General features: G+C 40.9%; 12 protein-coding genes and 1 long non-coding RNA gene across 27 annotated transcripts; 6 read left to right on the forward strand and 7 right to left on the reverse strand.

Moving 5' to 3' along the window:
• Nucleotides 1-1,245: 1,245 nt before the first annotated feature.
• LOC122769187 (protein FAM163B) lies at nucleotides 1,246-8,534 on the reverse strand. Its single transcript, XM_044025523.1, has 3 exons — nucleotides 8,244-8,534; nucleotides 5,376-5,491; nucleotides 1,246-3,861 (listed from the first exon to the last, which is right to left on the reverse strand). Exons 2-3 carry the CDS (start codon nucleotides 5,466-5,468, stop codon nucleotides 3,418-3,420), a joined length of 537 nt encoding a protein of 178 aa, XP_043881458.1. The 5' UTR covers nucleotides 5,469-5,491; nucleotides 8,244-8,534; the 3' UTR covers nucleotides 1,246-3,417.
• A 28,561-nt stretch (nucleotides 8,535-37,095) lies between these two features.
• Nucleotides 37,096-66,958, forward strand: ogdha (oxoglutarate dehydrogenase a). Of its 4 annotated transcripts, XM_044025992.1 has the most exons (24): nucleotides 37,096-37,179; nucleotides 41,726-42,121; nucleotides 45,421-45,612; nucleotides 47,673-47,775; nucleotides 49,209-49,253; nucleotides 52,280-52,395; nucleotides 53,387-53,541; nucleotides 54,056-54,202; nucleotides 54,297-54,387; nucleotides 54,542-54,721; nucleotides 55,690-55,818; nucleotides 55,902-56,081; nucleotides 56,162-56,314; nucleotides 56,833-56,935; nucleotides 60,031-60,159; nucleotides 60,252-60,402; nucleotides 60,486-60,613; nucleotides 61,636-61,814; nucleotides 61,897-61,968; nucleotides 63,261-63,386; nucleotides 63,567-63,639; nucleotides 63,736-63,899; nucleotides 64,024-64,178; nucleotides 64,833-66,733. In XM_044025992.1, the coding sequence occupies exons 2-24, from the start codon at nucleotides 41,882-41,884 to the stop codon at nucleotides 64,951-64,953; spliced, it is 3,132 nt and encodes a 1,043-aa protein (XP_043881927.1). In that variant the 5' UTR covers nucleotides 37,096-37,179; nucleotides 41,726-41,881; the 3' UTR covers nucleotides 64,954-66,733. The 4 variants fall into 4 exon arrangements, 3 of the variants coding, with proteins under 3 accessions (XP_043881927.1, XP_043881926.1, XP_043881925.1); XM_044025991.1 differs by lacking the exons at nucleotides 47,673-47,775; nucleotides 49,209-49,253 and adding an exon at nucleotides 47,226-47,319 and having other exon boundaries at nucleotides 64,833-66,958; XM_044025990.1 differs by lacking the exon at nucleotides 49,209-49,253 and having other exon boundaries at nucleotides 64,833-66,958.
• A 3,062-nt stretch (nucleotides 66,959-70,020) lies between these two features.
• Nucleotides 70,021-88,838, forward strand: LOC122769462 (zinc finger MIZ domain-containing protein 2-like). Of its 2 annotated transcripts, none has more exons than XM_044025993.1 (21): nucleotides 70,021-70,455; nucleotides 75,848-75,947; nucleotides 77,146-77,260; nucleotides 78,552-78,760; nucleotides 79,516-79,672; nucleotides 80,134-80,379; nucleotides 80,542-80,701; nucleotides 80,793-80,911; nucleotides 81,005-81,094; nucleotides 81,189-81,378; nucleotides 81,601-81,742; nucleotides 81,853-81,931; nucleotides 82,018-82,149; nucleotides 82,773-82,878; nucleotides 82,997-83,154; nucleotides 83,281-83,348; nucleotides 83,426-83,494; nucleotides 84,940-85,241; nucleotides 85,361-85,533; nucleotides 85,852-86,046; nucleotides 86,932-88,838. In XM_044025993.1, the coding sequence occupies exons 2-21, from the start codon at nucleotides 75,898-75,900 to the stop codon at nucleotides 87,037-87,039; spliced, it is 2,868 nt and encodes a 955-aa protein (XP_043881928.1). In that variant the 5' UTR covers nucleotides 70,021-70,455; nucleotides 75,848-75,897; the 3' UTR covers nucleotides 87,040-88,838. The 2 variants fall into 2 exon arrangements, with proteins under 2 accessions (XP_043881928.1, XP_043881929.1); XM_044025994.1 differs by having other exon boundaries at nucleotides 84,940-85,226.
• LOC122769464 lies at nucleotides 88,808-90,501 on the reverse strand. Its single transcript, XR_006360430.1, has 2 exons — nucleotides 90,439-90,501; nucleotides 88,808-89,338 (listed from the first exon to the last, which is right to left on the reverse strand). It is a non-coding gene; the product is annotated as an uncharacterized LOC122769464 (long non-coding RNA).
• Nucleotides 90,502-91,159: 658 nt separating this feature from the next.
• ppiaa (peptidylprolyl isomerase Aa (cyclophilin A)) lies at nucleotides 91,160-94,570 on the forward strand. The gene is made up of 4 exons (XM_044025995.1): nucleotides 91,160-91,316; nucleotides 93,198-93,317; nucleotides 93,423-93,595; nucleotides 94,112-94,570. Exons 1-4 carry the CDS (start codon nucleotides 91,245-91,247, stop codon nucleotides 94,242-94,244), a joined length of 498 nt encoding a protein of 165 aa, XP_043881930.1. The 5' UTR covers nucleotides 91,160-91,244; the 3' UTR covers nucleotides 94,245-94,570.
• A 2,080-nt stretch (nucleotides 94,571-96,650) lies between these two features.
• On the reverse strand, nucleotides 96,651-99,745 carry LOC122769049 (dickkopf-related protein 4-like). 2 transcript variants are annotated; one of them, XM_044025318.1, is made up of 4 exons: nucleotides 99,372-99,745; nucleotides 98,096-98,125; nucleotides 97,572-97,698; nucleotides 96,651-97,484 (listed from the first exon to the last, which is right to left on the reverse strand). In XM_044025318.1, exons 1-4 carry the CDS (start codon nucleotides 99,462-99,464, stop codon nucleotides 97,186-97,188), a joined length of 549 nt encoding a protein of 182 aa, XP_043881253.1. In that variant the 5' UTR covers nucleotides 99,465-99,745; the 3' UTR covers nucleotides 96,651-97,185. The 2 variants fall into 2 exon arrangements, with proteins under 2 accessions (XP_043881253.1, XP_043881252.1); XM_044025317.1 differs by having other exon boundaries at nucleotides 98,030-98,125.
• Nucleotides 99,746-104,601: 4,856 nt separating this feature from the next.
• LOC122769048 (chromaffin granule amine transporter) lies at nucleotides 104,602-117,479 on the forward strand. Of its 2 annotated transcripts, none has more exons than XM_044025315.1 (17): nucleotides 104,602-104,709; nucleotides 107,071-107,169; nucleotides 108,712-109,085; nucleotides 109,190-109,314; nucleotides 109,673-109,731; nucleotides 109,839-109,922; nucleotides 110,016-110,108; nucleotides 110,513-110,602; nucleotides 112,413-112,456; nucleotides 112,815-112,875; nucleotides 112,984-113,079; nucleotides 113,171-113,249; nucleotides 114,695-114,746; nucleotides 114,851-114,914; nucleotides 115,220-115,339; nucleotides 115,524-115,555; nucleotides 116,032-117,479. In XM_044025315.1, the coding sequence occupies exons 2-17, from the start codon at nucleotides 107,073-107,075 to the stop codon at nucleotides 116,152-116,154; spliced, it is 1,593 nt and encodes a 530-aa protein (XP_043881250.1). In that variant the 5' UTR covers nucleotides 104,602-104,709; nucleotides 107,071-107,072; the 3' UTR covers nucleotides 116,155-117,479. The 2 variants fall into 2 exon arrangements, with proteins under 2 accessions (XP_043881250.1, XP_043881249.1); XM_044025314.1 differs by having other exon boundaries at nucleotides 104,603-104,709; nucleotides 115,524-115,657.
• A 2,963-nt stretch (nucleotides 117,480-120,442) lies between these two features.
• tti2 (TELO2 interacting protein 2) lies at nucleotides 120,443-125,787 on the forward strand. The gene is made up of 10 exons (XM_044027029.1): nucleotides 120,443-120,554; nucleotides 121,047-121,524; nucleotides 121,831-122,018; nucleotides 122,174-122,231; nucleotides 122,373-122,501; nucleotides 122,617-122,709; nucleotides 122,837-123,024; nucleotides 123,150-123,293; nucleotides 123,469-123,628; nucleotides 124,271-125,787. Exons 2-10 carry the CDS (start codon nucleotides 121,048-121,050, stop codon nucleotides 124,355-124,357), a joined length of 1,524 nt encoding a protein of 507 aa, XP_043882964.1. The 5' UTR covers nucleotides 120,443-120,554; nucleotide 121,047; the 3' UTR covers nucleotides 124,358-125,787.
• cntrl (centriolin) lies at nucleotides 124,647-157,846 on the reverse strand. Of its 4 annotated transcripts, none has more exons than XM_044027024.1 (39): nucleotides 157,486-157,846; nucleotides 156,637-156,712; nucleotides 155,214-155,323; nucleotides 154,775-154,905; nucleotides 153,711-153,852; nucleotides 147,922-148,108; nucleotides 147,660-147,853; nucleotides 145,686-145,805; nucleotides 144,695-144,893; nucleotides 142,949-143,040; nucleotides 142,686-142,847; nucleotides 140,307-140,460; nucleotides 139,316-139,404; nucleotides 139,041-139,163; nucleotides 138,801-138,956; nucleotides 138,588-138,683; nucleotides 138,157-138,368; nucleotides 136,284-136,596; nucleotides 136,112-136,183; nucleotides 135,161-135,373; nucleotides 134,761-134,911; nucleotides 134,448-134,692; nucleotides 133,695-133,807; nucleotides 133,434-133,563; nucleotides 133,277-133,365; nucleotides 133,031-133,171; nucleotides 132,396-132,459; nucleotides 132,174-132,284; nucleotides 131,947-132,064; nucleotides 130,793-131,199; nucleotides 130,508-130,602; nucleotides 129,293-129,408; nucleotides 128,929-129,002; nucleotides 128,639-128,698; nucleotides 128,023-128,110; nucleotides 127,509-127,684; nucleotides 127,342-127,431; nucleotides 125,799-125,873; nucleotides 124,647-125,340 (listed from the first exon to the last, which is right to left on the reverse strand). In XM_044027024.1, the coding sequence occupies exons 1-39, from the start codon at nucleotides 157,531-157,533 to the stop codon at nucleotides 125,209-125,211; spliced, it is 5,364 nt and encodes a 1,787-aa protein (XP_043882959.1). In that variant the 5' UTR covers nucleotides 157,534-157,846; the 3' UTR covers nucleotides 124,647-125,208. The 4 variants fall into 4 exon arrangements, with proteins under 4 accessions (XP_043882959.1, XP_043882958.1, XP_043882960.1 ...); XM_044027023.1 differs by having other exon boundaries at nucleotides 134,448-134,695; XM_044027025.1 differs by lacking the exons at nucleotides 153,711-153,852; nucleotides 154,775-154,905; nucleotides 155,214-155,323; nucleotides 156,637-156,712; nucleotides 157,486-157,846 and adding an exon at nucleotides 149,408-149,502 and having other exon boundaries at nucleotides 134,448-134,695.
• Nucleotides 149,476-153,584, forward strand: LOC122770061 (UDP-glucuronosyltransferase 2A2-like). Its single transcript, XM_044027028.1, has 2 exons — nucleotides 149,476-149,541; nucleotides 151,169-153,584. The coding sequence occupies exon 2, from the start codon at nucleotides 151,183-151,185 to the stop codon at nucleotides 152,761-152,763; it is 1,581 nt and encodes a 526-aa protein (XP_043882963.1). The 5' UTR covers nucleotides 149,476-149,541; nucleotides 151,169-151,182; the 3' UTR covers nucleotides 152,764-153,584.
• A 620-nt stretch (nucleotides 157,847-158,466) lies between the features above and the next one.
• Nucleotides 158,467-189,667, reverse strand: c5 (complement component 5). The gene is made up of 42 exons (XM_044027122.1): nucleotides 189,529-189,667; nucleotides 179,235-179,433; nucleotides 178,981-179,134; nucleotides 173,280-173,350; nucleotides 173,089-173,186; nucleotides 172,908-172,990; nucleotides 172,585-172,675; nucleotides 172,381-172,489; nucleotides 171,433-171,565; nucleotides 171,184-171,299; nucleotides 170,787-170,975; nucleotides 170,029-170,232; nucleotides 169,731-169,943; nucleotides 168,907-169,056; nucleotides 168,671-168,800; nucleotides 168,506-168,574; nucleotides 168,155-168,346; nucleotides 167,415-167,499; nucleotides 167,169-167,251; nucleotides 166,823-166,962; nucleotides 166,491-166,724; nucleotides 166,336-166,396; nucleotides 166,161-166,250; nucleotides 165,865-166,077; nucleotides 165,580-165,655; nucleotides 165,073-165,238; nucleotides 164,849-164,953; nucleotides 164,439-164,610; nucleotides 164,197-164,321; nucleotides 164,038-164,118; nucleotides 163,810-163,962; nucleotides 163,032-163,094; nucleotides 162,850-162,940; nucleotides 162,728-162,767; nucleotides 162,362-162,464; nucleotides 162,110-162,184; nucleotides 161,211-161,316; nucleotides 160,434-160,517; nucleotides 160,133-160,222; nucleotides 159,795-159,887; nucleotides 158,812-158,950; nucleotides 158,467-158,727 (listed from the first exon to the last, which is right to left on the reverse strand). The coding sequence occupies exons 1-42, from the start codon at nucleotides 189,618-189,620 to the stop codon at nucleotides 158,589-158,591; spliced, it is 5,100 nt and encodes a 1,699-aa protein (XP_043883057.1). The 5' UTR covers nucleotides 189,621-189,667; the 3' UTR covers nucleotides 158,467-158,588.
• Nucleotides 189,668-190,915: 1,248 nt separating this feature from the next.
• Nucleotides 190,916-199,879, reverse strand: prdm12b (PR domain containing 12b). Its single transcript, XM_044026582.1, has 6 exons — nucleotides 199,343-199,879; nucleotides 197,997-198,062; nucleotides 197,316-197,440; nucleotides 195,433-195,588; nucleotides 194,576-194,690; nucleotides 190,916-194,133 (listed from the first exon to the last, which is right to left on the reverse strand). The coding sequence occupies exons 1-6, from the start codon at nucleotides 199,602-199,604 to the stop codon at nucleotides 193,661-193,663; spliced, it is 1,197 nt and encodes a 398-aa protein (XP_043882517.1). The 5' UTR covers nucleotides 199,605-199,879; the 3' UTR covers nucleotides 190,916-193,660.
• Nucleotides 199,880-209,609: 9,730 nt separating this feature from the next.
• LOC122769604 (far upstream element-binding protein 3-like) lies at nucleotides 209,610-236,146 on the reverse strand. 6 transcript variants are annotated; one of them, XM_044026268.1, is made up of 19 exons: nucleotides 236,012-236,146; nucleotides 228,260-228,368; nucleotides 226,898-226,928; nucleotides 226,605-226,651; nucleotides 225,207-225,278; nucleotides 224,777-224,834; nucleotides 224,536-224,692; nucleotides 224,350-224,448; nucleotides 221,450-221,551; nucleotides 221,240-221,342; nucleotides 219,560-219,660; nucleotides 219,095-219,233; nucleotides 216,393-216,553; nucleotides 216,009-216,079; nucleotides 215,331-215,416; nucleotides 214,782-214,850; nucleotides 214,245-214,316; nucleotides 213,829-213,926; nucleotides 209,610-213,518 (listed from the first exon to the last, which is right to left on the reverse strand). In XM_044026268.1, exons 1-19 carry the CDS (start codon nucleotides 236,102-236,104, stop codon nucleotides 213,510-213,512), a joined length of 1,677 nt encoding a protein of 558 aa, XP_043882203.1. In that variant the 5' UTR covers nucleotides 236,105-236,146; the 3' UTR covers nucleotides 209,610-213,509. The 6 variants fall into 6 exon arrangements, with proteins under 6 accessions (XP_043882203.1, XP_043882202.1, XP_043882201.1 ...); XM_044026267.1 differs by having other exon boundaries at nucleotides 226,605-226,654; XM_044026266.1 differs by having other exon boundaries at nucleotides 226,898-226,931.
• Between the last annotated feature and the right edge of the window lie 479 nt (nucleotides 236,147-236,625).

Raw genomic sequence — 236,625 nt, forward strand, 5'->3', positions numbered from 1 at the left:
TTTTCATTTATCTTGACGCTCCTGATGCCAGTTGGTGGTTACTCATCAGCTCAGCTGAGGCCAGTTGTTGTGTGTGTGCATGTGTGTGTGAGAGGAGAGAGGCCGAACAAACACACACACAGAGAAAGAGTCCTGACACTTGAAGTATGAAATGTATTCAGACGTGTACATGTATGTCTCATGTTTAACTAATGTGTACTGTGTTTTTATATAACGGATACCTCTTTTTACAAAACAAAAGTATGCAAATTGTATATTGATGATAATAAACTGAAAAACAAATGGTACTGACTTGTATTTTAAATAAATAACAGTTCAAATGAGTGTCTTTGTTGTGTCCTTGTTGTTTTACACATACGTACATATTGTCAACAACTGCAAAACATTGTCCAGCTCTAAGGTTTGCAGTGGAAAAAGGTCTCAAATTCTGTGGGAAAACTCATCATTGGGAATTCAATATGTAAATCTCATATGACTTTGTGATGTTAAACTCTAAAATTATAATCTAGATCAGGGTTTCTCAATCCTGGTTGTGACAATCCTGGCGGCTCATCATAAACTTAAGGTTGTTTGAGGGTTCAGATGCTGTAAATGGGATAACAGTTGTCGTCACACTTGTGACACTTGTGACACTAGAATTTAACTTTAGTTAAATGTAATATATGTAATTAATGTAACTAATGTAAATATTATAAATCTAAATGCATCTAAATAAATATAGATGCATCTATATTTATCTGTGTTATAGACAATATCTAATACTTGCTCTTTATTGTGTAATGACAATAAAGTTGAATCTAATCTAATCTAATTACACTGATGTGTGTCTGAAGTGTCTGAATTAACAAAGATGCAAACTGCTAAAAAAAAAAACAATAATTATATTCAGCAGTGCAGGATTGGCAACTCCGCCTTTTCGCCTTTTCGCAGCTGGGATTGGCACCAGCATCCCTGCGACCCTCATGTGGAGGATAAAGCGGTAGACGATGAATGAATGAATGAAAGTGCAAGTTAAAGTAACACACACAGACACACACACATTCTTGGACAGCATCCTAGGTAAGGACACTCATAGATATAATGCATTTCTACATAATGCCCTTTACCCTAACTTTAATCATCACAGCTAACACACACACACACACACAGGATGGAAAAGAGCTGCTGATGACCCCTGCTGGTCAATATGAGCACTTTTGTGTAGATAACAGCTACAGATTCATTTAACACTGATTCAAAGTTGGATTTATTCTGCTTGTTCACAAATGAAGGTAAAGTCATGTGACCTGATGTTTTGCCCATGATGCAATGTTTTCAAACTAAAATGCTGGTGTTTTACAAACATGACAAAGTGAAAACAACACAATCTTGCGTTCATCAGTCTATCTATGATGCTTATGAAAAATGTTGCATCATCAGGACACCTGACTACTTAAAAAACATACACACATCAATAATACATGTCAGAGGAAACAGTGGGGCAGTAAACACAGCACTGATCACGCATATGTTTAGATTACTGTCATTTCTAATATCTAATTTACCATCATGAAGAAATGATTTCCTTACCTGTCAGTTTGGTCTTAAAAGTTCAATAGCTTAGCACAGCCTCAGTCATCAGGACACATGGGTGTTGTCTCATTAGATCATACAACACTTGAAACAGCCCTTTAAATGTTTCCTGTGAGTTCACACACTGACTGACTGTCTCATCCCGACAGTGTCATCACTCAGGTGGTTCTCGATCTGAGATAAAGTCTTAGTTGCATCTGCTATTGAAATGTATGTAAACCTTAATGGCACAGGGATTTGAAATAATAATAAACACAGTCATTTGATCAAAACACTTCTGAATTGGTCTTTTTCATTGCAAACATCTTCACAGATCACATTAGGAATAAGCACAGTGTAGATTTTTAAATGCACAAGTTAAATTTAACTTCCTCAGTTTCAGGGTGCATACTAGTTCACTATAACACATTATTATTTGTACTCAACAAGGCTTTTCCTGCTTACTCATGTCAAATATCGGCTGTATAAAAGGCCAATGACAGGAACAGACTTCTTATAAGGCTCTCCAACTGCTTCTTAAAACATTTGATTTGTTCACGGGTAATATAAATTTGAGCAGTACCCTGGCTGCCGAGTACCTTATTCTGCATCTCATTTTTAGCATGTACACTAGGCAAGGTATCCTCCCACTGGGCAAATTCACACTGAACCTGAGGCTGTCGTACAGTTGCCTCACTGAGCGCCTCTACCAGATCATCCTTCTTCATACTATTTGAGCAGGAGCCTCCACTCTAGGTTATTAATGTGTTACTGTGTAGACTACATCATATAGAAATGTATGTGTGCCTTCAAAAGGGTCTTGTGAACTTGTTTTTATGACATGGGAGGTTTTGAACACAATATGCTCGCACAGTTGCAACAATAGTATGGTGGTAAGCTGCTATGGTGCAGGTAAGGTAAATAATAATAATGTGTAAACTTTTCTTCAGACAAATTAAAAGTATTCCATACAACTAAAATTGTCCTGACCTTTTTCTTTACCCAATGTTTTTAGTTCTGTCTGGTTTTCAGTTCCTTGTTTCCTGTTTTATTTTTGAAGATGTTCCTTGTGTGTACCATGTATGTCCAGTCTTGATTCCTGTCCTGCCTTCCCTGACTGTCTGTCCCACCCTACTGTGTTTCACCTGTGTCTTGTTGGTCTCACCTGTGTTTGATTGTCCCTGCCTCCTCAGTGTACTTAGTCTCTGTGCTCTGCAGCGTCTCTGTTGGTTCATTTTGGTTTGTGTGGTTTGTCTGGTCATGTCTCAGTCCCGTCTGTTGCTCTGTTTTTTGATGCTCTGGTTTTCTTAACTTAACTTATAATCCATCAAAGAAAATAACTTCAGCAAATACATCAAAACATGTGAACTCTTTCCATTTATGATGCAAATATGAATATGTCTCATGAAACACAACCCCACCTGAAGGCACCTATACACCTCCCTCTGAATTCAGCTATTTTTTTACACTCATTTCTGTCTCATGTGGTGCATTCAGTCAACAAAACAACATTTCTGTTTACTTTAGTAGAAAAACTCAATTTGTTAATTAGCAGGTTCATATTTTATTGTATTCAACACACAAATATACTGGTCAGGTACTCTACACGCTAAAACACAAAAGTCAGGATTAAAAGGATCAGATTTGTGTGTTTCAAATTCTATTAGAGACGTTGACCTCCAACATGGCTGCCACATGAAAGCCCTCATATTATTTAACAGGACAATACAGTGTCTTCTGTAACCACAGCACAATATTCAGATCATGTGTCCACTGACAGCACTGGATTTTCTGTCAGGACAGCAGCATGTCCACCAGTGTGTCCTCCAGGACAGCAAGGTGGCACTGCCATTGTCCTGCCCACTCCTAGACGTCAGTGCTGACACTGTGGGTCACCACCTCCCTCATGGAGACAGAGCGGATGAGGTTGAGCTTCTGGTAAAGGCTGTCCAGATCTGTGGGCAGTTCCAGGTCCTGCTGCTGCACAGTCCTGTAGCTTATCCTGCGCCTGCCATCACACAGCCTCTCCGGGTGCTGCAAGTAAAAAGGCAGTGAGCAGCGGGCGCAGGATGGGCAGAAGGCATGTGAGCGCTGGCACCTGCGTGATGGAGGGGTTGGGGAGTAGCTGATGGGCCCGTTGGCCTCAGTGAGAAAGGTTGGAGGGTAGGTCTCAGCTTCGTCGCTGTAATGCTCTGGTGTGGGAGGTGTAGGAGGAGCACAAAGAGCCAGGGGGTGGGACGGCGACATGGTGACAAACTCTGGTTCCTCCTCTTCCCCCTTCTCAGACTCCTCCCTCTTACAGCAGTAATACTGATGCAGTTAAACACAGGGAAGAGAAACTGTAGGTCTGAGTCACTGTTAATATGGTTTTACTTGGTAGCACTTATGGCAAGCTGTTTTAATATTTAATCAGTATTCATTCTTACTAGTCAAAACTACAGTTACATATACCTGTAATTCAGTTTTTGCTAGTCATAATGATGTCACTTTTGCCATTCATGTGTATGGGGTTTGTCATTATAGATATCTGCAACGTCATTATGACTGCTCATAATTGAAATTCAACATATCTTTAATTATCCTCATCTACATTGTCCATATTAGATATCTTGGATTAAGTTTCAGATAGTCACAATGAAGATGCAGATATCTGCAACTGGAATTGTAGATAATGACAAACCCCATGCACATGAATGGGACAAGTTGACTAGTAAAAACTGTAGTTTTGACTAGAAAGATATCTGTAATAGTAATTCAAACTTGGCGATTAAATGTTAAAAAAGGCTTGCCATAAGCGCTAATGTGTTGCATGCTACACTGTGAACATGACGCCAAGTTGCAGTCAACCACTCAATCTGAATAGAATCAGCACATTCAAGAGTAATGCGGAAATGTAGATCTGTTTAAAATAAAATAAAGCCCCTTTCATGCAGAAATGAGCAGGTACTGTATACCCTTATTTGAACCTTGTAGAATCTGGTAAAACAGGCAGTTAACACCATTAGCGTTGCCACTGGTTGTTGTGCTGTTTTTCACCCTTGCATCACCCATGTGTGAGTTGTGAAGTCATGGTCTTGCCACCTATGCTATGCTAACAGCAATGCTGACGAATAAAAGATCAATTGTAGCTTTGTGTGAGAAATGAAAAATCTCTGACAAAAATAGTTCATCTGGGTCTTATGCCCCCACTGATGCTTACTGGAGGAAAAAAACAACTCACATGCATTGTAGTCGTTTGACCCGTGCTGTTTAAACACATTGCCACTGGGTTAAAAAAACAACAACTAAAAAAACTGTTAAACCCAGGAATTTTGACCAGCAGGAAAGAAGACTAACGTTACTGAGCAAAGTAATAGCTGTCGGAATACAGAACTAATTCAGACCAATTCAGTAAGCAAAATAATGATTTAGGGAGCTGCTATGATTTCTAAAGTGACAGCCTCTCTGGTTCTTGAATAAGAGGACCACAAGGAAAGTGTAGAGGATGTAAGGCTATTGCCATAATGGAACCACCATTTTTCTGCTGAGATCTCAGAATTAACCACAAGCTCCAATATGAGTTTGCAAGTTGGAACTCTAATTAAGAGCAATGTGTCATTGCAAGTTGTCTGTAAAGCATCACAAATATCAGTCCACCAAAGTGCAAGTTCAACTGGCTTTTGAAGGAGATGGAAGACATGACGCTGGGTTATTGTCTGTTACACACTTTTGATGAATTAAAACCAGTCTATTAGCGCAATGTGGAAATTCTCATTATCCTTGACACAAAAGTGAATATTAACAACTGTCTGTTAAACATGACGTAGAGAGTAAAAGAGTCATACCTGTAACCTACATATACACAGTACAGCTACAATGGTCAGTAAGATGACTGTAGCCAGAATTCCTCCTGCGATGACCACTGTCCCGGCTGACATTCGAAATCTTCTCCATCAACAGCCTGCAGTCAGGAGGAGGAGGAGGAGGAGGAGGAAGAGGAGGATGGAAGTGAAAAGAGAAACAAGGAAGAGATGGACAATAAAAAGGAAAGGAAGAGAGGCAGGATGCAGGAGGAGAGTAGAGAAAGAGGAAGAGACATTGAGGAGGAACGGTCAATAATGAGGGGGGTTAAAGGAGGGCGTAAGGGTGGATGAGAAAGGAGAAGAGAGACATGAGGCAAGATAGAAAGAAAATGAGACAAGAGGTGAGGAAGACGAGGTGAATAGCAATGATGGGAAGAAGGGAGAAAAAGAGACATAAGAGAGAGGAAGATAGTAGGAGATGAAGAAAAGCCAAAGAAGAGAACAATTTAAAGTATAGACGGAAAATGAAAGAGGAGCAGGGGGAATATGACAAAGACAAAGTGTACAGATGGAATGATGAAAAGGAGGAGTGAGGAAGAGGAGCAGTCACCAGGTTAAAGGGGTGATAATAATGATTTTTAAAATATAATGCAAATATATGTGTGACGAGTATGTTATGATAATGATGTTCTGACTGATGCATGCTGGGATGTTGGTATATAAATGTCACTGTCTTTATATTGAAAGAGACACTATTGAGTAAGCATTTATTCTGAAAGAGACAATATTTTCACTGAGCCTTTATTCTGAAAGAGAAAAACTTAAAAGGGGAATTTATACTGATTGTCTGATTAAATTATAATTTTTGAAAACAACAGATTCCTCTAGATTTTTAAATGTCTAACCCTTTTAAAATTATATTGAAACACTAGAGTGAGACATTATGTGTTTTATTATTCATTCAAACTTCATGTTCAATGCACCAAACTTGGTCTCAAGAGTTAAATGTGTATTAGCAAATCATTTAGGGTTGGGTCAAAATATCAATCCAGTGATATATCGCCGTCCTTTCTCGTGCAACGCAATAATCGATACTATCGGGCAAATATCGACATTTCAACAAATTAAGGCTCTCTAAAGTAAACAGTCCCTTCCAGTTACACTCGCCAGGTGTCGCTATACTTGATGTCTCCTTGTGGCAGCGGAGCTCAAATGAACGAGGGAAACTTATGCAAAAGTTACCTGGCTGAAGAAGAGGGAGTTCACTACGAGATAATGGCGGCGAAAGCGACGTAAAGGGATGATCCATCCACATTCAGTACATATACTTTTTGCACTTTGGTCTCCGTGAATAAACAGAAATCCAGCACTTTTAACGTTTCACAGACGTTTTGTTTTCTTCACTTAGATATAGTGATCTGACTGTCAATATATTGATTATAACAGAATTGTTATTATCTGACGAAAAGCAGGAAGTAGGAAGCTGTTTTTGAGGTAAAACAACACCTTGATCTTCTCACATCATTTGTGACTTTTATTTATGTTTATTGTTTTGAAAATAGACCTTTATTGTGTTCTTGAAACAATATTGTTCTATTCTCCGTAATTCTTCTCCTCCTGTGTTTGATAAACAGGTGCAGGAGGAGATTTAATTCATGGCCCTACATCGAGAGATCTTTAGAAGTCTCTAAAAAGAAAACTGTGTCAACTCCAAACCAGTTTTTTTGCTCACCATGTTTCTATCCATTTCTATCCATCAATATCAGAGGAGGAAATATGTCACATTTACGTAACATACATATTTACATATGATAATCCAAACCAGGAAGTCATGATTGGAACAACTCTGTACATGAATACTGATCATTTTGGCATTAGGGCTGAACAATGGATCGAAATTTTATCGAAATCACAATACAGCCTACTGAAATTTTTAAACCGCAATATTTTTTAAAGGCAAAATGTGTGTCAAAATATCATTTTAGATTAATTATTGTCTTGATCTATGCACATCTTATTCTGCAGACTGAAGGGAAGACATCTTTTTTCTTACAGATCTGCACAAATATCACACAGTAATCATTTTGAATATGTTTTTCGAATGAAAATGAGAATAATGATGTAAAATTTCCATTCCCTCTGATATCGCGAATCATATTGCAATTCCTGTCAAAATAATCGCATCATTTATTAAATATTTATTCAAAATCATTCAGCCCTAAGTGGCATAAAGCACCCATCTTCGATGGAATGAAATTTCTTTCAACACACACTCTCTCACACACACACAAACACTTTTAAATCCAAACATTTTTTTTTCTTTTTTTAACCAAAGTGACATGTTTTACTATACTGCTCTTAGTGTGTGCGTGTGCGGGTGGGTGTGTGCGTGTGTGGGTGTGCGCGCTCATGCAGGTATTACTAATGTTGTGGGGACCTAAATCTGTTTACGCAGTCGTGTGTGTTACTACTTCACATTTCATAAAACAAACACCTGACAGTGACTTGACCTGTGATAAATAATTAAACACAAGTTAATACTTCATATGACTGATTTGATACAGAAAACAAATTAAGACATAAAATTTCAACTTGTATGCCAGTTTTACGCGTGAATTACGCACTCGGGCGGCTGTTAAACGCTCCTCACTCTTTCACCCACATCCTTCAATAATACATTAATCATATGCAAGATTTCTCTGCAGGAAACATCATTTAATCCTTTAAACGTCACAGCCAAGAAAGCTATCCATCATATTAACATACGTTTGAAAGCCTTATGTTAGCTGACGGTCACTTTTGTGATATTTATAATCACAATAGTCCTTTAACGCGGTATACAGCGCTGAATTTGCCATGGCTGAAGTCTGACCTGCTTTCCTCGTCAGCCAATAAAACTCATATTCTTACCCATCACATCAGTGTTGGCTTGTCCCATGGCGTGTCCCGCGGCACATGAGGTGGTGGGCAGCGCTGTACATCCACAGAACCGGTGTTGCGGTTCAGAGGACGTCTCTCCAACGGTTTCCTCACAATTTCCCCTCTCAGAGTTTTCTGTAATCTAAGAGCGGAGCTCTCTGATCCACGGCGAGTTCTCTGTTTTAGTAAAATCCTCTTGATATTGTCTCCAAGTCCACAGTGACCCCGCAGGAGGGACACTTTCGAATTAACTCTGGTTTATGATGTGCGCACCGCGGAGAGTCTCATCCAGTCTGCGCTGCAGTGCGTTCATTGATGATGACGAAGTGATGCGCGTCACAGCAGCGCGCGCTCAGTTCGCTTCCATCATTTACACGTAGTAATTTATGATATTCGTGATTCGGGGATTAAATCTCATACTGTACACTCATTGAATCCTGTGATAACCGATAATCTCGATTTGTAATAGCAAACCGTGGGAACCGATGTAACAGAAATCATGGTTAAAGGTTAAAGTGCAAACTGCAGTGGAAGTTTGCTGTTCAACAGTGGAATATTTCAATCCCAAAATGTTGTCAAAGCTCACACTCACTGAATACATACCTGCTAAGTGTACAGTATGCAGAGATGTCCTTCAGTTGTGGTCAGCAGAACTTATGGCCATGACCATAGGCCATGTAAAATACTCCAGGACTAACTAATAAAACACAATTTCAATCACCTTAAAAAGTCAACACGTTTGCCCTTACCTACTGACTGAACTGAAAGTTAAAGAACTGGCATATATATTTGAGCAGAAGTTGTAAGTGACGCTCAGTGTATAGTTAGTACTTGGGTAAGTGGGATGACACATCTGAATGGTGATTATCTATAATAATCTCTTCAGGAACAGGAAATGCCGTCACTTATGGCAAACAATCCAAACTCCATGTAGAATCCTAGAATTGAAAAATTTCCTTGGAAAAATTTGGCACTGAACAAAGTTTTTTAATGGCTTTAAGGTCTTTTGAATTGATCTACAGTTCAACATAACTCTTCAACTTGTTGGACTTGATTGTGGAACTTTAAACTGTTGATATTAATTTTGTCTTTGAACCTGATCACCAAAGTTAAAGAGAGCAAGGGGAAGAGAGTGAGAATGAAAGAAGCCAGTAAAATCAGATTTAGCCAAGAAGAAGAAGAAGATAGGAATCACATCAAATCATTTTACAAAAAGATGTCAATTTAAATAAATGAGCTATACATTATACCCGTGGTTCCCAACCTGGGGGCCACCAGAGATCACATGGGGGCACAGAGCTTTGACTGCTGATTGACTTTGATCTCAAGTGGGCCGGACCAGTAACAATAGTGACCAACAAGAACTCCTTTGATTTTTTCTCCTTTGCTTTACATTTAATGAAGCATATTTTAACAAAACATGACATTTCTTGAGAAATATAAGTGCAATTGCAACAATATCATGCCTAAATTTACTATTTACGCGTCATCTATAAAGGCATAAACATCTAGTCACAGGTATCTGGAATTGAAAAATATTACATTTGACCTTACGTTTAGATCGTAATCATAGTGTGAAATTTTGACAAATTCATTCTTTGGGCCGGATTGGACCGGTTCTGGCCCCCGGGCCGTATGTTTGTCACCCCTGGTTTAAGCTATTTGTCCTGATCACGTTCCTGTTGAGTGAGAAACGTACCAAAGACTCACTGGGATCAAAAAAGAAAACAAGGCAATACCTTGGTTTTGATTTAACAGTTTTTATCCATTTACTGTGAGAATAGGAAGAAAAACCTAAACTTTTTACTTTATTCTTTTTTGTGTGCGCGCCCTGGACAGGGGTTCGGGTCAGGGGGCCCTGGTTTGTCCTGGACACAAGTAAGGGGGGCTTCAAGGAAAAAAGGTTGGGGACCACTGCATTATACAGACCGTGAGTGCGTAATCTGCATTTAAATGTAGTTTAAAGATGTTCCCACTCATTTACAGCGAGTGATCAATCAAGTGACATAGTTCCTGTTCCTTTGGGGTGCAAAAATCTGTCCACTAGACACTAGTTATAAATGCTGCATGTGCACTAAACCCCCCTCCGTTACAAAAGATAAGAAATTACGGGGCCCAAAAATTAGCGCCTAAAGCCCATCCACAGCCGAGCGGACTGACCAGTGTGTATGTCTTTCTCTCTCTCTCACACACACACACACACACACACAGCTCCGAACAGATCATCATGTCTGATCTTTAATCGATCACCACCACTTCAATTCACTTCAGCTGTCTCTTTTTCTTTTGATTCATGTAGTGCTCTTTTTTCTCTTATTATTAAAATTTTTATCAACGGCCACCACTGGATTTAGCTTCCCATATCTCAGTTCACAATCATCCTCTCTCTGTCTCCTCACTCACTTCCATTACTTCACTTAAGGCAGCACCAAAAAAAGATGAGTGTGAGGGAGAAAGGCAGAGAAAGGAAAGATTTTATTGTCTAAATTATTTAGAGGTAAAAGCAGGATGAAATTCCACAGACACGAGCTTGTGATAATTTATTAATGAGTGAAGACATTAGAGGTGATTTCTCCTCTTTTCTGCTCCTGCTGTGTTTCAACACTTCAGTATCCAGCTGCTCCCACAGGAAACTGGAAACTGTTAACTCAATCAGAGGAGCCTTAAATCAGACCTCGACTCAGTGAAAGCAAGTTCACTGGAACCATCAACACACAACCAAAAACAGCGGTTATGTATGTCATTCAGCGATGCAAAGTCAATAAATAAAGTTGTCTGGCCTACCTGACTCTACAGCCAACCTCCTTAAGCTGGGGACACACTACAAGATTTTTTACCCAATGTTACCCACAATTCACAGCACGTCTTTCACTTGCTGGATGTCTGCCCTTTGTCAGTTAACAGGTGTCTTCAGGCCTCTCTGATGTTTAGTCTGAGGATTTCAGTGTAATACTGAAGGGAGCCACCCACTGGCACCCAGCAGATTTATTATCATTTCCCCAACAGTTAGAATCTTGGACGGTGTAAAGGTTTAGCTGGATCATCTTAAAAGACCACAGGACAGGAAAATGTAATGTTAGCCTGATCCGCTGCATTAGCCATCCCTAGATTTACAACCAAACCTCAAAATATGTAGTTTTCCTCATCTTACAGTCTGTCAGTCTGTCATAACCGTCAGCTGTATTTTAATTCAGTGAGTGCATAGGATGCAGTCTGTGCTCTGGTCATGCAGGAAGTACTGAATTCATCTTTTTGATTAAATGCTTTGCTCTTCACTAGTTCACTAGTAACCGAGTAGAGTAGTGCTAGAACTGTATATTAGACAAGTGCCATTACATTTGCTCTCAGTGAAAACAAAACATCTACTACTATACAACTCACTCTCCCCGCACTAATGTCAGCATTCTTAGCTCACTGGGATACAGGAACTGCTGGTCTACTGCTGCCTTGTTTGCTAAATTTGTGTCACCAAAGTTTTAAACACAGAAATCACAAAAATAACACATTTGAACTTAGTGATGGTGACAGCAATTTCCAATATGACACTTACTTCAGTTTCCAGTCAGTGTTGACTGGGTCAGTACCATTCACACGCGCAATCACGAAAAATAATTTTATTTTACTCAAAAGTTGAGTTCTTCAGTCAACTGAGATTTTCTTCTGGTTCTTCTGGTAATTTCTGATAAAAAACTTTATTTCATAAACTAGTTCAACAAAGTTTCAGATAATAACACAGAAGCATAAGCAGTCATTTCTCAGTTTCTGTGTCTCAGTCAGGAGCTTTTAGTGACTTTCTCTCTGCGCTGCAGTGCACAAAACAGAACTATTAATAATGAAAGACAAAGATTTCTATTTGATAGTGTGTTCTTCACTGTGATGCAGTGACCCCACTTTTAGAAGAAGAAAAAGGCTTTTTTCATGGAATAGTCCAGCTTGTCTCCACTGATGCGTGCAGAGAGCATCTCCCATTGAGGAGGCTGTTATTGGATATGAAGACAGCCCTCGTCTCCCTACGCTATCTCAGCCTTTTTCTCTCCCACTAAAATCATAGAGGGTGGATCAAAACACAAGGATTTAATTTGTTCTACTTAAACTGCATCTCTTCAGGTGTACGTGCATCTGCTTCAGACAAAAAGTGAGAACTATGAAGATGAGATTTTCACTTCTACCCTTGTGTCAACAAACAAAAACCTCCCTCCTTAAATGAAGGTGAAAACTGATGTCAAAGCCAAGGTTAACATATGCAGATTAGGTCCATGTGAGATGAAAAAAAAAAAAAAGTGATCATTTAAATACATTTAGCATAAAAGTGGAGGTCAAAACACTTCTTCGGTCATGCTCTGTTTCACTCACAGATTGCATCAATGTGCACTTGATGATGATGCTAGGTAAAAGTTGATATATTATAGTGTATGTATGAAGCAAATTGTCACATCATATTTGACGCACTTTTGCCAGTGCGTCGTTTATGCTCATAGAGTTCAGGTCAGGCCCGGTCCCAGGTTTGTTTCACCTTAGTGCCAGTGTCAAGTCAAGTCTTGTTTGTTTTCCTTCTGTAAAGAAGTGATTTTAGTATAGTCTAGTTTAGGTTTTTCCTTCTGTTCAGTGAAAAAATCACAGAAGTGATTTTGTTTTTGCCTGCCATCTTTAGTCCCTTCGGCAGGTTGATGTTTACATAGGATTGTTTACATAGGATACATAGGAAGACAACATTGTAGTAGAACAATTATTCTTAAAAGGTAAAAGTAGTAAAAGGTACCCCAATAGTTAGCTAATATTAAACAAATATACACATTTAGGCATGATTATGGCAGCAGTGTTGTTCTTCCAATAGCCAAGCTTTGAGATATTTAGTGAAAGAGGTCAGGGTCGGGAATTCACGTATTGTTCCATTAAACATTAATCCTTAAAAAGTTTGATGTGACTTCTCTCTTGAAATCAAGCCAACAATCTCAGTAACTGCCCCAGGTCATGCACTGACTCATTCTGACAGGAAGTTTAGACATAGCAGTCACAGTTCCAGTCGTACCTTTCCTCCAGTGACATTAAAGCCAGTTCTCATCTGTTGTCCAGTCAGCTGATGAATATTCATCACCATATTGTTCAGGATATTAGCATAGCCAGTGATAGAAATGTCAGTGTGAAGGGAACAGATGAATCAGATGATGCTGGGGAGGGTTGGGCAGATTGAGCCTGGGGGCGACAGCAGGTAAGCATTCATTATGTCAGTGAGGTATACAGGTCAGAGGTCAGAGGAGGCAGCAGAGAGTGTGGATAGACTTAGACCTTGTCCACATATTGACACTGGTGGGTTTAAGAAGAAAAAAACATAGCTTCTTCTGTTCTTTTGGCCTTTAGCCTTGCATCTGCATGCAAACTGTGTTTTATGTCTATGAGTTTTTGCTTCCAGTACATTTCCATGCACAGTTTAGAGTGTATTTTATAGGCATCTAATTGGAAGTGTGCTGCTGCTTTATAAATAACACTGTTTATTTATCAAGTGACTAATAAATGTTAGGCCTAATGTTGATTATTTTGGACTATTGTGGCTTGAGTGGATTATTGTTAACTCAAAATGATTATTTTTATTAATTATAGGCAGTCTATGTTGATTTATGTTTATCATGTGCAATGACCTAACAAACATCAACAGATCCAAAATGGTCCTGAAGGGGTTGAAGTGTTACATTTTCTATATAACTCCACTAATAGTTTAAAAAAAATAATGTTTTTTGTTTTTATTGTTTGCACATTGATATAGATGCTGGCTCATTGCTTTTTACTTTAAGTAATAACCTAATGAACTTTCTGTTGATCGTGGGCTTGGCCCATTTCATTTATTTTATTATTGTTTTGGGTTGTGAGAATTAGTGTTGCTATGAGAAATTGAGTTGTGTTTTTACTTTCAAAATTGAAAGTAATTTTTTTAAAAACACTCAATATCTGTTTTATTTATTGATGTATAGACAGTAGCGGACCGTGGGGTTTCAGTCAGGGCCTTCAGTAAAAAAAAAAGAAAAAAACACGCACACACACACCACTGCACATCTATAGGCTACTGCATCATTACCACCACATCTTCCGTTAAGTCACTCAGCAAACGCAATTTCACAAGCCACTATCAGACACAAATTAATTTGATTATTAAAAATAATAATAATAATAAAAAAAAAAATACTTTTTTGATATTGTCAGGGCCAGCAGGGCCTTCTCAGCCCACCACTGCGTATATAGAGGATTGCTGTGTGTGACAAGCCTTTTTTGTCTGCGCACAGCTGCACTGTGCACTTCTCCATCTCCAAGGGGGCTTTCTGTATCCAACGCAGCCTGGATCATTAGTCTACGCGCTGCTTTATCCCCACATTACAAGTAATGATCTTTATGACAAGGATCGAGTACGATCGCGACGAAGTGCACATTGTGTTTTATCCCCGCGACATTGCGGGGAGTTCATAATCTGCACTGTATGCAGCTAACTTTCACTTTTGCGCAAAGAGACTTTCCACCAGGTATTGTTCCACTCACATCTTGTTGGAACCAATTTATGTGTTCCACACTGTTCTTGGACAGACTCTAAGCAGGAATAGACAGGCGCGTGCAGGCCGCAGTTTTTGCATGCGTCATCACAATGTCCTGTTTCAGTCGTTTTGTTTTGGTGTTTTAGGTCTTTTGGCCGAAAATTTGGCCACCAAAAAGCCGTATTTTCGGTGCATCTCTAATTATCATTTTCTTTATTAGTTTAACTTGTCTGGGTGGCTCAATGTAAGATGTTTAATTTTAATAGAGAGGTTATCATGACTGTTGCCTGTTTTGCTCAAGAATTGTAACAGATTGTGGCATCTTTGTGGATCAGGTTAAGAATCTCTCCATCGTAGCTCGGCAAACTAGGAGCACCCAAACAGAATCTTGCATAGGTCCCCCACAAAGCTAGAAAAGGCCCTGATGCCATGCAACTGGCCTACTTTCCTGTTGACATAATACATTACAGCTTTGGTAGTATGTCTTGCACCAACATGCAGTAAATCTTAATCGGCTCCTAGTGCACAGTTGTATTTCTGACCTACTTGCAAAGAAATCTCCTCACTGAAGTTTAATAATATGTGGTGATTTTGTGTGTCTGGGCCACAAATTGTAGTGTGTTAATGTGAGCGAGGAAAAATCAGTCAACATGTATTTTATTCAGTTTCTTATGATCATAATACGTCTGAAACGTGTGTGTGTGTGTGTGTGCACGCGTGCATGCATGCGTGTGTGTGAGTGTGATGGACAAAGGGAAAGATGTAAGTCTGTTTTATTCATTTGTGGTAAAGTGGCAGTGAGAGCAGCAGGAAAACAGTTAAATGACATGAGACCTCATCCAATGGACTGTTAGGCAACCATCAGTCCAGCACAGCTGACCTGCATTAACTGATCCCTCCACCGGCTCCAGATACACTATATTTGTGGGTAAGATTCCTCAATATACATCAAGTGATCTGAGAAAACTTGTTTTCTGAACCTTCTCTACACTCTGGGTCGAGTCTCAGGGAAATCTGGCCCATTTGGAATTTGACCAATCATGTACAGTTCAGAGAGATTTTTAAAGAGATTGGCTCTTTTACTAAGCAGCTGTATCTACACATCATTTCAGTGGACAAGCCACCATTTCACCATTGGTAACAACCAACTATGCTGTGAATAAATAAGTAAATGTAGTTAATAAATGTAATAAATCGTTAATATGTGTGGAGTCTTAAGGAGATGGAAAAATTGCCTCGGGTCATCTGGCACTTGCATTTGTCCATGTTCTTTTGGTGAAATGAGCTCAGTACTAAAAGCCTTCATTCCAAAATGTTAATATTTAATGACCTGGAGATGAGACTCAAGTATTTTTTATATAGATATCTCAACAAATGCAGGTTAAACTTTGTTTTAACACATAGAAATATAATGTTGGATTTTGTTTCTTATATGTTTTGACTTTTTTAATGTTTTTAATTGATTAATATTTATTTTGGTCTTAAAGGGACATTTCAGTTTTGTGGTTGGATGATGTCACAGAGTCAGCCCTGGCTGGCTGCCAGCAGGAAAAACAAAAAAAAGGCTCAGCTAATAAATGATAAGCCTCATTTGGGAAGTGAGTGGTGGATGAATGAATCAATTAATGTTTATTTATATAGTACTTTACAATATCTGCAAGGTACTCAAAGTGTTTCACATAAAAAAGAAAGAGTAAAAAACACTCAGTAAGTTAGCAGGAATAAAACAGTAAGGAAAGCCAATAAAATAAGAATCAATACAATTAGAAACAGAGGGAAAGTGTCACTGTGCGACTGAATTTTAAAAGTCATTTTAAAACTCCCAGGTCAGTGATAGAACATAAATCAGGGGGTAACCCTTTCCAGAGGTTAGGAGCAGCCATAGCAAAGGAATTTTTTTTACATATCGTTCAAATCACTGCTAAATAAGTTGGAGCATGTTTGAGGTTAAAGTCAGAGTACTAATCTCCTAGTGGTTTTCCCCAGGCAACGGCTGCTGCATTGACTCTGGGTTGCGTATTCATTCTCTCATATTGCTGTTGGCATGGCCTGTAATGTGATTTAGGAATAACAATGACAGGATGACAATTCTTAATCAGCCCAACATTATATTTGTGTTTTGCCCACAGTGATTGTGGAACTGTTTTCAGTGCAGGAATAGCACTTGCTTCCTCTTGTGAGAGGAATGAATGAGACATAAAATTAATTTCACTTGGAATCAGATTGAGTTTGCGCTCTGTGTCTGTTGTAATTGTGTATGCAGCTTTAAAAAGGTCACATGACACAGAATGTTGCACCCCATATGCATTAGTTGGTTTCCAATCATTTGCATGGTCAGCATTAGAAGCTTTCAAACCCAAATCTTTCCACTCACTATGCTCATGTCAAGAAATTTGTGGTGTTGAATCAAAACTGCAAAACAGCAACATCTGTGATGTAGGATCAACAAGCAGAAAGCTATCATGAGAGTCCAAGCATACGGTGTGTGACTTTATGACCTCAGCAGTGTGTTCATTCCAATTTGCTTCTGAAATGTTGTCTTGATTCTCTGCAATGTGTACAATGCAATGCAAATTTTCTGGATCCATGAATTGTGTGTGGGTGAAACGCTTACACGCGCATCAGCAATGATGGTTTCACATATGATGGTTTCATCAGTTAGGCCTGCCTGCAATGGCTCCTCCCTGCTCCTGCCAGATTCAACCATGGTGGGGCGGTTCCTAGGGGAGCTGCCACTGGCTAATAGCACCTGCACCACCTCAACCCCCAATGGGTGGCCTATAAATCCAGCCGAGGTTGTGTGCTGGGTTAGCCACCCCCCCACATAAAATAAACTTGCTACGAATCCTTGCATATGGGACCCAAACTGGACTGACCCCAATGGAATTCCAACCATTGACTGGCTGGACCTACGAGTTAAGCCTAATGGAACTGCAACAACAAGGCCGCTGCCAAGATGCTCGAGTACAAGATAAGGAAGAAGAGGAAGGACTTCTTGTCAGAGGAGACTCTCAGTGTTGTGGAGGCAAAACGAACAGCCAGACTGGAAGGAAACCACAGGGAGTGAAGACGTCTTAACACCAAGCGTAACCAGCTGCTCCACAAGGACAAAGCACAAACCTAGCAGAAGAAGCAGTGGCGGCTGCCAGAAGAAGTGACCAAGGCTCCCTCTACAGGACCTTCAGAACCCTCTCTGGGAACACAACACCATCTCTGATACTCCAGACCAACAGATGTGTGTGCATGCATGTGTGTGCTCGGTAATTAGCATTTCAAGGATGTCAAAGAAACGGAAAATGGGCCTAAGACACTTGGGGCTCTATCTTGCACTCAGCGCAATTGACTTTGTACACTGGCGCTTGTACAATTCCTATTTTGCACTTTGGAATTTTATTTATTTTGCCCCTCCACAAGCGCAGGTCCCTAAATTAGGGAATGAACTTGCACTCCGGGGGGGCGGTTCAGCGAAAAGAGGAGGCGTGTTCCGGTGCAAACGTTCCCTGGTGCTATTTTACTTTTTTAAAAAACAATTCCGCCACAGACCAGGAAAAATCTAGTCTAAAGTCAGTGTTGCTTATTCAGATGCTATTTTAAGGGTGCACACTTGGTTATAATGTAGCCAGTGCACAATGTGCATCCACTTTGCTTCTCTCATCTACAAGGAAGACGTTCCCATTTTTGCAAACATGAATTGTGGATGTGTTGATGACATAAATGAGGAAATATTACAGGACTTCAGGAGACATGATGTTGAACTGCATGTGCCGATGCCATTTAACCCAAATACCCCAGCAGCAACACGGGAGAGGAGAGCTTTGACAGAAGAGCTGCGTCATCTATAGAGAGGTAAGCAAAGTAATCTCGGTCTAATGTTAGACTACATTGCAAAAATATCACCATGCATTCATAACCTCGTGATTCAGTGAGTGACATTTCTTTATTTACATTTTGTCAAACACAAAAATCAATAAAAAATACAAACGAACTACTGTACTGTAAATGAACAGTTGAAAAGATTTAATAAGAAGAACTAATTGAGGGCTGTGCATGGTCACCACTACTACCGGTACCGGAGAGGACTCTGGTGTTGACGCTGGCGCTTCTTTGCACCCAAGCTGCACAGAACTGCTGTTGTTGTTCGCATTTCTGCTCTGAGGGACAGGATCGGTGCAGACAATCTCCACAATGGTGGAGCAGTTTCTTTGAAACTTGGGCGACTGTCTCCGCACGGGGGGTTTCAAGCCCAGCGCCCCCGCGAACGTGCTAACAGCAGCTCTGGCATTAGCCGGGGCCCAGATGAAGCAAAAGTCATTCAGCTCTTGGATGTGTGCTGCCATCAAACGAAAGGCCCACATGTGGACTACCATCTCCTCTCCTGTTGTGGATCATCTTGGCTGGTCTGACCGTCATCCACTGCTGTTGGTGGCAAGGATCCTGGCCAAACGTTAGCGTCAACTAACACCGGCAACTCGAGCACCAGCATGTTCGGCAGCTCAGTGGAACTCCAGAGTCACCATACCAGCAGGGATCCGTGCGGACACCTCGACATCCCTCGTCGGCCCCTTACATCCACCAGGGGTCTGGCCGAAAGTTCAATCAATCCACACCTGGCGACCACAGCTCCATAACATCCCTGTGGTTTCCGTCGCGCAACACCACGATGCACGTCATCAGAGCGTGACAATTACGAGCACAGATATGAGCCAGCACACTGCAAAACCTGGAGTGGATCACAGTGTCCTCAGGCCTCTGAACAAACAGGACTCTACAAATCATATCCTCTTTGAACAATTAAATGTACTGTCTTTATCCAATAAATCTGGATTTATTCACGAACACATTAAGGACAAGGGGCTGGGCATTCTCTGCCTCACAGAAACATGGCAGCAGCCTGAAGTTCTAAATGAGGCTTGGGTATACCCCCCTGGGTATAATTACCTGAGCAAACCCCGTACAACTGGCCAGGGTGGTGGCCTCTCTGTTTTACACCACAGTGACATTGAATTGAGCCTTCCGTCTGCCCCAAATTTCTGTTCCTTTGAAAATCTGGTACTCAAATGCAAACACCCTCTTAATGTAACAATAGCTCTTATTTATCATCCTCCAAAATCCCAACCAACATTTATTACAGATACACAATTTCTTCATTTCACTCTGCACATCCTACAAAAACATTTTGATTATTGGTGATTTTAATATTCATGTGGACCAAAACCAACCTTAGACCCAATCCCACTGTCAAATTACAGACCCATTTCAAATCTCCCATTCATTTCCAATATCCTAGAAAAGATTTTTTCCATCTGGCTTTACAACCATCTCAAATCAAATTACCTCTATGAAAAATTCCAATCTGGTTTCCACCCTTCCCACAGCACAGAAACAGAGTCACCAGTGATCTGCTGATGTCCTCTGACTCCGGTTCCACATCCCTCCTCATTCTTCTCGACCTCTCTGCTGCGTTCGACACCATTGACCACAACATCCTCCTCCACCGTCTCCAGCACTTCATCGGCCTCTTTGACACCGCCCTACTCTGGTTTAGCTCCTATCTCACTGACAGGGCCGAGGACGTGGTCCTGGGGGATGCTAAATCTTGCCCCCACACTGTCACCTGTGGGGTCCCCCAGGGCTCCGTGCTCGGTCCAACCCTCTTCACCATCTACATGCTTTCCCTCGGGTGTGTCGTCAGCAGGCATTGGACTGCTAATTTCCACTGCTATGCTGACGACACACAACTCTACCTTAAGGTCTCCCCCTCTGGGTCCCCCTCTGCCACTGTTGCTCGTCTCAGCTTCTGCCTGGAGGAGATAAACGCATGGATGAGTCAAAACTTTCTGCAGCTGAACGGCTCAAAAACAGAAGCCATCCAAACCGGTACTCCTCAACAACTCCGTTCTTCCCCCATAACCTCAGTTTCACTTTTTGACCACAACATTACCCTCTCTTCCTCCATTACCAGTCTAGGGGTCAAGTTTGACCCCCACTTATCTCACTGACCTCCTCACACCACACACATCAGCCAGGACCCAGTCAGGCCAACAGTACCGTCTGCTCGCACCCAGGACACGGCTCAAGACCATGGGGGACAGAGTTTTCGAAGCTGCCGCTCCCCGTCTCTGGAGCCCTGAGGTGGTCAGGAAGGGCATACCACCGACGGGGAGTGGCAGCTTCGAAAAGGAGGATGCTTTTAAAAAAGAACTCAAAACCTACCTTTTTAGAAAAGCATACAGCTAACTTTTTTATTTCTGTTATCTTGTTTTTACTCTGTAGCACTTTGAGATTTGTTGTTCGAATGTAGCGCAATACAAAATAAAATCTATTATTTTTATTATTATTCTTTTTCCCTCTGATAGACATGCGACGCACGCTACAGCGGGATTGGACACGCGAGGGTCTGGGAGTGGCAATGCGCGATGTGCTCCTGGTGGACGGGTGGAGGAGGAAGTGGCACAACAGGAGCAAGTGGTGAATTTGGAGGCCCACGCTCCATGGCTGCAGCAATCCTCTCCAAACTTGAGGAGATGCGCCTGAGAGGCTGCAGCAACATCGCCACCCGGTCAAGACGGGCATTAAGACCTTGCCGCATCCCGGACAGCTCCCGCTCCAGCATGTTAAACCCGGTTTGCTGGAGCAGCAGGAACGGATGGTCCTCTGGTCTGACGATGCTGCCACGTCTAGTGGGTCTGGATCCTCTCCTCTGTGTTTGTACTGCTCCCTCCTCAGCTGGCCCGTGCGCACTTATCCCCAGGCCAGGGTCTTCTTCCTGCAAAGCTGCATTACATTGTTTTGGTTTACTGTATGGCTGTGTTACATTTATTTCATGTGGATAATGATTAAAAAAAATGTCATGAGAAAACCGCCATTATAATAGCAATCCGCCAAGGAACAAGCGCCCCTGCATTTAAAGGGAATGTGAGATGACGCTCTGATTGGTTTATTGCATGTTACACCCAAACCACACCATTGACTAATGTAGCTACTTCAGACCAACCCATTTTAGATTTGTGCCGGGCGCAAGAGTCATTTATCCCAACGGCATAATAGCAACAGTGCCCGAGATACGCCCACAAAGCTACTTGCGTTTTGCATTTGATACTTGCGTTTCAGATCGGCAAGATAGGGCCATTGATGTTTTGATGTACAGTATGAGTTGCACTACAGTTGCACTACAGCCAGCAAAGATGTGAACTCTTCTAAGTTACCTCCTTGTCTTTCATGAGTTGCTTTAACCTATAACATTACAGAATGCATGTCCAGTGCCTCACTGACTAGAGACACTCCCAGCAAGACTGGTGATCAAATTGAAGCCGTCGACAGGTTCTGCTATATTACGATTACGATATCACGATAACGTCAGACTGCAAGAGCGACTCTGACATCCAGCTCTGCATTGATTGTGCCACCTCTGCGATGGCACTTGGTGTCAAAGGATCTTTGGGATCAGGTGGTATGACTACACACCGGATCCATCAGAACTCCAACGAAAACAGTCCCCAGCAATGGACAGGGCATGAAGCTAACCAACCTGCTTTGCAGATGTAATGGCAAGAAGAAAAGCAGTCTTACCATCTGAAAAAAAGCCATCTGCCATCTGAGATCAGCATGTTCCAGTGGCTCAAATGGAGGAGAACACAGGGCTTCCAGGACGACCAACAAATTCCATGAAGGCACCCGAGCAACATGTGGAGGCCGTAACCGGAGCGCACCCTTAAAGAACCTGTTCACAAGAACATGTGAGGCCACAGATCAACCATTCACATGGGCATGTCGAGCCGAGATAGCAGCCACATATACCTTTATAGTAGAGACAGAGAGCTCTCTATCTAACAACATTTGCAAGTAACTAAGAAGTAGTCACAGAACAATGCTCTGGGTTCACATTCTAAGTACCACACCAAACAGAAAAGAGTTTCCACCTGTTGGAGTACAGCAGTCCAACACATTTATGTGCTGAAGCTTCACTCCAGGTTCCCCTGAGCGTCCTGTGGTTCCACATGCCTCCCCAGCCCAAGAGGGAGGAGTCCGTTACCACTACCTCCCACCGAGAAAGAAGAGAGCCCAAGGGAACACCACTGGAGAGATAAGCCCTGCTTCTCCAGGGTTTGAGACATCGAAGGCACCTGCATGAGACCATCACAGTGGTTGTCCAAGTGTGGCGAGTGTAAGGTGGAAACCTAACTAAGTGATGGAATGTTATGGAAAGATGGAAAGTTAAGGAGCTGACAACGCCATTTTGGGACTTTCACCCAAAGATTTATTTTACCCCAATTGAAGGACACGCAAGTAAATTCTACTCAAGATGCAGGAGACGTGATTCAAAATGTTAAAATAATGCACACTTTAATGAATCTTTTAACAGCACAATGTGTTCATTCAAACCAAAAACACACACACAGTGAATAGCCGAATCCCAGGGGACACAGCACGCAGGAGAAACAAACACCTCCACCAAGGTCACCAGCACCACCGCCGGCCTTGGCACTAAAACAAGATACAGAAATTAATCACACAAATAAACTCAGGATTATAATAATAAGACTGGGCAAATTATGGTCAAACTAAACAAAATATAAATTGCCCAGAATAAGTAAAAAAACAAAGAAAATACCACAAATAACTCAAATAAAGAAATTAATAACCACTGAATAATCAAACACAAAATAAACCAAAGAATTACGACTGAGCAAATTATACTACCAAAACTAACTTACATATAATTCCCCGAAATAATCAAAGAAAATAGTAAACATATAATACTATATAAATCACTTAAATAATATGTCGTAAAAATGTATCTAACACAGCAGTTAATTAGACCAAAATAACCAAAATCGATCTCAGAAATCACAACAAACAAAAAGGGCGGGTGAAATAACAAAATCAAATTAAACAAAATCGAAATAAACCTAAACTAACACATCAAAACAAAACAGCAAGCACACATAAGGCCGCAAGACAACTGCAGCAGGAGAAGCCGTGAAGCGAAACAGAATGACGCCAAGACAGAGCAGTATCAGATCGAGACAAAGCAGCAGGGGACAGTTGATCGTGACGTCATGCAGGTCACGGTTTTAATCAGCCAGGTGGCCAATATTTATCTTGTTGCCGAGTATGATGCCCGCACAACCATAGGGGGAGAGAGCGAGACTCGCGCTGCTACCGGCATTCACCACTGCAAGCTGAAGAGACAGCGCACCTTGAGGGTGGCGTGCAAGCCCAGCCGCTCGCGAGCCAAACACTCCGACCGGAAGTGACGTGTTGTACAGGAGTGCAAAGAACGAGACACGGTAGAATCTGCCGCATTAATATTCCTGTCCACCTACAATGCGTAGCTACCATTGGTGTTCATATTAAGGCCGTTGTACTGCATGAGATGGAACACATCCATGCTGCTACACAAGTAAGGAAGGATCTGAACACCACTGCTCTGCAGAGGTGAAAGTCCTGCCGCAATGTACCTGGTAAATATCCAAGGAGCCAGTGAAAGCCCGAAGGGAAACACGCAAAACTAGTATGCCTGACCCCCGAAGGCAAAATGAAGGAACTGCCTGTGGTGGGGTGCTATTGGCGCATGAAAATAAGCATCTTTCAGATCGACACTTGTGAACCAGACTCTCTCTCTGAGACAGCCTGAAGAACATCTGTTGTGCGAAGCATGTGAAAACGAAGAAGTTTTAGTCAACTGCACACTTCGCTCCAAAGCCTGCTGGGCTGCAGGTCCAACCATCTGACCTGGAATGACAGGTAGCGTGCGGAGTGTCCTCCTACATGGCTCTGATAAGGGGGACTGGGCAAGCCACACTTGGCGCCGAGCCAAGGTCAGGGTGGAAATCAGTCTCCCAAGCTCCCTGCTCATGAAAGCAAATGCCTGGAGTGAAGCATCACTTAGACTCCATGTCTGGGCATCAGCTCCAGTCATCTGAAGGGTCTGAGATAAAGCCAGGACCAGGTGGGAAAAGGAGCTCCCAGTGTATCCCATCCGAGCTGCTATATCATAGCTCTTAGTGAGGCGGTCATCAGTGATCCTACACTGTGGGCGTGGACAACGGGCATCAGGCCTAAGGGCTTCATCTGGAGACACTATCAACGAAGCAATAGATGCATCAACTCTAGTCCGGGGGTGGAACCTTAAAGGTAGACGGCTGTGGGGTATTTTTGAAAAAAGCATTGGAGAGAGCAGCCTCTACAGGGGCAGCATCCAACCCAAGCCGTGAGATGGCTAATTGAAGAGCCTGCTTAATTGTGTCAGCATCCCTTGAGGATCCTGCACCCGACCCATGGGAGTCAGGCACCGAGGGAAGGGGGACCCCTCTGTAGCCAAATAGGTTCCTCCGCCCATACCTTACACGGAGCCGTGAGCGGGGTTACCCATAGATTAAGAGGCGGAATTGCGTACAAATACGGCCAGTATGAGATCGTGCACCCCTTATGCTTCCGCTGAGTGACATCCGGTTTGTGTTGGTGCGGCGAATTGTTTGGCGTAGAGTGTGTGGCGTGCCTCTGTGTCCTGTCTCCGCTAATAGCAGGTAGGTGCCTGTGCACTTCCCTTGCCTGTAAATCACCGCACAGCACGGCACACTTAGCAATTACTGTTTCACCCTTTTGTAGCGTAACGGGCTGGAAGAGCGGAGCACTCTGTGTCGGGGGCTTCCTGGGTGACAGTGCACTCTCTGTGAGGTAAGCTGCTCATTGTCAAACAGCTGTTAGTTTCTGAGATGCCTTGTTCTGCTGTACAGAAAAGCAGTGGGCTGGGCAGACTGTCTCCCTGCTGTCTTGGAGGCTGCACCTCTGTTCACCAGCTGTGCCCGGGGTTTTGCCGGTCATCGGCCACCACGTCCGGAACAGAACTGCTGTTTTGGTTAGACTGTTTTTAGCCTAGGATAGTGTCGCTTCTAGTGGATGTAACGCCACCTACTCATTACGTGGCTTGGTATGGCTGTTACTGTTATTCCTTTCACTGTTGTTGGCTGGGCCTACTGTTTTTAATAGCTCCAGCAGACACCGCCATTTAATACAGTGTATTGTTTTCCAGTGTTTATTTTCCTTGATTATAGTATTTGTTTTGTCTTTTTCTTTTCAGATTTCTTGTTGAGTTTACTTGATCTTTATTAGTTGGTTTTGTTTACTTTTGTTTAGTAGTTATAATTTTCTGTTACTAGATTATTTTGGATGTAAATCAAGATGTGTTATATTTGTCGTGTTGTGATTTAAGTGTTTACGTATTTGGGGTTTGGTTGTTATTTGTTTGTTGGTTTGTTTGTTTGTTTGTGTATGCACTTTCTCAGTATTATTTTTTGAGTAATTTAGTTCCTTTTTCTCTTTTGTTTAACAGGTGCTATCATGAACTATGGCTGAGCAGAACAAGGGACTCAAATGCAGGACTCAGAACACAAATCAGTCAGAGTTTAATTCCAGGCAGAGGTTCGGTACACGGGAAGTCAAAGAGATCAGGCAGAGGTACAAAAACGTCATGCAAAAAGGCAGGCAAGGTTCAAAAACACGAGAAGACAAGACTATGGCTGTGAAAAAGAGTGCTCGGGCGTGAGCTATGAACTACAACGAACTGGCGACGATACAGGACACAGAGGGGAATATAAGCAGTGCTTGATTAGGGAGTGATAGAATGCAGGTGTGGTAGACACAATCAGGGATCAGGTGCACGCCAACAAGGAAGGGGGCGGGGTAGACAGGAACCTGAAACAGAGACAAGGGTGAGTGATTTCCAAAATAAAACAGGAAGACAAGACATGGAACATGAAGGGAGAAACAAAACAAGATACTTAATGGAGGTGACAGATCATGACAGGTGCTGTGGGTCGACACGTGCCCAACTCCCTGGTGGTGGTATCTTTTCACAAATCCGTGTTTGGTGTGTTGTGTCACGGGTGGTGTTGTGTTGGATTTTCCATTTTTGATTTTCTGCCACCGTGGTAAGCCCCAGTCCTGTTCTTATATTGATTATTGGTTGTGCCTTTGGAAGCATTGTTTTTATTGTGTTAGGATAACGTTATATGTTGTTAAATAAAATAAATTATATTTTGTAACATAGAACCCGCTCTCTGTCCTGTGTGTCAACGAACCTGTGTTGCCCTTGTCGCTGGTCTCCTCCCCTTGGTCCTGCCACATTCTCCTCTCTGTCCTCTGCTTCATCCCCAGTAAAAAAAAAATTCCGGAAGCAGCAATTGACAGCAGGTCTTCATCATGCTAGCTAGTATCATCATGTAAGGAGGCCAGACTATTGCTCTCACCCTGGCTCCTGAGTGGTGGCACAGTGGCAGCAGAGCCAGCAGTGGGAGGACCACCAGGCTGCAAGTTAAGGAGGAGGGCCTTAATCTGGGCAAACTCAGAGGCCAAAGGGGGGTTTTTTGCTAGTGTCCCCGAAGGCGGTGACCCAGCCTCAGCAAAGTTACTGTCAAGTTTAGTGAACCTTGCAGGAGCAATTAATGCAAGCATCTTCAGTTAGTGCCAACCTTAGATGTTCAATGCCAAGACATGAAGGGCATCTGTCATGGCCGTCCTCTGGACTAAGAGGAGCCATGCAGGACTTACAAACAGTCAGCATAGTAACAGAGGCTGTCCAAGTCCGACTAATCCGACAACTGCGAGGCTGGCGACATAGTGGCAGGACGAGAAACACCCAGCTATAATCACATAGACAAGGGGCAGTCACAGAGAAAAAACCCCAGCAGTGTCAGAAATAACCGAGAGAAAAACACTCGGCTATGAGTCCAGTCAGACTACCTTTGGTGCCGAAAAACTGCAGCAACAGAGCGAGAAAACACCCGGCTGCAATAAAGTTAATGCCGAGATAGCACTTAGCCACAGCAAGCGAACGATGCTTCAACTGCAGAGCTACAAACACAGCTCAGACAAGTGAACAACGTAACAACAGAGCGGGAACACTCAGTTACAGACAAGCAAAAAAAATAAATAAATAACAGCGACACTCACCTTCAGCGTTACCGCGTGTAGCGTATCTAGCCTGCGACGTGGCCATGAGAGAGGCGGAGGCACCTCCACAAGACCGGGCAGCAGCAGTTGGAAGGTTCCATCAGCATCATACACACCGTAGTCAACCCGTGCTTCGTCACCGGGGCTGAGCGGAGAGGCTAAGTGGGAACGAATCACGCCGCTGGCGAGGGAAATCAATACTTACCTGGATGAGAGCCGGCTACACAGCCTCTGGAGGGCGAATCCGCAGCTCCAACCAGTGAGGTTATGAGGCTACTGGCATAGGCGACAAAAAATATCAACAATCCGTGCACTAAAGGTGAGAAGATGAAAAGGAGATGATCTCTGGGTGCCAGCCTCCTTTATACAGGTCGCTTGCGTCACCCAGGTCACGTGACTTTGTTGGTATTACGTCTCGATCTGCACATGCGCGTGATGGATATCCAGGTATTTCATACCGTCTCTGGTGGTCAGGAAGAATGAAATAAATGGCCCTTTTCCACTTTGGGCTCGCCTTGCCTCAGGACGGCACAACACGGTTGTGGTTGCATCTCCACTTCAAAAAAAGTGGCTACTTAACGTGGGCGGAATCGTCACTGCACGGCTGTGTGAAACTGTGGTGACTTCGTTTTACACACGGCACACATACAAATGAGTGACTAGTGACTAAAGCAGTTGTTTGTTGTTTGTATTTGTTTGTTTTAGACATTTCCATGGGTTAATCCACGTTTTTAGGATTGTTGTCTTTTAAAGTTTTCTCTACAGTTCGGTTCAGCTTGATTCTTGTGTCGGATGTCTCCAGAGCACAGACACAGCAACTGGAGAGTGGCAGGGTTTGTGATGCCGGTCAGCGATCAGCGGTGTTCCAGGTACTTTTTTAGTACCTGCTCTGGCAAGGTTCCAAGCGCACTGAGTAGGTAATGCGTGACGTCATCAGACTGCCGGCCACTGACTGGCCAGAGTGCTGTCACAGGAAGAGATGTCCCATGTTGAGTAGGTACTTTTTTGTAGTGGAGATGCAACCTAAACTGTGCTGTGCCTAGGCGAGGCGGCCCCATAGTACCGTGCCATGGTGAGGCGAGTAGAGCCAGTGGAAACATGTCATAATCCAATGTGGGCCCATTCAGTGTGACAATGTCTGCTGAATTGTAGTTAGTTGATCACCCTCTGCCCCTACCACAGTCTCAGTCACATCCATTTCAATAAAAGGAGTAGATACACAATAAAAGACAGCATGTATGTATGAGCAAATCGTATTTGTATTCCTGATCAAAGGCATCATTATGATTAATTTGCCAGTGTGTTGCTGCCCCCTGCTGACTTACAAGAGCATAACATAACAAACACTGCCACACTGAAAAGCTACTCTGTGTGGATTTGTAAAGTGCTGATGCAGGTGCAGACACTTCATTTTATCAGGGACAATTACATTACTTCAACAACAAGGCAATGAAAGATGGCAGACTTCACCCCATTCATGCAACAAGCCTCTGTCGTGTGTGTGCAACAGACTCTGTGCCACGATGGTAGAGCTCCTGCCTCCAGATCAGAAGGATGTATGTTCGATTCCACGTTAGGGTCAACATGTGTGTCTATCACAAATTCTCACTAGCTCCTGTCAGTTTCTGTTGCTCATAGTGTAAGCAAGACAGACAGAGCCACCAAAATCAATACTTGACTCCCAGTGGGGTGAAGTAACAATATTTACATTCCGATTTTGTCATTTTAGGTTTTTTTGTATTTGTCCACATAGTTTCACTGAAGCCTCTGGTCTGAGTACCTCATCAAGCAAACTCTCCTTTGAATGAACATCCTGGGTTCAGACATTCCCCGGGGACTTAAAGGTTAAAGGCTCCACACTCTCACTGTATAACCACCTCTCTCTCATCACCTTCATAAACCCACATAGAAAACCTGCTCTGGCCACACTTTCCACATACAGCAAAAAAAGTGTTTTAAATTATAGAGCACTGTTGTTAGTAGTACTGTTAGATTTAGAATCTAAATCTTTAAGCTTGGCACATTTGCATATTTTCCAAATATCTAACATGGAAATGTTTGGCATAGAACTAAGTTTATTATGGTTGGATTATGTGTTTCAACACTGCACAAACAAGTGACTAGTGACTTTCAGTTGTTTTCAGTGTAACTGAACCAAATCACTAAAAATAGTTAATTAAAAATATTTGTTCAGTACTTCGTCCATGACCGGAGCAAAATCTCACAAACTAACAGTCACTGGACTGAAATACACCAGCAGTGTTTGTGATGTCGATCATGATCAGCAGTGCTGTCGCTAAATACACTCCTCTGTACTATAATAATATTAATACTGAGATTTTAGACATTTCTCTGGTAGTTGGAGATTAACCCACGTTTTTAAGATTAAGTGTTTGTAACAGAGCCACAGTTCGGCATTTTTGTTTTTTGTGTCGGACGTATCTTCCCGTGACTGCACTCTGACCAATCAGGGGCTGGCAGTCTGGAGACGTCACGCATAGTACCTACTCAGCTCGCTTGGAACATCACCAGAGCAGGTATTAAAGTACCAGGTGTTGAGCCGGTGGAAACGCACCATATGAGGAGACAAGCAGGAAAGGAATCACTGGGAAATTAGGCCAGATGTCACACACATCTGTTTGTGGTTCTCATTTTCATAAAAATAATTTATAGTATAGGACATTGTGTTTGTACCTTTTTCCACTTTTGTAAAAACCAGTCTTTGTCACTTCTATCAATTTTACTCAGAAACAATTAATCATGTGAACATCATCTGGGACATGACGAGGGTTCAATGTGTACAAAATGTACTGCATTTGTGACACATGAAAGTCTGATCAAAAATTGAATATAAACTTGCGCCTTCATATTTTTGCGGATTGTAGATTTTTATTAATTGACTTTAAGCTTACAGGTCATCATGGCAGTATATGGATCGATACCCACACAAATCATCTGCTGTAACTTTATACATAAGATATTAAAGGTGTGGTCTAATGGCCCTTTTCAAACTAAAAATGTGATTTATGGAAGTCTTCTTACAAACATTAGCTGTTTTTGTGAAAAAGAAAGTCTACTGCTCGTCTCTGTCTGTCTCCGTTGGCTGAGCAGTTTCAGAGCAAGATTATAATAATTTTTCATGAGATTTAGTTTTGACTTTGTTTTTTAAATTCTTCTTCTTCTTCTTCTTTTCCTTTCGGCTGCTCTCTTCAGGGGTCGCCACAGTGAATCAACCTCCTCCTTCTCACCCTGTTCTCTGTATCCCCCTCTCTCACACCAACTAACTTCATGTCCTCTTTCACTACATACATGAACCTTCTCTTTGGTCTTCCTCTAGACCTCCTGCCTGGCAGTTCCAACCCCAGCATCCTTCTACCAATATACTCACTATCCCTCCTATCCCTACATGACCAAACCATCTCATTCTGGCCTCTCTGACCTTATCTCCAAAACATCTAACATGTGCTGTTCCTCTGATTGACTCATTCCTGATCCTATCCATCTTCGTCACACTTCAGTGATGTGGGACAGTCACTGATCTCCTTCAGATTACATCTTCTATACAAGATGTAGCCTACCTGTGTGCTCCTACCTCCACTCTTATAAGTCACCCTATGCTCATGCCTCTTCTGGAAAAAAAGTATTCACTACAGCCATTTCCATCCTTTTTGCAAAGTCTAGCACCATCTGTCCCTCTGTGTTCCTGTCTTGGATACCAAACCTGCCCATCACTTCTTCATCACCTCTATTTCCTGCATTGAAGTCTGCACCAATTACCACTCTCTCACCTCTGGGGATATTCTGCATCACTTTATCTGACTCACTCCAGAATGTTTCCTTCTCCTCTAATTCACATCCCACCTGTGGGGCATAGCCACTAATAACATTTAACATCACACCTTCAATTTCAAGCATCAGACTCATCAGTCTATGTGACACTCTTTTCACTTCCAGGACATTCCTAACAAACTCCTCCTTTAGGATAACCCCTACTCCATTTCCCTTCCTATCAATACCATAGTAGTACAATTTAAAACCTGCACCTAAGCTTCTCGCCTTGCTACCTTTCCACCTGGTCTCCTGGACACACAGTATGTCCGCCTTCCTTCTCTGCATCATGTCACTCAACTCTCTAGCTTTTCCTGTCATCGTCCCAATATTCAAAGTCCCTACTCTCAGTCCCAGACTCTTGCCTTTCCTCTTTTCTCTCTGTTTCTGAACCCGCCTTCCTCCTCTCCTCCTTCGACTTTGACCCACTGTAGCCCAATTTCCACTGTTACCCTGTAGGTTATCGGCACCAATGGCGGTCGCTGTTAAAGTTACAAGCAGTTGGCATACAGCAGCTTTGTCAGCTCAGTAATGATGTCATCCCGTCATGTGTTGTACGCCAGGAGTTTCTTGATTTGGCTGGGCAATATGTCGGCTTTCATCCATCCCTTGACTACAGCCAGTCACATGGTGGGCCTTTGAGGGTCTGTCATACTGGGCCGTAAGGGTCTCTGGGATGGGGATCTTCTTCATATACACAGCAAAAGATTCTGGATCCTTCATCACCTCCTCAAACACCAGTCTCATCAGATCAGCCATGTAGTCTTTAAAATATTACATTCAATAAAAATATTAGTCACAATTTTTTTCTTTCATTTTGATTTCAATTATTTGTCATTTATATTTGTAATTTAATTTGTAACACATTACTTGTAAATAAGTAAGATTTGTCAGCATTTGTAAAACATTTTTTTAATGAGAATACATTTTATTAGTAACTTACTGAATGTGGGGTCTGTTTTCACTGGCTTTGCAGAAGCTTCTCCCTTCTTCGATTTGGGATACATCTTGTAAACAGGTTTGCCTGAAGCCGTTGTCGCCTGCTCACAGTTTGTGTTTTCGTTGTGATCCATGATCGCAAGGTACAACCTATATAACTATTAATATGCAGAATAATGAGCCAGTACTTAGTTAGTTAATTTTGTTCCACTGGTTGTGATGCCAAAAAGTTAATTTGTGCATTACATAATTTAGGGAAATTTAGTCAAATCCCTGATGACCCTCTTGTTGGTCAGGATCTTTTCAACCTTGTTTAGTGCAACTGACCCTTGAGTAACAACAAATATTTATAAAATACCAATATAAATGTCTTAATTCTACTGTAATTAGACAAGATAACAGAAATGTTGATCTTGCTTGTGAAAAATTCAGTTGATACAGAGTGGAAAAAAACAAGTATCACTTATCACTAAATACACACATTTGGAGAAGGGTCTTGCTCATGGGTGTCAGGCCCGCAGGCCAAATTTGTAATTTCATTTGGCCCTTGAGGCAATATCAAATTAACATTAGAGCTGGCCCGCCGGTATTATATTATATTATATTACATATTATATAACACCGCATTCACTGCTAATACTACAAATCCCATAATGCTCTGCTGTTGTTTTGGTGCGCCAGCCATGCTCTCTCCTCTGTGTCAGTAGACTTTGATGGTCAGAAATGTAGATTTGAACTGTTTAGTAATCCCTTCGCAGTTGATGTGGAAAAAGCACCAACAACCAAGCTGCTCAATTGCTCTCCATGTTCGGCAGCACTTATCTATGTGAGCAACTTTTCTCCTCAATGAAGATGACGAAAACGACTCACAGGATACGTCTGACTGATGAACACCTTCGTTCGATAATGAAGGTTGCCTCAGCTCAAAGCCTGAACTCCAACATTAATGAACTAGCATCCAAGAAAAGATGCCAGGTATCTGGCTTGGGCACATCAGATTAGATCAGTGCGTCGCAAACTGAGCAGTAAAAAGGCCTGAATGGTTGATTTATTCATTGTTTTTTATTTTCAAATTTATTATTAGCCTGTGGAAAAGGTTTATTTTGACATTTACCTCAGAAGGCTGCAAATAGAAAAGAGGCATTACATTTTTATCCATCCATTATCTACTGCTTATCCTGTATTTAGGGTGCATTCAATTTTTATTTAAAGCCCACATAGACCGGAAGCTCCAATTAACGCTGCGTTTGTGTGTGTATCTGCGTCATTGCCTCGTTTATGAAACCCAAAAGTTTCAGAACAAACAGTTCAGCCACTGCTGAGAAAATAGTGTTGTATTGTTTTCCTGGTCTCTGCGAAGCGGATCGGCACTTCCTTAATTTGATGTCGTCATCAAAAATCCTCACCACCGTAGCGCCTCCTGGTGCGGGCACTAGTCCGGGCACATCCGGTTGCGTACATTCAACCGCAGAAGAAGAAGAACTACTCTCGTTGTAGCTGCTGAGATGCAGAGCATCCACCGTGCCAGAGGGGGAGCTGTGTATCTGAGAGCTGGCCTATCTATTACGTCACTTCCAGGTACCTGGCCAATCACAGGACAGTGGGAAAGCTCTCGTTGGCTGGCCAATCACAACACAGTCCACATTCTATGGATGTGGTTTTGGTCTGAAACAGCGCGGCTGACGAGAGCGTCAGTGAGGAGATATTTTGATCGGCTCGTTTGCAGCGATTAGGAGGTTTTTAATCATGAAAACAAGTTAATATATGTAAGTAGACCTCCATAACTAACATATAAGTGTGATACAAGCATTCTATGTCACCTTTAAATTTTATTTGATATGCCATTGATATTTTTTAATTATTATTATTATTTGAAACTCGATTTTGCATGTCAGTATAAAGTTATATAAGCCTTGCTTGTTCAATATTCAATGCTAAACTTGTTTGGGTCCCTATTAAAAGGTCAATTTGTTCAACCTTGGCCCGCGGCTTTGTTCAGTTTTAAATGTTGGCCCACTCTGTATTTGAGTTTGACACCCCTGGTCTAGCTGCAGACCCGCAGACCACTCAATGACACACACCCCCACTCAACGACACACCCTCCCACTCAACGACACACCCCCTCACACTGATTGGGTCTAAGAAGAGACTGCGTCTGAAACATGATGACGTTTACTAACGTGATGACGTTTCTTTATTGAAACTTTATTTACACACGCGTATTTCACAGATGCTTCTTGACAAGAGGCTTTTATCCCTGTGTGCCACAGGAACAGAGAAGAATAAACACTCGTGTTGACTTTTATGAACACAGAAATGTTCTTTCTTTCTGTTCAATTTGTGAATAATTAATGTCACTTTGAAAACTATGAAATGTTATAGCCAAACTGCTAAAATATATAGATACCTATTGGAAACAGGCACGCAGTTCTTTCAACATTTAATTATCACGTTTACACATTATAGTATCACGTTTATGTGATCTAATTATCACGTTTATACAAAATAGTATCATATTTATATGATATAATTATCACGTTGATACAATATAGTATTACGTTTATATATTTATCACTTTGATACGATATAGTATCACGTTTATATAATTATCACGTTGATACAATATAGTATTACGTTTATATAATTATCACTTTGATACAGTATAGTATCACGTTTATATAATTATCACGTTGATACAATATAGTATCACGTTATAACGTGATACTGACCCCCAAAATTCCACTGTGAACACAATGTAACGTTTTGAATAATTTCATTTGTTTTTGCAAACTTCCAACATCATGGCAACCTGTATGTTACAAAAAAGGTGTGTTTAATATAGGCCTACATTTATTGAATGTCTTATTAATCTGTAGTTTGACATGTTGTTCAACTGGACAGAACAACGATTCGACCTAATAAAAGTCTACTTGATCATGTTTTTAACCTGAAAAAACCCTCCTAAAATTCTGTGCTGGTGTGGTCCAGCTGGTGGTGACAGACAGATGTTAAGAAATCCACAAATAATACGAAAGGGTAAGGAAAGAAAATAGACTATAAAAAATAAATTATGTTTATTAATCCCATGTTTTTCAAGAAGTTCTTGAAACAAATTTCACCTGTAACTGCAGTATATTCTGCTGATTAAACACAACTTTGGTTTCCTCTCACAGTCCAAAAACATGCAATATGAAGATTAAAAAAATATGGGGGTTAATTGGACTCTCTAAATTGACCATATGTGTGAGTGTTAGAATGGATGGTTGTTTGTCTCTTGTGGCCCTATGATGGACTGGTGATCTGTCCAGGGTGTACTCCTCCTATCACCCTATGTGAACTGAGATTGGCACTTTTTTAATATATGTGAGGATTATAAGGGAATCCTTGGCATCTTTTTTCCAGTAATAAGAGGTCCTTGGTCCCAAAAGTTTTGAGCACCCCTCCTCTGTGGAGTTGATCATTTGTTCTGCTCTGCTGAGGAAACATAACTGTAGTCTCCTGAGAAAAGAGACTGCAGTTATTTAGAGACTAAAGACCAGCTAAAGTCAAAGTTCATCAGAGTGTCAGGTGACAGACAATCAGTCACATAAGACCAGTGGCGGCTGGTGATAAAACAGGTTGGAGGGGCGTATTTTAATGAAAAGAGGAAAAAAGCACTATATGGATCAACAGAAAAAAAACAGCTGATGCGGATCGTCAATGTGGTGGGTGGTCAATTGAAGATTAGACATGATGATGACACAAGGATAGAGAGAGGGAGAGAGAGAGAGAGATAAAGGAACAGGGAGAGAGACACACAGGGAGAGAGAGACACACCGTCAGGGAGAGAGAGACACACACAGGGGGAGAGAGACACACACACAGGGAGAGAGAGACAAACACAGGGAGAGAGAGAGAGATACACACAGGGAGAGGGAGAGACACACACAGGGAGAGAGACGTACAAGTGTGTGTGGTGTTCAAACCAGTTATAAAACTACTTTTAACACATTGTTATTGTTCCTAATAATATGATCATGAGTCTGCAGGTTTTCTGGCCTGACTTTATTTCAATATTTTATGATCATTATATTGATACAATATCAATTTAAGAGTGATATACTACATATAATAATAATAACAATAATGATAATAATAATAATAATAGTGAGCTTTATTTGTAAACTTTGAGATTAATATGCACTGGAATTGTTTTTGTACAATTATTTAAAAAGTACCTTTTTTCATTATTTCTTCTCTATACATATTTAAAATGTGTTTACCTGTTATTACTTACTATTTACTTTTACTTATTATAATAATACTATACTAATAATACTACTACTAATAATAATAATAATAACAACAATAATACGAATTTTACTACTAATAATATCATTGTTATTATTCGTTGTAGTAGTACATTTTCTAATTAAATGTGTGAAATCACTACATTTATAGAGAGGGCTAAGCCATTATTGAAGCCATTCAGAAACCCCTCAAAAAAGTATGTGTTATGTCGTATGTGTTACTACAATTATATTTTAATCGTTAAAAATAACAACAAAATACGACATGACGTCATCAGGAAAGCGTCACTTCCAGGCAGGCCTCCCTTCCAGTCTATGCGCCCGGGTTGTCATCTTTTCACCGGGAGGAACGAAGGGCACACCGGCTGAGTCGGGAGCGGAGGACACGCTTTTCTCGAGGTCAGTAACCGGGGTTTGGGGCAGCGTCCGCAGGGAGACGCTGTGCTCTGCGCGTCCACACCGATACAGCATATGCCTCCTGTTTGCCAAACCTTTTAAAAAGACATTTTGAGGAATTTGAGAAAGAAAGAACGTGTTAGCATGTTAGTCGCGGGTTAGCTAACACACCAAACGTAGCGTGAGCCAGGTCATCTGTTATTACACTTACTACAACCGTTCATTTTTAGTGAAAATCACGACTCACTCAACTGAAGAAACAGATTAAATGTAGTTTATTGAGTTGGCTCGTTTTAAGGGAAGTTATTTAGCACCCGTTTAGCCACTAGCTTAACGTGCTAATATCGACAGTTGTATAGAGTAAATGGAGGCGTTTCAGTTAGTTGGCTTATTATGTAGCATAGCATAGAACCTAACCATATAGTTTAAAATTAGCAAGCAATCATATAATCACATGAGGTAATTTACAATGTTTTGATGAAGCAGTAATTTTCGAGAACTTATGACTCGGGAAAGGACAAATTGACTGACAATGGAATTGGCCAATTAAATCCCGTGGTGATTGTTTTCTGGGCGGAATTTCTTTCACTCAGCCAATCGGTAGGTCCGGTAGTAAGATGTAGGGCGGGCAGAGGAACGGCGAATGGAGCCTGGGAGTGGAAAGACTCAACAAGGTCAAAACACAGAAACCACAGCTGAGGAGACACGTGAAGACTCAGGTTTCTCTGCCCCTCCACACTTCAAAGAATCGACGACAGAGTCCTGGTTTCTCTGAGGAGTTCCCTTCAGTCCCATTGACCCTCGTTGCACACGCCACTTATTGCAGGGACAGAGAAAAGGGGTTCACTGAAATGTTATAGTAATATTTGGCTTTTTTAATTATCTGCAAATTTTAATTTTAAAACGACTCTTAAAATGTCTTGTTTAGTTACTACAGTAGTACACATGAGAAGACTTAATTTTGTGATTGATACTAAATATACTAAAAAGTTTCTTAACCCAAATAAATAATTACAATTATCAATATTGATTATGTAATCAATAAAGTGGTTGCCAACTAACTTTTTGTAGGATTTTCTGCTCAGGCTCTGTTGTTGGCACATAGAAGGTGCACTTCACTTTTAATCAGTGTTTGTACAGAACTATAATTTAAATGCTCTCTTATCAAACTGCTTGTTTGTTGGTGCAAGTGTGCCCTTACACACGCTTGAAAAGAAGCTCCTGTGATTAAATTTAGATTAGTTTTTAGGATTGTTAAGTAGTTTTAACTGATCTACCAACGAGGGATGCACCGATATGACTATTTCCGCCGATACCGATATCCGATATTAATATTGCTGCTATGGCTGACAACCGATATCTACCGATATCGATATATGTTTTAAAAAAAAGTTTCTGAGATGCAAAAAGTTTGTACAGAATGAAAATCATGCAAGCTGAATTTTTGAATGTCTTCCTTTATTTTCAAAACATGTTTTACCTCCAAATAACAAGGTCACAAAAGACACAAGTAACCAACTACAAGTATCTTGTGCTGCGCTTGCGTCACTGACACTGTCATATGCCCAAGCAAATGCTGCATGGCCTCCCCTTCCCGACACACATACACAAACAGCAATTAGACGGGTATGAACATCGGTTGTTAAAATCGGCGCAGTTTTAGTAATTGGACCGATGCCGATATGTTAAAAAATGATGAACATCGGCCGATACATATATTAATGCCGATATATCGTGCATTCCTACTACCAACTAATCTAGTTTGTTGCTGTTCGGCTTGATTTCGATCCAGTCGATCGGACGGCACTCTGGTCAGTCAGTGGTCGGCAGCCTGACCAATCATCGCATACTACCTACTCAGCACGCTTTTGGAACCTCGCCGGAGCAGATACTAAAAATAGTACCTGGTACCAGGTACTATGCTAGTGGAAACGCTACTTAAACCGTGCCGTGGCGAGGCGAGCTGGTGGAAATACGCCAATACAATTGAAAAGGGGGACCACTTCTTCCAAATTGATTCACAGAGCCTTATCTTTTCTAGCTTTATGTGGATCATTACTTCTCTCGGGCATCTGCTGTGTATAGGGGGATATAAACTTCAATTTTAGAAGGCTCATCCTTTGTGCCTAAAGGGTTGTAAATGCAGTAACACCATGAACATTATTCTTCAAGGCAATGTCACCAGGTCTCGGCCCAAATATGGCCATAATTTGGGTTTGGATCAGTTTTAGAATTGATATTTAAGGACTCTCAGCCACTATTTTTTAACATAAAGAGTAGAAACTCTGCTTTTTCTTTACATGTACTTAATGTTGGGGCTGTGACCATACATTTATAGTTAAAGCTTTAAGGATAACCATACATTCTATTATTTTATAATACTTGGGTAAGGGTTATATTATATATTATTGTAATATTACAATTTGTAGGTATAGTGTTTTTACATCTGATGAGGGAAACTTAAGATGCTTTGAATCTTCACACTCTGATCAGTCAGACGTCTTATTGCAGTCATTTCAATTCACACTAAATGTACCAGTGAAGTGATTCATCCATCATCTTTTCCTGAAAAAAACCACAAAAAACATGAAGTAGTGACACAGCAAATTATGTGGCACATTCTGGCTAAATTAACTCTGTTTAATGTTTAAAGGCCAACCTCTTAACCTTTATGATTCCAGTGTTTTCTGTGATCTGTTTCACTTTTTTGATGTTGTTCTCCCTCCTTTGTCTGAACTGATGTTGTATTCCTCTTGGGCTTTCAGTTGCTGTCACCTCATCCTGGTCTGAATTGATGGGGTGGCTCAAGTCAGCACATACGCAAATTAAGTTTCCAGCATGGTAGAAATTAGATTTTGTTCTGCATTGCTCCATACATGATGATTAATGGAGATTGGCTGGTAAAAGGATTATTGGTCTGATTTAGTGTTGTTTAGATAGGTTAAAGTGGATGGAGTGACAGCAAATAATGATGTTTTGTAAGTTCACTGAGAAATAAATACTCTTAATGCATTTAATTTTCAAAGCACCTCACTTTACTTATAGTGCTGTATGAGTTGGGTCATCACTTAAATCTCATCTCTTCTTTTTAAGACTTTTCTACACTGACACTTTGATTAATTTTTCTGTTTCTGTCTCAAGCAGTGCAATGCTTTTGGTGTCTGGTCTTTTTGCTGAGATGTCTCTCTGAAGACTCATCAAACATCTTACGATGTTTTGACATGTTCAAGTTCAATAATATTAAGAATATGGGCTGTGAAATTCACCTTTGAGCTGTAATGATCTGTTCAAAATTAGTCCTGCAGCCATATAGATCAGAAATAAAGTTGGGCCATTTGCTTTTTCTATTGGTTTTATGTTACAACATAGAAATTTTGCATGATTACATTTTAGTTAAAAGTTGCTGGTGTGGGGGTGTTTATTCCATCCTACTCTACAGAATGCTGTATGAATGCTTGCATCACTGTTAATAATACACTGTACACAAAGTAATGAGAACTGCAATGGTGAGTTGGAGGGAGAGGTGGTGGCAGTGTGGGGAGGGGGACATATTTGAATTTATTCAAATGGCTTACAGGTCATTATAATTTGGGGGTGGAGTGGCTCAGTGGTTAAGACCAGTACCCTGTGTGCGACAGACATCATGGTCGCATGTTTGACTCCACCCCTGGCTGATTGTACTCAATTCCATTGTAAGTCACTTCTAGATAAAAGCGTCTGCTAAATGACATGTAATGTAAATTTGTTCAAACTTGATTTTTGATTGAAGTAACAGTCCAAGTTCAGGTCAGTTGTTAACAGTACTGTTAGCAGTACTGAGTGATTGGGTGTGTTTACTTTACTGTGTGTTTTTTGGTGTTTATAATTTTGGTTGATTTTACTAACTAGTTCAGCCATATTCTAAAGGCTTAAGCAAAGAGTGAGGTAAGGCAAGTTCCTTTGGCTGCTGATGATTTAGTGAGGCTGCTTTAAACCCTGTAAGCCAGTCGTTCTCAAGTATTTTCTGTCATGCCCCCCAGATGTCAAAATGTTTTCACGCCCCCCCTGAATTGAAATACTATTGAGAACCTGATAATATTTATTTATTTATCTGTACAAAGCACGGTATGAGTTGTCCCGTCCTGTCTCTCTCGACACCTCACCCCGTCCCACTATTTGAGAAGTACTGCCTTAAGCTATTGCTGCTTTTTCAAACACCACTGTTGTTATCGGTTTTCTTCCGTTTTCTTCTTTTATTAATTTTTGTTGGACATTTGTAGGGTTGTTGATCTGCCTGTCACTCCTAGAGGAATCACATTTGATACCTGTGGCACCAGAAAAACGGCCCCCATTGCATTTTTAGGATTTCATCCTGTGTTTTCATCAGACATAAATAAACGTTTATCTTCAGTATGACTCAGTTTCTGTTGTTGTCTCTAATGTTCATTGTAAAAAAAGAAATATAAACTTCGGTTACCTTCTAGACAAGTTTTCAATGTTTATTTCTAACTGCCTTGTTTTCTAACTCCCTCTCTAACATATTCTCTCTCTCTTTCTCTCTCTCTCTCAGTGGACAGACGGTTCAGTAGACATTTTTCCTTCATCCCTCTGTCCTGGCTCTCTCTTCATTGGAATTTTATCCTGTTGTGGTTCTGACATTGAGGAACGTCCGGCCTGTCGGACTGACCACCACCACCGTGTGTGCGTGATACTTTAAGGACTGCTTATGCATCGTTTAAGGACTTGTGCGGCGCGGTTGCGTCCGCTTACTGCCTCTCAGGCGGCTCAGACTGTTGGCCAGCAGAGGCCTATCACAGTCGCCTCCACAGGTGGCACAAGGACGTTTCAGCCAATCAGGTGCTACTCGGCACCAGTGGCCTCTGAGCCATTCCTTAATGGGACAAGCTCCAACTACGTGGAGGAGATGTATTACGCCTGGCTGGAGAACCCAAAGAGTGTTCACAAGGTGAGTACAGCCCACTGCTTGATTGGAGAATTACATAACAGTTTGCACCATGCAAAAGCATCTCAGTGGAGAGGTACAGCAATGGGGGAACTAATCTCTCTGACAGATAAGATGACAAAGCAGCATTTGCATTAAAACACACCAGGATGTCCCAGTAACAGCCATGTTTCAGAGACTGCAGTAGAGCTCTGTTACCGGGTCTTTATTTAGATGCCACAGAGGCAGAATGTGCAGCAGTGCATTTACCAATGCTGACATTTATGCCTGTTTTTATCATTAATGTAAATCCATTTTTTATTTTGAGAAGCATCTAATGAGAAAAATGTTAAAGACCAAACAAATGTATTAATGGTAGGGGAAATATATAGACCACTGATATTGTTGATCTTGTGAAACTTGCTCAGGGCTGGGGTACCCCTGAGCAAGGTACGCAACACCCCCATTGCTCCCCGGGCGCAGTGCAATGGCTGCCTACTGCTCCTAATTCTAGAAAGGTTCCTAGTAGAGGATGGGTCTGATGTAAGGTAGTGATGGAAATGATAAGCAGCTAGGGCTGGGCGATATGGCTGAAAAACATATCACGATATAACTACTTCATCGATCAATATCGATAGTTATTAAACATTTTTCATGACCTATTAAAAATGAACAATAATAACAATAAAACTTTTTTTTTCCTTAACGCTTTTATTCTATACTCATAAACTTTCCTCTTATTTAAATCACTAAAGTTATCAATCAGACCACACAGAGGAAAATGGTAATGTCAAGCATGTTCATGAGATTTTTTAAAACCAAACGTCTCAACTATGCTGACTTGGCTCTGTGATAAGTCACTGCCTCAGTTATGTCTTTGTAATGTTTAGATTTTTTATCATACGGCACTGTTGCCTCAACAGGGCGGTCTGCGTATCTCCACATGTAGTGGCAGATGATGTTCATTGCCATGCCGTACATCATGTGTAATCCAGGGGGTGTGCGCGACGTAATAAGCTCTTGGTGGGTACAGTCGTGTGGCGTAATTTGTAGGCGTGACTGTGGTTGGACTTAAGTAACCAAAAAACTGCCATACTGGTGAGGTAGTGTGTCCTTTTTTTTTAACAAACGATCTCCTCGCTTTCAGTATATTTATGCACAAATACCACTGCCAAAGTTTCACAAGATCAATAATATCAGTGGTCTATATATTTCCCCTACCATTAATACACTTGTCTGGTGTATGTCTTTAACATTTTTCTCGTTAGATGCTTCTGAAAAGTAAAAATGGATTTACATTTTTTACTAAAACAGGCTTACATGTCAGCATTGGTAAATGCACTGCTGCACATTCTGCCTCTGTGGCATCTAAATAAAGACCCAGTAACAGAGCTTTACTGCAGTCTCTGAAAGATGGCATTTACTCGGACATCCTGGTGTGTTTCAATGCAAATTCTGCTTTTTCCTATCTTATCTGTCAGGGAGGATCCCCTTGCTGTACAACACAGATAAATTACCACAGGAAAACCTAAAGCTACCCGTGACTGCAGAGAAACTCTCCTATGACTCAGGTGTCTGTGGAATACACTGTTATTATCTCACTGACCGGGAAACGATGTGCATTTGCTTTCCACCTTTCAATGTAGTTCACATCCAGAGGACACAATCTGTGATATCAGAAATCTTCATTTTACTTCCATTTTCTGCACTATTAGATGAATTTGAAAAGTAGTCATCCACAAGCAGCAGCATCGTGTCTGTAGCTATACGCTCCTCTGCCGGAATTGTGGCGCTATGTCCACAGTTACACACAAACCGCTACACCACATGACCAGAAGGAAGAACAGAAAATTTTGGTTACAAATTGGCATTGCTCACATATGTTTATTACTAAATTAATTTATCAAAGTTTGTTCTGGTTAGAATTCCTCTTAATCATGGGGAATTTCTTTTCCCATATATGAGCATATCGATACATATTAAAAGAAATTAAGTTGTCTTCATCTAAATATTAAACAATGTTAATGCATATTGAATGATTTCCTTATGTCACTCAGCCCTATTTTCAAGCCGAGAAATAAACATCTATTCTGTTGTGTTGAAATACAGAGGTTTGTCTGTGTTGATAGAAATCAGTTCTGAACCACGTATTGTGTCTTCATGACACAATGTTCTTTGATTTGTAAAGTGACTGTCAAACTCTCAGTAATTGTTTATAATGTGTGGCAGTTTTTTACTCTGAGGAGCAGATCTGCAAACTATTGCAAGTGTAGCTCTAACAGTGACTTTACCAGTTGGCTGAACCCGCATGCTGTGAAAAATACCACAGTATACATTTTTGGTCCTACCGCCCAGCACTACTAAGCAGTGTATCGACGATTAAGTAAATGACCCAGCTTTTTATTGAGCACATCAATTCCCTGCAGCTCTGCTCAGATGGTTTCTCATCTGAACAGAAAGGTTAAAAGTTAAATGTTGCTTAATCATTACAGTAAAAATGTTGCCAGTGGTGAACTGAGCTGTATTTGTGCAGTCATACTTTTGTGGTCCTGAATAGTCATGCTCACACCAGTGTGACTCATCCCGTAGCTGCAACTTTAATTGTTACCAGAACATTTTTCCTGTGCTGCTTTCAAGTGGGAGAAAATGATATCAAGAGTTGTTGTCTAAACATTGAGTTCATTTGCAGTTTCAATTTCATCATGTACACTTTATCTGATTATTTGAATGTATTTTTTACGACATAATTGTGGAGCTGTGTTTATTCTTGTTTGTGTGTGATGGAGGTTTATGACCTCTGTACTCGCATCTGAGATGTTGTGTTTTGGGTCAGGGCTATGTGATCAAGCGTCCAAGGTAATTTAGCTGGAAGTGTCCTCTTCAAGACTGCAGCTCAGTCTTGAAGACTACATCACATGTACATCATTCATGTTGAACTAACAGAGACAAAAAAAACGGTTTAATGTAGAAATTGTGGCTTGAGTTTTTATTGGCATAGCCCGTCTCATTTCAAAAGACCTGTGCACTTACAGCGTAGTAGAATGTTTTATGATTACAATTGAGCCACAGTATGTCAGACAGTCACATTACTTTTTCAGATTATGCTCAGGATACTTGTGAAAGTTAAGATTCAATAAATGTAAAAACAAATTGTACTTGCAGTATATGAAAAATGTAAGTACAGTACAGTACAGTAACCTCTGGCTTTTGTCTACTGTTTTATTTTATTCAAGTGGTTATTAATATATCTCTTTATTTTGTCTCTCTCCTTCCCTTGTCCCTTCTAATTACTCCTCTTTCTCCTGCTACTCCTCCTGCTCCAGTCATGGGATGTCTTTTTCCGTAACGCTAATGCCGGTGCTCCTCCTGGTGCTGCCTACCACTCTCCTCTGGGTCTCTCTGCATCATCGAGCCTCGTCGCTCCACAGCTCTCCTCTCTGGTTGGTGCTCAGCCCAATGTGGAGAAGCTGGTGGAAGATCACCTGGCAGTCCAGTCCCTCATCAGGGCGTACCAGGTACAAGCACACAGTCTGACTCGCTTAAACATTATGTTGTATAGGTGTCTCCACCTTAGAATGATAAAAGTAGGAGTGTAGTTTGTGCAGCTCATAGTGTGAAAAACATTTTAAAAGTCGAGCAGGAATCATCGCAGAACAAACAAGGCAATCAGAGATCGCAAACTTCACCCCATGCACGCAACAAGCATCTGGCAGCCTCTGTTGGTCATATTGGCAAGTGCAAGTGTGGAAGCACAAACAAACAAACAAACAGACAGACAGACACACACACACATCCACTACGTGGGGTGAAGTGACTAAGGCTGGGCAATTGCTCTACAGGCTGGACTGGAATGCCTGAATGAATAGGTGTATTTCTGACATGTCATAAATGTCAGATCAGTTGAAACAGAGCCATGACTCCATTCCCCAATGTTTGCCTTGCCTTTTTTCTCACTGTGCCTGCACAAATCGCCATACATATTGCCTATAAAACAGTCAAGTTAGTTGGCTTCCCTTCAATTTGAAAAATCCAAAATGGACAGTCTATACTGTTGTCTTCTCACCCATTTTGAGTCCAGATGCTTTCTGTTAGCTTGTAATCTCAGAGCTTTCATTTGAATCTCAATTGACAGAAATGACAAAAGAGGCCATAAATAATCAAATTCCTATGGTGTGTGTGTGTATGGTTTACATTTAGTGAAAGCTCCATTGAGCAGGTTACAACAATGTAATTGCCTACTGCTGGATGATTGACAAAAGTTGAATATAAATTTAATAACATTTTTTCAGAACTTTACCCTGCAATTACTGATCCTGCTTTTTTAATTGAAAATTAATTTATAAAACTGAAAAACATTTATAAGTTGGTGATATTTTCTGGCTCCTAATCCCTAAAAGGTGATCTGTTGATTAATACTGTAACTCTTGAGGTTTTTCCTGCAGAGCCCCCTGTAACGTGTGTTTTTGTTTGTTTTTTTACAGCATATGAGTGTTTCTCAACTTGATGATTAAGTCCCTCTGGTCACATTTTTAATATGATTGACATTTTGGTTAAGGTTTATCGTATAATTACATTAATTAACTAAATGTTTCTATATTGAACCTTTAAACATTTATTCTACAATCACTTCTTTAAGAGAAAAACTTTTCATATATCTGTTGCATTTTGTAGAAAGTTAAATCATGAATTGTATTGTTATTAAATTGTTACCCACCCCTAAGTTATATACACTATATATAAGCTTGGTCATTTGTTACCATCATATGTTACATCACCTGTGATCAATTGTTAAAATATAAATAATAATTTCACATTACCTAGATGTTAACTTTTTTGGTGCATCCCAGAATTGGCTTGATTTTAAGTTGCTGTTAATTTCCAACCTGCTGCAAAGGAGGAAGGTCTTTCACATTTACTGGGTAACAGGCTGTTAAAATGTATAATAAGGAACAATAATAATATGGAACAATAAAGATAATTAAATGGTCGTACTTATTAGACAGACATCACATTAGTGGCCTCCAAATTTCTTCGATATCCAGCCAGCAGCGGTGTCTCCAGGTGTAAGAGCTGTCTGTGATATGATAACCAGGTGAATGTGTGTCTTGATGTGCCTGCGTGTGTGTAGGTGATGGGGCATCATAATGCCCATTTGGATCCTCTGGGAATCAACTGTGTGAATTTTGATGATTCTCCGGTCAATACCGGCTTCCAAGATGTTGGTGAGAACAGAACTAACAAACAAACATAAGCCTGTGGTGTTAATCTTGCTCTTTCCTTCCTCCCACCCACCCACCCTCTTTCTCGCTTCTTTCCTTCTCTGTGTCTTCCTCTCCCTCTCTTTCATGCTCTTGCCCTGCTGTTGTCCGATTCGCCTTCGTTTTCTTTCTTTTTTTTGATGCAAAATCCCATTTTGATCCTGATGTTTTTTTGTTTTTTTTCCGGCCTGTTCTCATGCACCCACCTCTCCACATCCTTCCACCACTCCCTTTCCCTTATTTTGTTGCGTCATGCTTCTTGCTCTTCCTCCTTCTCCTGTCCTGGGTGGCTCTGTACTGTTGTTACTCTTCTGTAGATCCGAGGGCATCATGTGGCCCAGTTGGACCCCCTTGGCATTATGGACGCTGATCTGGACTCCTGTGTCCCCACTGACATTATAACTTCCTCGGATAAGCTGGGTGAGGTGCTAATCCCTCAGAAAACCACTGTCATTTTATTTTTATTTTTGTTGTATAATTATACAACAAAGTCCCAGTGATGGATTAATTCACAGTCAGTGCTACTGCAATGTAAGTGTAATGGTTTGACTCTGAACATGAGATTTTCCGTCGAAGAAAAATACCAACATGTGTCACAAGACTTTAACCTAAATTTGAACCTTGAAACATTATTCTTGATGAAATATGTTGTACTGATTTGAGGTTGATTAGATACCACAGGCCTCAGTGATGGTGATCATTGTTGGTCACTATTTGTACAGCTCAACTGATGAGCTGCTAGCTTCATGTCAACCTTGATGTTCATGCATTAGAAAAGTAGCTGCGCTGACATTTGGAGCATTTGATTGATTTTAGTCTGCTGACGGGTTTAGCTCTTGGCTTTGAGCCATGGCTGTCTGTTTGTCAGTTTGCTTCTGTTGGCTGCTCGCTGCTGAGACTATGTGTCTCTTTTTAAGTGTGGTTGTATGATTTACTTACACAAAGTGATAGCTGACTGAGCACCCCAGGCGCAGAGAACCAGCCTGAGAAATGGAGGCTCACTGTCACTCATCCCCCTTAACGTCACCTCCCCTTCTACTTCTGCAAAGATTTTTAGCAGCAGACTACACTGTTACGTCCTGTGTGCTGCCATATCAACAACAATGTTAGCCTCATATGAAGTTGCGCTATTGCATTTTTGAAGCAGGGAAGAAGTCCGCTTCGACAAGCGGAAAACCAACAGTGTAATGTATTCACACCAATTATTATTATATTTTTCCAGCTCATGTTATGTGCTTAACTGTGGTCACTGGACCATCTGTAGCTAATGCTTGAGCTTACTATGTTCATAGTTATTCTGACCAGTACATTGAATCAAGTGACACACACATTTTTATCACTTACCAGATGGTCCTCGCTCAGTTTCTACTGGACTTGCATGATTTTTGTTGCCTGACAAGACAGACATGAATTTCATGTCCATTCACATGTTTGTATTGACTTTGTACAAAAGCTCTCTCATTGCACAAAAACTTTGCGTCACATTTGATGTGACTAGACCTTAAGTTCCATCCTTGCTGTAGTAATGGTGACCTGTGCAGAATGGCTTCCTGTTTGGGAGAACGTTGTGTGTTGCTTCTGTATTGAGGACTAAGTAACCTCAGCATGGTGTTAACTTCATCCGTATTTCTCCACCGCCTTCGGCCACATTCAAACTGTTTCTAACCAAGTAGTTGACTTGATGATAAATTATAAGGTGGTGGAGACTTTGAGATGCTGGGGCCGGTGTTTTGCTCTATTATAGCTGTTAGTGCCGTAAACTGGACTTGTTTGTTGGGTTTATATGGGCCATAGATTATTAATGGTGTCCAGGTATCTCTCTCCTTTGCTCCTTCCTGCTGGTGACCCTCCAGACGTGGCGGTTTTCAAGGAGAGGCTGAGTGTCCTAACAGTTGGAGGTATGACAAGCTGAGAAGCAATGACAATAATTCTGCTGTTGTGTCACTGCACAATGCTATGAAGCCAGTAGTTTGTGGTAGTGTTGCCATTAGTTTGCAGGATCATCTGCAGCAGCTCTAGGAGGTGGGCAACAGATGCTGCAGCCTGCAGAGCGATTATAGTCGCAGCAGGATCCGCCTCTGACCTCTTACCTCCTGAGTTCCTGTCCAAGTCTAAGCATTGGAAGGATGAGGGAGGTTTCAGAGGGATGATTGACACAGTTCAGAAGTATGGTAACATTTCCCTAAAAGACATCAATACACAGGAGGCATCAGAGGAAACCCACTAAAATATGTAATAAAAAATATAATTTTTCTTTCCCTTCTGTTCAGTTTTGTTTGTAAGACAATTGTTGTCTGTGTTAATCTATTATGCTGTTTATTACAGTGCTGCTTCTTCCTCTGAATGTCTCTTGTGTGTTGTGGCCAGTGTAGTCAGCTTTGTTAGCTCCCAGCTGTTGATAGTGTCCTGCTCTTCCTAGTGAACTAGTGTAGGTCTCTGAAGCTTGGTTTATATTTGCTACCATGTGTCTGGTGCAGCACTGTGTGTGTGTGATGACTTTGTTCATCACACATTCAAACTCTGAGGTAAATATGTAGTAGGTGATTAAGTGCTTTGTTAGCCCTGGGAATGGAATTCATTCTGTTATCAAGTATGCACACGATGTTAAATGCACACTCTTAAGTTGTCCTTGGGTTTGTACTATGGTTATTGTCTACAATTAGCACTAAGGGTGTGTTCACATTAGCCTTGAACTTTGGTGCATATGAACCCTTGGTACGGCTCCTTTGAGTTGTGAATGTCACCGAAGACCTCTGCTGTGGCCTAAACAACCAAACTCCGGTCTGCTTTAAGGAGGCGGTCTTGGAGCAGTTCATCACTGGTGTGAACTCCACCTTTCACTGTAGTGTAGCTACAGCCCCAGTGTTCTCATCTACATCAACAAATGAGTGGAAGGTAGAACTGAGGGGAGAGCCACTGATGAAAGGAAATGCGAACGTTCTGGCAGGCCCTTTTCCTCCTCTGCATGCAAGCTACCATATTTAGCTGGGCATCATCACCCCGAAGCACTGTGATATTGCAGACTCGCCCTTTCACACCTGTGGCCAGTAGGATGGCCAGATGCCAACACCTGCCTGCAGGCAAGAAACAGAGAAGGAAGTTTCTCAGTGCTCTGGGTTAATGATGATAGCTTGGCCAAATGTGCCTTCTATACCTGCGGAGGAGGAGTAAGAGTTAGGGACTCACACTGTCTCCTCCCAGCTTTTTCAGCTCCTCCCTGGGAAATATAGATGAGAACCCCAAAGCTGTAGTTGCTCCACCACACCCGCCCACCTTCTGGCTTTTGGGATGCTGCTCATCACCAGAGCAGCAGGGAAGATGAACATTAACCTTCTGACTCTCCATGATGTAGAAAGTTCAGGGATTTGTCTTTTAACCAGGCTGCATATCTAACCAATAGCAAAATACACCAATAAAAGTATTTTTATTTATTTTCATTTATGATGTTGTCAGGGTTATTGTGTGCGTTGGTTATGGAGCAGAAATAGCTGACTTTTCATCTTTTGGTTCAGCTTGTGTGAGTGAGGCAACATATGTTTTTTGTGTCCCTAATGGTTTGTTGTCACCGAGCAATAGCAAGGCACTAGAAATGACGCATGTGCTTTCCATCAAAGCAAGTTTTGTTTCATAATAAAAACCCCTGTGTGACAAAACACGGTGAACTTTATTGTTTTGGATATGTAAAAATGCAAGTATTTTTTTGGCTGTAAAACCATATCCTTGTGGCCTTGAGAATAATTTAGTCTTCAAGGTAATCAGTCTAAACGAGCAAGGTGTCCATTACACTGTGCTTTCAGTTTTAACGTCATAATGACTAAGGTCTATTTGGGCTTGAAGTTTCAGGCTCAGTTTCTGGTGTGAAGCTTCAGTGTCTGTTGGTCTGAAGCTGCTTCCTCTTCCTTTTATTTTGTTTCTCTGGCATCTGTTGGTTTGAATCTTCTCTTCTGAGTTTATTTTCTGTTCTCTGCTTTGCTCCAGTCTTCTGGGTTTTTACAAATGTATTGTTTTCTGTTGAATTTTTAGATGTTACTGACAGCACACTGTTGTCTTTATGAGTCTGTTCATGTTGTGTGTTGTTGCTGCAGAAGAAGCACCCCCACACAATTCTGTGGGGAAAGAAAACATTAAGGCTGTTGTTTGTTTCTTTAGACCTGAGTCATTCCTCTCTTCCTTAATCACCTCCCCTTGCAGAGGAGAAGACGAGTGAAGGAGCAACTGATCAGAAAATCCACTTTAATTGGTTGTAGTCTATCATTTTGGTGGTGCATGTTGGCTTTTAGGAGGAGCTCTTTGATTGTTTGAATCAGGACATCCAAGGACACAGGAGAGTCTTTAATTATGAAAGATTCCCTCCCCCCACCGCTGGATTGGTCCGCTCAGAAATGATGGAGATCATGAAGCACTTTCACACATGAACGTCAACTTCTCAAGTGTCCCATTTGACAACAGCATCTGGCTCTTGATCTGTCCTCTCTCCCTCATAACCCACGTGCCCCATAATAACCAGTTTGAAGTTGTTAAAATAACATTTAAATATCTTAGCATGCCATCACTGCATCCTGATCCCTCTCTCTGTATGTGGTGAAGTGTTTTGTAAAATAATTGACTATACATCAGATTTCTGTAGCAGGAAAAAAATTGGGATTTGTTTTTTTGGAGTGAAATAAGGTGAAACTCATACTGAGCTCTGTCTATTGGTCTCATGTCTCATGTTTTCTTCTATTTTGATTTGTTATTGTCTGTCTATTCTGGCTCTGAAGTTGCTCCATTTTGTGTTATGATGCATTTCCATCACTAAATTACATATGCATGTTGTCATTTGCCCACAAACATTTTGCATGTCATTGGAGTGCGTCTTCAACTTGTCCTCAACTCTTTTTCCCTCGTTTCCCTTTTCCTGTCCTATCGTGGTTTGGACATGTAGGCTTCTATGGACTGGATGAGTCTGATCTGGACAAGGTTTTCCGTCTGCCCACCACCACCTTCATTGGAGGTGCAGAGAGTGCCCTCCCCCTGAAGGAAATAATTCGCCGCCTAGAGGTAAACAGAGTGCACACATCAACTTGACATGTCTGCGTCTTCAATAAACCTGTTTATTGGTGGCAGCCTCTGTTTTCACAGTATGTGTATCCGACTGATTACTGTCAATAACTAGTGGTATTGCTGTAAACAATTGCACTATACTTTGTTATACGGCAGCCATTTTTTCTAATTATTCTGCCGTATCTGTTCGTTATCTAGTTCCACATACTTCAACATAGAAACTTTCAAATGGGTCTTTATTGCTTGCATTTTTCTCATATGAATAGCTCATACTTATTCAACTTTTTTAAAGACAATTTGTCATTAAAATAAATTGAAACTTCAGCCTAATTTTCTACTACTTACTGTTCCCACGTAATCGTGGGACTTTCAGCCTATTAAAGTTACACAGTGTAGGATTTTAACCTTCAAAAACCTCCAAGATTATTTTGATGATACATCAACTTAGAACGGGCTGAGTGTCACCTCTGTCAAAGCCTGAGCATGTCTGCATCGCCTGCATCGACACCATGTAACTTCTGGTTTAGGGTCTGTGCCACAAAAAGAACTACAGCATTCTGTTTGTCATGTATATCTAGAGTGTTTGAGCTTGCTGTGTGTCAGACTGCATTAGTGAATTCTTCTCATCCCCTTGTTCATCTATCACTTAAATGAAGTTATTCAAACAATGTGCATACAATGACCAATAAGTTAAAGCCAGTTGAAAACACTAGCTACGCAAACTAAACCACAATCGTTCTTTTATCATCTTTTTATCTTGAAAAATAAAACTATGTAATCATATGTATTTAAAATACTGTATCATACTGTACCTGGTCTGAACATGGTTGTTTGCACATTGGAAGTCCTGATGTAGCCGGTGATAGTGATTTACATTATTGAAACAGGATTAAAACATTACAGGAGAGAAAGGTCGGAATAAAATAAAACATGTATGTATGTATGTAAGAATACCTGCAATGCTGCTGATGTTGTGTTGTTTGTGTAGATGGCGTATTGTCAGCACATTGGAGTGGAGTTCATGTTCATTAATGACCTGGACCAGTGTCAGTGGATCAGAGAGAAGTTTGAGACTCCTGGAGTGATGCAGTTCACACCTGAGGAGAAGAGAACACTGCTGGCCCGTATGATTCGCTCTACTAGGTACACAACTTAACACAACACTACACAATAGATATGCAAGGGTTCAGTGAAGCCTACTGTCTGATTTACATTGTGGTTTTGGTTCATTTTGTTTAGCTCATTAAGGAGAAGATATTTCATTTTTTGCTCCATTTAAGAATGACTAACTGCAATCTATTTTCTTCTTAATTTCAAAATTATATTTTCAGTTTAAATGCTACATAGTGACGTTGCATCTCCACTACATAGCAAACCAACACAGTTAACTCTAAAGGGGAAGACAGCAGTGCTGGGCCATGTGTTCCTTTTCACCACTGCACAAAACTACTGGACAGAACTGTACAAACCACTCAAGTGAATGATGAAATGTTCATTACTTTGTGAGATAAAGAGGCAATACATGTGTTTTGTGTCTCTGTGTATTTGTATTTCTTTGTGTCCATTTGCATTCATTTGTGTCTCTGTGTGCATTTCTATGTGTCTGTATTTCTTTGTGTCTGTGTCCATGTGTGTGTGCGGGTGTGTGTGTGTACAGGTTTGAGGAGTTCCTGCAGAAGAAGTGGTCTGCAGAGAAGCGTTTTGGTCTAGAAGGATGTGAATCTCTGATCCCTGCTCTGAAAACTATCATTGATAAATCCTCTGAGAATGGAGTAGAGAACGTGATTATGGGCATGCCTCATAGGTAACACAGGCGCGCGCGCACACACACACACACACACACACAGGTTTTCTTGTCAGTTTACACACCATATCTGTTTGTATCTCTCATCTCTCAGAGGTCGTCTTAATGTGCTGGCAAATGTGATCCGTAAAGAGCTGGAACAGATATTCTGTCAGTTTGACTCGAAACTGGAAGCAGCCGATGAGGTAATTTATTGCTCTAGGTGTTTGTTGTTGTTGGGTGTGTGTGTGTGTGTGTGCGCGTGTGTGTGTGTTTGTTTGTTTTTTTGTGTACCCTGGTACAACATGTTGTCATCTGACTCTGGAGTGACACTTCAAGCCCACTGGTTTTCCTCCACAGGGCTCTGGAGATGTGAAGTATCACCTTGGCATGTACCACCGACGCATCAACCGCGTGACGGATAGGAACATCACCTTGTCTCTCGTGGCCAACCCCTCTCATCTGGAGGCTGTTGACCCTGTGGTGCAGGGTAAGACCAAGGCCGAGCAGTTCTACTGTGGTGACAACGATGGGAAACGGGTGAGCTGCTTCACACAACCTGATTATAATCCCCCACCAACCTGAGACCTCCAAGGCAACAACACCTGTGTATATATCCAGCCAATCACATTTTGTGTGTTTAAACATCAATCAGTTTTTCAAGTACTGAATAATATGTATTTACTTAATACACCATGTTCCAAATTATTATGCAGGTGATATTTTTCTCTGATTTTCCTAAATAGTCGGTCAGCATAATTTTCAAGTCAACATGTTTTTGAACAAACCTGTTCAATCCAAAGTTCACATCCAAACAGCAGCTCTGGGAGGCTATTCTGACATCCTGCAAAGAATTTCAAGCAGAAACTCCCCAAAAACTCACAAATGACAGACAGACAGACGACTTTATTAATCCCTTTGGGAGGTTCCCTCGGGGAAATTAACAATGGATGCAAGAATTAACAAATTCAATGGATGCAAGAATTGTGAAGCTCCTACCAAATAAGGGGTCCTATGTTTAAATGTAACTTGACCTGTTAAGATGTTTTTGATTGGAATAGCTTTTGATTTCAGTAAGTATGACCTCCTAATGCTGCACATTTAACAAATGACCATTTTCAGTTCTTTTCAACCTATAAAATGTTTTGAAACTCTATTGTACATAATAATTTGGAACAGTGCATTTCAAGTATTTTATCTTTGGAAAAAAAATGGTTTATGACTTGTAAATTTTGCTGACTGTCATTTGTATCGACTATTTTGGAAAATCAGAAAAAAAATCATCTACATAATAATTTGCAACGTGGTGTATTACCTTTTTGTCACTTTTAGTTGATCTAGATGAATAACAAGTGTGATAGTTCAGTGTTACTTCTTAAACTGGGAACATGTCAGATGATCTGCTCTGGAAACATGGGTCATTGTCACCTCACACCATATCTTCACATCATTACCTCATCAACAGCCACTGCTGCATCATTTTTAAGTTTATATATTTGTGTGCGTAGGTGATGTCCATCCTGCTCCATGGAGATGCGGCGTTTGCAGGTCAGGGTATCGTCTATGAGACGTTTCACTTGGCAGACCTGCCATCCTACACTACTCACGGCACTGTGCATGTCGTCGTCAACAACCAGGTAAAGACCTCAAGCTTTGACACGTTCAGGTGAATGTATGGTTGTCAGAGCTCTAACGCGTTCTGTTGTCGTCACACCTGCAGATTGGTTTCACCACAGATCCTCGAGTGGCTCGCTCGTCTCCGTATCCAACAGATGTGGCTCGTGTCGTCAACGCTCCCATCTTCCATGTCAATGCTGACGACCCTGAGGCTGTCATCTATGTCTGCAAAGTGGCTGCCGAGTGGAGAGCCACGTTCCATTCGGACGTGGTAGTCGACCTGGTCTGTGTTGCCTTGTTACTTCCATCTAAGTAAATATTTGTGTAGGTGAGCCATGAATTGATATTCACATTTACTCACAGGTGTGTTACCGCCGGATGGGTCACAACGAGATGGATGAGCCGATGTTCACCCAGCCACTGATGTACAAGCAGATCAAGAAGCAGAAGCCTGTTCTCCAGAAATACGCAGAGAAGCTGATCACAGAGGGAGTGGTGACGCGCCAGGAATACGAGGTAAAACTCATACAAACGTAAATAAAACATAGATTGTTCTTTAATTTAAATTTAATACAGACAGATACTACACTTTACAATGGTTTACTATATACAATGCACTACTTCAGGGTTGGCGCCATCATTATGAGCAAGCAATTACAAAACCTGAGTAAGGATTTTTCACAAAATCGTTAACATTGGGAAGATGCATCTATGTGTATACACAATATACTGTATATATGCATTAGTGATGATGTGATAGTGGTACCAACTAAAGCGTGCAGTACATTTTTCTTTGGCCTTTTGCAACATCTGTATTTTATGTTCAGATTTTATACTTTTACATGCTCTGTAATTATTTATATTTTATATTTCACATTGTTAGGCAGCACAGAATAAATCTAGAGCAGGATTTTCAGAATTTGTATTAATTTAATGTATTTGTAAACAAAACAAATTTATGTATTTACATTTATTCAAACGCCTCTCTTTAGCATTGCTTTGTCCTCAGTCTCTCTCTGTTTCTCTGCTCGTAGGAGGAGATCTCCAAGTATGATCGGATCTGTGAGGAGGCATATGCTCGATCTAAAGATGAGAAAATCCTTCACATTAAGCACTGGCTGGACTCTCCATGGCCTGGTAAGGACACACATACTATTGAACTGTTGAGGGAAAATCAGAAAAGTGTATATGAGAAAAGGGAGTGAAGAGATAAATAATGTTTTAGCACACACTGAAGCTAATTAGATTGATTATTATATATCCATTATTCTCTCAATTATTTTCTTGATTAAGGGTATGCCGCTAATGCACTTATCCTGTGACATAACTCAGTGAAGCGACATTGCTCCCAGAACTTCCTGCACCAAAGAACATTTACATTTGTTTTTTTACATGTGTTATCACAAATTCAAATTTTCATCATGTACATCAACTGTGTTGACAAATTTTTGCAGCCTTATTCCTAAGTATTAATATAGTTAGCACTAACAGTTATTTTTACTCTTGCCAGTAACCTGGGTAAAGACAAAAAACTGTTTATAAAAGTGAGGGTTAGGGTTTTGAGGGTGATGTGTCTGGGAAAATAAGCCTACTTCTCACTTGATTATAACATCAGGCTCATTTGATAGTTTTAGGTCTTCTTGAATAGAACATGTTAGGGCTGCATGATAAATCGTTAAAAAATCGCGATCTTGTTTAACAACTACACGTGATCTCGTTTCTAAGTGACAACGATTCTTCTGCACTTTATTTTATGATTCAGTGGAGGCGGAAGCCTGTCTGCAGTTGAGAGTTTACAAGCAGCGGCACTGAGTGAGTGTGGCACAGAACATAGAAGGAGCACGCTAAGGAGAAATAAATACAAAAGCCTGGTGGTAGTGAAGGGAATCACACAACCACCTAGGGATGGGGCTGATCCAGTATCAGGTTCCTATTAGAGATGTAACGATATGAAAATTTCATATCACGGTTATTGTGACCAAAATTATCACGGTTATCAATATTATCACGGTATTGTTAGATGTGTTCAAAAAGTACTGAACACACACACTGAAATCTTTTAACAAAGTTTTATTTTAAAAAATATATTTATGGTATATGATGATTATTATTATTATTATTAATTATCATCTGACTGACTGACACGCGCGCACACACACACAGGTCCTCACTCTGTCGGATAATAATTAAGTTGCAGCGGTCGTACACAGCATGAAAATAAAATAAAAAACACAGAAACAAACATATTTTGCTCTGCTACGGTACGTGTCGTCTGCACACACTACTCGCTTTCGCTGATAGCGCCCAATAACATGTATTTTTACAGGAGTAACGTTAGGTTACACTTAACTTAGGTTTCCTTTATTGAGAAAATAGGAACATGTTTTACAGACTTACTTTACACTCGCATGTCACGGAAGTGTTACCCCCCTTTGCAGTTTTTTTTTTTGTCTTCTACCGTCAACATCATGTGCAAAATGTAAAATATCTTCCGTTTTACTGAAATCTCTGGAGACTTCAGCCGTGTTGTCACAGGACAGTGGAAACTGCGCATGTGCGCCCGCTTCTGAGCGAGTGCCGTTCAGGTGCCACTGCTTCTTCAGGAAATGAGCAGTATCACTGAGTTTTTCGGTCATCAGTTGCGGTAATCAGTCACGGTTTTAACGATAATTAAAATTTTAAACGGTAGTACTAACCGTCGGGAATTTTACCGCGGTTTATCGTCATACCGGTAATCGTTACATCCCTAGTTCCTATATAAATGTAATTCACGGATCGGAAATTTCCGATCCAACTTTAGAGATTTCCGATCCGATCCATCTGTGCTTTAATGTTGTCTGCTGAAATGTCTCCACAAGTGATTCCCTGACTGCTCTGCTAGCTGGCTGCAAAAGCTGGAATGGATTTTCTGAACGGAGGCGTACGTTACTGCTTGTTCAGGAAATCCATTCCACAGTTGGATCGGAAATTTCCGATCCATGAATTACATTTGTATTGGAACCCGATACCGATACTGGATCCGATCAGTCCCGTTCCTAGGTGGTTGTGTGATGACCAGGAAAATCAGCTCCACAACCTCCTTTGCAACCAACGTAATCGGACATGTACTCTGCTGCCCCCAACTTTTTTATTCGTTAATGATAAATTGATAAAAAATTGAAAAGTTGTGGGGACAAAATTGTTGATCATAGTGCTGGGGACATACAAGGGGAGGCGAGGCATACTTTTTATTAATGCTCTATAATTAATGTTTTAAAGTTCGTACATATCATACCTAACCGTATCAAGGAGTTTATTACAGCCTTATATAAAATCAACGATAATGATGATTATAATATTAAAGCAAACAGAGCATCCATATCGGAAAAGTATCGGTATCGGCAGATATTCAAATTCAGGTATCGGTTCGGATTGGAAGTGAAAAAAAGTAGATGGGTGCATCCCTACAACCACCCAACCCGAGCATGTGCCGAAAAAAACTTCGCATTCAGCTGAAAACACCAGAATCCTCTGTTAAATGATGACATTTTAGCCATTTCCTTGCTAAATGTTGGAGATTAACCCATTGTTTAGTCTTTTTAACTGATCTACAATTTGGTTTGATTCTTGTGCCTCTTCTTGTGGTGACAAAAAGTACCAGGTACTATCACTAATGGAAAATCCAAATAACCATGTGGTGTCAATGCAAGTCGAGCCAGAGGAAACACGTCATATGTCACTTAAGTAACTACAATAAATAATAATAACAATAAGTCCATTATGCAGGGCCATGTTCAGGCACTTTATTTGAATGCCTAATTGAAGGTTTCTGATCTTTTGTTCAAAAACGTTTTGATTTGTGAAACAAATTGTACCAGAAAATCATGATCTCAAGTCAAAACAAAAAAACTGTGATTGACATTTCTTCCAGAATCGTGCAGCCCTAGAACATGTCAATTTTGCAAATTACGTTTATGTTGCTGTTTCTAATCAAATATATGATAAAGCATAGTACATATGAGATGATATGGACATCATTGTGATTGACAGCATGTCAACATTGCAAAATGGGATTTAATTTTGAAACAAGAAGATGACATCTATTTTATATGCAATTTATATTTAAGGCAAACACAAACAGGTTGGACCACAACAGGATGTGGTCCAACTCCCTTGGCTTGAATTCAAAATGGACATTAGATTGTTCCTCATTCTCTGTGAGGTCATTAATGTACCCATCTTGTTGTCTCTAGGTTTTTTCACTCTGGATGGACAGCCCAAGTCTATGAGCTGCCCCTCTACTGGTCTGACTGAGGAAAACCTGAACCACATAGGACAGGTAGCCTCGTCTGTTCCTGTGGAAGACTTCACCATCCATGGAGGTTGGACATAGTTCAAACTGGTTGTTTCAAGTTTTCAGGACTTTAAGCCGAGACTAACACTTTATTGTTGTTTTTTTGGGGGGATGTTTCAGGTCTGAGTCGTATCCTGAAAGGCCGAGCTGAGATGATTCGTAACCGGACAGTGGACTGGGCGCTTGGCGAGTACATGGCCTTTGGATCGCTGCTGAAAGAGGGAATCCACATTCGGCTGTCGGGGCAGGATGTAGAGAGAGGGACTTTCAGGTAAACAGTTTGAAGTACAAAAGAAACTTCAGGAAGTCAGTTGCTGTGTGGTTGTCCTGCAGATTCACACTATCTCTTTGCAGTCACCGTCATCACGTCCTCCATGATCAGAACGTGGACAAGAGGATCTGTATTCCCATGAACCACCTGTCTCCTGACCAGGCGCCTTACACAGTCTGCAACAGCTCGCTGTCTGAGTATGGAGTTCTTGGTCAGTCAGGACCCACTGTTTGTATTCTGCTGTTTTACTTCAGGTTTTCTTGTCTGGAGCTTTGTCTTTGTAAATTAAAGGGATAAAGTTTTTTTGTTTTTTTTGATGTGAGTGATACAAAATAATAGCAGGTTATTGAACATGAATAAAGCCGAAAATCCTTATAATATTTTTTATTTCAATGCATTGGGAACACTGCACATTATATTCTAAATCAAAACATGAAGAAAAATGTATCCATTTTTTAACTACTTTACAGAAAATGAAGAAAAATTAATAATCACCTGTTCAAAAAAAAATTGCAGTGTAAATAGCATTTTTCTTTACAAAATGAAATATTTATTGTATAAACCGTTTCTGAGAACTGCTTCACATCTGTGACCAAAATGACCTCTTCAAGTATTTTGATGTAGGCAAACTGATCCATGATCCCTGGTATGTGATAAAAAGGCCTGACACCATAGTTTAGTAGTATTTATTGCATACCAGTGATATAGCATACAAGTCAACACAGATGTGAAGCAGTTCTCAGAAACAGAAGTTATACAACTAAATATTAGTTAAGGGATTCACAGGAATGCTAAATCCTAAAGATCTTTCAGTTTATACAATAAATATTTCAGTTTATAAAGAAAAATGCATATACTGCTATTTCTTTGAACAGCTTTCTGTACATTTTCTGTAAAGTAGTAGTAGTAAACTGATACATTTTTCTTCATGTTTTGATTTAGAGTATAATGTGCAGTGTTCCCAATGCACTGAAATAGAAATTATAAGGATTTTGTGCTTTATTCACGTTTTTAAACACACTGCTGTTATTCTGAACACATAGTCAGTGCTTACTGTGGTATATGCTCCTTCTGTACCAAGAACCAGGTGGAGAGATTGCCTGTCTGGTACCTCATACAACCACACATCAAAAACTCTTACTATGGTTTTTATGTCATGTGTCATGACTTTTGTTTGCATTATCTTGAGCTCCTCATTGGGTTGACTTCTCATTGCTCTTCCTGTGTCTGTAGGTTTTGAGCTTGGCTTTGCGATGGCAAGTCCCAACGCTCTGATCCTGTGGGAGGCTCAGTTCGGAGACTTCAACAACACGGCTCAGTGCATCATCGACCAGTTCATCTGTGCCGGTCAGGCCAAGTGGGTCAGACAGAACGGCATTGTGCTGCTGCTGCCCCACGGCCTGGAGGGCATGGTAAGGTGCACACATGCAAACACGTGTGTCCTCAAGAATAATCCTACTTGTGATGTGAATCCACTTTGACTCGTGTTTCCAGGGTCCAGAACATTCTTCAGCTCGTCCAGAGAGATTCCTCCAAATGTGCAATGATGACCCAGATGTCATGCCGGTGAGATACACACACTCACATGCCTGAAGGTCCTGTTCCTTATCATGGATGAGATTCATTTTAGATAAAATGCATTGCAATTATGATCAGTATCATTGTGTATTTGCAGGTGTCTTAGGCAGAGCATGCACACATAATCTCCAACCTCTTATTGTATGTGTGTACTTTGTGTAGAATACCATTCAGCTTCAGTGAGTACCAGCATGTCAGGTCAAAATTAACATAACTGCCATCACGTGTGTATGTCAGTAATAGGGATGTGACGATTGTAGATTTTCTTAGTACGATTATTGTCCGAGAATTAATCACGATATTACGATCATCGTGATTATTATGTGTTAATTGATTTCACAATACTATGAATGTGTAAAATCACATGAACACTGCTTATAGGTCTTAAAATTTCATTTATTTATATCTTTTGATGCCAACATAACAAAATAATATAGCAGATGTCGTACACAATTAATTAGTCTTGTCTCACGTCATCTGTATTGACATTAAAACGTTGTTTTTTTGTTTTTAAGCTGCGGTTTAAAGATCAGAAAAATGTGTTCAGTGTCTGATTCACTGCTCCCTGTTCTTGCGCTCAGCATATGGGTATATATTTTGCTCTCTCCCCCCTCATTGAGCAGTAGTAGCATAAAGTTGCAGTTTCAGTTACAAACGTCAAACTGACTGGGTTTGTTCCTCATTAGAATATGTTGTTTTCAATGAAGACACGAGATGGATTTTTCCAGACCATCAACGTGCAACACATTATGAAGTGCAGCCCAGATTTTGGAACACACATGGAGTATAAGCCCCGCTCACCAAGCAGAAAAAACATTTCAGCAACAGAAGGAATATGCACAATAATGCAAAGTATACCAGGGCTTTAAGTGGAAGCCATTAACTTTTGTATGTATGTAAATTTGTATACAGGACATTCTGAACTCTGACTTTTCAGAAAACTTGAGTGAGAAGGTCATGAATATGACCTGAATATGAGAAGCAAGCCGCACGCTCATTGTACATATAAAATACATGTCCAGTACACTGTACTTGAAATGCAACTGGTGGAGCAGCAGATAAAACAGAGGTTTGATAACAACACACAGAAGAAAAGTGTGATGTCGCATCAGTACTGATGTTGAGGAAGATCAGTGATGCTCTTCACAGAAACAAATTCTTCATCTTCATTATAAAAATAGCTCTGAAAGATGGAGATTTTCATCACATTTCTCTATTTCTCCAGACTTACTGATTTTCTGTTTTTCAGTTTTTAAAAGTAAATTGCAATTTGTCTCCAGAATATCACAGAGGACTTTGCAGTGCGTCAGCTCTACGAATGTAATTGGATTGTGGTGAACTGTTCGTCCCCTGCAAACTACTTCCACGTCCTCAGAAGACAGATCCTCATGCCGTTCAGGAAGCCTGTGAGATGCGCACATGTCCTCACACCACAACCATGACATGACACAACAGCCTCATACATGACATCATTGCTGAGTTTTCATCTGTTCCAAACACAATTTTACACCTGATGCAAAACAATATCTGTTACCTGTTTACCCTTTTTATTTTGTAAATACTCAGCCTCCTGTTTGTCTCTGCAGCTGATTGTCTTCACTCCTAAATCCCTGCTCCGTCATCCAGAGGCTAGGGGCAGCTTTGATGAGATGCTGCCTGGTAATGTTACAGCTGTTTGTGTTATTTACCAGTGGTTTATCGATATGACGTCATTAGGGTGACCTTTGACCACGCTCCTCCTCTCTCCTCCTGCAGGAACTCACTTTCAGAGGTTGATCCTTGATAACGGCCCAGTGTCTGAGCGTCCTGAAGAGGTGAAGAGGATAATCTTCTGCACGGGGAAGGTTTACTATGAGCTGACCAAAGAAAGGAAGAACAGAGGGATGGAAGGACACGTGGCAATTATACGGATGGAGCAGGTACTGAAATTGTTTTGTGCATTTACACTTTTGAGTCGTTTTTGTAACTGTTTTCATCAGTTGTTTTTTTTCCGATTGATGTGGAGAAGCAGCAAATTAAACATCTCTCATTTTTCTTCTCCAGCTGTCTCCTTTCCCCTTTGACCAGGTGAAGGCCGAGGTGGAGCGTTTTGCCAATGCTGACCTAGTTTGGTGTCAGGAGGAGCATAAGAACCAGGGTTACTATGACTATGTGAAGCCTCGCATCAGGACCACGATCCAGAGAGCCCAGCCTGTCTGGTAATAACCTTCCTCAACATAGCAGGCTTCAGAATGATTGCTCAGTGATTTTTGTGTGGACTTGGTTGTATGAGGTACATGGTCTGCACTGCCTTCACCAAGCACGCTGCTGTAGCTGAAAAACAGATTTTAGCTACTTAACAAAAGGTTTTACAGTCCATAATATGTTCGTTGATGCCATCAATTTTTTCTGAATGGAAACTGAAGTTTTGTTGCATTGTAAATTGCACATTTCTCACACCGAAGTTCATGAAGCAAATAAGCAATTTTGCATCACTTCTGCATTCATCAGTGTGTTTAGATGTGTTATTTTGTGATTGTGTTGTTAAAAATTATTTAATTTGATTCAAAAATAATTTAATTACAAACCTACCAAATGAGGCCTGAGTTTCTAGGTGAAAATGCTATTTTTCCAATGGTCTGGAAAAGTGAGCAGTTTACAAATATTTTTTTTAGTTTACAAACAGTGATGGGTCAGTTCACCTCACTCTGTGTGTGTGTGCGTGCGTGTGTGTGTGTATGTGTGTGTGTGTGTGTGTGTGTGTGTGTGTGTGTGTGTGTGTGTGTGTGTGTGTGTGTGTGTGTGCGTGTGTGCGTGTGTGCGTGTGTGCGTGTGTGTGTGTGTGTGTGTGTGTGTGTGTGTGTGTCTCTCAGGTATGCTGGCAGAGATCCAGCGGCAGCTCCAGCCACAGGAAACAAAAACACTCACCTGATGGAGCTGCGCCGTTTCCTGGACACAGCCTTCGACCTGGATGCTTTCAAAGATCAGCAGTGAAGTCTGACCTGCAACACTCTCATCTGTCCCACCTGTGACCCATGACCCTCCTGGAATTCTGTTTCACAACACACACACACACAACTCAATAAAACTTCTGGGAAGAGATTACATTATATAGTACACACCAACATTCTGTACTGCTCAGTATATACTGCCAACATCATGTTGTATGGATCAAAAAGAGTATGAGTACTGTAAATACATGTACAGTACACAGAGTGATACTTTTTACATCTTTACAAAGCATGATGCAGTTGACTATTTACTTCTGCAGCATACACTGCAGTAATACACAGCCTGAGTTTAATAATCCTGCTCATGTCACTGATCAGTAAAAAAATCAGAGCAGCAGATTTAGCTTGATCAATGAATGTTAATAAATTAACTGGTCAAATTTGGTGTTTGCTGCATGTCGTGATCGATGGTCCAGTGAACATGGAATCACATCTCTTCATGTATTTAGGTTCAGGTTAATTTGGCCCAGCAGTGTGTAATTTGTATTGAAGTAACCTTACTGAGCAGTATATATATCAACAGTACAGATATTATTTGTCCAGAAAAACAGTTACAGAGTACAACAGAGTACAGGCTCAGCTCCACCACAGAGCAACAGCGGCAGCAAATATACTTTCAGAATATTGGTTCCTAAAAGTGTCTTAAAACTGGTGTTTTAACTTCTATTTCTGCAGCACATTGATCTCATTAATAATTGGTATAAAGTCATTGATTTAGATTCAGAAGGGCTTGAATTTTAAAAGTCTGAAAACCACAGGTCTTAACCACAGTCAGTTGTTTCTTCCCCTTCGTCCTGTTTTAAATCTGGTCTAAAATGGTTGCAGTCTGGCACAGATTCTATTATCTCTTGTCTGTTGCCCAACACGTTGAGTGTCTGTGCGACTTGTCCGATGAGACATTTTAACATTTCAACATCGAAGGAAATTGAGAGCAAATTTTTTTTTTCTCTTGAGGCAACAACTGTTGCACCTGGTGGAGTTGCTCCTTTAGCCTGAACTTGATCTTTGACCTCTCAGCAATGTACTCTCCTCCCTCAGTCCAAACACACACGATTCCAGCAGGTCAGCAGTTACTTAAGAAGGTCCAGGAAATGGGAGTGACATCTTTTTTCTTTTTCTCCATCTTCATCGTCATTACTCCTTTTTCACTCTCAGATCGCATAGTTATCAAAGCCAAAAATCATCTACACCTGAAAGGTCTTTGCAAATGTTTGTTTTTAATGTCTCATTAGCATAGTTGGGACTCCCATTAAAAAAACAACGGGAATGTGGCTAGCTGGGAAAAATGGGAGCGATGTATTTGAGGTTTGGTGTCAGGTGTGTTTGCTTGTTAAAGAAAGTATCCAATTAGTCACCACAGCTCTGCTTAATTCGCACATTGAGTTTTTATTTTAAAGGGATTTCTGGGGTATGGCTTCCCTACATAAACTCAACCAAATGCACTGCTGGTGATTAATTTAATTCCTTGGCTTCTCTCATTCTCTTCTGTCCAAACATTATCCTGTGCCAAACTGGAGGGCCTCTTGTTTTTATTATTTCAGTGTTTATCAGTTGAATGAACTCTGTCACCAGAAAAATTAGATATAATAATAAATCTTCTGGTTTGAAGCGGTAAAGAAATAAAACGGCGGAAGATGAAATCGGCTGCAGATAGAGTTCTGTGCTTCTGTTGAAGAAAATGATTTATTTATTTTCATAATAAGGGATTTAAATTCTCTTCATTATTTTTGCTTCATTCAATAAAGAATTATACTGAAAAAACTGCTGCTTCTTTCCGTCCTGTCTGTTTTAAGCATTGTGACTTTGTATTCATGAATTCATTTCTATTTTAATGTTTATTTGATGTGACTTTAATTTTAAAACACCTCACAGCATTTTACAACATTTACAAACATTAATAAAATGTATTCAAACTGAAAAAATAACTGTAAATGCACCACAGGATGTTTACCTTTCAAAATAAAAGATCTGTTTATTCTCAATTGTCATAGTTATCTTCTCTAACTACATCAATTGACTTTGGTGGTGGTTTAAATTTTGTGGGTGGTTTGTATGTGTTGCTGCAGCACTTTTCACCAATCTTTTATGTAAAAAAAAAACCCACGTCCAATGTGAGTTAAATCAGTGACTGTGAATTCAGATATCATCAGATCAGATTGAAGCCTCATTTGTATGAATTAATCAGATTCAAATCAGATATGTGTATTTGAATCTACCATGTAAACGGACAGTTCAGATATTCCACAAACAATGCATCCTTAAAATAAGATGATAGCTGTAAGAGAAATACTTATTATTCAGCCTTCTCTAAAATCAGCAAACAGTTGCGAATTACATGTTTACTCTACCTACAAACACAAAACTCTTCAAACTGTGCAATGAAAGACAAGGGGTGAAACCAGTGGACTCATGTCGAGGTTTCAGGCTTTCAAGTGAGGATTTCTAAATTTCAACCTGAGGTTTGTGTCCCCAAGTGTTTATGTGCCAGTGTAAATATAGTTTTTAGATATGTCACCTTTGAAAGACAATGCAAGCAAATCTTCCAAAAGAAATCTGAAATCGGCAACATGTCAGATTTGGCCATGAAGACCTGCAGTGTACAGTGTACTGGACATTTAAGATAACTATAATGCTCATTTGTGAGCGTCATTGATATTGGCTGAAGGGTTCCCTGGATCAAGTCTCTTGCCTCATTATTCCAGAAGCCAAACCTTTGACCATGCCTTTCAAAAGAAAATGACAAGAGCAATACAAAGCATTACATAGGAAAAGCAAAGAAATCACTGTACAATTGACATTATTCTCAACAGACTGTCATCTACAGTAATTAGAAATTAGTTCAAATTCATATACAGGAAAGGGAGAGACTGAGGCACAGTTCATTATGACACTACCAAACAGCTTACTGTTAAGATTACAAGTTAAATGTGTTAATTAAAAACAATTTAATTGTGTCTTCAGTAGTGATAAAATGCCCAAGTAATTGTCGGTCACGGCTCCACAGTCCGCGCCGTCATGAACAAAGTGATAAAGCAGCATGTCAGTCTCCTCTCCTCAATGAATCAACACAGCACCGAGTTGAATACATCGATAATACTCTAACAATCGTGAAGCGGATGTGTTTTCAATGTGTGTGTTGACAAAAGTGCACTGTTACTGTTTCTGTAAGGTTTTTACGAGAGATTCCATGTATGCGCATGTATGCGCATGCGCAGTGTTGTCTGAGACGTATGGAATTGTGAGCGGCGTGGGTTGCGGCCAAAACAGCAACCCGTGTTCATGTCTGCGTTGGCACGTTGAATAAACAGTCTTCTTGTTCAAAGAGAAACGTCTGCTGCCTACTGTGTGTGCGCCGACGTTACAATACAATAATTTGAAAACAAATGCTAACAGGCGACGAATAAATAACTAAAACCTGCTTTGTCGTAATATATTTTTTTAAATGTAAATGAAAACTCATTGCCTTGATTGATTCACATTTCCCACAAAGTTTTCATATCGTACGGTTCCCTGACAGTAGCGCCGTTGCCGAGACGTCACATGACCGCGCTTTGGTGTGCGCGTACACAGCTGTGACGTCACTCTGGGAAATAAGATTTTATTTTATGGCCTTCAGGGACGTTTTAGAAATATGAAACTCCATGAATTAAAGAAAATCTAGAATAGAAAGATCTATGAAAGCCTATATCTATGTCTCGAGATGTCCTGTGGACAGTTTTACAGGCGTCTCTTTTACTTTTACTATTGTGCTCAATGGGAAATCGCTTTTTGGGCCGCATGAGTATTCTTTGTTGTAGTACCACGAGTGGCCACTGGGAAAATGTCTTACAAAATACATCCAACCTGCTTTCTTCCTCAGTTCCTCCTGTCTGTGATTTCATGTTCTTTGATTTAAGAGTTACTCGTTTGTCCTTGCATCTGCTCCTGTCATCCTCCCTTATTCCCTTTCCTTTATTCCCTCTCTCCATATTGTCCTCTATTATTTATTTTTATATCCCTTCCTTTTTTTCCAAATTTCTTTTTTAAATTCCTTTGTTCTTGTCCACTCCTCCCCGCTGAAATCTGGAATGTAAAATCAGCTTGCTGTCTCAGGTGCATGAGTGTGGATACATCAGTTGCCATGGTAACAGAGGCTGCACTTTGCAGAAGCATCATCCTCTGAGAATTTGTGGTGATGTCACAATGATGTCATCAGGTCTAACAGCAGGTCTGTGTTACACACAGTACACCTGTTAAGTTAAAAAGTTCTACTGAACCAGGAACATTATGTGAATTGTAGAATGGTGTGCAGTGTACAGGGAGCAGTTTATTTAATCTTCTTGTTGTTTATATCATCATTTATATAGACACACTGCAGATCAGGTAATATGAATGTCAGTTCTTGATAAACACAGTCATAGATTCCCGTAACATTAGCATGTTTGATGAGGATCCCAGTAAATATTTTATTATATACCGTATTTGTTTTTAATTTTGACAGTTTTAGTCCATAATTGTCCAAAAGACTTATAAAAGTGGTTCCCAAACTGGAGGTAGGGATCCCCTTGGGGGTTATGAAACACAAAGGAGTGGTTTTGACATAATTTATCAAATAGACACCCTACAGACACCCTAAGGCGTGACAGTGTTCTTATCATCTTGTACATACAATTCATCATCATGTGCACACAAGATCATTTTCTTTTTTGCACACTTTGCAACAACACTTTATTTTAAGCTAATCAAGCTTTATTTTCACCTCTAAATGTCATTTAAAGACAATGTCATGTGCAATCACTTTTCAGGACTCAAGGGACTCTGCAGATACCTGAGGCCATTATGACAGATTTATGGACAGGATTGTTTACAGAGCAGTTTCACGAGCTCCCTCTCTCTCTCTCTCTGAATTCAGCTCAATTTAAATCAATTCAAATCAATTCAATAGGGCTTTATTGGCATGGGAAACATACCATAACATTGCACACACCTTCCCCCTCCCTCTCCCTCTCCCCTCTCTCTCTCTCTCTCTCTCTCTCTCTCTCTCTCTCTCTCTCTCTCTCACTCACTCACTCACTCTCTCTCTCGTAGCTGCAGTTCTCCATCTGGCCTGTAGGCTTTCTCACATCGGCAGGAGCGATACAGTGAAGCTCCAATAATAATTTGATAAAGTTACATCTTGATTTTGTGGATTTGAAAAATCCCGGATTTACGGGGGATGGTGTTGCTTCCTGGAGCCGGGTAATCAGACGCAGAGGCCGGTGGCGGCGGCAGGGAGGTAGGCAGGGCTAGCAGGCTGACTGGAGCAAGCAGGCACATATTGTGCTGCTGGGTGAAACTCGGTTTCAGTGTGTGGTTTCATCGGGACATTTCGGATATTAGACCAGCCTGTGAGTAGAATTGTTCCACTGTGGTGGTTGACTTCGAGTGTGTTTGGTCCTTGGAGGCGCGGAGGAACACAGACGACGGAACACCGGAGCAGGACTCGGACACCGGGGAAGTAGAGGAGGTAGGTCGGGTCCGTGAAAAGCAGCACTTCTAGCCATTGTGTCTGTGATATTTACGATTTAATGCATTCATAATATATGTAATGTCGATTATTCAAACCTGATGTGGAGCCACATGTTTGCTCATGTTGTGTGTTTAGTGTTCGAGGAGAACGCTAGCTGTGGCTAACGGTTAGCCTCGGAGCTTTCCATTGTCACAGTCTGCTGGGCTATCTAGGCTAACAGCTAGCGGGGGTACAGCAGTGGAAGGGGTCAATATTTTCTCTGAACGTATTTACCCTAATATACGATGTCAAACATTTTGCCACAGACCCTGATCAATAACCACGTGTTGTGACTTATAAATGCAGGGGATTATTATCGCCTCGGTATCGTGCTAACGCTAAATGCGGTGCCACCCACAGCAGGAGCAGCCTCATTTTCACCGGCCGCGGAGCCCATGGACCTGCCTGTTAGCATGTTAGCATTAGCTTATCCAGCACTGGGGAATCTCAAAATGTCTCCCTGAACACTTTCATGTTGTCGAATGTTGAATTATATTAAAATGTAACCAGGGGAATAACACAGACCGCTTTCCATAATAACTAATAATTTGATAATTAACGTTTAATATTCGCTATATTGTTATATTGCCAGACACGTGCGTGTGATCTGTGCACGCGATTTGGGAGCAGTTTGAATGTAAAGAAAAATTAGATTTTTTTGAAACGAACAGTTTACCTTTACACTTAAATTGATAGTGTTTTCTAATAATAGCGCATATCTATTACCAGACGCAGTTTGTTAAGATATGTAAGAGGGAGACGCAGGTGAAACCAGACGTCATCAATGACCCCTATTGATCAGTTGTGGTTGTCCTTTTAACTTATATTTGTTAAGCTGAAACCTTAAGTTAGTTTATTACAGTTTCAGCCAGCTGTTACACCAGTACACCAACATTTAACACCACGAATTACAGTAGGATGTTGGAGGTAAATCATGTTTAATTGACTTGGTGTAGTTTGTACTGTACTTTTGTTGTATTGCATTTTATAAGAGTCTTTATTTATTTTATTCATGCTGCTGGGAGAGATGGTGCTAAATTGTTTTTCATTGTCCTTGCAACAATGACAATAAAGCTGCTATTCTATTACTTTAATGTTGTACTTTTATATTGTTGTATACCAGTGTTCAACATTATTGTTGTACCTAGGCAAGTGCAGTCTCTTCCTTCTTCCTTCCTCCTCTTCCTTAGCAAGCTATGGGACCCAGTGTGTGAACCATGTTTGACACTGTAAAAAACAAATGTACCCGTATTGTGATATGTTAACTTAAACTGGGCCTGACAAATCATTTCAACTTACAGATTAGACTGATAGAAAGAGCTCAGCGAGTCTCAGGAGTTTTTGAGCAAACTGATTGTCATGAGCCGAGGGAGTCGGGCAAGTAGAGTCAAAGAGATGTGACAGCACAACAGTTTCATCAAACCTATTAATTACATTAAAAGATGGGCCATTGATGGGTCCATTTAGTTTCATATAGTGGTCTGTGTATTGATAAGTCTTTATAACCAATTACTGATTTGTACACGTTGATTTTTACACCATTAGTAGTACTGTAGTTTTCTTGTACTCCAGTGTTGTTATATTGTAGTTTTTTTGTAGTACTGTAGCGTTGTCATTATTCAGTGTTGTAGTACCATAGTGTTATGTGATATTTTAAAAATAATACACGTTAACATCTATTAGACTTCAAAACTGCTGTTATAATATTGCTTCATTGATTTAAATGTGCACAGAACATGAAATAAATCTTATAATGACACGGTGTTCTTCAGTCCCTCAGCTTGGATCTGGTTGTACTGCAAATCACAGACTGTGACTTTTAGTAATGAGGTTACAGCGCACGTGTCACCGCCTTCATCTGGAGTGTCTCACACACAGGTTTACTCCCGATATAAGTCCTGGTAAACCGGTTACCAGGAGTGAGAGCAACTTACCAGAGCAGAACAGGTAGTGTTCACCAAAGGACAGGTGAGTCACATGACTCAGGTGTTGCCAGGTGCTGCTGAAGTAAAATGTAAACAACTGGGAGTGTCGGATTGTGGAGGGCGAGGCTGCAGTGCAAGTCCCTGACATCACTGTGACGTGAGTCAGGTTGTGGTTGTTGAGGCGTGATGGTTTCCTTACAGTGCAGATGTCACTGGATCGTGTGATGTTCAATAACTGAAATACTAACAATCAGTAGAATACAAATACATGTCGATGTTAGCTTGTTTGTCTGTAATGGTTTGATTGGCATTTGGCACGTGTTTCCATTATTTTTGTTTTCCATTATTCCTCTAGTTCCTCACTTAGTTAATTGACTTTACAATTAACTAAGTGAAAGGTTAAATTCCAAGCTGATGCCTTTAGATATGAAGAGATTCAGTCATGTAAAGCAAGTCTTTACAGTACAGTATCTGGTCACTGATCAATAATTTTACTATTTGATCAGTTTTACTACAATTTACTACTATTACTGTTTTGTGGATAAAAGCCAAGATGAAAGTGTAAAAAGGTTGGTGTATGCGATGGTCTCAATGGTCAATGTCAAACCAAAGTCCATTCAGAAATGTGGAAATTAAAAGTGAACTTTATCAAAAGAGCTGTATGCCCAGTCAAACGGATTTCACATGTTGTCTGTCACTGAAGAGACAAACAGGCATGTCTCACTCTGCTTAATACTTTTTAGGACAAGTTCGCACTCTGTGTTAACAGTAGGAAGGAAAGCCCTGACTTTTAGAGTTTGGCAACATCCATTATTATTATTACTATTGTTATTTTTTGTTATTTTCAGTTGTTGACTCAAGCAAGCCAGAAATCCAGCACATACATTCAGAAAGAAAACATCTTTAGGTCAGGCCTATGTTAAGGAAAAGTAAAGGTCCCAGGAGATTTGTATCTCCCATGTCTAATCTGTTAAATTGGAAATTATACCATTTAAACAATGTGCCTTTTGTTAACTAGTTTTCTACAATTAAAAAAATAAATGTGCACCTTTACGTTTACAGCGGGTTGTTGTTTAGCAATCACAATGGTGATTAAAACATTTAAATAAAATATAATATTTCACATATTAACAAACGATATTAAAATAAGGAAAGATAAAATACAATGTTTTTGAATTACTTGACCCTTCAGCTGTGTGTGACAGCGCGTGATTGCTGATGTGAGGTATGCAAATTGGTAGTAATTCCTATGAGATTAATGTGTGAACATATTCGGTGATCAGTCACAACAGTCAGTCATCATGAACAGGCCAGGTCTATGTCAGTCCAGCATTTTTTCTACTTGTTTTTATTAAAAACAGCATTTGTCCACAGACTTTTATTGCAGCAATCATTTTTGTTTGTCACAAAATACCACAACACACCTAGCACACCATTTGAGAACCACTGGTACAAGGTGCTGACACAGCTTTTGCTGAATGTGCCGTGCATGCCCTGGACTAAGAACCTGATTTGGACAGATATGCTCAGGGAAAACATACTGTAGCCACCAGTGGGGACTCCTGGACATTAGGCACCCTCAGCCTGAGGCCAGCAACATTAACAAAAGGTCAAATCTTTGTCAGCTTAATTTAGCCACACCATTTTAAGAATGTTTCTTGTTTTATCTTGTCATTAGATGTCCAACCACAAACAAGTTTGAAACTGTTCACTCCTTGTACCAAAGTCCACAAGGAAAATCTGTGATTTAACATCATGGCACACACCACACTTGAGCCACTGCTGCCTCCATAAGTAAATTCCAATGTGTTATTTTGTAACTTTGACATTTGAAATGTTTAATTTAAGAAACACAGACTTACCAAATGAGGCAGCAGTAGATCAGCAGCTCCTGTGTCCCTGTGATCTTAACCTCAGTTCCCTGTTGAAAAAGGCTGTCTAATGGTGAGATGAAGCAATGAACATATACCTCATACAACCACACTTGGAAAAACCTAGCCGGGCCACACATGTTACCGCATTTATGTTCTTTTAATTGTTGTCATATTTAAAATGTGTGTATATGTATATAATAATCTAATAATTGTGGCAGTGGAGTTGCAGCTGAGCTTTGCATTATGTAAAAGGTTTTTCATGTTGTACCCAACTTGACATATGGTTAATTGAAGCTGCATAAACTGTAACAGCCCAGTGTGTCAGCATGTGACAGACCATGTGTTGTGTGTGTGCTTGCATGAATGTGTGTGTCAGTGACTCTGAGCTGCTGCCTCTCAGGTGACTGAGCACAGCAGAGTCAAATACTGAAGCTTTCCATTAACTGAGGCTGGAACCTTATGTCAAGAGCCTGGTTTAAAATACTCATTTGTATTGACCGCATTACAGATAACTAATGCAGAGAGTTATTAACCACATCATTAATATGACTTGCATTGCCTAATGACAGTGGAAAACCCAGTGAGTTAGTCAGAATCACAATTTAACTAGTCAGAGACTGTCTAATTAATTAGTAACGGTCTAACTGCCCTCAGTGTCAACTAAACTAGTGTATTTTTCCAACACATTTTATTGAAGGGAAGACATGGCATACAAATGAGCATGTTCAAGATCCCCAATTTTCAGCATGTAGTAAGTGGTGCACGTGGCCAAGCAGGGTCACAGCCAGAAGATCACTGATTTGCGTCCGGTTCAGGCCTTTCTGTGTGGAGTTGCATGTTCTCCATTGTGTGAGTGGGTTTTCTTCAGGTTCTTTGGTTTCCCACAGTCCAAAAACATGGAGAAGTTAGTTGGACACTCTAAATTGACTGCATATGTGAGAGTGAATGGTTGTTCATCTCTACTTCGACTGGCAACCTGTCCAATGTGAAATTACTCCCAAGTGTCTACTTCGAAACTAGTCAGAGCGACTGCTTAACTAGTCATTGTGTCGAAACTAGTCAGTGTCTATTAACTAGGGACTGTCAAGTAGACAGTGGGTACAATGGGTACATGACAAACCTCTACAATGTGTGTATAAAAATCTTCTAATCCCATTAGCCTACCTGAAAAACTAGTAATAGAGTTAGATAAACAATTACTCAGTGTATTATAAGTTATACTTATAATAGCTATATTATAACTATTATAAGTATTATATTTAAGCATTATAATATGATATTGGCCCAAAGGGGTAAACTAGTAATCATCATGTATCATGGGATTTGTTTGAATGAGTTGGTTAAGGTGGCCAGACTCAGAAATGTGGTTTTACAATCAATAATTGACTCCAAGTCATCAGATAAATAGAGTGATTATATTTATTATAAATGTTGTGATGTGTTATTCTTTCTTACTGTCTGACACAAATCTTGGGACGAATAGGAAATGTAGTGTGTCAATGATTTTGTAATTTGATTCAAAATGTTTGATTAAATATGGTCTGTCTGCAGGAGTCTGTCCACCTGTTTGGCTGATTGGACCCTGGTGAGCTCCATCCACCATGAACCCTCTGAACCAAATGAAGGCTGGACTGGCAAACAACCAACACAGGTATACGCACACACATACTTTAAGTGTGAGTGCCTTCCCTTTTTTCCCACTTCATTTATTTATCATTTTTCAACTTCTTTATGTTGTTATTGCCCTCTATGACATCTGGTATTAAGCCCAGGATCAGATGGTTCTAAAAGGAAGTTGTAAATTTAAACAATCCCTAATCTCTTTTTGGATACTTTGCCAGTATTGTACAATTATGGCGCAATCCCAGAAGCTATGTGTGTGATCCCCCCAACACTGATTGGAAATGTTGCCAAATAGATTTTCTCAAAAGACTTAGATGCAGTAGAGTGACTGCTTTACATAAACTTTAGATTCCTGTTGGAAAAGGCTGTCTAAATCTGTGAGAAATAGGTAAACATTTTCTGAGGAAATCTTAGATTAAGCAGACATGGATTTTGTTGCTGGTGGATGTCACAATTTTCTCAGCAGCGTTGTATTAACCCGCAACATTCAGTTTGTGCCAAACCTGTAGTTTTTTGTCCTCGTACCTTTATTGGTGCATTTCCACCGACTCAACTCTCCTCGGCAAGGCACGGTTATTTTGCAATTCAGCTAGCGTTGGTACCTGGTACTTTTTTTTCTGGTGAGGTTCCAAGTGAGCTGAAGCGATACTATGTGTGACGTCGCCAGCCACTGATTGGTCCGAGTGCCGTCCAAGAGTCAAGCGGAACAATGCCGTACTGTAGATCAGTTAAAAAGACTTAACAATCTTAAATATGTGGGTCAATCTCCAACAATTACCAGGAAAAGGAGTCTGGTGTATTTAGTGACAGCACTGTTATTTTGTTAGCAGCAGTTATTTTCATATAGATACAGATAATTATCAGCTCATCAGGGAATGCTATGTCAGCCTGCTCTGTGTAGTCAAATTCTTGCGACCACATTTGCCCAACTAAAACTTCATAGACTCTATGGGCTTTATTTTCATGAATTTATATTTATGCAACTGGACTTGATTCAGTTAAGTTGTAAACCTTTTAGCTCTCAACCAAGAGGCTTCTTCACTTCGGTCTGACTACTGGAAAAGTTCAATGTTTAGCCCTTGAAGGCTCTCTGGGCATGACCCGGATGGCTGAGATCCTTATTCGACATTCAATGGCTTTACTTTAAAATAAGACATTGGGTTTCCAGTCCTATATTTCACTTGCACCCTAGTTGTAATGTTTATTCTCTCCCTGTGTTTCTGCAGCGATGGTTCTTACTCCTATGACCCCACCAGCTGGCAGCAACCCACCAATCAGCCTGCTGGATCCCTCTCTGTAGTAACCACTGTCTGGGGCGTCACCAATCCCTCAGCCAGCCAGGTATGACATCCCCAAACATGGGAGAAGTTCTGTGCCACAGTGTATTAATGAAGGCACAAAGTTTTTCAGTGGTGAAAAAACTGCTGCGTTTTGGGACTCTTACCAGTGTTTTAGGACTTGCTGGCATTTTGGGACTTGTCATGTTTTGGGAATCTGCAGCATTTGTGAATATGCAGCTCATTTCTCCACCTGCATGTGTTTTCGGCCACCGTACAAACCCTAAAAATACACAAACAGTACGTTATAAGTTTAAGCCACATGCCAAATGTCAGAGGTCACTGAAATAAAAATGCTCCTTGAATAAAATAAATCTCTTTCTGGCATTCCAATAATATACAGTAATTAATTCAAAAATACAATACTGTTACAATTTGAACGGTATCAATTAACACTTTTCCACTGACGTATTTACTGCAACCGCACTGCAAACTGTTATTTCAAAAAGAAAAGAAACAAAAACAGATGAATGAAATATGACAACAATATTTTAAGGACCCCCCTCTATATATTTATATACATGTTATTTCATTTCAAATGTTCAGAGGTTATTATGTCTAGTTTTTTATATATAAATGTTGTATATATATTGTTCTGTGTAGCAGTGTAGCTCACAAAATAGTATTTTGCTCCAGTGTCTGTGATGAGAAGTAGCACATATAGAGAGGTGTGCTTTCTCTTTTTGGCCACAAGGTGGAGTATCTGCTAAAGTGAGCACTGCTCAGGAGGCAAGCACACGTGTATGAGAACAGTTTCCTCCTGGAAAGCGCCAGAGAAATTTCTTGAGAGCCCTGCAACAGGTTTTCGACATTCTCATCCTCTGACACTTTAAAACCAAACCATCTCCAAATTATCGAGCCATTGTTTCGTTTACTGACCAACTCCTCTTCTGCGGTGCACTCCGTCTCCATGTTGTCGCTCGAGTGTAGGTGAGAGTGGAAGGGGAGGTGGAGCAGAAAGGTTGTGTGTGTTGGGACACAGAGAGAGGAGAAATGGGTCCGAACTTGCGGTCCATGTATTGCCATTTTAATGCAAAATTAACTATATCGATACAACCTATATTGTCCCGTGTTATATCTCATTTAGAAATATACCAATATATATATATATATATTAAGATATCGCCCAGCCCTAATTACAGGTAACAAAAATGTTCTTTCAATTTAAGTTTGTTATTTCATTAGATTTCATTAACTACAATAACCTTGCTCCTGATGTCTATTCTCATCTCTGCATTGGGTGTGAATGCACCATAAGAACTGGGATGTGATGTGTGTGTTTCTATGTCTGTCAGGGTCTGGGTGGAGGGGTGATGGGGCCCGGGGCCAACCATGGTGGAGGGCCCATGATGCAGGGCCCAGGGGGTCCGGGTATGGCTGGTGGACCTGGTGGCTACATGGGCCAACAAGGCTACGGAGAGCCTAACAAAGGATACATGAACCAGGGCATGTATAGCCGGTCGACTGGTGGCTATGCTGGAGGACCAGGGGGCTACACAGGGAGGTGAGTTTGTTTATCTGATACTATATAAAGTTAAGATTTAGTTTTCATGTGACTGTTGGTCCAATCATGACTGCTTAATGTGGTCTTGTGACAGTTAACACTTAACATGTGACACTGAGATGCACTGAGCAACATTTTTATAGTTTTAGGCTTTAATGCTATATTTCAGATCGATTAAAATTTAATCAGCTTTATTAATTTATTTAATTTTTAGTTTATTACATAAACTACTATATACCACATTATAACATCTGGCAAGGATGATATGTTTCCAGTCACACTTGTCTGTCTATTTGGTTCGTGAACAGCATACCTTAAAGTGTGGGGCAGATTTGGGGATGTAGGTGTAGGTTATGGCCAATGGAAGAAATAATTAGAATTTGGTGGTGAAACAGAAACTGAGATGCCCTGGTGGAGGTTTTCACTTTCTGAGTGATGTGTCTAGTTGGTTTGTTTGTTTATGTTTTCAGAAGAAAAACGTAAATAAGAGAAAATAATTAATTCCATGAAATGTAATTTACGTTGTCTCTAATTGTAAATTAAAGGTCATAATTTTGTTAATCTATTTATCGCAACACAAATGTCATTGGTCGTTTTCAGTTTGATATTGTTATATTGTCATTTTGAACTGTATATTATCAGGAGTAAATGACCATGGGGTGGCTGACTTTGCTTGTCACAAAACAGACTAAACTAATTTGATCAAGTTAATAGAGACGTACCCAAACCTTCACATGTATCATCTCTGTGTGCAGTTACCCAACCAACCCCGGTGGCTCTCGAGGCTCCGCTGACTTCACTCAGGCTGCTGCTGCCGCTGTTGCTGCTGCTGCTGCCACAGCGACTGCCACTGCCACGGCAACAGTTGCCGCCATTCAGGAGAAACAAAACCAAGAGATGAACTATGGACAGGTGAGGGAGGAGGGCCACTAATAATGCAGTTATAACTCTGCTACATGAGTTATCAGGTGGTCATTCAGTTCTATGTTGCTTCAGGAAACTTAAAGTGAGATGATCCATTTAAATATAAGTGTCAAACAAGATGTGAGCCTGAAGCAAACAAAAAGCTCATTGTAGAAGAGTTGGCAGGAGTCCCTGTTTTGCATTTAGCTTTGTATTACTAGAATAGGGGTAGTATTTTTGAAATAGTGTGCTTCCTAACCTCAGTTTCCCCTGAGTTGAGAAATATCTTCATTCTTTTCTTTGTTACATGCCCACCAGTGACAAATTTTTAAAAATACTACTATTCTAGTAATACAGAGCTAAACGCAAAGTGGTGAAGTGTTCCTTTAAATGCAATGTCAAAGTACTCTCAGACAGGTTTTATAGTTAACAATTATTGTCTTGTAAATGTTTGCTTTTTGTGTCCGCAGATGGGAGGCCCAGCCTACAATAATCAGTTCATGCCACACTCTGGCCCCCGTGGCCCGCCCAGTATGGCAACTGGAGGTATGGGCCCTGGTCCAGGAGGACCTTCCAGGGTCCCCCCCTCAATGGGACCCATGTATGGACCTGGAGGAGGCCCACAGAGAGTTCCCCAGCATCCAAACTATGGTCCTGGACCACAGCAAGGTCACCTGAGGCCCCCTCAGGGCCTTAAACGGCCCTACAGCTCTGAGGTGAGAGTCGAGAGGTTTAGCTCTACTGTGAAACCCATTTTTAGGTTAAATCCATAATAAACCTGAGTAAGTCGGATAAGATTAATATCTAACCTTTTCAAATTGAACATCACTAAATATGTACCGTTCTACTAGTGTCTAACATTTGTATTCCTGTCTCAGTCATTCCCAGGAATGTCTCAGCAGTACGGCGTCCCTGTCGGCTCCAGTGTAAATGTGATGTCGGGTCCTGGTGGCGCTGGTGGTGCAATGGTGGGTTCAGGTGGAGGTGGTCACCCCGGGCCTGGTCCGTTCTCTGGACCAAACATGCAGTACCACCCAGGTAAGATGGTGGCAGGTTGAACACTGGAAGAAGCTCGAGAGAGAGTCATCTGATCGAAGTCTGAGGATCTTTACTGTTTGTTTACCTCTAGGTCCTGGTGGTCCAGGCCCTGCCCCCCAGCGTTCTGGCTCTTCCCCCTCATACCAGAGCCATAAGATGTCCCTCCCGCAGTACCCCCCCTCTGGCCCCCCCAACTCGCAGTATTACAAGGTGAATAATGTTATGCTGCCATATATCTGAGTGTGTGTATTTACACATGATAAAAACTTGAAAGCATGACTTAAGTTGTCTGTTCTGCACCAGGACCAGTTAAATGGTCAGAGTGGAGGTTTAAACACTCTGACAGCAGGAGGTGGTGGAGGTGTCTACAACTCCTTTAACCAGCCTTCTGGGGTAAGAAGTTCTCTTTTTGTGGGTTTTTTGCAAATAGTTAAAATGAACGATTTAAATTTTAAATACACATTTATTGTTTCTCTCTTTCTTTCAGCCTGGTCGAGGATTGCCAGGTTACCCGTCCTCCCCAGTACCTGGTAACCCAACTCCTCCCATCACCCCCAGTAGCTCCATGGCCCCGCCCTACATGTCGCCTGGCAACAGTGACATCAAACCACCACCCTCTTCCTTCCTGCCTGACATCAAACCCAACTTGGCCAACCTGGCACCACCCCCACCTACAGGTACTCTTCATAAACAGAGAACGTTTTGAATTGATGCATTCAGATTGATAACAGCGTAATACACATAGGTAACAGTGTAATAACAGTGTAATAAAAATTACATTTTACCCAATTAAATTTTTACTCATTATCTCAGTTTTGTGTATGAAACTCAAAGGCTCATTTTAATATGATGTCACAGCCAAGTGTCCATGTCTGGCCATGTTGACTTCCTGTTAACAGGTAACCCCAGCGACGAACTGCGGCTGACTTTCCCTGTGCGTGACGGTGTGGTCCTAGAGCCCTTCAGGTTGGAGCACAACCTGGCTGTGAGCAACCACGTCTTCCAGCTGCGAGACTCTGTCTATAAAACGCTTATCATGAGGTAAGAACTGATGATAATCTGATGATGTACTTTGCCATGCTTCACTATTTATCTCATCCATATATGAATGTTGATGCCTGTATATATGTATGTATGTTTGTATGTATCAGGCCAGATTTGGAGCTCCAGTTTAAGTGTTACCACCACGAGGATCGACAGATGAACACAAACTGGCCTGCCTCTGTCCAGGTCTGACAGTTATTCAGCTGTTTCTCAGTACATCATCACCAAGACATGTCACACTTTTTGTCACACCTGTCTTGTGTCTTTCAAAGGTGAGCGTGAACGCGACCCCTCTCACCATCGAGCGAGGTGACAACAAAACTTCCCATAAGCCTTTGTATCTGAAGCAGGTGTGTCAGGCAGGCAGGAACACCATCCAGATCACCGTCACGGCCTGCTGCTGTGTAAGAACACACACGGACTCAAAACACAGAACACATGGATGCTTACTCTCAGTGAAAACATGGCTACGAGACCTACGCAACGATTGTTTGTTGCACAACCCAATAAAGCATCTTGCAGCCTTTCAACGCCCTGGTTGCCAGCAGAGTTGGGCAAACGCAGCAAGCTGCAGCTATGTGTCAGACATCCCAAATGCTACCAAGCATAAAAAGCCTCACCACCCCTCTCGAGAAGTCTAGAAGAGAGAAGAAAAAGATTTAAGTCCAACTACCTGTCTGTATGTTGCAGACATTTTGGCAACCATGCTCTATGATGTTTTGAATTGGGATTGCAGTAACCATTTTAAAATGCCTAAGGTTGCTGTACATTTTACATATAACCTACCAAACAAAGCAGTTGTACCTTTCCCCTCAACCTAAACACAGATTTTCTCTCTTTACTTTGGTTTATTCTTTGTTATTCTTATTATTTGGTTTAAGAGGCTGACATCTGTATTTATAGTTCTCTCTGGCAGCCATGTTTTCAATGTTTCAAGCAGGATCTCAAGCAGGGGGTGCACCCGAAATAACCCTGAAGTAAGTCTGCCATTTTGTTTTAAGTGATTTAAATCCTCCTCTCTCTGCAGTCTCACCTGTTCGTCCTCCAGTTGGTCCATCGCCCATCGGTTCGCTCAGTGCTGCAAGGTCTGATGAAGAAGAGGCTGCTTCCTGCCGAGCATTGTGTCACCAAGAGTGAGTCATCTCTGGTTCTTAATTTCTGCTGTAAAAACATCATTGTGAATTTATGTCAAAAAGAAACAAACTCTGTTTGTGACACTGATCCACCTCCCTCCCTGTCTCTGTGACTCAGTAAAAAGGAACTTCAGCAGTGGGTCGATTCCAGGGACTCCCGGGTTAAATGGAGAGGACGGAGTGGAGCAGACAGCCATCAGAGTCTCGTTAAAATGTCCCATCACTTTCCGTCGCATCCAGCTGCCTGCCAGAGGTCACGACTGCAGACACATACAGGTCTGAGCACCTGCCAATCATAGCAGCCCACTCACCGTGATGTCACAGGGAAAACCAGTTTTCATCTGTGAGATACTGATGCTTCGTGCGTGCGTGCGTGCGTGTGTGTGTGTGTGTGTGTTACAGTGTTTTGACCTGGAGTCGTACCTGCAGCTCAACTGTGAGAGAGGAACCTGGAGGTGCCCTGTGTGCAAGTATGTTCAACAAACACTCAGTATACAGCATTGGTCATACGTTATTTCCTCTGTAACATGTTTTTGTTTGTTTGCAGTAAAACAGCTCTGTTGGAAGGTCTGGAGGTTGATCAGTACATGCTGGGAATCCTCATCTATGTTCAAAAGTAAGGAACTCTTTTCTTTAAAAAAAAAGCGATAGTGAACAAACATACAAGTGGAAAAAAAAAAAAACATCCATGGACCTTTGGATCTTTCTTTTGGCTGCAATTGAAAGAGACACACTTGCCATTCATTTTGGGGTCAAATTACACTGCAATAGATGTTGTTTATTATGAGATTACACTCTGATTTGCTGTTATGTAAACATGACACCAGGGTGAAAGTGGTAATCTAGTCTAGATGTGAAGTCTGCACCTTTTCCAGGGTGACATTGTGATACTGTTTAGGCAGTGATCTAAAAATGATTCAATATGAAAGACCGATGTTGATGATATAAAAGTGTAACATCACTGTGACATTATTCTCCTGTTGTGTTTTGCACATGTTGGTTGTGTATGGCCTTCGAATATGACTCACTGGTGTAAAAAAAAGACAAACTCCTCTTCTTACAGTGAGATGAGTCTTTTGCCTTTTTTTAGTGAGTATAACCATGTTTTAAAACCCCAAGCATTCCAGCTAACTTTTCATTATTGAACGTTTAGCAATTAGTGATGGTGAATTTGACCTCTGCATTTAACCTGTCCTTTTTACATGCTATTATTGAACACACTAGAGCTGCAACTAATTATTTTAATTGGGATTAATTGGGAAAATGCTGTCCAGCGCTCCTTTAGCCAGGAGCGCTGGACAGCACTTAAATATACCTGGGGAGCAATGGTGGTTCGATACCTTGCTCGGGGGACCCCAGCCCTTAGTGTGGCCACAATACATTTCCTTTTCTTTTGGGACTAATAAGTAATCTTAAAATCATGCATTGTCTTCCAAAAATAATAATATATATAATACTGCTTGACAAGTGTGTGCAATGCTAGTTTTGATATTGTTTGAATATGAAATGTAAGAGATCTCGTTAGAAATACAACCAATATATCACTAAAAGAGCCGCTACAGTGGGTTTATACTTGACCAAAACAAGAAACCTTGTGGGTAAAGGATTGAAATTTAATGCTAAACTTAGTGTAAAGTTTCCATTATCACTTAAATAAAGTTAACAACCTGATTATCCAATCAGACCAGAAGCCAGTTTATGGTTCAGTTCTGCAATCATAGGACACAAGAGATGTATGCCAACGCACATTTTATGAAATAAAGTAATTTTCAATCATATTTTTTAGATATATTTTTAGATATTCCCTTATTATTTTTAAATAATAAGGGAATATCTAAAGCAAAACCAATGCCAAATTCACAACGCAATGGTGTATTAGAAAACAATATTAACAGAGTTTATATTTTTATTTTTTGTTTCTAATTTGTTTTCTTACGAGAAAGTCCTGGATTAAATCGCTGAAATAATAAATCATGTCTGGATCTGGATAAACGCATTGTTAAACTTTAATTGATGTCAGACCACTCTTCACTCCCTGTTCCTCCTCCTCCTCTTTCTCAGCTCGGAGTACGAGGAGATTACCATCGATCCAGTGTGCAGTTGGAAACCTGTCCCTGTGAAGCCTGACATTCATGTGAAAGAAGAGTCCGACGGCCCTGTGCTAAAACGCTGCAGGACACTCAGCCCCAGTCACATGGTCCTGCCCAGCGTAATGGAAATGATCGCATCGCTCGGCCCCGCCCCCTCCTCTACCACCTCAGCAGCCTCCTCCTCCCCAATGCCCTATTCCTCCCTCCCTTCAGGGGGCAGCAATAACAGCAGCAACACCCCTGACTACCCTGGACCAGGTAGGGCACACCCAGGTAATTAATGAAACGCATGTAGGTGGTAATCAACAGGTTATCGTTAATAATCAATAGGAAGCCTGTAATAAATTGTGTTGCTTCATTGTGTTGTATTGTCTTGTCTCTGTCTCCAACAGCTCAGTCCTATTCTGCACAGTCAGGGAGTTTCTCTGACTTCAGTGGTCCTGGGACTCCTGGGGTTGGGGGAGACTTCTCCTCCCCTGGTCCTCCACCTCTCTCCTACCAGTCTGAGCTCTCCAGTGCCCTCCTCACCCCTGACAAGCCTCCCCCACACCCACTGGCAGGGCAGGTGAGGACACTCATCTTTCACTCAAAGATTTGTTCAGGAAGAATCACCTTAACTCTAGATTTCCTTCTTTTTTTCCATCTCCCCTCTTTTCCTTTTTTTTCTCCTTCCTATTTGTAAATCTCTTTTTCTTTCCTTAACCTCATCATCACCTTCCTCTTTAAATGCCTCCCTTCCCTTTCTGCCCCTGTTTACATCTTTCCTTCTCCTTCCTTCCTGTCTTCCACTCATTTCATTTGATTTCATCTTCTTATCCCTGTTGCATTTCCTTTTTAACTTTCTCTTTTTCCCTCTCTCCTGTCCCCTTACTGAAAATGTCAGATATCAGTCTCAGGCCACCTGGACTCCACTTCCCATGGTGCTCCTCTCACCCAGCAGTCGCAGGCTCTCCCTGGCAACTCCCAATTGGGGGGCGGCAACCCAATGATGCAGCGCAACAACCACAACCCCCGTCTCCAAGGTGACAGCACCTTTGGACTTGGGGGGTCTGCAGACGTTTCAGAACCTTCTCTGGATGTAAGTAGAACCCAGACTTGAAACCTATTGTCTTCTTCTTCTTCTTCTTTCGGCTTCTCAATCTAGAGGTCTCCATCTTGCCCTGTCCCCCCCGTGTCCTCTTCTGTTCCATATGCTACAATTTATAAAGATTTATTTATTTTTTTTTACCTTAAATTAGTTAATTTTTTTATCCAGATTATTCTGGATAAAGAATAATTTATTCCAGATAATAAAATTTAATTTAATTCACCTTCACTAGCTATTTATCATACAACACTGCCACCTGCTGGGTTACCAGAAAACTTATATTCATGTCAGAGGTCAAAATCGAAACAATGACTATATTTTGTGGCCACACGGTTGGTGTAGTGGTTAGCACCCTTACCTTTGCAGGGTTCGAGTCCCGGTTGAAACAAGGGCCTTTCTGCATGGAGTTTGCATGTTCTCCGTGTCTGTGTGTGTGTGTGTGTGGGGGGGGGTTTCTCCAGGTTTCTCTGGCTTCCTCCCACAGTCCAATAAAATGCAATATGTGGATTAGGTAAATTGGTCACTCAATTGACCATAGGTGTGAATGTAAGAGTGAATGGTTGTTTGTCTCTGTGTGGCCCTGCGATGGACTGCCGAACTGTCCAGGGTGAGACCTCGCCTATCGCCCTATGTTAGCTGAGATTGGCACAGCACGCCCAGCGACCCTCTGGTGGAGAATAAAGTGGTAGATGATGGATGGAGTTTATTTTGAGTTTCAATGGTGATCCTTTACGTACGCATGGTGAAGAACGTAACTATTTGTTTTACACAAAATGCAAGTAACTTTTATGATTTGATGATTTACTTAATAGTTTGTAAATGTAGTTACCTTCCACCATAATGAATTAGTTCACTTTAACATGTTTGTTTCTACAGTTGCTTCCCGAGCTGACCAACCCAGACGAGCTTCTGTCCTACCTCGGACCTCCTGACCTCCCCAGCAACAACAACGATGACCTGCTGTCCCTGTTTGAGAACAACTGACCACACACTCGTACAATTACACTTGCACACCTCGAGAATTTAAAGACTTAACTGTAAAATACAAACTTTGTCTCCATGCCCACCGGCGCAAGTGTCGGTTCAACATGGCTGCCGTCACAGGATGGAGTGAATGATGAAAAGGAAATGGGGAAAAAAAACTTTTGGACTCTTTGATGTGTGACTGTGAATTTGATGGTAACTTTATTTTATTGTTTTTTATTCTGGGTAACTGTATTTTGATGCTTAATCCTTCATTCCCTGTAGCTGATGGGCTCACTGTTCACTGGCAGCCACTACAAACTATTTGAAGTTAGTGTGGGTGTTTAAATTGCAGATCACATTCACCATCACTGCTGAGTGATTTCCACATTAGTTTCTGTTCACTTATTTTTAATGTGGTGATATTGTTTGATTGTGGATGTTCAGCGGTGATGATGAGTAAATATGATCTGTGGTTGATGAGCTAAAACAGCAGCATGGTCTTTTAAAACCAGAATATTTCTGGTCCACATGAGTTTTAAATGTAACAGTATAAATAGATGAAGATAAGCTTTAAAAGAATAGTCTGTCTGTGTTCACAGACGTGTCTTTTGTCATTCCCCTGATATTAGGAGAGACTGAAGGGAGCATTAACAAAGAGGAAGTGTTTAATTTGCTTGAAGTTTTGTATGAATTGAAAAATACAAACTGGATCACATCATTTTAAAAAACAAAATTGATTTCTTCCAGGAAATCGGGTTTGATTACAAGCCCCTGCAGAAATTGTTCTCTGTGTTTGCACAGTGTAACACTGGGCACACGTACTCTGTGGAGACTTCAGCTGAAATGCTGCTCATTCACTTTAAATTGTGGATCTGTTGCTTCGTTTTTCTTTTGCTGATGTGGTAGAAGTTGAGCAAAGTACAACTTTTCAAGCAGCAGCCAATCAAATGTCTAAATGAAAAGACTGTTCTCCATGTTGCTGCCGTATTGGTCACCAGGAGTGCACTCACCAAAGCTAGACGGACACCACATTACTATCACATGGGTGACTGTGTTGCATCAATAGCAATGAAGCAATGAATTCAATGAAGTCAATTGTAACAAATACTGCTCTGAACAAAAAATCCAAAAGCCACCTCCAGCATCAGACACTGCAGATGCTCTGTACATCAGTGCAGTTGTTTTGTACGTCACTGCAGCAATCAGTGCAGATGTTCTGTGGTCTCAAGGGTAATTGAACACCACCTGTTGTGGTTTGTTTTTGAGGCTCCACGTGGAATAATTCCTCATTAACCTGCCATCAACTGGGCTTCCCCTCAGCCTGTCATTCATCTGTACATGTAGCTGGAAAGTGGAAATGAGAGCATGTTGTGTTTGCTCACATCTGGATTTTTACCTGACACTGAAAAGTTTAAACTGGGCAAAGGTACCATTCTATAATTTTTTTTTTAAAGCGTCAATGGAATCTCAGATCTGGAACTTTTTGCCTGGAGTGCTTTTGGTCTCCTGCTGTGGAGCCTCAGGTTTAGCACAGGTTTGGCACAAGACAAACATTGAGGATAAAAAAAGAAATGGCTGTGTTTGGTCATTTCCTCCAACTGTCACCACAGGTTGTGTATGTGATAGTAAACTGTTTCATCCTCATGCTTATTATTCTGTATGTTGTAAAGTGACTAGAGTCCAGACAGTTCTGATGTCTCCATGTCCCAGTGGCTTCTGGAAAGAATACAACTGTACATGGTCACGCTGTATGATCCAGTAATGATGCTAATAACAACAATAATAATGATAATAACCTTTGTAATTTAATAAACACACTGTAAAGACAGACTGAAGAGCCTGTGATGATTCAATGAAGTAAAAGTGGTGTGACATGTGAGTAAAGGAGAGTAAAACATGTATGTCAGCATTGTGATACCTCTACAGGCGAACAATGCCATTTCTCCCAGAAACTGAAAAAAGTGGTTTTGAACTGCTTTGACAGCTTTAAATTAGTTCTTGTCACATCACATGTGGGCTGTTTGATTCATCTTCATCTTTGTCTCCTGTCTGCTCTCAAGAAATGAGTGTACTCTTGTTCATTAGGGTGAACTGACCCTTTAACTTTTTTCCTGTTTGTATTGGAAACCTGAACTGCCAGGAAATGCCTTTCCTGGCAGTTGGGGTTGCCTTTCACAATGCCAGTGTGCACCACGTCCGTCAATGATCGTCCAGCCATAGGTCATCAAAGGCCACTAAATGTCAGCGATCGATAAAACACCCCCACTACCACAGCCACGCCCTTCTTTTTATCAGGCTCTCCTCTCTCAGCAGCTTCCTGTGGAAACAATTAAGTCACATTGCATATGAGTGAGTCTTTCTGGTTCAGGACTGTTGGACTCTTGTAAACCTGCCTGTCTGACTGTTTTGAGAGGAACCATTGCATTTAAATGCATAATTCAGTTTGTGGACCAACAAAAGTCTATTCTAATAAAGCCTATGCTCACTCAAGTCTATATCTTCAGAATATTTGTGGCACTTTAGTTCACTGTTAGACCACCTTTTCCAAATGGAAATACTATGTTCTAGTGTTTGCATTACAGCACACACTGCTTCATCTATCAGTAAGTTCAAATGTGTTATTTTGTGAACTGTAAACAGAGCCAGTTCAAGAACCAGAGCTAATTTGGTGAAGAGGGGCTCAGACTCGAGAGGGCCCAGGTGCTTCCTGTACCTGCAGAAGGAGAAAACCAACCAACAGGTCATTTAACTTAGTTCATACACTCATAATCGTTTCTGCTGTAGTTGATGTATTACTTCTTTAGTAGATTATCTCTACATGTTTTATTATGTCATTCTACAAAAAAAAGTGGCCACCTGGATTTAACCAAGCAAATAGGTAAGAGCCTCCTATTGTTGGTCTGGTCTAGGTTCAGCAACATTATGTGCCCAAAAATGAGGTCAGCTGACTCCCTTAATATATTGAATGACCAGATTATTCCATCCGCTAAATGCGGTCCGAGTGTGAGTGTGTGACCCTTTTTGTTAATGGCGACTCTTTTTTTGGCCAGGCAGTGTATATTGATATTGATTTGTAAGGGATTATTCTGAATCATGTTATATTCAGCTGAGAGTTCCTGATACGTACAAATCAACCAATAAGTTTATCCAAAGTCTAAGGTAGAGAAAGTGTAAACATTCATTTATGTTATCAATGAAATATTCTATGATAACAACAAAATCCCGGAATACTCTCGAGGGAACGTTCCCAAAAGGTTTTCTTTCTGTGTTAAATTACAGTTGTACAGATGTATGCAAACTGCAAACACTGTGGGTTCACTTCAGAAACATCTTCAATTGTTGGTAAACGCGCTTCACTGTGACAGGACACGGTTCAAATGTCAAACTTGATCATTAAAGTTACGTTACATCTCTGACCTGCTCCTCAAAATCGGATTCCAGTAGTTTCTTCCCTCCTAAAAAAACAGGACGGACCGCACCCTGACCGCATGCGTGCGCGCGCACACACACTGGTTTGCGCATCTATCCTTTTAAGGACACTGCATTGATTCCATTCATTTGGGCAGCCTGACCAAAGTCTCATCCATAACATTAACCATAACCAGTTAATGTGTAACCTATCCACACATTAGCCCTAAACATAACCAGTCCCTCAAAAATGAGGTTCTGCCACATTAGGACCAGGTTTTAGTTTCAATGAGGACTACTCGACGACAGTGTTGGAGCCTGAAAAGGTCCGAAGCACAGGCACACACGAACACACTCGCAGAGGACGCGCCATGACTGCAGAAATTGACTTTCAATCACCGGATTGGTCGTCCAGGCTGCCTGTCATCTGTGGCGCGTGCTGCGCTAAAACTCGTGAGGTGGTCGTTTTTAGTACTCGGTCATCGAAAGGGGGCGGTGCTACGCGTGGCAAACAATGGAAACAACGAAGCTCCGTTGTAACGGACCGCTGCAGTAATAGAATCAAACACACCTTGAGTTGCGCTGGTCCGTTAACAGTCATATGGAACGCGAGCGTCGACTGTCCTGGCTACTGATTCGCTGAGAGTAACGGCGATCACATGCTATCGCGTTGCTGATTGGCTCACTGTGGTTTAACGCCGCCTACCTGTCTTATATAAATTTTAACCGGACCAAAGCGTTTTTTCTGTTCGTTGCAGTCCGTTTCCTACGTTCATCGGCGTTCTCAGCCAACCGTCTCTGTTCCGTCTGCAGAAATGGCTAGCAACCCCAGAGTCTTCTTCGACGTCACCGCCAATGGCGCAAGCATTGGCCGGGTCGTGATGGAGGTAATTCGCTTTCTGTGTTGCATAGTGTAACCGTAATTGCCGACTGTCAGGGCTGCCGGTGAATGATAGTATGTCGGTGTCTGAAAGAACACGCTTTCATTCGGTTTGTGTACGGACATAGAGCGATCCTGGGCAGGAGACTGTAAACCCTCCGTGTCGGCTGCACATGTCACGACGTAAGAACAAACGGTAGCCGGACTGTCATGACCATTTCCAGAGGACCATGAGCACGTGTTTGTGGCGTCCAGCCAACGCTGCTTTCTGACGGGACCGGAGACTGTCAGTGGCGGAGCTTTGTTAGCTCAGTTGGGTGCGGAGGGTATTTAATTGACGTGGAAACGTCAGTTAATTAATGAGTTATATATGTGTACATCCACGACCGACACATTTGTCTGGCAACGAGGCGAGTTCTGTTGTGCAGCGAAATACTGCACCGGCATTTTGTTAAGTGAACCCGCGCCAACCAACATGCACCAGCTCTTGTCACATGGAAGCATATAGGCCCGCTGTCCCGTTATCGAATATGTAACGTCTTTGTTGCAGTGTTTCGCGGCCTTCACTGAAACCTCCGCCGTTTATCAAGGCCACTTGATGCATGACTTGAACATGTTCGTCCAAACGCATATAAAACGTGTCGAGTCGGAGGATTTGATCGTTCACCGGACCTTAAAATGGATTATTCGAAATAAACGCCCTGCGGCGTTTTATCACGTTAGCCTCCATAGCTAACGTCGCCGGGTTCCCGTGTCCACGGACGGGGGAGTGGGTAGATCTGGAAAGTTCCACGGTGCTGGCGCGGTCGGGGAGGGGGAGGGGGAGGCAGACTGTGATGTCGGCTGACGGCCAAACGCTCCCGTTATCTACAATCGCTCGTGCTCACAATGAACATGCATTTATAGAAGCAATTCTAGGGTTTCATTGTTTTTCGGCTGTTCGTGTGGTGTAACAGCTGTGAGTGCCGGTCAATTGCGCTCAGGCGCCATTTTGTACTAGGCATTGTGTCTCTGGATGTATAGGCGCTGCATACCGCACCGCCCCTTGGCTTGGAGCTCATTTTCCCCAGTGGCTTTTTGTGGTACTGCATCTTTGCGACCATGCGGCCCCAAAAATCATGTTCCATAGATTATAGCGAACTAGACGCTTGTAAATCTTACAAAACGCGAGACATGGACACAAGCTTTTCGTTCTCAAAATGTTATCTTGCATCTGTAGTTGTACCCAGTTATGGTCGTTCCAAGTTTATGGTTGTGAGTTCTGATCCAAATTTGAACACTACATCCACCAGGACACTGCGTGGCTCCTAGTTCTTAGCTGCCACAGTTGGCTGACTGTCAGAGGAAGATGTGGAAATGACTCATTTGGGTGAAACTAATAGTGAAGAGGCACACATCTACACGTGTACAGTACATAAGTTAAAGACTCAGTAAGGTAACACTCACAGCATGGTGTGTATTTCTGCTGAACAGGTGCATCAGTGCCCACAGAGCTGATTCAAATTCAGCTGTCTGCCCTAGATCACCTCCTCCCACTGAACTTAAGTGCATGTCAGCATCACTGCTGGGCAGCCTATGCAGATATTTTAGTGTGGTGCATAGCACATGCTTCACTATGACAACGCCACATAATTGGCTTGTTCATATTTAATGTGCTGGAACACCTGCCCCAAGTATTGACCAGTCAAAAGTTTGATTTTCAGTCCTGATCAATTGTTGCCTCTGCCCAGTATTAAAAATGTTTGGACCTTGAACGAAGGTACAGTTTGAAATAGCCTCAGGTTTTGGCTCACGCTCTTATACCAAATGTTGATTTACCTGGTTACTGACTTACTTACTGCTCTTAGCAATGTTAAATTGCCTAACCTCACCTTTTCGTTCTCTCCAGCTTCGTGCTGATGTGGTGCCCAAGACGGCTGAAAACTTCCGTGCCCTCTGCACTGGTGAGAAGGGCTTTGGCTACAAGGGCTCCACCTTCCACCGGATCATCCCCAACTTCATGTGCCAGGTGAGTCTTTTGTTCTAATCAAAATCAAGCGACCTTTGGCAGTAACATGGTCATTTTAGTCGCATTGAGTACTAAAGTGAATGTAATCTGTGTTGTGGGATGCAGGGCGGAGATTTCACCAACCACAATGGAACTGGTGGAAAGTCTATCTATGGCAACAAGTTTGCAGATGAGAACTTTGCCCTGAAGCACACTTGTGAAGGAACCCTGTCTATGGCCAATGCTGGACCAAACACAAATGGGTCCCAGTTCTTCATCTGCACAGAAATAACTTCATGGTAAGGGCAAACCTACACACCCTCACACATTGTTCTCTAACCAGACAGATCTTCAGCATCAGTTAAGTTCTATACAGACCATGTCAGCATTTGTTGCATTTTCAAAGGTCTGCTTGCTTCTTGTCTGTCTATTATGAACATTTAACCTTAAAATTAAACTATACAGGGCCCTGCTTCTTTCATAAATGAAGAAGGCAATAAATATTGTATTATCAGCTGGAGGAACTGCCAAAATGTGACTCTGTCTCGGATATAGCACTGCCTATAGATGTTGTATGCTATAACAAATCTGTTAATAGTCTTTTTCTAAAAGTGCTTTGTAGTCAAGACTAAAAGCAGTGTAACACATTTGCACACCTACAGTGAGTTAGTATGTATTCCAGTTTTGTGTGAATAAAGTTTCACTAATGCCTCCGTTTAGAACGTTTCTGTTGCTAAATGTTGGTAATTTATGATTGACTGTGGTATATATTTGAGTCCAGGTGTTAGATCTTTCATGAATTGCTCTGTCTGCAGGCTTGACGGCAAACATGTGGTGTTCGGCAAAGTGGTGGAAGGCATGTCTGTGGTGAAGAAAATGGAGTCTTATGGCAGCCAGAGCGGTAAAACCAAAACCAACATCGTCATCGCCGACTGTGGTCAGCTCTGAGTTCCTGCACTTAACCTGTCTCTGTTGGCCCTGTAATCACATGCCCTGTAAACCCCAATTTAACATTCCTATTGATGGAGACCCCCCCCCCATTTCTATACAGTATGAATACAGTTATTGAAATCATGGTGTTGCATTTGTGACTTTGCCTCTGAAGTTTCTTTTGCATTGATTTTTTTTTCTCCACAAATTCCCAGCAGTTTCTTTGTTTTGTTTAGTTGTACAAATGACAGAAAATAAAACAAGATGCCTTGACAATTGACACATGTGAAGTGTCTTAATTTTGCAGAAAGCAAAATAAAATGCATTTCATCTTTGCTCTTAAAGTCTCTGGGGCTACTTGCACTTCCTGGGCAACATTTTATACATAAGCTATTTTTGGTTGCGTATTAGTTACGACATACTGCCAGAGATGGAAACTTGAACAGCTATAAATAAGAATGGACTGATTCCTAATGTGCAGTGTATATAGGCTGCTTCCAAATAAAGTGGACAAATTGGTCACTTCATCTGCTGCGTAACTTGTAGAAAATTGTTTAGCTGCTACTAGGTGTCTAAACAGTTATAATGCAAGTGAGATGACATTTTTAAGGCCTGTGTGTAAGAAGAGTTGATGAGCAGGGGTAATGCACCACTCTACAGTTTATTTTATTTTTTTTCAAAGTTGACATGAAACATGCAGTCCTTCATAAATTCTGTGTATGCACTTGAATGGGAACAAGGAGAAGCTGAGATTGGGTAATTAACCAACTTGATTAAAATGACACCACTGTAAGATAAATGCAGTTGTCACTGCATAAATTTGTTTCCACACAGATGGGACATTTTTAAACATACTGGCTTGAAATGCATGCCAACAAACATTAAAAATGAATTCAAAATAGACAAAGACAAAACTAAATGAAATGCTGTCAATATTTTTGTTGAATAAAAGCATCCTTGTATAAGGTCACAGATCCAGATTTATCCCACAAAGGGGAAATAAACTAGTTACAGCAGCAGAAAACGGTTAAGACATGTGTGCAGACGGCAAAATAGACAACGCAAAAACAGCAAGGGATTCAAAAGTAGTCTGCATTATGTGCAGAAAAAGTTATGAACATTATATACAATGGATGAGGGCTAGAAAAATGCTGCCTGTTGCAGTGTAAATAAATATGTATACAGAACCAGTAAGAATATAAATACTTATAAATATAATTATGACTGTTGCACATATTGTTGGCAGTTAGTTTGAGTTTAATTTCATTCCTGCATTATGAAAATGTTTTTCATTGTGAAGAATTTTGTAACAATGTTCAGTGTTTTTTGGTTTTTGCTTTTTTCCCCACACAGCAGCATAGTGGCTTGCACTTTTGCCTTACATTAAAAACAACAACCCAGTTTGCATGTTCTGTGTGTGTGTGTGGGTTTTTGCTGGGTTCTCTAGTTTGCCATGGTCCAAAAAAGATTAGTCTAAACTCTAAATTGACTATGTAGGGTCAACTGTACAGAGATGGTTGTTGGTCTCATATGTTGGCCTTGTGATGAACTGGGGACCTGTCCAAAGTGAGTGTACCCCACCTTTTGCCATGTGTCAGCTGTGGTTGCACATGGCCTGCAACCCTTATGTGGAGGACAAAGTGGTATTAGTGATTTAAAGTAATTGTAGTGTTTCTGTTAATGACTGCACAGATTTCAGTGGAACCTTGTGTTCAAGTTGCATATTGCAATCAACCGATCCTAGGGTATATGAGAAATCTGCCTCGAGCCTGTGTGTCCATTTGATTTGTCCATTCTAGACTACTGTACAAACACGGTGGACTCCATGCTTACATGCGTTTTTGTAATATCTAGATATGTGGTTAGGGTTTCAACACTGTTGAAGAAAACAGACAAGGTTGTATGCTATTAAAAATCTACAGGTGACACATCCAGGATGATGAAACTCAAAGACAAAATGACATTTTATCTACAAAAGATCCTGGGTAGTAGGCGTAATATTTGTTTCAGATGCCACAACCTGACGATTGTTCACTAAACATTGGTAAGTCTTTTGTTTTATCACCTTGTTTTCAGAGTTTGTAACTCGAGCAATATTTAAGATGGTAACACTGTCACTGAGCACATTCTGGATGATCACATGTCAGTGACTACAGCTGGCCAGGGGGAGGAGCCAGAGGACTATTTTACTTATTATTGAAGACTTTAAGGTCTTGACAAACACAATGCATGTTATGTTTGACTTTATTTCCTTTGTGAAAAGCAATGTATGACTCCGTGGCTGTGCCTTCAGAGGAGTGTGGTATCACCAATAACAACACTTTCTCTGGAGGAAATACAGTATACACACAGGAGAAAGATCCAGATTAACTTTATTTGTTACATACACATAATATACATGTGTTAATAAATAATAAACACACTAAAACAATGCAAAATATAGAGATGTAAAACGGGAAACATTTGAAGTGTAATGTATTTTAAGTGTCTAATGTGAAGGCTTCTGGAGATCAAAGTAAAATGAAAACAGTAGGGTACTTCTGTGAGATGACCATTTTCATTTTTGAAAGATTCACTCTAAAAAGGTTCATCAGGTTAGAAATGCCTTGTGTGTTTGTAAGATTAAATAATCAGTGCAGTTTGGATACTTCATTTTAGTGTCAACCCCTCTGCCGGAGGATCTCGCTCTGAAGATAGATCTATCTTCAAAGAAGGACCCTTCCTTCTGAAGAAGGATCCTTCTCTGATGATGGATTTTTCTCTGAAGATGGGTCCCTCTCCAATGAAGGATCCCTCTCTAAAGAAAGATCTCTCCCTGAACAAGCACCCTTCCTTCTGAAGACAAACCCCTCTGAAGAAGGACTCCATGTGGAGAAAATGGTTAATCTGTTCAATGTGACCTTAAATAACATTGCTACAAACTGAACTGAACTTAATAAAAAAGGTAACAATGAAGCTCTCAGCAGCTCCTCTCCGCTGTTCTCCTCTTCTTCCCAGAATGCCTTGTTTTCCTCTGACCCTGCCTTGGACGGGGTAGACACACCCCCTGGCCCTTGTTTTTGCCTGACTCTGAGATGCAGGACATCCCAGTGTCACAGTTGCAGCGTCCCAGGTTCCTCCTCAGTTTGGTGGAACCTCGCAGCAGACAGGCCTCGCCCTCCACTGGGATCCTCTGACACCGTTTACCAGTCAAATAACGGGCGCAGCACAGACCGGCTGCACAGTCCCCAGACCGGACACAACTCGACATCTCTGGACCTGAAACATAAAGATGCTCCATTTCAAACGGCGTCACTTCCAACAACAGTGCATTCTGGGACTTGTAACCATCTTCCCATTTCTCACCTTTGGTCCTATTGAAGCTATCGGTGTCTTTCTGTCTGTTAAGCTCTGTGTCTCTATGTCTCTGTCTGTCCAGCTGTCTGTCCTGAGAGGACAGCCTCCTCTGAGCTCTGTTACTGCAGCCTGCCTTCTAATGGAAGAAGAAGAACAATTTCAGTCATTGAGATGATGGAATGATGGATGCTCATCATGGAAATAGATAGACAACATTTCTGTAAATATGTACACATACATGTAAATGTATGCAAAAGTCACTCCATGTGCACACATGCAAATACATGTAATATGTAAATGCAGACATGTGTATGTATGTGAATGTAATGTATGTGTAAATATACACAAGTCGGTAAGATTGGAACAAGGAACAAAACTTTCATATGTAAACGTGTCTCTATCTATATGTACTCATGTTTGTTTTGTCATGTGACGCCCTGCAGGTGGTGCTGGTCCCTGTCACTCACCGCAGGTGCGTCGCAGTCAGGTGTGGAGCATGGAGTCGTTTCTCCTCGATGGGAGTTCAAACTCACCTCTGTCTGACGGTGTGCTTCTCGCTCCACCTGGTTGCCATGGGGATAGGTGAGAGAGATGTCACTGTCACGACTACACCTGTGTCCAAGTTAACATCTACTGCTGTTCATGTATTTATACTACTACAACTACATACTCTAATAGTTCTTCTTTTACAATACAATAATACAATTTAGTTTACTATGATATTGTTAATAAGACCATGCTATGAAGTCATGATCCTTTTACTATTGATAACTAACTCTACCTTATTTTTTAATACTTTTACAATTCCCCACAGTTACATATAGTGATAGTATATCCTAAATAACATTAATGTTGTATTCACATTTTGACATAACAGCAAGTAAATTGAATATATGAATCTCATTGTCACATAGTTTATAGCAAAAACCTTCACAGTAGAATAAATGTAAAGTAAAATGTAAAAGAAATCAAACAAAAGAAAAAAATATATCCATGATTAAATCATTGGTGTCCTCACTGATTACAGGTATGACATGCATTTGATTGATTTTATTTGTTTACATCTGTGTATAAATTATATGAATATAATTATTAAATATCTAAAAATGAGCACCATTTAACATATTTATGGACAGACACAATAACATAGACACTACTGCTTATATACATTACTGTAATATATATTATAATACTAGGCAAAAGTCCTAGGCCACCCTTAGATTTGTTGTTTTAGCAATACATACAGTATGTTATAGTATGTGTAGTTATTTTTCAATCACTTTATTGAAACACATCCAGAAAATATGGGATGCAGTTTGAAGATAACAACCAGGCTTCTGCAGGTATAGTATTTAGTGTGACTAACTCTTACACTGAACTGGCTAAACGTGTGTTTGTCCAACTCTTTTCATGTTGGAACAAATTCTGTGAAAAAGGTCTATTACACCAGGTTTGACATCATTCCAATCCAACTGCCAGTCATCACATCATTTGACAGACATACAAACAATAAAGCTTTTGCACCAAACTGCATATTAACCATTTTTCTAATATTAAAATGAAAATGAGTTGCTTCAATTGGGTTTGGGCCCCCCAAATAATTAGAGAGACAGTTTTATCTAATTAAAAAAACTAATTTGAGAACAAGAAGTTCTGATCAGACACAAACATGAAAGTGAATAAACAAATGATTAACTCACACAAGTCCAAATTAAAACGAGGATGTTCAGTATGAATGTATAATGGCGACTGTGTTTGTATCAGTTTAAGTTCAAGATAAATGACAGACGGTCTGTGTTTGTCTCTTACCTGTCGCTCAGAGGATCTGATGGTGTTTGAGTCCAGAGCCAGACCACAAACCAGAGACACACACAGGACACTGCGCCACATCCACATCCACATGTTTAGTCCTCTGATCGGTCAGTCAGTTAATTAATCAATCAATTCTTGACCTTTTACTGTTTTCTCACAGAACACGACTAGTGACTGATCCTTCCAGTCTAATAATTGATCAACTATATAATTTCTTCAAATGTTTTCTTTAAGTAAACTCAGTGAAATTTGATCTTCCTTCTCGTTCTCTGTATGTCGACTGTCTGGTTCCCCCTGGCTTCTTCCTTCAGATGCGTTTGTTTTTATACTCCTCCCCTCCCGTCTGATCCACTCTCTTTCAGCTGTCTGTCTTTCAGAAGTTTTCAAGGTGTGTTTGAAGCTTGACCGCATCAGTCGGCGGACACAGCGCCGCCTTGGCTTCCTTCCTGGAAGACCTGAGGCCTCAGGTGTGGGGGGGGAGTGTGTGTGTGTGTGTGTGTGTGTGTGTGTGGGGGGGTCGGCGTTTGATACATGACACCGAGACCACAGTGAGATTAGAACACACCTGGAGACAGGTGAGCTCTGTGTGTGTGTGTGTGTGTGTGTGTGTGTGGTTTTGCTTCATGTGGCTAACACACTGTGATAAAGACTCATTAGAGCTGAGGCGGCAGATGTGTTGAGTGTTTACAGGTGATTATAGCTGATTAACACAGAGATGTGATGATGACACTGAGCGATCCACACACAAACCAACAGGATTGTTTGTGTTTGTTTGTGTCTCAGCCAAACACGAGAATCACAAGAGCAGGAAGAGGGAATCCCAGTGGAAGTGGGGGTGGGGGGGGTCTTAAGCCAGGAACACAGTGCCCAACAGTGAATGAGTCATTATCGACATTATTGACTTATTGACAGTGAGTAACTCATTATTATCAGGAGTCTTCAGTTGGTTCAGAATGCAGCAGCACGGGTACTGACAGGATCACATCACTCCAGTACTGAGCTCTTCACACTGGCTCCCTGTAAAATGTAGAAAAGAATTTAAAATCCCAAAGACCCAAAAAGAAACCCAAACACTGCACTCTGAGAATGGAGGTCGGCTTGTGAGAGACTTTCATCAACCAAGCTTCTCTCCTGTGGAAGGAGCTCCCACTTTGGGTCCAGGAGGCAGACACTCTTCCTACTTTTAAAGTTTAAGTTTTAAAGGTTTCCACTTTAATAAAGCTTACAGTTAGGGCTGGTTCAAGTGAACCATCGCTTAGTTATGTTGCCACAGGCTTTGACTACTGGGAGAACAGCCATTATACAGCGAACACACACACACACACTCTCTCTTTCTCTCTTTGATCTCTCTATCTCTCCCTCTCTCTCCCCTCCTCAGCACTCACACATCATAATAACTTTTTTCTCTCCCTCCCCCATTTTGTGCTCTCTCTCTCTCTCTCTCTCTCTCTCTCTCTCACTCACTCTCTTTGTTCTTATTTTACAGGTATCTCTGATTCTAGAGCTTCAACACCACAGGTCAAATATTACAACTATAACTCACTATATATTATGTAGCTACTCATTACTGCCAACGTTAATATTTCCATCCATCCTTCATCCATGGCTCGTCCTTTTCTGAGCGTCACATGAGGAGCTGGAACCAATCCCACAAGGCATTGGCGCAAGAGACATGTTACAACCTTAGGGGCGATGGTAGCTCAGTGGTAGAGTGAGTTGTCTTTCAACTCGAAGGATGGGGGTTCTGAGAACACTGAGAAGATTTCTGAGAACACTGGAGTGCACATAATAATGTCACTGAGACACACTGTAATTAATCAAATTAACTAGAATAAATGACGAAATAGCAACGAGCAGTTACTCAGAAACAGACATCAGACAAGCATTATGCACATGTTGAATAAGATATAATGCTTTATATTAAGCAGATAGTAAAAATAAAAATATAAATTAGAGAAGGTCATTTCCAGAGACATTTGTATAAGGAAGCAGTTGAAATTATCAGATAAAGTTTATTGTTGTTGACTGTATGAATGTTTAGGAAGAGGCTGAACATGAGCTTGAGGTGTGTGTGTGTGTGTGTGTGTGTGTGTGTGTGTGTGTGTACTGTGTGTGTGTGTGTGTGTGTGTGTGCAGTCTAATCTGCTGATCTGAGTCAGGTGTGTGTGACGTGCTTGCTTGTGGTTCCCATAGCAATGGCACCTCTTGTGATACAGAGCAGGTTCATTAAAAATACAAAGAGAGCACCACGGATGCACCCTCTGAACTGTGAGTGTCATGGTGAAGGTTTTGTGAAGATAGGGTCAAAAAAAGTTAGTGTTCTTTTGTGTTTTTGCTCTCATTCTTTATTGTTGGAGTTATTGTTGGAACCAGTAAGTAGCAGAAAATGAAATGTCTCTTAGGTGTGTTTCAATCAATATGAATGAGATATATTCTTTATAAATAAGATATAGTCTTTGAAAATAAGATATAGTCTTTGAAGAAATTTGACTATGAAATATTACAACATTCTGACCAGACAGAATAATGTCCTAATTGAGTTGAACGTCTCAAAGTTTGAACAAGGTTTTGAATGTTTTCGAATGTTGAAGTGTGGGAAACTAGTTAACGGCCAAAAAGGGTGGAATATGAACAATAACTAGGAAAGACAATTCTGAATAAATTGCACTGGGTTTATGTCCAATGCACAAGATGAAGCTACACTGAAATGCTGTTTTGAAGCATTTCAATTTGTATGACTAGACTGAAAAGTATGTGAATTTGTTTTATGACTGTCGAAATGGACATCAATATAAAAGGAATTAAATTAGATGAGAAAAGTATAAATACACTTAAATGTACATGAATTACAATGTGTTGAAGAGTACTTTTGTGGAATAAGTAGTATTCCTGTAGGGGAATAAACCTTTAAAAGTACACAAAGTAATATTTGGCTGGAATGAGCCTTTTAAATTGTTGAGTACTTAGACAGAGTAGTATTTTATTTTTGTGGAATTAAGATTTTTAATTATTATTAAAACTTTAAATATTTAGACTTCATGTGGATGATGAATCTGTAGAAGATGGACGGATGGATGGATGGACGGATGGATATTTAGACAGTAATATTATGAGTGAATGTACCTTGCTTAATGCTTAGGAGATAACCAGTGATATAAAGTTACTCCCAAAATGTTTGATTGATTGGATCTGTTTGATCATTGAGAAGGTTCTGGCTGACAAAACATGCATGTGCAAAGGATTGTGGGTACTTACAGGATGCTGCGCTGAGCTGACGATACACAGCATGCACCCTTGTGACGGGGAGTGGAGTGGCTCAGTGGTTAAGACCGGTACCCTGTGTGCAAAAGATTCATGGTCGCAAGTTCAACTCCACCCCTGGCTAATTGTACTCAATTCCCTTATAAATCGCTTTGGATAAAATCGTCTGCTAAATGACATGTAATGTAATGTTGCTGTGGGAAACATTCAGTCCTTCATAGAAAAATTATAAACATAGGTCAGCAGTCTTGTATGAAGTACATTAAAGGGATACTTAAAAGTACAAGTTGATTACTTAAGTAAAATCTTAAAGTATATGACATTAACTGTACTTTAGTATCAAAAGTAAATTTCTCATATAAGAGGTAAAAGTATTAAAAAAGTGATGTGTTAGGATTGAGCCATTGTAGCTCAGTGGCCGTATTGAGGTCCTGAGGTTCCTTCCTTTACTTTGAGAAACACGCCTTGTGCTTTCTCGCCCACATGTTACACGTTACCATGAATCATGGCTGCGTCCAGGTCATGGTTGCCCCATACTGCTATATGTTGCTATATTTACAGTTACATATCTACAGAGCTGTACGGTCACATTCAGATGTTGGTGTTCTGTGCTGCTGCTGCTGCTGCTGTTTGTTGTTTGTGTCCTCCACAGTGTCACAGTATACAGGGCCCCTCTCTCTGGGCCCTCAGGCCTCCCTCACATTATCTCTGCCCCTGATGAAACAAACATGTAGCTAAAAAAAGTATGTGACAGCTGACGAAGGATCCTGGAAAATGATCAGTACAGACACGCACGCATGCACACACCCACGCACACACACACACACACACACACACGCACACACGCGACACACACACGCACCCACGCACACACACACACACAGACATGTTTCTAATGTAACTTGTTTGAAAAGTGTGTTTGGATTATCTGTGTGTGGATACATGTAGGGGAGACCAGGGACAGTTGTAACACTTTTTGCAATTTCATCAGCAATATATCAAAAACATTTACACTGGAATAACCCATTTGTATTATTATAAACTTATAATAAGTTATTATAATTATAATAATCTGCCAACTGTTGAAATAATGTATTCAAGTGGTTTTATGAAATATCTACATGTTGCAAATTTGATTTTAATACAGTCTGTCCACTGTTACAACTGTCCCTGGTCTCCCCTGTGTGTGAACAAACATACATGGAAGATGAAAGGACAGCAAGGTAAGTTCTTGTATTTGTCGCTTTGTGAGGAACAAAAATTGTATAAACCATACTGAGTGAGGACATTTTGGTTGGTCCTCACATGTGTTTTTTTTTTTTGGTTTTTAGGGTTAAAGTTAGATTTGGGTTTAGTTTAGCGTTAGGGTAAAAGTTAGGATTAAGCATTTAGGTAAGAGTGTAATACACAAACATTGTGTATTTGTTAGGACATAACACTGACCTTGTCAGGACCAGTAGTCCTCAAGGAGACCGAAGCCTGGTCCTAATCATTTCTGATGAACTGGTCAAGTTCAGGCATAAGATTTGAATTGTGGTTTGGTTAGAGTTAAGTATTAACTGATCATGGTTAGGGTTAGTTAAAATGCAATGGTTAGACTGTCCAAATGAATGGACGTCAATGCAGAGTCCTTAAAAGGATAGCTGCATGAACCTGTGTGTGTGTGTGTGTGTGTAGATGTGTGCCTGTGATAAGGTCTCCAGCCTGCAGGTTGTTCCAGAGCTTCAATAAAAGGACAGCAGATGCTCACAATTACTCTCTCTCTCTCTCTCACACGCACACGCACACACACACACACACACTCTCTCACACACACACACACACACACACACCATTGTAGTGTTCCGTGTGTTAATGTCTGTTTCTGTGTGTGTCTCCATATTGTCTGTTTTTATCATTATCAATATAAAAGGGAGGAAACATCCTCCTCCTCTTCGTCGTTCCTTCCATCCTCCCTACCTTTCCTTGTCTCCTCTGTCCTAGTCTCTTTCCATCTCTCCTCCCCTCAGGTCAGATATATACTCAGTCCATCAGCAGCTGGAGCAGCAGGAGAAGAAGAGCATCATTAGTCCAGGTAGGATCCATCTGTGTGTTTGTTGCCTTATTGTTAAATATGTATTTCTTCATTTTTAGAAATCTTTATGAAACTGTATGTTTGTCTCAGTCACATGCTACATTCACGCACAGGTTTTTATTTTGTTAAGTTATCCAGTTCCTGGGTTGTCATCTGAATTTTTATGTTTTACTTTTTATTCTCACCAGTTATTTCTGTATGCATTTTTGATTGATTTATTGTATTTTCCCCTTTATTTACTAGTTCTAAACTATATTTAAAAGTTTTTATTTTTATTATCAGCTTTTATTTTCATGTATGTGTATTTTGTTATTGTATTTGTTTTATTCATTGCTTTCTTGAATTCTAATTTAGATAAATCAAATATTTTGTGTGTATTTTCACCAAGCTCAGAATATTTTTGCATATAGTACATTTTCATTGTAATCATTGTTACCACTGTTCATTGTACTGGTTTGATATACTTTTATTTAGAAGTATGATTTAATACATTTTGTTTAATACATTTATTTAATTTGTGTGGAATGCTTTATATATTGTCTGATTGCAGTAGTTTGACAGATGTGTATTGATCACATCTCACCTGTGATGTTTGCATTTAAATTACAGCAGATATTCACAATGCAAATGCAAAAAACGATTTCTTGACCTTTAATCAAACTAAACATTCAGAGTCAAAATAGCATTTGACATCAAGTTTCCATCAAACAGAAGAGGGAGAGGTGAGAGTGAAGCAAATGTGATGGACAGAGATAAGAGAATAAGAGCAGTGTGTGTGTGAGAGAGAGAGCGATGTAAATATGTTAGTGAGGGAGGAAAGAGCCTGTAAACCAATCAGCCGTCAGAGCAGACGCAGAGTAAACAGACGACTAAAAACATGGTTCTGCAGAATTCCTGAAATTTTTTTATCTTGTTTGCACAGAATGTATAATTGTCTGACATAAGATCTGAATAACGTTCAACAACTTTATTATAATTATTCTGATGTCATTATTATGTGATTTTAAAATTTAACATTTTGTGAGAGCTGTGAAAACACAATAAGTGGGAAAAGTACATCACTGACTCATCTATTTTCCCTCCATTTTAGTTCATACTGCAGTCAAATGCTGTGTTAGCACCAGCTTTTAATCAGCAAATGGTTGTAATTCCTGACAAGAGTTGGAAAAATCTTTCAGTTTGACTTGGAACTTGGTCAAGATCTAGCCTGAGACAAGGAGTCTCACAAAACACGCCTGCCAGTGGGGACACAAGAACAAACAGCAGCTCTTAATCACTTCAGAAAAGTAGAATCTATACCTGCTGAAGTCTATGATATCTTAAGAATATGTTTGCTGCTTTATTTCACCATTAGACAGCCTTTTCCCACTGAAACCAAAGTTGGAAAATCACAGAAAATCACATCATGGTTGTTCATATGTGTTATTTCATGACTTCCTTCTTTAAACTCCTTCATACAGATTCACTAAAGCAACACAAACTTTCACTCATAGACAGATTTATGTTGCATTCAAACTACTGTCAAATGAGTTCACACGATGCTGATTAAGCCTATCATCACCACACGATTCTCTCTGTGTTTCTCAGTGCAGCAATATTTAGATCATGTTATGTGGCGACTGGTGACGTTGCAGAGCTGCACACAGGAACTGATTTGTTTTATGTTTAAACAGAAGGAGGCAACAGCAACATAGTAAATCAAGACAGAGTCTGACTCACAACACAAAAAAGTGCACATGGATTCTACAGCTAAAGAAAAGACAGCTTCTTATCCCCACCGGCTCTTCAAGCAGTCATATCTGTATACCTCATACAACCACACTAAAACCAACAAAAAAAGAGTAAATGATAAAAATAAAAATATAATGAAAGAATAAAATTAAATGTTCCAGTTGCTCACATCACACCTCACAGCAGAGTTTGTGATAAAGCTGTGGACAGTTTGGATGTGGAGGCCCGGGCTAGTATCTGGAGTAATAACAGAGCATCCATGTTGTTTTATTAAAGATCCGCTGTGATATGATGACTTGTGTTTTCTTATTGTAAAACTGAAGCCAAACAAACATTGCACACATGGAGACATGTCTTCTCTGTTTACATTATGAGTTTCCTGTAATTACCTTTAATGTGAATAAGGTCCAGTGAAACTGAGACAGACAAGTAAACAAATGGAAAACATCTTTGACTTTGTTTTATGAGTTGTGATAAATCAAACTTAATGTTTATTTTCATGAACCACCTCCTGATATTCACAGACTATACTTGGTTTTCATGTTCAGATAAGGTTCAAATTGAGGTTTTAATCTACATCTACAAGTGTCCTCCACGTGTGTGTGTGTGTGTGTGTGTGTGTGTGTGTAGACATGGCATGGCTTCATCAGAGTCGAGGTTCTCCAAGACTTGTCCTGGTGGTGGTGTGTGTCGCTCTGCTGCTCGACAATATGCTGCTAACTGTGGTTGGTGAGTACACATAATACCTGCTGCACGAACATGGAGTCGCATGTTACACTGTCACATGTGTTCATGTGTTTGTTAAGAGCCTGTCTCTGCTGCATGAAACACATCTGTGACGCAGCTACAGACCCAGAGGTTAAAATTGTCGCCAGCTGTTAGAGTCAGAGCTAAAGTAAAGGCTGCAGGGGTCTCACACACACACATATGCACACACACACTCAAAAAACCTCTTGACCATGAACTTTAAAGTGTTCCATCTCAGTTCACAGTTGTCTCCTTCAATCCCTCTCATAGAAAATCGTGTTGTTTTTGTAAGAAATCAATTGACCAATCATTAATCTAAGAAAGCATGCTAAATAATGGATATGCCTGCTGTGGTGGTCCCCATGGCTCCATCCTTGACTCCTTATTAATTAGAAATCGATAATCCAACTGGTGCAGACAGTTTTCCTGTTTTTATGAAATAAATAATAGTAAATGTTTAAGTGGCATAACTCAAAAACTGGACTGATTTTCATTAGTTAGCAGTAGAGGACTGTTAGACTGGGGCTGAAGATATTTCACCTCTCTGAGGCTTCCTCCATTCTTGGATTAGAAAGCTGCCAACAGCTAACTTCTGAAAATGACAATGAACACAGACATTAAGGACTGATTGTAATACAATTGTCTGTGGATGTAGCTAATGGCCCAAGAAATAAATTATTAGATTTTGGTGGTGATCTCAATCCAGATTCCACCTGTGTGTAATGGAACTGTGTGAAACTGAAGGAAAACATCATGGGTTTGGTGTTTCTCTAGTTTGTTTATTTGTTAACCTGGAATGGCATGGCAAGAAAAGATTAATTTTAGTTTAAGATGGAGAACCATAACTGCCAAAACTGATACTTGTATATAAACAACTCAAATACACAAATTCAAATAAATACATAGAAAATGTTGACATTAATTAATTAATGGCATTCATTTGTTAATTGAGCCATTTATTTATTAAAGATATCCTACGAAACATTTTTGCATTAAAATATATAAAAACAAAACTATTATTTAGAATGATTATTAATGTTGTGTAATGTACTTCACTTTATTAGCCAAAACATTCCCAACAGTCTCATTATATTATTATTGTTATTATAATAATACAACAATATTACAAGATAATGGAGCACCATATCAGGCAACAACACGTACATCATCCACACACTTGATTCCTTTGGCTCTCCTGTGCATTACTCAGTGCTACCTGCATGACTTCTGGTTACCTACTGTAAAGCACATAGCAAATAGGCAACCACATTTGTGTATTACTATATATGACGGCTCTAAGTTCTGCGGCAAACCCACTTTGAAACATCATCAGTGAGAATGGGACTATTTGGTACTACGAGTTAGCCAGGGTGTTTTTCTTTTGTCACTGATGGATCACGACGTCTCATTGCCATTTCCTACACATTCTGCCACCAAAGCTCTCCCCAGACAACAATTGAGCCCACACTGCTTCTGTTGTTTTGACTGAGAAATGACATTAATCAATGAAATTTCCCTTTACAGTACCAATCATCCCAACATTCCTTTATGCCATGAGGCATCCCAGTCCAGAGCCCCAGACCACCCAGCCCTCCCTGCTCCCTCTACCCAACCATGGCCCATCACGCCTGGGCATGTTGCCTTCACACTCCCCATTCCCCACACCAACCCTCCAGACCTCACAGTCCTCAGAACTCCCTCAGTCCAACTACAGCACTGTGGTCCCGGATATACAGTCGAAGCAGTCTCCCCCCACCTTCTCCCCTCTGGTGTCTCTGTATGACAACACAACCTTCGGTCTGCAGGAGGTCCAGACTGAGCTGTCCTCCAACACCCAGTTGTCAGAGCAGAGCACTCTGCCCACAGACCTGCAGATCAATGACACCACAAATGCTACAGTAGGTGGAGGATGAGATGTACCTGACACATTCACTTCAATATTCAATCAGAATGTCATTATTTACATCACTGATTCATGCCATGCTCCTCTCCTCTCCTGCAGGAGTCCTCATGTCTTCAGGACAGTGCGTTTCTGGAGGAGGAAAATGTTCTTGTTGGTTTGCTGTTTGCCTCTAAAGCGCTCATCCAGCTGCTGGTCAATCCCTTCGTTGGTCCTCTCACCAACAGGTGAGTTAATGACTAATTAGACTGTCTGAAGCCATGTCATGACTGCAGGGGGTGAAGCACAGGGTCATAGGGTTAGACCCTGCAGGTCAGAGGTCGTGATTCACAGGAAACAGTGGAAAATATCCTTCTCAGGTTGAGATGTGGATTTTGCAGTATCTCAGTCTTGAGTGGAAGGAGGACTGAGAGACAGACAGGTGAATTACTCAGCAGTAATGTGTTCATCACTGAAAGAATCAGCATCATAACTCTCCTTTGTAGAGTCTTGGATCAGCCTTAGAAACAGAGCAGCTGCTGCTCCTTTACATCAAACTCAGCTGATGAATGGATGATATCACCGTTAGTCTCTTTCTTTCTGTAGAATTGGGTATCACATCCCCATGTTTGCTGGGTTCATCATCATGTTTGTGTCAACCATCAGTAAGTATCGCTCTCTCTCTCTCACACACACACACACACATACACGAAAACACACATAATTAAATTTAATAGTTTTACTTGTGTGTGTGTGTGTGTGTGTGTGTTAGTGTTTGCATTCTCTGGAACGTACGTTCTGCTCTTCTTCGCTCGCTCTCTGCAGGGAATTGGCTCATCCTTTTCATCTGTGGCAGGTTGGCACTTTGACACTTCAACAGTTTATTCCTGGCTGTGTTTCTCTCATGTGTATACTCACTGTGTGTGTGTGTGTGTGTGTGTGTGCGTAGGTCTGGGTATGTTGGCCAGTGTGTATCCAGATGATGAGGAGAGAGGAATTGCCATGGGCATCGCCCTGGGAGGACTGGCTATGGGAGTCCTGAGTGAGTCCCACATACACACATAATATGTGATCCTTAGCATTGGAATGATGAGACTGAAAGTTGGTCTTATGTGTCAATGGCTTTAACTCATACAACATGTGTACAACAGATGTGCTTGTCTTGAATAAACCTGGCATAAGAGAGCTTTCTCACAGCAGATATTTGTGCACATGAAATAGAAGGACAAACACAGGTTTTCCTAATAACATTAATTATGGTTCCACTTTAACCTGTAGAAGCTGTTTTTATGTGAAACGTGTGTTATTTTAAAACTGCATAAATGTTTCCTATATTTTCTGGATGCGTTGCAATAAAATGATTGAGAAATACTTGCAATGCATTACTGCATTGTTAAAACAACTGTTTTAAGGACTCTTATTACTCATTTCCTCCACCCATTTCAGTTGGAGCTCCATTTGGCAGTGTGATGTATGAGTTTGTAGGGAAGAGTGCCCCTTTCCTGATCCTGGCTTTCCTGGCTCTGTTTGATGGAGGTAAAGGTTAAAGCTTCATTTTTCAAAGGGCAAATCCACACCCCTTCATATCAAATCTGTCCCACTCACTATTGTTTACAGGAACCTCATAAATATTAGTTTGCCCGCTGTAATAGACTTCCTGGGAACTGAACAGAACTACACAGACCTATCAATCATCAATCTTGTATGCTTATATAGTACTTATATGTACTCCTCTTAAACCCACTGAACTATTTTGCTTTTTTCCACCACTCTGCTCCACGGTTCGATTCAGAACTACACAAAATGAGAGCTGCCAACCAGAGCGTCAAAACAGGAAGATCAGCTTAACATGTATTAGCCTTCAAGGACCACATCAAAAACTACAAAGAAGCTTTGAACAAAGCAAAGAACACTTACTACTTCACTATCATTGCACTCAGTCAATAAGCTACTTCAACCAGCCCAGCAATTTCCCCTCAGTCTCTGCCAAGCTATGCTCTGACTTCCTGAACGTCTTTCAGACCAAAGTCACCTCCATCTACTAGCATCTACACCATGTGCCCAGCAAAGCTAATATTACAACCCCCAGCACACTCTGCCTTCTTCACTGTTAAGCAGCTTTCTCCCCTGTTATAGTCTAACAGATAATTGTTATAAAATCAAGGACTACAACATGCTCAGGTGACCCCATGCCAACAGTCTTAATTAAATCAAGACTTTGTGTCATCTGCCCCCTAACGCCCGGTCTCATTAATTCTTTTCTCCTGCTTGGCCCTCTCCCTCTGAGTTTAAAAAGGGCAGCCATTACCCCAATAATGAAAAAAAAACATATCTGGGATGATGAACTACAACAAATACAGGCCAATCTCCAATTTCTTTCCAAATTATTTGAAAGAACTTTTGCCAACCAACTCCAAAATCAATAACCTCTGGGAGGAGTTTTAGTCTGAGAGAGTTCAGGGAAAAACACAGTAATGAATATGAACTTACAAAGGTCACAAATCATCTGCTCATTGATGCTGACTCTGGTTATGTCAATATTCTGTACACAGTCTGCAGTCTGTCATCAACAGTTGGCAATATTGCGTACCTCTCGTCTCCTCTTTCCCATGGTGTTCCTCAAGTTTCAGTTCCAGGTCCACTGTTCTTCATCCTGGTCAGATCATCCGCGACCAAGGCCTCAATTTCCACTGCTATGATCATACACAGCAATTCATCCACACCAAGCTGTCTGACAACTTCCCCTCACACAACCTGATATCCTGTTTAACTAAACATGTGGATGACCAGCAACTACCTCTGTATAATCTCTTACTTAATCTCCTGGTTTCATAACATCGACTGTCACTGAAGTAAAGAACCTTGGCATCATCTTAGACTATGTACCCTCAGTTATAACACACATGACAAATATATTACCAAAACAGAAAAACTGTTAAAACTGTAAAACATGCCAGACTTATGCCCTTCTCTCACACATTCTGTTCCCAAAACCTTAATTCATGCTTTCATTACATCCCTCCTGGATTCCAAATCCCTCTTCCTTGGCGCATCCTCACACAACTTAAACAGACTTCAATATATACACGATTCAGCTGCAAGACTTCTCCCACAAACATTCCCATGATCTCATAACCCTTCAACATATTCACTGGCTCCTCGTTAAATAGTACATTCAAAAAAAGTTCTTCTCCTTGTTTTCAAATCTCTCAAATTTTATTTGATTATTTGGGAATATTAAAATACTTTATCTTTATGATAGACTATGACTAAACTCTGTGTTTTTATAATCAGTGTAACAAAGCAGCATGGTCATTTTGTGTATGTTTGTGTGTTTATTATTTAGCATTACAGTTGTGCATCCTGCAGCCTTCAAAGATCTCTCCTGGGGTGAGTTCACTTCATGACACTGATACTACATGAAACTACTACTACTGTGGGAGCAGTTTTGTGTATGCAGTGGCAGCACAGGATTGGGCAGGGACAGGAAGAATTTCTTCTGAGACTTTTTGTGGTTGCTCCTCCTGTGTTTTCAGTCAACAGCACAATGTTGCTGTTGCTGTGTGAGTTTAGACACAAGATCTAAACACTGCTACTGTGAGAAAAATGTAAAAAATCACATACTACAGGTTTAAGTGAGGCGGTGTTATATGCAGCAGCTGTTTGTACAATGCTTGGATGAGAGGCAACATGTCACATGCTGAACATTTTTAATGTGAGCAGTTAAACTAAACTTCCTGTGTTACAGAGTGTGGAAGGAACTCCATTACTGACACTATTAAAAGATCCATACATCCTTATCAGTGCAGGTAAGAGACTTCTATTGCCTTGACCTGTGTCTTCCCTCAGAGGCTGTCACAAGTTAAAGGAAAGCCACTCGATCACAGTGTGATGCAGTGGATTCTTTTTGTTTGCAGGTTCTCTGTGTTTCGCCAACATGGGGGTTGCCATTCTAGAGCCAACACTGCCCATCTGGATGTTGCAGACCATGTGCTCCCCTAAATGGCAACTTGGTATGATCAGTCTGAAATATGAGTCTCCCATGTCACTGAAATGACTCAGAAATGACTCCTCCCCTTCTGACAGGTGTCTGTTGTGTTGCAGGTATGGCCTTTCTCCCTGCCAGTATCTCCTACCTGATAGGAACAAATCTGTTTGGTGTCTTGGCCAATAAGATGGGACGGTCAGTGTGTGTGTGTGTGTTCTTGTATGGGTATTTTTGTGTGGACCAAAAAAACTTATAAAGCATAGGAAGTGAGGACATTTTGGCTGATCCTCACTTTCTGTAACAGGGTTTTTGTGAGTTAAAGGAGACATATTATACCCTATTTCTCCAAGTTAAAATAGTTCCCTGGTGTCCTAATGAACATGTCAGTGACATGCTTTGGTCAAAATACCATAAGGATGAAGCACCATAGCAGTTCAATAACCCTGCTAAACCCGCCCCTTTCAGAACGCTTGGTTTTGTGCATGGTCCCTTTATATGCAAATGAGACACAGGCAAACACACACCCACTTCTTCCAGGGGGTTTCTGATTTGTCCTCTTTACAGCGCTTTATAGCTCTATTCGTCTCCCCCTCCCTCCACTAGCTCTCTGACAATATCAACATGGCAGCGTGCGCAGAAAACAGCGAGAGTACCGTCACAGGAAGAGACGTCCTACATAAGGATCGAGCCGAACACTGCTGAACTGTAAATCAGTTAAAAACACTTAGGGACAGCACCACTGATCGCCACCGCTGGTCGCCAGCGGCGAGCTGCATAAACTGCCGCTGTGTGTGACTGTATCAGACTGAGTCCGTGCTCCGGTAATGGAGGACGTACTGAACAAATATTTTTGATTAGGACGTGTCAGAATGGTCAGTGATGAGCTCTATGTGACCTTTTCTTAACAATGTGTGTGTTTGTACGTCGGTGAAATACGTTCGCTGACTAAATACGGCGACCGCTGGCCGCAGTCTGATGTGAAGTGGTGCGAACACACGTTTCCTGACTTTATCCGGCACATTAGCTTCATATATAAAATCCTCTGAGGCTGGAAGTTTGTGTAAAACACTGTGCTCCACTGTGCAGCCACCAACAGCACACTTACCGCTCTTCCTCCCTCGCCTGCACTCTCGCAGGGACAAGGTGGAGCTAAGGTGGAGCTCTCGAGGGTAAACTTACTGGTGGGGTGGTAACATTCGCGGTGAAATGTGCACGCTGCCGTCATAATGCGCAGGGAATTTAACATCCTGTGTTTTATCGCCTATACTTACACTAAGGGGGACTACGAAAAAGGGACTCAGTATTCTTTTTTCCCTTGGTTTTAGGGTTAGAACTGGGTTTAGTTTAAGGTTAGGGTAAAGGACTAAGGAATGCATTGTGTCTATTCACAGTGAGTGTCCCCACTAAGAATGTTGCACAAATGTGTGTGAGACAGTAAATCACAGAGGAAGACATTCAAGAAGTAACAAATAAACTTTTCTAGAAGCTCTGAATCCTTGAAGACTTGATCCTGGTTGATTGTGGTAAACCTGTGGTTGTAGATGGAGAACATGAGAGACAGACAGACAGACAGCCAGACAGACAGGCAGACAGAGGGAAGAAGAGGGACAGATGGTTGATGGGTATTTTTGTTTCTGCAGGTGGCTCTGCTCCATGTTGGGGATGTTTATTGTTGGCATTAGTCTCCTATGTGTAAGTACAACATCCACCCATCCATTCACTTTCACCAACATGTCTTCAGAACCTATTCACCTGCCACTGAACTGCCACAATGTTTGTTTGTGCGTGTGTTGCAGGTTCCTTTTGCGACCAGCATCTACGGTCTGATTGGACCAAACGGAGGTCTCGGCTTTGCTATAGGTGACAATCACACACTCACACACCTCTACTGTTGTAGAGGTAAAGTGTTGCAAACAATGTTTGACTGGATTCACTTTGGTAATAACACCAAGAACTGTACAGTTGATTGATATACCTGAAGTGTTATGAGTTACTGTCAGAGCTGACTCCACCCCCCATGTGTCAGTACACCATACACTTAGAGGAACTATACACACAGAACAATTTTCTTCTGAAGGTGCAGGGCTGGAAGAATATTCACTACCTCATACAACCACATTTCAAAAACCATTTAGGTGTTGAACTGTACGATGTTTGATGTGTAGGTATGGTGGACTCCTCCATGATGGCCATCATGGGCTACCTCGTCGACATTCGTCATGCCTCTGTCTACGGCAGTGTCTATGCCATAGCTGATGTGGCGCTGTGTATGGGCTTCGCTATAGGTAATGCACAGATGCACGTGTGTCTTGTTCAGTGGTTGGGAACACATAGCTAATGGATAATTGGGTCTGTGTTTTAAAGAAATATCAAGGAACCACTGGTTTAAGACAGAAGTTAATATCTGGCTGTTATAAATTGCATCATGTTGGAGATAAAACACATTAACATCATGGTCTGTTTTTCCAGGACCATCCACAGGGGGAGCTCTGGTCCAGGCGGTGGGTTTTCCCTGTCTAATGGTGTTTATCGGAGTGATCAACATCCTGTATGCTCCGCTCTGCTTTCTGTTACGTAACCCCGCGGTCCGAGAGGAGAAAATGGTAACTGGTCACAGAAGTTGGTTTGCTGTGTCCTGAGCATTAACACCAACAGGACAAAGAGTTTGCACTCGACTGATTTAATGTGTACCATCTGATCCATATGATCCCTTTAATCTTTTTGTGGGAGTAAAAAACACTGTGGGAACTACACACACACACAGTGGCAGGTCTGGACAGATCAGCAGGAAGTGAGTGTGTCTGTGATGTTCAAATGTTTCTGTGATTAGAGAGATTAGAAGCTGAAGAGGAAACATGTATCAACTACACACACACACACACAAATGTACAGATTATTGATCATCACTCTCTCTCTCTCTCTCTCTCTCTCTCTCTTTGTCTCTCTCTCTCTCTCTGTCTGTCTCTCTGTGCTGCAGGCAATCATCGACCAGGAGTGTGTGATGCACCGGAAAAGCTACAACACACAGAAGGAGAGTCGTGAGTTTCCTCTGAGTGACTACAGTGAAGAAGAAGAAGAAGAAGAAGAAGATATGGAGTAACACACACAGGCACATGCAGTCATATTGTTATTGTTTTCATGTTTTACCTTCCTGCAGTCAAACGGTCAGAACAGATCAGACATCAGATATTTCTTAAATGGAAAGAGTCGACATTGAAAGCTCATTCTTACATTCAGTAAAGTAATGAACTGTTTAACTGGGTCTCACATATTCCTCTCACTCACAGTGTTAGTCAGTGTGTTTATGTTTTAATTAAACCAGACTTTTTAATCCAACTGAAATGTACAATATCAAATTGCTCAAAGTCAAACCCAACCAGGTACTGTGACATTCAGTGATACTAAAGCTGGCCTAGACTCTCTGCGCATGCTCCACAGTTCCCACCCACAAGCTTTGACCTGGAAATAATAGAAAATACACAGAAGAAGACGAAAACTGCCACAACAACATGGTAAAATCTAGAGTGGTTTTTAATATTTCATATTTTTTATATTCTTGGATAATAGGGAGACTTGATGGTGGCCTACATGCTCACAACAAGCAGAAAGAGGGCTTATCCCCACTTAGTAGAGTGGAGGCAGACACACTTCTTCAATGAAATCCATTCCCCACCAGTGCTCGTCCACTGGGACAACAACTTAGTGTTTGACGACAAATGATTATACACTGTGTTACAAATATCTCCCATGGAAAGTCAGAAGAGGCCAAAGGTCACACAAAAAGACACATTACAACTACAAAGTAACACCGACTAATAGAAGTCAAACAGGTTCAATGGGATGTAATGCATTGTTGCTACACCACATATTTCTCCAATGTAATCACAAATTTGCGGCAAATTGTAATTTAAAATGTGATTTCTTTTTTTTGTTTTTGGAGAAAGTGAGCTAGTGTAGGTATAAATAGAGTTTGGGGAATTGTATAGTTAAGTAGTTTTTTCCTGTCCAAGCTACCAAGCTAGTTGATTGAAAACACAGTTAAGTTGACTGTTGCTTTTATTTAAAGGTCAGTCAATTTTGAAATTTAATTTAATAACATTTATTTTTGTAAATAAATACTGATGGCACATTTCTAAACCTTTAAACATTCATACTTCAACCACAACATCAAAAATGACTGAATTTATCATAATATTGGAAAGTTAGTAACATATAAGATAAGGAGGTTCTCTGTGGTGTGAAATATAAAGAATGTATTGGTTTGTCATTAAAGAGTTCTGTGTAAATTTAACCCATTTTAAGGAACATGTTCCTTCATCTTCTTTAATTCATTTGTTTGAAAGAAAGTGTTGACTTGTGAAACTGAAGCTGACTCTGTGTCTGACCTTTGAACTGTCTCACCATTAAAACCTGTTGTTTCCTGGACTTCACCTGTTAACCTGTGTATTGTTTGCACCTGTTCTCACGCTGTTATCCTGACGAGCCTCAGGCTGATGGAAACCAGCTTGTGTTTATTTATATGTGTGGGCGAACATGCTTCTTATCTGCTCTTTAATTTCCTGCAAAGCCTCCTGTCTTTGTCAAACAGAATGGCGACAGGATGGATAGAAGCTCCTTCAGATGGAAAAGTAAACAGGAAATTGGGTGAAAAGCTCACAGACACTCCGTTTTTCTGAGCGTGTGAGCTGTGTCGTGCCTTTGTGCCATGTATGGGTTTACCAATAGAAAAGAACAATATCCCCACCTTTTATTTGCAAGAACATACTGCACATGTTCAGTGGTTATATAGAAATTCTGGCCAATCTGTAGAAGGTATACAGTTAATACCTGCATATCATGTAGACAACACCAGTGCTGATCACCATACACTGATGTCATAAAGCAGATGTAGATGTAGATGTATGTTCGTCAGCACAGGATTTATTTATATCATATTCTTCTAACGCCAGAGCTAATTTTGATTTAGATCATTCTGAGCCATTATAAAATCCCTGCCCTTACCTCACAATGAAACCACCTGCACAGGCTAATCTAAATCCTGAGTAAAATGAAAACACTGATGGTAAAAACGGGGTTACAGGAGGATAATCTTTATCTTTTCTTTCCTGCTGGTGTTTTCACTCCAGCAGTTGTTTTGGGATTTCTGTGTGTTTTTCGCTTTTGCGTCGTTGTGTTTTTGCAGCATGTTTCTGTTGATGCATGTGTTTTGGCTTTCTGCAGATAATTTTTCATTTGTTTTCGTTTGTGCTTTTGAATCTACAGCATTTGTGAATATGCAGCTTGTTTCTCCTTCTGCATGTGTTTTGGGTCGTTGCAGTATGTTTGCTCCGTCGGGCACCGTAAGAATGACTGTTTAAACTTAAACATTAAGTAACAGGGCGTTAAAATCAATGTAAAAGCAGTAAAAGCCAATAATTTGATCTATATCATCAACCGTTGTTGAAATAGGACAACTTTAAAACACACTGCTGTCTCTGTGTTTCACTGAATTTTGGCAGTTAGAAACAGGTGTTTGGGATGGGGGATGTCTAAAAATACTTCTTTGTACTTAAAGTTTGAATTACTATTTATTATTTCTAAATACTACTCTAAGTTCTCAACGTTTTAAAGGTTAATTTCACCCAAATATTACTTTGTCTAAATAGTCTCTTTATTCGGCACATCACACTGACACTGATGACTTTCAACACAGCAATTTAAAACAAATCTATCATCAGCTGAAGTCCTGCACCTGACGACATTGGCACCAAGAAACAGGCACAATCAGTTTCCTTAAAAAGGGTGTTCATTCATCAAGCACACAAAAAATCAATTTTAATTCAATTCAATTGTATTTGTATAGCACCAAATCATAACATACATTATCTCAAGGCACTGTACATAGACAACATCAAGGAGAGCAGAGAACCCCAACAGTTCACACAATGAGCAAACACTAGGCATCAGTGGAGAGAAAAAAACTCCCTCTTAACAGAAGAAGAAATCTCTGAACCAGGCTCAGAGATGTGCGGTCATCTGCCTCGACTGGTCGGGGTGAAAGGAAAATGGGGGACAGCGGAGAGGTGGGGGACAGAAAGGGGGGACAGAAAGGACAAGAGGGAGATGAGGTAGAGACAGAAGAGAGAGAGAGACCAGGAGCAGATACACAACAACTGTATCAAGTTACAAGTTTATACAGTCAATGATATCGACTTTTAATTATAGCACAATAATAATGGTGATGATATGTATGATATGGATAGCCTTGAAAACTGGATCTGGAAAATATGTGGATGATAACAGCAGTTAACAGCTGAGTTTGCATCTTCAGGATAACAAACAACAGAAATGACCTGAATTTGATAATTTATCCGTGTTTTTGCACTGTGTGTGTGTGTGTGATCACAGTGGCTTCAGCCCACATATCCTCCTCCTTTGAAATCTGAATAAACGTGTGAGTGGATAGCAGATTAATCTGAATGTGTGCAGCCATCAAAGTGGTTAACTCTTTGTGTTTCAGCTCTGATGTGGTCCTATATGTGTAAGCAGGTAGGAAACAGTGTCTAACCCTGAATCTCTAAGGATGATTTATGGTAAATGAGGGGAAATCACTTTTAAATGCCTATATTGGCTTTTAATCTGCCGCTAATATCACCACAAACACCTCTGCTCTCTCTCTTTCTCTCGCTCTCTCTGATGTTCACACAGATTCTCTGATCTCTCCTACATGTATGAACATGACTTCTGTTATGAATGAGCACAGAACTGAAGCCTCTGTGACCTCATCATTTAAAAATAAATAAATAAATAAATTTAAAAAAATATATTTTTAATGGCACAATTTAGTGACCTAATATAATTTTTCAGACACTCCACATGAGGATGGCGCAGATGGATGCATAATAGTAAGAAGAAAAAGAAGAATATTTATGGAGTGCTTTCAGCCATTCTTAAAGACATTTATAATTAAAATAGAAAACAACATAATTTACACATTAAATCAAATCAGCAGGTGTGTGTTGGCAGACCATTCTGTACATTCTGTGATGGGTTTGAAAAGGGGGTTCCAGACATGATAGACTGCTGTTTGATAATAATAAAAAAACTCAGCTCACATAAATGTAAAACAAAAAATAAACAACGACCCAAAACCCGCTGTGAGATATTTCTATAAATATAACGTTTAGTTGACGCTCAATGATGAAACGTATTGGTTTTTGCAGATTCAAATGATTAATGAGTATGACTATATTTTCCATGTAATTCTAACAAATAATAAGGACGCATATGTTTACGTATATGTCAGTTAACTGCTAATATATATAATGATAAAGTTTGAGAATTTTTTTTTACCGGATATAAATAGGAACCTTTCAGAGTGTAGGAACCTTACCGAATCCGCCCGGACATATTTTCCAAACACACAGTCCCTCCTGTTAAAATGTCCGCATGTCTTGTGGCGCCACTCAGAAAATAGCCTCTATGTTGTTTTGTCTTTTAAGAACAAGCCGCTTTTTCAAGGTTAGTTTCCACTTCATGTTTTATGGACAATGAAAATGAACGCATTTGTTTAGTTTAAATACAGATTGTTTGAAAAGACAGGAGACATCCAGTTTTAATCCATGATCATCATCCCCGTTCAAAATGAGTAGACACATAGACAGATGTTGGACAGACAGGAGAGTTATGAACAGATTACTGATCGATCACTAATGTGAACAAATTATATTTAAGACACAGAACAACAAACAAGAAACTAGATGTTTACGAAACTAAAAATAAAATGTGGTTTGTGCTCTTTTTATAAATCATTTCAGCTGTTCTATCATCAGTTACATTACCAGTTCAGGTCAATGGTCATTACCTGACATTTAGTTTCAAATATAACAATTATAAGTTTTAATAAGGAAAATGGAATGAATTTTTTCTTCCTTTTACTTTTTCCACTGTCATCATCATCCTTAATTGTTCCTTCTGTCCTCCTCTCTTCACATGTCTCCTTCCTTTCTCCAGGATGGAACTTTCATCTCTACTTGATGAGCTTCATCTTTCCTCCTCACAGAAGCCCCTCCCCTCACCTCCCTTCCCTTCAATCACAGAACTGCTTTCTCGGCTGCAGGACAAGTTGCTTGGTGCGTCCTCAGACTCTGAAACAAGCTCTCTGTTTGGTCGTGTGGAGCAGCTCTTTAAAACAGCTGATCCTGATTGGCTGTTCTCCCCGGTGTTAGCCAATGATGATGTTGGTCAGGTGGAGCTTCAGAGGGCGTACAGGTCTCTGGTCAGCACTATGATTTGTTGTGCTGCTTTGCCTCTCTGTGAGGACGACTGCGGCTCCCTGACGGCGGCAGCCTATCAGAACGTCCCGAGTCGAGTCATTCTAGTCTGCTCCGTGCTCAGATCACTGGTGGGAGCTCTGGGACACAGGGAGAGGGCAGGACTTCTTCTGACCGTGGCACCGCCTGTATGTGTGTTCGCTGTGACACATTTCCAGGTGAGTATGGATAGAAAAAAACAAAGTCAAAACCTTAAAATATGTTTATGACAAAGAAGTGTTGAATGACACAGAACAACAACCACTGCCACAAAGTGACACTGAAAACAGAACAACCTAAATAGACTCAAAGACACACAGAACACCTCAAAGAGACACATCACAGGAAAGAGAGAAAGAAATACAGAAAAAAAACTAATGCAAATAGACAAAATGACCTCAGACAAAGAAAAACCTCAAAGAGACACAGAACCACTGCAGAGACACATAACATCTTAAGGTCAGTGTGTCCCTCTGTGTATTTAGGATCAGGCATGGACCACCCCCTCCTCCAGAGTGGCCGCACAGAGACTACAAGAGGCGCTGCTTAGGGCAGGTGGCTGGAGAGACTCTGTCCACCTCCTGATGGGAGACACGAGTCAGCAGGAAGAAGGAGGGAAGAACAGAGGAATTCTGGAAGGAGTCCTGGACGTCCTGCAGCCTCATCTTACCAAGTGAGAATTATCCTGACCAAAGTTACTACAATTCACAATATTATTGCAATATTAATATATATTATATGATAAAATCATACATCGTTCCATTCGAGATGAGTAGGCAAGAAGATTTGTTGTTGTGTCCTGACATGAACTCTGTGTGTGTTTTGCAGGGATTTGTGGCAGCGGTCTGAGGCAGTGAAGCTGGTGTTTGGATGGATCCTCCTGCAAGTCAGTTTGAGTTATGATGTCACTGATGTGTTTAAAATGCTGAGTTAGTGTGATGTGCCTTATGAAGTGCTGACTCAGTGAACACCCATTAGTGAAGGTTGAACATTGTCAGCCTTTTCATCATTTTCATGTTTTCTTTAGGTGCCTCGCCCTTTTCTCTCCCCTTACTTGCCTCGTCTCCTCCCACCCCCCCTCCTCTTCAATGACCACTACAGACCAGAGAACTGCATGCTGGGAGTTCGCTGTCTGCATCACATCATAGTCAACACAGTGAGAACACACACACACACACACACACACTTATAACATTTATAGTCCCAGGAAGTATCTGAATCTTTCAATGTGTTAAATGATTGTGTGTGTGTGTGTGTGTGTGTGTTGTCAGTCTGCGTCTGAGCTCCGTCAGTTCAACAGAGCAGAAGTTGTGTATCAAGCATTGTTCAAGCACCTGTATACTTCAGAGGCGTCTGTCATAGAGGTACACACACACACACACACACACACACACACTGTACTGATTGTTCCTCAGATGACATTTTAAATGCAGTTTTAATGTAGAAAGTGTGGATGCAACATCACTGAGAGAACTCTGTCTCTGTCTGTAGCTGGTACTGTCCTGTCTGCTCGACCTGTTGTTGGTTTTTGAGAAGCCCCCCTCGTCAGTCGCCTCCTCCTGCAGGAAGCCCAGTCGCCATGACGATGTTCTACGCCTGTTCTTGACTCACATGGAAGCAGAGAACAAGGTGCCGCTGCGACGCATCTATGCCTCCATCCTGCCTCTGTATATAGACAGGTAGGACAGGTGCACGTGTGATGGGATGGGGACTTGGTCGATCCTCCCTGTCTAAGAATATAAAGTGAATGAATAATAAAATAAAGTCATGAATTTGTTGTGTGTGTGTGTGTGTCTGTGGTCAGGATGGGTGTAGCAGTGTGCAGACACCTGCGGCGGCTGGAGCGTGTGGTGCTGGGCTACCTGGAGATCAGAGATCCACCTGAGGAGATAAACAGGCTGAAGACCCTGGAAGTTCTGCAGAAAACAACAAGAGCAGCATGGCCACGGTCTGAGTGTGCACATAACACACACACATAAGGACTCTCATAAACAAACCATATAAACATAACCAGCTAATAATCCTAATCCTAAAAAACAGTATTTCATGTTCTGTAGTTGTTGTTGCTGTCCTCTAGTGGCCACTTACAGACTAACAGCTGGTGTTCTCATGTGTCTCCTCAGGATGGAGGCTCGCATTAATGTGCTGCTGCGTTGTTTACTGCGGTTGCTGGTCGATGTTTCTTCAGACTCTGAGCTCAAAGATTCAGTGACACAGGAGCTGATGAGTCAGACAGTGATTTGCATCAAGTTGCTGGACGACTGCTCCCTCGGAAAACTACAGGTGATTCTCACCTGAGCAAGAGTTGCCATGTCTGACTAAAGTCTTTGTTGAAAAGAATAGTTCAAGTATTTTGAAGCGTTGTTGTATGAGGTGCTGTCTGAGCTTTCTGCATCCCTACGCCAGGAAGTAGACTCCCTAAACTCCCTTGTGTGCTCCCTAAAAACACACAAAATCACCTGCTATGAAGAGCACCTGGAAAACAGATTGTTAGCCACTTAACAAAAGGCAATACAGCCTTTATAGCTGCTGGTGGCTGCTGTAGATTTTAATAGATAAACTTCTTAAGTGGCTAAAAATAGATTTTCCTTGTGTCCCCACATGTGTACCGTGTTTTCGTTTGTATTTTCAAACACAGTATATAGGACTATGCGATATGGGAAAACATCTTGTCATGATATATATATTTTTTTATACCATTCAATATTGATATATATCACAATATAAGTCAAATCTCTCTGTCAAGCTCATAGTTACGGCTGGGTGATATGGCATATAAATAATATCTTGATATGTGTAGGTTATATACCGATATATGAAAGATAAAGCTAATTATAATGATGCTTTCTGTATGAATAAAAACCTGAACTGTCCTGTTAAGATGTCACCAGCAAACACTGATCTACCTGTCTGTGTGTCTGTCAGCCTCTTCTCCAGCAGGTCAACAGCAGCTGTTGCAGTCCTGAGGTGTTCAGCTGCCTAGCGACTATAACTACACCGACAGAGAGGTGATCCTGGAAGACAGATCGGGAGTAGGACACAAGTGGACGGTCACCGGTGGACGGTCACCGGCCTGCAGATGTCTGTATTTCAGACGTTAAAAGCCTTGGCCACAGTGGACGCGTGAGCAGAAGGTGGCAGAGCAGCATGACTCACTCACTCACTCCGTTAGATGATCAAACATGTTTAAACTCAAAATCACACGAAACAGTTTTGAGGAACTATTTCCAGCAGTTGATAAATCTACACTGGTGGAGGCAGTAGGCCAGTATGAAGGATTTAACATGAGCCAAACATTAAATACATTTCATAGATATCGTTTATTTCATTTAAGAAATATAATTTTAATAAACTTGAAACATACCCATTCAGACATTTATCATTTTTACAAATAATATAATATATTCACTGCGTTAATTAACAATTAACGCAGTGAATAAGGTGATCTCCTTTTTGTTCTGTTAGTTTTCATTTCATAGTCACTTGTCATATGTTATGTGTGTGTGTATAAATACTTTGTAAAAACAAAAATAACTGCTTTAGTTAGGTTCTATAATCTGTAATCAAATAAATATTATATATAATAATAAAAAAGAAACCATGTAATAATAAATAATAATGTAATGCAGTATCACATGAGATAGCATTTTGATTGGCTGGCATGTGATGTTGAAACAGAATGTAATAATAAAAATAATAGAAAATATGGTATATTTATGCTCTTTTATCTCGTACAAATGTAGAACAAACACCTGAATTGCCCTTTAATTCTTCACAGTGCCTGGCTGCATCATACAGTGTCACATGATGTGATCTAAACATTTGATTGGCTCATATGAAGTAGAAACTAGGAGTGTGTGTCATCAGTGAGAGTGTGACAGGAGTGAGTCCAGCTTGTCCACTTTGTCTCTGAGTCCCAGTAAACTGTCCTCTGTCTCCAGTCGTCTCACCTTCAGAGTCTCCTGCTGCTTCCACAAACTGCAGCGCAGACGAGCCTGAAATGTAACATTTTGTTGATTTATACGAAATGATTTGTCTCCGAGTTTTGTTTGTTAGTACAGTGACACTGCTGAAGTCCACCTGTAGTACAGTGGCCCATGAGGGACATTTCAGCACAGTGGTCGTGTAACTCACTGATCATGTGATGTACATCCACACACTATGAAATACTATGAAATTAAGAACAGATACTCAAACTGATGACACAGTTTACTACTGGAGCGGTAGTCGTTCTGTATAACCACATACATATATGTATATATATATATATATATATATATAGATATAGAGAGAGAGAAATGAACGACTTAAATCTGATGAGATTTATCATCTGCTGTAAAAACATTTTAACATCTGGATTCTCTTGAAGTTTAAAATGACCTTGTGTCTCCGTGAGATCACTTGTATGATTAAGGTTTAAATAAAGATTTTTTTAAAAACAAGATATGTTTACTTTGAGTCGATCTTCTTGTTGTCTGAGTTGTTCTCTCTGCAGCTCTGCCTTCCACCTCTCCTCCTCACCTGAGATCTGAAAACACAACACTGGTGTTTAAAACTACTCGTTTTCATCTTCAACATGAATATTTCATAGAAGAAAGGCCAGAAATACACAAACACATGCTGTAGATTGATTACCAAGGGTTTATTGCACCTACACCACATTTATTACTTTGTGACATTTTTCATATGGTGATCTTAAAACACTTTTCATTTGTGTTGGGTGTTCTTGTGTGTATTACTGTATAATGTCTCATATATGATTCATCAGTTTATCAGTTGTCTGTAAAAAGCCTTAAATGATGATGGCAACTCCTGTGAGCAGTGATTTTATCTGTGGTTTACATAAAGAAAAACAAACTCGAGTTTCCAGTAGGAGAAGGTTGCTTCAATCTTTTGTTTTGAATAAAAGTCAGACTCTGGTTGTGTCTCAATCCAGGGTCTGGATCCTCTCAAGTGTGGAAGTCATTAAAATGTGTCACAGCACCTTGCTGCGGTCATTGTAAATGATGGCTCTCTCTAACTTTATATTATTTATTAGCTGTGTCTCCTTCTCATTTGTGTACATTTGTGTATCCTTCACGAGTGAGGTTATCCCAGAAGTCTTTGCACACCAGCGACAGTTCTTTCTTTTTTGTACTTTTTTATTACAGCAACACAAGAGCAGGTTTGGTGGAGCCTGGATAATTGTACAGCAAACTATATAAAAATAAAACTATAAAAAAAATATATTATTTATTATAATATAAATAATTTAATATTGACAGGGACATTCTAAGAAATTCCAACTCATTCTTCTTATTTAATTATTATTATTTGTGGATTAAAGAGAATAATTAAGGAGGTAAAACCTGTGTTTGTTCTGATACTTTATGTCCAAAATGATCTGCTGTGAATAATTAACTATTATAGAGGTGACTGCATTGGTTCAGCTAATGTTGCTGTTAAACTATTGTTGTTAATCATTCCAAGTTAGTAACATTTAAGAGAAATGTTTGGTCTGTCACTCTGAGATACATCTCACACCAAACTGGTACAACACAAAACATCTCGAAATAATACTACTGTTAATAAAAATCTAATATATGTAATATATTATTTTACATCAGATATGTGTAAATCTACCAGATGTTTAGGATGTTTTGGCTGATTAGGGCTTAAATCAGCAGTCAGAGAGGCAGAAAAACTGTGATTCAGGACTTTGAACAGTGGAGGGCAGCGTCTGACCTCTCAGTGTACAGACCGGCAGAATTTTAATGAAGAAGGAGAAGGGAAACCTTGTCGGAGTCATCTCCTCCGTCGGCTGATCACTTGAGAGGATTGAGACACAGCCTCTGTGTTTCAGGGCCATTTTCAGTTGACTGAATTCTGACTGAATTCACAACCTGAATATAAGCCCACTTCATAAAGCCTGAACTGTCCCTTCACACTGCTGTAATCTGTAAAGACCTGCCATATAAAGTTTGATAAACGTGTGTGCCATCTAAGACAAGACTCACCTGAGGACTAAGGGCTGATATTGGACCAGCTGTGGACAGAGAGAAGGATTCGTCGTCCTCCAACAACATGCCTCTGCTGTGGTCCAGCTCCTACACACACATGAATAATTGCATTGACAGATTGAACTTGTCATGTCTCATATTGAATTGAGCTTCTGTTGCTTCACCTGCTCTTTTTCATGCAGCTCCTCCTGTTTCTTAGGCATTTCCTTCCCTTTCAAACAAAGTAGCTCCGCCTCTCTCAGATTTAGCTCCTCTTCTCTCACCTGTAGCTCCTGTCTTTGCTGATTTAGCCCCTCCTCCTTGTGGAGCAGTTTTCGCTCTCTCTCTTGCACCTCCACACCTGATGATGTGTGAAAACAAAAAGGACATTTTTTGTGAATAAATTGTTGTGAAACGAATAACATCAATCATGAAATGTTAGTGGACTCGTCCAATACTGGTCAAAATCACTGGATGAAGATATTGGACAGATAAAAATGTAAAATCCAAAACTTCAATATATAATGCAAATAAATATAAGCAGCAGCATTTTAGCTGAGTCATGTTTGGGCTGTTTATTTCATCTTTATTGGAGAAGAATAATTGTTACACTGTTTGAGAATTGAAATGACTCAGTACGAATGCGTCGTTGAGTTTATGATATCAGTACTGGTATTAGACATGACAGCGTTGACTTACTGAGCTGGTGGAACTGCTGCAGATGGCGCCCCCTGTCCTCCAACCGACACACTGCAGTTTGAACTTCCTCCAAGTTTCGGCACACTGCCTGTGAGAGAGGACATTTTCATCAAATCAGTTTTATTTGTATTGTACCAAATCACAACTTGCATTAAATCAAAGCTCAGACTTACAATATTAACTGTCTTACGATTCCATGACATTTTTATCACATAACATCTAACAGCTAAACATTTTCATAACATTTACTACATATTATATAGAATCTTCAATATCTTACTATTTACCACACCATAGTTACCATAGCCCCTGTGGCTGGGGTCAATTTAGAGTGTCTATTTAACCCAGTAAATATTTTATTACATTTTTTTTTACATTTTAATCAGAGTCATTTTATGTTGATGTTTATGATTTATGACTCACTATATGACATTTTTATGACGAATTGGCTATATTCTGTAACATTTTATTACTTTTTTAATTTCAGCAATGTAAAGACATGATACCTTCAGTCACAGCTGTTTCCTGAAATTTTCCTCATATTATTAATCTGTTTCTATCTTCTTATTCTATATGTGCACCACTGACCAAAACCTTTATCTGGTGTATGTTGTACCTGTTTGTGCTCAACCTCCTCCTGTAACTCCTTCAGTATTCCGGCTCTGTGCTGCTCCTCCTGCAGAAACAGATAAAACACATGAGTTTAGTCAAAGGAAAGGCAGTGAGTGTATATACTTGTGTATGTGTTGCCACTTTAAGACCAGTAGTCCTCATAGAGACCAAAACCTGGTCCTAATGAGGAAGAACCTCTTTTGGTTATGAATAAGGTTAAGCCTAACAAATTAGTTAGGCTTTCCAAATAAATAGAAGTCAATGATAACTGTGTGAACCTGTGTGTGTGTTTACCTGCTCGAGAGTCAGTAGTTGTTTCTTCCTCTCCTCCACTCGTTTATTGAGCATAGACAGCAGCTCAGAGTTCTCTATAATGTTCGATAGTATAAAATAGAACAGAAAGCTTAATGTAGTGCCCGTTTGTCAGGAAAAAAAAACATGTTCAAAAGTACTTCAAATCTTAACTAAATCAAACGACTACTATTGCACCCTGGGCAGGAAGTGGTATCAGATAGTCTCTAATTGATTGCATTCATTGAACTCAAAAACCACCTCCCAATGTGGTTTTTGAGATCAGACCTGAGGACGCACTGGGAGCATTCAGACCTGTACTTAGCGCTGTCCCCATATGACATCAGATCTTATAGTGATGTCATACCATTAAGCTGCTCCTTAGTAGCTGCTGTATCTCTGACCACCTCCTGTTTGAGGAGCTGGGCGTGGCTGTGCTCCTCCCTCTGTTTTGCAAGCTCCACCTCCACTGCAGAGAGACACCTGACTCTCACACACATAAATAATTATTATCAAAATGAATGTCAGTGTACAATGCCATGAACAACCTGAATTGTTAATTATTGTTAATACAGGTATCTGCAGGTTTCAGCAAGTCAAATTTAAAACTTTTTAATACCTTTTTAATGCCACCTTGAATTAAATTTGATACCGGAAACACTATAAATACAAGCAATTTGATATCTCCTATCCCCTCATTGGAGTTGCAAGACTAGTGCTTAACCACTGTTCTTAAAATCCACAAAACGGCGTCGCACCAAATGCTGTTCTCAGGTCAGCACTAGTAACAGTGCGGACGGACCGCTGTCTGCGGCGCTGGCCCCGGGGGAAAGACACTATGGGATATGGCTGGGGTCTGTTTGTGGCTCCTGGCAGCGGTGCTTTTCGCACTGCATGTGGCTCTTGACAGCCTTCACCGCCATGGTGCCGAGCTTGAAGGTTGATTTGCGCACGTCGTCCAGCCAACCCTCATAAATTTGCTCTTAGCCATGGTCGCAGATTATGGCAGGTAATCATTTATATCAGCACCTCTCTACATCTCCTTCTCAAAGAAAAAAAAATGACATTAAATAGTCCTGCCCCGAAAAATGTAAGACCTTTGAGTAATGTATTTAAGACCATTTTAAGACATTTTAAGGCCTTAATTTTGGGACTTTAAGACTTTTTAAGGATACGCGGACATCCTGTAATAAATCTATTCTTGTATTGTACTGTGTGGCACATTTATACAGACAGTGTTCAACAAGGACACTGTTTCTCCATCTGCAGTCATTACTGCAGTGGCAGGTCACAGTGACTCAGTGCCTGCTGCATCAGGCAGTGACCCCTTGATACGTACCTAATGAATGGTGATTGTGTGTTAAATGTACTGTATACACTGAGACACTCTTCATGAAGTAATTCACTTCATGAATCCTGGACATTATTGTTAAAAGTAAGTCTCGACCACATTAAACACAGATGCAGAAGTAGAAAACTGCACATTCTTAAAGGAGCCTGCAGGCAGAAACCACCGCAGTAATGACACTTTGCTTACAACTGGAAAGTCACAGGATTTGTCTTTGTACGTGTGTGTGTGCACCTGTCAGCATGCCGTCGTCTGGCCTCCAGGTGTTTACACTGCTCCTGCAGGCTCTTCTTCTCTTCCTGTGTCCTGCTCAGCTTCTCCTGTAGCTCCTGCACATGAACGATGACAAACATCATCTTCACTCATGTTTTTTAACTTTTCAAAAGTAGTACTGCTTATATGTACTTAGTTACTTTAAATACAATGTAGCGTCTGAAACAAATTGAATGTCACCATTGAGACAAAAATCATGTCAAATTAGAATGAAGATCTGTTTCTGATGTTAATATTGTGACAAACCTGAAGTTCTGTTTGTTGCTGCTTCATCTGTTTTAGAAATGACTCCGCCTCTTTTATGTGCGACTCCATTTCCTGTTGCAGCCCAGCCAGCTCCCTCTTCTTCCTGTCCACTTCCTCTTGGACTTGGTACAATTCCTTCACCTTCCTGTCCACATCCTGCTGAGTCCTTCCCAGCTCACTCTTTCTATTCTCTACTTCTTCCTTTATCCCGTCCAACTCCGCCTGCGTCCGGTCCACCTCACCCCGCTCCCTGTCCAGTTTGTCCATCATTGTATCTAATTCGTCCCTCACCCTGTCCAGTTCGTCCTTCTTCACGTGGAGTCGCTGGGAACTCTGGGTGTGTTTGGTTTTCACTTTCTCCAGCGCCTGCTGCTCTGCCAGCAGCTCCTGTAGAACCTCTTTCAGCTCTAGATCCAGAAAAATATGTAAAAGATTTCAATGATAGAAAAACTATACCACCTATGTTTGAATTGAACCCCTTTAAGTCTGGCTTTCACAGTTACATATACAATATCGTCTTGGCTACTGTGACAGGGTAAAAATATAAATATATGTATTGTTTTTCCAAACACAAAGAAAAGTATTCTGGAACAAGGATCTGAATATTCTCCCTCAGTGTGAAAATGCTGAAAAGTGAATAAATCACAATAGAAGTTAAATGAAAATATTCACCTTATTCCTGGAGGTGCTACTGAAGAAATGATAATGAGTGGAACATCAGGGGCAGAAGCAGAAGCAGCAGTAAACATGTTCTTTCTGGTTCTTTCTTTCTGCATGGATTCAGGAATGCACTGTTTCTGTAATTCGTGATCATCCTGCAGTTTGTAAATCACTGAGGTAGAAACTTAAGCCCAGGCTTGGTGATGTGGGACAATACGACTCTGTCTTTGTTCTCTTTGCTCTTTGCTTGTCTTTAAATAAATAAGATTGTGTCCCACGTCTTTTTAACAAAACATGACTGATCATATTGCTGTGTAAATACTTTTCAGATTATTCCCAAATGTTTCACAATTGCTCTCTGTGATAAACAACAAAGTTATCATAGAAAATGTCAGTTCTGCTTCTGTACCATGGGCCATAAGATGACGGTAGATACAGGAAACATGAAAATTATAGACACTCATTTAAAAGGTAAAACATGTGGATCTTGTTACCTGCTCTGTGTGTATGGATTTCTGACTGGAGTGTGAGGAGTTTCTGCTCATCCTCTTTCACAGCTGTGACTGTTGACCGCTTCTGTCTCAGTAGCACCTCCTGCTGCTCCAACAGCTCCTACACACAGATCAGAAAACATGTTTCCATGGACCCACTGTACATCCACAATATTACAGAGTCCCTTCTTTACCACTTTACCACACCAAGGTCTCTTCCTCATCCTCACCTTGACTGTCCTCTGCAGTTGTTGCTCTTCCTCTCTGACCTCCTTTACTCTATTAAGAGCAGTCTGATGCTCCTCCCTCCTCTGAACCAACCTCTGCTCCTGCTGCTCCACCTGTAGAGAGGACAAAGCATGTCTGCCATCTTCCCTGAAATGTCCAGATGACAGCTGCGACCACATCAACATTTTTAGTGTACTTACAGAAATGATAACATCTGTCCTTACCTGAGTATGGATTGAGTCCAGACCTTTCTGAGCCTCTTGACAGTCCGACAGCAGATTAGATAGTCTGCACACACACACACACACACACACACACACACACACACACACACACACTCTTAAATATAGATCGGGATATTGGAAGTGAGATTGTATGAGCTACAGACACACAATGACTTTGCCAGGAACCAGCTTGAGACATGGATGCCCACCCCCACCGAAAACATGACACAAATAAAAAAGATTTTAGACATTTGACTAAAGGCTAATGAATAAAATCCACACCATCATCACTCTTTCTTTAATTAAGTTTCCACTGGTAGCCATGTTTGCAGAGAGAAATTGGATTCATGTCACAGGTGACATCACTTTCATACAACCACACTATCCCTGAACTATCCATTTCACCACCACATTGTGAAGCCTCACAATTTCTTCACAATGTAATTCTTCTGATCTTCTCACGGTTAAGGTCTTCAGATGTTTGTCCCCTGACTCGTGTTTAAAATGTTTATTACATACTGGCACCTTGAGGGCTTTTGTTGTGAAGCAGCTAAAGGCAGAATGTATTAGTTCATTCAGTCATTAAGAAGAAATCATGTTTTCGTGATGAAAAAACTACCTCAGTGTGTCTGTACCTGTCAGTAGCCGACCGTATTTTGGTGCCCAGTTGTTGAAACTCCTTCTCTCTGTTCTTCAGCACCTCGCCCACTTCACTCACAGTCTGCTCCACCTTCTGCTTCCTCCTCCTCAGGTCCTCCACCTCTTCCTGCAGCTCTCTGAGACATCAGTTTATAAATGACATGTAACACACTTGTGATAAAGAATTCCTTTGTTTCTGATATCAGTGACTGGAGGTCAAACGTCGGCCTGGGATAGTTTACCCGACTTGCTGTGTGGCCTCCTGCAGACAGGTGGCACTGTCCTGAGCTCTGCGCTGCCACTCGTTGGCCTCCCACTGGGCAGAACTGGCCTGGAAAAGAGAGAGGCCTGTAGAGCTGCAGTGTGATGGTGTGTGTGTGTGTGCGTGTGTGTGCGTACCTGGTCTCTGGTGTTGTGTATGCAGCTCTGAGCCTCCAGCAGCAGCTTGTCAGCCTGACGGAGTTCAGCTCGTCTCTTCAGAAGAGTCTTCTCCACACACTCCACCTCATCACACACCTGCAACACACTCCTGCTCCCACACACACACACACACACACACACACACAGACAGACATAAACTCATTATTATGATGAGGTTTGAGAGATCAGCTTGTTGATGTGTGAACACACAGACAGTGTATGACTATGTGTGTGTGTTACCTGTGTCGTCGCAGCGTGTGTCGAATCTGTTTGGTTTCTAGTCGTAGTTTCTTCTTCTCTTTGTCCAGCCTCTCTGCTTCTGTGTGCAAACACTCACACACGAGCTTTTCCTCCTGACGACACATACAATTTAAAAAAGGCAAATTTGAAACAATTATCACAAGGTGTTCATACTTTGATATTTCCTATAATTGTTCTTAAAGCTGCAGTAGGTAGAATCTCTCTAATAACAGTTGATTATTGAGTTGGGATCTCATTTGTTTTGACTGATGTCCTCTCATAAGACAAGCATGGACGGAAAATATAATGTTTCTGCACCTGGCAACGGATGCAGGAACAGCTGGAAACTGCTGCCTCAACTGGTTAGTTAGTGGTTATGTACTTTGACTTATTTATACGTTTGAAACGTCTCTGATGAAACACACAGAGGGGCACATGGCTAGCACGGTTGCTTCACAGCAAGACTAGTCCGTATCCAGACTCTGGCTTTTCTGGCGACCTGTCCTGTGTGTACCCTGCCTTCTCCCTGTGTCAGATGGGATTGACTCCAGCTGCCTCATGTGGAGGATAAAGCAGAAGACAATGAATGAATGTCACTGATGTAGAATATGTGGAAATGTCTTTCACCAAAACTTCTAAAGGTTTAGAGTAATCTGCTAACACCATAAAAAACAGCTTTAGTGAACGATGTTATCTGATGCAGGTGTGTTTGACACATGGTAGAAAGTCCTGCTTCAAGCTGCTGTCACTGACCGTGTCTCTGTGTTCAGGGACATTACAGTGGAGAGCTGAGCCCCCGGGTGTGCGAGTGGAGACAAGAGCTACAGGTGAACCACAGAGCAGCCAGGCAGGTCCAACCAGGGGAGTGTGACAGTGAGAGAAGTCAACAGAGATGCCTTCAGCTGGGTCAGGAGGAGAAGGATGATGAGGAGGAGCCCCTCCAGTGGTGTGCCTGTCTGTGTCACTGTCTCCTCTGCTGTCCCTGCACTCTGATGCAGCTGCTGCAGAGAAGCTCAGGTCAAACACAGTCACATGGGAACAATTTTCAAACTCAGGCTGTGTGTACCTCTGTCAGAGTCCATGTTTGTTGTAGGGATGTAGACCCAGTAGCCTCCTCCCGAAGGTGGTCTGCCCTGATGTTGCCCCCTTTCAGGAGAACTGAGGTACTGCAGACCCAAACCAGAGTCCTGAGTCCCCTGAGAACCCATGCTGTGAACCTGAAAGGGACAGACAGAGCTTATACCCCATCATGATCTGAATTCTGTTTCCCCCCTCACAGAAATATTTATTTTAAAATGTCATTTAGAGAGATAGTTAAAAGTGTGGTTGAATGAAGCACTGACTGTGTTCAGATCCCAGCACAGGAGGTGCACCAGGAGCCTGAACTCTTTTTGTTTATATTCACGGTTTCCATAAGATCAGATTTGTTTGATCTGTGTTTGAAATAAAAAGTAGCGAATTCTCACACTGTGTCCTGGAGGTATGTAGCACCACTTTCCTTCCTCCTCGGGCCTCGTCCCAGATCTGTTCCTGGTCTTGGTTTTGTTTCTGTCCTGGTCCAGCTGCTGCCTCAGTCTGTGTGTGTGTCTCTGGGCTTCAGCCAGATCCGCGTTCAGCTCTTCCACTGTGTGCATATGTTTGTCCTGGTGAGAACTGCCATCGACCTCCTCATCAGTTCTCTGACAAACACACACATACATTACAGGTATGAGTTAAATAGTAGATGAGTTCACACATCTACATCTACTGACCACATGCCTGCACCACACAGTAGAAGAGTAATGCTATGTTAAAAGAAAGATCTTTAAGAGTAGAGCTGTCAAATTTAATGTATTAATCGCTGCGATTAATACAGCCGAGATTAACACAATGATATCATTTAATGCAGTTAACTCAAGTTTGTTTTACTTCTGTCGTGCGCTGACCTCTGACATGACATTACCCACGCGAAACAGTCACTTGCCTGCAGTCAGTCAGATAGGAGAGACTGAGGTAGTAGCTGAAGATGGAGAGGTTTCATTTTTAGACGCCGAGCGACGGAAGCATCAAGTGGAAAGTAAGTGGCAAACTAACCCCTCTACGCACGGATAGTGTCCATAATATGCTGGCTCCATTTGAACACCTACCCTGCGTGGCTGACTGTGCTTTCATTCTCTCTCTCACTTTATCATGACAAATGTGAATGTCTGAGTTTCTGAGGACATTTTCAGGTGGATTTTTTGGTTGTGACGTTAACACTTGTTGCATACAGGATGGCAGTCATCTATGTTGAGGCTTTATTGATAGCCCTGAGTCTCTTTGAAATCACAATGGTGTCTGACATGCACACTGTCTGACTGTCCTCAACCACTAGTCCTCACATCATGACTTAACACCCATTTATTTTCCGTTTTCTTAAACATGAGGCATCTGCTGACCTGCTGCAGCAGAGTGTCTTTCTGCTGTTGGACCTCCTCAAGATGCAGTCGATTCTGCTCCAACTCCAACTCCTGCAGGAGATAAAAGCTCATTAATCTCAATCAATAATTTGAATCTGTAATTTGTCAGATTGAGGGTGTTAGGGTTACACGCTGTTCATCTGATACTGACCAGGTGTCTGTTTCTTTTGTAAGACCTCTGCAGTTGTTCCCTGAGTCTCTGCAGGTCTTCCTTTAGCTTCCAGTCTGTCTCCTGATCCTGCTGAACACAGTGGGACACCTGGTCCTTACCCTGAGTCTCTAACTGGGCTTCTAGCTGGGTTATGTGGTTCTGGTTCTGAGCTAGTTGTGTCTGCAGTGTGGCTATCAACTGCTGGCTGTAGTTGTGGTCATTTTTCATCTGGTCCCTGCTAGTCCTGGTCTGCTGCAGTGTCCTGAAGAGCCGCTCCACACTTCTGGACAGCATGTCCTCAGGACCAACAAGACTGTGGGGGGACAGGATTGTGTTAGAGGTCAATGACCACAGTAGGAAATGTCCTCAAGTGAACCCTCTCCATTGGCCCATTATACCTTAAGGATTGGTCAACTGTGAGGACTTAAGAGACACCTAAATGCTGATCAGACTTAAGTTGTCAAGAAGGGTCTTAGTCAGTCCAGTTTCAATTGGTTGGTTGGTGTTCATGACATGTGTTGGGCAGAGAATCCAATGTAAGACTCATGGCAAGTTTCCACCGGCTCTACTCGCCTCAGCACGGCACGGCGCCGCAAGTTGCTTTTCCACTAGCATAGTACCTGGTATCAGGTACTTTCTTTAGTGGTTGAGTAGGTACTATGTGTGACGTTTCCAGACTGCCAGCCACTGTGCTGTCACAGGAAGAGACGTCCGACACAAGCCCAACAATGCCAAGCTGTAGCTCAGTTAAAAACACTTAAAACTCCTAAAAACGTGAGATAATCTCCAACAATTACCAGGGAAATGTCTAAAATCTCAATTTTTACCGGAGGAGTCTGGTGTATTTAGCGACAGCACTGTACTTCTGTTAATGTAGCTGATATATTTCCTCCTCAGCCACTGGACTCAAACTGGTTTAAAGTAGATTAAACATTGTTTGGCTTATACAGCAGAAATAGCTCAAGTGGAAGAGCACTCACTTTGAATGTGCGAGGTAGTACTGTAGAGTAGACACAAAGAAAGCTATGGACTGCATTGGGATTCGAAACTCGTGGGCACTTCTGTGTCATTGTGTCACCAAAATAAAAAAATGGCCTCCAGCTCATGTATACAGTATATGCACACACACAAGTGCATCATGGGAACAGATTATGTATTATGAATTGAAGCTGAATTTTTGTGATAGAACATCTGATGGTATAAGAAAATAGGGTTTGTTACACAACCATGCGTGTCACATGAGTAGCCACAAAAATGTGACTGCTTCATGTGTTACACTGTGACCCACTCATGATAAGTCAGTGAGAGTTGAGGGCTGTGCTACTGTGGAGTCTGTACTCTGATCAAGGACATTTTGAACACTTTATGATCCCTTTCTCTATAAATCAACACGCAGAATTTGCTTTTCCACACTTTATAGTTTATGTTGAACACACTAATGTTGTTGTAAATGTCATAGTGGGCGCACTTGTGCTATTGAACCGTGCTGTAAGGCTTGCCACAGATCCATCTTTATATAGACAGTGTGATAGGGAGTATTTTTTCCCTTATATTTTTCCTCATATACACACATTATAGGCTAAAATGAGGACAAAGGTAAATTCATTGATAATTATTTTTATTTTAATAAAAATATCTAAAATAGAGAGACAAAATGCATCGGCGAACATGGAGAGACATTTTCCAGTGGAATATAAATTATTCTGAAACTGTAGATTTGTTTATTAATGTACACCTTGTTGTGACACCTTTTGATTGGACATCATAACCTTCGTCATCTAAGGTTAAATCATCGTATTTACCTCCGACATGAAACAGCCTTCTGGGCTTGAGGGTTTGAACACTGGGACTGCGACTGAAGTAGTACTGGTACCTGTGGCTGTCCTCACTCAGCTCCTCTGTTCCAATCTGAACCCCCTGATTATCTAGCAGGGCCTCTGTGAATTGGTCCAGTTTAATTCTGGTCCAGTCGAGGTGGGCCCTGGCTTCTGTAAACTGGGTCCTGGTCTGGTGTAACTCGGCCGTGGTGTGGTCCAGTTGGACCTGGAGTCTGTAGGTGATGTACTGGACAGATGATTTGTCTTCCTGCAGGCAGACAGACAGACAGACAGAGACACAGACACACACACACACACACTTGTTCTTCTTCCCTTATGATTTTATGAGGAGAAGACTTTTCTCATGAAAACAAACAAAAGTAAGTTGTTTGATTTTGATTTGATCTGCTCTTTTTGCCCAGTGTAGTTTAGACTTTGACCAGTTCCCTCGGTGTGTGTGCGCGCGTGTGTGTGCGTGCGAACTGACCTGCAATGTGTCAATGATTGACTGTAGCTGAGACTCTTTGACCCCTCCGATCCCTTTCTCCTTCTCCACAGCTGCCTGCATAGCCTCATGCTCCAGCTACATGTGCACACATGCATACGCACATGCACACACACAGTAGCCATCACACATGTTTATACTCAAGTTCAGAGGTCATATCATGAATGTCAAAAGTGTCATGACCGCCAGTGTTACCTGTCCCAATGTGACCTGTCGATTTAGCTCCTCCCTCAGCTGCTCAAGCTCCTCCTCCAGCTCAGCCTGCTGTCTGCTGCTCTCCACCTGTCTGTCTCTCAGAGCCTGGGTCTCCATCTGCAGCATGGACAGCTCCTGCTGCTGAACAGACATTTCCTAAAGACAGACAAATGCAGACTGAGTCAAGACTTATTGATTCATTGGTAGAGAATCACATGGAAGAATCATGAAGACACTGACCTGTGTGTGTGTCCTGGCCGCATGCTCCAGCTGCTTGCAGTGTCTCTGAGTGTCATCTAGGTGGAGCTGCAGACTTTGGTTCTCATCCTGAAGACTGTGAACCTGCTGCTGAGCATGGCGAGCCTGTCAGATGATTGATTAATCAAAATAGAGAACATCCCATAACTAGACACTAAGATAAAGTAGCACATATCAGTTTTACTGTGTGATGACACTGTTTATACTGTTTTTTAAATCACATAATGAAAAGTAGATGACAGAAGACCAACGGCCACCTGCTCTCTGAGTCCTCTCAGATACTCCTGTAGCCCACAGATGATTCCCTTCAGATCCTTCTGCAGAGCTTCATTTGCCAAAATCTGGCCTGGAGGACGTGCAGGGAGAGGCAAAGGAGGGGAAAGAAGAAGAAAAAGAAGAAGAAGTCTTGTTATCAAAAACAACTGAGCTTTGATAACCACCGTTTTTAGCTGCCCACATGATAAACAACAACAATCAATACACTAGGCTTCCACTAGGCGTCACCATGGGACCAGATGACATGATGATAATTATCTGAATGTTTTCAGCCGTTGACTAATTAAGTTCAGAATAAACAATACAAAACATCAAACCCATCAACTCTGAGATCAGCTGAGAGCAGGCATGTTCATGGTTAACCATCGGTCTGATAATTGCTGTTAGGAAGTCAACAGATTAAAAAGATAATCATAAATCCAACAAGGTTTGTTTCATTTTGTTCGTGTGTTGATTTTCTGAATGCCACATGCTGTCAAATGAAGTTTTATACCAGCAGAGGGAAAAGCAGTTGCACAAGAAGACTTCAAAAGCACAGAGAAACAAAGGCAGTCTAAAAGAGAGCTGTGTCTGCACCAAGGCATAGAGCTGCTGGATCAAGTGCAGCTAACAGCACTGTGACAGAGGTAAAAACTTCCTCAGAGACAAAGCCTCTCCTCTGGGGAAGAAAGCATGCACCTCCACCAAGGATGTCATGTTTTAAGCTACTAACTAATACAATGTTTGAAATTCAAACAGAGAAAATAGAAAGATGCATTTTAATATTTATTGTTAATTGATTATTAACATGTCTAACTCTCAGTAAAGGGAAATGCACGAAATTTGCAAGACCTGATACTAAAACCTGAAGCCTGGATCGAGTCAGGCAGAGTTTGGGTGAGAGTGGAATCTGCTTAAACTGAAAGAATTGAAATTCAAATCATGGGGCTGCAGTCCTACTGAGGCGCTATGACTGGTCAGCAGTCTCCTCACCATCGGTTAGTTGTTGCTCCAGCTCTTTGATCTCCTGTGCCTCCAAGGCAATACGCGACAACATGTCGTCGAGGCGTCCCTCCAGCTCACCCTGACTCCTGCTCATCCTGTACAACAGGTGTTGGGCAGTGGACTGTACAGTGGTCACATGGGCCTGGGAGGAAACAACAGCCAATCAGCGAACACAGCTTTCTTGTTGGTTAAAACCAAGAGTCTCTGAAGTCTTAGAGCTGAAACAATGAATCGATTAATCGACAACTATTTTGATAATCGATTAATCAGTTCAAAGCTTTTTTCATGATTAAAACAAGATTTCCAATTGTTTAAGCTTCTGCAATGTGAGTATTTTCTTAATTTCTTTGATCCGGATAACAAAGAAATCATTAAAAGTTGGTTTGCGGACAAAACAAGACATTTGAGAACATCATCATTTCCAGGTTTGACAGACACCGATCTACATTTTTTAAGGTTTTCTTATTATTGTATACATATTGTATGGGCCAAACGATTAATCGATTAACTGAGAAAATAATCGACAGACTAATCGATCATGAAAATAATCGTTACTTGCAGCTCTAGATACGATAAGACTGTTCCATATACACGTTTTAAAAGCTATGGTATGTAGCTTTTAAATTAAAAGAAATGTCTGTTACATTCAAACCATCATTCAATCTCAACTGTCATATGGCGAAAAGCAGGAAACACCCTGGACAGGTCGCCAGTCCATCACATGGCCACATATGGAGACAAACAACCATTCACTCCTCACACCTACGGTCAATTTAGAGTGTCCAATTTACCTAATCCCCTTATTGCATGTCTTTGGATTGTGGGAAGAAACCAGAAAACCAGAAAACCCAAAGAAAACCCACACACATACGAGGAGAACATGCAAACTCCATTGCTGCAAAGGCAAGAGTGCTGATTGAGCTTGTTAACGCAAACAAACAAAAAAAAACAATGACAGCAATCGCACAACAACACAACAGAAAGTGGTCTTCTTAAACATGTCTGGACACAACATGTCTCTTTCATTTCACTCAGTCCTGGAGGCATCATGGTTTCATCCTAATTCAGTTCAGTTCATCCTCCTGATCTCTGAAATTGGCATTAGAGATGCATTGTTCAGTGTCAATGAAATCTGTTGGTGTAAATCAGGGCTGTAACGTCTCTGCCTGTGTTTGATTAAATTACACTCGGGACAGTTTTTCATATCTCATACTGTAACTGTTTTATTCTAATGTTTTATTTTATATCAACATATTCTTATCTTCTAATATTTAAACATGACTTTTTGTCATGTGTCTATAAATAGTCTTTCTATATAAACATTATTAAAACATGAATTCCCTGTTGGAGTCTCATTCAGTGTTCATTGTCCTCACAGCCGTCTGAGTATCTCTGACTCTGCCCTCCTCCGGGCCCTGCTGGCTGCCATCCTGCATGATCTCGTCCTCCTCTCTCATGTCAGCTCACCTCCTCCTCCTCTTGGCTCTCCCTCTTCTTTGCTTCTTCATCTTCTTGTCCTCTACATGCCTCCAGTCACTGTTTTGTCTTTCTCCTCTGATAAAAACTTGTCTTCCTCTTCCTCGCCTCCTCTATGACTTTGAATCAACACAGGAAATCTGTTTCCCGGCCAATCAGACTGTCTGCTGCAGAGCAAAAACAATAGACAGTCCACTCCCATTGGACAGAGAGGACTAAATCTGAGAAAGGCCCAACCTTCAGAGGGGGTTGCCCTGGGGGGAGGGGTCAGAGCTTCTTAAAGAGACAACAACTTGTTGTTAGCGTGGCTGTTCTAAACATGGACACAGATTTACCATAGGGTTTTTACATATAATGTATATCTACAGTACATGACACGTTACTGAAGTTTCACGACATCACTTTATTCAGTGATTATTCAGCATTTAATTCCTGTTCGACTAAAGAGCTTCCAAGTTTAGACTCCTTTTGACTCCTGAAATAAAACCGGATGAAAACAAAACCTGCTTCCTGCTGCATAACGCTTTCCTGGAAGTCTACATATCATGAAGGCATAAATGTCAATACAGTGATATTCAGCCCTGCAGTCTGAGAGGCAGAGTGCTCAGACTACATCTTCACAACTAAATACAATTGATATATACTTTTAAGTAATTGTACCAAACAGTTAGTGCACAGATGGGGCAAAGTGTTCAAAACCTCAAATTTCTTTAATTTATTGTTTACAGGATCAACTTCCTCTTCCTCAGTGATGTCAAAAAATAAGGCAAAAAAACAAAAAACTATTTCCACTAGGTAAATAAAGTGAAAGTGACTGTATCAAAAAAATAAAACTGCTCTTTGACCTTTGACTCTCTGTCTTACTACTACACAACCATACCACGCACTTACTAAGCTCAAATGTTGTGGGTCTGAGTTATCCTGCGTCTTCAGCTCATCTCTCTGTGTCTCTGTCATCCATCTCTCCATCTGTCTTTGTGTGTCCTCTGCTTTGTCTCTCAGCTGCTGCAGGACCAACACCCTACTTATGACATGACATAATAGTGCCTCTTGCTGGACACACATAGAAAAACAATCATGTATGAATTGAACAAAGACACAGTTAAAAAAGAAGTAGTGGGTATATATATATTTATATTTAGCGTGTGTATTACCTGTACGTGTGCTGTTGATTCATTGACCACTTTGAATTCTACTTGTAACTGCTTCTCTGTTTGATGAGCAATCTGTGGGAGTTCAGCCTCAGCTACACACAATCACAGAGAAGGAATCAGTAATTCAGCAACACCAAACTGATATTGGACAGCAGGAAAAAGCCACAGCCTCTGGAGAATGCAGGCACCTCTCCTCCAAGGCAATAACTCTCGCATGCTAAGTGAGCGCTCTACCATTTGAACTAATTCTCCACAGAGAAACTCTCCCTGTAGCTGCTGTGCTCGCCCCCACTGGAGGTATAATGTTTCAGAAGGAGGGTGTTCGTTTAGGAGCAGTCTGCTGAACTCTGTCGACTGTGGATGGAATCCAGAGAAAACAACAAGCCAACTTCCCACAAAAAGACTACAGCCCAGCTGTTGAGACCTGGTATTAACAGCTGTCCTAAGAGATTTCTACACAAACTGACAGTAAGTGGATCTCTCTCTCTTGACATAAACTTGACATATGTATTGTTTTCACTGTGATAGAGCTGCAGTACCTCAGCAGGCAGACACACATGGACTTGATGTTTGTGAGTGTGTGTGTGTGTGTGTGTGCACGTGTGACATAGTTCTGTAGTCTTTTACACCCAGTGAACTTCAGTGGAGCATCTTTTTGTGGCTGTGGTTTTTCACCGTGGCAAAGATTAATGGTGCTTAACATTCCTGGAACTATGTGTTGGAAATTGAAACACGGCTCTTGTTAAACCCTGAAGTTTCCTGTAATTACACAAAATGCTGCAACCTTCTGGGCAGGGATTTATTTGGGGCCAGATGTTTACTTGATGTACTTCTATTTAGTCTCTACTGTAGAAAAGCATATAGTTCCTAGTGAAGTCCCTAGCTCCTGCAGTAATAAGACTCCTATAGTCAGTGTTGCCCGAGTGGCCCACGTGAGGGTGAGAACCAGCTCAAGACTGGAGTGCTTGTCCTCATTCAAAAATTGCTGCCAGCAGGGACGAGGATTTTAGCCAATTAACAAAAGGCTCAACAAATAAAATCTATGCCTACATATCTTCAGAATATATTCTTCACTTTATCTCACCATAAGACAGACTTTTGTATTTGGAAATTTAAATGTCACCAACCATGCTCCCACACCAAAGGCCATAGAGGAAATCTGTGTTTGTAGCTTGCAAGGACAGCATCTGCTGCTCTTCTGCTGCCTCGTTTGGTGAATGTGTGTCACTTACTGTTTGTAAATCAGAACAAAAAATTCTAAAGTCTATTCTCTAAAGTCACAGCATTTGAATTACTGATGGAGGCAGCAGCGGATCTACAACTCCTGAGTGTCTAGTCAGAAAAGTTTCTTTAATAACACACACATATACTGTATATATACAGTATTTAATGGACGTAAGCAGCTGTAGAATTTTTTAGGTTAGCCATTTGTTTGTCGAACTACGCATTAATTCCTCATACAATCACGCTTCAAAAAACATTTACTGCTCCGTTAAACTTCCTCTGAGGTAAATCAGTGAGCAGGAAGTGCTTAATAAATGTTTATCCTTTAAGTTAAAAGTTGAAATGCATTGTTTTTAACTTTAAAAATATGTATTAAACAGAATTTTTACATTTTTCTACACCAAAGTCCCTCAGATTCTCCCATAATATTGGATTGACAGACATTTCTGTGAATTTTGAATAGACTATCTTTTTAAAAATATATTTTCTCTCATTGCCGATCACCAATGTTTCTGCCCTTACCTGCATTCTGCTGTGTTCTGCAGTCGTTCAGCAGAGGATGCCTCATTTCCAAGTCAGTGTAAGCATCTGAACCCTCCTGGGACTGCAGGGAGGGAGAGGGCGAGGAGGAGGAAAAGGAGTTTCTGGGAGTAGAGGTGATAGTGTTCCTGATGTGTCGAGCCTTGCCAATGTATGGACTTTCAGCTACAGCATCAACTCCCTGATGAGACACACAAGTGTAAACACGTGAACATGTTTAATGTCTGAACTTTTGATTGGTAGCTCATCAAATATCAGAGGTGTCAAGTATCAATATCATGCATTAAAATGCATACTGGATGCAGCTCCAGTGATCACATACAATTGAACCAGGGCTTCCCTGCCCTTTATTCAAATACATACTGATGTCATATGCGTTTTTTGTCTTAAAAAAACTTATTTGGCGATCAGTGTTAATATTGTTGCTGCAAATGCAGTAATATTATGTATGAGTGCTGATTAACCCCTAGGACACAGGCATTTAGGCTGCTTTTTTCCATTACTAGGCGATAAAAAAATGTGCACTGGAGTGTCTTATATAATTTTTCTCTTTTTTTTTTCAGCAAAACCTTTAGGCAAGCTGATGAATAAGATTTGTTTTCATTTTCATCAACTATATAAACATACCTGAACAAATAGTACTTTTTAAATCAGATGGAATTCGAGAAATTTGGAAATACGTCACAGTTCAAAGTTTGCTTTGAAAAAAAAAACTGTCTATTTTATGACTTCTGCACAAATATAACATTAATCATAACGTTGACCCAATGGTGTTTACAGTCCTTAGTACAGATTTATGTAAGTTGGGCAAACTTTCCAAATAAGGCGTCAGTAGTGCAGGAATCCCAGTACTTTCTCTATGGACCTCAACTTGGTGCTAAAGGGTGAGTGGTTTACAAACCTAGGTTTTCAGTCAGAGAAGGCTGTCTAACTACGAGATACAGTAACGTGGATGGTCAAAGTATGTTGTCACCTGTGAGCTGCAGTATGGCAGAGGGCTGAGTTTGGTGTCAAGCTTGTAAAAAGTCAGCTCCTGTTCCAGCTCATACAGTCTATGAAAGGCTCTGGTCAACTCAGCTGTCGTCTTCTCCAGCTGAAGACACAGAAGGATTTTTGAGAAGGGTGAGACTGCAACAGGAAGTCTTGAGTTACATTACAAATAAACCACACATGAAATAGAATCGGATGATGTCTTAATTGGGGAAACAACATGAAGGAACACCTGAGAACACTGTATAAAGCAACTGTTGCAGTGTCCCAATAGTCAAAGCTGCACCTCCAAGTGTGCAGCCAACAGGGCTACTGCACTTCTAGTTTTGTGTGGCAACAGTTTTATTCTTTGTTTTTATTATTATTTTTGATGAATATGATTTTATGTGGGCCACACGGTGGTGTAGTGTTTAGCACTCTCGCCTTGCAGCGAGAAGACCCGGGTTCAAGCCCCGGTTGGAACAAGGGCCTTTCTGCATGGAGTTTGCATGTTCTCCCCGTGTGTGCGTGGGTTCTCTCCGGGTTCTCCGGCTTCCTCCCACAGTCCAAAAACATGCAATGTGGGGAATAGGTGAATTGGACGCTCTAAATTGACCATAGGAGTGAGTGTGAGAGTGAATGGTTGTTTGTCTCTAGCTGTATGTGGCCCTGCGATGGACTGGCGAACTGTCCAGGGTGTACCCCGCCTATCGCCCGATGTAGCTGAGATTGGCACAGCACCCCCCGCGACCCTCTGGTGGAGGATAAAGCGGTTAGATGATGACTGACTGACTGATGATTTTATGTCACACTGAAGTAAATGGAGATGCATCAATGCAGACGCCGGCGTGTGATGTATCTCAGGCTGAGAGACAAACATGAGTCAAATAATTTCCCTCTGTGGCTCTGTCCAATTGGCTTTCATGACATCATGACATCAAGTTCACATTTTTCAACTCAAGCACTGTTGCGATCACAGCTGAATGGATTTTCACACAAATTGCACTTTTTACATCACCCAGCACAACTGACATGGAATTTGCATCTACTCACCTTTTTGTAAACTTAATGTGTGAAAAAAAAGTTTGCTCCACATTCAGCGTGAACGATGACTTTTGTGTTGCAGTGCAGATGAATGGAAACTGAGACCCAGATGCTCACATTCTCTTCCCGATTGGTTCCCGATCAGTCATGACTCGAGCGATTAGTGATGAATCAAAAACATGGCTGACACTTCCTCTCAGTAAAATCACTACCTCATTGCTGAGTATTTTCTACATCTGAGCAACCACGTGCAGGGTAGCCAATCCTGTTTACACCGGAATGATCATATGACGTGTTTTAGTCGTGGTCAAATAGACAAATATGTACAGCTGAAACTTTTTTTTTTTTAAATGAAAACATCAGTGTAAGCTGAGCCAGAGTCTGAATGATAAAGCTACCTGTGATCACATGAGAGGAAGCAAGAGAGACAAAGAGAGACAGAGACAGACAGAGAGAGAGAGAGACAGACAGAGAGACAGACAGAGAGGGAGCGAGAGACAGAGACAGAGAGAGACAGAGAGAACGAGAAGACTCAGTGAAAAAACGGAAGTAATACTGCAGGAAGGAGAAACAGTGTCAGGGGTGAAAGGTCAAATATCTTCTTTTAGGAGAATACATTGGAATGACTTTCCTCACTGGATGTGTGTGCGTGTGTGTCATCACATCAAGACATTTTCCTGCACAAACCCTGACCAGTAGTCCTCATGGAGACCAAAACCTGGTCCTAATGAGGCTGAACCTCATTTCTGAGGAACTGGTTAAGTCTAGGCCTAAGATTTGAATTGTCACTAGGTTAAGGTTAGGGTTAGGCATGAACTGGTTATAGTTAGGATTATGGATAATGCTTTATTTAGGCTGCTCAAATGAATGGAAGTCAGTGTTCTGTCTTAGAAGAATAGGTGTGCAACCCTGTGTGTGTGTGTTTGTGTCCTACCAGTTGACTCTTTGTGTGCAGTTCTTGCTCCAGCAGTGTGTGTGCATGTTGTTGCTTTTGTGTCTGAGCTGTCAGTGTTTGGTTAGTTTCCTCCTGCTGGTGGAGTTGAGTGATGGCGGCCTGCTGCTCCAGCTGCAGCCTGCTCAGCTGGGACTGGCTGCTGTCCACCTCCCACTGAAGACGCTCCAACTCCTCTAAGCACAAAAACAATGTTGAGTTTCTCTGACCAATCAGCTACTTGTCATAACACAAATGAACTCACCAGTGTTGAAGCGCTGATAGGCGTGTCCTCTCTCCTCTTGGGAGACTGGCAGGTCATCCAGCCTGTCTAGAGTTCTGAGGTGGTAGAGCAGGAAGAGGCGGGAGTGTGTAAGTGAGGAGGCAGGGTTTCCTATAACAGATAACTCTGATAGGCTCTTCAAAGAACGCAGTCTGGACACCTCGTATAGCTGCACACACACACACGAAAACAAACATCAAGTCTTAAAGTGAGCCAAAATATTGATTCAGCAATATATTGTTGTCCTGACTCATGAGATAACAGAGCACTCCCCTGTATACGATAACATATGGAATTAGATTTGTCAATATTTTCAAACACTTTTCACGAAGCAAATAAAATATCAATTTAATCATTCAAAAATATTGTATTTTATTGTTTGAAAATACACTTCTGCACTCCCTCTAATCCTGTGACGATTTCCAGTCAATTGAGCTTTCACTCCAAAATCAGCCAATCAGCAGGCAGCTTTCTAAGGCTCAAACAAAAAACCACAGTTCAAAGAACAAACCAGGGAGTGCAAAGAACAAGTTAATTTTCAAACAATAAAATATGTACATATTTTTGAATGTTTAAATAAATTTTTTTTGCTTCTTAAAAAGTGGTGTTTGAAAATATAAGTGTTGTTTGATATGTGAAAAGTGTTGTTTAAAAATATTGACACAAATCTAATTGCATAAGGTATGAGCACTAAAAAGTTGCCCCAAGTACAGAACCCTAACCCTAATCCACTCTAATCCTTATCAACCCTAAGGTGCATGTTTCACATGCTTCCCTGAATGAGTTGCATTCAGGGCCCATTTGGGTGCATTCACACCTTAGTATTATCATCTGTCCTGAGTGATCTGATCATACGATGACTCAGGATACTATGACTCACTGTGGACACGGAGCTAATGATACAATTAGAGCTGCAACATTATAATTTCATGATCGATTAATCTGTCGATTATTTTTCCGATTAATTGATTAATCGGTTGGTCCATAAAATATCAGAAAACCTTAAAAATGGTTGATCATTGGAAATGATGATGTTCTCAAATGTCTTGATTTGTCCACAAACCAGAAGGATTACCTTGATTAATCGTTTCAGCTCTAGATACAATGATATGTAATGACATATTATTACAAATTTTAATCTGTCACTTATTTACCTTTTTATGAGTGCATAGATCAGTCACTTAGACAACCGTTTAGGTATGGCAGTGACACAGTCACTATGACCTTTACCACGACTTTCTGTTACTGTTATCAATGTAGGTGCAATGATAAGTTTTGCATAAATCTAACTGCCATTACTTCACCTTGACAGTTGTTTTCATGTTTTATTTTGTCTGCTCACCAAATTAGAGTTGCAGGAATAAAAGTCATAAAAATAAACATACAAAATGTGTGTACAGAGAGAAAACCCGTCTCTTCAAAGATCCACATCTAAACAGTGCAACATGAGAGCCTCTACGTCACTCACCTTATGTAACCCAAAGCTGTCACTGCTGTATAAAAACACCATGTGCACTTTCCCTCTAAGCCTGTGCTGTGAAGGAGCCTGCGCACACTAACAAGAACACACAGATCAAGCAAGAACCTAAGAAGAACCTCTTGGTAAGTGTTCAATCCAACAATCATGAACCAAAGTGGTGGGAGAGGCTGGCAGTGTGTTAATCTAGAGCTGATGTTTGTCATGTGACGTTTGTGTGAGTGATTACAGATGTGAACAGATGCAGATGTGAGCTACAGACTCAAAGCCACAAATTTATGGTGTTTTGTTTACAGACTAGCCAAACAATAGCATGCAACAATATGTGCTATTTCACAATCACAGTTCTAAAACTGTATTACGTTTAGAAGTTTGGATATGTGGACTTTCAGACAGGTTCACACTAGTTCCTTCATATACAGTAAGAAACAGCACATGTTTAAGACAGAAACATTCTTTTTAACTTTCATGAATTTGTACTACAAAAAACCCGCACTGTATAGCGTTGCTGCTCTCATGTCTCCAAACAATTATTATTTAAGTAATCTTTAATACAACTCACATACTCTCCACATATGTTTGTTTTAAATGAGTAAAAATTAAGAAACATTTAAAGGGTTTTTTTTTACCATAAAAATATCACAAAGGTCATTACTGTCCATGGGGTAGTATGTAATTATTTGTAGGGAACTTTAGACCATGTTATTACAACACAATGTAAGAACAGCTCCTATGACCAAGTACATACAAAATGATCTTGCCATTAAACCCCTTAATAGATACTTGGTGATACCTGTCATTACTGAGAGGCACAAGAACACACTGCTGTAAAACCTGAGACCTCTTTTTTAACCTCCTGGGATTTTCCACACTATGAAGTTATTTCCACATTGTGTCGTTACGCAATGGGAGTTGTACAAGTATTGGACTGGGAGTGTGTGTTTAGGGGTGGTGGGGGTTGGAGTTACATTAATGAGTGTAGTACTAGTAACAGCAGCAGTAGTAGTTGTAGTGAAAGAGGAAGGTTTTTTTTGCTGCACAGGAAACAGGTTGGAGGTCACCCTCTGTCAGTGTTTGGCTATAAAATAAAAAACCTGGTTAAGTGTAAAAGCAGGAAACCACAAGTGTGGCAATTGTAAGCACCATGGCAATATTATTATTATTATTGTTATTTTATTTTTTTAAATATATTGTAGATATAGACGTTCTGATGTCTAGACATTTATGAAGTTGTCTATTTATGATTTTTTTTCCCCTCTGGATTTGATCTATCATGTGAACTGTAATGTCAGCAGTGACTATGTGACTGCCATTCTGATCACATGACCACCATGAGGTATAAATGGCCATTTTAATTGTCTGCCCTTTACTGTTGATATGATTCAAAAGACATAAAATCAATATCAGGCTTATCAACTCATCACCCTCTTGAGTGGCTAAGAATTGTCACAAAACAATATATTTGAAGGTACTGATGGCTACATTCATTTGTATATAAGGTTATCTTGAAGTGGCAGGGTTCACTTCAGTTATTCTGTTGTGACATTTTTTAAATCTAAATCTATCCTAATCTAATCCTCGGAGACTGAATTCAGAGATCACTGCTCACAGTCAGCCCTAACAAGTCTAAAAATGTGAAACAGCTAAAACCAGACAGCACTTGTTTAAAGTTGATGTATACTCTACTACTACTATACTATAAAACCTTCATCATGACAAAGGACTGCTCTAAGAACCTCACATTTCTTTCAGGGTCTTTTTCAGATATGTTCCAAAAAGCCTTGGTGACACTTGTGGTCCTATTCTGCTCTTCACCCTTGGTAAATGGAGGGAAAGTCCTGGTGTTCCCTGTAGATGGAAGTCATTGGGTGAACATGAAAGTCATCATTGAGGAACTTCACTCAAGAGGGCATGAAATCACAGTGCTTTGTCCAGGAGACACCTGGTATATCAAGCAAGAGTCCCCTTACTACAAGACCATCGTGATAAATTCCTCTGCTGGTTTTGACAAGGACAAGTTTGGGATGTTTGTAACAAGCATGGTTAACATGCGGCGGGAAGGCGCTTCACTTTGGACTCATTTGTCTCTGGAGTATGAACTAATAAAGTCTTTCCATCAAATGCATAAGACGTTGCTTATAATGATGGGGGAGATTTTTGAGAATGCCAAACTGATGCAGAGCCTCCATGATGCCAATTATGATTTGCTTCTGACAGATCCTGCAACTGGAGGAGGGACACTTCTGGCTCACCGTTTGGGCCTCCCACTTGTCTTTAATGTGAGGTGGACTGTTCAGGGTGAGGGGCATGAAGCAATTGCACCATCTCCACGCTCCTATGTTCCATTACCAGGGTCAGAGCTGACTGACAAGATGAATTTTCTCCAGCGGGTGAAGAACATCTTCTACCATGTATTTACACGCTTTCAAGTTTGGTATGTCACAGACTCAAGCTATATCTCTTTTGTCCATCATTACTTTGGCAGTGACGTACATTACATGGAGTTGTTCCAAGCGGCAGATATATGGCTGATGAGAAATGATTTTACTCTTGAGTTCCCACGTCCCACAATGCCAAATGTCATTTACATGTCAGGATTTCAGTGTAAACCTGCCAAGCCCTTGTCCAAAGAACTACAGGACTTTGTGCAGAGCTCTGGTGAACATGGCGTCATTATAATGACATTGGGAACCCTGGTGTCAAAACTTCCTGAGGACATCACTGAGGACATTGCAGCTGCTTTTGCCCAACTTCCACAGAAGGTGATCTGGAGGCACACAGGGAAAAGACCGTCCACACTTGGCAACAACACCTTACTCGTGGACTGGCTGCCACAGAATGACCTCCTCGGTCACCCCAAGACTAGAGCATTTGTGGCACATGGAGGCACCAATGGAATACAGGAGGCCATTTATCACGGTGTCCCCCTCATTGGTCTGCCCCTCATGTTTGACCAGTCTGACAATTTCTTCAGGATGAAAGTAAGAGGTGTGGCCAAAGTCCTGGACATTGCAACTGTGAACCAAGATAACTTCCTGGAGGCTCTCAAAGAGGTGCTGTATGAACCAAGCTACAGGGAGAATATGAAAAAGCTGTCCAACCTGCAAAGGGATCAACCCATAAAACCACTGGACCACGCCATATTCTGGATCGAGTTTGTCATGAGGCACAAGGGAGCATCACATCTTAAGTCAGAGTTTTATAAGATGTCCACGATCCAGTATTACTCAATTGATGTGATGGGATTTCTACTGGCAGTTAGTTTGCTAATGTTTACTGTTTTTATTTCTGTGATAAAGTTTGTGTGGCACAGAGTGTTTTCCAGAAGCAAAGCCAAAAAGGAATGATAAATGTGCTGCAAGATTTATAAAGCACAACCATAATACTAGCAACCTGCTCTATTTTGTTATTTAGAGTCATGACCCGAGAGTGTAACTAAATGCAGCCACAAGCGTCGTTCTGCCTTATCGTTATTTGTGTCTTGTCTGACTTAGCTAGATGAAATAACTTGTAGGCATAAACATACAAAGACAAGCTAATAAGAAAAGATATGTTAGATGTGTATCAGCTCTGTCGCTGATCTTTAATGTCTGATCATCTGCCAGTAGCCTCATTCTAATGATTTGAAGGTGTGTGCCCTGTTTTCTGATTTTTAATGATATAAAATTGTTACAATTTGGTAATGATATATATGATCTGTGAAGATGTGTTCACTTCAAATGCACATTGTTGTTGGCATTATTATGATTTTTTTCTGTTTATTTGTGTTACTAAAGCAAGTAATTAAATACCACAACTTGCAACTAGATGTTGACGACGTCACCAGATGGCAATACTTCCTCTCTCAGTTTCAGGGAAGTCTTATGCACTCTCTTGCTAGCTTATGTGCACACATAAAGCAATTTACCTCCATTTCTGATATTATATTGGGAAATTCTTCACTCAAATATTTCTTCTGAAGAGAACAATGTAAATCCTGCAACTTTACAGGATTTGTCAAACAACATTCACATCAATACCTTTTCATTGACGTTGTGTGTAACCTGATTCATTTTGATTATTTCATATAAAACGTGCTATTCAACCAATGGTGTTGCAGGAATTTAATGTTGATTCTGTATCTGAGCTATAACTGAATTTGAATAAAGACCATGGTGTTTGTGCAGAATATTATGGTGTCACAGTGAATTTAACCTTTGACCTTTTGGTGTGTTAAAAGTGAGTGCAACTGTGTGTATTTTGTATATGGTTTGTGCTGCTAACCCACACACACTGAAAGACAGCTTGTACTCACAGATGTGATGAGGTTGTGTTGTAGGTGTAGACTGCACAATGACTGCAGTCTCTTCCCCAGCCACATGGGGATGTGGCCGATCCTGTTGTACGACAAGTTCAGGTGCCGCAGATTGGACAAGTGCTCTAGACCCTCAATCTTTCTACACACACATGAACACAGACATACATGCATGCTTTAAACTTCAAACATGTTATTCTGAGGCTATTCCATAAAAAACTAAATCAATACATTTTTATCTTATGAAAGTATGCGTTGCTTTCACTAATATATCTTAACATGACACATCTTCAATTTCAAATCTCTGATTTCTGGATTTGTTCTAAATTTGACTCAGACACAGTTTTTAACTTTGGCTCCCTTTGTGACTGAGTTTGAAACCACTGCTTTAAAGCGACAAAACGTAAAATTTCAGCCTTCAAATAATGAGTTCAGGATAGTGATAGAATAAGAGGCTGGATAGAGGATAATATTGGTCCAGCTGGCATTCACTTTTGTTCCACACGACCAAATACATACACGACCGAAAGTGACCTGGTCCTGTTACTGTTGGAAGAGTAAGTGTTAATAGTTTGCTTGTCATCTGGTGTATCTACATTGTATGGGCTTGATATAATGTAGATGATATAATAATAGCATCATCAGATAGTTTGTCCAGCAGAGGGCACTCTAATTGTTAAGAATGTTCAAGAACCCATCGATGGGACATGTATCCCCTATCAGCTGGTACAATGTGAGGTCCTGGAATATCTGAAATGAAGATGGTATTGAGAATAATCACTAAATTGTAACTGGTCACTCATTGGAAGCAAAGTATCAATAATGTGTCACTATGACACTATGTGTCATAAAGTGTAACGAACACTTCACTTTAACTTTACTTTAGAGCAATTTGGAATCAGAAAAATCTAGCGTAGCTCACAAGTATTTTTTCCATTCCAAATGTTTACTCCAGCTTTCATGGTGGTCAAGTGTTCGGAAGTTTGGGCTCTCTTTGCTAAATTTGGCTAGGGGATGCATTATGTCTATGAGCGTCCTCACTACAAATGATGTGTGTGTCTCACTGGATGTTGTTGTGGGCCAGTTGAAGCTCTCTTAGCTGACTCAGAGTGTTCAGTCTTTCCATCCTCTGGATCACATTGTGGTTGAGTTTTAAAACCTGCAGATGCTGACAACCATGGAGGTTTTCTATGAACTGCAAAACACACACACATACACACAGACCGATATTTCACTTAAGTAATGTTAATGTTAGGATTATATTTTGCTTTTAAACAAATTCATTGTGATAAGCTCACAGACACATGGAGCAGGTCTGCTGCCTCCTCTGATAGTAGGTTTGTGTCAATTACATAAATCCAAACAGTGAATTTAAAACACAGACACAAAATAACACATTTGAATTCACTCATGGAAAAAAACAGTAGAGGAGCAATTACTCCAATGTGCTGTGACGTCACTGTTTTTCTCATTGGCCTTTATTGTTTGGTGTTTTGTCCTGACCTTAATGCGTTTGTCTCCCGCTGACGACGACAGGTTCAGAGAACGAACCAACGACAGAGAGGGACAACCTGTCAGCTTCAACAACAACTCCTCTGTGATAAACCTGATACCTGAGAGAGAAGATGGAGAGCAGATGAGTGGATAAATCTTTATTTGAGGGCAAAAAGAGAAAATCACTTTTCAAGAATAATAACTGTCACACAGACAAAACATTGAAGGTTATCTGGAGAATGGTTATCACAGTGTATTTACCCTTTGTATGCATCATCTGAAATGGTGCATTCACTTAAAATCATTGCTGTCATTGCTTTTCAAGCAGACATTTAAGCAAAATGAATGCAAAGATTGGTTGCTTGGGCTGGAACTTACAATTTTTTAATAATTGATTTTCTGTCGATGATGTTTATGATTAATCAATAACTTCTTCAGTCAAGAAAAATTGTCTGACCTTTCCCAGACCTCAGATTGTTGCTGCAGCCCTATCAGTAACTCAATTTGAAGTATTTGAACTCAAGTCAAAAATGTATGCGACGTAATGTTATCAAAGCCTAACTGGCATTAAAAAAAACAACAACTTACCAACATTGCATCAGAAATGGAGGCCAAATGTCGTGACAAATTACTTATTGTGCGATTGACAGAGAGAGAATAGAAATGGGTGAGGTGTGGCTGAAACGGAGCGATGAAGTTGTACCACCTGGTAACCTCTGAAAATGTATTTGGTTAAAACTTGATTCCAGCTGTGTGTCAAGGCCCTGGTATACTTCCATGCACGTCGCATTATTGTGGACCCTGGTATACTTACTAACCACATACCAAACAATCAGAACACGGTTCAGCCCTACACCTACAAAGCAATTCAATTATATTGTAAAAGAAACACATTGAAAGGACATGAATGTGTAGCTGTTTAAGGAAAACAGCCAATAAGAGTGCCGCTCTGTCTCTCTCAGCCCTGTGATTGGTCAGTGTCTCCTGCCACACACTGGATTTACCCAAGGCTAGAAACAGAAACTAGAGGAAATGCAGTCAAGAATGAAGTCTAGTTCACTCTTAGATCATTTGATGAATGGTTATTACTGCATACAAAAAGCCAAACAAAATGAAAATGATGGTTCGTACCACTAGATAGTGGACTTCTTGTTAGCATGCTTCCACTAGCTCAGTGCAGCACTTCCTGATCGTGGGCATTGTGCAGAATTATCAGTAAAAGATTGCAAACAACAATACACTTAAAGATGTCAAGGATGGGATCTGAGGAATAGCTTAACCCGTCCTGGCATAAAATTGAAATGAAATTGAAATCTGAAAGTTATGTTAATGTTTATGATGAAATGTTACAGGTTGCCAGCCAGCTGGACACATGACGACAGGCCAGAGGACAGGTGAAAAAGCTCATTTCATGAAAGACTTTCTTCTCTACCTCCTCTGTTTTCTTGGGGGTCGGCGCCTCCTCCTGCCTCACTCTGCTCCTCCATCTCAGTATCTGGATCAGACAGCTGTACAGGGGAGAGGAAGAAAGGAGAAACATCTATCAAGATCTAATTCTATAAACTCTTCATATGTTTTAAGTGGAAAATCTTAACTTTTGTATCACTATTATTGTATCATTAGACATGTTGAGTGTGATCTGCATCATAAAACAACATAACAGCAACTACCTTCAATCACACAAACACAAACTAGCACCACATAATAAGAGATGATCTCCAAATCATCGGCTCACCTACAAATCTCATTCTGTATTCAAAAGCAGAATCTATTTATAGATATTCAAGAAATTTGACCATAACTTATGGACTACTTTTTAATATTAGTCTTTACAGGGAATATACCAGTATAATGTGAACTTGTATCAATTTTTATATTCACACTATATCACAGCCAGATGTGTAAATTACCCAGGTTACTTCTTTTCAAAACATTTCTCCTCTTAATATATCTAGATTTATCACGTTTTTATGATCATCATTATTATTGTTATTATTATTATTATTATTATCATTTGGCTTTCTCTGTAGTGTAAGTATTACTATTACTATTGTTATTAGTCTGATTTGTTTACGTAAAGCATCAATCCTGTTGTGATTTCAGATTTATGTGTCGTTAATTCCAATTAGACTAGAAAAATAATCACAAAACGAAGACCAACAAACTATGAGAGAAAAAAGATTAAAGTTCCATTTGAGCGCAGTTGCTAAGAGTAAGTTGTGTAAACGGAGAATGAGACATGAAACCAGTGCTGAACAATGAACTGGACTGTTTCACTTACCATGGGAAGCGCGACCGTCGCCATAGAAACCAGAGCACCTTCATCCATCGGTAACTTTAAACCGGTTCAGTTCGGCTCCGTTAACCTTCACACCGACCGCGCGGATATCAAAACCGCACGGTGACGGCCCATAACTTTATCTCTGCTAACGTTAGTCAGGCTCGGGTTAGTGAGTTAATCCTCCGTTTCCATGGGAACCCGTCGAAGCGAAAGCCGTCGAACATTATCACAAAGACTTGGAGGAAACGCTGCAGACATGTTCGACGAGGGCGCGAAACTAAAATAACACAAATATCGAAGGTTTCTAGAACGTTTTCACAGTCTGTTTTCAACCAGCTGCAGCAGGTGAATGGTGCCTGGACTCCTCCCTCCCCACCGTTTAGCTCCTCCCCGAGATTCCTACTGGTTCTTTGAATACAAACATACACATATGTCCTAATTTTGATCAATGCTGCTAACAAACTATGGAAGCCAGTTTCTTCAAAAATAAAACAATTCTTCTAAGTCATAATAATGACATACTATCTGATAATAATGACATATTAAGTCATAATAATGAGATACTATCTAATAATAATGAGATGCTAAGTCATAATAATGAGATACTAAGTGATAATAATGAGATACTATCTAATAATAATGACATATTAAGTCATAATAATGAGATACTAAGTCATAAGAATGAGATACTAAGTCAGAAGACTGAGATACTAAGTCATAAGAATGAGATACTAAGTCATAATAATGAGATACTAAGTCATAATAATGTAATAATAGTAATGCATTAACATTAGAGAAGGAATCTACAGCATTTTTAAGATAACCATTCATTCCTTGTCTAATTATTCCGTGAAATGTTTACTGATTTATTCAACAAAAAAGCTCATCCATTACTTTCTAATTTAACTATATTTAATATTAATTTATTTCAAGAGAAATACATGAGATGGTCCCCATAAAAAAGAGTCAGGTATCAATGACCACAGTGAAATTGCTTTATTAAAATGTTTGCAAATTGCACCATCGGGATGAACAGCATCACTTCCTATTGTGTCATCTGAGTGTTGCACTGAAAAGGGCAATTAAAGTACTATGGTGAAGATTTATGATGAGTTGGGGCAGCTGGATAACTGCAGCTCCAGAGCAAAGTCCTCCAGCAGTGAGTAGTCCGAACATACAGAAGTACCACAGTCCTTCTTCCACAGCTCCACCACAGCCTCCGAGTCCAAAGGAAGACGATACCTGAGGTACACAAGAGACGCTGCAGGTCAGAGTCCCATCCGACTGGAACAGTTACAGGTGAGAGAGTGGTAGAGAGACACTGACCTGAAGCCATGGCTGAGTGTGACCTCTGACCCACTGACTCCCATCACCAGGTATTGGTGGTCATTCTTGATGTCCACAGTAGTGCAGGTGGCCTTTTTTATCAGCTCCACTTCTGCACCTGAACTCACCGCTTCAAACTCTATGAAAGGAACACAGCAGCATTACAGTGACCTCTGACAAAGGCTCCTGATGACAAGGCATGAAAAGCCTGTGGCCTCAGTCCAGTGTGTAAAATGTTGGTGAAATTATTTTTTCTTTTTGATGTTTTTCATTAACCTATAATGTGCCTTTTAAAAAAGGAAGTATTTATTTATATACAGAGGATGTCATTTTGAACCTCCATGTTTTTTACAATAGTCCACAATGGACAAACTGAACAGCTTTAGAGTTTTGCTTCTAACTGAGGGTGACATAGTTTCTCCCACACACTTGGAAGAGAATTGTCAGGTGAGGGATATTCAGCTGCAACATGCAATTTCATCAGCCTTTAAGCTTCTTTCAGAGCTGCACTGATTTTCCTGAAATTGTCCGGAGTTGTAGTATGTGAGGATGCAAGGATGTGAGGATACCTCTGGACTTTTCTGAACATGTCTGACCCAGATAATCTGCATTGGTCACACATGAACAAAAGGCTGTATTTAAATTTGAACTCCAGAACATCTCTGGAGTTCAAGCCGGAAAACGGCTTTAGTCAGCAGAAATGAGAAGTTTTAAGAACCTCTTTAAAAAGTGTAGTTAAATAAATTTAACACTAACAACACATTTAGTTTTTCAGTAGTTTCATTTGTGTCTTAACTACTAATGCATAAAAATAAAAATGTGTGGGCTGCTGCTTCCAACTTTGGAAGTTTGATGTTTGATATAGGAACTAGTTGCCTGGGCCCCCCATACTCCTTTGAAAAACAGCCATTAAGAACATATTGAGGTGACTAAAAGTTTTTCGCTGTGGTGGAGCAGTCTGAAAGCTTCACACAGTGTCTTACCTTTATCATTGTTCTTCAGGACTTCAACTACGCTGCCTGTATAGATCATAAAGTCTCCCTCTGCTGCTGAGGACGTCACCTTCATCCTGTAGGCTGCAGGAGCACAAACACATTTCTTACTGTGGTCTTCAGCCAGGTTATAAAACTAATAATCATTTATTTTATTTATAAAGCACTTTACATATGAAGGCAAATCTCAAAGTGCTAATATACTATAATATACTATACTAAACTGTTGAATCATATATAAACTGCAATCACTTTGTCGACATATTTGAATTTGTTTACAAATGAATTTTGTCAAAGTTCAGCTGATAAACTCCGATGATGGTCGTCACCGTATCGGATGTGAGGTCGGCAGGTCTCCTCAATACGTTTGGTTACTGTCAGTGTCGGGTCGACTTCTCCTCTGTAGGCAGCACAGGCAGCTACGTCACAGTGACACAATGCAGATCATATCATTATAATAAAAATGGAAACATGTTCAACATGTAAAAAAGCTGAATCCAAAACATACAACAGTATAGGAAATAACCTGAAAACACATTTTTCTTAAGAAAGTTTGCTTATCGTAAATTTCATTGCTCCCTGATTGTTGCTATTTTTAAGAGAAGAGGAGGTATTTAGGTGGCTTGTTACCTCTCATGCACTGACATTCTTCGCCCACACAGAGGCGCTGCAGCTTCTGTTCCTCAAAAGAGAAGTGTTTGGTGCAAATGCTGCCTGTGGGATAAAAACAATTATTTATTTTACTTTTAAATCATATTTAGAGTGAATTTGATAAGCTGTAAATCACTTAATAGTTCTCTGCACAGATGGCTGTTCAAAAAAAGAAAAATAATTATAATTCTCTCATTATATATACATATAATAACTCATTATTATGAATTAGTTTTGTGGCTTTTTTAATATTATCATGTTTTTTTTATAAATAAATATACATTAGATGCAATATTAAAACCATCAACTTGTGAAAAACACAAAAAGGTCTGAAAAGTAAAACTGAAGTGAAATGTCTTAAACTGTTGGCCATTAGGCAGGTTGACTCAACTGTGGTATGTAAGTCAGTGTCTTTATAACAACAGTAAGTGTTTTCCTGTGGCGTTTATGTGTAGTTTCAAGTCTTTTTCAATACAGCATGCTGTCCATTTTCTAAAATATGGTCCCATTTAGAGTCCATAAAGCAGAGGACACGTTTGGTCAGCGTGTGATTGACAGCAGATATCTTCCACTTTGACCTGCGAGTCTTTGAGCTATCAGCAAGAGCAAATATGATCTCTTCTGATTTTTCAAAAATAAAACAACAAAATGCTGAATTAGAGACTCCATTAGAGACAGCTCACAAACCAGTGGCTGATGTCAAAGGTGGTAAGGACTGCAAGTCCCTGCATGAACTGCAAAGTTCTGTACTCTCACCTTTGTCCTGAGGCTCATAGATGCTTAACAGGGACTCGCTTGCTCCGCTCACCCTGAACCTGGTCTTGACCCGAAAACCAATGCACACATAGATATCAGAGGGAACCTACATATGTTACAAAAACACAAAAGAGGAAATAGTCAAATTCATCATGTTTTCTGGCTGCTATAGCTGCAGTGTTAGCAACATGGCTAATGTCAGAAGAAACAACTGAATGTAGAAACCCTGATTAAAGAGCTATAACCTCTGTTATAACCATTTATAACATGTCAACAAAAGCTCTAAGTAAGCAATAAGTAACTGTTGATGCAAATAGTAGTGACTTAAACTTAAAAGCTCAATAAAATCAATGCCAGCCTATTTGTGACATGTTAAGAATGTTTGCCTCTTTATGTTGCCATTAGACAAACCTTTGTGTTAGGGTAAACAGCTTACTCTCCACACAAAAGGTAATAGAAAACAATATTACATCACAGGAGTTGTTGATCCACTGCTGCCTCCATCAGTGGGTTGTTTATATGTGTTACTTTGTGCATTTGGTGTTTCTTTCAGATTTACCAAACAAGGCAGATTTTCTCTATGGACTTTGGTGAGGGAGAGTGAGCAATTTTGCTGGTGGTGAAAATATGCGTATTATTGCATACATGTTTTAATAGTTGAGCCCTTTGTTAAGTTGCTGAAACTGTTTTCCTGATGTCACTGCTGGAAGACATGTTTTCAGTGAAAGTGGTGACTTTGTGTCAACATGTCATGCAACTGAACTAAAACAAAACAAAACAATGATCCTTTTAAGATACCATATTACCAGTTTCATTCTGGACTAATGATGCTTATGATCAGATTTCCCTGTGTGGTCCAGGTGTTGCTAATGATGTGTGGTGGTGTTCCTGTGACTCACAGTGTCCATCTGAACAACCACAGTGCTTCCCTGCAGCTCGTAGTGGGAGACAATCGGATCTTCTCCCTCTTTGAACTGCAAAACATCATCCAGGTGATTTTACTGTTTGAAACACGAGTCAGAGACCTGAGAGTAATGTCACAACTTTCAATCAATATGGAAACATCCATGAAAGTGTCACTTGACCTAAGACTTGAGCGTCTGCTATGATTTTTACTTGCTGATGAGGATGTACTGATGCGTAGAGTTCACCTGTTTCAGGTCCTCCAGGGACGCCTCCACACCTGTTGGCATCTGGATCTTTATCACAGTCAGACTGGACTCTGTGTAGACCTCATTTGGGGGCGGTTTATATCTGTAACACACCAAATTCTACAGACTCTGCAGCAGCTTGAACACACATGCATTTTACTTCTTAAAATTAAAAATGAATAAATAATTTAAATCAACCAGAAAGAAAGATGAAAGGGCAGAGAGAGAGGAGAGAGAGAGAGAGGGTGAGGGAGTGGAAGAGTGAAGTATATGTTATATCTTTTCTTAAAATACAGAAGCAGAATACAATCTGTTGCCTATATTAAAGGCCATCAGCAAGGTTTTGTTTGGTTTAAGTTGTCTTACTTTGCACAGGTGACCAGGTAAGGAGCACGCATACTGGGATCTGAGGAGGGGAAGAACATGACCTGGTAATTGGCTGACACGTGGAGGCACAGGTAAAAAGACAAATGTACACAGACGCTCACTTCTGGAGTTGTCAGGGCCGAGCATTTCTATGGTGGTGTCAAAGTTACAGTTCTGCGTGGAAGATCTGGTTTCATAATAAACTGTCTTCAGCTGGAAACACAGTCAGAAAGTTCAAGAAATACATGCAAAGATTCAGAGAGGTTAAATGTCCGGTCAGGGAACAGAATTAAACCACACCCACCTTCACATTCGACACACCTTTCCCATAACCAGTGGACACAATGATGTCGTCATTCTTTGTGACCTAAAAGATAAAGAAGCATATGGGCAACAGTCCAACCTGTCTCAACATATTTCTTTAAACATGAGGTCAGTGATTTGTCTTCTGTTTTTGACATTGCATTTAAAAGGAATGTAGTGTCTTGATGAGGAGCTCAGTCTCTGCATAAGCATCAAACATGAAGGGACTGTTTGTATCATTACATGTGTGAGCTTTTGTGTTTGAGTAAAGCAAATAATCACAACTCAAAACTATTCTACCTTTCTCTGTCTTATGGTGCAAACACATCAAGTACAATGAAAATCTTTCATATGATGACATTGCATACAAAGACATGAGTCGAAGCATATTATGTGTTGGTTATGCCTCGTCTCGTAAATCCTGGAAAATGTGAAAAAATCACATGCCTCAGTTGCACTTGAGTTGAAATATTTGAACTCAAATAAAAAACCTCTTGATTGTGTAAGCCAATTATCTCTTCCTGATCTTGTATCTGTAGCTGTTTGTCTGCAGCAACTGAGCCTGGGCAACAAGGGTGAAGATGCAGCAGAAAGGAAGCGAGGATTTTGGACAACCTGTTAACGTGTGAAAATATGTGTGTGTTACTTCATTCAAACTTTCTGTTGATCAGCTCTAGCATTTGGCCCAGGTGAGAAGTTGTGGGTTATGCTTGTGGTAGTCGCACAAGTAAACACAAATGATCAAACTACCTGTCCCTCTGTGTTGGACTCTGTCTCACCTGGATAGGCGTGATCACAGGTAGGCTCTGGCTGAGCTTGACTTGTTGAAGCGATCCCTTCCTCCTGTAGCGGATGTTGATGTCCTGACTGAGGACAGCTCGAGGGACAAGTCGGCTATACTCTGTCAAAGCCTCCAGAGTCAGGACTGTGTCCTGAGAGAGGACAGAGGTCAGCAGAGGAAAGGAAAAACTATGTGTGCGTGTGTGTGTGTGTGTGTGTGTGTATACCTGCACAGAGTAGAAACCCTCTCCGTAGTGCTGATCCTGGCTCAGCCAGGACAGGATGGGGTTAGCATAGGGGATTCTCCCCTTCAAAATAAAACACTTGTCTTATTAAAACATCCTAACTTGAGGACATGAGCAAAATAACAGCGCATCGGGCAGCACCTTTAGCAGCGTAGTCAGCAACATGTACGCTGTTGTCTCCACTGTCACACCACTGGACTGATCAGGATTCAGCCAATCAGTTGCCACATTGGACTCCTGCCAGTACCTGAGCACAGCAGGGTGACCTGTACATACATTTGATTTTAATTAAAGTTCCCTGATAGCCACAATGTTTCTGTCAGTGTGTCACTCACACGCACACGCACACCTATACACACACACACACACACACCCACACACACCTTTCTGTCGAGCCACGTTCTCCAGGTTGGTGAGCAACTGAGAGACCATCATGCTATTGGGGTCATGAAGAGTCAGAGCATAGGTTGCTACCGCACGCACATACACACTCTTGACACCTAGGGCATGCTGGGAAATGTACTTTGATGCAGATCTCATGCTGTCATCGTGGAACTTTGGAAAAAGACAAAACAAAATGTGAAAAGTTGAGGAAAGAAAAACATCCTGCTCTTACTGAGGGAGCACATATTAAATGTAATGTTTTTCTTGGTGTGAATGGTGTAAATCAACCACAAAGACAAAATGCACTGTTGAGACCATTGTCTCCAAATGAGTCCACAGTGGTTGTCGTGCTGCATGACAATAGGATGAAAAGAAAATTTAAAAAGTGGAGGAGGGGAGTTTTTTTTACTTGGAGATTCAGGATTGGGTCTCTGATGCTCGTGGCTCTGCACAAGGCGATCAACACGAAGGATGTTAAATACACTGACTTGTCAACTGCATCAGTGCCCGCAGCCTGCAACCAATCAGAAAGAACACAATATCACTTCTATCACAAAGGTCAAAGAGGGAGATTTTTATGACATGATCAAATATGTCAATGAAGTAGAGGAATACTGTAAGTGTCCCACTGACCATGATTTTGTTGGGTCGGTAGGAGGATGTGTCAGAGAAGGATCCATCGCCCTGCTGAGCACTGCGGATCAACCATGCTACAGAGTATGACAGAGTCTGATGGTCCACAGAGATGATCTGATCCAGATCCACCAGGGACAGCATCTTCACCACCAAAGCAGTAAGCCTGAGAGATGGTGCAGGGAGAAAAGACTTTATTATATAATTTTTGTGTTTTAAGTATGCATCTCAGACAGAAGTTTTTCTATCAATGACTCGGTAAAATGTGACAGTAATAGTACCTGGTACCAGGTACTATTGTGTCCCTAGCCAATCAAGTGGTCACTTTTAAGTGTTTTGAACCCACGGTTACACATATAGGGGATCAATATAAATGCAGATGGGGTCATTTTTGTATCACTATTACACTGTGTAAACACTTTTATCATTAAAATGAAACATTTATGCTTAAAAGTTTATTTCAACTTTAAGGTTCCAATCAAATTGAAGACGGGTGTGTGTTCTCACCAGGTGCTGGGTTTTTGCTTTATCCACATGCTGTAACTGGAGTCTCCATGTCTGAAGGAGGTGATACTGACCAGACCTGCAGACACACACACACACACATACACACAAACACACACCAGTTAATGCCTAGCCCTAACCATAACCTAAACACAATTCTTAATATAAACCCTAAACTTTAAATTCTTAACTAGGTAATAACCAATACAAGTACACATGTACACAGAGGAAATAAACACCACACTAAACTTCTAAACCTTTTTTTTACTATCTTCAGCAATTTCTCACCCTCTCTGATCATCTGTTTCAGAGCAGCTGAGTTACTGTGGATGTCTGCACCCAGGACCTCCCATTTCCCCGCTGTCTCTAAGTATCGATATACATGGATGAGAGTGAGAAGTCCTCCAAGCTCTGCCTCCGCTGACCCTGCTGGCAGGTTGACAAGCTGTCTGAGGCCCTCTGGTTTGTGCACCACAGACAAAAAGTCACCTAGAACTTCACCTGCAAAATAGACAAACATAGGGGAATAAAACAACATCTCTGAGCTCCTGTGTTCTGTTTTATATAACTACAGTATATATTACCATTGATGGTGAGCAGCCTCTCCACAGGTGAGTTTGGGATAATGTTGGTTGACAGCTTGTTCTTCAGTGTCACTATTATCTTCTCTGAACCTACAACAGTACAAAGATGTAGAACATCAGCTCACATCTGCAGAGTAAAGCAATGTCTGCAGAGCGAGCTGCAGATCAAACCTACCATAGATTCCCTGAGGGTCAAGTCTCCCTCCTGAGTACTCCTCTGTCATCACCCCTTCAGGCTGGAAACACAACCATGAGAGCCAATTTGACTACTTTTGTAACATTTTTGTAACAAGTGAATTCCAACCATCCCTCTATGATACATGTACTAACCACCACTCGCAGTTTCTTTTCCAGGATGTCTCTGTTTCCTTGGCGGGTCTTCAGTGTGAAAGTCAGGGTGTGTTCCCCTGGCTCCAGGCCCAACAGGGTGAAGGACACACTACCAACGCCCCCTGCAGGCAGTTTGCTCCAGCTGCAAGGTGTGGAGCGCAGGCCCACTGCCCCAGAGGTTTCCTGGGAGTGGAGCAGGCATAGCTCTGGGCCAGCCGTCAGTGTCACACAGTACTGAGGACAAGATGACAAAGATATTCAGATGCTGTCCATAACCAGCCCCCAGCAAGGCTCTAACTATCATGAGATGTGAGTGAGATGCAGGTCAGCACCGTGATGGTGTCAGCCTGTTGGTTGTACACTGAGCCTCTCAGCTCCAGCTGTTCTCCTCTGACCACCTGATATGGCAGAGGGACATTCACACTTAGTGGCAGACTGACGGACACCTGGACTGGCTGTGCGACACAAATACCTGGAGAACAAAGTGGACAGATTAAGTTAATTACATAATAAAGATGACGACAGCGATGGAAATGAAGGTGATCATGATGATGGGGATGAGAAATGAAGATAGAGATATGGCTGCAGATGATGGTAATAAGAGGATTTGAGGACAAGATGAAAGTGAGGATGATGAATATGAGGGTGAGAAATAAAGATGAGCATGAGGAGACTCACCATCCTTGAACATGCCAATGGCCTTGACCTCCCAGGTAGTGAGAGAGTCTGGTAAAGTCCTGCTGACTGACTCTGAGCCTGGTCTGAAACACACACACACACAAACAAGAGAGAGAGAGACTGACTCAGTCAGTGAACATCTTATTAAACATAATTGTTGTGTACTATTTGATGGCCTTTATGTGTCGTCAATTATGTTTCTAATCTACAGTACTTGTGAACCAAGGCATGTTTGAGGTGTGTCACCTGACAGGTTGCACCTCCCACAGCCAGCTCTCTGGGAAGTAGCTCCGCACCAATGAAGGAGCCAGGTCAAAATCTGCACCCATTTCTGCACAGGGGGGCACACACACACACACACACACACGTTAGTGTAGCTATTCTTTAGACAACGCTGCAAAGTCTTCTATTCATTTGGACAGACTAAACATACTGTAGTGTTATCCCTAACCTTATGGAGAATTTTGTATTTTTTAAGTATCCTTCAGTATTACAGTGACACACTGACAATTGTGTGTATTTCACTGGGTCCACTGTTTGATTTGATTTTATTTGAAAGGGATCATGTGCAATTAAAAACATAAATGTCACCATTTGATGCATTACACCAGAGTTAGCCTTGGGCTAATTTACATCTGCAGTCCCTACCTAAAGATAAATACAACACAGAAAAAAACATCAAATATCACTCAGCAAGTAATGTCATGTAGAAGGACAAGTAAATACAGCACAGATAAAACACTACGCAACAAGTAAGAACATTCAGCAATGTAGGAAGTGCCCCTCACAGGTGCACACACACATACACTCACACAAATAGCCACTGGCAAATTAGTGGGTGCATTGTTGTGAGAGTTTTAGGTGTTTTTTTATGTTAGCTTTAAACCCACCAAGCAGGTCACCGTTTTTTATATTATCTGGAATGGTGTTCCATTGTGTGACAGCTTTAACAGAAATTTATGTTGATATGAGGAGTCCAGACTGACCGTGGCGTCCCAGGACAAGATTCTGGTCCTGGTCCAGTTGCTGCTGCATATACTCGCAGCATTCTCTGAAGACATTTCTGCAGCGGGGGTGTTTGCTGTAGGTTTGCAGGGCGAACTGGTGGCAGGTCACACTCTTTGGGATGTACTTCATGCCATGTTCACAACAGGTCTTAAATTGGCCATAACTCTGCACTACTCTCACACACACACACACACACACACACACACACAAACTGTTATCTGTGTGTTTATGCACAGGAGCTGTGTGAGGCTCACAGGTGTTTTCATTCTACTGTTATAACACAGAAATACTCTGCATGGAGGAACCTTAAGAGTGTGTTTGTGTCTAACCTTTTTTCATCTTCTCCTCATCAGTCGGCATTGCTCGCTTTGCTCGGACTGCCGCTGTGCACGCATCACCTACAAACAGTGACATCAGTGACACATTTAATTTCATCCATCATTGATTGATTGATTGATTGATTGATTGATTGATTGATTGATTGATTGACGTACTGCTGGTACTTGATGGCTCGGCATTAGCGTTAGTGATGAAGGTGAGGCCTGCCAGTCGGAAGACATCAGCGCTGTCTTTGCCGCCACCCCCACCACAGCCCTGGTCACTGTGCTCTATGTGTCGCAGAACCTACAGGCCACCATACATCTTGTTACTGTGAGGTCACTGACAGAAGCAAAACAATTCTGACATAAATAATTATAAAGAAAGTGCAGTAGGGTGTTTTCAGTATAACCATGGAAATGGGGTCTCTGTAGTTGGGTCGCAATGAGAAGAGGGCAGAGTCTACAGCAGAAAGAGCCACCAGTCCCCCCTGATTGGCCCTGATGTCCAGCTGTATATTTTCCTTCGGCTTGTAATTCTGCCTACGAGATGAGAGATCAGTCTGACACACACGCACACACACACACACACACACACACACACAACCATTATTAGTACCTGGCAGTACAGGAGTTTCTGGACTTGCAGAGCTGTACCACTGGATACTCTGTGTCCATTAGATGAAATAAGACACAACTGAAGTATGTGACCATTTTTATTTTAAAACTGATGAAATATCTTGGACATGTCCTTCGTCTCCTCCTTTCTCTTCTGCTTCTACCTCCACATGTCATCAGTTAAAATCCTACCTCTATGCGGCTGCTGTATTTATCTTGCTGTATTACTTTTTAGATTTCGTTGAGGGAGGGGGGTATATGTGTATGGGAATGGTATCCATTTGTTGGATAAATAAACCAATCGTAATTCAGTAAAAGTGGTGATCAGCAATTATATTTGTTCAGATGATTAGTGAGGATGACATCATGAGGCCTTGAGCCAATAAGATGAAAAACACATTATGTATGCTTTCGTCAAGTTGTAAAATGGGATCAGATCAGATCAGACCAAACATTGGAGGAAGGTTAATGAATAAAAGCCAGTAAACCAGCCAGGACCTCTGACATCACCACCATCAAAGCTGCACACAGTCCAAGTCAAACCTCTCCACTGTGGTTAGAAAACACCAGGACCCTCCTCAGATCATTCTCAGCAGACACGCTTTATGTCTTAACTTACCTGGAGTCCATTGACACACTTGTCCTTGACGTCCATCCAGAGGGAGTCAGCCACCAGCTCGGACGTACCTTCTCCATACAGAATGTAGTAGATCAGAAGTCTGATGGACGGGACCATGGAGGCTGTCACCTCAAACCTAAGATTCTGTTTGTTATCGGCACTGGATACAAACTTTTGAGTGCCAAATTTCACCACAGTTCCTTTAGAGAGCACCTGAGGGTAACCCCACAAAATGATGTCATCAAAAAGTCATCGAAATAAACACTAACGACATGCTTCACCAGCTGTACCTTCTTACCATGTAACCAAGGGATTTGATTGACAGGTATGAGGGCGTGGCAGAATACACCTTGATGTTGGCATATTGTCCCACCACCAGACTGTGGCCAAGCAGTGGGGGGTCGATGTAAAGGTAACGCTGGTTTGGAGAGTAATAGGCCACAGCTTGTAAAGTCAAACTGGCCTGACTGGTTGCTGGGAGGGCAGGGTCTACTGTCTCAAACTGTGTCAACAACAAACAACAACACTAAATCAAAGAAACATCAACAGCTAAACAACAACAACAAGAAAAGATGTACCACAAGCAAACAAAAGTTAACAAGAAAATATTAACAAGTAAAAAACAAGTCACTAAGGCAACAAGTAAATATCAACAAGTAAATAAGATAAATAGTAAGCAAATTATGAAGTAAACTAATGTTAACAAGTAGAATTTACAAGTAAACAAAAGTTAACAAATAAACATTAAGAAGTAAATATGTTTTTTTTTATTTCTCCGAGGGAACCTCCCAAAGCAATTAATAAAGTCATCTGTCTGTCTGGAAAAAAAACATGGACAAAAAAAACTAAATTGAACCAAAGTTGACAAGCAATATTTACCAATAAAAAAAAGATGACAAGTAAACATTAAGTACAAAAGGAACCAAATAACAGGTTAATAAGTATTGTAACTGGTAAATATAATCAATATTAAAATCTGTCAGACAGTAAAAATCAATGTAAAATAAAAGAAAAACAAAAACACTAATAAAACTATGTTTTAGTACACCCCTTTACCTTCAGTACTGCCTTGACAGCTTCCTGTGGTGTATTGCAGATGAAAACAGCGATGCCACTTGACTGGCTGCTACTGCTGAGGGTACAGGACATATCCTCACTGGGCCTTCCCTGTCTGAACAGCTGTCGATCCACCAGGCGAACCTGGACCAGGTTCACCGGCTTGTCCAGGTGATCCTTCACCAACACCTGCAGAGACAAACGCAAATGCTCATCTCTTGTTCCTGGCTATAACACTTTTATAACACACTCAATATATACCTGCTTTGGTGGATTTTTCTATATGCATGAGGAAACTGTGTGTATGTCATAACATTAATCCATATGCTACTTTAAATCACAATACAAGTTTATAGTTAGTTTTTCAGATGAAATATTCAGGTGAACTGAACTCTACCTGGATGTTATAAGGGAGTCCAGGTTTGATGAAAGGCGGCGTGGACACCAGGCTCAAAGTGTAAGGTGATTTGACAAATTTCACAGCAGCAAACTCCGCCTCCTGAGAGATACCACCTGTCAGAGAAGGGTGGGGTTGTGGGGGTAAACTACAGTTACTGATGTTGTGAATAAAAATCTACACTATCACAAAGTGGTGACAAAGAATTGGTCTTTTCATTTTTGTGTTGGGATTAGGTGATGTGTGTACCTGTGTCCTCCTGCAGCAGTACAGCTATGTACAAGTACTTCCCCATCAGGCTGTTGAGGTCTTTTGGTCCATCATGTTTGGACAGAATGTTTTCCATGTTAACAGTCACGTCCACTTCACCTAAGGAAGACAGCTGAAGAAGACACAGACAAAAGCACTGGGTATCTTTTGAATGTTTTTATAACCAGGGCCAATAAATAGTTTCTGTACTGAAAAGAAGAGAAACAAACAATATTATGTACTATAAATATCCTATAGATCTATAACGTTACAATGTGCTGACAGCTGCAGTGGTGGAATATAAACATACATTTCTTTGACTTCAGGGTTTTTAAAGTTTGCTTATATCAGACACATAATGTCCTACATCTAGATAACTGCACTGTACATGCCCACCAAGCAGAAACACACTCACACACTAAAGACATGGCTGCAAGCAGGGACACCAGAATTATTTTTTTTTTTTATGCAACAGGACAACTATCACAGTCTTGAGAATGTGTTTGCTGCTTTATCTCGCCATCAGAAGGCATTTTCTGAATGAATTAAGTTTGTGTTGCTTTGTAAAAAGTTAGTTTACTGCACCAAAGTCCATAGATAAAGCATTGATTTTTACATCTCTGCACACAGAGGTTGGTGATCCAGGTGATCTGCTTTTATTTACATCCCCGATGACAGCCACATTATCTTGGAGCATGCACAGTGCAGTCTGAATTGACCATGTGTAGTACCTCATATGTCCATGCTTCAAAAAAAACCTGGACTATTATCTAATGTGGTGAGCTTGACCTAAACATGAGCAACTGTCCAAGAAAGAACAAAAGGAATATGACCTGAAAATTGATGCCAGCTTTTTCTTTGATATTTGACAGTTATTGAAAACCATTCAACAGGATTTATTTTCCTTTTCCTCAACAGCTTACAGTTATATTAGAAGTGGTTTCTTACTCTCTCTCTCGTGACAGAGGTGGGGATGATAACAGGAGGATTTTTTCCGCTAACATAGCCATACCGCAGAAACACCTCTGCATCAGCCACCGGAGCACCATGGAGATACCTGAGAGAAGTAAATATGTATTTGGCATAACAAACAACTATATATTGTACTTGAGTCTATGTCTAATCATGCTAACTGTTGCCATGTTCATTTACCTGGCAGAGACCTTGAAGGTAAATCTTTTGAATTGTCCATAGCTGATGTAATTGACTTCAGGTTCCACAAGGATGGAGAAACTTGGGAGAACTGCAACAGCATAACATTTAATTATTCACATTATCCATCCATCCATATCTTCCACGTTGTCCTCCATATGAGGGTTGTGGGGATGCTGTGCCAATCTCAGCTAAATACCGCTCATGGTCAATTTAGAGTGTCCAATTTGCCTAATCCCCGTGTGGCCCATTATTTACATTATAACTTATAATATTCATACCACCAGTATTGTCAGTGGTTTAACAATGTACCATACTCATACCATATTCTTTAACTTCAAAGTCTGTTTTTGCTGTTGTGGTGAAATCATCTGCGTAGGAGGCTTCAATGGACCAAATCCCCAACCTAGTATAACATACAGAATATGACATTACAAACTGAAATTACATTACAACAACATCAACATTACAAAGTCATTTTAGGTTAGATATTACAGTTCGTACTTTGGGTTAATGGGTATTTTGAAGGGGTTTTGCATGGATGGGACTCCATTATTAACATCAATTATCTCCACAATATCCACTGTTTCAGAATCAGGGTTCTGTAAGGAACAAAGTTACAGATTTTAGATAACAGAGACATACATTGGAAATGTTTTCCTGCCTCTACTACCCCTGAAGATCATTATACTCACCTTAAATTTAAGGAAAACACTACGATTGGCTGGTCTCAGCTCCTGGTTCAGGGAGAATGCTCTAACTTTCACTGGAAAAAAAAATCGCACTTATGAGTAGCACTTCATAGTTTGGCTTACTTCAAGCACTTACTTAGTTCTAGCTCTTGTTTGTACCCAAATATTGAAATGCACTTAATGTAAATTGTTTTGAATAAAAGCGTCTGCTAAATGACATGTAATGTAATGTAATGTAATGGAGACACATTAAAATTTGTTTTTCATAGAGCTGGGCATAGATTAATTTTTTTAATCTAGATTAATCTCACTGCAATCTTGGAGTTAATCTAGATTAATCTAGATTAAAATGGCTCATTTGAATTCTTCTTCTGCTATGTGGCGCTCCTCTGTTTTCATCACACCTAACATTAGGAGTAGGACAGAAAAAGTATATCAGAGTAAGATTGCTAGTAGTAGAAGGCAACTATCAGCAACTAATCAGCAAAACGTTGATAACGTTAGCTAAAGCTATACCGCGTGAAGTTAGTTTCAGGTTGGATATTCATTCAGACAGTTGTCGGACGCGACGGTTGGATATCCAACCTGAAACCATTTTCACCGTGGTAAATTACATAGACCGTTATAAAACAAAAAATGACAATAAATTACATAACGTAACGTTACCTACATCCGCGCTCAGCCAGGTCAGAGCCTTCTGGGCCAGGTATACATCCGCGCTAACATATCAAAGTGAAATTCATAGCTTGCTCACTATGTGGACCCAGGTCCCAGACCCAACTTTGAGAATAGATTAACGGCGATAATTTTCTTATCGCGCGATAAGAGTCTCGCGTTAACGCAGCACGTTAACGCCGTTAACGGCCCAGCACTAGTTTTTCACAATATTTCACTCAATAATGTATGAGCTGACGGGGTCAGGATGATGAGGAGCTTCAGTACAAAGACCACCTGACTGCATAAATTGAAAACATGCTGAATAGGAAGTTAAACCTGTCTAACAGACTTGATGAATGTATGTTGATAAATGTGGAGTGGCTCAGTGGTTAAGACCAGTACCCTGTATGCGAAAGACATCAAAGGTTGCAATGGTCGCTAGTTCAATTCCACCCCTGGCTGATTGCGCTCATACCCATTGTAAGTTGCTTTGGATAAAAGTGTCTCCTAATTGACATGTAATGATTAGTTGTTGAGAACTAATCTTAAACTCAGATATGACAAGACAAGGACAACTTGGACTGGGATCACCTGAACAAGTACCATCTGACTTGGACCAGTGGAATAAGGATTAATGAGGACTCAGAATCAACACTGGAAATCTGGAAAATTGTATGAGTAGATGAGGTTCTGTAACAGGTGTATGAGGACCCAATTGCAGTAACCCATACCACAGGATAGTTTGGCAATTAGTCTTTAATGTCTCCTTCAATAGTCTTTTTGGCTTTAGGTAATAATAATTGTAGTTCAAAAACAGGTTTAAACACAGATGACGAGAGCGTAGCAGGCACTGAACAGAGTAGGCAGGATCTCCATCAATGAATTGGGGAAGTGGAGGAGGTGAAGCTGCAGGTACAAGGGGACTCTCCTTGACTGGCTTCACTCGGGACACATGGAATGTAGGATGGATTCGCATTGATTGTGGGAGTGTCAGCCTCACTGCCCATCTTCTGGATGGCAAATGAGCCGATGAATCTAGGAGCCAATTTCTTAGACTCTACCCTGAGCGTAACGTCCCGACTGGAAAGCCACACTATTTGGCTCACTTGATAGGCGGTAGCGCCGTCGATTAGCAGAGACAGAGTAACGATCTGCAGAGCGGAGGAGGGAGGCTTGTGCTTGGATCCAGGTGCGGTGACAGCGGCGGATGAAGGCTTGGACTGACTGACAGGAAGCCTCTTTCTCTAGTGCAGGAAAAAGGGGAGGCTGGAACCCATAGGCGCACTGGAATGGGGACAGGCCTGTGGCAGAGATATGAGCATATTCTACCCGCAGCAGTTGCTTGGCCCAGGACAGGGGATCTTGGGAAACCATCTCCTGTCCATTGGACTGGGGGTGAAACCCGGAGGACAGACTGACAGTGGCCCCAAGCAGAGCACAGAATTTCTTCCAAAAAACTGAAGTGAACTGCAGGCCCCAATCAGACACCACATCTACAGGGAGACCATGAGCCGGAAAACGTGGAGCAGGACCAGATGGGCTGTCTCTTTGGCCGAGGGAAGCTTGGGTAAGGGCACAAAACAGACTGTCCTCCAATGAAACGTACATATAGGTCATATGCAGGAATTACGACCTTTGTTTACATTTTCAAAACCAGCGCCCCTAGCGGTTGTGTACATAACAGCAACCACTTCCGCCTTAGACGCAGTATCTAGTAGCTTAGCTGATGTTGGCACCGGCAGTCGGCTCAGTGGCGAGAGCACTGCGCCGGAGCGGTGTCAACAATGGTTTGATTCCTAACTATACCAACTTTTTAATATTTTTTTACTTTTATTTTTACTACCTAACGCTGTCTTTTTTGCCCTAACCCTACCCTCAGTAACATCTGTGCATATTCAAGTTGGAAAATACTAGTAAAAACATACCTTTACGTTGGATTCAGGGGTTTGAAAAAAATGACCCACAATCACATTTTCAGAAAACTACCTATATGTACGTTTCAGTTGGAGGACAGGTTGGCACAAAATGAGGGAGTTTACTAAATCGGTCTACTACAGTCAGGATGGCTGTATTGGACCTAACCCTTGGAAGGAGGGAGGCCAGTGACAAAGTCCACGGAGATGTGAGACCAAGAATGATGAGGAACAGGGAGGGGCCGCAGGAAACCAGCAGGAGCCAGGCTAGATGGCTTGTGTTGATTGCAGGCCGGACAGGCATTGAGGACGTCGGATCGCAGAGCCAGAGGAACAAACAGGCGATGAGGGGGAATGTTGCTGGGACCGGGCTGATCCTCCATGGTAGGCTATACATGGACTCAGTATCTTGTCCTTCTTGGCAACGAAGAAGAACCCCGCCCCTGCAGGTGATAAAGAGGGGCGGATGATGCCAGCGGCCAACTAGTCATTGATGTAGGCCTCCATGGCCTCTCTTTCAGGGGCATACAGGGAATACAAGCGTCCCTTGGGAGGAGATGTGCCAGGTTGCAGGTCGATGGCACAGTCATAGGGACGATGAGGGGGCAGGGAAGTAGCCTTGCTCTTGCTGAACACCTCCTTGTAGTTGTAGTACTTGAGTGGGATCCCTGCCAGATTACAAAAGACTTCATGGTCGCAAGTTCAACTCCACCCCTGGCAGGTTGTACTCAATTTCCTTGTAAGTCGCTATGGATAAAAGCGTCTGCTAAATGACATGTAATGTAATGTAGAAGATGACCGTCAAGGGCACTGGCAGAAACAGGACACGGCCTATCCCCAACTGGAGAGCGAGCTCTTCATCCATTATGTTGGCATCCTCCCCAGAGTCAATGAAAATAGCAAGGGTGTGAGAGTCTCTAGGAAGGAGGAGCTTGGCCGAGAACAGGGGTCGTTGACCCAGTGAGGTCCGAGTAGAAGAGTGGCTCACCAGTAACTCCCATCTACTGGTGAGCTCTGTCTTTTGCTGGGCACTGGGAGACAAAATGGCCGGCCTGGCCACAATACAGACAAAGGTTGGCTTGGCGACACCACTCACATTCCTCTGGAGAGAGTCTGGTGCGTCCAAGTTCTGACCCTTCTTGCATTAGCCCAGTTGTAGCGGTGTAGCTGGCGCTAGCGGTGGGACCCTGCAATCGGACTGGTTGCTGATGTCTTGTCGTTCCCTATCGTCTCTCCCGTCTTCGAGCCTGGATGCGTAGAGCTATCCTTGTGGCTAGCTCCAATCAACCCATCCAGCGAGGAAGGGGGTTTGTGAGACACCAATTCATCTTGTATATAATCCGCAAGCCCGTGCAAAAAAGCCTCACGGAGGGCTGCGGCATTCCAGTCACTCTGACGAGCTAGGATGCGTAAGTCAATGGAGTAGTCTGCCACCGTCTGGTTCCCCTGGCGCATGTTCAGGAGTCCTCAAGCGGTGTTGGTCCCAGGGCCCCCCAAGCCAAACACCTTCCAGACCTCCTCAGTGAATGACTGGAAGGAACCATAGGCTGGAGTGTGTTTGTCCCACTCAGTGGTTCCCCAAAGGCGAGCTCTCCTAGTCAGATGGTCAATAGTAAAGGCCACCTTGGCTTCTTCCGAGGGAAAACGTGTGGGGTTACAGGGCAAACAAAATAGAACAGTTTGTCAGGAAGGGACTACAGTTGTCAGGGTCCCCAGCGTAGCGTTCTGGGGTTCCTATCTGAACCTCGTGGACAGGATCTGCTACAGAGATGGGTGCAGCCTGAGGTGGCTGGACCGGAGGAGGTCCTGGAAAAGTTGCCTGGGTTAAAGCAATTGTTAGCTGCTGAACGCCTGCTCGTGGGCTGCTGTAGAATGTCTGGCTTCAGTGGTAACAGAAGTCATTAAAGCCTCATGCTGCTGGAGGACAGCCTCAATCTTCTCAACGCGGTTCTGTGGTGAGGTGATGTGTGTTGGGTCCATGACTGGCCAGATTGTACTATAACGGGTGTGTGAGGACCCAATCGCACTAACCTGGACCACAGGATATTTTGGTAATGAGTCTTTAATGTCTTCTTCAATAGTCTTTTCAGCAAAACAGGCTTAAACACAGAGTCTCTTGGGGCTGAGATATGTCCAACCTCTCATACAAGTCCAGCAAGTTGAGGAAATTCAGCAGTGTAGCAGCAGGATGCCACACCGGCAGGCGAACCAGGAAGGGTTAAGGCAGAGATCATGGTCGGAGACAGAAAGCTGAAGAGTTTACCGGGAGAACGACAAAGCAGGTTAGTCAGAGGCAGGCAGGGTCGGCAACGGGAGATCAGTGCTGGAGAGTCTTGCATGGAGGCTAAAACAATCTGGCAGTTAGTGCGTCAACCAGAGAGGCCTACATAGTGGCTTGATTACTGATTAGGAGCACCTGAGTGCACAGTGGAACAGAGTTGGCTGATGAGGTGGGAGTGGCCGACAGGGAGAGTGGAGCAGGGGGGAGGAGAGTGGAAATTTACTGGCAGAGCAGCAGAAGAATGGATGTGACAGGTTCACCTAGATAAATGAGTACTTGGATTTATTCGATGATGAGCACTACCTTAATGAAATGAGGAACTACTTCACCTGAACAAAAACTTCCTGATCAAGGACCATGTGACCTCATCAGCTGACAAAATCTACTCAAACAAGAAAAACCTGGAAAAAAGGACCCTGACATATTTAGCCAAAGAGGAAGGACATGCAGAATAATGATCACATGGCATTGTGAGTTGCTAAGGACTAATTTTATTTTATTGATTTTCCTTGATTTTATTAGGAAGTCACTTTGAGACAACATCTGCGTGTGAGATTTAGCCAAGGCATTGTTGGTTAGCAACATTCTATGTACAACTGGACAACCACATTAACATCAAAGAGCAATGCACAACATCACAGGAATTATGCATTTGTATGAACTAATTACAGAAGCAGTCACTATTTTTATTATTGTTATTATTATTACAACAACAACAACATCATGATAATGTAATAATAATAACAATAATAATAATAATACTTTTAAGGGACAAGGGACATGAATGCACAATTAAACAGATTATGTTTTCAAGTCATGAATGGGGTAGTTTATCATGAACTTTATCTCTTACCACTCTGATGTGGGGTGTACAGTGGTTTGTCAGTCTGGATAAACAGGAAGCCGTTGGAGCGACTCAAAGGAACAACCACATGCTGGTTGATCCCTGCTGTTTGGACATGGAGGACCACAGATCTCACCTTCTTATCAAGCTGATTAGGGTAAAGCTTTAGAGAAACAGAAAATAAAGTGACATCAAGATTAATCATGTTATGGAACATTTTGACAGAATTACATTTGTTTGTCTCTGTGTGTATCCTGGCACACCCGAACTTTGGCGATGGCCTGATGGTGGTTTTGCGTGTTGAGGGTCACGACTTCTTGAGCCAGAACTGTATGGTCTGGAGCCATGGAGGTCTTCAAGAACACATAGACTGTCACCTCCTCTGAGCCATAGCCAAATAATTGCAGCAGCACTGACTCTGAAGCATCCAAACGCAATGAGACAGGAGCTGTTATCAGATACCTAAAGAGGAGCAGAATGGAACATACTAGAAACCATTTTTAGACATGTCTACTTTGTAAGACAGTGAGACCACACCTTGGAGACAATAGACGAAACATCCTCACTCTGTATATTCTGCTCTTTGATTATCTGTAAATGAATTAATCAACTTGGTTCAAACCTCATCAGTTGGGGACAGTCCCACCACTCTGAAGTGTAAACACTGTCTCATTTGAAGTGTGTAGGTCTGATGTTCTCAGTGCAGGAAGTAGACAAGTCAAGGTGGCTCAACTGTCATGTGAAAATACCCCATGGTGATTAAAAGGTCCTCAGATGGAAATAGCATTCCTGAGTAAATCACAATGGATATGTAAATGTAAAGTGTCTGTATTCTGGTGGGATATCTTGGATATAAGGGATAGAGCTCCCATTCACCGTTGAGTTGGTCTGCTTAACAGAAGCTCCCACACATCAACTGTGTGTCACACAACTTACTGGCTGTATTTTCTACTACTGGACATTTCAGTAAACTGGTATGTTAACCCTTTATTTTTAATATTGCTTTGTTGAGACTGTTCTAAATAGATAAGAATCTGTTATTGAAGATTTATTTAGTCTAGTTATATGGTGAGATTTAACATTCATACCCTCCACCTCTGAGTTGAATAGAAAAGATTGAGTATCATGTCCTGTAAACACTTGAGTTACTTTTTTTTTTGCTACAGTCTCACATTGGCTCACTAAGACATTTTTTTATTTTTTTATTTATTTATTTCGGTCATGACATTTAGATCACTCATCACATAACAGTGCAGTTCACACAATATATATAACCGAAAGGGAGAAGCAAAGCTTATCTAGTCCCGCCCCCATTATCATCATACATTTCATTTCCTTTTTTTTGCCAAAGAAAACATGTTTCAGCATCCGGTAACTCTCAGAGATATAGTCTAGCTCTAGACAGTCAACTCAGACTCCATGTGTGTCTGTACATGTGTCCATGATGTTCCGTCGCGCGTGACATTCTCGACTTGTTGCCTGGCATATTCAACTTCCCAATAATCCAATCAATAGAGGTCAATGTATGTAAAATATTATTTTTATTTATTTATTTATTTTTTTTCCCTTTAGTCATCCATCTCATCCGTAGGATTCGCCTCGCTTTTCTTCTCCATTCTTTTCATGTACTCGAGGGTTGTGGAGACATCGGAGCGCAGCCCAACCATGACTCTCTTTGTTATTGCGCTTTCCACCTTCATATCGCTCCTTTCCTTGGTCATCTCACTTCTGATCTTTCTCAGTTCCCGGTATTGCAAGAACATTCCCCATCCCAGGGAGAGCATTCCGATCATCATGAATGTGAATATGTACACATCCTCGACATCCTCTACATCCAGGGCAGCAAGGCACACGACTTTCCACTTCTCCCATCCGTCCCGAATGTAGCCAGCCATGAAGGTCCCAGCTGGGCAATTAGGTTCACCAGAACCTGGACTTCTTGTCGAGAACACTCTGTCGATCGCATTCAATGACCAGCTTAGCAGTTCCATCTTGGATCAATAGATTCTCCTTAGTGATTTGCTTCACCGTGGCAGCTAAATACTACTGTACTCATGTCTTGACATTTGTCTCAGTGTCAGCTTGTTTGGGTACTTTTTTTTTTTGTTTTTTTGTTTGGTTACATTCGCTTCCCCTGCCATTTCCCACAGTGTCTACAGATTTCTGTCCCTGACCTTTGTCATACCTTCCTTCTGTGTCATTCTGTATCGATTAATCAGAATCAGAATCAGAATCAGAAGAGCTTTATTGCCAAGTACGATTTGCACATACAAGGAATTTGTTCTGGTGTCATTGGCGCATAACAAGCATACAAAATTTTCTAAAGTGAACAGTAAACGTATATATACACAGTATATAAATGTTTTTAAAGATGAAAAGAGCACTACAGAAAGAGCAGTAAAGAGCAGTATGACTGGGCAGAAGTGAGTAACAGTGCAAAGTGCAAAGTTCACAGTAATGAACACAGTAATGACGTTAATATAACGCATAAAAAGGATGTAATGATAATGTGACATGTAGAGGCAGAGGAGGAGTGTGAGGAGTCAGAGTGTCAGGGGGGGTCTCCGGGCCTTGTTGATAAGGCTAGTAGCAGACGGGAAAAAACTGTTCTTGTGGCGTGAGGTTCTGGTCCTGATGGACCGCAGCCTCCTGCCAGAGGGGAGTGACTCAAAGAGTTTCTGTCCGGGGTGGGAGGGATCAGCCATAATCTTTCCTGCACGCCTCAGAGTTCTGGAGGCGAACAGGTCCTGGAGAGATGGAAGATTGCAGCCGATCACCTTCTCTGCAGACCGAATGACACGCTGCAGTCTGCCCTTGTCCTTGGCCGTGGCAGCAGCGTACCAAATGGTGATGGAGGAGGTGAGGATGGACTCAATGATGGAGGAGTAGAAGTGCACCATCATTGTCTTTGGCAGGTTGAATTTCTTCAGCTGCCGCAGGAAGTACATCCTCTGCTGGGCTTTTTTGATGAGAGAGCTGATGTTCAGCTCCCACTTGAGGTCCTGGGTGATGATAGTTCCCAGGAAGCGAAAGGAATCCACAGTGTCAACTGTGGAGTCACAGAGGTTGATGGGTGCAGGTGAGGCTGAGTTCTTCCTGAAGTCCACGACCATCTCCACTGTCTTTAGAGCGTTGAGCTCTAGGTTGTTTCGGTTGCACCAAGTGACCAGCTGGTCAACCTCCCACCTGTAGGCGGACTCGTCACCATCAGAGATGAGTCCGATGAGGGTGGTGTCGTCCGCGAACTTCAGGAGCTTGACAGACTGGTGACTGGAGGTGCAACTGTTTGTGTACAGGGAGAAGAGCAGAGGAGAAAGAACGCAGCCCTGGGGGGATCCGGTGCTGATGACCTGTGAGTCGGAGACATGTTTTCCCAGCTTCACATGCTGCTTCCTGTCAGACAGGAAGTCAGTGATCCACCTGCAGATGGAGTCAGGCACGCTCAGCTGGGAGAGCTTCTCCTGGAGCAGAGCCGGGATGATGGTGTTGAAGGCAGAGCTGAAATCCACAAACAGGATCCTGGCGTAGGTTCCTGCAGAGTCCAGGTGCTGGAGGATGTGGTGGAGGGCCAGATTAATTGCATCGTCTACAGACCTGTTGGCTCTGTAGGCAAACTGCTGTGGGTCCAGGAGGGGGTTGGTGATGGCTTTCAGGTGTGAAAGCACAAGACGCTCAAAGGACTTCATAACAACAGAGGTCAGGGCGACGGGTCTGTAGTCATTGAGTCCTGTGGTCCTTGGCTTTTTGGGAACAGGGATTATTGTCGAGGTCTTGAAGCAGGCTGGCACGTGACATGTCTCCAATGAGGTGTTGAAAATGTCTGTGAACACTGGAGACAGCTGATCAGCGCAGTGCTTCAAGCTGGATGGGGAGACAGAATCCGGACCAGCTGCTTTCCTGGGATTCTGTTTCCTGAAGAGTTTGTTGACGTCCCTCTCGTGGATGGAAAGAGTCAACACTGAGGTGGGTGGGGAGGTGGAGGGGGGGACCGTGGAGGGGGGGACCTTTAAGGTGGGCATTGGTGGAGATGCCCAGGCCCCTGCTGAGGTGGGGGAGGTGTAGGTGAAACACTGGAGCTGGGGGAGTTGGGAGGTGTTGTGGGGGATGGTTTCAGGACTGTCCCTCTGTCTTTCAAAGCGGCAGTAGAACTCGTTCAGGTCGTTGGCTAGGCGTTGGTCGTTAAAGGAGTGGGGGGCTTTAGGCTTGTAGTTGGTGATCTGCCTAAGCCCTTTCCAGACAGACGCAGAGTCGTTGGCTGAGAATTGGTGTTGGAGCTTCTCGGAGTACAGTCGTTTAGCTTCTTTCACCGCCTTGCTAAACTTGTACTTTGCCTCTTTAAGTCTGTCTTTGTCTCCACTCCTGAAGGCCTCTTCCTTATCCAACCTTAACCTTCTGAGCTTGGCTGTGAACCAGGGTTTGTCATTGTTGTAACTCACCCTAGTGCATGATGGAATACAGCAGTCCTCACAGAAGCTGATGTATGACGTCACAGCCTCTGTGTACTCATCCAGACTGTTGGTAGCAGTCCTGAATACATCCCAGTCAGTAGAGTCCAAACACGCCTGTAGATCCTCCACAGCCTCACTGGTCCACTTCTTTGATGTCCTCACTACAGGTTTGCAGAGCTTTAGTTTCTGCCTGTAAGCAGGAATCAGGTGGACCATGACGTGGTCAGAGTGTCCCAGTGCAGCACGGGGGACGGCGTGATAAGCATCCCTGACTGTGGTGTAACAGTGATCCAGAATGTTCTCCTCTCTGGTCGGGCATTTAATAAACTGTCTGTACTTGGGGAGTTCGCGAGTGAGGTTTCCTTTGTTAAAGTCGCCTAGGACAATAACTAAGGAGTCCGGGTTGATCCGCTCCACACACAGTATCTGATCGGCGAGCATGCGCTGTGCGTCCTGCACGCTGGCGTGCGGTGGGATGTAAACACCGACCAGAATGAATGAAGCAAACTCACGGGGTGAATAAAAAGGCTTGCAGTTTATGATGAAAGATTCCAGGTCAGGAGAACAGTGCTGCTGGATCACTGTCACGTCGTTGCACCAGCCACTGTTGATGTAAAAACAGATTCCTCCACCTTTGGTTTTGCCGGAAAGTTCCGTGTCTCTGTCCGCTCTGTAGAGTTGGAAGCCTGCCAGCTGCAGCGCAGAGTCCGGTATTAATCCACACAGCCACGTCTCCGTGAAGCACAAAACAGCCGATGAATAGAAGTCCCTGTTTTTTCCCAACAGCAGTTGTAATTCATCCAGTTTATTTGCCAGTGAACGCACATTAGAGAGAAATATTCCCGGTAGCGATGTGCGTAATCCGCGCTGGCGAAGACGCACGAGCGCACCGGCCCGTTTCCCTCTCCTCCGGCGTTTCACTGCGTGGACAAAGGTGAGCACACCTTTGACCATAATGTCCAAAATTTCCAGTGTGGGGATTAATAGTCATCTCTACATACTTCTTTTTAAATACACTCAGGTTTTATTTGGTAAATAGTTGATTTGTATGTTCTCTGTAACTGGCATAATGTAGGATACTCAAGGCTCTTTTTTGGAGTATAAACAGGGGATAAGTAGTGGTTTTGTAAGTGTATACACACACATTGTGTGTGTGTATGCTTTGGTGCATGTCTAGAAGCAGCTGTAATCTATCCAACATGATGAAGATAAAGGTGACTTGATTTAAAACAAATGGTGAGGCGTGTAGACATTTTACTGTTAGCATGATATTGCGTGCTAAGAGTCAACCAAGAATCCATTTTCTACCGCTTTATCCTCCACACGAAGGTTGCAGGGGTGCTGTGCCAATCTTAGCTGACATTAGCTGCAATAGGTGGAGTATAGTGGCACCCCCACTGGTAAACCCTATAAAATCAGAAGACAGACTGTCTCACAAAAGCCCTTTAAAATATAAAAGTAGAAAAGCAAGAATACATTTTATGTTAATAAATAAATAAATGATTTAAGTTCAAGTTTAATGAGATATTAATAATGTTTACAAGGTTAAGAAAAATAGTCGTACTGTGAAGAACGTGAACGTAAGGGTACGTGAATGTGACTCTACAATATTAAAGTAACAAACTCAGTTGTTGTCAGAGGACTGGAGTCTTTTGACGACATTCTCCTTGAGCAACTTTCCAAATGCAGAATGTCAGTCATTCTCATCATTTAGACTCAGACCTTTCTCAGGCAAAGTTCCCTGTCCTAGCCATGAGGTAGACTACGACACATGGAGAAACAGTGTTGAGCACATTCTACAAGACCTACCTCTGTCAGACTTGCAGCGTTCCAGAAAAAATTCTTGACAACCTCATGCCACCAGCAGCAAATATTTGAACGCCTTTAGGTCCCAACGCAGCTCCCTCCGCTTATATTGAGCTACTTGATTCAGCTTTTGGCACAGTAGAGGATGGTGATTGTACTCAATTCCATTGTAAGTCGCTTTGGTCTGCTAAATGACATGTAATGCTGGAGAAAGGCCGTCCCATTACCTACATCGGTTACAGGTAGTTCTTTCCAAAGCACTAGGGGCTAGTGCTTTGGAAAGCACTAGCCCCTAGTTAGCCAGGGGCTAGTGCTAGTTAGCCAGGAAAGCAAATTGACATCTTCTGCGTCAGTTCTGTAGAGGATGCTGGGACACTGTGCAGACCTTCAGCCTGAATGTGAATGAGAAAATCCACCTCCATTCTCCAAGTTATTGCTGCAGTTTCGTGTGAAACAGGAAGAGCACATTGCAAAAAAGAGCAGAATGAAAAAGCACCTGGGTGCACCAAAGCAGAAAGTCAGTGCCCATCTTTTAACTGCAAGCTCCATTGAGAATGACATGTCATTAGAGAGTGACATCACTGAAATGAGGAAACCCCTTTTAAGCACAGACCATGACTCCTGTGTCCACAAGATCTTGATGCTGTGAGGAGACACCTTCAAGAGCTGAGTGAGGCAGGAGTGATTTGAGAGTCCAAGTCGTCTTTCTCTTCACCTATAGTGGTTGTAAGAAAGAAAAATGGAGATATATGGCTCTGCGTCGATTACCAAATGTTAAAACTACAGACCATAAAGGACGCCTATGCTCTACCTAATCTGAAAGAAGCCTTCTCTGCACTCACAAGCTTAAGGTGGTTCTCTGTCCTGGATCTCAAATCAGGATATTACCAGATTGAGGTGGATGAGGCTGATAAACACAAAACTGCCTTTGTCTGTCCATTGGGTTTCTGGGAGTTTAATGGGATGCCTCAGGTCATTACTAACACGCCCAGCATATTCCAAATATTGATGGAAAAGTGCATGGGGGATATCAACTTAAAAGAGGTCCTAGTTTTTTTGGACAACCTCATTGTGTTTTCAACTCTTGAAGAGCATGAGACCCGCCTTCTCCATGTACTCGAACGCCTCAGGGAATATGGGTTGAAATTGTCCTTGGAAAAATGTAAATTTTTCCAGACGTCAGTGAGGTACCTCAGACACATTCTATCCCAGCATGGCGTTGAAACTGATCCACAGGGAACTACGCTCGTTCTTGGGATTCGCTGGTTATTACCGTCGGTTCAAGACTATTCTAACATAGTGAAGCCTCTAAATTACCTTACTGCTGGGTACCCACCGCTTAGGAAGAGTAGTGGAATAAAAGAGTCCAGAGGTCGGTAGTTCCAGCCAAAAGAACATTTTGGAGGACAATGATTGACTGCTCACTACAGCCCCAGTGTTAGGTTTTGCCAACCCAAAGCTGCAGTATGTGTTACATACTGACGCAAGTACAACTGGGCTAGAAACAGCCCTCTATCAAGAGCAGGAAGGAAAGATGCGTGCTATTGCATTTGCTAGCCGTGGGTTGTCAAAGAGTGAATCTCGCTATCCAGCTAACAAACTTGAGTTTTTGGCGTTCAAGTGGGCGGTAACTGAAAAATGTTGTGATTTTTTTTTTTACAGTGGTTACATGCAGCAATTCCCCCAGAGTGGGGAAACGCAACCTTGATGATGATGGTCTTTTTACGACATCCCCATGGTGAACCTGTCAATGATCTGGTTTCTCAGAAAGAGGAGCGAATTCACCAGTTCATACAACACCACCTACCTGAGTCGGTTGATTTCAACCAGGTCTCTCACAACACTGTTACTGCAGTCTGTGATAAACACCTAGTCTGTCCACCTGTAGGAAATGGTGAAATTGACCCCATCATTCCTCTTGTAACATCTCTTGCTATGTCAGTTGTAGCTATTCCAGACAGCTATGAGCTGTAATTTCCAGCATATTGGATGAGGATCTGAAACAAAAGCAGAGAGCAGATCCTGCCATCTGTGAAATCCTCCATCATTTGGAAACTGGTGAAACCTCTCCTCCAGCTGTACAGAAAGAACTGCCAGTGCTTACCTTCCTCTTGCGAGATAAAAAGCTTGAGCAGCAGAACGAAATTCTCTACAGGAAAAGGCAAGTTGGTGAGGAAATTCACTATTAGCTAGTTCTACCAGAGGAGTTGAGAGATGTGTGGATGGCTAATGACATTGAGGAAAAAATAAAGAGCTGTAGCCGCTGTGTCTATTGAAAAACCCTGCCAGAGAAGGAAGCAACAAGGGATGACTATTTCTGCCGATACCGATATCCGATATTAATATTGCTGCTATGGCCGATAACCGATATCTACCGATATCGATATATGTTTTAAAAAAAAAGTTTCTGAGATGATAAAAGTTTGTACAGAATGTCTTATAAAGGTATAAACATCGGTTGTTAAAATCGGCGCAGTTTTACTCATTGGACCGATGCCGATATGTTAAAAAATTATGAACATCGGCCGATAACAATATTAATGCCGATATATCGTGCATCCCTAGAAGCAACTCTAGTTAACATCCAGGTTACTAGACCTCTTGCGTTAGTCTGTATGGAGGCTGACCAAAGTAATACAAAAGATGTCTTGGTGATCACTGACTTCTTCACCAAGTATTTAGTGCTAATCTCTACTCCCAATCAAAAGGCTAGGACAGTAGCCAAGTGCCTTTGGTAAAATGTTATAGTTCACTGTGGTATCCCTGAAAAATTGCACAGTGACCAGGACCAGACTTTGAATCTAAGACAATCAAAGAGCTATGTGATATTGCAGGAATTTATAGGTGCAGACCACACCATACCATCCCAGGGGAAACCCTGTTGAAAGGTTTAACAGGACTCTCCTTTGCATGCTAGGTACACTCAAAGATGAAGACAAGCAGCACTGGCATGATTTTGTGAAGTCGTTGGTGCACGCATATAACTGCACAAAACGAAACAAAATGAAGTAGCAGTTTCTGACTGTTCATCCTCATTTTTTTTTTCCAAAGGGCAAATGTACAACAGTATGTGAAGTCCCGCTTGTTAACTGCGCAGCAACCGGTACTGGAGGACCCAGATGACGCGAGCCAGGAGACGGGTGCAGCAGCAGCGCGAGCTGCATATTCACAACACTGTGGATTCGCAAAACACCAGCAAGTCATTATTACTTGCCATTATTCCAGCTTCACCATTCAAAAATAGGTTGATAAAGAAATATGGGAAACTTCAGGTTACTACCAGGGAACCGGAGCTAGCTCCAAATTATGATAACTTCGAATACTGTACCATTTCAGGGAAGGGGTGGGGGGGCCCCCTCTTTTTTTTTTCATGTAATAATGAAACGATTATCATGACATTTTTTTATCAACCTTAACTTTGGGGGCCCCCACCAGGTTGTTGCATCTTCAAGGTGATTAAAACCAACACACCTCCACTTGGTGACATCATTTTACGAACACATCCGTTTATCAATGAACTGATTATATGGGGGTGGGGTTACTCATTATTGAGATCAAAATGTTTATTAACATGCAGTCATGCAGTCAGTGTCTGTGTTTTAAGAAATTAAAATGAATGATAAAGAGCAATCGGGCCACACGGCGGTGTAGTGGTTAGCACTCTTGCCTTGCAGCAAGAAGACCCGGTTGGAACAAGGGCCTTTCTGCATGGAGTTTGCATGTTCTCCCCGTGTGTGCGTGGGTTCTCTCCGGGTTCTCCGGCTTCCTCCCACAGTCCAAAAACATGCAATGTGGGGATTAGGTAAATTGGACACTCTAAATTGACCATAGGAGTGAGTGTGAGAGTGAATGGTTGTTTGTCTCTAGCTGTGTGGCCCTGCGATGCACTGGCGAACTGTCCAGGGTGTACCCCGCCTATCACCCGATGTAGCTGAGATTGGCACAGCACCCCCCGCGACCCTCTGGTGGAGGATAAAGCGGTTAGATGATGACTGATAAAGAGCAATCATGATTCTGTCTCCACTGAAAACTGATGTCTTGTAAAACAGATACTTAGCCCTATGCTCTCTGCTTACTCTGCGTATAGGGAGTGGCTTTGCTGATGCAAGACATTCACCTCAGAACAAGAGTGGAGGCGTTTTGCCTGTTTTATCTGTGTGTGGTGGACACTATGAAAATGAGCAGTGGACATTTGTAAACTTCCTCACTGAATCAATAGTTTCAATTAAATATTCTACACAAAGTAAGTGTATCTACTAGTATACCAAGACCATTCATTAAGGATTAATAAAAACTGACTTACGATTTGGACTGAGCCTCTGTCCTCTTGCCAAGAAAACACAAACACAATAGGATGACACACACCTTCATCCTGAGGGTGACGAGGAAACACATTGAGGAAGCTCTGCAGACAACATGGGCTAAGACAAATGACTATGAGCGGCTGGAAGTCTGATTTTATTAGTTAGTGATCAACTCAACTGTCAACAAAGAAACAGGGTTGAGGGGAATGTTGTGTGTGTGTGTGTGTGTGTTGTGTGTGTGTGTGTGTGTGTGCGTGTGTATGTGTGTGTGTGTGTGCGTGTGTGTGTGTGTGTGTGTGTGTCTGTGTCCCAAAGGTGAATTTACTCAGCCTGTGTTTTCTGATCTTACTCAACAGTGTTGACTCTGAGGTTTTCTGTTATCAGCTCATCACTTATTGACAAATCAGCAAAGCAGACGTTCAGCTTTAGTATGTTCATTGTTTTCTCTTCACAGTTAAATATATTGGACATCAACTGGAAAACTGTGCAAGTCAAAACAGACTGAATGTTGAAAGTCACAGTTTGTTGTGCCCACTACAGATGAGATTGTAGAGGTAATCACAGGGTGATGATTTATCTGTGATCAGAGTCATCAGAGTCATTGACTCATCAAATCTAAGGGGTTCATATTCTTAAATAACAATATAGCTGCATTAGCTGATTGTTTTAGCCTGTAGAGAGAGAAACACACAAACAACTAGTTAATATTAACATGATTAACATGATTGACATAAGTAACCAGCTACTTACAGTACATGCATGTGAGCAGGATCAGTTACTGAACATGAAGATGATCACTGAATGTAAACAAAGAGGGATTGGTGGTTTATGACTTATACTGCAGCCAGCCAACAGATGGCAATCTAGATCCACCTTTGGGTTCACATTTTGGAGCTGTCATGTCATCTGTTACTTACTGTCCATGAATCATACTCATGGATTATCTAAGTGGTATTACTCTGTATAAGGTTTATATTTTCCTTCATTTGGAGGTCACTGAAGGACACAGAATACTAAGACATATGACAACATATGTTTTTTTGCTTTTTTTGTCTTTCCATGCACTCTTTATGCATGATAATACAGGCGATGGAAAGTACAGGGGATCCTTGAATGTGTGACACATATACATATCACATATATGATAAATGATACTTTATTATGGTGTGATAGGCTCAAATACAATGTCCTTTATAGAAGTCAACAAAGCACACTTCATATACTGATACACATGTCATATATGACCTTGTACATATACATATATAGAGATAAAGTGACAGCTGGAATACATTCTGGGCATAAAGCACATTTCATGTAAATATTTACATCATTTTCTTGAACAGTTTGGCACTTATTTACATCAAGTGAAAAGGAACAGCTGTCAGCTACAGGGACTCATCACTGCTTTATTTTAATTCTGATTAGTTTCTGATTATTTCACAACATATTTATACATAAATCTAATGTCATGCAGGAAAGATTACCAGTTACAAAGATTAGAAATTTAGATTCAACATTTTCTGAGCTGACAATGATTTTAACCCAGTTTGGGTCTCAACCATAATTTTAAGAAATACCGACATGAATTAGGACTATTAATAATTATTATATATTTAAATTTTAGGCTATTTTTATAAGAAGTGCTTCTTCAGAGAAACCTGCTGACTTCCATTTCAACACTGTAAGGACTCCTGCTAACATGTTAGCATCCAAATAACAATCTGAAGCATCTGAAGTTTTGTAAGATGATTATTTTTTTCCATCTTTCCAAAACATATGTTTTGAATATTTGGTGTTTAACACCATGATGATTTGCCACTGTAATTTCTGAATGTGCTGTCCGAGCTGCTGTATGTTGGAACCTGTTATCATATTTGCATGGGAACCAATTCACCACTAACTCCTCGGTGCTCTTTGTGTGTCTGGAAATACCACATCAGGGTTTACTGTTCCATACCGTACCGTACTGAGCTGAACTGCACTACACTGCGGTGTAGTGCAGGTGTAAACATAAATGTAATTCCCCCTCTGCTGTAAGTGCAGATCTTTCAATGCCTTAAATCAGGGGTCTCAAACTCAAACGATCTGGGGGCCACGGAGTGTCTAATTTGTTCAGTGAGTCCAACCATTTGAGAAAAAGACTTCAAAATAATAATAATATTTATGATGATATTTCACATCATTTTCAAAATAAAAGTGTTTGTTTTGATATGGAACAATAAATAGTTCTCAATATAAGCTTATTGATGATGCAAATTGAATCTATTAATAACAATAATAACAACAATAATAATGATAAAAATCATACAGAAATCTTATAACTTGGGAGGGAAGAGGAGGGTCCAGGAGGAACGAAGATACAATTGTGTATTCTACGAGGAACTCTTTCATTGAGTAGCGTCATGTATACATATCGCACCTCCTCATGTGATATGGTGAGAGTAAATGTTCAATCATAATTACTGTACTTAAATAACAGGTACCTGCTTTATTACAAACGTGAAAATATTGGCCAGATTGGGATGTGGGTTTATAGATTTAATTAACTTAGCACACACACACCCATCCAACAATTAAAACTCCAATAATTATACTACATCTATGAAAGTTCTTTTTAAATATGTTGGTTCTTAAATAAGTTATTCTGTGTGACATTTAAACCAGTCCATTTGACAGCTATACGGCTGTATAAAGCTATACAGCGTGAAGGATCGAGGAGACGTGAAGGAAATGAGAAGAACCCATAGGTTCCACTGAAGGAGCCTCAGCATTGTGACTATTGTGCTTCCTAGTTTTTCAACACACCCATTACACTTGTAACAGAAGACCGTTAGCATGCAAACTAAAGCGCATCACCATCACACATACATGGCGTATGCTGACATGAACATCTGGAATCACAGGACAACACTGTCTAATCATGCTGTTATATGAAACATCGTCTCCATGGAAACATTCATTATATTCAGAGACTTTAACCAATGTTTTTGTGTCTGCATGCATATAACATACCTCCCCGCATGGTTTGAGGTCCACAGTCACTATTTGTTATCACTGATGCAGTGTTCGAATGATGTCACTTGTCATTTGTCGCCTGCTTGTTTGGCGTCTTCTCTGTAAATTATAACCCAGGAATCAAAAATCCAACGGTGACCAAATGAAATTAAATGGAACTTTCTTGATAATTTAACCTTCATAAGAACAAAATCCAGGGAGGAAATGTTGCTCATGAAAAACTTATTTGAACACTTGAAAATCTCTTTTCTGGTTAAATATAATGCCAGTGTGTTTTAACCATGAACAACTTTGTATTGATAATCTGTCAAATTCATGCATCAGTAAACCTTATAATCTCAGTCGTACTCTTAATTAATTTAATTAAGATGGACTAAATTAGATGCTAGTTAGCAAACCTAGCTATAACGCTAACATTATCCGACTGAAGTTTTATGGAAACTAGATCAAACTTAACTCAGTGTGACAGCATTACCAGTTCCAACCTCTGAGGCAACTGGAATGCATTGTAACACGTGATATATATAGAGCAGATATATCATTTATTTTTAATTTGATTTTCATGTTTGAAATCACCAAAGGTCACTGATAGGAGTGTGATTATTCTCAGAAAGGTCAGCGCTGTGTCTGTGTCACTGTCAGTAAACAAGGTAAACTGATCTGACTCTGGTTTAAAGCTAGGGTAGGCATATTCTCTATAAGACTTGAATTGATCGTTGAGTCTCATCTCCAGCAGCCTTACCACTGACGGAGCATGTACATACAGTACTAGCAGAAGAGCCAGTAGGAGTGCGCGCTCTCTCTCTTTCAGACTCTCTTCCAGTTTCTTTCACAGAAGATGGAAACAGCCTGAACAGGAGGTGGAAAAGTCTAGTTCTCTCAGATCAGATTGTTTGTATCATGCATAAAGGTTCATATGGCATTATTGATCCCTCATGACAAAAACATGTAGCCCATCCTAGCTTTAAGAGTTTCAATTTTGTGGTCATTTAGTCGTGATACTGACGACAGGTCCAGGTGGCCAATCAGATCTGAAGGCGACCAGGTTCCTGTGTCATTAAGCTCACATTTAAATTAAAGTTACAGTCTGTCTGTCTGTCTGTCTCCTGCCCCCAATCACAGAACCATGGCTGGTATATGATGAACCAGTGATGCCGGGTGAGGCATGGTGGTCAGCTGTGGTGGATGAGGAGGAGGTGAGTGAGCTGAATGCACTCCTCCTCCACCTCCCACCACCACCACACCTCCCCCCTGGTTCCCAGGATCTCCTGAGGGCCGGTGTCTGGCACTCTTCTGGTGTGCCCGTAGGCCGGCCAGCTGCGAGTATGCCGACTGGCAGACGTGACACTTGTAGGGCCGCTCGCCGGTGTGCAGTCGGACATGGTTCCGTAGAGTGGACGACTGGCTGAAGCGGCGGTTACAGAATCGGCAGACGAACGGTTTGTCAAGCGTGTGGATGCGCATGTGGGAGCGCAGGTTGCTGCGGGAGTTGAAGCCGCGGTGGCAGATAACACATCGCATGCGGCCCAGGGAGGAGGATGCAGACGAGGACGAGGAAGAAGAGGAGCCTTCACAGGTCTGGAACTCATCTGTCAAGAGGAGGAGCACAGGGTTACATGGTCAATTCAAACTATGATCTTATTTTTAAATGAGGACTTTGTTTTCACTCTACACAAACTTTTTCTCATGTGGACTTTGATTTTGTTCACTTTTACCTTCTGACAAAATAATCTCACCTCAAGGTAGTTTTACTCGCTGTTCTAGAACTTCTCTTGAAATGAAACAGCAAACATATTCTTAACATCTGTTTGACTTTGTGTCCCTGGTGGCAGTGACAGTGTGTCTCCATGTCTCAGGGCGGTTCTCAGCATAGAAGGTGCACACAGAGCAGTCAGCACGGACTATTTGTTAGTGCCGCATGAATCTTGTCTCAGTCTTCTCTAAACGTTAGGCAAGAGCCAATGAGACATCAGTCTCTATCTCTGTTTATGTTTCACACGTGCTTACAGATCAAGAATAAACAATCATTACCAGTCTTGGTCTTCTTGGTCTGGTCTTCATCTCCTCCAGGAATCCCAGGGATTCCCAGGAAGGTGTTGTGGGAGTTTCCGTACCAGACGAGCAGCTCCTGGTCCGGAGGGATCGTCTGGCAAAGAGAAAGACAAAGGTTAAAGATCTGTTGACCTCATAATCACCAAGCTTCAGGAAATGTCCTTCAACCAAGACAACAAACTTACTGTCAATCTATAACTGATAATCTGAATGTCTATTTGAATATAGCTGGATTTTATTTGCCATCCATGTGCCAGGAGAGGGTAACACAGACATCACATTAAATCATATAATCTCTTCATCCTCCACTGATGATTTCATGTGTTCATTGTAATTAGAGGGAAATCAGTCCACTAATTCATATATATACAGTATATATATGTATATATATATATATATATATATATATTTACTTACTTATATTTACTTGAATTCTTAACTCATTTATCTTCATTTATCGTTTTCCTGAAAATAATTTTCACTATTTTTGTCTCTGACTTGTCTTAATATTCTGAACACATTTTGAATTGGATTTCATATTTGCCTGATTTTATTTTGCTGCCTTGTATTGTAATAATAATAATAACAATACATTTATTATTATTATTATTATTATAAGATTATATTATTATTATTATTACTATAAGAAGAAGAAGAAGAATAGGTACAATTTGTTGATTATATTTCTCCATTGGATTGTTATTTCAGTTTAGCATAATTAGACCTTGGAATTTCTACTTTTACTTTGGATAAGGATCTGAACTTCTTTCTAAACAACACGGTCTGCGGTTACTAATGGAATAGGCTGGTGGTGAAAAGGTGATGCATTAACTGACCTCCACTGCTTTGTAGAAGATGCTGCTGCCGATCTGAACCACCTCCAGGTTCTGTTCCTGCTCATTCCTTGCACATTTGATGTACGTCATCCAGCTCCTCTGGTCCTCCTGACTGGCATCGATGAAATACCTGACAGTCCCGTCCTCATTAAACACCTGAGGACAAGAAAAAAAGATGTAATTCCAGTTCCTATTACATTATGTCTGTCTACGCCTGCTAACTAACACTCAATACTGGCAATAAACAATCCCTTCAGATTGTCTGCAAGTTATTTGTAATGTTTTACACCACATTTAAAGTTGCTTTACTTAATTATTGCTTCTTTTCTTTTTCTTTTACCTACACAGTCATTATTTTGCCATGTCAACAAATAACCTGCATACTAGCAATCTAGCTGATTAGATAAGACTAGTTACCACCATTTGTGCAAGCTAATGAATTATTAGTTACTGTTACTACATATGTAGCTATATAGCACACTAGCCCAATGGCAAACAATTCCAGTTACTTGGCTGGTGGTTAGTTATGTGTCACTTAAACATGCAGTTAGTTGTGTACCATGTAGCCATGTTGGCAGTTTAGTCATTTAATTAGTAGCAAGCAGCTAGTCAGACATTAAACACATGTCTAATTGGCTAATTGTTTTCTTATCTAGTTGGAGCTATGTCGCTCACTTTTCAGTGCGACAGTGAGTGGGCGAGAGCCCTGAAAACTGACGATAATATACGATAATATACGAACTATACTTTCATATAATTCTGGGGAACCGCTTTGCTCATGTCGTTCATGTTTGGGGGGTCGTGGTGTCGAGGTTAATGTAAACAAAAGCTGTGTTGTTTCTGTGAAGTCACTTGGACTGATAAGGGAAGGGGAATTTACAGCAGACACTGACTGGACCGTGAAGCCAGAGACCTGTATCTGTAAAAATACAGGTTACAAATGGATTTGGATCTGTATGAAATCACCAGTGCAGGGTGGAGCAGTGATTGGGTCTTCTGCCTTCGTTGTGCACAGCAGACATCTTTGCTTACCTTGTTTGTGGTGTGAATGCGAACAGCTTCATTCAGAATAAAGTACGTGAAGCTAAACCTAGTAGAATGTGTGTTTGCTTTTCAACTGCCTGTTTTAAAAGTCTAATTAAACTACAAGTGGATGAAAGAGAATCTGTAGATGAGTCCAGACGAGAGGCAGGAAGATAAGCATTTAATATATATATATATATATATATATATATATATATATATGTATATACATATATATATATATATATATATATATATATATATATATATATACTATTCATTAATATAACTCTGAGAGAAAGACATAAAGGCAGCTCTCAGGTAAGATGATGACACATCACATGCCTATTACATGTAAGAAAGCTCCATATGAACGCTGTGATAATATAAATAACTAAAAGAATAAGATCGATAAAAGAAATTGTCTGTTGTCTGTTTTTTTCCCTGTGTGATCATGTGAGAAGCTGCTGAGAAAATGTCATTAACAGTAAATTAACAGTAAAAGATGGAGTAACGATGGACCAGCAAGAACGTAAACAACAACTCAGTTAGCCCCAAACATGGCCGACACGCCCATGATGCAATGCGGTGTACACGATACCGTTCCCTATTGTGACCTGCCAAAAGTCTGCCATGAAAATTACCCTTAATCCGGCTATGGGTTAGGATTAGGGCTATAAGCAGTCAGTGGAACAGAAAGTTATTTACAAGTTGTCAGCATGTTCACTAGCTATTAGTCAGTTTGCCAGTCAGTTGTAATGGGTAGTTAGAGTATTATTATGCACTTATTAGTTTGTAAACTGAAAACAATTAAAAACATGAAGTCTCCTGTATATAAATAGAAAAGCATTAATATTCACCTCCCACATGAGATTGTTGTTCTTGTACAGGTCAACATGCTCAGGTGAGATGAGGCGTCCAGTAAATGGTCCCATCTCTGTTCCTGCTTTAATCCAAGTTTTAGAGAAAATACCCAAACCTTCACCTGTACATCGAGAATGCAACAAATAAAACAACACAGTAGTGTTAGTGAAGGAAGAATTACGCTCGCTGCTCACATATCTGTGCATTCAACAACATACAAGTATAAAAAATACAGGACTACATATATATATATAATGTAATATATCCGTATGTCAGGTTGACGCTATTGAATGTTTGACACTAAATCTGCTCCTATAATGTTTGTATTGTAGGACAGTTATTCTTTAAAATGTATCAGTGGAATTATTGTATAATTCACATGTATCCATTTATGTGCAACAGGTGTACACTGTGTTTCAGAGGAAATGTCCAATATTTAAAGTCAGAGTTTGGATGACATTTACTCTTTCGATGTGTAGAAGTGTGGGGTGTTATTGAATTGCTGAATTATTCAGTGTATATAGAACATAGTTTGGTGGCATCTTATACAATTAATAACATGGCGCTATTATGAGCTCAAGTTAAAGCAGTTAATTTGAAGTGAAAACAAGCAGATTTATTTTTAAATGTGATTTATCATTGTCATGCTCTATAAAATCAGAAAGAAAATATGTTACCTGGGACTGAGCTCTGGGCGATGATCACCTCACTGGGTAAAACCAGACTGGACAACTTCTGCACCTCTGCTCACAAACACAGAGATGATGCTTTAGCTTATTCGATTTGTCTTCTTTTTTGCCCTCATTATATTCTATTCAGATTCACAGTGAAAAAAGTGCAGCACTTTTTTTGAAAACAGAACATGCAAGTTAACACACACATGGACTGAAATCGAAATTCATGACCAGTTAGAGGAGAGGTGTGAGGGATTTTCTTACTAGAATAACAAAATAAACAAATAAACAGAGTGAAATAACAGTAACAAATGAAGAGAAAGAAGGAAAAGGGAAAAAAAACTCTCTTTTCTCCTTTATGTCACAACCGTTTTCACGCTCCGGACCCAAGCGTGAAACGGGCTTTGACATGAATGAGAAAAGAGATTTTAATGGAGATAAAAAGGTGCAGGGGATAATCCGAATTAAATACCAGAGAAGAAGAAAAGCAAAAACTCATAAATGCCACGAGGAGAGGGCGAGCCAAGTTCACATTCCTGCGCAGCGAAGTCAACGGCAAAAAGAAATCCGTTTTTTAAATTAAACGGGCGCGTGGGGAACCTGGGTTCGAACTGTCGCCGCATTCTCTGAAATTGTTTGGAACGAATTTTATCAAAAAACAAATCGAATTTTACATCAAAAATGAGTTATTATTTAAATGTGAGAAAAGCACATGAGCATTGATCATTGATTGATAGATCAACTCACGATCGCTTCATTAATTAATGAAATTAATTTGATTATATTAAATATATATCAATTATATTGATGATTCAGTTTAAATTGGTTTTGTTGCGTCTCGGTGGCGGCGCGTATGTGGTGGAACTTTCCGATTTAACAATGTTCCAACTGTTTGATCAGTTATTGATATATCTGACAATTAAATGAAACCTGGTTATTACAACATTTTACACATTAAAAAGTTAAATTCGTTTTCTACAACAGGTTATGCAGCGAGTGTGTAAATTGATAATATGAGAAACATGATTTGCTGTTTTAATTGTGTTTAAATCAGGTACACTTTGGTTCAGTCTGCACAAATAATCAAATCCAACAATTAACAGAAACATCTATGAAAATGGCGGAAGGAAAACAGATGACATTAAAAAAAAGATTTTATAAATTAAGGGTTATGAAATTAATCCGTTGTTGCCGATAACAGTGATGCTTACAAAAGTCAATCTTTTAATTAACGCACTCGTTAGATAAGAATGATGATCGTGATAATGCGGTTTTACATGACTTTGCTGAATTTATCAGACAATAAATAATAAACTGTCATTTCTGGCGGATGAGATGTTGTAACTCACCTCCAGAAAAGGACTGCGCGAGCACCTCGGCGGTGAACGCGGTCTTGGGGCTCGCGCTCGGGGCGGTGCGTTCCTCGTGCTGCAGGTGCGGCTGCTGCTGCTGATGGTGGTGCTGATGCTGCTCGCCCAGCACGTGCCTCCAGCGACCGTACAGGAAGCTGTGCAGGATGTCCGAGGTGATGATGTCGGCCAGGGAAAGCGGCTGCTGCGGCTTGAAGCCCGGCTTCAGGGCCAGCGAGGTGCCGGGCAACACGGAGCCCATGGCGGGAGGAGGCTGCGGAGGAGGCCGGTGTAAGAGGAGCGGAGGAGAAGAGTCCTCCGAAAAATGATTTCAAATCAAAAATCCTTAAGGATAAAATAATCAAAACGAGTGTTTCCTGTTATCTTCTTTTATCAAAAATAAAGTTCATTAAGTTAATGTTTCTTATTTGTTTAAGAAGAAACATTAAATGTGACAATAAAAAGGTAAATGTTAATAAATTGTGTCGATACAAGTTAAGAGGAGTGAGACAAATAAACCTGCTGCTGGTCACAGAGTTTCTGTAATGAGCTGTCATCACCTCTCCCAACATTTCTATAAGAGAGGGGGTGAGGAGGGGGAGACAGGGGGAGGGGATCTATATAGACTGTCTGTAATGAGCTGTTATCACCTCCTCCAACATTTCTATAAAGAGAGGGTGAGGGGGTGAGGAGGAGGAGGAGGAGGAGAGAAGAGAGAGACCGCTACGTGCTGTTGGCGCCGGTCTGAGCTCGTGACTCAAAGGAAACACTCAATTAGGACTTAATGAGAAAACAACAACATAACCGACCTGAGAACAGCAGTTGGAGACCTGACCCCGCCCCCTACATAGGGGGAGCAAAGACCCACGTCTGTGATTTAAATAATCACTGACTGACATGTTAGAGACCTGTTTCAGGTCTCAGGTGCACGTGGACCTGGTCTCCTTACAGGAAATATCGTATCTGTCCAGGTCTGACTCAGCAAACGATTTTCCCTGCAGTCAGACAAACTGGACTATCAGGTCAGGCCTCTCTGATATGAAACTTCACCCAAGTTTGTGCAGCGACAAAATGCAAGAAAAACAAAAAAGCAGCTGTGTATCAGTGCTGACACCATCACAGTGTTACCATGCTGTGACATTACTAATGCTGCAGTAAATGCATCACTGCAAAGTCAGTGAATATGCACATTACCTGTATTATCACTATGGTGCACGTCTACATTATATTATCAGTGTTACATACTTTATATTCATGCAGTGGCATAATCACTGCATTGATCCAATAACCTGTGCGGTTCTTCAGCCTGAGGATGTTCATCACACCTGTGGAGATACGTCTCAATCAGTCACCACCTTGTCCTCCTGCAGTGATAGTCTCAGGTTTGCTTCTGGTCCTGGTCTCCAAAGGAGGAACCCATTTATGTCCTGCAGCATCAGAACACGTGTGTGTGAATGTGTCACGAGGATCACCACACACACCTGTGTTCACTTCAAGTCTGTGCATCACAGATCTGATCTGATTTTGTTATTCTTTCGTAATAAAAGGTGACTTTAATTGGAGCAGCGCTGGAATGTGAGGAGAAGGAGGAGGAGAGCAGCGCTGGATGTGAGGAGAAGGAGGAGGAGGAGGAGGAGGAGGAGGAGGTGCAGCAGCAGCAGCAGCAGTGTGAGTGACAGAGCAGGAAAACAGATTACGGGACAGATTATCAAGACAATAGTTGCCTCTATCACCCCAAAACCTCCACCACCACCGCCCGTCCTCCTCCTCCTCCTCCTCACCCCCACCCCTCCTGTCGTCTCTCTACAGGATTATTATTCTCTCTTTCACTCTGATCTGTATTTATGAGCTTTTAAACATTTATTGTCGACACTCGTGAGGCAACACGCACACACACACACACACACACACACCGAGAGAGAGAGACAGACAGTGAGAGAGAGACAGACAGTGAGAGAGAGAGTTGAAATAACTATATGAAATATGATTCTCACGTTTACGAACCTGTTAAAATAAACTGAAAGAAAGAAAGAATGAATATCTACATAGTTATTTTTGTGTTATTTGCTTATGTTTTATTTCTTTTTAATTGGCAAATGTCACGTTTCACCTGTACTAATGTGATAAATACATTAAATAAAATATACATGGAGAGCGTAATAAAGGGAATCTGTTGAATTTCTTTATTTCTTATTTTTTTTAAAAAATAACATCTATATATTGAATTCCAAATATATTTCTGTATTTTTCCTCGGTAAAGGTTTACTTTACTTTCCCCCAGTCTCGGCTACAGAAGCTCAGAGCGGCTCGATGGTCCCTGCAGGCGGCTCTTAGCTGCGTTCTCCCGCCGCCGGGTTTCCCGGAGCTCCGTACGTAACAGGTCCATGGCTGCGCGCTTTTGTCCCGAGACAGAAAAGAGAAAGAAAGGGGAGAAAATCCGGGAATAATGGCACATTTTCAAATGTTTTTTCAATTGATTTGACTCAATGAAGGTGGAGTTTTTTTTTTCTTTCTTCCTTTCTTTCTTTATGAAGAGAGTTTGGCTGCAGCCGCTATACGCACGCGGGCCGAGCGGGAGTTTATTAATGGAGAGCTAGGTTTTTATTGAAGGAGGATACGCTTTAATGAGCTTTTTACAACAAAAAGCCCCCAGTGAGTGTGTCTCGGAGTCCTCTCCGCCTTTATACCCTCTCTGCGCAGCCAATAAGAAACCACTTTGGCCCCGAAAAGACGACGGGAAATCGTCAGGCGGAGGGAGCGGCAGGTGACTGGCACGCGTAAAGACAAGAGGAGAAAGAGTTCGGTGGATGATCCGAGGATGGAGATGAGGTGAAAGCACAAGTGTGAAGGGGGTGGTGGTGGGAATGAGCCCAAATGGCTCACTAATATTGTTCCGCTAACGCGATTAAGCGCTGCACCGCGGCCTCATTAGTATTCATGCGGGCCGGGCAGACGCTAATAATCCTCCTTTAAAAGGCCTTTAATAATCATCAGCTGCCCGGGAATCAAAATCAAACGCTCCGTATTCTCCTCCTCATTGTTGTTATTCAAGGTTTTTATTTTCAGCAGCTTTCTCACCGCTCTTCATCATCATCATCATCTTCTTCTTCATCAGCTCCATAATGTTCAGCCTCACGTTTTTATAAACGTTATTTTATATCGAGTTATTATAAGAGTTAAGACTCTGATTTGTTTTTAATGGAAAATAGCGTTTTGATTTACTTTACCAGACATGTTTAGTATTTCCACTGACATTTACAGAAACTAAACTGTACATGTGTGAGAGAGGTTTAAGGAGACACAGGTGGTTTATTCTAAAACACGTGATACATTTCTTTTATCTTTATTATTAAAGATATGATGTGTGTGGATTTATATTATTGCTATCATGAGCTATTGTTCAATGCTGTATGGTGTGGCTGCTGACCAGTGGTTCATGAGCAACCACATTCAAGTTCAAGCAAAACTATTTTGCTATTTAGTTTATTCCAAAAAAAGGAAGAAGCAGATTGTCTGTGCTTTTCCGGAACAGAAACCTGAATATTAGATACAAACAGGTTCTGTGTACATGGTTTGAATTGTAAATATATATGTCTTTAAATCAGACTGTGAATAAAACCAGAACAGAAGTTTTAAATTATATTTGAATTAAACTTAGCACAAAAAGTATGTGTTTGATCAATTATTTCTTTGTTATAACAATGCTTATACTGTTGGAAAGCCTGTTTATTTCCTTATTAAATGGTGCCACATTTGTGAAAAACTTGAGCACATATGGGAACATATGACCAGATCACCAGTTCCAGAGATATGATCGTGTTGGATCACTGCAATAAAAGAGGGAGCCATGGGAACTCACAGGCAATGGATTCTGCTTATGTAGTGATCACTTCATATCAGATACAGAATCTAATGCTAACTAACTTCCATGTTGTGTTTATTTTACATTACTCTTATTCTGATGTCTAAGTGTCTAAGTTGAATATTTTTACGGTTTCTGCAGGTTTGGTATAACATCCACTCCAGCTGTTTCCATACTTGTGAAAAGCAAGGTGGGGCATTGTGATGGTCAGTTATATTCAATCTGTCAATTTCTGTGATATATTGTTTGACATCCGTGGATCTAAAGTGCACAGTGAACTCTGACAGCTTGAAACCAGCACTGGCGCCATTCATTTTTGTAGAACCTTTTCCTGCCACTATGGCGGAGGCTGAGACAAAGAGGCAATCTGGGTGAAGGTGGTGAGTATAGTGTCCTTCATGCATGCAGGCACGACTGAGAGTAATGGCCTTTTTCCACTATGGGCTCGCCTGGGCTCGCCTCGCCTCGGCACAGTTTAGGTTGCATCTCCAGGGTCTCCAGCAGGGTTTGTGATGCCGGTCGCGATCAGCAGTGCTGTTGCTAAATACACCAGACTCCTCTGTTTAATACTGAGATTTTAGACATTACCCTGGTAATTGTTGGTGATTAACCCAATTTATTAGGATAAATCTTTTTAACTGAGCTACAGTTCAGCACTGTTCAGCTTGATGCTTGTGTCGGACGTCTCGGACGTCTCTTCCTGTGACCAATCAGTGACCAGCAGTCTGGCAACGTGACACAGTATCTCACCAGAGCAGGTACTAAAAAAAGTACCTGGTTACCAGGTTCTATGCTCGTGGAAAAGCAAATGCAACTGTATTCCCAGCTTGGACGCTGTTCAGTTTCAGAGTGGAGCAGTTCAGTATAGTATGTATTTTTTGCATTTCTGAATTGTACCAAAATAACTGGCCCCAACCATTCCATTTTTCAATACCCTTCCCTTGGTGTACCAGAGCAATGATACTGTAAGGGTGGAGCTAGACCCACAACAGCTGATTGGGGGCCAGAAAAGCGTCACTCCGACTATTCTCTACAAAGCTTGACAAACAGCCACAAACTGAGCAGGGAAAAAAAGAGTTGATGGATGTCCTCCGTTGTTGTCCATTGTGTCGTATTCAAGGTCACTATTCACCTGACCGAGGGCTTTACTGTACCATGATGAAAACAAGGCGTCACAGACCTCATACAAGTTGCTGTCTGTGGAGTGGTGGTGTCGTCCTCATTCTCCATAAGTCTGAGGTAGCATTGCCCTCGGCATCTTCCCCCAGCTTTATTTTGGGGAACTCCTGGAAGAGTGGAGGTCAGTCCAGGTCCTCTTCATCCATCAAGTTCAGCAAGCTTGCAGTGTGGGAAGTCTTGAACACGGTGGTGTCTCTCCTTTCCAAAACAGCGAAAGCATGACTGTAAATATTCCAGCACAGACACTAGACAGTCAAATCGTGTTTATGTTTTTGAGCTCAAAAGGTGGTACAATGTCCAAATGCAGCTCTTAGATAAAGATTCTCAGCAGTGCCAGTGTTTTTGGACTGTATTTTACAGTGGTGGACATGACTGTCTTTGCTTTGGTAACACTAACAACTCTTGCTACTAATTTGGTCATGACAGTCACCACACTGCATCAAAGCAATGTGTAAGTGCAGTGTAAGGGGGCAGAGGTCGGGAAGGTGAGCTGTTCACGAACCATGTCATGTAATCATCTTGTTCTGTTGCTTTCATTCAGAACTGTAAACGGTAAATGGTTTGTATTTATTTAGCACCTTTCTAGTATTGATGACCATTCAAAGCTGCTGGACACTACAGTTGTGCTATTCACCCACTCATCTTTCATCTTTCATACCATTCACACACTGAATGGGTCAGTGGAGAATCAGGAGCAACGTGGGATTAAGTGTCTTGCCCAAGGACACATCAGAAAGTAGACAGTGATACAGTTGTTGTGTATCTGCTCCTGGTCTCCCTCTCTCTTCTGTCTCTACCTCATCTCCCTCTTGTCCTTTCTCTCCCCCCTTTATGCCCCCACCTCTCCTCTGTCCCCCATGTTTCCTTTCACCCCAACCGGTCGAGGCAGATGACCGCACATCTCTGAGCCTGGTTCTGTCAGAGATTTCTTCCTGTTAAGAGGGAGTTTTTTCTCTCCACTGATGCCTAGTGTTTGCTCATTGTGTGAACTGTTGGGGTTCTCTGCTCTCCTTGATGTTCTCTGTGTACAGTGTTTGAGATAATACAAATAAAATTGCATGGCATGGCATGGCATGGCATGGCATGGCATGGCATGGCATGGCATTGAATTGAATTGAATTGAATTGAATTGAATTGAATTGAATTGAATTGAATTGAATTGAATTGAATTGAATTGAATTGAATTGAATTGAACTGAACTGAACTGAACTGAACTGAACTGAACTGAACTGAACTGAACTGAAGTTGTGCGTCCGGAGCCTCACTCGGCAGCAGGTGAGACTGCAGGTTGTCCTTGTAGTAGAGCTTTGTCTGACAGACTCAATGCATACTTTTACACCCACAGTGAATAAGAATAAGATAGAGCAGCGTGATAAAGATCATTAGTCATGTATGTTAGGGCTGTACACTTAGTTTTGGCCTTAAAGTGTGGTTGATTCAGACAGACAGACAGACAGACAGACAGTTTATTGCCCCCTGTTGGTCCCTGAGCTTCATAGGAAACATTTGGACTCGATCCCAATCACCATTACTTTAATGTTTAATCATGGCTGACACACACACACACACACAGTTCAACTGTACTTACAGAGCTCTTTCCTGTACTTTATGACCACCAGCACTCTGATCTACACCACACACACACACACACACACACACACACACACACACCCTGCCAGTAATAGTGCAGCCTTCGGTTCTTGTTCTCCATCAGTCATCATCTGTGTCCATTATTTCTCTCTCATCTAGTGTATCCTCCTCTCCTCATCCATCTCTTTCAAAACAAAAGTCCTTCTTTCTCTTTGTGAGACTGTTTTGTTCTCATCATATTTGGATTATGTCAAAGTAAAAGTTTTTTTTTTACTTTTTGATTTCATTGTCCCCTGTGCAATAATTATAACAACCTCAATGTGCAGGGAATAAATAAAACTGAACAGTATGTTCCAATGGAGCAATAATATACATCTAGTTTTACTTGCCTCAGAACAGTCTTGTGGTTCAGGTAATGATTCAATACATTCCAAATGATTGAATTGAATTATTCATTGAATGTGGTGTCAACTTGGTGTCAGGAAACAGCCTCTTTAGATACAAACGCTTGCTCTCACTGAAAACAGCTGCTGGTCCATTACTGCCTCATTTGGTAAGGCTGGATACTCTCCCCCCTTTTTCCTTTCACCCCAACCAGTCGAGGCAGATGGCTGCACATCTTTGAGTCTGGTTCTGTCAGAGACTTTGCTCATTGTGTGAACTGTTGGGTATCTCTTCTCTATAATATTGTAAAGGTTTTCTGCCTTACTATGTACACAGCCTTTAGTTAATGCATGTTGTGATTTAGTGCTATTTATAATCAAATTGAATTGAATTACTTACAATAGGCAAATCCAAAAAAAGAATTTCAAACTGAGGTCCCAAAATATAGTTTTTCCTAATGTGGCAGAAGTGGATTCTTGTGTATGGTGATGTAAAACCCCCTATTTAGTATATGGACTTTGGTGCAGGGAGTGAGCAGTTTACAAAGTGACATTAACATCAGTCAAACAAAGGGTTGTCTAACAGTAAGTCATCACAGACATCACAGACTGACTGACTGACCGTGTGTAATTCATTCATTTTTGTTTCCCAGCCTTCATGGTGCAGTCAGCGGTGACACATGGTTGTCCACTGACTGTCTCACTTACACTGACAAGTGACAAAAACATTCCATACTTTACTGCCCAATTTGTTTGCATAGAGATAACATGTTGATCAGCTGAGATCAGGTCTTTATGCTAAGCTAGGCTAACAAGGTGCTGAATGTTGCTTTACATTAATGTGCAGACATGAGAGTGGGACCAGGTCTGACAGCTTGTCTTCCTCTCATCCATACCACCCATTCTCAGAGCTGCTTCATCGATCCCTGGAGGACAGGAGGTGTGTGTGAGAGAGAGAGAGAGTGTGTGTGTATACTGTATGTGTGATTACATTAATGTCTTAATGACAGATGACATCACAGACCATCTGTCTTCCCCGTGGGAACATGAATAAATGATAAAACCCCACTTTTCATGTCAGGACATGAAGTGATGCTGTGATGACAGCTCAGTCCATCTGAACACAAACTGGTCTTACTACAGTTGTGAGGACAGACCCCTAAACCCCAACACTTAACCTAGCTCTATCTAACCTTCTGGGGCGTTGCAATAGGGAAAGCAAAGCAGCCACTTGCCTGGGGCCCCAAGCTGAGAAGGGGCCCCCAAAAATGGCTGATTACATTATATTACATTTAGTCCACAGCAGTGACAATTTTGAGATAACCTCATATGCTGCAGTCAGCTATATTCAATCAACTAAAACAATAACATGCTCCAACGACATGAGTCTGTTGCAAAGCTGCTAAATTTCATGATTGACTTACTAAATTCAAAACTAGACAGTGGTGGATGAGATTGCGCCAAGTAGAATAATCCATTTTTGCCAAGGAGTTCATTTGTAGCTGCAGAAAATGAGTTGTATGTCTATGTAATGCCAACAACAAGGATCAGTGGATTAGCCTCTGATTAAATTATACCAAAGTCCTGTGTGATGCCTGTGCTGACCTTTGAAGACCAGTTATCACAACGATGATTTCAAACTAATTCCAATCAACCACAATTGTGTGGTTGATTAGCATCTTTATATTTTACAAACCTGCATCCAGTCCAAGTTTTTAGAACCGTTGGTAGGTGTTGTTGACGACCTGATATTAAAACTATTAAATTAAGCTGGGTTGCAAACAATCACGACTATAAAATCTTCACTGTCCAAAAGAAATCCTTAAATGCACCGAGGTATGTGGTAAAGCTCCTGAACTGAACTCACTTTCCAGAGTGTTTGCTCAGTCGAGGTATTTCTCTTCTTTTCCTTTTTATTAGTCACTGATCATCATCTCCATCCATTTCTTCCTGTGATGTTTTTCTCCTGGCTGGTATCATTAACTTGCCAAGCTATTCTCAATGTTGTGGTGCTTATTTGCTTCTCTGTTGATGTAAAATGACCTTAAAGAAAGAAGTCAACATAACCACACACTATACACAGAAGTGAACAACAATTGAGAAGATTCACCAGGTCTCATGTGATGTCATGCATTTGCTTATGAACCCGCATTTTGAAGCCACAGTTTAATATTTTTTCGAGCAGTCTTGTTTTTTTTTTTTTAAACCATGATTATATTTGGACGAGACTGAATGAGTGCTCATCAACCTATGCCTACAATCATGGATCTACAGTGCTGGCTGTGAAATACAGTTTCTTTATGGCCCATCTGACCGTAAATTGGACCATTTATAAAATGTGCACTATGATGATTAAAGAAAAGCACACAAAGAACTAGTGATTGAGACCATAAACCACAGGGAAAATATTCACTGACACAATAAATCAAGTGAAAAGTAGAATCATTTTCTCATACACTTTCACCATTCAATAGAACATAGGTGTCATACACTTCCGCACTGGTGTTAATTCTAATCTAGAATGGTGCATTTCAAATGCACCTCAGGAAGATTACATGTGACACCTTGTCTGTCCACAGTTACATTTGTATTGGATTATCTTGAGGCGTAAGTGAAGTGTGAACATTTTGTGAAGTGAAATTTGTTAAAAAATGTCAGAGAATGCAAGAAACCAGCAGACTCCACCATGTTAGTCTAGATCCAGAAAACAGCTTAACTGAAGTCAAGCTTGAACACAACTGGATCTTCAGCCAGGACTTTAATTGAAGTAAATGTAGGTATTATGCGATCTTGGAACTGTTTGGCTACATCATCTGGTGACAAATTACAGTCTGGGGGCAACTCTGTCTGTGTGGACAGACAACAGATCTATATCCAGATGCTTTACCCCACAACTGGCAAGTGTTTGGCTTATCTCTATTAACAGTTACCGGCATAACGGTGCAGAAAAGTTAAAAAGCCCAAAGCCAAGGCATTTTTCTTTGTCATTTCTTCAGTCCATGTGTCCAGCCTCTTTTACTTTCCACACAAACCATTTAAGATGTGAAAACAAGCTTGCTCTAATATGATTGGTCCAACCAGGAGGTTAATGGCTGTAAGATGATGCTATAAATTCTTATGCAGATTCTGTTATCTAGATGAATTTTCATGTGGCATTTGGTTTTTTTTTTCCCCCCCAGGGTCAACTGACACATTTCAAATCTTAGTGAAACAGAACTTTTTGTACAGAAACAGATTCTAATAACACAACCAGTCAGAAAGAATGAGCCTGTTTATTAGCCCTCATGTTAATCATCATCATCATCATCATCCTTCCTCTTCCTCGGACATCAACAGTCTTGTGGCTCGGGTTCATACACAACCATATCTGTCAATAGAATCTAATAGAAAAATCTGCAGGTTACAGTTAGGACATGTGTCCATGAGAAAAACAACAGAAACCATGAAACCAAAAAGCTCCTGGTCACCCTCTTCAGGACGAGGGGTCAGGACTAGGAAGATCTAAGCTGGAGTGGATTGGTTATGTCGTGTCCAGTTCTGATTCTGGGACAACAGGAGGCATGGTGAGACTTTGCTGACTAAACCTAGAACCGGGTCCAGACACCAGGCCACCATCCAGTCCAGTGTTTTCTTTAGTTAAGTTTTGGGGATTTTATACCCCGTTACTACAGCTCTCTTCGCCTCAAAGCTGCCACGCTAACAAGTTGGGGACTGTTCAACACGCCTGTGACAATAATGCTCAGGTTGTGAGGCTTTTGTAATCACATGGTCCGATTACAGACGTGATGAAAGGCATCAAATCAGTCCAACTTTTTAACATGGCAACATCTAGACAGAGAAAGACAAATAGGGAGAAGAGATAGGGACAGTTAGCCTAGCAGTCTTGAGAATATAACACTCAGCTTCTCTTTGCAAAACGTTAGACACATGTGAATTAAACAACATAATGTTTTTTAACAGGAGTACATTTTGTACTGGAGAGCACCCGCTAGAGTGGAAATTTACACAAACTATATTATCTTACGACAAACTGAATATTCATAACTCCATTAACAGATTTAAATAGACTCCTGTACAGGAGAACTCATTATTATTGTCATTATTATTATCGTCATTATCATCTTCATCGTCACACATAAGAAGCACAACCATGGATTCAATAGTCAACAAAACAAGAGCCAGATCTCCCTCAACACCAGGCAACCTCTCTGTGGTCCGACACACATTCAGCTAACAATTAAACATTCAGCCAACAACAGGCAAAATCACGAGACAGAGAACAAATACAGCCCAGGCTGGAAGTACACCTACGAAGCCACATCTCTGAATTTATACAAAGAAACGGATTCACACTCATCTACACAACAATAACAAGCATTAAACAAGCTTATTGGCAGATTCAAAGTTCTTTTTGGAAGTGGGTTCTGAAACAGTTCCTACAAATATGAAATAACAAAAAAGTAATGTTCATCTTCCAGAGGCATAATCCAGCTTACACATGCACATGACATGTATCTGACACACAACTCAATTATCGCAATGGACATACACACTTTACAGTTAAGGCTGCAATTAAACCTCTGCAAAGATACATGTGAATTTCAGATAAAAAAAAAATTGTGTTAAAACAAGAAAAAATACCTACATATTCATACAAATATGAAACAAAACTGTTGCAACTATCCATTATTTTCTGAAGTTGATTATCTGTCATCATTGTCAAAAAATTGCAAAAAATAGAAATAAAATCCATCCAACTCAATTTCCTGAAGCCCACTGTGATTTCTTCTAATGCCTTTTTGTCTGACAAATACTTCAAGATCCAAACATGCTGAGTTTACTATCACAAAGGAAAAGCAAACAAATATAAAGCTGAAACCAGAGAATTTCGCCACATTAAAATTGGTCACAGATAAATGAATTACCATAACAGCTGCTGATTATTATTCTGTTGACTGACAAATGCAACTCTAATAAAAGTGTCTACAATGACCTGCAAGGCCACCAAGCATAAATCTACATCAACCCCCAACAGCGCTAACAAACACAGAAGTTTAGACAACACAACTGTTAGCCAACATGAAGTGCCTTTAAGAAAACATTCACTTTTACAAATGTAGGTATTTAAGCACTCTGTTCAGCCAACTAACATTCACACGTCCACATAATTAGAGACACTGAGACAGCGGATTCATTATGTGCAATGGATATTACAGCTAAATAAATTTACTATTTTATATTATTTTTTTGGAAGTGATCAAATTTAATTTGGATAAAAAAAACAGTTTGTGCCTTCTTTTCACTTAAAGGAATGGAATTTAGTAGAGATTAGATTTTGCTATCCACAAAGTTACAAGTGGACAAGAAGGAATTTCATTCTTAAGCAAAGTTAGATATGGACAGTGTTCAACATCCGTTTCACTAGCATAATGTAGAGCTGTGATCAGATCAGTCAGCCAACTGATTAGTTCTTTGGTGTTTAACGGCAGTTGGCATCTTTAATAATGCATTACTGCCTCCTGGAATGAATCATCCATAATTTGAACCCTTTTTCTCCCTACCTGATTAATTTGGAGAATTTTTTTTGACTTTTTGAATATTCTGGTTCTAGTTTCAGGTGGAAGTTTGACCTTTATCTGGGTTGTGCCATAGTGAAATGAGCATCTTTGGCTTCAAACTGTTGATCACTGAATTACAAACATTTGAGAAAACGTCTCAGACAGTGGGAGATTGTAAAAAAGCCTTTTTACAATTTTCTGATGAGCAGATCAATCGATAAAGAAAATAAGAGTAAGTTGCTCTGCTGGTATTTCCTGCCTGTGCAATATTTCGTGAGTGTTAACACATGTAAGCCAATAGCTACATGTCTGGAAAACCACACACTAGACAGTCGAGCCACCAAAAACGTCCAACACGTGTTCAGTAGAAAATACTGTGAAGCTAACTTTAGCACTCAGTGTTTAGCTAACATACCTTTAAAACAAATTTTATATCCTATCATAAGACAACTTTCAGATCTAACAAACACTTCAACAACCACTTTTATTCTGCTAACATTTCGTTAAAACACAAGACAACTAACGCAAAAAACAAAAACAAACGACCACCACATTCATCCAGCTAACACAGTTGAGGTAACGCACCGTTTTTGCTACCAAGTTGAGCTAACTTGTGCATTTAGCTAACAAGCTCATTCAGCTGACATGTCACTAACAGAATAAAGAACTTCATAATACTTCTGCTACCAACAAATCACAAAAGTAGAAATGCAGAACTTAGTGACAACAACAATAATTAAGTTTCACTCTGTAAGAAAATAGTATTTTTCCTGCTTTTTGTAATGAAAGTTGAGGCGGAGAAACGTGGTGTCGGTTGGAGGTTAAATCCTTTTTGAGGACAAAGTGTTTAACCACAGAGAGATCTGGCTTTAGACAACGCAACATAAATTGTCATTTATTCATCATTACAACATAAAAACTAAAGAATCACTATAGAGTACAGGAATAAGAACTATCATCAAACCAAATAGAACACAAAAAACGCGTCATTGCACCTCCAAGATGGCGACTAAACAGGTAAAATTAGATTGCAAACAACAGACCCAGCGAGCACAAATTTAGTACAAAAACAGTTTTGTCTCCGACTGTAAAATACATTTCCATCCGACGCTATTAAAATATTTCTATGCCAAAATAAAAAAAAATAACTGAGAGTCAACACACACAATCTGACGCATGCTTTAAAACATCATCATAAACAAAATAATAATAATAATATATCAGATTTTCTTACTCAAGACTGCTAAGCCTTATACCGTTTTCTTATTGGAAAATAAAACTAGACAAAATATAGATTATACTGGATGTTCTTTTGTTCAAAGCCACACTGATACATCTTTAAGTTCAAGTTTGATAAAAAACAAAAAGAAAAACCAGGTCTACACTGGAGAGACCAGAGGCTAGTCCAAAAAAATCTGCCCGACAAAATATCAATTTGTAAGGTTAAAAAACAGAAAGAAGAGTCCGTGATTTTTCAGTTAATCCTTAGTTTTTCTCTACAAAAGGAAGGAGGAAGCGGCGGAGCGTTGCTAGGAAACCCCGATTTTGGTTGCCGTTGACGACCATCCGAGGCCTTCACCAGGAGGGTGGAGCCTCTAGTGATCCTGAAGAAACAGGAAACGGCATTGTCAACAAAAGAGTAGAGACAAAACATTTGTAACAAGGCAATCAGAGATGAAAGACTTCAACCCATTCCCGCAATATGCCTCTGGCGCCCTCTGTTGGTCATAGTGGCAAGTGCAAGCAAGTGTGGAATTGCGCGCGCGCGCGCGCCAAAAACAATACTTCACTCCCACTCCGTGAGGTGAAGAAATTAAAAAAGGGCGGTGTTCCAATTTAGGGACCACGTTTAAGGACAGGCCACATCACAGTGACATAACATAACCAGCTTCCTGATGGATCCTTATGTGTTACCTGTATCTGTGCAGGGTTCCACAGGTAGGGCTGCTGTCTGTAGTATTCTGCTAATGCTGCAGTGTAGTCTGGCACTGAACTCTGCTGAGACGACTGACCTACACAGAAAAAAACAGTGGGGTCAAACCTCTTCCCAGCTGGGCCACAGCTCAGACATATCATAGTTGCTTTGTCTATTTTCTGATCTTCATATTCAGCAGTCACAGAACAACATGAAGGCTCATGTGCTGTTTGTGACATTTATGTCCTCACATACAGTCCTCTGGACATTTAGAAGCACATACCCAGACATCGGTGAAAGTCTGAAAGTAGCTAACATGTGTTGTTGAATTGACAAGCATGATGTTGATCATAAAAGACCTTCTTTTCCTGATTATGATTTATGTTACATATTACACAAACACAGAGAGTCATACTCTGTTTCTTGTAGTAGTCCTCCCAGGCCTTACTGTAGTCTGCCATCACACTCTGAGGCTGGCTCTGCTGACCTACAAATACACCAAAACAAAAAGACAAATGCAAACAGTGAGCCCGACACTAGAACATCCCAACTGCTGAGAACCACCACAAAAAAAGCCTTCAGATCTATCTTAGCCTGGGTGAACCAAGCCGAGTCTGCCAGCAATTAGGTTTCGTTCTGCAGATACGTCTGGCAAAGACGCCATGTTGGCATAATTCAGGATGCCCTAAAACGGGAACCAATCAGAAACAGGTTTTTTTTCCTCTGGCACGGTAGAGGACGGCTTAACATACTTTTGTTGGAGCAGCTGTCTTTCAATTTGGCTGTTGCTTTAGACAGTCTAGGCAAAAGTCATTAGACGCCATTACTAATTCTTCATTGCTCCTAGAAAAAATTTGTTGTTGACAATCTTCCACCAATGTGAGGAAGTAGATTTTAAAATCTGTATATTGCCCGGCTGTGTCTGCACATCTGCGAGTGTGTGTGGACTTGCCTAGCTTCTTATAGTACTGCTCCCATGCTTTAGAGTAGTCCACCTGTCCTGTCTGAGCCATAGTGTGACCTACACACACACACACACAAAAAGAGCCTTAACGACTGGACTCGATAAAAACAGTGTGTGTTTGTTTGTGTAGTGCTGCTCAAGTATCTTTATTCTGATAGCATCAGCCTGCGAATAAATCTTCATTTCTCAGGTTGCCATTTATTGTCTGAATGGCGACTTCTCTCATAAGATTCCGAGGAAACGTTGCTTTTCATGTACATGTCATATTTCCCTGGTTGTTTCATTGACATGTTTGTTAATGTCATCAGTTTTAATTCTGCATGCTGATGTTAGAGGCAACAGAAACTCCTTGTGCGGACATTTTGGCTGGTCAACAAAACCAGACAAAATGGCTTTTCTGAGGATCATACTTGATTTTAGGGTTAGAATGAGGTTTAGGGTAAGGGTTATACATTTAGTTGTGAGAGGCTAAAGAATGCATTATGTCTGAGGGTCCACACAAAGAATGCAAAACCAGCGTGTGTGTGTGTGTTTTACTGGGGTCTTGTTGTCCAGGGTTTTGCCAGTTCGTCTGGTAGGTGTTTCCCCAAACTCCAGTGAGGAAGGTCTGACCACTGCCACAGCTGCACATAGACACAAACCTCCTTAGTGACAGTTACTCACAAACATTATATAGAGACAGGCTGGAAGCCCTGGAAGAAAACAGTCCACCATGACTGTTGCTGCATCTCCCAACAATACAAGCAAGTTTAAATGCAAACTTCCCAATGAGTCTACAATTTTCTACTTTTATTTGTCTTTGATTTTAACATACTGTAACTATTTTACAATGATGTCTGAAAGTGAAAGAAAGAAGCCTTCATTTCCTTCCTTCATGGCCTTTACAGAGTTTTCTGGGTGATAAAAGACCAACATGTTTCCCTTTTTGAATTAATAAATCTGCACTTAAATGTAAATTAACATCATTAGTTTTAATGAGGAAACTTGAAAACATTCATCATTAATCACAAGTGATTAATCAATTATTAAAATAGTTGGAGATTAATTTAGTAATTGATTAATAATCGATAAATTATAGCAGCCCTAAAAGTTTGGTGACCATGACAGATGCTGAACTGTGTTTTAACTTGTTCCAGAATGAAATAAGAAATGCATTTCTTATTTTATTCAGTCAGGGTTGATGCACAAACCAAAAATCCAAAATCATAGACTTACTTTTGGTGTGTAGTGGGGCCCTGGGTAAAGGGACTGAAGCCAAAACCTCCATTGCTCATTATACCTGAACCCTGAAGGATGAGAGAGAAAGTTTATTTTAGTTTCACCACATCAAATACATTACACCTTAAATACTCCATTTCATAGTCATCACTAAGTATTGTATTTCAGTGCAATTATCATAAAACCAGTTAAAATTTTCCTCAGTTTGAGAGTGCTTTGATTTTTGTGTGGAGACTGTTGACCACATCTGGTACTGGGTCAAATGTGTAACCATGTATTTTTTAACAGACCACTGCTGTGTTAATGTTGTATTTAAATCAGACCTGGTCAGAACAAAGTTGAAATTGGTATTATTGTATAAAGATGTATTTATTTATTTACCCCAATTTTGTCATCTATGAGCTGGCGGGCCAGGTCCATCTGTTGGGCGGTGCCTCTGATGGTGAAGACCCGGGTGTTGGGGTCAGTGGAGGGGGGAGGGTTCCTCTGCAACTCCACGTGAGCTCCAGACTGCTGGTTGATACTCTTAATGGTTTCACCTCCTACACACATACACACACATAGGCAAATGCACATAAATGGCTTATTAGTCTTGACAATCTTCAAGTTTGGATTTCATTGTTACATGAAACACAGTAGGCAATCTATCACTGCCTTTACACTAGGGCTGTTGGAACGAATTTCTGGAGTCAAATATGATTAGAATATTAAAAAAATCAGTAATAATCAAATGTTGTTATTACTGTACAAATGTGTATTATTATTTTTTTAATACATATGTTAAAACGTGGTGACTCACGTATAACCCTTGCAGAACAATAGTTCAAGATTTCTGAATCACAAAAATCACACTTTCAGTCAGAAATTGCAGACGGCGGTAAAACACCCATAGAGATCACCACTCCTGATCAATCTAAAAAGCGACGTGTGGAAAGTTTGCAATGTTGAAAATTAAATATCACTCGACAACAAGCAACAATAGAGGACACTTGCCAACACTGCATCCTGGCAAATAAGCTGAGTTCAAGTCCGAGCAGGCAAGAACTACGCATTTTTTCCCTCCACATTGCGGGGTTTACAGCGGCCCGTCAGAATGCTATTACAGACAAACTGGTACACGTTATTTGCAAAGACGCGACCATCACCGACAGAGTTGACACGAAGGCATATGTGACAGTCACCACACGTTTCATACACGAGGAATGGGAGCTGAAAGATATAAAGATAATTCTCAAAACGACAGAAGCTCAGACAAACCACACCACCAAAAACGTTGCCAGGTGCATCAGCGACCCACTCGGGTGAGTAGAACGATAGTCACTGCTTTCCATCACCACAGACAACGCAGCTAATTATATTAACGCCATGAAGAGCCACCTGCAAGCTGCCAGTGTCCCAAGCATGGCCCAGTGGACAGAACATATAACAACCACATATTAAGTTAAAATGTATAAAAATTTTAATAAAAAAAATGTAATATTAAAAATAAGGAAAGGAATTCGAATGGGATTATAGAGGAAAACTGACAGCCCTACTTTACACCTGACATTAAAATGCATTTTCTGTGATTGGATTGCAATCAGAGAGTGTCTAAGTACTTGTAAGTACAGGTGTAAATACACCCAAGTCCGGATTGTTATCATTTGGATGTTGATGTGGAAACCGGAGACGCATATTATTACCAGGTGTAAATGCATGTGGTGAAACACTATCCAATCGCCATCTGATCACTGCCAATGCATTCTAATGTCAGGCGTAAAGGGGGCCTCTGTCACAGGAACAGAGGAACAAACAAGAAATGAGCAGTTCATTGTAGCAGAGGGCAAGGCTTATGACAACACTTATTCTTATGATATGATATGATAGAGGACCTACAACAGAAATGGACAACACCTATGCAGCAGTGCAGAAGCCCTACAATAAAAGACATAACAGGACAAGATCTGCAATAACAGAGGACACGCTCTATGACAACAGAGGACAAGACCTAAGACAACAAAAGGACAAGACCTATGACTACAGGGGACAAAATCTGTGATAAAAGAGGACAAGACCTGCCATATCAGAGGACAAGACCTACGATGAGAGACCTTTGACACAAAGCTAGACATAAGACAAAAGAAAGGCAACCAGTGGAACATCACACTCATCATCCCAATACCAACTGAACAATACTAAAACCAGAAAAATCATCATTAAATTAGTACTTCTAATTTTGTCTTATTTTCATAGTTCATAGTTTTTTATAAATGTGTTGGTCTCAGTTTGTCTCAATGACACAAATGAGCTAGAACAATTTATATTGTATTTCTCACATAATTAAACTAAAATAGTCTGCTATCTAATCATGTTTCTATTTAAAGTAAATTTTAGTTGGATTTGTTTTTTGTTGGTTTTGGCCATTCATTTAAAAATGACAATTTGCACTAACAGCATTAAGTGACACACACACACACACACACACGGTGTCGAAACATTGGGTACTTGACATCTTTTTTGCGTTGCTGCTTTTATTTTGAAAGCTGCTGCTCCTAGACCCTCTTGACCTCCAGTATACACACAAGTGCACATACACACACAAAGGCTGATGTTTTAATGAGGTTTCTAAATGGACTGTGAATGGGGGCTGTCTTTCACTCTAAATCTTTGCCGTTGTTTGTTGGAAAGAAAAAAATAATCTGTTGTTTTTTTTTGTTTCTTAAATAATGGGAATGGGTACCTGTCAGTGGTACCGGCCAGTGCAAATGTCTCTTATTTGCTCTATTTTGATTCAAAACAACAATGGAACATAATTAAGTTCTAAAGGCATTTGCTTGAAAACCGATGAATTCATAAATACATTTTTTAAGACGCAGCAACCTCTGTCATGATTTTTGAGTGTGACTAACGTAATGGAAAATTCAGGATTTTTCTAATGTTCTTCAAACTGCAACTCAAATGAAAGGAGTAAAAGATGGAGACAGACACAAAAAGTAGAGGCGCATGGCTACATCAACAAAACATCACAGGCAAGTTAAGACAAACTCAGCCGCAGTTGCATGTATAAAACATGTTCCTTATTCACCAATTCCTCTGACACTTACCTTTACCGATGACCAGGCCACATTTGTCAGCAGGGATGGTGTAGGTCACTTCTTGTAGAGGACCTGGTGAGCCCATAGTCCAGTCACTGCGACCTCTGACCCTCCCACCCCGCAGGGCAGAGCCAAAACCATCACGCTCCTACAAAAAAAATAGCAATTTTATTCTGAAGTTCAGTGTTTGTGCATGTATTTGTATATGTATATACTTGTATGTATATACAGTGTGAGGAAATTTTTTTTATTCATATCTATCTTTGTGGGGCCATTTTGACCTTATGACATTGTGGCTAGTCCTCATAACTATAACAGGCTTTTTGAGGGTTAAGACTTTTTAGGATTAGGGTTAGAATTAGTATATGTTAGGGTTGGGTTTAGGCATTTAGTTGTGATGGTTAAAGTTAGGGTAAGAGGCTAGGGGAATGCGTTATGTTCACACTAAGGATGCTGTACAAGAATGTTTGTTACCTGTGCAGTCTGGACAAGCTCATTGATGAGGTGGACAGCATGCTGACAGCGGTCTGGCTGTCCCATCACCATGGCAACACGCTCCGGACTGATGCCATCATCTGGACAGACAGACAAAGAAGTCAGAATGCTTTCCACTGGAACTTCAATTTAGAACAGGATAAAAATTGAATGGATTATACAACTGAATACAGACCTACCTAAAACTGGATTTTACTGGTATAAACAGAGCTAATGTAACCGATTTAAATGATTTTAAACGGACCCTTTTCAAACTAGATTATACTATTGAATAACAAACCTGCTTTGGCTGGATTATAATAGTGTAAATGTATATGTATGTGTGTGTACACATACACTTGTTCTTTGCGCCATGGTTTTTTGGTTTGTGGGCAGGCATTAGCAAGCTGTCTGCTGATTTGCTTGAGTTTTGGAGCGCCAGCTCAATAGAACAGGCTTGGAATCGCTGTCCGTCTGGAACTCGTTTCCCAAGTTTCCCCGTCAACATGTGACAAAATAATTGTAAGTAGCTAACGTTTATAATCTGACAAACGTTAGATACTTACAACAGAGTTCCAGACGTACGACTCCAAGCCCATGACGGCAGCTTCCTAAGGCCCGCCCGCAAACAAAAAACCATGGCACAATGAACAAACCAGGGAGCACGAAGAAGAAACCAGGGAGCACAAATTGTATTCAAACAATAAAATACAATATTTTTGCATAAGTACATGAATATGTTTTTGCTTCTTAAAAAGGGTTGTTTGATTCCTGAAAAGTGTTGTTTGAAAATATTGACACAAATCTAATTCTATAAAGTCGCATTTCTTTCACCAGCAAGCGACAGCTGATAATAGAAACTTATGAACAGGTGAAACACTTGATGGTGAAAAAGGGCAAAACAGTCACTAAAATACTTTAAACACTATACTCCAATATAAATGCTGTAGTATGTTGGGGGTTTGTGGGTGGAGTTTCCCCACATGTTTTGCAATATGATTTTGATATATATATAAGTAATTATAGAGCTTTTTTTGGCACATTCTAGTTATGTTTTATGCTCTCAACTCAGTTTCTGTTTATTGCACTTAGATTTTGTGTTTTCACATTCACTGTTAATAAAGGACGTATGTTGCATCCTAAGTGAAACTTTCACTCATGTTAGTTACACCCAGACTGGGCTATAGCACTGTATAGTTAGGCTATAAAAGGTTTTGATCAAGCCTCTGACAGAAATACAGTCTTCATTAAATCTATATAATCTAATATTATAAATATCCAATAACGATAATATAATGGATCACAATTAAAATAACATTAACTGAATCGTAATTTGTCTGTAATATTTTAATGTAGACTAATAAAATGCATCCAGAGGATCATGAATAACTGCAAATTACATTAATTTCCAATAAGAACGACATCTGACAGAAGACATTGAGCAGCAGGATTAACAAATCTGGAGATTGTTTTTCTAGGCTATCTGCACAGAATACATTCCCATAATAATGTATGTGCTACTGCTATTGTGCAACAGACAAGAGGCTAAGTTCAGCCAAGATAACTAATTTATCCTAATTTAATTCCTTATCTTGGTTTTGCGCAACAAGCCCCTGCTTCAAACTAGTGTAAAAGTAGTGTAAAACTGGGTCAAACTGGATTATATAAGTGTAAACAGACCTGCTTTAAACTGGATTCGGACTCCTGCATCATTCTGGATCTTCTTGATCATTTCTCCATTTCTGCCGATCACAATGCCAACAGCAAACCTAGGAACTGGAACCTAAAAAAAAAACCCCAAAACATATATGTGCAATATTTATTTAATAAAGAGTTATACTGTACATTGCTAACAATCGCTAACAGCATATAAGTGAGTGGGTATCATACATCGAGGCTGGTTCCTCCCAGCCGGGCACTGAAGTCGTTGCGTCCCGACCTGAAATCTCCATCCTTCTCCCTGATCACTTCCAACACCAACTCCCTTGCTGCCTAAAGGAAGAGACAGGAACATAGTCACGTTAGATGTGTGTGTGTGTGTGTGTTCCTGTTGTCAACAATATTAGCTACTTTCCAGAAATACCATTTCAGGGCTCCCAATATGACTAAAAAAAAAACTTTGGAAGATTCATGTATCCTCGTTTTCGTGTGGACAGTCCCTTACAGAGACTTCGGAAAGGCTCCTAGACCAGACAACTTAAGCCCCAGAATGTTGAATGGATGTACTCAGCAGCTCTGGTGTGTTGAACACTTAATCCTGAGCCCTTAACTCCACAGGGTCCCAGTGCTACGGAACAAGAATGGGAACCCCATTGTCTTAAATAACTACAGGCAATTGCACTGACCTCCCACATTGTGGAAGTTATAGAGAGGCACTAGCGCGACCTTCCCTTGATCCACTACAGTTTGCACACCAGCCCCATTTAGGAGTAGACAACACAATGATTTATGTACTGCAGAGGGCCTACTCCTCCCTGGACAGAGCCAACACTGTGGTGGGCATCATGTTCTTTCATTTCTAAAGCGTCTTCAACACTATCCAGCCCAAACTGCATGAGGGAGAAGTTAAAGGGGACATATTATGCAAAATCAACCATTTTTTTTTAACCATTTCAATACTTATATTTGGGACTCTGGAGGCCCTACCAGTCGCCAAAGTGTGGAAAAAGAATACTCAGTCATGTTTTTGTGGTCCCCCTTAGTGTAAGTATAGGCGATAAAACACTCGATGTTGAATTTCCTGCGCTTATGACGGCAGCATGCGCATTTCACCGCGAATGTTACCGCCCACCAGTAAGTTTACTTGGAGAGCTCCACCTTAGCTCCACCTTGTCCCTGCAAGAGTGCAGGCGAGGGAGGAAGAGCGGTATTATGTCAACGCGGAGGGACAAGTGTGCTGTTGGTGGCTGCACAGTGGAGCACAGTGTTTTACACAAACTTCCAGCCTCAGAGGATTTTATATATGAAGCTAATGTGCCGGATAAAGTCAGCAAACGTGTGTTTGTGTGTTCGCACCACCGCATCAGACTATGGCCAGCGGTCGCCGTATTTAGTCAGCGAACGTATTTCACCGACGTACAAACACACACACTGTTAAGAAAAGGTCACACAGAGCTCATAACTGACCATTCTGACAAGTCCTAATTAAAAATATTTGTTCAGTACGTCCTCCATGAACGGAGCACAGACTCAGTCTGATACAGTAACATACAGCGGCAGTTTATTCAGCACGCCGCTGGCAATCAGCGGTGGCGAGGTCTCCGGAGTACAGTCACCGGTCTGATACAGTAACATACAGTGGCAGATTGTTCAGCTCGCCGCGCGCCGCTGGCGATCAGCGGTGGCGATCAGTGGTGCTGTTCCTAAGTGTTTTTAACTGATTTACAGTTCAGCACTGTTCGGCTCGATCCTTATGTAGGACGTCTCTTCCTGTGACGGCACTCTCGCTGTTTTCTGCGCACGCTGCCATGTTGATATTGTCAGAGAACCAAAAAAGCGCTGTCAGGACAAATCAGAAACCCCCTGGAAGAAGTGGGTGTGTGTTTGCCTGTGTCTCATTTGCATATAAAGGGACCATGCACGAAAACCGAGCGTTCTGAAAGGGCTGGGTTTAGCAGGGTTATTGAACTGCTATGATTCTTCATCCTTATGGTATTTTGACCAAAGCATGTCACTGACATGTTCATTAGGACACCAGGGAACTATTTTAATGGGGGAAATAGGGTATAATATGTCCCCTTTAAAGGACATGAATGTTGGGTCACCTATGATCTACTGGTTTGAGGATGACCTGACAGGCAAACCACAATATGCGAGGCTCCAGAGCTGTGTCTGATCAGGTGGTGAGCAGGGCACTATGCTCCTGACCTTCCTGTTCACTGTGTACACATGAGACATTCAGTACAACTCTGAGTTGTGTTATTGTCACAGGAGGGTCACATTCTTTAACATCTGTAACAAAATCCTAAACTAGCTATAGCAGTCTTTTGTTGCCAGCACCCTTGCTGTGGTCTGCTGGGGTCAAGGGAAAGGATGGTAACAATTTAAATAAACTGATAATGAAGGCTGGTCATCTGGTAGGAATGAAACTCCCCACTCTGGAGGAGGTAAGGGAGGACAGAATTCTCACACAACTGAGGACAATAATGGACAATGCCTCACACTCCCTCCATAAAACCCTTCTGAAGCACCTTTAGCAATAGTCTCATCCAACCCAACTGTGTGGAGCGACACAAGGTCTAATCTCGACCAGTGGTTTGAATATTGTATAATACATATTGTTTTCTATTTTATAGTAAATATAATACACAAAATTATATGTATTTAATATCAGGCATGGTTTATTTTAGTATATTAATGGATACTTGACTACATATAATTCTAAATCTATATATAATTATTATTATTATAGTTTATTATTATATCACTGTATTGTATAGTTTAAATTACTTAATATCTTACACTATATCACAATTGGACTATTATTACATAAACTTGGATATTGTGCCTGTGCCAATTTGGTCACTTCAGCAATTCTACTCCCAGGCACCCTTTGTATAGTTATTACTTTATTTTTTTCATATACCTTAGCTTAATTATACATATTTTCAAATCCTGTAAGTATTGTGTGTTTCTTTTTGTAACTCATGTCTAGGCTGCTAAGAAAACTTAATTTCACTTTGGGGATAAAGTTTGTTAGTGAGGGTACATGATGAGAATCTCAAGGAGGGTTTTATGATTGGTGAGAATTAGATTAGGGTTGATTTTGATTTAAAATGAAATGTGTGTACCTGCACTTTGTACGGGTCTCCAGAAATACGTAGAGGTTTGTCGGCTCCTGTTGGCATTGGACCGTCCTGGATCATCATCATCTTCACTCCTGCTCGCTCCTGACACAGAGCAACATGACGAACATGTGTCAGAGATACTTAAAGGGACTGATGCCTTTGTGGGTGTGGCTTGTTCTGTCACTGTACCTGCAGCTGTTTGATGGTGTCTCCTCCTCTGCCAATCACCAGCCCAACCTTACTCGCGGGGATCAGCATCTCCTGCACAGAAGCCTCGCCATCGCCATGGAAACCTGGTCCATTTCTACAACGGTCAACTATCTGGACCAGCAACCGCTTTGCCTGCCTGCACACACACAAACACACACACCACACACATGTTAAGCAGCGGGTGGAGGAGGAGCTGTTCAAATGAGGAGGTGAGACTCACTCGATGCTTTCTGGGGTTCCAGTCAAAGAACAGGGGCGCTCCATCAGACCTCCACTGTCTGTACACACATTCACACAGATACATAGGATGAGTGATACAGGTTGGCATGCATCTCATGTGATAGATTTTTTTTTTCCCCTCACAAATTCTCCTTTTACACAATTGAAAAAGAAAAACTGGGCAGAAGTTTAATAGACATGGAGCCCTGCAGTAAATTCAGAATTGCAGTTGTTTTAAAGTGCAAACTCAAAATGTCAAATACTGTTCATGACTTCATTTTTGAAAAAGACTTTTAGAGAATTATGAAAATCTACATTTTAGAATTTACATTTTGTGCATAATATATGCATGTACAGTATAGCGATGACAGAGGAATTAAAGAAGATGAAATGAAAAAAAGGATGAAGAGGAGGTCAATGGTCAATCTCACCAGCAGCGATCTGGATCTTGCAGCCAGACTCCAACTGGATCCTGGTGATCTGTTCTCCTCCTCTACCAATAACTGAAGGAGAAGATGGAGAATAAATAATGAAATATGATGAGTAAATAAATGTTCCTGTAAAAACATTACAGTCATGGAAAAACCTCCATGTGCTCTATTTTTTAGTACTATCTTAAATGTTTATGATAAAACATCTTTCTTTCTGTATTACCTCTTTTAAATAAATGGTTGACAAAAGCCACGGTTCGGTTCATTTCGCGGTTTTGGGGTCATGGTTTTCGGTTGGGTTGTTTTTTTCTATTTTTTTGCACTCATACCATACCATGTATCATATGTATAACCTAATAATTAGATTTTTTTTTTTTTTAATCACATATTTTTAAGGACATCATGCAATCTTGCAAAAACTGAAATACTGAGGCAGGTAGCTTGATTAAGGATTAAGGACATCATTGTAACAATCCAGAGATTTTGAAACAATAAGAGGAGAGACATTGCTGCATTCACTCGTTTATCTATTTATTCTAGATTCCATTCTCACTGCTTGTGTCAGTGATTCAGAAAGAGGCTCACTTGTGTGTCTTTCATAAAGTGGACGGGTCTGCAAAACAGAGCTTCTCATCTCCCACTCCGAATTAATGTAATGAGCAGTCACAGTTAGAAAACTTTCAGTAGCCCTGGAGGTCCCTCCATCTGTAGTAAGAGCCACGTAATCTGTGTCTGACAATTCTTCGTACTGGCTCTTCATAAAAGTTAAGGAATCACCGTGTTGCTGAAGTGATGCTGAATATTAACCGCGGCTCAAGTAATGCTGCGCTAAGGAAGGCTGCGCTAGCATAAGTAACATAACACCCGCTTGTGCTGTCAAGCGTCACACTGTCTCCAAATGACAGTTTGAACTGCATAGAAGTGCATCCTGTACCATCACATTACTCCGAAATGCTACGTGCGATGAACGGACGTGTGCACAGTAACAGTTTCTGCACCCCTAAAAACACCAACGGTACACATTCTGACAAGCGTCTATGTCATGTAAACTGATTTTTTTAAAACTGCTGAAATTGTTTGGCTGTAAACTGATCTGTTCATGAAAAATGGATTGTTACAAACATTTTCCATCACTAATCACAAATACTTTATTACATGTGTGGTTTACATTTTCTGAAGCTTCTGACATTTTAAAGTGGGGGACTTGCTAAAAAACACCTGCAACCTGCTAAGAATGGTGGCACAGCATCTCATTTCAAAAACAGATACAATGCAAAAGAATAAGTAATTAAACATTGAACTAGGTGATACACATTCTAATCATCAGTTCAGCTACTGTTAAAAGCCCACATAAAAGCCCTCAACACACCTGACCAACAGGTCAGAAGTCATACTTACTGAAGCCCACCATCCTGTCAGGGACCTTGTAATCCTCTGTGGTTACCCTGCTGGAACACGCACACACAAATACACATCAGTATACTGGGCACTCTGAAATGCCACAACCACAGTGTTTGTGTGTCAATAAGTGATTATGTTCATGTCGAAGGACAGATCTATCACACTTCTCTACTGTTACACCCCAGTGTGCACACACACACACATTTGCAAACAAGAATATGATGCTGAAAGTCCTTGTGTGTGCAGTCCTGCTGTGTGTGTGTTTAATCAATATGAATTGCTGTTCATACCTTTGATGCCCCATGGCTGCTAGCTGGTTACCTACTGAGAGAAAGAGAGACATGAATGGACCTTTTACTGCAGTTTAAGTGGAGCTGTTGACCACATCTGGGCTACTTCATAGTAACATTTTTGCTGGTACTACTACCACCATTATCTAAATATCTTCACACTGTTCAAATATCCTCAGCTTGATGCATCCTTGAAAAATAAAAAAATGACATTGTGTTTAGCAAAATATTTGTTTTACTAGTTAATGTGCAACCAGAACAATATATCAAGTGCAGCCTTTTACAGGCATTGTTTAGGTAGGTAAGACAGACATGCATACACAGGTGTCCATTAAGCACCCGAGTATAAATCCAACGATCCCTTCCAAAGATACATTTTAGGTAGTGAAGAAAGACGTGCAGTCACTTACAACGGAAAAAAATAATACTGACACTAATACACAGCTCATGTGAGCTGCTGTCCGTATTGCTGGAATTATTATGTAACAACTCAACTTACTACATATTTTATTGATATTTTGAGACAAACAACTGCCTGCGAAAAACTAACAGCTTTGGATTTCAGGGTAGTGTGCTGTTATTATAGCTGCCAATGCTATTGCTAGCTCTGCTAACAGCAGACAAACTGAGCAACCTTGTGTGTGAACACCTCATCCTTCTTTATCCGATGCACTTATTTCTGACATGTGTTATCAACTAAATATTTCCAAATCGTATTATGATTATTATCATCAACGAAGACTTAATCACTTTCTATTGTTCTGTTATTGTATGTTCATCTTCTCTCTGTGTTTTTATGGAGTGCCATAACTGTACAAATCACTAGTCCTTGAAAAATCCAAAAGCAATATAAAAAAAAAATACAAAAAAAAAAAATAATAATAATAATATTGAAAAATGTTGCTTGGTACTGTATTTCCAAGACCTTAAAATGACGATGATGATCGAAAATGTCTTGTTTAGTCCACACACTTCTATTTCTTCATTTATGATTTCATTGTTTTGTTAATCATAAAATCACATTTAAGAAGCTGAAAATAGTTGATTATCAAATGGAGCTGAAACGATGAATCGATTATTAATTGATTACTAAATTAATCGTCAATCATATTGGTTTGTGGACAAAACAAGACATTTGAGAACATCATCATGCCCAGATTTGACAAACAGCGGTCAACATTTTTTAAGGTTTTCTGATATTTTATGGACCAAACGATTCATCGAGAACATAATCGACAGATTAATCGATTATGAAAATAATCGTTAGTTGCAGCTCTACTTTCAAAATAGTTGACATTAATTGAGTTATCAAAGAATCATTGCAGTCCTCGTAATTATAGATCTCCCCTGCTTTCTCCTCACCTCCATCCTCTCCTGGTCGTTTCTGTCCAGGGTAATACAGTGATGGGTCAACACTTCCTGAGGAGCTGTTGAGGTGGGAAATGGCTTCTCCGCCCATCTTACCCACCATCTGAAACACAAACAGAAGAAATACCTTAAAATACCACTATTCAAGCTACAGACATCAACAGTGAGAAAGTTGTGGTTTTTACTCAGTTTTTTTTAGCAGTTCTGTCTTTTGTATTCGAGGTAATAGGTCAAACACACAGTACTGTGTATTGTTTTTATCAAATGGACTAGATTAGTTGGGTTGCCTGTTGCTAGTTAACAAACCCAGCAATATACTGATCACCACCACCAGTTAACCACCATTGCCAGTTTGTGGAAACTCAAATGCACCTAAACCATGTGTGATGCCATTCCAAGTCCAAGCTCAAATCCAAAGTAGTGATTTAACTAGACCAAGGTCACCAAATTAAAAGTCTAAGAGTAAAAGTATGAGAACTGTATTTATGCTCAAAGCTGAGGTTTTTAAGTCCAGCAAGAATATACCCAAACTCCAAGACAAGACCAAATACATCAGGATGGTATGTGCTATAGAATAATGCATGTTGTGTTTTGGCACTAATAAAACAGACAAGTGATAGATAATGATCAAAATACATCTTTTGGATGTGTTACTGGCCACCATACCAAATTTTAAATGATAAAAAAGTCACAAAAGAGTTTAAATTTAGGTTTCACATCATGTACAATTCAGCGACTTTCTCTGCTCTGAGATGCTGGAGTCCACCAACATAGTTGTTCCTCAGTATTTGTACAGAATATAAACATAAAAGCACCAGCATTAAACTTCCTCCAAACGGAACAGGAGGCGCTCTGGAGGAGTTCCGTCCTCTCATCCTAATGCACTACTCTTACACTCATAATGGTCTACTCATTTAAGTGGGGACCAGTGTCCTCAACATTGCTGTTCATCATATCAACAGACATGTAGAGAAGCACGTTCACTATTTTAATCGCAGTTTACATCACACTCACACAGACTCAGAACTGGTTTAGCTACAGTGCTCCCCTCTCTCTCTCACTGGGGTCACATCAACCGATAAATCTGTCATTGATAGACTTTTTCTACAATGAGGGAAAAATCTGAAGGCTGCTAGTCATTTTGACAGATTGAACAATGAGGGCAATCTAACATAACTTCAAATAATTTACACACAACACCGCCAATAACTACTTGTAGACCACCTGTAACAGTGGTGCATGATTACAGCTGCTGACCTGTAATAAACCTGCCTGTCCAGTTGGTGGCAAGAAACATTAAAACAGTCATCTGTTTGAGACAAAGACACAGAACTGTAGGCTATAGGGTAAGAGCAGATGCAGGTACTGACAGTGAATGGGTAAACCTTTAATAAAGCTTTTTATATCGGAGGAGTTATGTTAGCTATGGCTGCTGCGTGTCATTGTGCTATATTTTAGACACAGCTTAAACATCCTGAACAGAAGACTGAATTGTTTAAAGTTTTCAGTCCTTAGTCCATAATTTCTTACTCCATGGTTGTCATGTTTTTCACATGTTCTAAGCTACTATTTTCAAACATATCATGTGCAAAGAAGAGAGAATATGCATTTGCTTTACTGGATCTTTCAGTAACAATATGGCCCAAGTTAGGACAAATGTTTTAGTCAAATGTGTTGTATTAAATAAACAACCAAACATAACAGGAGGATGTTGAGAGGAAAATGATATGACAAACAGACAAAGAGGAGAGTTATAGTCATAGTAAATGCCAGTTATTATTCCAGTTCCAGTTTATTCCAGAGTTCAGTTCAGTCTGTTCCTCCCTCTATGTTCTTTAACAGCAACTTTCCTAATAAAGTTCCTTGTTTGGCTGCAGACCAACTGGGTGCTGCACAATTGTTTAGTCTAAGAGACACTATGATGGATATGACTATTACAAAACATAACAAATGTTTACTGTTATACTGTGTTCTCTGTGTGTTCAGTGAGATGGATGATACCCATACAACGGTCAAAAAAAAAAAAGTAAAAATGTTTTGGGTTTAGTACTTCAAAACTTTTTAAATTGTTAATAAAGCACTTGGTTTGCAATTATTAAAGCTGTCCTAAATGTTCTTTGTTGAGCTCTGACAGCAAAGAGCTGTAAATATCCAAAGCTTTGATGGTACAAGGGAGCAACACTGTAGTAACAGTATATAAACTCTAGAAAGCTAGAACATAGGGCAGTTGGAAAAATTGATTTTCCAATTGATATCGATTTTTATTTGGAAAATCCAACATTGAGTGATAACATTCTTAAATGTTTTAATATATGCCATTTCCTATTACCGGTGCATAAATCTTGGCCGCGATTCTCTGGCTTGGCAGTGTTGCGTGATCACAAGCTGTTAGCTTAAGTTAAGCTAAGAATGTGCTATGACGGGAGTGGTGCCTCTATACTCCATATACTCTGCACATGTCCAGCACTTAAGGATTGGTGGAACAACATCCATCAGATTATATTTGATGTCCTGCACATAAACTTCTGAATCTCTGCAAAACTGTCTATTTTGGGATCGACCACTGAGCTTCAAGACGATGATTTCTCGTGTTTTGAGAAAAGATGGATTATCCTGGCTCTTACAACAGCTAAACTGATACTACTAAGACACTGGCGGGAACAAATACCCACCTCCTTATGAAGAATGGACTATAACAATGGCACAGCTCACTGCTTTTGAGAGGGTGACATACTGGACAAGCTGGAATTAATGTTTACATGGAGCCCTTTCACTGACTGGCTGTCTGTAATTTAATGGTTGCCTTGGTAATGCAGTGCTGTCAGTGATTAATTGTGATTATTTATTGAGAAATATTAGTGTGGTGGTCTTGTGTTAGTTTGTTAGGTTCAGCAACATTACAGTGCCTATAGAAAGTCATCCTACCCTTTAGAAATAGTCACTTTTTTCTTTAACAGCCTGAACTGATAACACATAAAATCCATAATTTCCCAGCATTAATAGCACATTTTACCTCACAACATTCAAGTGAAAAAAAATTACAATTTCTGAAAATTAATAAAAAGGTAAAACTAGAATAGCAGGGTTGGTAAAGTGATCAGTCCCTTCAGAATAACCATTATAAACATTCCTTAGGAAAGAGGTTTCTGAATTCAGACCTGCAGTTTTCTAGCAACTTGTAAAAGAAATGTTGAGGTCATTCCTCAGAGTTGTTCAGGTTTTTCTCCTCTGTCTATATTGACTGCAGAGCCACCGAGTCAAGAGCTCTACAGCTCCTTCACAGCTATTCACTCTTAGCTGCAAGCTGACCTCACCTTGGCTGGAGTGCACACTGCAAAGCACACACACAAATGCATACACACGTAACCTTGAATATCTCCATGATACAGAAAAGCAAAGAAAAGAGCAACCATAAAAAACAGTGCAGATACAATGAATGCTGCTCTCAGCAAACCCACACTAAACATGTTCACAGAGTGACTAAATCACTGCTTCACCTTTTTTTCCCTGCACAAGATGAAACAATTGCTGCTTTAACAAAGTGACTGATATTAACACATCCCCAGCAAGTTATATTAAAATCCTTCACAATAACAACAGGTCTGATCTGGAAGGGAGATCCTTTGTATCACATCAAGTGCTCCTACATTTCACTGAGCTGAGTGACTAATATCTGGTGAAAATCATCAGTGAATGCATGCCATAATTTATTTTTTGGTTTGTTTTTTTGAATTTTTTTTTCTCCTGTTTTTTTTCCTATTTTTCTTTCTATTGGGTTTTTCGGTGAAATGTTTTTTCTGAATTATTGAGATACCTTAAAAACTCGTGAGAATCTCCAATCTGCAAGTGACTCCCATGGACCTATGGTGACTCCTGCCTGCACATACATGCCCCATGCAGTCTCCTGATCGTCTCTTGAGTCACCAACCTGAATGCATTTCAAATGCATCATCTTGTATCCGTAGAGCATGCCATATCTGTCCAACTGATCCTGGGAAACATTGCTATGTCTAGCAGATATAAATGGGCTTTCCTTCTAAACAACCGCAAAGTTCCCAGGTGACTGCGTAAAGTCGACAAACTAATGGTAATACCATCTATGTGACTTAAAGACAGCACTATCTCCCAGTGTCTTGAACAATCAAAGTAGTAGATCAAAGTAAAACTTGATTAAACTAAACAAGCTGTCCATGTTGTTACAATTAAATCGAGCTCTCAATAAAGGAATGGATGCGTTTACTGTTTCATATGCTCTCTAAACTCAGAAATAAAAACAATTTCAGTAAATCAGAAAAATAATTACTCCAAAAAACCAACCATGAAAAAATTGCATTCACATTTCCAAGTGAATGCAATGCACCTACGTAGTTATTCTAACTAAATCCTCCATCGATTTATTTTTTACCAGAAAAGATGTCTTTTTTTTGCGCGCATAGTAAGCTTGTATTCTGTTATAGCTGTTTTTTCCATTTAGGCCATTAAGAAGTCTAAAATACTCAAAGTTTTGCTTTTGCGCAAAGAGATTTTCTGGCATTTAGTAGGTGCTGTTCCAACACGTACTCACATCTTGTTGGAACCATTTTATTGGTGTTCCAAACTGATCTTGGACAGACTCTAAGCGGGCATAGACAGGCTCGCGCTGGCTGCAGTTTTCTCATGCGTCATCACAACAACCTGTTTCGGTGTTAAAAGTCTTTCAAAATGGCCAAAAAAGGCATTTCAGCCCAAATGTTTTGGTGGCCGAATTTTTGGTGCATCTCTACTCATGGGTAGTATATTCAACTTTAGTTAATAAACTTGGTTAATACACCTTATACATCTTGGCGGTGGTCTAACAATCTAGGCTTGATTAGTGAATCCTTTCCTGTGAGTAACTCATCACAAAAAAAAAATCACAAATTTAATAAAACTTATAGTGAGGTACTTTGAAGTGTTTTTGTAAGAAGCACTAATATATCAGCGTTGACCTTGCCCACACTGAGTACCAGCCAAAAGCATACTCGTACATGAGGCACCACATATCTAATAAGTTACATTAAAATAGTAAAACAGATGTCTGATAAATGTGGGAAATCTCTGTCTCAGAGTGTTTGACAGAGTACATGTAAATTATTCCCTGTGTTGCTTTGTTAATTATTCCAGAGCTCCTCTCCCAAGACTCCAGAACCATGTGATTGTCCCTCTGGATTTATTGAGCAACTTATTATAAAGACAAATCTGGTCAGCCAGTTGTAATTACATTGGTGCATTTATTGTGTGTGCATCTTGCATGTATTTAAGCTCGTTAAGCTGTTTCTTTGGCACACAAGGAATAACTGATTTTAATCACTTAACTCACAGGCTCACTCTATCCATGACATCTCAGAATATGTTTGCCATTTTATAGGGCTAAACGATTCTGGGAATACCAAATTGTAATTTTTCAGACAGATTTTGCAACAGCAATTTGATCAGCAATATGATTTTCACAATCCAGCTTGAATTCAAAATGTACTGTAATAAATTTGAAGGAGCATTACCACAACACCATCAAATATTTAACGTCTATTTTTAAAGAGATCTTCATAATATGAATTTTTTCACAGATTATAGATCAATTAAAACCTTTTAACTGCAGCCGCTGTGATTTTGTAATTGTGTTGTTTAAAATTGCAATTTTGATTTGAAAGCAATTAATTGCTCAGCCCTACTGTCTTATCTCACTGTTATAAAGCATTTTCTGACTGGAAACTTTGATTGGAAGTCAATGAGCTGTACGCACCCAACACCAAATATAATAAGTGAAAATGATCTTTCTTCACAGTTTCAGCATGTGTCACATCACAAACACAACACGTCTTCTTCCTGTTTCAAGGCAAAAGCTAGCCTAGCAATTCACTTCCATATTTGAAGTTGAATTGTTAAATATGTGCAGTGCATGTAAGGCGCAGCTTCATATTAATGCTTTATCCACACACAACCCCTTAAGACTCTAAACGCTGTAGTATATATGGCAGGCATGTACTGTATGTGGTGTAGTAACGCTGCCACAGAAATACACCAAACTGGTGGAGCATGTGCATAGCTTGCATGCCGTGTACAACTTTGTTTTTTGTTTAAATAAACTTTATTTGATCAATTTTACATTGTAATGTATACTTGATCAAGAGTAAGAGAAATGTGGCGCTATGACATCATCATTTCCCAAGTTGGGTATTACACAAAAACACAAGGGTGGTGTTTTGATATATTTTCACTGTGGGGCCCGTTTTTCAAAATGGTGTTTAGGGCTCCCAAAATGCCAGTTGTGTGTGGATAAAAAGCAGAAATTATGTAAAACTTTAATGAATTCTACTAAACTCTTTCTCGTGAGGTTGGGAAGCACACTTTTTCAAAATATTACCTTTATTCTAGTAATACAAAGCTAAATGCAAATTGGTATTACTTCAAGTATTTAAAAGTATGTATTGAGATTTTTAAAGGCAAAGCCTATGATAAACATAGCAAAAGCTGAGCATGAGACATGCACTTGATGCGAATGGCAGATGTGCACGAGACACAGCAGAGCAGCTCTGCTGACATCACACACAGCGCATCAAGTGTGTAACTTTGTTTGTGCCACTTAGGCAAATTTAAGGAAGGAAAATAACACATTTGAACCTACTGACGGGGCAGCAGTTTATAAGCACGGGTGAGTGAGCAATTTACAATGTGAAACAACCTTCAGTTTGAAGTCACAAAAGGCAACCGAACAGCAAGATAAAGCATTGTGTTCCCAATGACAGCCTTATATTAAGAGACAGTGAGCCTCCATGTCTCAGGCTGATTCTCAGCACCAGGAACAAACAGGGCACAGTTGGCACTGACTTTGTCACAGTAATTCATAGAACCAAAACTATCCTTCAACAGTCAAATGAGCATAGTGTAAAGTCAAGCAGATGGTCTTCAAACAAGAATCTCATTCACAGTCTGTCATCGAGACCTGAACGACAGGTTGAAGAACGGATGGACCTGCCATAGTTGGCAGAACCCGTATGGAGCCAAATCCAGTGTGTTTAAACCTATAGGATAATGCTCCTGATTTTAACACAGACATGAGGATTTCTCTGGTCTTTTAACCCGACTCTGTCTGCGTGTATATCTGGCTATAGGAACAGACACACCTCCCGTGTGCTGTATATGGTGTGGAGGCTGTTACATAACCCTAACCTACTTTCTAACCAACTTAGCGTAAACAGCAGACTATACGGGGAGGGAGGGGTCTTTGGTGGTGAGGTGTCAAACTATTATATTAATTGCAGGGAAGGAGATAAGTCTTTAACGCAGACGGAAACACATTTACTACCGTTTAGCCCACACAAACCCCGGTGCACCGTGTTCCTGTACCGCAACCCAACAGGTTGTCTGCTGCCTCAGTGACACGTGTGGCCAAACTTCTGTTTCCCCCCCAACACTACCACCAACACCCCCTTCCCAGGTCCCACTGCGCTCCCATACGGGTGACAGCTTCACAAAGTCCCCCTAAACTAACTCACGGACTGTGTCAGCCCACAAAAAGTGTGCAAAACCGACCATAAGTCCAACGCCGAGCAGCTTTCTGAGCTAGTTAGCATACTAGTGTGTTTTAAGAGTGTGTGTTGACGGAGCATAAGTTCGGAGCAGCAGAACCACAACACGAGAGAGTTCGAATAAAAGTGATTTGGCTCGATCAAAACATCTCGGTTCAACCCGGAAAGGCTGTGTGCGGACCCCCAGGGGAGTTGTTACCTGCCGGGCCCTCTGTAAAACATCGGCCAGGCCGTCTGACTTCAGCCCCGGCTGGTTCATCGAGGCCTGTCCCTGCACCAGCTCCGCCATCATAGCGCCACTAGCTAGCCGTTAGCCTTTAGCTGTTAGCCGTATTAGCTCGGGCTGCTAGCTGGGCTGAAGCTACCGTCAGAGGTCGTACAGAGACGAGATGTCTCACTCTGATGGCTTTTACCAGGAACTATAAAATAGATGGATATATTGGGACCATTAATACGATGTCAGTGTATTTAATATGCACTCACTTTTGAACATGTATTTGTATAATATGTACGTATCATTGGGTATATTTGTGTTGCTATCTGGTGGCAAACATATTACTCTTCGGCCACTGACAAATATGAATTAAATGACAGAAAAATAGCACTTTACAAGACAGCTGACAGCGTCAGGAGAAGAACTGAGACATACACATACTCCATTACTTGTATAAATCTTCTTGGTTGAAAGTATTATCGACAAATAGTTAACTGCCAACTACCCAGTTAATTCCCACTTGATATTTTAAATCATAAATCAGTTTTGAGAAAGGTATGTGTGTAGATACATTAAAACATGTTTCCACAAAACAGTTA

Source organism: Solea senegalensis, linkage group LG5 (assembly GCF_019176455.1).
Source record: "Solea senegalensis isolate Sse05_10M linkage group LG5, IFAPA_SoseM_1, whole genome shotgun sequence".
NCBI classification, from domain to species: domain Eukaryota; kingdom Metazoa; phylum Chordata; class Actinopteri; order Pleuronectiformes; family Soleidae; genus Solea; species Solea senegalensis.

What these genes read in the sequence shown, in the direction of transcription:
- LOC122769187 (XM_044025523.1), bottom strand. Translation starts at nt 5,468, where the DNA reads ATGTCAGCCGGGACAGTGGTCATCGCAGGAGGAATTCTGGCTACAGTC. An exon ending in TGTGTATATGTAGGTTACAG is followed by an intron (nt 3,862 to 5,375) that starts GTATGACTCTTT and finishes TAACTGCATCAG; the next exon opens with TATTACTGCTGTAAGAGGGA.
- ogdha (XM_044025992.1), top strand. Translation starts at nt 41,882, where the DNA reads ATGCATCGTTTAAGGACTTGTGCGGCGCGGTTGCGTCCGCTTACTGCC. An exon ending in CTTTGATGAGATGCTGCCTG is followed by an intron (nt 63,640 to 63,735) that starts GTAATGTTACAG and finishes CTCCTCCTGCAG; the next exon opens with GAACTCACTTTCAGAGGTTG. An exon ending in CAGAGAGCCCAGCCTGTCTG is followed by an intron (nt 64,179 to 64,832) that starts GTAATAACCTTC and finishes TGTGTCTCTCAG; the next exon opens with GTATGCTGGCAGAGATCCAG.
- LOC122769462 (XM_044025993.1), top strand. Translation starts at nt 75,898, where the DNA reads ATGAACCCTCTGAACCAAATGAAGGCTGGACTGGCAAACAACCAACAC. An exon ending in CCAATCCCTCAGCCAGCCAG is followed by an intron (nt 77,261 to 78,551) that starts GTATGACATCCC and finishes TATGTCTGTCAG; the next exon opens with GGTCTGGGTGGAGGGGTGAT. An exon ending in TGGAGGTGCCCTGTGTGCAA is followed by an intron (nt 83,349 to 83,425) that starts GTATGTTCAACA and finishes GTTTGTTTGCAG; the next exon opens with TAAAACAGCTCTGTTGGAAG.
- ppiaa (XM_044025995.1), top strand. Translation starts at nt 91,245, where the DNA reads ATGGCTAGCAACCCCAGAGTCTTCTTCGACGTCACCGCCAATGGCGCA. An exon ending in TTGGCCGGGTCGTGATGGAG is followed by an intron (nt 91,317 to 93,197) that starts GTAATTCGCTTT and finishes CGTTCTCTCCAG; the next exon opens with CTTCGTGCTGATGTGGTGCC. An exon ending in TCCCCAACTTCATGTGCCAG is followed by an intron (nt 93,318 to 93,422) that starts GTGAGTCTTTTG and finishes TGTGGGATGCAG; the next exon opens with GGCGGAGATTTCACCAACCA.
- LOC122769049 (XM_044025317.1), bottom strand. Translation starts at nt 99,464, where the DNA reads ATGTGGATGTGGATGTGGCGCAGTGTCCTGTGTGTGTCTCTGGTTTGT. An exon ending in TCAGATCCTCTGAGCGACAG is followed by an intron (nt 98,126 to 99,371) that starts GTAAGAGACAAA and finishes CATGGCAACCAG; the next exon opens with GTGGAGCGAGAAGCACACCG. An exon ending in TAGCTTCAATAGGACCAAAG is followed by an intron (nt 97,485 to 97,571) that starts GTGAGAAATGGG and finishes TTTATGTTTCAG; the next exon opens with GTCCAGAGATGTCGAGTTGT.
- LOC122769048 (XM_044025314.1), top strand. Translation starts at nt 107,073, where the DNA reads ATGGCATGGCTTCATCAGAGTCGAGGTTCTCCAAGACTTGTCCTGGTG. An exon ending in CCTGGCTCTGTTTGATGGAG is followed by an intron (nt 110,603 to 112,412) that starts GTAAAGGTTAAA and finishes TTTATTATTTAG; the next exon opens with CATTACAGTTGTGCATCCTG. An exon ending in TTGGCCAATAAGATGGGACG is followed by an intron (nt 113,250 to 114,694) that starts GTCAGTGTGTGT and finishes TTGTTTCTGCAG; the next exon opens with GTGGCTCTGCTCCATGTTGG.
- tti2 (XM_044027029.1), top strand. Translation starts at nt 121,048, where the DNA reads ATGGAACTTTCATCTCTACTTGATGAGCTTCATCTTTCCTCCTCACAG. An exon ending in CAGAGGCGTCTGTCATAGAG is followed by an intron (nt 122,710 to 122,836) that starts GTACACACACAC and finishes CTCTGTCTGTAG; the next exon opens with CTGGTACTGTCCTGTCTGCT. An exon ending in GCTCCCTCGGAAAACTACAG is followed by an intron (nt 123,629 to 124,270) that starts GTGATTCTCACC and finishes TGTGTCTGTCAG; the next exon opens with CCTCTTCTCCAGCAGGTCAA.
- LOC122770061 (XM_044027028.1), top strand. Translation starts at nt 151,183, where the DNA reads ATGTTCCAAAAAGCCTTGGTGACACTTGTGGTCCTATTCTGCTCTTCA.
- cntrl (XM_044027023.1), bottom strand. Translation starts at nt 157,533, where the DNA reads ATGGATGAAGGTGCTCTGGTTTCTATGGCGACGGTCGCGCTTCCCATG. An exon ending in CGACGGTCGCGCTTCCCATG is followed by an intron (nt 156,713 to 157,485) that starts GTAAGTGAAACA and finishes TCCCCTGTACAG; the next exon opens with CTGTCTGATCCAGATACTGA. An exon ending in TATCAGCCCTTAGTCCTCAG is followed by an intron (nt 125,874 to 127,341) that starts GTGAGTCTTGTC and finishes TTGTGTTTTCAG; the next exon opens with ATCTCAGGTGAGGAGGAGAG.
- c5 (XM_044027122.1), bottom strand. Translation starts at nt 189,620, where the DNA reads ATGTGTTTCCTCGTCACCCTCAGGATGAAGGTGTGTGTCATCCTATTG. An exon ending in ACAGAGACCCCATTTCCATG is followed by an intron (nt 168,801 to 168,906) that starts GTTATACTGAAA and finishes GGTGGCCTGTAG; the next exon opens with GTTCTGCGACACATAGAGCA. An exon ending in GAACGTGGCTCGACAGAAAG is followed by an intron (nt 164,322 to 164,438) that starts GTGTGTGTGGGT and finishes ATGTATGTACAG; the next exon opens with GTCACCCTGCTGTGCTCAGG.
- prdm12b (XM_044026582.1), bottom strand. Translation starts at nt 199,604, where the DNA reads ATGGGCTCCGTGTTGCCCGGCACCTCGCTGGCCCTGAAGCCGGGCTTC. An exon ending in ACAACAATCTCATGTGGGAG is followed by an intron (nt 195,589 to 197,315) that starts GTGAATATTAAT and finishes TCTTGTCCTCAG; the next exon opens with GTGTTTAATGAGGACGGGAC. An exon ending in GACCAAGAAGACCAAGACTG is followed by an intron (nt 194,134 to 194,575) that starts GTAATGATTGTT and finishes TCCTCTTGACAG; the next exon opens with ATGAGTTCCAGACCTGTGAA.
- LOC122769604 (XM_044026265.1), bottom strand. Translation starts at nt 236,104, where the DNA reads ATGATGGCGGAGCTGGTGCAGGGACAGGCCTCGATGAACCAGCCGGGG. An exon ending in ACGACCAGGAGAGGATGGAG is followed by an intron (nt 226,932 to 228,259) that starts GTGAGGAGAAAG and finishes TCTTTCTCTCAG; the next exon opens with TAGGTAACCAGCTAGCAGCC. An exon ending in AGCTTGTCCAGACTGCACAG is followed by an intron (nt 219,234 to 219,559) that starts GTAACAAACATT and finishes TTTTTTTTGTAG; the next exon opens with GAGCGTGATGGTTTTGGCTC.